This window comes from Saccoglossus kowalevskii, chromosome 14 (genome assembly GCF_978046115.1).
Source record: "Saccoglossus kowalevskii chromosome 14, keSacKowa6.1, whole genome shotgun sequence".
NCBI lineage: Eukaryota > Metazoa > Hemichordata > Enteropneusta > Harrimaniidae > Saccoglossus > Saccoglossus kowalevskii.
In genome coordinates, this window is record NC_140654.1 from 24,013,970 (window position 1) to 24,227,427 (window position 213,458).

The following is a 213,458-nucleotide window of genomic DNA, read 5'->3' on the forward strand; positions in this document are numbered from 1 at the left end:
ATGTAGTTCCCTGTCGCTAAACCTCGTTCCACGTGTCGCGAGATGAATTACATCCAGCCACGAGCACGGCACTAAAAACATACACGTAAGTGTTTAAAGTCTCTTCAATAGTTCATTATTTTGTTATTGTATGTTCTAATAAACCCCGGTAGTTTTCTACGCGAAACTTGTTGAATATTTCAATTAGACTACTAGTACTCCGGTGTCACGTGACCTGCGATAACAATCAAATGAATGACGAAGACAATACACATCTCTTCGATCTTCCAGGTCTCCTAAAAGTACGGAAAGGGGGTCAGGTCCCCTTGATTGACCTCACTGTTTGTTGAGTTATTTACTTTCGGTGGTCAAAACAACCTTCCTGTCAAGGTATCGATATTTATGACAGCGATAAATGTCAAAGGTTAGAGTGGAATCCACGACCGTCACCGTAGCTATAGCTACAAAAGGTGTAACCGTGAAAAGCATGTTTACTTTCCCTATGATGAACTAAAATGTTATTATGCTAGTATTTAAGTCAATTTGCTGCCTCAGTTGTTTTGTAGGGTCACCTACCGTATGTAGCAATAAATTGAAGTGTGTTCATTCCGCTACTGTCAACACTATCTTTGATGATTCTCAGGCTCACCAAGAAATGACTGCGATTTAACTCTATTGTGCTTAAAGGGTGGCGGTCGTCGCGCCGCGTTCTGTTGGATGTGGGACTCATAGCGACGTAAAAAATTACTGTTTATTTAAATGAAATTCGAACACGCGCTGCGCGATGACCGCCGCCCTTCAAAATCTGAGCGGTAAATGTCATTTTAGCTTAGCAAACTGTTGCACTACTGTAAAACACACGTAAAATTGAGACATAAATAATTGGACCTTGTCTGACTAAAACGGTACTCGAAGTTGTCAATTTCACAATTACTGATTGTCATCCATATCAGTCTACGTATGTATTTAACTACTGCAATTGTGACAGCGAATCCGAACTCACCGACACCGACAGAAAAGCAAAAAACGGTTAAAGAACGAATTTAATGTATTTCGGGGAAATATAAAACTATTTTGTAAAAACAAATACATTTTTTAAAGTGTTATAAACGATTCAAGTGAATCTAAATTATAATTATTTTTGAAAAGTTTTCTGAAGTGTAGTTTAATTATTGAAGTAAAAAACTTGGAAAGCTTTGAACAGACTTGAAAAAATGCATATGGAATAAGTTATGCGTGTTGTATATATTTGTTACGAATAGATTGCTTATTGCTATATTGAACCCGGTCACGTGTTAGGTAAAAAATTGGGTCAAGGACCTTTTTTAATATAAACTATCCTGCGCGCCCACCCACTCACGTTCGGGAAATTGTAATGACCAACCTTAATTCGAATGGAAATGTCATTCATTTCCCACAGGCGCACCATTGGGGGCAATACGATTAATTTCTTTGAAAGGTATCTGCAACTAAAGTTTCCACCCAATTAAGTGCTGTCGTACATTTAATAGCGCAGTTTATTCCGTATATTTTTCTGATTTTAAACACACGACAAAAAATAATTCCAGGATTCTGCATGTCAATAAGGGCCTACTGTTTACGTATATATTTCATATTTTGATCGTTGCTGCAGTGTTGGAAGGCGTGTTTTATATTTCCAAAGAATGAACAAATATGATTACAATCTTTTGAAAAATACCCAAACAAAATACGTTGTTAAAAAATCAAAAATACCCAGTGGTCATAGAGGGCGTTTTCCATCAAAACAAACATTCGATAAACCCAATAAACTGTTATCAAAGAAAGCGACAATTTAAACCTGAATGAAATATTTTCATGTTGTCTACACTCTCGTTATCGACATCGCACACAACAACGTATACAACACCGGAAACGTAATAACTGAAACAAGTCATGCGTGTTACGAAACAGGAAGTGCATTACTAGCAAGGTAAACAATCTGTGGGGTAATACAAATAATCTGGAAAAATGTATTACTCTTCCATAATAGTTGGCGTGCAATCGTGTGCTCTTCCAAAAAGAAACCAAATTGTTTGAAACACTACAGTTGAGGTCTTCGCTAGACAAGGACTGGTAGACCAATCGGCGTCCGCCGTATTTACTTCCGTCCAATCAGAAACACCCGACCAACATTAGGTCAGCACTCGCCAATGCAGCATTGTATCCATCAATCAGTTAAATATCGAAGAGTGGTTTGAAATGTGCCATGTGTAGTCAGTATGTTCGGAAGATGTCAATTGTTATTTATAATCATTAAACCCGGCACTCAGCTTTGACCACTGTACGAAATAATGTTAAACAATGTTTAGTTTTACAAATGTTTTGAGGTAGTGATATACCACCGTGTACAAATTGCAAACCTATGTAATAAATAAATATGTCGAAATCTGTTGTCTATAAAACTAAATAATTGTTGCCAAGAGCAGCGCCCCCATTTCCATAAAGATATACGAATGAAATGTGCTTCTTTCAGACTGTAATGACATCACTAACATCTCTCACTCATGGTACTCCTTCCTCAATTGAATACATGATGTTCCACTCTCAAAATACTCGCATGTATTTAGCAAGTTCATTTTCGCTTTTACAACCTCCATGTGATTCAAAATGACCAGCATATCACCATAAAAGCTATAGATCAACTGAGGTCTATATTCAGTATTGATTTTTTTATTTCATTCCTAACGTAAAACATCGTAGAATTGTGGTACATGTATTACTAGAAAAAAACACAAAAGTTAATAGAACATTCTAAATTGATTATAAGTTTTATCAATTCAGTGTCATGATACTCGAAATTATTATTTTTAATATCAGATCAGGTGTTAACTTAAAAATATTGTTATTGTAAAACACGAGATGAGGGCGGAACTAACACCTAAGATGTGTATTTTCAAAGTATTAAAAATGTTGCCGATTATATTTTCCGTATATTGAATACAAATGATTTCTCTCCTGACTAGTTAATGTTCATTTTTTGCAAGAGAGAGTGTTTACACTTTATTCTTTCATGATGGCATTATGCGAAAAGTGTATTAATCTCGGTCTGGGATTTGGTTGTTGTATTGTAGATACTGTACTCGGTCTTCTTGACGCTCGATCTAAGTAGATTTTGAACCCCAGTCTACCTGGAGTTTAGCCAGATGCAACATTCATTGAACTACCAGTGATTAGTCAAAAAAAAAAAGAAAGAGTATGAAAGTTTGACATGACACACACGAAGAACGACCAGCCAACCAACTACAGTTGTCTATTAAGTGGGACCAAATTACTAATGTTTTACTTCTTAGGGGGACTTATTATTACAAAGCTGTATGTTAGCCACTCACCTGTTGTTGATGTGACGAGGCTTATATTCGTAGAAATAGAACTCTGCGAGGCGAGGATGATTGGGTCATAGCGTGTGGTTTACAGACAATTGCGTCTACCCATGAGCTGCCCGCTTTAATTAATGTACAAAAACAATCAACGGACATGGTTATTAAAAAAAGCGGAAAGCGTGTTCTGAAAAATCATAATCTTTATTTATTTATCAACATTAAATAACAAACAACAATATCAAAAATCAATATTGCACAATTTTTAAAGAGACGTAATAACCTGGAATTCAGCGGGCGTTTTTTCGTCTTGTGTTAGCTTGTCCGTTTTTGTGTCTCCTCCTGAACCGTCAGTGTTCTCTGTGTTAGCAGGGTCGGGATTCCTACACAGCGATATCCACACCAGTATGAAAAAGAAAACTGACAGAGTATTCAAGAATAGTGAAAAACTATTCATTTTGAGTCTATAATTTGGAAGGTCGTACAGCAGGCATGCCCCTTTCTCGTGACACACAGTAGTTCCCCATAAAATGCAGGCCGAATCTATAAGCAAACCCACAAATATTGGGGCCGACATCGATCCTGAATATGAACAGAAATTAATTCGTTAATGTCTACACAAATAACGCACCACAGTCGCCGCGCAGCCTACCACAGTCGCCTAGCAGCGCCACACAATCGCCTAGCAGCGCACCACAGTCGCCTCACATCGCACCAGTCGCCAAGTAGCGCACCACAGTCGAATAGCAGCGCCACACAATTGCCTAGCAGAGACCCACAGTCGCCTCACAGCGCACCACAATCGCCTAGCAGCGCACCACAGTCGCCTCAAAGCGCACCACAGTCGCCTTAAAGCGCACCAAAGTCGCCTCAAAGCGCACCACAGTCGCCTCACATCGCACCACAGTCGCCTAGCAGCGCACCACAGTCGCCTAGCAGCACACCACAGTCGCCTAGCAGAGCACCACAGCCGCCTCAAAGCGCATCACAGTCGCCTAGCAGCGCACCACAGTCGCCTCGCAGCGCACCACAGTCGCCTCGCAGCGCACCACAGTCGCCTAGCAGCGCAGCAAATTCGCCTCACAGTGCACCACAGTCGCCTCACAGCGCTAAACAGTCGCCTAGCAGCGCGTCACAGTCGCCTCACAGCGCATCACAGTCGCCTAACAGCGCACCACAGTCGCCTCACAACGCACCAAAGTCACCTCACAGCACACCACAGTCGCCTAGCAGCAGCACGCCACGGTCGTCCTGCAACGCGACGTTTATTTATTTATTTAACAACGTAATGCTTACCTAATACTTGTGTTGTCACAGATCGTAATCCCAGTGCGAACGGTTTATCTGCCGGTGACACACATCTAGGAAATGAGAAATCATCAAAATATGAAGAGAAAAATTAGCGATTGGAATGATGTTTATTAAAGGTAACAGGAAATCAAACATTCTAGTTATAGTGCAATGTTTTATATATTATACGAATAACGTGCAGCATCATTCAATCGTTATAGTTTAACTAGGATAGGTTTTGTCTCTACCGTCAAATCGATCACAAAGCCATTCAGTGACCTACGTTATTCGGACATTACATGTACATGATAAAATTCTTGACATATCACATGATATTGAACATTATATTTTGGTAAAAAAAATAGTGCGATTTATTTGGCTACAAACATAACAGTATTCGTTTTCTGTTATGAATATTTACCGGCACCCATTTAATAGTATGCATAGGTAAATCCAGAACGCATGCGTATTATACATTCTCAGTTGGCCTTATATTTGTTGTAATATAAAGCCCGTTCCTCTCGTTCGGTTTTAACCACTGTCACATCGTATTTGCATATTGAAGTACTAGTATAGAACGTAATCAGAGACGAATAAATTCTCTTTGAGTCGCGCAGTAATTTTGAAAACATTTATTTTCATTCTTGTTTATGAACTTCGAATATTTGCTATAACACGCATTTTCCCCGTCGTCTGAATCTCGCGATTTCGCAAGAGTGTAAGCAGTTTTGATCAAATTGAAAAGCTTTGACTTGCGAAAACAGGAGGTTTTTCTTTAGCCAAACATCACACATGTAAATATGAATATACTTCCACTTTGGAGAAAAATAGGTTTCGTACTAAGTGACACTATTTTCACCATAATGGTTGCCAGGCGGTGAAAATGCCCGGATGTTTAACTGCACTCCCATCTATATTAATTGTAAACTTGAACTGCAAATATAAATTTTACGATTCCAACTCACCTTAAGATGATCATCATCTCGGTTACCATGATGCCAGACATCATGAGACTCATACTCGCGTTAAGGATGATAAAGGCTATCAACATATTTTGACAAGGCTCGCCACACATCCCACTGGTCGCTACGCCCTCTACGATGAAGGTAGCATTGTCCCAGTTGTGATCTTCAAGTGCGCACTGACACTCAGTGAATGTCTAAAGTTCAAGATGGTTTCAAAAACAGTTTAGTCTTACAATTTAATCTGCGAACACGCGAAGAAGTGATTATTCTTGAATAATAAAAATATTTAATAAATACCTTGTTTCCAGAAGCCTGTGTGCACCCAGCATAACAAGGAGAATAATAAGTTATATTGTCCGATGCACACACTGGGTCATAGTTAGCTGAGCATGCGCATTGAGAGTTGCATGATGTTTTCAGTTGATTGATTGAAGTGTCGTCTGGCGCGAAGAATGGGCTGTGGAATATCAAGCAATGTCAGTTTCAATGTAAACAATTGCTGGTCAAATCAACAGTTATCATTTTAAATGATTGTATTTATTTATTTATTTATTTATTTATTTATTTATTTATTTATTTATTTATTTATTTATTTATTTATTTATTTATTTATATAGGGTTTCTGAAGCTTTTGGGACTCGATTGTAAGATGTTACTAAGTTGAACGACTATTTCATGATTGGTCAGCAGAAGAGCGACGATTCTACAACGACTTTATTTTGACACCAATGCAAATGAAAAGGTGGATAACTCTATAAGGTAAAAAAGAAAAAGTAATTATGAATCAGGGAAAACAAAATGGTGGCTCGCGATTATCCCCGTCTGGTGGACTTAAACAGTTTGTTTATGCACATGCGTTGACGAAGTTTGTTTCTTAGTACAATACATTTCGTAGAAATTCAAAGTGAGAACTCAGCATCATTATAAGTATTCAAGCAAGAGAAATATGCAAAATGTGTGTTCTGCATTCTGCAGTATAAATTGATTTTTAATTTGGTTTTCCCCGTATCGTGCTGAATAGAAAATTAAGAATTGTTGTTTCTAAATCTACATGAAGAATTGAAATCCCTGATTATTAACATTATGCCTGAGAGTCAGAAGCGATGATTTATGTGAGTTTATCGTACATTTAGATAGTTTGTTGTTCTATTCATATTCAAATGAACAGTGTATTGTTCCGTACTTTACGATTCAAAGATTCTAAAATAATGTTATGAACTGAGTTTCTACATTTGCATCACAAAGGCGCTTGGTTGTGGGAGGGCACAATTGATGATTATGAAGCATTCGTACCTATGATGATGAGAAGTAGTAACGCCAGCAAACTGTTCGGGGTCGCAACCAAGTTTCAGCAGCAACACTGGTACAATTGAGGTCCCTATGGCTAGTGCTACCACTAATTTCGCCATTTGAATTATAGTTGGATTCCAGCGGCGTAGAACTGAGCCAAACACAAGAAATCCAAAACAAGCAGGGGCAATAAGGCACCCGGCTGTAAAAAAAAAATAATTTAAAAAAAATAAAGTTAAATAAATTAGCATGTTATTGTTATGTTTCATATGTGATGTACGTTATGCTTAATTCCGCACTGATTCACAGTAATCATCACTATTATGTTCTAGATGTAATTAAAGTTATTGTTGATATTACCGTGGGTATATATTGCACATGAAATGATATGATAGTTATGTGATAATACAGTGATGTTATCTATGTGATATAAGTTATGTTGTATGTTACCAATGTAATATATATTATTATGCATCTATCATCGTACGCCATAAGATACATATTGTCTTAATTTTGTGGTATTGCACTGGGTATCTGCATTCTACCATATTAGGAAATCTGATTTCTAAATATGGAATAATTACGTGATATCTCCTAGATGCCAGACGTTCATAGAGAGAATATGCTAAAACGAGCTGTTGGATAAACTGGGTCATATTGTACATAAGGATGTGAATTACAACATACAGTTAACATAAATATATCGGATCGTTTTTTCATATCTTTTGTGGGTATAACAATAATATAAGGTACTATTTCGAATGTTTACAAAAGTATATTACTGTGTACACCACTATACTAGTAGTATAAAAAGCATGAGCTGTAATCTGGAAATAGTGCGGTTCAGTGTGGCCTCTAAGTAATGCTTCGTACATTGATATAACGATCTTGAAAAAAAACATCTTACTATAGTGACATCTTACTATGGTGACATCTTACTATAGTGACATCTTACTATGGTGACATCTTACTATAGTGACATCTTACTATGGTGACATCTTATTATGGTGACATCTTACTATGGTGACATCTTACTATAGTGACATCTTACTATAGTGACATCTTACTATGGTGACATCTTACTATGGTGACATCTTACTATAGTGACATCTTACTATGGTGACATTTTACTATGGTGACATCTTACTATGGTGACATCTTACTATAGTGACATCTTACTATGGTGACATTTTACTATAGTTACATTTTACTATAGTGATATCTTACTATTGTGACATCTTACTATAGTGACATTTTACTATGGTGATATCTTACTATAGTGACATCTTACTATGGTGACATCTTACTTTGGTGACATCTTACTATAGTGACATTTTACTATGGTGATATCTTACTATAGTGACATCTTACTATGGTGACATCTTACTATAGTGCCATCTTACTATAGTGATATATTACTATAGTGACATCTTACTATAGTGACATCTTACTATGGTGACATCTTAATATAGTGACATCTTACTATAGTGACATCTTACTATAGTGATATCTTACTATGGTGACATCTTACTATGGTGACATCTTACTATAGTGACATCTTACTATAGTGACATCTTACTATAGTGCCATCTTACTATAGTGATATCTTGCTATGGTGACATCTTACTATAGTGACATCTTACTATGGTGACATCTTACTATAGTGACATCTTACTATGGTGACATCTTACTATAGTGATATCTTACTATGGTGACATCTTACTATAGTGACATCTTACTATAGTGCCATCTTACTATAGTGATATCTTACTATGGTGACATCTTACTATAGTGACATCTTACTATGGTGACATCTTACTATGGTGACATCTTACTATAGTGCCATCTTACTATAGTGATATCTTATTATGGTGACATCTTACTATGGTGACATCTTACTATAGTGCCATCTTACTATAGTGATATCTTACTATGGTGACATCTTACTATGGTGACATCTTAATATGGTGACATCTTACTATGGTGACATCTTACTATAGTGACATCTTATTATGGTGACATTTACTATAGTGATATCTTACTATGGTGACATCTTACTATGGTGACATCTGACTATGGTGACATCTTACTATGGTGACATCTTACTATAGTGACATCTTACTATGGTGACATCTTACTATGGTGACATCTGACTATGGTGACATCTTACTATGGTGACATCTTACTATAGTGACATCTTACTATGGTGACATCTTACTATAGTGACATCTTACTATGGTGCCATCTTACTATAGTGACATCTTACTATAGTGATATCTTACTATGATGACATCTTACTATAGTGATATCTTACTATAGTGATATCTTACTATAGTGATATCTTACTATAGTGACATCTTACTATGGTGACATCTTACTATGGTGACATCTTACTATAGTGACATATTATTATGGGTTATGTAATTTGAATTTCACATATTATAAATACAATAGGGTTAAAAACTATGGAAATCAGATGCCACAACATTATTGAGTCACCGACAGTCACGTATCTCCGCCAACAATCAACAAGTTGACTGAACATGAGTTTTGAAATATTCCATTTTCAGACTCAGAAACCCTTCACAATTAGTTCTATTAAATGACACACTGGCGCGGTTATGGCAACCAAACATAATAACATAATATGAAATCTACTAACCCATCAGAATACCGGACAGAGCAGTTGTCACTCGGAATTGCTCTTCTATATACTTTCCATAGAACATTGCCACACCGCCGTAGAAGGCGTAAATTGAAGTCCTGGCTAGGATAATACATACTAACGTCATATTGCAAATCAGTCGCACTAACGTTCGGGAATAGTCTGCAAAGAAATTTGATGATTTGATACATATAGATTATGGAATGACAAGCGATCTTATGCACGATTTTGAGGTGACGAGCCCGGGGCAGTTGATATATAGCTGGGTAGGGAGGTGCTCCTGAGTGCTCAAAAGTGTGACCATTTTAATACCTGGATAGTGGCAAAATCTATACCCATATTAATACGAAAGTACCATTTAAGTCATCACTGTTTATTCCGTATTTGCTCTATTAGAAGAGCACCCCCTATAGAAGCACATGTAAGCCAATGGTTGCATTGTATATTGATTTATTAAAATATGTATTTTGACCAAAGAAACACCTTTGTCACTTACATAGGAGCATATTATTAACACAGCGTTCAGCGTTATTTAGGTTATTTAGGTTGTTAAATGAGAAACAACAGTTCGCTTTCTTTTTGAACTCTATTTGATCTCTCTTTGATAAGGGTTCGCTATCAGAAACAGGGGGTTGAACAAGTATACCAAATCGGAAAAATATTAGCGATATTTATACCTATCTTGCCCAGAAATAAGACCGATACTTATACCTAAAATCTAAAAAACGAGACCCATTTCAGGGGCACGTCCCCATTAGGCAAGCTCTAAGTATTGCCCCCCCCCCCGGGGTGTGACGAGGAACGAGTTGAGTGACGTCAAAATCTTGTGTAGAGCGCTTGTAATAACCGGCTTCTAGCAATCAAAGTCGCGTGTATCCCTGCTTATTTTACTGTCGATCCCGCCACTTACACTGTTATTTTTAGTATCAGTGTTGATATCGATAGCGAAATTGACATATAATCAAAGTGAAGTTCCAAGCCATATGTTGATTATAAAATGGGCATAAAGCGATCTGATTGGCGGTTACAGTCTATTCATGTTACATATACGCGAGACAAAGTGTGAGATTGAATGTACAACTTTCAAGGCCCAAAGTCATTTTTTTTACCGTGACGTCTCGAAAAAATAAACCTGCATGACAGACCTCATTATTATATTAGCATCAGGTGCTTGGTTGGTCTGTTTTGAAATGCCACAGACGTCGCGCCGCGTCGTCGTCAAATCGGCGACCATTGCGCGTTGCGTGCTGACTGGGCGTGCTGCGTGGCGGATGGAGCGCTTACTTACCTTTTAATTTTTTACCATGACTTGCTTTTTCTGCCTTTGGTGGGTCTTTATTGATTCCACAATTTGTGTTTGATGGTCGTTTGGGTACAAGCAGTAACATGCAGGATATGACAGTCATCATCAAAGCAATCACGATGTAACCGAGCCACCATGCTCCAACCCATCGTGGGTCACTGGGGTCAATGGCAACGTTCTCTACTCGATAAAAGTCGACGTATAAATTTGTAAAGTACGAAGCCATCGGCATGCCAATTACTGGACCGATGCAGAAGGTTGCAAAGAATACACCTGGAATTTAAATAACATGTTTATGAGTTTGAGTTCTAGTTTTAACATGGCGGTGTGCATCATTGGGCTTTGTTTTTTCATGAATTCGTATATTATAGATTCTATGTCATTTTTTGCAGGTCTGATACAATGGAACAAAACGTTCAAAGCGCGAGAACTGAGTCCCAAGCGACGATAACAACACACGCTAAAAATGCAAAGGCTCATAGATAGACGCTTGTTTGTAAACAACGACACGCTATGGCTGACGCATGCGCAGGTGACGACTCCCCTGCTTTAAGAGATGTAAGAAAAAGTTGAATGATATTATCCCCATCTGCGTTCTTCAGACTGTCAGAATGTTTCAAACTTAAATAGTTCCCAAAACGACATTTAGGAGTAATTTAAATAAATGAGCAGTTTAGTACCAGCATTAATTAAATTCGAACATATCGCAAACGATGAAAGTGACTAGTTTGCAAAAAACATTTATTTATTACTGTACATTTTACCGATGCGTATAATTAAAATGACCGTGTAAAATGGTTCAGCTCGAGCCGGATCGAGCCAAGTACCGCTCAAATAAATCCTTAGGGTTGAACCTTGATAGGACAAGGCCCCGGCATGGACGGACCGTGTAAAATACTAGTACCACGTCAAAGGGAACTCAAAACGAAACGTAACGTTCTGCCATAAGCGTATAAAATCAAAACGGGTAATCTCCTATTAAATTGGCGGGGAACAATAGTTCGGTCCCGATAAAATGCTGCCGTGTAAACTTAGTAAATGATTGGAAATTTCATAAACATACTCGTGGAAGATAACCATCTCATGATACCTTTACTCATGAATATGCATATTTCCCGAATGCAGGTCAGATGTATTTTGCCAGAGTGTGTTTGTGATGTTGCGGGAAAATGCTATGTTGGCTAGATCTGTACCTAAACTAAGAATATATTTAAATAGTATTCATGTATAGTCAATCAAATAGTGCCTTTTGGAAACGATTTCAATATACCAATGGGGCTAGATAAAATACCAAAAAATCCAAATTTTATCAGTATTTGCACATATTAATATTAATTATATATAATTATAGTATATTAATTATATTATATAATTTTGTTTTCATTATAATGTCGCTTTTTATCATAATAATAATTTTTTCTATCATTATTACAACACTATATTGTCGTTATTTGGTAGTTCTTAAATTATTTCGCATTGTAATGTCATTATTTGACCATGTTTATATCCGATGTTTTATGACATGAACTTTATTGTGTGTATGTCTAAGCATGGAGCTAATTAATGACCGTATATAGCTCTAATCATTATAACATCATGTCTAAACTGTTATATCCTCATTACGTCCTTATTCCATTTTGTATATCGATATTTAATCATTTGAACTTTAAAATATTATTTTGGTCGTTTTTATATTGATTCAACAATATTCTATCATATTGAACCACGTATACATAATTATATATACTCATTTCCAATGTATATATCTTAATTATTTAGTCACTATCTCATCCTTTTAACCTTATTGTATTATTTGTGTTATTACTACGTCATTATGTTTACGTTTGTATATTATTTACAAGTTATTGTTATCTGGCCATTTTTACATTATCTACATATGTTACGTCTTTATTTGAGCATTACACCCCGTTTCAAAATGTTACACGTCATTATTTCACCATTTTACACTATTTTACCTTTATAATGACACTGTTTGATATTTCTTACGTTTTTCCAACGTTATCTGGTAATTTCTGGATGTCTGTCTCGCAGACTTGCCAGGCATGACTAAAAGTCTTTGCGCGGTACCGGTGCCCACGAGGAATATTAATAAACATGGATCTCAAGCTAATATTAGCCAATTGTATCTGTGTACGTTCAAAATTATTTCAATATCGTCATAAATTATAGCTTGAAGTTTAGTGGCAACCAGTACAATTATACTAGAAGTCAGCTGGATGTAACTTTCTCCGCACATTTGCGGAGGTCCTTTGAAGTTTCAATACAGCATTGTCTATTTATGTGTTATATGATCAATTTCTACGTGTTTCTGACTCGTGTTATGACTTATAAGTATTTGGTAAACATACCCATGTACAAAGGTGACCTTTTTTTGCTAACATTGTCGTCAATATGGGCAATCCCTAATGTGAAGATTGGGGTATTTCCCACTCCAATGATAGCATTGCTGATCAATAATAATATGACTGCCTCCGATCCAATAGGAACGACCGAACCATGCGAACTGACGTCTTTACATCTGGCGTCGTCGTATAAATTGTGTGAGTAGTTAAAATTTGCGCTACTACACAATTCGCTGGAACCAGCTTCGTCTTTTTGGAAGCGTAGTTGTTCGTAGTCGTAAGGAGGGGAGACAAACTGCGTTGCCGATTTCACAAGAAATCCAAAGGCACACACGAACAGCCCGGCCGCCACCCACCTCGGTCTGTGGCTATTGGGACGGCCCCCGAAATATGTCACGACGACAACAGACACGATGTCTACAATATCCCGCAACATGTTGTACAATCCCATGAACCCGCTGGATAGTCCATAGCGTTTCTGAAGGCCAGTGATGCTCACGATCGTCACGCTCATGCCGAATGAAAACGTCAGAACCGTCAACAAGTGGAGCACGTAATAGGTATTAATTGTTGAAAAACGTTGAAGACATACAGGATGAAATCCGAAAATGCCACAACTTGTGGCGCTTTTATCACGGGACTCTGTTCCATCATTCTCCTTTAGTATCTTCGGATGAAGCGTGACATCTGTCAAGATTTTCTCCATCAGTGGTTCGCTGACACTCGCATTTGTCGTCGGTTCCTTCATAGTGTTTGCTGGGGTTCGCCGTGGTTTATCTATGTATATAAAAAATAGGTCCCATTATTGGTACACGAGTTACGTAATCATGATGATAACGTGGTAATTTACAAGTTAGGTAATGATAACATGGTATTATACGAATTACGTTATGATGATATATCTTCTCGCTCTGTTACGCGCATGTCTGTTAACGTACAGTCAACTTAGCTGTCCGGTGTTATTACCGAACCTTCGAAATGCCCTCCAAAATGCTCATCAACCAACTTTTTACCAATGAACACAGAATTGTATACACGTATACATGGCAATATGTTCATGGATATATATAACAACAGAACAACTCATTTAAAACAGCAAGTAACACCAGAAACAAGCAAAATGTGAAATTCTGTATCTCTTCGCCTAGTCTTTAGCATAGAGTATAGATCAAACATAAACAACATTTGAATAGTGTAAGAAAATTAATATTCAGTCTTTAATTACACCAAAATTATAACATTTTGCATTGAAATACTTAATCGGAATTTTGAATGTTTATATGTACTTTGTATTATGTGTGTTATAATTGTAGAAGTTTATGTTAAATGGTCGATGGAAGGCGAATTTAAAGTAGCTTGGCCACTCGCCATTTTGGAGTTTGTGCACAGTTAACTAGAGAATACCCATGATGCTCTGTTTCATTTTATATTATGCAATTTTCTCTATTATGTATTAAATCTATAATGCAAACATATTTTAATGTAGAATATACGTGAGTACATCCCACGCTACTGTGTGTGTGTAAAAAACGTGTTGGTAGCTTCAGTAAGTTATTTGGGGTGAAGCATGGAGCTCCATGTGTAAGTTAATAAACTTTATTGACATTGTACCCAATTTAGGGTATTAAATTGATTACAATAAAGTAAATATGTTTTAGAAAAAACATAAACAATTAAAAATGAATGATCAGATAAAGGAAAGTAAAATACAGTAATTACTAAAATAGCTAAATAATAGAAAAAAATTAAAATCACTACTAGTATCAGAAATAAAGCACTGATAAATGAATTTACCAAGTTTGATCAATGTGTTTTCATTTTTGTATTCTAGAATTTTTATTAAACAAATTTGATCAATGTTTGTGTTGCCGGATTTTTGGAAAAATTCATTTCTGATGTTATTGTAGCATGGGCAGTAAAGAAGGAAATGTTCTTCATCCTCAATTAGTTGAGTGTTGCAAACTGGGCATTTCCTTTCTACTACGTTTATATTTTGATGACTTCCAGTCTCAATCTTAAGAGTGTGTGCACTAATTCTTAGTTTTGTCATGGCTGATCTGTAGTATGGATTGTTCACAACTGCCAGATAATTTTCGAAGGAGGTGTCTTTTTTGAGTTGCCTATATGTGCGATGTGTGTAGGTAGCTGACTGCGCAGTGAATAATTTGTTTGTTTCAAAGTACAGTTTGGTATATTTATTCAGAAAAAAAAAAGAGTTTTTTAATTTATACAAGTTTATTTTTGCGTTGTGTCCCTCGCAGTTGTGGGGGAATATGTTCTGCCATAGACCCTCTAAGAGTTTTTAATAGTCCATCCATAAAGTACTCTGACCTTGTAACGGTATTTATAATGTCCAGACTCAACATTTTATCAGACGACGCAGTAATCTATTGATTGTTTGCCATGATTTTAATCTCTAATACTCAAACTTTACAGAAAATATACGTTGTCTTAACTCGTCTTCTGGTACAAGATCCTGTTAAAACGCTTTATCTAGCCTGAGAAATGCTGCCGCAAAATGTAAATGTTAAATTAGTTGTGTTTTTGTCAAACTTTGAAAGTGAAATTTTTACTGCGCATGTACGCGAAATGGGGAGGGGGATGTAGAGTCACTTATTTAATACAGGATTGAGGGTGAATTTACTAACAGATTCAGCTCTTCTTTTAGTTTAATGCACTGGACTGTAACGTAATGTTGTATTATAGCTGTTTTTTTTAAATGACGGGTTGTACTAATTAGCGATACATAATAATTGTCGGACGCAGAATTCATTTTTTTTCTGGGAGGTTCTTTCAAGGATACACTGATGGCGGAGCTTTCATTGACGACTGTCACGGTTCATTACATTGATATTATCTTGATCTTCTTTCCGGCTATCGCCTCCATCACGTGATGTCGTTATCACAATGTCACAACCTGCCGATCCCAGATAGTTTATATAATAAGCCATGTATTTTTCAACGTAATCGATGTCAGTGAAGATAGTATTATTTTAAAGAAATGTCCAGCATGTTAATATCATGAAACAAACAAGTCATTCACTACTGTACCTTTCATCAGTCAAGGAAGAAAAAAGATAAACAAAAGAACTCAAGTAGGACTTTTTGGCTGTGGCTCTTTTTTTTTTTTTTACTTCCGTGCATCAGTGTGCAACCCCCTAAATGTTCATCAACCGACTCTCCACCAATAACGTACACGGCCACACACTGGTAAAGGGATATGTTCATGAATATATATTAACAGCAGAAAGCATGAATCAGCCAGATACTCAGAGCAAAATGAAAAATACTTAGCCTCTCTACCTGTTCTTGGGCATTCTGACTATATACAAAGGTGATCATAATGGCTATAATCACCCTAATCACCACTGCAGTCAACACACAACTGTTGGGAGACTGTGAGTCAATACCTCTGACGTGAAATGCACCATAGTCCCTATATCCATGGATTCTACCTCCATGCTCTATCCTCTAGAGGGCCTGTGCCTGCACATTTCACTGTCGCGATATCTAAAACCTATCTATTTCCATCAATATACAACTATGATTATCATAGTACTGATTGTATGCCAAATTTATAATGAAAATTAGAGCACTGGTCAAGGTGTCCTTGAAAACCTAATTTGTTTCGAAGACAAAGAGGTAAAAGTAGGTGTTCCTTTTGAATAAACTCTTGTCAGTGTCTGTAAGCAGTTACTTTTAGAGTTTCTAAAGCATGGAGGTAAAAAACCCACCATTAATCACCATTATCGTGTCTGTAAGCAATTAACTAATAAATACCCATAATGCTCTGCTTCGCTATTTTCTCTATAATTTCGATCACTAAAACAACTATGAACACTATATTGTGAACATGATTTTGAATGTGAAAAATATATGTGAACGCACTTCCGAGTCCACAGCTACATATGAACAGAACGGTTTTGGTAAGATCGGGTGATATTTTGGGGGCTCTATGTAGTATGTAAGTCCATGTGTGGAGCAAGAAGCTAGGCCACATGCGTGTAGTTAGATTACTTGACAGTGGTGGTGTGTTAGTTTGTTAACGGGTATTAAAGGGCGGTAGTCGTCGCGCCACGCATGTGGGACATTTGTGTTGATTTTCCCACAATCCAGTGCGATTTTACAATGCAATCACAATTACGAAGTTTGCCCTGGGCGTCACTTGCACTAATTACCATGACGACACATTCGATTCTTTAGAATCATCAAACAAATTAAAGCTTGGTGACCTGTCGGTTTGACTTGTTGGTGTGCGATATATGAGACCCATATGCATGCTCGGCGCGACGACCAACGCCCTTTAACATGCTGGAGTCGTATTTATTTAATTTGTCAACCAAAAATAATTGACGTAATTGACTTAATCAATGTACATTGTTTTTAATTAAATAAATACTGACTAACTCAGAGTAACTAAATAACTATTTATTTTTTTTTGACACTGTAAACTCGGATTAGCTATCACAGTCCGGGCTGAATGTGACAAGAGTGGGGCCATGATGTAAATAGATAAAAAATGCAATTACGACATATAGCTGTTGCGTCATGTTGTTTATGCCTTATTGGATCGAACCGGATAGTTGAAGCGTGAGCAAGCTAGGAGATACGCCGATTCAATCCCTACAACGAGCATCTATGTCAAATCATAGACGTATAAATAGTTTATACCTCCATGGTCAAATCATGGAAGTATAAACATACCTCCATATTCAAATGAAGTACAAAACAGGCACTATACAAACACAAACACGTTTATGTGTGACTGTATGTTTATATCATACACATGATATAAAAGCCTTGTTGACTTTTCAAATATAATACATAAAAGTTGACGAAAACTTTTTTCCGAAAAAATCTTTTCATTCTTTATTTTCATTTTAAACTTTCCATTCATTTTGTACTATTGTATAATGAATGTACAATGGGACTGACACAACACAAGGTCCGCTTCCTGGTCGGTCTCGACCGCCCTCCGGCCCTCGGTGTTTTATAACAGCTTTGATAGAAACATGACATTTATTCGTATCAATATAAGTTTGCTCGTCTTCAGTTTCGTATACGACATGAAGTCGACAACAGCGCATTTAGCATCGGAATGTTACAGACAATAAATAATGTTTCTGATTGGGTATAAAAACAATGCCAGTTCTTACCTTGCTGTGATGCTCATTAGCTATCATTGATGCGCAGCTGAAGTACACACAGGACTTTGATCCGTTGGTTATTCGTATTTACTAGGCGTGGACACGTGACCTACTCGTAGTGTTGAGAGATTGACCTTTGTTGTATGCACCCCTCGCGCGAGAAGAAGATGTATCACACCATTGTCAATTATCAAGTCTCACTGTTGTTACAAAGGCTGCGATTGGTTGGGACTCACATGACATTGAATACTGTAGAATTTTTTATTTTCGCTTGGAATTTAATTTTGCTATTTTCGCTGAAGGAATGATTCCGTGAAAAAAAACAGCGAATATACTTCTTTTCCTATATTTCACATTCAACTCATCAAAAATCAGTGAAAATAAATTCCATATAAAACGCCCAAAAAGCCTTTTCAGCGAAAATTAAATCCAGCTAAAAGTATTTCACAGTAATTAAATAACCAGTGCCGTCAGTCAGTTAAGACAGCTTTCCGGAGATAAACCCGCAAAATAAAGATTAATTGGAAAAACCTTATAAATGAATACTAGCACATCAGACTTGTTTTAGGCACTGTATTTCTCGCATACGTAAACATACTGCCGTGTGTTGTACTGTACCTGATCAAAATCAGGTGTTGGCACTAATAACTAACTTGATCTATAATGGTTTATTCATGGTCATGGCAGCGATACATTGGCCGCAGTATTTTAGAGATATAAGTTTCAGATCACTAATATATTCTAACAACGGCGATTTATTTTTAATATATTTCACGTCCCTCCTATATGTTCTTTCAATGATCAATTAAACTGTTGATTTATTCTGACCTTTGACATTTTCTGACACTGGCGATTGGTTACATTCACGTCAGAGATAGAGATATTCTGACAATAATCACGTGATTGATTTTCACGCCAGTGACACATTTTAATCTCAGTAATGTATTTTCATGGCAGTGTTATATTTTGATCCGGGATAAAAAAAAAAAAAAAAGTGATATGTCGAGTGCAATATGTTTGTTCCAACCTATTTCGAGTCGCATTATGGGAATTGCGCCCTCTGCGTGCTGGTTTGCATTCATCGATGGGGGCGCTTCTCCCATCTGTAGGTTAGTACATGTACTATTGTTCACCCGAATGCCAGGATAGCTCTAAATCGAGTGGATTTTATGAAAGTTTCAAAGCGGAATTATTTTGTACGGTCAATTTAAAAACTGAATGACTTTATGAAACGTATAAAATGACATTACATACGGATCGAGACGGTCGCAGATAATGAGAAACTACCGAACCTACGTACGTACAATGACAATCAGAGCAGTGTAGTGTTGTTGTTTTCTACCAAACAAACATACACATCTAAATCTGGATATATAATTGTGTGATCATCAACATGCAGTATCAGTCAATACTAAAAATGCATATTTTTTATCAATATTACATTTTCACAAGTTAACATTTAATTACAACAAATTCACAGGTGATAACGTACGTCGATGCAGATCGAAGAGATGAAGAAGACGCCCAAGAAATATGACGTCATCATCCTCATTATAATAACAGTGCATTGTGTGCCTTATTGTTACTACAATTCGACGCTGTCACCTAGCTAATCGCGCTTTTGCGCACTTCAAAACATATTCGAATCATACTGCGACCGCGTCCTTCTGTTAATTGGATAAATAAAGGACGCGTCTCGACCAACAGCACTTGTCGATGATTGAACTTCCAGATAGGACATCTGAGATGTATTGTAAGTATTATATATGTATTATATCTCATTCTGTGGATCACGATTCTCGTGCTGCGGGTAACTATTATATACGCAATTATTCTCCTACTTTATGGGGCTCCATTAGATTACTAGATCGAGTGAATAACGTATGGATTATATACGTAACCCTCTGAGCATCAAAGTCATCTCCATCACAGTTATATTTTCTGAACCGTGTCTCCATTCACAAATTATAGTCTATTCTGTTCAATATAAAATATTTACGAAAATTGTCATTTTTGTTATCATAAATAAAAGCAATGTTAGATTTAGTCTCTTTGGTTAAAATTGAGACTGAATTAAGGAAAAATTACCGAAAACGTTTAGAAATTTACACCTATCTTGAACATGATGAATGAAAAAGTTAATAATAACGCTAAACGTAAACATTTAGGAACAAACATATGTTTACATATGTGACGTTTAATATAAAGAAAATTCAATGAATATATCAGATCACCATTTTGGAGAAAAGTGGTGAAAAATAGCGTATAATGAGGTGTGTTCTGTCAGGTTGAGGGCGTTTTACCAATGCACCTATTGTAAAGATATATCTCAATTTTGACTGGCGACATTGGGTGAACATGTTACACAGAGTGTCTTACAAGAAATTTGTTGATGCCAAGAAGTATCAACAGACTGTATTATATTTCATTGTGAAACGAGATTAACTGATAAATTGTTATTTTGACATATTTCTTGGAAGTGGTTGAGACCAGTTGATGGTGAACGAAATAATCCACTGTTGAAAAAAAATTTAAAAAAATTATTATTGTCAGTTACGAAAAATTGTCAATGTTATATTCACTAACATAGGCACGAGTAGTAATACCGTACACTCACACGACTACAAGCAGTCCCATGTTATGACCCCAGCCCTTTATTTGTATTAATCCATAACAGCGTTTCTGTCATGATGTCGAAATATATTTTGCCTGAAAGAAAATATGCCTAAATGTAATTTGTCATTGATATGCTTTGTATTTGGCAATGATGGTCAAAAAGAACCGGGTTTCGCTGAACATTAGTTTAATGTCAATATTTTGCGCGAACTTTAATTACCGGATACTGAGCCTGACAATAGATCAATTACTTTCAATTCATTATATGTAGTTCATCACACACAATTGCCTCTCAAGGTAAAATATATTTAAATTTAATGGTGTTATTAAGTGGAGAATAAGAGATCAATGACAAGACACGTGATGATAGACTGCCGATTGGTTTCTCAATAATAAATTTGAAAATATGATACGGGATTCAAACCCGCTAATGCAAATAATATTATACTTGAGTTGGCACCAGGATAGAACATTCAATTGCCATTGCAGAGAGTGGGAGCCGCTCAGTCGTAACATGTTATCATCCCGAACTATATATATCTCAGTATTTCCTGTGGTTGCGCTGTACGTATGTAAGTGAGTCTCTGGCAAATATCGCAGCAAGAGGAAACAATGATGCTCATTATCCGTAATAGTCACCAGGCACAAAAAATAATTTGTCATGTAGTACATCATATTCATTGCTGAGCAACTACTAGATCTAAACAATATCGACGCTTTGAATGGCATTCCCGTCACCCATTTACGTCACCAAAGACGTCTGTCACTAGAGGGCGCGATTTAGAGATGAGATGCATTATCCACGTTGTTCTAACAATAGGTTATCATATGTAATTGCGAAATTTATTCGTGTATGCATTTAATAACTGTGGGTGGTGGATACTTGAGGATAAGCCGGATTATTCTGTATGTATTTAATTTCTTTTTGTGGATTTGAGTCACAGCTGCGAGCAGTCAGTCACCAATGGGATGTCACTCACACCTGCAGTGAGTCTCGCGAGATCACAGTCCCTCCAGAATTTGTTTAGAGACTGTGGTACAATCTCAGATCACTAAACTTTAGTTTAGAAAAAAAAAACATGAACTGAATTCATATGTTACTACGAATCATGTTTTTGAGTACTTATGCAATGCATTACGGGAAATATTTTCGCGCTAGAAACTCACCAGGAAGTCGAGGAAAGGGGTTCAATTCTCTTCTCAACGCAGTATGATTCATACGAGGCATTTGCAACCTATGGCACTGGGAAGCGTTTTGCAATATTAAAATCCCAGTAACCTCATTTTTGTATTTCCTTTTTATGAAACGACAGCCTAGATGCAATACAACTACTGCGTTGCAAAAAGGAAAAACGTTTCGATTTTTGTATATGTACATTATAAATTACGATTTGACACAAATGAGCAGTTTTGAAAATAAGTAGATTCCAAATCAATATACTAACTATACTATAGAGAGACTGTGATTATAGTCCGAGCAACGGATCTTTCATTCGCATAGTTTACATTCATACTTCATAATAAAGAGTGCCATAGTAATTTTTTGTTTATCAAACATTTCTTTTAAAAAAAAATAGATCTTTCAACAACATAAATGTTAGTAATTTTGGCATGACTTCGTCTTTTTTCTGTGCGAAATAAGAAAATCAATTATTCAACACTGCATCAAATGTGTTGACAGTAAGCTGTATTGATTCGAAGTCGTATATATTTTTCATAGCATTCTGCTATTTCCAGAGATATAATCAATTTGACCTGAGAATAAACTGTCGTAAGGGCCCCAAGGAAGATTTTCATTTGTTTAATTGGGTTACCCTCGTTAAATAAAGATTTGACTCAAAACTGAGCCCAGTCACAGAGAGTAGGAACAATATATTAATATCTCAAACATATGTATATAGTTTGTCATTTATTACCATTTATCCCGTATAATTGAATATTCTCATTACAATGGCCTTCGCCGACTGCTTATAATGATAGAATGGAATTCTCCGTGAAGGCCGTCAGAAAAGAGAACAGTTTATTTTACAGGAAGGACATGGTTATATAAAACACAAAAATATGTATTTATTTATTAAATATTTCAATATGTTGTTGTTACTCTTTGTGGTTCAGTGTTTCTTTGTCACGTTTTTTTTTATAAATTTAAAATAAACTTTACTAATTTCTTGACTAAGTTGTGGCACATTTTATTCAAATTGTCTGCCAAGAAATACCGTATTGGTTTCACTTCGGCTATTTGACATCAGCATATCGGTAATTTGAGGACTAGGTTGTGGAATAAGTTAAAATATACAAATGCAGGAAAAAATGAAACTGTTTATACATGCAATTTTAATGTTTTTTCTTTAGGTGGAGTCATGGAACGCGTTAGCAACAGCTCATACGTCGAGGTTCTGAGTTCGTCGGAAAAAGCATCGATGATACTAGCGGCAATCTTGTTAATGGTGACAATCGTTGTAGGTACCATCGGTAACAGCTTGGTATGCGTCACTGTGTGCACAAATCGAAAACTACGAACACCGTCCAATTTTCAACTCGTATCATTGGCTATAGCTGACACCATGGTGTGTCTGGTGTCGGCGTCAATTCGCTTGTATCTAAGTATTCGTATTCTGACGTGCGGGTCAAACTCAGTCAACAATTTTTCGCAAAATACAAATATGGCTGTATGCAAACTACAGGCATTTTCTATGTTCTCCGCGGTGATAATATCTTTGGTCACCATGGCAACTCTGAGTGTTACTCGAGCTCTCGGAATCAGTGGTTACGTCATGGGCGATAGTCTGAAATTGTTAGTACTCGTATTCGTCAGTCTTAGTTACGGGCTAGGTGTTGTGTACGGGGCCATAAGGGCGATCGCAGCTCCTGACATCACGTGCTTTCTAGTCGGACGCCAGTCTACAGTAGCGGATAGCTCGGCATTTCTGGGTGCTGTAATTTTAGTGATTAGCATTGTTGTCGTGTTGTTGTCGTACTGCTGCATATGTCGGATAAATCGACGTCACCGTGCGTCTATGTTGCCGTGGCTCAAAGACGCGCACCTGAACCGAATTAATAAACGTGACATCGCCACCATTCGCGTGTCGGCTACATTGGTTGTTAGTTTCTTTCTTACGTATCTACCTGGGGCCATCTACTTCATGATGTCATCAACAAGTGACGTAATCACACAGAATCCGTTTTACTTCAATCTAACTGTCGGTATACTATACACAGGGAGCCTGATCAATCCCTTCATTTACGCGCTTATGTCACAGTCATTCAAAAAGTATTATTCAGTTTGCCTTCGGCGCAAAATATCGGAGGTCAGGCCCATCGCGCGGGTGACGTCATCAGACAACGCGTCGACGACGCTCACGTCAGACACACGCAGACAGCTTGCGAAACAGAACGCAGGTCCCGGAGTTAGCTCCATAGAACTGCCTCAAACCAACGATACAATTATTAAAACATGTTTAGCTAATAACTATATTTCAGAGTGAACTAATTTAATATTGACGTACAATATATTTATTGTGTGTCTGGCTTAAATAACAGCTCCGATTTTTTTTATAATATCATGTCCAAAAACGATATTTATTTGACGAAACAACAAAACACACCACAAATTTTGCTAATTTAAAGCGGGGAGTCACCACCTGCGTATGCGTCAGATTGGTCATAGCGTGTCATTGTTTACTAACAAGCATCTACCCATGAGCCTTTGCGTTTTAGCGTGTGTTGTTATCGTCGCTTGGGAATCAATTCCCGCGCGTGCGCAGGTGACGACCCTCCCCCTTTAAACAATGTATAATCCAATGGCTAAATTCATTAAAAATATTATGCTATTGAGACAGCAACACCTTGGAATTTGAGTTCCCCGACAACTTTCAGATAATTGTCTTATATTTCATTTATTTCGTGTTCAGAGCTTGAATTATATTTAAAGCGGGAGGGTCGTCACCCGCGCACGCGATGGATTTGATTCCCAAGCGACAATAACAACACACGCTATAAATGCGAAGACTCATGGGTAGAAGCTCGTTTGCAAACAATGACACGCTATGGCCATCTGGCGCATGCGCAGGTGACGACTCTCCCGCTTTAATAAGCCACTGAACTTGTTATTACTAATATTATTATTATTGCTATTTGTTAGTAGATATGATTGTCTATTATGATTGTATTATAGACATATTTATTTGTTTTCTTGATATATGAAGTTCAGTTATTTTTGTCTTAGCTTTTGTATGTAGTTTGTTTTGTATTAGATTTTTTGTTTGTTCGTTCTGGATTTGCATTGTCCAGTCCTTATTATGTATAATCAATTTAAATCCTTCATAGGAACGTGTTTCAATAAAATAAAATAAACGTATTTTTTCTCCTGAACTTTTCTCTAGAACAATTATCAAATTTTGTCAGCGTTTTAATGATTTCGTCTTAGTTTATTTTGTAATTCTTTGTTAGAATTTTAGTGTTTGTATCTTAGTTTAATATCTTTAATCTTATTATGTGACCATTTCCTCCCCCCCCCTAGGGAATGAGTAACATTGAATAAAGTTATTATTATTGTTATTAATAAAGCGAGTGAGTCGTCACCTGGGCATGCGCGGGAATTGACGATAACAATGCTTGGTTGTAAACGAAACGCTACTATACGGCTATCTGCCACATGTACAGGTGACAACTCTCCCTCCCCCGACAGAGACAACGAAGGTTACGCATTTCTATCACGATCAGAGGCGGCGGCACAACATTTTGCATGAGGGGCGAGATCTGCTCACCAACCTTAATTAGAGGGGAGGTATTTTATTATTTTGAAATCTAGACCCTCTGAAACGCTATTTCCTGCATTTTGAAAGGCAAATTTTGCTGACACAAAATGTTTTAGCTGGATTATGGAGGGGCGACGCTCCCCAACATTTTTTGGGGGGGGGAGACCGCCACCCCCGTCCCGAGCCGCCGCCACGGACGATGCATTATAATGTGTTCTATGTGAGCTCCTACGTCATCAAAGTAGTCTCGAGCCTCGACGTCAGCATCAGATAAGTTTAAAGCTACCATTGAGTATCGTGACAATTGGCCTGGGTCACGCCCCCAGCCGGCGACAATCGCTTATTTGCGAAACAAGCCGGTTCGCATCGTCTTCGTTGGTTTGATCTGTGATTAACATCAGTTTTAGGAACTGTGTCGTGTATAGATGTTTCCAGCAACTTAAAACTATTTTACAGTGTCTATAACATTCCTTTTGTAATCCAGGAATGTCAATTTTAAAATGAAGAAAAAAAAATGTTATCATCTTACAGTTTTGAATTAATGTTCACACGTGTGTTCAATAAAAAAAACTATCAGCAAAATAACATCGATTTTTTACAAATCTATAAAGCTTATTTACAACACATTCCAATTATTGTATATTTAAATATACGGAAAAAATATTGTCAGCGTGAGACGTTTAGTTACGTCTTCAGTCCTTCCTGTCGGTGTATTAAATCTCTCGCCGAGATTTCAACTTTGATATTTCTATCATTGTTACGATTATCAATGTCTCGTGGCCTGTAACAGAATATAGTTGACTCTGCGCCCGAGGTCATTATAGAATGTAAGTATGGATGGATGTCCTATATAGAAGGTTATATTCTATAACAAATGAGCATCACACAGTATGTTTTTCCCGAGTCTATCTGGTGAGTATGGACCATGCTAATGAAATGAACACGATGCTCAGAGCTAAGATACATTGCTCGGATTTCACGATGAACATATTTATTTATATTTGTGAATATATTGAATATATATTATAATAGAGGTGTTGTGAGAGCGTAGCTCAAAATCGACAGTACCTAACTGATTTTTCTGCACGGAAAATATATAAGCGCTTCCTTTGTCCTGAGGTTGAACCAGTTCTCTGCGTTAAAAAACAGTGTGGGACAAATTTTGGTATGTTTGCTGCTCACTAGAATGTACCTGATCGGCTACCCAGTCGGCGGGGGGGGGGCAGTTGATATATAGCTGGGTAGGGATGTACCCATGAGTGCTCAAAAGTGACCATTTTTATACCTGGATAGTGGCAAAATCTATACCCATATAGTTACCGTATTTGCTCTATTAGAAGAGCATCTCAAATAGAAGTACATGTAAGCCAACAGTTGCATTGTATATTGATTTATTAAAATATGTATTTTGACCATAGAAACACCTCTGGCACTTACATAAGAGCATATTTATTACCGATATGTATACCTATCTTTCATTTCAGGGGCACGTCCCCATTAGGCAAGTTCTATGTAAGTCAGACCATGGAGCTAAAAAAAGGAGAGAGGACGCAATATAAGCCAATAAACTCCCTTTGTTTCACGCCCAGATTATCCAATTAAACCCATTGAATTTCGTTCTATGGAAATCCACGATAGCTGGTGTATGTTTGCACAGTGAGACGTGCCGTAGTCCTGTATTTCAAGTGAGATGTACGCCCCTCTCATAAAATTGAATGCGCAGTTAACAAATAAGGTCACTGCGTATGCGCAGTGGCGTGTGATTGGTACATTAGGTCATTCTGCGTATTTGAAGACCGGAAGCACAACAGTCGGACGATTATTCAAGAATTGGCGTCAATTTACAACATTTTTGTGCTCCGTGAGTTGACGATTTTCGAGGCTTGATTACCAAATTTTCCGCAAACATTTGCAAAACAGTTCAACTTGATTTATTATCGTTGTGAAGTTGGCTTTTAGACTCTATTTTCATTTTCTGCGAGCGACGTCCAGCGATCGGTAAAGATCGCATTTCATATGTCGATGGTTCGCCGCTAGGTTGGAAGATTACTGTACCTGTTTGTTACTGTGCGCATGCGCAGTCAACTCTAATCGCGCTCTCCGTCCCAGAGGCCTTTGCACACAGTGTGCCGGCGAATACCGAATGCGTTCCGAATATACACGAATCACGTAATCCAATTAGAAGGGATTAAACAGACAACAGGGAAGAGATTGTTTATCTTTTGGCTAAGCAAACAAGAACCAACTAACGTGGTACACAGGAAAGACAATAGGGTCCTCTCTCCTTTTTTTTAGCTCCATGGTCAGACCAATCAGAGATCCGCTTGTTTGCCGATAGGTTTCTTTCAATGTATCAAATTTTGCCTTCTATACTTACTTAGACTTAACTGCGGTTTTCCTTCCGGGTAAAAATTAATATTTAAGTACGTATTTACATCAACATTCTAGAAATTTCATGATTTGGATATTGTTACCACCAAGCCCTGTCGTTGTAAAGTAGCTACGTGTGTTGATTGAGTTTCTAGTATTACTGCGTGGGGGGGGGGGGGTATTAGCAAATGGAAATGTTACAATCGATTGTGTCCACAATCCGGAAACTCGGGAATTATGACCCATTTGCATCCTGGGAGTAAAAAACAGATGTTTACATAAACGAGATTAAGGATGAGACACAGGTTCAACTTGAAGGCATGTTTTTGGACATTTTTTGTGCGTATTTCCAAATGTTGTGAGGTTGTTTTCACACTAATAAAACAAAATAGTTGAATTTGTGATTGGAAAAGTGCTAAATATTAATAAAAATCGATAATAAACAACTACGCGTGCTATTGTTTTTCTACGGGCTTAACGATGAGACTCATTAACATAGGTTGACAGGGGATTATGCAAATCCCTGCCTCATTCTGAGTGAAAAACAACTCAAAAAGGCATATTTTCGAAGGATACATACATACACTTCACTCGTTTGAGAAAAAAATAACATTTTCACACAATTCACACACAGAACTAACTAAAAATATATAACATGTATGTATTCAAATACCATCTTCACTGTGAAATACAGGTTTGAATATAAGCGCCCACGAACCTGAGTCTCACCATTAACACGGAGATAGTGCATCCTTTCCCTCACTGTATTTATCACGTATTTTCAGTTTTTAAGATAAACTATTTCGCTAGAACAGAGACGCGATTTAGAAATACATTTCTGGCATGGGCAAATAGTAGGTGATTTTCCAGGCGTTCACTGCGATATCCCGTGTGAAAGACGCGGGTTGAACGTTGAGCGGGTTTTGTTTTTATATAGTTCAATTTCAAAATACTCAAAAATACTGCGCGTTTTCCGAATCCAACTGTAATGTTGACGTCACTACGACGCTATCATCTTTGTTTGTTACGCTCGACTTCACGTATAACGCGGGATCTCGCAGTGAACGAAAAATAGATTATAAGATTGTTTAAATGTTTCCAATTATTGGATATTCATCACATCTCTGCTGACAACTGGTAATAATGTATGGACAATTTACAATAATTCAATGTCATACAGCAATTACAATGTCACGAGCCAGTGGTAATCCACATAACTCCTCCTGCTGTAACCATGACGATGCTTGCAATCAATTCAATAATAATAATGTCGCATCGAAACGCCCAGGTCTAAATTATATGTATGATATATTTTAAGGTACAAAGTTCCAACAAATTACCGCAACCAGGAATTTTTTAAACAAGGGAACAGGGGCGCAGCGCTCTCATGCCATGGCCATGCGCCCCTTACCATGGGGAGCAGATTCTTAGACAACCATAACATTCTGAATGACAAGGGATCACATGTGGCCATAGTCTTCAACTGTGACCTGTCTGATAGTAATTTTTGCACCAAGGAAGCCATAGAATGCTCCATTTTAACTTAGAATTATCAAAAAATTCATCCCTTCGTAGGGATCACCCTATCTCTCCCACTTAGTGGTCCCGCTGAATTGCAGTGCTCCCGGGCCGTCTTGCAGTTTGTTTTTTTTTAGAAAAAAAAACCTGTTCAACATATGTTTTGAGCGGACCAAATTTTCTATAGTTTAAAAGTCTCATTCCACTTTAAGTTTCAGGAAGTCTAGATTCAGAAGAAAAAAATGTAAAAGAAAACTGGTGATGCGAAACATTTATAAACGTCTTAAAGCGGGAGGGTCGTCACCTGCGCACGCGCGGGAATTGAGTCCCAGGCGACGATAACAACACAAGCTAAAAACGCAAAGGCTCAAGGGTAGATGCTTGTTTGTAAACAATGGCACGCTACAGGCAGCCAGCAAAAGGTAGAAAAGTGTTCAAAACATTTTTTTCGGCATTTTTTTTTACAATCAGGCATCTATGCTAAATCACGTCCTTATATAGTAAGGTTTCACGTCAGGGGCGATGCCAAACTTAAAAATCATTTGTTGCCCATTTTTGGCCCAAAAAAAACATTTTTGGGTCAAAATTCACAAATGGTCCAATTCTTTTAAGATGCAATCAATTTACTCGTCTTGATGAGTAGAGTTCAAAAATATATAGTTTGACCTATTTTTGACCTTGCGTTACGTCACAATGACCGAAAACGTCAACGCACTTTTTGTCACTGAAGGGTCAAATTCATAAAATCTGTTATAATGGTCCAATTTTGACAATTTTATATATTATATATATTCATAGACCATTGTGCCATTCTTAGCTGCTATGGAAATACAATTACGTCAGATAAGATGGGTTCTGAAATGGGTTATTACATCAAAATTATTACATCTTAATTTGCCTCTTTTACATCAAGCACATTAATTATATATAAAAAATATATAAATTTTATTCAGAAATGATGGTGGTTTGGTTTGTTGTGGTTTTGAAGTGTTTAATGTTTTTTGACGAATCTCGGTACTCGGAAGTAACACGTAGTAGGTGCAAGTTTATATCGATAATGCTAGTGATGTTCAATTTTAGGTGGCGATTCTGTCTCATTCTGGTGAAAACAAGCGTTCAACGAATAGCAAGTCAATTGGCGTCTCTTTTTAGTGAATTAACGGTGGTCAAGTGTATGCTTTTGTAACCAGTACGCGGGTTACTGTATGACTTGAGATTGAGTTATTCATACGAGTTAATTTTCGCATCAAGGGACTTTGCGAAATGATGAGTGATGAAACTGCGATTTGCGCCTTTGTCTAAAAGTACCGTAGCTATCATTTGTTTCCCGTTGTAAAGGGTGCATAAACTGGTAAAAAAAGAAACTCAAAATGGAGGTAACAACATAAAGATATTAAATATAAGTCATAAACTCAAAATGAGTCTTATTCACCTCAAACAGTTGCGAATTACATTGCAACTAAACATGACCAGGTATCCAGTTCAAAATAATATATCTGCCATTTAAATAGCTGCAAAAGATAAAGATGGGTATACTTCAATTAAACACATCAACTGTGTTTGGCAAAATAACTTTCTGAAAATCAATACAATTGTTATTATTATTTTGTTTCCTTCATATTCACCAAAATATACTTCAATAGTAAGTAATTTTAATGTACAATAAAGGTCCTTGATGTAATCTATGTAATCTAGGCCAGTTAATATGTATGAATAATTATGACATACCCATTTCAGAACTCATCTTATCTGACATAATTGTATTCTCATAGCTAAGACTGTCATAATGATCTATGAAAGTTGTCTTATTGGCTTCTTCATGCAAGAAAACATATAATTTGACACCAAAATTGTCAAAATCGAACTATTATAACAGATTTTATGAATTTGACCCTTCACGAAAAGTGCGTTGACCTTTTCACGTTTTCGGTCATTGTGACGTAACGCAAGGTCAAAAATAGGTCAAACTATATATTTTTGAACTAAACCATTTTGAATTTTGATCAAAAAAAGGTGTTTTTTGGGCCAAAAATTTTTAAGATTGGCATCGCCCCTGACGTGAAACCTTACTATAAAAGAACGTGATTTAGCATAGATGCCTGCTTGTAAAAAAAATGCCGAAAAAAAAATTTTTGAACACGTTTCTAGCTTCTGCTGGCTGTCTGCTATGGACATCTGACTCTCCCGCTTTAAACAACAAATAGTGCGCTGTTGATGAAATTAGAATGAGGAACAAACAAACAAAATATTGGATAAATTGTTTCAGAAGTAGCCTGTCGTTACATATGGTCATGGCATTTTGTCGGCGTGACCATGGATGTACTAAGATTAGACTTAGTACATCCATGGCGTGACATACTGCGTCCTTACTGACCAACTTACTCGGGTGCACACAACGTTTGACTGCTGTTTCACGTTCGTTTATTTTTTTCCCCGGCAATTCAACAAAGAGGGCGGTATAAGACAACGAGATTGGAGTCATGGCGACGGAGCTCGTATTATAATGTTGACGTCGACACTCGATTCGGCAACTCAATGGACCACGGCAATTCCATTTACATATGAAAGTGGCAGCCATATTTATTGAGTATACATGTTCCTTAGGTAGAAGATCGACGAGGCTGTTTACCGGCACAACGTTTGTGCCAAGGTATACGGTACGTGCGCGGACCACGCGTATATTTCACTATTTTTTTGCCAATATGGTTTCACCAATGTCAATGACAGTAATGTAGACATCAGAAGACGGAGTATCGCTAGTCTTAACAGGTAGGTTGAAATAGACATTATGATCTGAGGTTAGAAAATACAGTTAAGTTCCGCCTTCTGGTATTGCGGCGGGCGTCCTACTGCCGGCGATGACCACTTGGCAAAACCGTACACGACGCAGATAGGATGTTTAATATCACAGGGCGCGCATAGATTATGAAATCACAGTTCTTCGTTCTTGAAGACCAGCGAATAGTGTAGTTGGTTCGATGAATACATGTGCTCAAAGTCTTGTATCGTTACGTTTACACGTGACGGATTACATATTTATACATGTAGTTGGTTTCACCTGGTATAACGTCATCAAACTAATAAAAGAGGATTACGAAATCCAAATTGTTTAATATGGAAGAAATCTTAAGTCTGTAGAACTGAAAACCGCACCGGGGGCGGCGGGGATAAACAGTGAGCAAAATTTGGCTTCCAAACAATTCAGCGGATAAAGAAACTTTGCCTTAATCATGATGAAAAATGTGTTCACCATGCGTAGGGGTCAATGACAAATCCATCAGCATGAACGTCATGGCTGTAATTAACATTTCCCCCAGAATATTTGCTGACCACAAAATGTTCACGACAAATCTCCCTGTGTTTGCATTCATTGGAGTTCTTCTAACGTAATATAATTTATATGACAAAATTAACAGCCCATATAAACTTTATTTATGAACAAGTGTTTATTCCCATGAGGCTTATACTTTCTCCTCCCCGTCCTCAAATCAACCAAGGCTTCAAGGTTATATCGACAAACGTTCGAGTAATGATTACATTTTTAGGATACAATCAGTAATATGATGTTCATAGTTGTAAAATATCCGAAAAAGGAACGGGTTTCAAACTTGTACAGTGAAACATGCACGTTTATTGGATCTCTCGTCGGAGGTGCTACTTGTACGTTGATTAGAGACGTTATGGTCCCCTTTTTCAAGGTTCATAATATAGTCAGAATGAGGCTTAAATAAGTGTGTTGTTAAATACGTCTGATATTTTCTCAAAACTCAAACTGTTGCTGTCTCGTATATTATAGACGGGCCAAGTCGTAAATATGTCTTTGTACATTGCATTTGCACCATCTTTTAATTGGATTACACCTTACTGTTTGTTTTTTGTATCTCCGATAGTGACTATCACATCCCATGGTGCTATCATTTATATTATAAACATGGAAACCTGGCAAATAACGTTATTACTGTGCTCGTGTATTGTTTTAGTGATCGTTATTGTAGTAGTGGTCGTCGTTCTTGGTAAGTATGGTATACACAATATAATAGCTTCCTATCTGTCATATATATTACAATGCTATTAACCTACTGGCAGGTACCCTCATATGTTAATTTCACAACAATTTATTATGAAATAAACTGAAATGAAAGCCCATGAAACCTTACTCGAATTTATTGGTCTGCGCCAACGTGTCAGCTGATGCCAATAAATGCAGGCCATAAACTGAAAATGTCAGAACCATTGCATAATACATTTCAACGAAATAAGAATACTTCCCCCTAACGAATTCACTCTGATGAAGTGTAAATAATATGTACACAATACAGCCGCCGCACAATACTAAATACTTTTTCTCGCTGTGGACACCATGATGACTGGTGGCGTTTATCAGACCATGGAAAGGACAATACAAGTGTATTGTAATGTTTGTTTTTTGTTGCTTGACGACAGTTTAATGAGTACGATACATATGTGTGTGTGTGTGATGATTCATTTATCAACTATATACTTTCTGTATACGATGGTAATAAATAAATAAATGCAAACTGGGTAAAAATCTTGCTAATAATATAAAGATTGATATATACAATGGCCAGTAAATAAACTTGGAAGTATAAGTAATCATATAGAAATGTGTCACGAGGTACAGGGAACATTCACTCTCGCATTGAGCATATGATCACGTGGGTAGCTAGTAAAAGTTTATACCAATACAGGTACACTGTAGGTAATTATTATATTGTATACACACTAAACAACGAACCGTGACGACCTTTGAGGTATTATTAGTAAGGTGTGGTCAGCTCTGTTGCACTCTATTTGGTCTTGTTAAAATACAAGGCGTTATCAAGTATTAAATGCCAAAAAAAATACGAAATGCCGATCAAAATATACCACAAATCAGTAGTAATTGTGCTAGGGGTGAACGCAGCTGAAATTCCTGAAATTTTCCAAAGTTTATTATACCCTGTGACTTTGAAAGCCCAAAGAAAAATCACAGAATAACCCAACCAGTTTATTTGGTATAAAGAATGTTGTAGTGCTTTCAATCCTCTAGCAATTTTATTAGTTTGCTATGTCTACCATTAAATGAAAAATAAAGTTCCACAGTCGCGTGTAGCGTTGCTTGCACTGTGCGTCGTACTTTCGCCGTAAGCCATCATGGCCTTTGTACCGCAATCATACATAGAGGACACACACTAACAGAAGAAGAGTTCTTTTAACGTTTCACATGGGAAATTACCGAGCAAACCCATACCCCCAAAAAAACGAAAATGATCAACAGGCTAGGAAAACGTGCTTTACTACAACAAACCATTCGAACAACATTGGAACGTTTTCAAATGACGTCATTTGTTTCACTGTGCGCTCGCTGGTTGTCTGGTTGCATGCATTGTCATTGCAATTTACAAATATTTATAAAATGAAGGGGTTGTTGTGTCGATAGTGTGTATTTGTCCGTCTTATTTCAGTGACGGCCAGTAGTGCGACATATAAGCCTTTAACCCTTTTGCGCCGCGGTAGCCATGTTAATTACAACACCATCGTGTTTCTTAATGTGTACGCGGAGAGTCAATCAATCAGTCTCAGATTTCATCATATGAGTACTGTAAAAAATGTTTTTTTAGCGAATTTAGCGAGAGAACTGATTCAAGCTAATGACTTTATTATTAATTCAAAATGGTCGCCAAACAACGTCTTTTTTCTCCACACACACTTTGTAAATTAGCACAAAAAAATAAACGTATTCATTGTGGTCATTATTTCAATGAAAATAAATAAATGAAGTGATACTGATATATTATTACGGAAATTAGTGGTATCACAGTCCCTCTATCACATCGCTATCCCTGATAGAGAGACTGTGGTGGTATTTAGTAATTGTTGAGTCCCAATATAAAAGGTCAATGTTCTGGGTGTAACGCAGCAGCGATACCCGCTTTTTCAAATCCCAGTTGAATCAGTTTTTTATCATTGCGAACAGAATCAAATTACACTTGACAGTTTTTCTTTGTTTTTATAACTGAGCATTTGTTTTTGGCATGCGACAAATAAGTATTGTGAAAACGGGAAATCAACAATGACAAGAGCGATTCATTAAATCAACATTTCGCTATTACGTCATTTTACCACAATTCGCTAAACTTGCATGTCGCTTTTTCAACATGTTTTACAGTATCTCATGACGTGTCACGAATGGTCATTACGTAAGCTAGATGCACCTGAGTCCTTAAATGATATATGATATAGGGAATAAGGTCGCTGTAAAACGTATCTATCATACACGACTCTCGTGCAACACGCAGGTTATATCATGATAGCGTGTGCTTTATAGATGTATGCCCTTTAACAGGATATGGTCAACCCTAATTTAACAAAGGTTTCTATACTAATGTCTAACTTGCAATGAAGTTTGATATCAATCAACATGCTAATACGATTCTGGGGCACCGAGTTCTTATTTTGGCACGATCATACCATCATACATAATAATGATAATACTGTAAAATGACTAATTTTCCCTGGGTTTAAATTTCACTGATTTACCATTTCAGGCATATTCAGTGGGTTTTAAATTCACGGTTTCGTCATTTAGATAATGTGTTCTATGCTAAATTTTACATATTCACTGTGTTTTAATTTAGCGCATTTTTCCAGTCAGCGAAATAAGCTAAATTAAAACCCAGTGAATAATTACCCCCTTTACAGTATGTAATCATCTAGAGATGAGATTCCCGTGACAGTGGGACATGGTCGAGTACTTCCTAGATAACAGGAAAATAATCTTACTATAAGTCCGACTATTAGATAATGTCAGAGGAAACACGAACTACTCATATTTAAAGCGCGGCCAATCCAGCAATTAGTCAGTCCACGAAAGTTTCCGGATTCTACAGCATACACCGTTAATGCTGCGAGTTTGTTTAGCAACATCAATCAACAGCAAAATTGTTCAAGAACTTAAAATCACATTTTGTTTTAGTTACACTATTTCCTTCTTTTATTTCAGTGTTGGTCAATAGAGCGGCATGTGAGCCTTTAACCGTGTCTCTTTGCTATAGCCATGTTGATTTCAACACCACCGTGTTTCCTAACGAGTACGCGAACAGTCAATCAATCGCGGAGTCTCGAATATCATCGCTTGAATACCTCAAGACGTGTCATGAAAAGTCATTATTTTTTGTCTGTAACCTATATGCACCTGAGTGTATAAATGAGGGTGAATATCTTCTACCTTGTCAGTCTTTGTGTGAAGAAGTATTAGCAGTGTGCAGCGCTACAATTGATGGCATAGTGTGGGATATTAATTGCGAAGATTTGCCAAATGATTACCGTTCAACAGTGTGTGTGGGAGGAACAGCTCCAGAAGGTAATTATAACGGAAATGACGTAATAGTAGGACGATAAAAATGCATAGCAATTTGAAATCGTAGTACGTATATGAATTTAAAAGCCCATGATAGGCGTTATGAAATATACACTCATGTCATTTTGTAATATTCATGCCATCAGCATCGCATTAAGCCATATACACATAATCACTTGCATAAACTGTCCACGATTGTTTTCTACACTTCTACAAATTCACGTCAGTAAAACAAAATCGTCATATACATTGCAAACTCACCTGAAATGAATACATAATGACCACATCTTACTAATTCGTAGTGCATAACTTTAACGTATATTGCACCGCCACCTGTATTTATCCCCCCCCCCCTTGTGCTCATCACTCCAGAGTTTGATGGCAACTGTGGTTCAGACGAGTTTAGATGCGACAACGGCGAGTGCATTAACGGAGATTATAGATGTGACGACACATATGACTGTATCGACTATACAGACGAGGACAATTGTGGTAAGTAGTTCTCAAGAAAACGATTTTTATTTAGTTTTATTTTCCGAATTTGTAATGTAAGATAAAATTAGGAAGATAAAAATATACACAAGAACATCCGCTTGGTACAACGATTCCTGCAAGTATACTGAGCCGATGAAGTGGCATCCGGTCCCGGTGTAAGAGTCAAAATAACATACCCCTTAGGAGGGGGTCCTAGATACTTCCTATCCCAGCGAATCGGCCTTTTAAACTAACAGAATCGAGAAAGCGGTAGGTCCTAAGGATGTATGATTCCAAAGTATGATTAAACAGAGTGTGACGTCATATCACGTGTTACCTTACAGACTGTGCCGACTACCGTTATATAGAATGTAAAGGATATAATGAATGTATCAACCCTGTATGGGTATGTGATGGAACTGCTGACTGTACTGACTCAAGCGATGAAATCTACTGCGACAGTAAGTTATTAATATAACCTCAGACAACTAATAATAATATTAGTTGTTTCATGATCTGAGATGCAACCTTTAGGATCAGAGCCTGTATTCCTTCTGACGCTGCCCTGCCAAAAATAAATATTCAAATGAGGTAATATTGGAAGAAAAGAAAATAAGCTTCTCTGAGAGAAATGTACATTTACCGGTGAGGACGCGCACAACATCGTTTATCTTCTCCTTCCTAAGGTAGAAGCCTACTCATAAATTTAAAAACCCAAAATTTATTCATTTTGCAATAAATTGTACTCCAAGGCAATATAAGAATACTGACCGAAAAAAAGCTGGGGGTCATCAGCCTTTTTTCTGAGAAATTGATGGTTGTATTCGCCATTTTGACACTATTATAACACTTTTACCACTGGTTCCTATGGCAGAGATATTATGCAATACTTCAAAATCCAGCCTGGTGACATAGGCTGAAAAAATTATTTATTGTTAATGATGGAGTACTTGTTGTTCCGAATTATTTAAAAAATCTGGGTTTTAAAAAGTGTCAAAAAATACAATTTCCTTTTACATTTTGTTCTATGGAATTGTTCTAAAAATAGCAATTTTCAAGAAATATTAGAACACGTTTCTCAAAAAGCATAACTGTAATACACAAAATAATGCTATTTCATTGTACCCTGAGACAATAGCTTCATAATTGTACAAAATATACTAATGAACATTGTTATGTGATTTATGACCAATTTTGTCAAAAATTATGACTAGGCTTCTATCTTAAGTTAAAGTAATAATTACGTCAGAGTACGTCACTAAATTACTCGTGGAACAAATACACGTGTAACATTGTTTTAGTTGACCTCTCGGTGGCAATTCAACCGTGAACTATTTGAGCACAGAAGCTAGCCTACACTGAAGGTCCAAATCAAACGTAATGTTCATTGCTGTATTCTCTCAAGGCCTCTTTATCCTGAATTCGATTACGGTATTCTGTTAGATAATATTTTTCATGAATCATAGAAAACAAATCAAACCCCTTGTGATGCTTACAGAAGTCAGTGAGAGGTTTGTCTGTGGATCATACAAAATGGACACTTTTTAAATAAAAACTCTTTTTCGTTTCCTTATGGGAACTATATGCCCTTATGCTTTGAGTAGATATCCTCAGTTCAAATCAATGGAATACTATATATAAATTATTTGAATAATTCGAATTGTCGCATGTTATTTACGTAACATAAGTTTGGCACAACGAACGAGGTCCATAAACATATTTTCAGTTCAAATCAATGGAATACTATATATAAATTATTTGCATAATTCGAATTGTCGCATGTTATTTACGTAACATAAGTTTGGCACAACGAACGAGGTCCATAAACATATGTTCAGTTCAAATCAATGGAATACTATAAATATATTATTTGAATAATTCGAATTGTCAGTATTTTATTTACGTAACATAAGTTTGGCACAACGAACAAGGTCTATAAACATATTTTCAGTACAAATCATTGAAATACTATAAATATAGTATTTGAATAATTCGAATTGTCAGTATGTTATTTACGTAACATAAGTTTGGCACAACGAATAAAGTCTATAAACATATTTTCAGTACAAATCAATGGAATACTATAAATATAGTATTTGAATAATTCGAATTGTCAGTATTTTATTTACATAACATAAGTTTGGCACAACGAACGAGGTCCATAAACATATTTTCAGTTCAAATCAATGGAATACTATATATAAATTATTTGAATAATTCGAATTGTCGCATGTTATTTACGTAACATAAGTTTGGCACAACGAACGAGGTCCATAAACATATTTTCAGTTCAAATCAATGGAATACTATATATAAATTATTTGAATAATTCGAATTGTCGCATGTTATTTACGTAACATAAGTTTGGCACAACGAACGAGGTCCATAAACATATTTTCAGTTCAAATCAATGGAATACTATATATAAATTATTTGAATAATTCGAATTGTCGCATGTTATTTACGTAACATAAGTTTGGCACAACGAATGAGGTCCATAAACATATTTTCAGTACAAATCAATGGAATACTATTAATATATTATTTGAATAATTCGAATTGTCAGTATGTTATTTACGTAACATAAGTTTGGCACAACAAACAAGGTCTATAAACATATTTTCAGTACAAATCATTGGCATACTATAAATATAGTATTTGAATAATTCGAATTGTCAGTATGTTATTTACGTAACATAAGTTTGGCACAACGAATAAGGTCTATAAACATATTTTCAGTACAAATCAATGGAATACTATAAATATAGTATTTGAATAATTCGAATTGTCAGTATGTTATTTACGTAACATAAGTTTGGCACGACGAACAAGGTCTATAAACATATTTTCAGTACAAATCAATGGAATACTATAAATATATTATTTGAATAATTCGAATTGTCAGTATGTTATTTACGTAACATAAGTTTGGCACAACAAACAAGGTCTATAAACATATTTTCAGTACAAATCATTGGAATACTATAAATATAGTATTTGAATAATTCGAATTGTCAGTATGTTATTTACGTAACATAAGTTTGGCACAACGAATAAGGTCTATAAACATATTTTCAGTACAAATCAATGGAATACTATAAATATAGTATTTGAATAATTCGAATTGTCAGTATTTTATTTACGTAACATAAGTTTGGCACAACGAACGAGGTCTATAAACATATTTTCAGTTCAAATCAATGGAATACTATATATAAATGATTTGAATAATTCGAATTGTCGCATGTTATTTACGTAACATAAGTTTGACACGACGAACGAGGTCCATAAACATATTTTCAGTTCAAATCAATGGAATACTATATATAAATTATTTGAATAATTCGAATTGTCGCATGTTATTTACGTAACATAAGTTTGGCACAACGAACGAGGTCCATAAACATATTTTCAGTTCAAATCAATGGAATACTATATATAAATTATTTGAATAATTCGAATTGTCGCATGTTATTTACGTAACATAAGTTTGGCACAACGAATGAGGTCCATAAACATATTTTCAGTTCAAATCAATGGAATACTATAAATATATTATTTGAATAATTCGAATTGTCAGTATGTTATTTACGTAACATAAGTTTGGCACGACGAACAAGGTCTATAAACATATTTTCAGTACAAATCAATGGAATACTATAAATATATTATTTGAATAATTCGAATTGTCAGTATGTTATTTACGTAACATAAGTTTGGCACAACAAACAAGGTCTATAAACATATTTTCAGTACAAATCATTGGAATACTATAAATATAGTATTTGAATAATTCGAATTGTCAGTATGTTATTTACGTAACATAAGTTTGGCACAACGAATAAGGTCTATAAACATATTTTCAGTACAAATCAATGGAATACTATAAATATAGTATTTGAATAATTCGAATTGTCAGTATTTTATTTACGTAACATAAGTTTGGCACAACGAATGAGGTCCATAAACATATTTTCAGTTCAAATCAATGGAATACTATATATAAATGATTTGAATAATTCGAATTGTCGCATGTTATTTACGTAACATAAGTTTGACACGACGAACGAGGTCCATAAACATATTTTCAGTTCAAATCAATGTAATACTATATATAAATTATTTGAATAATTCGAATTGTCGCATGTTATTTACGTAACATAAGTTTGGCACAACGAACGAGGTCCATAAACATATTTTTAGTTCAAATCAATGGAATACTATAAATATATTATTTGAATAATTCGAATTGTCAGTATGTTATTTACGTAACATAAGTTTGGCACAACGAACAAGGTCTATAAACATATTTTCAGTACAAATCATTGGAATACTATAAATATAGTATTTGAATAATTCGAATTGTCAGTATGTTATTTACGTAACATAAGTTTGGCACAACGAATAAGGTCTATAAACATATTTTCAGTACAAATCAATGGAATACTATAAATATAGTATTTGAATAATTCGAATTGTCAGTATTTTATTTACGTAACATAAGTTTGGCACAACGAACGAGGTCTATAAACATATTTTCAGTTCAAATCAATGGAATACTATATATAAATTATTTGAATAATTCGAATTGTCGCATGTTATTTACGTAACATAAGTTTGGCACAACGAACGAGGTCCATAAACATATTTTCAGTTCAAATCAATGGAATACTATATATAAATTATTTGAATAATTCGAATTGTCGCATGTTATTTACGTAACATAAGTTTGGCACAACGAACGAGGTCCATAAACATATTTTCAGTTCAAATCAATGGAATACTATATATAAATCATTTGAATAATTCGAATTGTCGCATGTTATTTACGTAACATAAGTTTGGCACAACGAACGAGGTCCATAAACATATTTTCAGTACAAATCATTGGAATACTATAAATATAGTATTTGAATAATTCGAATTGTCAGTATGTTATTTACGTAACATAAGTTTGGCACAACGAATAAGGTCTATAAACATATTTTCAGTACAAATCAATGGAATAATATAAATATAGTATTTGAATAATTCGAATTGTCAGTATTTTATTTACGTAACATAAGTTTGGCACAACGAACGAGGTCTATAAACATATTTTCAGTTCAAATCAATGGAATACTATATATAAATGATTTGAATAATTCGAATTGTCGCATGTTATTTACGTAACATAAGTTTGACACGACGAACGAGGTCCATAAACATATTTTCAGTTCAAATCAATGGAATACTATATATAAATCATTTGAATAATTCGAATTGTCGCATGTTATTTACGTAACATAAGTTTGGCACAACGAACGAGGTCCATAAACATATTTTCAGTACAAATCAATGGAATACTATAAATATAGTATTTGAATAATTCGAATTGTCAGTATTTTATTTACGTAACATAAGTTTGGCACAACGAACGAGGTCTATAAACATATTTTCAGTTCAAATCAATGGAATACTATATATAAATGATTTGAATAATTCGAATTGTCGCATGTTATTTACGTAACATAAGTTTGACACGACGAACGAGGTCCATAAACATATTTTCAGTTCAAATCAATGGAATACTATATATAAATTATTTGAATAATTCGAATTGTCGCATGTTATTTACGTAACATAAGTTTGGCACAACGAACGAGGTCCATAAACATATTTTCAGTTCAAATCAATGGAATACTATATATAAATTATTTGAATAATTCGAATTGTCGCATGTTATATACGTAACATAAGTTTGGCACAACGAATGAGGTCCATAAACATATTTTCAGTTCAAATCAATGGAATACTATAAATATATTATTTGAATAATTCGAATTGTCAGTATGTTATTTACGTAACATAAGTTTGGCACGACGAACAAGGTCTATAAACATATTTTCAGTACAAATCAATGGAATACTATAAATATATTATTTGAATAATTCGAATTGTCAGTATGTTATTTACGTAACATAAGTTTGGCACAACAAACAAGGTCTATAAACATATTTTCAGTACAAATCATTGGAATACTATAAATATAGTATTTGAATAATTCGAATTGTCAGTATGTTATTTACGTAACATAAGTTTGGCACAACGAATAAGGTCTATAAACATATTTTCAGTACAAATCAATGGAATACTATAAATATAGTATTTGAATAATTCGAATTGTCAGTATTTTATTTACGTAACATAAGTTTGGTACAACGAACGAGGTCTATAAACATATTTTCAGTTCAAATCAATGGAATACTATATATAAATGATTTGAATAATTCGAATTGTCGCATGTTATTTACGTAACATAAGTTTGACACGACGAACGAGGTCCATAAACATATTTTCAGTTCAAATCAATGGAATACTATATATAAATGATTTGAATAATTCGAATTGTCGCATGTTATTTACGTAACATAAGTTTGGCACAACGAACGAGGTCCATAAACATATTTTTAGTTCAAATCAATGGAATACTATAAATATATTATTTGAATAATTCGAATTGTCGCATGTTATTTACGTAACATAAGTTTGGCACAACGAACGAGGTCCATAAACATATTTTCAGTACAAATCATTGGAATACTATAAATATAGTATTTGAATAATTCGAATTGTCAGTATGTTATTTACGTAACATAAGTTTGGCACAACGAATAAGGTCTATAAACATATTTTCAGTACAAATCAATGGAATAATATAAATATAGTATTTGAATAATTCGAATTGTCAGTATTTTATTTACGTAACATAAGTTTGGCACAACGAACGAGGTCTATAAACATATTTTCAGTTCAAATCAATGGAATACTATAAATATATTATTTGAATAATTCGAATTGTCAGTATGTTATTTACGTAACATAAGTTTGGCACGACGAACAAGGTCTATAAACATATTTTCAGTACAAATCAATGGAATACTATAAATATATTATTTGAATAATTCGAATTGTCAGTATGTTATTTACGTAACATAAGTTTGGCACAACAAACAAGGTCTATAAACATATTTTCAGTACAAATCATTGGAATACTATAAATATAGTATTTGAATAATTCGAATTGTCAGTATGTTATTTACGTAACATAAGTTTGGCACAACGAATAAGGTCTATAAACATATTTTCAGTACAAATCAATGGAATACTATAAATATAGTATTTGAATAATTCGAATTGTCAGTATTTTATTTACGTAACATAAGTTTGGCACAACGAACGAGGTCTATAAACATATTTTCAGTTCAAATCAATGGAATACTATATATAAATGATTTGAATAATTCGAATTGTCGCATGTTATTTACGTAACATAAGTTTGACACGACGAACGAGGTCCATAAACATATTTTCAGTTCAAATCAATGTAATACTATATATAAATTATTTGAATAATTCGAATTGTCGCATGTTATTTACGTAACATAAGTTTGGCACAACGAACGAGGTCCATAAACATATTTTTAGTTCAAATCAATGGAATACTATAAATATATTATTTGAATAATTCGAATTGTCAGTATGTTATTTACGTAACATAAGTTTGGCACAACGAACAAGGTCTATAAACATATTTTCAGTACAAATCATTGGAATACTATAAATATAGTATTTGAATAATTCGAATTGTCAGTATGTTATTTACGTAACATAAGTTTGGCACAACGAATAAGGTCTATAAACATATTTTCAGTACAAATCAATGGAATACTATAAATATATTATTTGAATAATTCGAATTGTCAGTATGTTATTTACGTAACATAAGTTTGGCACAACAAACAAGGTCTATAAACATATTTTCAGTACAAATCATTGGAATACTATAAATATAGTATTTGAATAATTCGAATTGTCAGTATGTTATTTACGTAACATAAGTTTGGCACAACGAATAAGGTCTATAAACATATTTTCAGTACAAATCAATGGAATACTATAAATATAGTATTTGAATAATTCGAATTGTCAGTATTTTATTTACGTAACATAAGTTTGGCACAACGAATGAGGTCCATAAACATATTTTCAGTTCAAATCAATGGAATACTATAAATATATTATTTGAATAATTCGAATTGTCAGTATGTTATTTACGTAACATAAGTTTGGCACGACGAACAAGGTCTATAAACATATTTTCAGTACAAATCAATGGAATACTATAAATATATTATTTGAATAATTCGAATTGTCAGTATGTTATTTACGTAACATAAGTTTGGCACAACAAACAAGGTCTATAAACATATTTTCAGTACAAATCATTGGAATACTATAAATATAGTATTTGAATAATTCGAATTGTCAGTATGTTATTTACGTAACATAAGTTTGGCACAACGAATAAGGTCTATAAACATATTTTCAGTACAAATCAATGGAATACTATAAATATAGTATTTGAATAATTCGAATTGTCAGTATTTTATTTACGTAACATAAGTTTGGCACAACGAACGAGGTCTATAAACATATTTTCAGTTCAAATCAATGGAATACTATATATAAATGATTTGAATAATTCGAATTGTCGCATGTTATTTACGTAACATAAGTTTGACACGACGAACGAGGTCCATAAACATATTTTCAGTTCAAATCAATGGAATACTATATATAAATCATTTGAATAATTCGAATTGTCGCATGTTATTTACGTAACATAAGTTTGGCACAACGAACGAGGTCCATAAACATATTTTCAGTACAAATCAATGGAATACTATAAATATAGTATTTGAATAATTCGAATTGTCAGTATTTTATTTACGTAACATAAGTTTGGCACAACGAACGAGGTCTATAAACATATTTTCAGTTCAAATCAATGGAATACTATATATAAATGATTTGAATAATTCGAATTGTCGCATGTTATTTACGTAACATAAGTTTGACACGACGAACGAGGTCCATAAACATATTTTCAGTTCAAATCAATGGAATACTATATATAAATTATTTGAATAATTCGAATTGTCGCATGTTATTTACGTAACATAAGTTTGGCACAACGAACGAGGTCCATAAACATATTTTCAGTTCAAATCAATGGAATACTATATATAAATTATTTGAATAATTCGAATTGTCGCATGTTATTTACGTAACATAAGTTTGGCACAACGAATGAGGTCCATAAACATATTTTCAGTTCAAATCAATGGAATACTATAAATATATTATTTGAATAATTCGAATTGTCAGTATGTTATTTACGTAACATAAGTTTGGCACGACGAACAAGGTCTATAAACATATTTTCAGTACAAATCAATGGAATACTATAAATATATTATTTGAATAATTCGAATTGTCAGTATGTTATTTACGTAACATAAGTTTGGCACAACAAACAAGGTCTATAAACATATTTTCAGTACAAATCATTGGAATACTATAAATATAGTATTTGAATAATTCGAATTGTCAGTATGTTATTTACGTAACATAAGTTTGGCACAACGAATAAGGTCTATAAACATATTTTCAGTCAGTACAAATCAATGGAATACTATAAATATAGTATTTGAATAATTCGAATTGTCAGTATTTTATTTACGTAACATAAGTTTGGTACAACGAACGAGGTCTATAAACATATTTTCAGTTCAAATCAATGGAATACTATATATAAATGATTTGAATAATTCGAATTGTCGCATGTTATTTACGTAACATAAGTTTGACACGACGAACGAGGTCCATAAACATATTTTCAGTTCAAATCAATGGAATACTATATATAAATTATTTGAATAATTCGAATTGTCGCATGTTATTTACGTAACATAAGTTTGGCACAACGAACGAGGTCCATAAACATATTTTTAGTTCAAATCAATGGAATACTATAAATATATTATTTGAATAATTCGAATTGTCAGTATGTTATTTACGTAACATAAGTTTGGCACAACGAACAAGGTCTATAAACATATTTTCAGTACAAATCATTGGAATACTATAAATATAGTATTTGAATAATTCGAATTGTCAGTATGTTATTTACGTAACATAAGTTTGGCACAACGAATAAGGTCTATAAACATATTTTCAGTACAAATCAATGGAATACTATAAATATAGTATTTGAATAATTCGAATTGTCAGTATTTTATTTACGTAACATAAGTTTGGCACAACGAACGAGGTCTATAAACATATTTTCAGTTCAAATCAATGGAATACTATATATAAATTATTTGAATAATTCGAATTGTCGCATGTTATTTACGTAACATAAGTTTGGCACAACGAACGAGGTCCATAAACATATTTTCAGTTCAAATCAATGGAATACTATATATAAATTATTTGAATAATTCGAATTGTCGCATGTTATTTACGTAACATAAGTTTGGCACAACGAACGAGGTCCATAAACATATTTTCAGTTCAAATCAATGGAATACTATATATAAATCATTTGAATAATTCGAATTGTCGCATGTTATTTACGTAACATAAGTTTGGCACAACGAACGAGGTCCATAAACATATTTTCAGTACAAATCATTGGAATACTATAAATATAGTATTTGAATAATTCGAATTGTCAGTATGTTATTTACGTAACATAAGTTTGGCACAACGAATAAGGTCTATAAACATATTTTCAGTACAAATCAATGGAATACTATAAATATAGTATTTGAATAATTCGAATTGTCGCATGTTATTTACGTAACATTAGTTTGGCACAACGAATAAGGTCTATAACATGGTTTCATTCGCAGGTTACCAAAGCCCTAGTTGTTCCCAAATGTCGTACCTTTACTGGGCGTGCAGCGATGACTCGGCCTGTATATATAATAGTTGGCGATGTGACGGCGTCACTGATTGCTTAGATTTAAGCGACGAGGCAATTTGCGGTGAGTTTTAAAAACAATTGTATGAATTTGTTGTGTGTTCAAACACTGGTTGATGGTACACCTAAAATGGTAGTTTGGCGCGTACAAAAATAATCGTTTAGTGACGTGTTGAATTCAGGTACGTAATATTAATTCAAAATGCTGCGCCATTGTTTTATCAGACGAATACTATCTGGTGTGGTAGAGATGAACAGTCGTTAGTATTCCATTTTGTCGTTCTTCAAGCTCATTTTAAAGCGAAGGGATCGTCGCCTGCGCATGCGCGGGAGTCCCAAGTGACGATAACAACGCACGCAAAAACGCAAAGGCTCATGGTTAATAGTTTCTACTACAAGTCAAACAAAAATGTACTACGACGAACGATGGACTGTAAATTGATAATGTTTGTTTCAAGTATCTTCACATGTGGTATATTACTCTATTTATTACTTTAGTTCCTTGCGCTGACGGATTTACGCCGTGTTCTGATGACGGGTTGTGTATCCCCGATGAGTGGGTCTGTGATGCCTACCCGGACTGCGGGGACGGGAGTGATGAACAGTCATGTCGTAAGTGTCAAATTATATAACTGAATAGGGGTGTTTGTGTCCGATGGCAGCAGTTTATTCACTTATTTGGAGGGAAGGGGTCCTTCTTGCGTGAAAGCATAAATGCCCATATTCTGGTTTTGATATTTTCTATTACTTGCTTCTCAAATTACACATGCACTTCACTCTCCAGACAATCACAAATACCACCGGTTAACAAAATCCACCCGAGAAATTTTGAGAACGCCGCCATCTTGAACAATTATTACAAGTGACAACAGTCAATAGCGTATATTTCAACTTATATAATACTTATGAAGTATTGCGTCATTTGATTATTCATGCGTACATTCGATTCCGAAAAACAAATCAATAAACACAAACTCATTTAAAAAATAGCAATAGACGTATTTTTAAAAAAAATTCCCTGGGGGTTGTCCAGCCCATCAAGGGGAGAGGGGGTACTCCAAGTTAGACCTGGTACCCATGCTGAAGAATAGCTTTTCAAAAAAGCCTTTAAACACGTAATTATTTGTGTGAAATTATACCCCTTTTCAAGTGCAGAAACTTAAATACCTTATATACATACTAAAATCATACTGTTTCGAACTTGAGGAAGATGATTTCATGAGATTCCTTTTTTCATACTTATTTATATATTTTAAAATATTCGACCATAAACACGGTACACGCGTATACGTGTGAAATAACTACTAGTAATTGACACCCCTTTTAAGCGTTTATTTTTATCTCAGTTTGCGTACCATATTTTATTTACAGAACCCTCTCCTCCTCCCCCCCCCCGGGTGTCCAGGCAATAAATCACCGAATTCACGCGTTGTGTCGCGTTCTACGATCACTTCAGTTTTATATTTAGTAACGTGAAGGCATGTACTGAAAACTAGATACTTTTACACGAAATGTTGGTATCACCCATTCTTTTACTGGTGTGTATAGTCTGTGTCTTACGTGATGGACCAATAATTTATTCTATTACCAATGTATATATAATTGGTTCTCACACAATGGTTCAGTCATCTATATATTTTAAAATTTGGTTCAAACCTTTATTTACGAATTGGTCACAGTTTTACTCAAAATGTCTGGGCACCTGGAGCCAATATTTTCGGTAGTATTGTCACAATGAATACTCTCCCACGCTCTGTCCAAGAGTGTGTTTCTTTATTTATTCTTGCAAAACAAAGTTGCGAACTGTAATCGATCAGATTTGTTTTCTCTTTAGAGAGTACATCATTGACCTACCATTGCCAATGCCATTGATTGATTGACATATTACCAGTCTCAAGTTTAAGGTAACATTCATTCCCCATGGTTAAAATATGTTTTTGTTTTTTTAACAGCATCTACCACATGTGAACCCGGAAAGTTTGTGTGTGGTACTGGTTGGTGCCTGACACCAACGTGGGTATGTGATGGCTTCGACGACTGCGGGGACGGTTCTGATGAAAGTGTGGCAACATGCGATCGTAAGTTGATTGTTTAGTTTATATGTTGCGTTTTAATGCCATGATCCAAATACGATCGTTAATGTACATAACAATAAAGAAAGGAAACATCTTGAAAAATGTACAACGTCTTTGCGGTATACTCGAGTCAATATATTGTAACAGTCGATGAAATATACGCATATTGAGTAGTAGCGCGTTATAACGGGGACAGCACAAGGGGAAATTAATATTTTTCCTCGACATCTACCGAATTATATAGTCATATAATCAATATCAAAAATATTATGTTCAATTATAATAAGAGAGCTAAGTATGTAAATATATGTCACGAGAAGACTACACATATGACTAGTTTTCGGAACTTTAGCAAAAAACTCGCCTTCGCCTCGGCGTGTTTATGGTGTAATGTTAAGACATATGACACCAGGCATGGTGCCAGTTCGACTTTATGCTATATTTGTTCTATTATTCGCTAAGTATATATTCGTTACATAATACTTCAAAATGTAACATATATTAGAATGAGATATTCATAACACAGTAACAGTTGAACACATTGATTCTATTACATCCTGGTGCTAATATTACCCTAACGTTGATCTCACAGTGTGTACAGATGTTCAATTCCGATGTGCCGATGGTACTTGCATAGCAATCAGTGAGCAATGTGATGGCAACGATGATTGTGGCGACAGCTCCGATGAAAACGACTGTAGTAAGTCCAGAATGCTTTATTTGTTGCATCATAAGTGTAGTGTATTGTAGTGTAGCGTAACGTAGCGTGGCGTAGCGTAGTGTAGTGTAGCGTAGCGTAGTGTAGCGTAGCGTAGCGTAGTGTATTGTAGTGTAGTTTATTGTAGTGTAGTGTAGTGTAGTGTAGTGTAGTGTAGTGTAGTGTAGTGTAGTGTAGTGTAGTGTAGTGTAGTGTAGTGTAGTGTAGAGTAGCGTGGCTTGGCGTAGCATAGTGTAGCGTGGCGTGGCGTGAAGTAGCGTAGTGTAGTGAAATGATTTTGTATTGTAATGCACTTTATAGCAATACATTCTATTCTATTCTATTCTATTCTATTCTATTCTATTCTATTCTATTCTATTCTATTCTATTCTATTCTATTCTATTCTATTTTTCAGCATGCAACAGCAATCAATTCACCTGTGATGACGGTAGTTGTGTGAGCCTTTCAATGCAATGTGATGGAAATAACGACTGTTCTGACGACAGCGACGAGACTGTATGTGGTAAGTCATTACGTCCTAGTCATAGAATATTGTGTTAAAAAAACAATATCCTATATTCTGGTGGAGAATTTAGCGCAGTTAGACGGGGAATTTAACTCAATTCTTTGTCTGGAATTTCTGATGCGTTTGCAACACAGTCGTCAGTTAATCTAGCATAGTACGTGAACTGAGAAAGACAAGGCGTCAATTTCTTCTAGGAGAAAGCCATAAATCTTGTTGTCGTTTTCTTCGAGTAGAATGAGGGACATTTTGCTTCTGCATTAACATAGAACCCTATTTCACCAACTGAAAACTTTTTTAATAAATAGACTTAATTTGTTTCTCTTGCCCGTGGAACAGTATATAACTGCAAAAACTCAGTTAACCGCGGTTTGACTAATCGCTCCACGCAGAATATGGACTTACTTTGATAAAACAAAGATTTTCTTTTTTTCAGAATGTGGAACCGTAACAGTGCCACTGCCGCGAATCGTTGGCGGTGTCAACGCAGAGCTCGGCGAATGGCCGTGGCAAGTCTCATTACAAACGCAAGGATCCCATTTCTGTGGAGGCACATTAGTTCGCCCGCAGTGGGTTGTAACTGCTGCACATTGTGTTGTCGATGAGTAAGTCATTTAGTATATACAAATTATTAGTAGCAATACTTTCTAGTTCTTAAAGCGACAAATCGTCAAATCAACGAGCCCAGCGCTTAACGGCGTCATTTGAAAAACGTGTCAATGTTATACAATCGACCAATACAAGTTCTCATTTCAGTTTGAATTACGAAATTTATAAATAATAATAAAGATGATGGGAATATCTTTGTTGCGCCGATAGTGTGGCGACAGGACAATGACATTGCTAGTAAACCACATGTTAGATATGAGTTGTAAATTACATTTACGGCAGTTATTGACCCATGGAGATCTTGTCTTCGTCATCTATCTTCATTGCTGACAAATACGCAACCTCAGTTGACATTTCGTGACCCCCCTGAAGGGACATTATAATGACAAGTCGCTATTATTCTCTCATACTGTGCTGCGTGGGACAAAAGTTTCTTTTAAATTGTCACTTTATTGTGAATTCCACTAGTACAAACTAAAACTCAATCAGTTACAGATCACTGAGTTTAAATGAGCGCATTTCGATTCCAATCTTCCTTTTAATTTCCAATAAATTCAGCAAAGCTGGGTTCCCTTATATCCCCGGGGCACTTCGCTGGTTGATTTTAAATTTCGCGGAGAAAGATTTAACTTTTCGAACTTCACTGTGACATGTCGGCGAAAACCGAAAACGAAAGTACTTTTCAAAAAACTGAATGATAACCATAGATCAAGCAGGAGGACAAGACAAATCGAAATTATTTTGGCAATGGGGGATGATTACCTGAACCAAAAACATCAAAAGAGACGTTTGAACAGATCTAGAACAAGCAGGCGTCGTATCTTCTTGCTGTTGTTATAAATTAAGTTTTTTTTTTTATTTTTACCAAAGTCCACATTTTATCAAAAAAAGATGTTTGTGTTTGAAAATCAGTGGAATGGGGTTGTCTTTTTATTTTGCGGAAGAGTCATATGTCCCACCATGCATACCAGGTCAAGTGCTTTTTGGTGACAGCTAGCTTGATGTACTAGTGAAGGCGTCATAGTCATAATCATCGTCTTCGAAACTCGTTCCGTTTGACGTATACAACGCGCGTATAATACTTACACTTTACACTTACACCATATCACAATTCAAAATTATAGTGCATTGTGGGATTGTTGTGTCCCAATCGAATTGTGATCGAACACAACCTCGCAAATCCGAAAGCGCGCCCTCTCGTGCAACCCGAATTGAACAATCCCACAATGCACTATAATTTGGGATTGCGATATGGCGTTGTGTCGTCACAGGAAGCGCTGTTCCAGCATATCGGTGTAGAAGATGCCGAACTGCAGCGTCAATGGCGATATGGTATATGTTCTCCCCACAAATAATTAGACCGCTCTAGCTTACGAGAGACAAACATGATATATTCTCACAGGCCGCTACATGTATGAGAGCGTTCTAACTGTCCACACACTGATGCGTAAGAATACTGCCTACATCCATATTTTTTTCTAAAAGCGCTCAATGAAATTGTCAAACTTTCCCCGACGTGACCACTGCGACTGTTGCCATCGATTTTATTTGAATCTAGATCTCAATACTTTCACGTTTCTCCTGCATGGTCAAGTCAATACGGGCGCATACCACGACTATTGAAGTTCACTGATATTAAAGCGCGGTGGTCATCGCGCATCGCGTGTTCGAATTTCATGTAAATAAACAATGTATTTCACACGCGTTGTATACGTCGCTATGAGTCCCATATCGAACAGGACGCGGCACGACGACCGCCGCCCTTTAAACTTTTACATATTTCACTCTCGCTAATAATGGTTCTCGTGCCAAGACCCAACTTATTTTGTTATTCTAAGAACTCCCTGCAGAATTGTGACGCGCTTTTAACTTGTATGATAATGTTATCAGCCTGGGGGCTTGTTGGTTTGTGGGCGCCCAATCGCCAGGCTTTTACCGCTCTAGTCGTAATCTGATTGATTGATTGATTTATTTATTGATTGATTGATTGATGAAGAATGAAAACCCACAAATGGCCGAATCACAATAAACCTTACTCCTGTTACGTCATATCATCACCTCGGGTCTGGGTAGAACACGTTACAATATAGATACATTCTGAGTATCATAATTTTTAGTTAATAAATGGACTATAATTTGATGCTAACTAATCTCTTTGTATTCATTGCAGAGTTGCTAGCAACTTTGAGGTGCACATGGGTATGTCAATGCACGCTGAATGGGCGCAGACTGAAACACGTGTCGTTAAAGATGTCAACCGTATAATCGTGCATAGCAGTTACGACGTGGACACACAAGACTACGACATAGCGTTGCTTGAGCTCAGTTCCGCGGTTCAACTAAATGACTATATACGACTGGCGTGTTTACCGTCGTCAGATATGGATTTCCCAGATGGCAAAGACTGTTTCATTTCTGGATGGGGTTATACCGAGGAAGGTGGTAAGTATATTTTTTCCAGTACATTCAACCAATATGTATAATTTTCATGTTTGTTAATGTTATAATTGTTATAACAAAAATGGCGACCGGACATTCAAATTTTGTTGAGACCAAACAAAATTAATAAATTGGTCTACACATGTATGTATCATGTTCTTGGATGTCTTTATGAAGGACGAAAATAACATTCAGCCGAGTACATTTGCTTCATTTTGAATTAGAAAAATAACACAGGTGGCAGCAGATTTTGTCTCGAACACGCTCACAAACTGATTTACATATATCTATGCCTATTTACATAATGGTCGTTAACGAGTCATGTACGCATGCGTGTTACAGGTGATTCACCGTATGTTCTACAAATGGCATCTGTACCACTCGTATCCATCACTGATTGTGCCGTACTTTTATCCATAACAACGAGAATGATATGTGCAGGCTACCCAGAGGGTGGAATTGATTCCTGTCAGGTATGCAAATATTTAACATTATACTGAATCACCCAAAACGACATATTGGATTTGAACTTAGGGTAGATTGTGCCGGGGGGGGGGGGGGGTGCAGTTGACACATAGCTGGATAGGGAGGTGCCCCTGAGTGCTCAAAAGTGTGACCATTATTATACCTGGATAGTGGCAAAATCTATACCCATATTTATATCAAAGTATCATTTCTGTCATCACTGTTTATTCCAAATAAAACAGTTACCATATTTGCTCTATTAGAAGAGCATCTCCAATAAAAGCACATGTATGCCAACAGTTGCATTGTATATTGATTTATTAAAGTATGTATTTGGACCATAAAAACACCTCTGTCTTCATAATTTTACCAAATTGGAAAAATATTACCAATTTTTATACCTATCTAAGACTAAAACCCAAAAAACAAGACCCATTTCAGGGGCACGTTCCCATTAGACAAGTTCTATGTATTGCCCCCCCCCCCCCGAGATTGTGCGCAAGCAACGTAATAGTGGTACACCACAATACGTGTAGAATGATCCATACTTGCAAAAAAGTATGGTTAGAAAATGTCATTGTTCATATTTTGGCATTGTGCAGTGAAAGATTCTGCAATAAATTGCACTATAATGCAGTTAATTTGACAAAGTATGGGTCCACCAGCCCTTTTTTGAGAAAATGAGTTATGTAGTAAATTTTAAAATAATAGGTAGATTTGGGTTGCTACAGTAACAATAATGTCATAACTTATGTTGTTGGCATGGTGACATAGGGTGAACAAATGATAGATTGTGATGATATTAACCCTGTTGTCCACAAAACATGTAGTAGTCCACAAAACAAGTAGTCCACGTCACATCTTTGTATTACGCAATTTATACGTTAACTCATGTACCATTTTTGTATGTTCTATGGTTAAGTTATCGTGAAATAAACTCGATCCTGCTATCAATCTGGTGAATTGCCCCTCCCCCAACAGAGTCTAGTGTTATTCACTGTAAGTATGTTACACTACTAGACTTGTTTAAATTATTTATTAAAACCCTTTTTAATACTCTCTTCTCACGTTATTATATTTTCAGGGAGACAGTGGTGGACCATTGGTTTGCGATATGGACGATTCCAAGTGGTATTTGGCAGGGGCGGTGAGTTGGGGTATCGGATGTGCTAGGCCGCGGAAACCTGGAGTATACGCACGAATCACATACTTCCGAGACTGGATTGATGGCTACATAACATAACATAGTATTTGTGTGTGCTGCTGTTTTTTTTTTAAACATTACAGTACATGGAAATGAAATCATAGCAATATTTGTATTATATGTAATAATTTTAACAGAGTTCTATTTTATACATACGTTTTCAACAAGAAAGAATTTTTTTTACATGGAATTGGCAGATTTATAATTTTCACACGCAGTCTGTCCATTTTTCTTTTCAGGGAGGTTTAAGACAATCATGTACACATGACACTCATAATCAAACGTCTCCATATCCACTAACAGGAAATATGGGAGATAAGTGTGAATTAATACGATTCGACAAAATCAGATTTATTTAGGAAATAAATACTAAAAATTTATGTGCATCATTGCCGAACAATAAAATATTGTTACAATAACTCATGAATAATGCATGAACACAGTGATGATGCGTCATTGTGACTCAATTGTACATGTAATTACTTTTTCTCATCTATTTACTGTTTTTGTGCATAGTTTGTCTGACAGGGTTTATTTTAATACAGATACCTGAAATTGAGCTGATTTTGAATCGAACTCGAATAGTGCAACTGACAAAGTCCAACTTATCACATTTGAATAAGTGAACGTGGGTGCAAAAGTCTAACTTATCGGTACTATCAGATTTGAATAACTGAACAGGACTGCCAAACTCCAAGTTATCACATTCAATCAAATAAAAAGACTGCAAAGTCTAACTTATCATAATCGAATAATGTGACTGCAAAGTCCAACTTATCACACTTGAATAATGTGACTGCAAAGTCCAAATTATCACATTCGAATAATGTGACTGCAAAGTACAACATAAACATCATTGAGCGGTTTGTTATTTTCAAACCTATGATAGTACCTTACTTATTACATGTGGTGAAATAGATACAAATAATGGATAAAGGTTGAATATATGACTTAAAAAATTTATTGGAGAGAAAACTGATTTTGTAGTGATTGCGCTTGATTTTTTAGTCTCCCCTTAATTGACAATGATATTTTCGGCTTGCTAAAATTAGTTACCTTGTGGTGAACATTTGTATATTTTTCATCAAGAACTATTTTTTATAGGCGCGGATCTAACTTTGACTTAATAACAAATGCATGCATGTGTTACATGACTGGTTTGGTATACTAGTATAGTAAGTTACGTAATGTATACGTATGGTAAATATGCTAAGTACCTCATCCTCACATTGCATCACATGCTACATTGTATACATTTGACTCACAACAGAGAAGAGAAACAGCATCTACTGTTCTTTTTGTACCTGAAATACGCATTTGTTTTTGTATTTACCGAGTTGCAGTGCAAACAACTAGCCCATGTTCAATCATTATGAATCGTTTTTAATTTATTGAACTACTTCATAAATTTTGGTATTCTTAAAAAAAAAATGTAGGATACGATTAGGAACACTATTGACCGATTCTAGTTGCCAATGACTACCAAAGACGAATTACCAATACATGGGAAGTAACAAATGGGCAAGTTACGGACACCTGTCATTTTTATATCAGGGTCTAGTAGTTTTTATTGTACTTATCGTGTGAACATTTTTAATTGGTTTTAATATATACGATGTATATATTTGTTCAGAGCTTGTAAAAATGTATATACAAAGATTAATTTAGTTTGTGGTCTACTTTGATATGAACCACATAGTGGTTGTATGTTAATGTGTCAAATAAATTATTTAATAATTGTCAGTTATTTTTCTTCACATATATGTCATGTTCCCAGGTCATGTTCCCATCATATATTGCATCGTATATTAAAGCCTACGCATGCGTTAGATGGCTATAGCATGTCATTGTTTACAAACAAAAGTCTACCCATGAGCCTTTGTGTTGTTATCATCTCTTGGAACTCATTGCCCCAGCATGCGCAGGTGATGAGCATCCCGCTTTAAAATATGGTGACTAAGTTATCAAAATGTTAGGAACACTGATTATACTGTGTCCCAACCAATCAAAATATCCCAATCAAATATGGCAAATCCTGAGGGAACATATTCCAACCAGGCACGTCCAGGAACCAGGACCAATCAAATACAGCATTTCATATATAACACAATCAAAAACAGCAAAAGAAATTGCAACCAATTAGATAAAGCATTTCTCAACGTAGTATTTCATTAATTTTGTGACAGACTTTTATTCATTTTGTTCTGCTATGAGACATTATAATCAACAAACATAGTAACACGATTTCAAATTAAGTGTTATTGATATGTATAATATGCGATCGAATTGAATGTGTAGTTATGACAACCATTGCACTCAATTACATTAAGAATGACAGCATAAAGAGAAGAGGGAGGAGTATGCTGAAAATTCAACAAACATTAATATTTTTATTACATATGACTCTTGGATGATTGACATAAAATTTACAATCACATACATGTGACATCCACTAAATCTATTCTAATCTAGTAGAAACTAAGTAGCTCATGCCATATTGAATCACTATAGCAACAGGTCGCAGCTGGCTATAAAAGCTTGGCTGGCCAAAAAAGGAAGTGAACGCACATATGATGTAATAGTCTAAAGTAAATATCACACATACACTTCTGATTTTTGCCTTGTATTTTTTAACAACAAATACCTGTGCTGAATGTATTTTAAATTTATATTACTGATACATTACAGCTAGAAATTTAAATTTAATTATATAAATTTTTCTCTTTATCCAAACTATCAACATATATACAAGAATACACACAGGGAGAATTTTATTTATATACAGGGGTATGTCCTTATTAATAATCTTATATTAAATTGAACAATATTAAAATACAATGCAGTATATATTTTTAACAGACAAGAATTCAATTTTCTGATTGCTACGTCAGTGAGAACAAGAAAGTGTATACTCTGTGCTCCTAAGGGGTTAGTCATTTTTATTTCCTACTGTTTAGTTGGCTTCCCGTGGTGCTTTCCTTCACTTCTTTTCATGCCCTCAATTTTTTTCTAATAAACAATCTATTTAAATGAGAATGAGTGCAGAAACAAGTCAATAACGAAATTGAATCTGGTGCGATAAAATAACAGTATACAATGTACAAATACGCGTAATGACTAAAAGTATAGCAATACCCCTTCACTCACAGAATCAACACTATCTTGCACATGGCAGCCAAACAACTGCTAATCTAAAACTATTAAAAATGTAATACAATAACAAAGAATTCATAGAAGTCAGTACTTCTGTGTCTCGTTAAATATGCAGGATACAAAAAACTATAAAGATTTTACAAAAATTATTTAAACTGACCTGCAGTTCTCAATATACAATATAGTAAAAAATACTAAAAAATATAAAATATCTACACATTTTTCTTTTATATTAAAAATGGAATGTAAATATTTATTTATTTGAAATGGAATGGCTTAGGCAAAATTGGTTAATATATTAGTTTGTTCAGACATTACAGTATTGATATGACCAGGATGGTGTGTGTCTTGGTTCTTTGTGTTTTGGTTAACTCAGGATCCTTGTGTTTTGGTCTCTCAATATCGGTGTAACTGAAATCAAAATTTATGACGTGTCTAACTTGAAGGTTTGCAGCTAATAAATATAATACAAAATAAATCTCTACAGAAAAACAAATATTCAGGAGGGGAGGTGTATTACACATACTGTAATAACAATAGTTGGGCATTAAATGTGATAAATTTAGAAACTATTTGTGATCAAAGATAGGCATTATTTGTGACCAAGTTAGGCATTATTTGTGATCAAAGATAGGCATTATTTGTGATCAAAGTTAGGCATTTTTTGTGACCCAGTTAGGCATTATTTGTGATCAAAGATAGGCATTATTTGTGATCAAAGATAGGCATTATTTGTGATCAAAGATAGGCATTATTTGTGATCAAAGATAGGCATTTTTTGTGACCCAGTTAGGCATTATTTGTGATCAAAGATAGGCATTATTTGTGATCAAAGATAGGCATTATTTGTGATCAAAGATAGGCATTATTTGTGATCAAAGATAGGCATTTTTTGTGACCCAGTTAGGCATTATTTGTGATCAAAGATAGGCATTATTTGTGATCAAAGATAGGCATTATTTGTGATCAAAGTTAGGCATTTTTTGTGACCAAGTTAGGCATTATTTGTGATCAAAACTGTTCACTATAACTACAGAGACTCAAGCTGAAGGTTTCTTTTCATCAACATCATCTTCATCAAGACCACTTGTTTCACCTAATGCAGCCCTAAGTTCTGTTGAACCAAGACCACCAGCTGTTTTACGACGACGATTTCGTAGTTTACTGAGACTGTACTGAGAACCCATCAAGTTCTCAACTCCCTGTGCCCCTTTCGTTAAGGCTTTCTTCATATCTTTATCCATGCCAGTGATGCCCATTTCACCAAATACCTAACAAGGAGATTAAGAAAATGACAAAAAAGTTAAGTCAAGGATTTTTAGGATGAGGGTAAGCAACTGATGAAATGATATGCAAAAAAGATCCCAATTGATCAGAAAATTGCAAGACAAACATATGTTTCTAGAAATACTAAATGAGCAATTCTGCAAAACTGGTTAATGATTGTCTCTGGCAGTTTTTAACTTTTGGACATTCTCTGACATATAAATAGAAACTTCACCAGTTTCTTGTCTTTGCGTAAAGATATCCCCAACAAAACTTTCCACTATGCGTTTCAACAATATAACAACATAGGTCTCAATTCCATGTAAATTTGTCAACTTTGAATTCGTTTTTTTCCTGACTTTGTAAACTGTTTGTTATCATTTTACAGTCAGCTAGTGTAACGATCTAGACATATAAGTTTTGTTTACTAGACTTAAATTATTTTTTTTCAAAACTTAACTGTGGGGTACAATATGACACCAACTTAGGTCTAATATAGAAGCAAATCTACCAAGTTTTCATTCTCTTTTCCCAACTTTATAGGCTGCTTTCCAACGGTCACTTCATGTGGTCAGATATAAACACTTCTACAACTTCACTTGGAAATCAAACATCATTTAGTTTCCGTTGAAAATCACCAACAATTTCATCACTATGTTCATTTGAGTTTTTCATGCAAGTTTAAAAATTGCTGTAGACCCAGAAACACAATATGACGCAAGAAACAATCATAATCAAATTAGTAACATACACCTGCAATAATGGACAGTGTGTTAACAACCAAGTGCAAATACATACCTCAACAATAGCTCCATCTGGTAGTCTCAGAAAATGACGGAATAATTCTCGGAGTCCATCTAAATGTATTTTATGTATAGACACGTGGGAAGTAATTTCACGTCTTCCTTGTTTTACTTGTCTGTGTTCACCATTAGCATCCCAGACTACTTCCTCTACCTGCATTATAATCATATTATAAGTATGGCATTGATTCCCCATGTACATTTTATTTACCAATTTTCCATTCGTGCACCCTAACATACTGATTCCCTTTTCATGCACCCTAACTTACTGATTCCCCTTTTATGCACCTTAACTTACCGATTTCCCTTTCATGCACCATTAACTCAACTTTTTCATTTACCCTCAACTTACTGATTCCCCTTTCATGCAACCTAAACTTACTGATTCCCCTTTCATGCAACCTAACTTACTGATTCCCTTTTCATGCACCCTAACTTACTGCTTCACCTTTCATGCACCCTAACTTACTGATTCTCATTTTATGCACCCTAACTTACTTATTCCCCTTTCATGCAACCTAACTTACTGATTCCCTTTTCATGCACCCTAACTTACTGCTTCACCTTTCATGCACCCTAACTTACTGATTCTCATTTTATGCACCCTAACTTACTGATTCCTCTTTCATGCACCCTAACTTACTGATTCCCTTTCCATGCACCCTAACTTACTGCTTCACCTTCCATGCACCCTAACTTACTGATTCTCATTTTATGCACCCTAACTTACTGATTCCTCTTTCATGCACCCTAACTTACTGATTCCCTTTTCATGCACCCTAACTTACTGCTTCACCTTTCATGGACCCTAACTTACTGATTCTCATTTTATGCACCCTAACTTACTGATTCCTCTTTCATGCACCCCAATTTACTGATTCCTCTGTCATACACCCTAACTTACTGCTTCACCTTTCATGCACCCTAACTTACTGATTCTCATTTTATGCACCCTAACTTACTGATTCCTCTTTCATGCACCCTAATTTACTGATTCCTCTGTCATACACCCTAACTTACTGATTCCCCTTTATGCACCCTAACTTACTGATTCCCCTTTCATACACCCTAACTTACCGATTCCTCTTCCCATACATAGTCATACACTGCAGTCTTTTGCCTTTCCCCTTCTTCACCTCGCCATTGCTCAGCTTTCTTCACAATATAGGTCAGTTCGTGGACACTTAATTCCAAATCATATGGAACAAAGAACTCCTCACTGAGACCATGCAAACGATGGAAAGTATCCAACATACGGCCATTGTTATGTAACCTACAATAGATATAAATCACATGGTCAATAGGGTCATTAAAATTCACTGTAAAATACACTGTTTGCTGCACTTCATTTTAAAGAACAGAGGTCATCACAGTCGGTCATCACAACATAATGGTTGCTATGAAAAACACACATGACAACAACTATCTACCTTTAAGATATAAATTAGACAGCGCCCTCAGTGCCAACTTTTCCAAAAAATAGATCACTCTCAAACTACTGCAAATGCATTACTACACAGTCCCTCCACAACCGGTTATGAAACACTATTGTCAAAAGGTGTGAACGAGCTTAGATCGAGAAACAATGCGTGTTTCAGCCTTCCAGCTGAAGTGATGACGTCATAGTTCACGCTGAAGCGCTCACACTGAGGTCGGTCGTTGATCGAGTCGAAGAAATCAACGTAGTGTAATAGTTTCTTCAAATATATTTCGTAATTGACGCTAATATTTGAGTTTATTTAGTTTTCAGGAACATCTTGAGTGAATATTAGGTCATGTATGTCGTTTTTATTCGAGGTATCAAATGATTTGTGACTGGGAACTTCAGGGGCAGTTTTAGAATCCGTCATTGCATTTGTGTTATGACGATGTCGGTAGTTTTGACCCAAATTGTTGACACTTTATCGAACATATAATGATAATTTTTCGAATTATCTTAAAATTGAATAGGATTTTACCAGGTTAATTCAGTTTATTGCATTATAGGACATATATTAAAATTGAAATCGTTTATTTCGCAACTCGTTTGTTTTTTTGTGTGTAAAACAAAATGGCTGCCACTCGGTAGATCGGTTTCATTTTTGAAAACGTCGTGCTTTCGTCGCTGATTATATACATATATTCATCAATATTTACTGATAGACAGTAATGCTAGTTTTCTGTTCACATTGATTCTTATTTTGTGTATATTGTTTCCTGAAACAACAGCGATTTTGTATTGTCGCCCGTCATTGCTTCGTTCACTGTTGGCTCGTAATTTAAATCAGACTCCACATCGCGGCTTTCCTCCTCTAAATCTGATGGCCAATCGACATTTTTATCGTCAAAATCGACGAAATCATCGTAGGATTTTCACATTACAGTAATATTTTAGAGCGATCACGGAAGTAGAGACTATGTTGACACGAATGAAAACATTGAAAGTACTCATGCGCACTAAAGAAACGCAATGCTTTGTGGAAGAAATTACATCATCGGATATGCTAATTTTATGTTAATGTTGGGGAAAGATGGCAGAACGTCAGTATTTTACCGCTAGCGAAATAAACAACGATTAAGCGGTTAAATAAACAACGGATTAATCGAAACACGCATTGTAACAATAGATATCTGACCGTTTCTTAACCGGTTGTGGAGGGACTGTGATTACTAGTATCATTCACTGGTTTTTAATTACGCTATTTTCGCAGATAAGTAAAATTCACGAAATTAAATTTATGTGAGTATAGTATGCATAATAACAATGATGTTTTCCTGTGAAACCCAGTGAAATTGTTCAAAATATAAAAATACTAGTAGTCAAATTAAATGTTTTTACTGTTTTATAATTTTTTACTGTTAGCATATACACTGTCAGTGCCACAGTAGTGTTCATCAATGAGAAGACAGATCAACACTCACCGTAAGAAGTACATATAGACAATGACAACGGTTGTAAACATGCAGAATAAGTAGAGGAATATCGTCATAAATATTCCAACTAAACCATTATTCTGAATTCTCACAAAGTTATAATATAACTTAGATGCATCAGCTATGGGGTCATCTCCACTTGAATACACCACTGTCTGAAATCAAATATTCAAAAACATGAAAAGAATTCATGTCGCCTAATTATAGAACATAGCCAACTTATGTCTGTATGGTTTAATGTTTTTAATAAAAAATTACTAAACTAAAGATAATGAATTGTTTTTAGGAACTGAGCAGAATATGGTTATGGGCATTGAGGGGGTTGATTGATCATGTTACAGCCCACATGTCAGCCATTTTGTTTTCATCAGCTCTTTTGTTTTCATCAGTCTGCTTTTATATTGTAGAAAATCAGTATGTTTTTGCTTTTTGCAAAATAAAAAACATATATCAAGCAAAATGTATCTAAACAAGTAAACAACAGAACTGATACAGTCCCTGATGGTACATTTTCAAAGTGATATCTTATTAGCAAAACATGCCAAAAAAGGAGTGTACTATGTGCAAATAGAAACAATTTCTATGATTGAAGATAAAGTCAAGGACATATTTTAGGTTGTCAATTGAAGTTGTTGGTTGTAAAAAGTGTTAAAATTTATGGATATTTTAGCATACTGGTCATTAATTTCATTAAGTAATGAAACAAAAAAAAAACAATTGTGCATACCGGGTATGTATACAAATATATCTTGTCAAAGCAATGATAAAGGAAACACAGTCAGCAAATTTGAATTAACAGATATTGAATGACGTACATCAGTAACACACTATGAGTGATGTTAATGCTAAGTTTGAATGAAATCAGTCAAAGCATGCCTCAGACACTGTTGATGACAAGCTCAAATGTTTTTGGTGTTTTTTTGAGATTTTAATAGTCAACAAAGCAAATCAATGTATATATATATATATATACATCTTTTACTTTGTACACACTTTGAGAAAATTAGTTTCATGCATGTTAAAGAAATTTTTTCGGACAAGCAGATGAATGAATACATGAAACCCAAAACACAAGTCCCTCTTTCTTAACAGCGACTAATATCCGATCTTGGAGAGAATTACATACTGGTAGACATCTGCGACTCAGATGTTAACACCTATCTTGAAAATTAAACATGCTAGCCACACCAAAAATGAATTTGGTTGAATTGTAATAATGATTGATAAGATAAGCAAGTTTGAAGATGATCAGATAAATATTGTTCCAAATAGTAAAACCACAACAAAATAGACATTTTATCTCACATACATTTCCCTAATTTAAAAAAGTAAAGGGCTAAAAGTTGAATTGCACAAAATTTCCATTGAGAAATTATTAACCAAAACAGACGCTGAATTGTAGTAACATGAGAGATGTACTTACCCCAATGATAGCGTCGATAAGTAGTATAAATATTGGATCCAGGAATGTCATTATCCCATAAGCCATGGTAAACTTAGATCCTAATCCAGGATAGGAACCGAGTACTCTCTGGGACAGCCACGAGACACACACCAATAAAATCAGAATAAATATATTGGTGAATGGGCCAATCAGAACGACGGCAATCTCCTCACGTGTGTATAACAGACTCTGTTGATAGTTGAGACTTACAGTATATGGAAGAAAGTCAAACCTGAAAAAAGAAGTAATGATAGGTTAGCAAGGACAGACAAAATGTTGAATTAAGAAGAAAATATACCATTCTTTTTTTACTTATTTTGGGTTAAACTGTTGTCAAATATGCAATTCTGACACAGGACAACAGTGGCTGCTCATGACGCAAAACTTTAAAATCAGCAGAAATAATGATTATGTTTTTAAAATTTTGTTTGGATGTCCAGATTTAAATGAAAATATAACATATTCTGAGCTTCAGCAACAATGCGAGACTGTCCTTTTAACATGATTGGGATCGGGTCACATTCTTCATATCTGTTTCACTACCTCAGTTCTGTTTTTAATAAATCGATTCAATCAAGATCAACACTTTACTCACTTGTTGATTGGAATGACAATAAGATTCAAGAAGACCCACTGTCCAACGTAATGTATGTACATCCGCAGGAACCATACCAACAGTAACATTATCATCATGCCCCAGAATTCACGTGATCGCCACTGAGAGAAACCCAACTCTGCTAAGAACTGACGAGACACATACTCCAATCTCTCATGACCTCGACTTTCTAAGTGACCTTTGGTGGAGAATGGTTTGCTGAGAAAGAAATAAGATCAAAATAAATGAATACCATGAAGACCTGCATTGGAAGTATTAATATAATAATTTAGTTGAAGACTTGTGTGATTTTCAAGGTTAAATATGGAGCAAACAGAGTTTAAGAATCAAATTCAATAGAAACACAACAAAATATACACAATTCACCCATGGTAGCTGGACAAGAGTATTTAAAAACACAGGGTTTGTTTGAAGAAAGATTGCAGCAAGGAGTCATGGGACTGTCTTTTGCTTTCTATTACAAGATTACCTTAGCTGGAGATGCTGCTTTCTACCACCATGCAAAGTCATCACATCGCAGGGGTCCCATGCAACGTATACAACACAACATCTGTGATACAACTAATATTGGTACTCACTGTACAGTAAAGTCATCACATCGCATGGGTCCCATGCAACGTATACAACACAACATCTGTGATACAACTAATATTGGTACTCACTGTACAGCAAAGTCATCACATCGCATGGGTCCCATGCAACGTATACAACACAACATCTGTGATACAACTAATATTGGTACTCACTGTACAGTAAAGTCATCACATCGCATGGGTCCCATGCAACGTATACAACACAACATCTGTTATACAACTAATATTGGTACTCACTGTACAGCAAAGTCATCACATCGCATGGGTCCCATGCAACGTATACAACACAACATCTGTTATACAACTAATATTGGTACTCACTGTACAGCAAAGTCTTCACATCGCATGGGTCCCATGCAACGTATACAACACAACATCTGTTATACAACTAATATTGGTACTCACTGTACAGCAAAGTCTTCACATCGCATGGGTCCCATGCAACGTATACAACACAACATCTGTTATACAACTAATATTGGTACTCACTGTACAGCAAAGTCATCACATCGCATGGGTCCCATGCAACGTATACAACACAACATCTGTTATACAACTAATATTGGTACTCACTGTACAGCAAAGTCTTCACATCGCATGGGTCCCATGCAACGTATACAACACAACATCTGTGATACAACTAATATTGGTACTCACTGTACAGCAAAGTCATCACATCGCATGGGTCCCATGCAACGTATACAACACAACATCTGTTATACAACTAATATTGGTACTCACTGTACAGCAAAGTCATCACATCGCATGGGTCCCATGCAACGTATACAACACAACATCTGTGATACAACTAAGATTGGTACTCACTGTACAGCAAAGTCTTCACATCGCATGGGTCCCATGCAACGTATACAACACAACATCTGTGATACAACTAATATTGGTACTCACTGTACAGTAAAGTCATCACATCGCATGGGTCCCATGCAACGTATACAACACAACATCTGTTATACAACTAATATTGGTACTCACTGTACAGCAAAGTCATCACATCGCATGGGTCCCATGCAACGTATACAACACAACATCTGTGATACAACTAATATTGGTACTCACTGTACAGTAAAGTCATCACATCGCATGGGTCCCATGCAACGTATACAACACAACATCTGTTATACAACTAATATTGGTACTCACTGTACAGCAAAGTCTTCACATCGCATGGGTCCCATGCAACGTATACAACACAACATCTGTGATACAACTAATATTGGTACTCACTGTACAGCAAAGTCATCACATCGCATGGGTCCCATGCAACGTATACAACACAACATCTGTGATACAACTAAGATTGGTACTCACTGTACAGTAAAGTCATCACATCGCATGGGTCCCATGCAACGTATACAACACAACATCTGTGATACAACTAAGATTGGTACTCACTGTACAGCAAAGTCATCACATCGCATGGGTCCCATGCAACGTATACAACACAACATCTGTGATACAACTAATATTGGTACTCACTGTACAGTAAAGTCATCACATCGCATGGGTCCCATGCAACGTATACAACACAACATCTGTGATACAACTAATATTGGTACTCACTGTACAGCAAAGTCATCACATCGCATGCGTCCCATGCAACGTATACAACACAACATCTGTTATACAACTAATATTGGTACTCACTGTACAGCAAAGTCATCACATCGCATGGGTCCCATGCAACGTATACAACACAACATCTGTGATACAACTAATATTGGTACTCACTGTACAGCAAAGTCTTCACATCGCATGGGTCCCATGCAACGTATACAACACAACATCTGTGATACAACTAAGATTGGTACTCACTGTACAGCAAAGTCTTCACATCGCATGGGTCCCATGCAACGTATACAACACAACATCTGTGATACAACTAATATTGGTACTCACTGTACAGCAAAGTCATCACATCGCATGGGTCCCATGCAACGTATACAACACAACATCTGTGATACAACTAAGATTGGTACTCACTGTACAGTAAAGTCATCACATCGCATGGGTCCCATGCAACGTATACAACACAACATCTGTGATACAACTAAGATTGGTACTCACTGTACAGCAAAGTCATCACATCGCATGGGTCCCATGCAACATATACAACACAACATCTGTTATACAACTAATATTGGTACTCACTGTACAGCAAAGTCTTCACATCGCATGGGTCCCATGCAACGTATACAACACAACATCTGTGATACAACTAATATTGGTACTCACTGTACAGTAAAGTCATCACATCGCATGGGTCCCATGCAACATATACAACACAACATCTGTTATACAACTAATATTGGTACTCACTGTACAGCAAAGTCTTCACATCGCATGGGTCCCATGCAACGTATACAACACAACATCTGTGATACAACTAATATTGGTACTCACTGTACAGTAAAGTCATCACATCGCATGGGTCCCATGCAACGTATACAACACAACATCTGTTATACAACTAATATTGGTACTCACTGTACAGCAAAGTCATCACATCGCATGGGTCCCATGCAACGTATACAACACAACATCTGTTATACAACTAATATTGGTACTCACTGTACAGCAAAGTCATCACATCGCATGGGTCCCATGCAACGTATACAACACAACATCTGTGATACAACTAATATTGGTACTCACTGTACAGCAAAGTCATCACATCGCATGGGTCCCATGCAACGTATACAACACAACATCTGTGATACAACTAATATTGGTACTCACTGTACAGCAAAGTCATCACATCGCATGGGTCCCATGCAACGTATACAACACAACATCTGTTATACAACTAATATTGGTACTCACTGTACAGCAAAGTCATCACATCGCATGGGTCCCATGCAACGTATACAACACAACATCTGTTATACAACTAATATTGGTACTCACTGTACAGCAAAGTCATCACATCGCATGGGTCCCATGCAACGTATACAACACAACATCTGTTATACAACTAATATTGGTACTCACTGTACAGCAAAGTCATCACATCGCATGGGTCCCATGCAACGTATACAACACAACATCTGTTATACAACTAATATTGGTACTCACTGTACAGCAAAGTCATCACATCGCATGGGTCCCATGCAACGTATACAACACAACATCTGTTATACAACTAATATTGGTACTCACTGTACAGCAAAGTCATGAAGCTCAAGCTCTTCTAAATGGGTCAGTTTTCGTTTTCTCTTTTTTTTACCAAGTAAAGCTGTCTTCGGCAGCATGGAATACAACTTCTTGGTGTACACGTCTATAGGATTATTCACGTGTTTCTATGGGAGCAAATATATGATACATGAAATCACAATGCACTGTAGAGAGCTTTTGGGAGCGTTTTTGGTTATCTGTCAGTTAAGCTCAACCCCTGTGAGCGATAAAGTCATATTCGTAATACTAGTCAGAAATATGTGTATTACATGTCCTATTCTCTAAGACAAGCCTACGTCACAAACTGGTCAAAATTCCCCAAACATTGCCAGCAACCAATCACAATAAACAATAGCTTTCCCTGACGATAATACTTAGCAACGTTATTTCCCCCACGCTGACTTGAAAAATCTTTTGTTTTTGTCTCGTTTCTGTTTCCGGTCTGTCTTAGAGAATGAATTAATATACCACGGTACATGAAGTTTGCTCTCTAAAACTATCACAGGCATCATCCGTTAAGAAGAGTCTGCCAATATTTGCTGAATATTCAAACAACTGTTTGATAGGTAGCTATGGTCCAAACAAGCGATAATGGTCAATACACACTTCACTGAACCAAAAAATACCTCTGATATTCCTATTCTAAAACATGTATTGCATTTGCAAACAAATAAAGTCAAGTAATATATCCAATGTTATCATTACCTTGTAATAGACACCTTGCTCTCCAGCCACAGCAATGAAATCTTCTTGTTTCTTCAGTAAGTAAGCAGCCTCTTCATCATAATCAGACTCGTTATCAGACTCAATCTTTTCAGTTTTTTCCATGATTTTACGTGATCCTATCACGGTAATTGGACGGACACCACTACCCGCAGATCGTTGACGTAAACCGTCAGCTGAAACTGACACATCAGATTCCTGAAAGCAATAACATTTGTTATGATTACTTATTATGATTATGATTATGATTACTTATGGAAAATAAAATTGATGTAATCATCAGGGGTTTTTCTAGAAAAAAAATGCAAGAGGGAACACTGAAATTTAGCGGCGCCACCAAGTAGGGGAGATAGGGTTCTCCCTACCAGGGTGTGGAGTTTTTGAAAATTCTAGGCTAAAATGGAGAATTCTATGGCTTTCTTGGGGCCAAAATTACTATCACACAGGTCACAGTTGAAGACTGTGGCCACATGTGATCTCTGGTCAATCAGAATTTTATGGTTGCCAGGGGATCTGCTCCCCAGGGTAAGGGGGCGCATGGCCATGGCATGTTTACAAAAATCCCTAATACAGCATGTGAAATAGATCAAGACGTGTAGATGATAATGACACTGCATGAAATATTTTTGTGACAGTTCCAGACATTGAATGTCACTTTTTCTGTGGAAATTGCAAGTATAAGAACTGATATACATATATAGTGCATTTTGTCACAGAAATTATCTCTAAACTGTATATTTGGGACGATTTACAATTTACATAAATAAATTTTTTGTGGGACTATGTGATATACTTGCGTCATTTCTTAACGTTGTTGAGAATACTATAAAAATGCCTCTTGCATTGTGTACATTTCATCACTAGATCAAGTACAATTTTACCCTAGATCTAGTACAATTTTACCCTAGATCAAGTACTATTTTACCCTAGATCTAGTACTATTTTACCCTAGATCTAGTACTATTTTATCCTAGATCTAGTACTATTTTACCCTAGATCTAGTACTATTTTATCCTAGATCTAGTACTATTTTACCCTAGATCTAGTACTATTTTATCCTAGATCTAGTACTATTTTACCCTAGATCTAGTACTATTTTATCCTAGATCTAGTACTATTTTACCCTAGATCTAGTACTATTTTATCCTAGATCTAGTACTATTTTACCCTAGATCTAGTACAATTTTACCCTAGATCTAGTACTATTTGACCCTAGATCTAGTACTATTTGACCCTAGATCTAGTACTATTTTATCCTAGATCTAGTACTATTTTACCCTAGATCTAGTACTATTTTACCCTAGATCTAGTACAATTTTACCCTAGATCTAGTACTATTTTACCCTAGATCTAGTACTATTTTACCCTAGATCTAGTACAATTTTACCCTAGATCTAGTACTATTTTACCCTAGATCTAGTACTATTTTACCCTAGATCTAATACAATTTTACCCTAGATCTAGTACAATTTTACCCTAGATCTAGTACAATTTTACCCTAGATCTAGTACTATTTTACCCTAGATCTAGTACTATTTTACCTAGATCTAGTACAATTTTACCCTAGATCTAGTACAATTTTACCCTAGATCTAGTACAATTTTACCCTAGATCTAGTACTATTTGACCCTAGATCTAGTACTATTTTACCCTAGATCTAGTACTATTTTATCCTAGATCTAGTACTATTTTATCCTAGATCTAGTACTATTTTACCCTAGATCTAGTACTATTTTACCCTAGATCTAGTACTATTTTACCCTAGATCTAGTACTATTTTACCCTAGATCTAGTACTATTTTACCCTAGATCTAGTACTATTTTACCCTAGATCTAGTACTATTTTACCCTAGATCTAGTACAATTTTACCCTAGATCTAGTACTATTTTACCCTAGATCTAGTACTATTTTACCCTAGATCTAGTACAATTTTACCCTAGATCTAGTACAATTTTACCCTAGATCTAGTACAATTTTACCCTAGATCTAGTACTATTTTACCCTAGATCTAGTACACTTTTACCCTAGATCTAGTACTATTTTACCCTAGATCTAGTACTATTTTACCCTAGATCTAGTACAATTTTACCCTAGATCTAGTACTATTTGACCCTAGATCTAGTACTATTTGACCCTAGATCTAGTACAATTTTACCTTAGATCTAGTACTATTTTACCCTAGATCTAGTACTATTTTACCCTAGATCTAGTACAATTTTACCCTAGATCTAGTACTATTTTACCCTAGATCTAGTACTATTTTACCCTAGATCTAGTACAATTTTACCCTAGATCTAGTACTATTTTACCCTAGATCTAGTACTATTTGACCCTAGATCTAGTACTATTTGACCCTAGATCTAGTACAATTTTACCCTAGATCTAGTACTATTTGACCCTAGATCTAGTACTATTTTACCCTAGATCTAGTACTATTTTACCCTAGATCTAGTACAATTTTACCCTAGATCTAGTACAATTTTACCCTAGATCTAGTACTATTTGACCCTAGATTTAGTACAATTTTACCCTAGATCTAGTACAATTTTACCCTAGATCTAGTACTATTTTACCTTAGATCTAGTACTATTTTACCCTAGATCTAGTACTATTTTACCCTAGATCTAGTACAATTTTACCCTAGATCTAGTACTATTTGACCCTAGATTTAGTACAATTTTACCCTAGATCTAGTACAATTTTACCCTAGATCTAGTACTATTTGACCCTAGATTTAGTACAATTTTACCCTAGATCTAGTACTATTTGACCCTAGATCTAGTACTATTTTATCCTAGATCTAGTACTTTTTTACCCTAGATCTAGTACAATTTTACCCTAGATCTAGTACTATTTTACCCTAGATCTAGTACTATTTTACCCTAGATCTAGTACTATTTTACCCTAGATCTAGTACAATTTTACCCTAGATCTAGTACAATTTTACCCTAGATCTAGTACTATTTGACCCTAGATTTAGTACAATTTTACCCTAGATCTAGTACTATTTTACCCTAGATCTAGTACTATTTTGGAATAGTGCTACTCGCACCGACCAATTGTTCTATGTCTATTTCAACACACATAAATTCATGGCAACAACTACCATGTTACCGGTAATCAGTCACAAATACTTTTATCATATCACATAGAGCATAATGATGACATTTAATACAAACACTATAAACCATAACATCAGTAACACAACTCCAACTGACTGTAGTTAAAGCAGTATTGTCTGACAAGTTTTACTTGAAGTCCATAACAATTGTGTACCATCAGCAAAAACATATTTGAATGAGTAATTCCTAGCAAATTAATGATTACTGCTGTTGATTTGTTTGTGATAGAGTTTTCAGTATCTTAGGGCATATTGAAATCACAGAACTGACCTTGATTGCTTTCTTGTTGATACTATCATCACTACCAGTGGGGAATTTCTTTGCGCTGTCATTGGATGGATTACTGGTATCCCCCAAACTCACTTTAGAACCATTGCTATTAATACCTGCAACATAAATCAAAGAATGCTAAATCATAAAAAGCACCCTCTACAGTCCAAAGAATCAAATTACTTTTTCTAATCAATATCTCAATGCGCATACAAGAATGATAAAAATAATAATTCATATTTATATAGACTTGTGTTTACTTTTATTTAAAATGTACATTCATTGTAAGTTGATAGTGAATCATACCTTCAAGTGAATTGAGATCTGGTCTAGATCCAGCAACAGGTAGTTCTCCATCCACTGGGTCTTCAGCTCCTTTGATTCTATCAGGAAAACTCAAAATACTGGATGAGAACTGTAGCTCCACTTCATACTCCTTCTGACCAGCTAAATATCTAAAAAAAAACACATAAAAAACATAAAAACAGTTTCAGCATATATTCTAGTCATAGAAACAAGATGTTAGAAGCCAACGTTTGAATGTAAGTTATTCCTGTTTGCTATAACTTACAGGATGTGTTTATATTTATCATAGAAGGTAGTAGCGAAGGAAAGGACTTGTTTTATCCAGTTTTATTTCTTTAGTTTCTTAAGTTTCAGGCCTTATCGTCATTGTACGTATAGGCTAAGATTTAAAGCGAGAGGGTTGTGACCTGCGCATGTGTGGGAATTGAGTCCCAAACAACGATAACAACATACGCTAAGAATGCAAGGGCTCATGGGAAGACGCTTATTTGTAAACAATGACACGCTATGGCCACCTGACGCATGCGTAGGTGAAGACTCCCTCGCTTTAAGCTAATCACATATGTCTGCATATCGGCTACACCCAATTGCGCAAGGGAGTAAACAGCAGTTAGCACATCCTAATAAACACCCAAATTTACATATATACAAATCCCCAGTTCATTTAAAAAATGATTTCTCAGTACAGTGCCCAGGAAGGTATACATGTTAGTTCTATGGTTATAAAACAATACCAAAACAAATTCAGAAAGTGCAGATTGAAGAATAACAGGAACGTTTATGACTTCTTAGCCCGTGCTAAGGAGCTGTGCGCGAAGACAACTAATTAGAAAATCAAGATAGGAATTTGAATAATCCAGTGTGACAGCGGAGTTGACCTTTAGTGGAAGTATTATTATTTAGTGCTACAACAGATTCTGTCAGTTTTCTTCTCATAGAACACACAACAAAACAATTTAAACATAATTATGAAACAATGAGATGCGAAATAGTTTGAGTTAAGGGCAACATAGAATTTTGTTTTGTTTAACGTTGTATATTTCCTGCAATTTAAAGTTACTAATTTTGAACGTTCAACAAAAACAAAATTATAGGTTGCCAGTTAGTTGAAGTTCTGTTAACTGTGAATTGATCATTGAGTTACAATTTGGGCATGGTTTTGCAAAAATGGGCTAGGTTCGGAAATATGGGTGTGGTCATTTTTGTAACTCGATGTTCGTAACTCAAGGTCCGTAACTCACACAATTCAGCATCTCTGAAACAATTTAAACGTAGTTACATTGCCCAAATATTCATAAACACAACTACCGGTATGTATAGTTCACCTTGCGTTAGCACCCGGAAGCAATGAGAATTGTGGAAATCAAAAAAGAAACTACAAGATCTTTCCTAGAATCTAATATACAAATATTTAAGCAACTGATAGGATTACCTAAAATGCTCATTATATAGGGCAGTTGTGTGTTTAAGGTGAACTATATGAAACCCACCTTTGTAGTTTAACAACTTCAATATATAAATTACACAACCAATGGTCAATGTCAGATGCTATTAATTTCTCTATCGTCTCGTGTTTCTCAATACGTGGATCCATCTCACCTCGTAAAAACGGTACTTTGTACCTAAAAATTAAAGAAATACGATAATTAATGCCGCATCAACAATACATATAGAAATGAGACACAAGGTGTTATGTCAACTATTAATTGGATTAAATGTACGAGAGTTAAATGTGGTTAAACTAATTATCAAACAGACTATTAAGAAAAGTTTGCTTACAAAAAAAAAAGGTGTTGATTTAAATATTTTAAGTTTACACTGTGTACAATCTGGATTGTTGTTGCTGTGTTTTAATATAAATAGAATTGGGCTTTGTTATTAAGCCATTATAAAGAAGTACTATCAGATTGCCTTGATAGATACAGGAAACAGGCAATCCTGGTTTTATGATGTGGGATTTCAAATGAAAATTCCAAAAATGACTGAAAATATCTGCCTAGCATTAATTTCTGTGAACTGTTTAATTTTCACCATTGGAAATTTTTGAATTTGTTTTCATGGCATTCATGAAGACAACATTTTGTTAAAGTTGCTGACACTCCATGTCGTGGGAGACTAGAGAAATTTCACTACAAGGAAATTTTTGTGATTTCCATTGACTTGCAAAATTTGCTAAAATTTGTTGTTTATAGTACCGGTATGTTCTTTGCTTGTATAACTATAGTAATGTGGTTAAAAGTTATTTTTGGAAAGACTGAACTCACTTTCCATCAATGATGTTGAACTGGGCATCACATATAGGAAACACACCCCATCCAACCACCTTGTCAACCGGTAATAGCGAACCGCGTAATAAAAATAACTCAAACATCAAAATCATGCCAGGACGCACATCAGGTTTGGACGGACATACGGTGAACACGCTCTGATCAAGCTGTAAGAAATACACAAGACGTGTATATACAAGAATATCAACAATTATCGAAAAAAGAAAAATGCATTGAAAATAATTTCAAGATTACAGCAGAATTAGTATAATGGAAAAAAACTGAAAAGACAATTTTTTCTTTAATAGTGATTATCTGTGCTGCTCCATATTTGGGAGGGAGAGAGGGGGAATCTGTGAGTTGTTCATGATACAACAGGATGACAAGTAAAGTTAATATGTATTTGTGAGGTGGTTGTTAAATCTCCTGGACACAGAGTTTTCCCTTGATATTCCTATAGTTGTCTTATATATTCCTACACAGTGTATTACATTATTATACATCTGACACCAAAAAAAATAGAATTTTCCCGTCTACAGGTGTTTTAGAGAAAATATCAAATAATGTAGGGTGGCTCAGAAAAGGCTAATTATTGACTGGAATTCCCAAAATGATCCATATTTAACCATTTTAGGGCTAAACTCTGTTTTTTAGCATGTTTTTCCTATACTGTAAAATACTTTATTTTAGCTGGAATTAATTTTCGCTGAAAAGACTTTGAATGTAAAACATAGGAAAAAAGTTTTTTTTCACTGGATTTTATTTTCACTGAATCATTCCTTCAGCGAATTAATTCCAAGCGAAAATAATGTATTTTACAGTATTATAATTAAATGTACTGTAATACACATAATTGCGTCAAAATAAGGCTCAGGTCTCTGCTCACTCATCTACACCTAGTATGATATGTGTGTAGATAGTGTCCTTTATTCTCTAAATATTAATTTACCTTCATTTCAATATTATAAAATTTCCCATCATGAGTCAGTGGTAGCGTAGCTCCACCCCACTGTTGACCTTTCAACCTTGACCATCTTAAGATATGACCACCGAGACAATCGTATAACGACACCATTAGGACGTATCGACCACCTGAAAAGAAGACAAACGAATATAAAATCACAAAACAAAAGTAAATTTTTAGTATAACCTTTTCACCACTAGTTCCCTCTTTTCATCACAAATTCATCAAATAGTCCCGTTTATAGTCTGTACTTTCCTTCATCAGATTAGGAGTAAAAATGGACAATTGACTCAAATTTTGTCTGTTGGCTCCAAAATTAGGGTTCATTTGCAGAAATATTGAAGAAAATTTGGGCAATAAAGTCTGGCGGTGAAAAGGTTAAGTTTCAGACATTTTTTCTAGTGTCCTTGCATATTCATAGAGTATGTAGTAGATGTTTTCATTTTCTTGGATAGGACAATAAACTTCCAATATTTCCCAGCATTCATTGTATTCTGTGATGTAATGGGTAATAATAAATTCTCACTGATGCTTGCATGGGACTCACATCAGTGGATATATCACCAAACATGACGTGAGTTGCATACCCTTATTTTATGAATTCCTGATATTTTAAATAGATTTCTGTTACATTAATTACTCTGGTTAGTATTGTATTGATCATTTTTAACAGCAAAGGATTGTTACTGTAAAACACTTTATTTTAGCTGGAATTAATTTTCGCTGAAAAGACTTTTTGGGTGTTTTGTATGGTATTTATTTTCACTGATTTTTGGTGAGTTGAATGTAAAATATAGGGAAAAAGGTATATTCGCTGGATTTTATTTTCACTGAATCACTTCAGCGAAAATATCGAAAATTAATTCCAAGCGAAAATAAAGTATTTTACAGTAATTTGGCTATCACCTCTCCACTAAACCTTGCTAAGATCTTTGTCAGAGGGTGTTTTAAAGAGCGCCTTCTATACCAAGGTTCAATACCTGACCTTTCAGTAGAATCATGGGAAGGGGGGGGGTGTCGTTAATTGCTTAATTTTCGTGATTTGGTGATTTTATGGATTCATAAATACAAAATTTTGTGAAATTCATTGACACATGTCATTGAACCTCAGTGCTAACAAATGTCTTTCACTGACTCGCAAACCTGAGCGGTTTTGAATATTGCATAATTACATACCTGGTAACTTATCACGGACTCCTCGCAGGCATTTCAATTTAATCTGGATCGGTTGTGGTGTTCTAGTCCAATCAACTTTCCATCGTCTTCCCTTTGAACCGCCATACTGACCATCAGCCAAAGTCAAATCACCGTACATGGTCTGAAGAATAGTAACAATATGTAACGGTTTTGTAATTTTGAATATATCATATTCTATATACCGTAGTTGTGATTATGGAAAACCACAGATCACCAGCAAATAACACCGAATAAACAGCATGGTAAATACTAAGTCAAATCAAAGTAAACACGTACTGCATGCGTGACTCGAACCGGCGCTTACGTACAACATATAATCTCCTAGCTTCACGTCACTACACATCTTCCCCTCGTTTTCTTGAGATGAAACACTACTCTTTGCTTCATGTCCATCGTTCTAAGTGTGTTCCTTAGTTTCAAAAGTGGACAGTTTTCTATATATTGAGCAGTAACTATCTATGTTTACAAGTAATGTGACAGTTTTCTGTTCTTCCATAATCAAAGTGGAGAGTATAGATTTCTTCCTTAAAGAACATCCTGGATTCAAACGCTGGGTCTTCAGATACATTAAGCCATGTTACTGGTCACTCAAAGTGTTATTGATGAAGGAACACAACACATGTGAGGCATGCATAAATCAAGAGCATTTTATTTCTGCTCTGATTATTGTCACATTCTTTAACTACACTAAGAAGATACAAACTATCTTTCTTGCTCAAATCAAGCCTTGATGTTACAGACCACAGACTTTTAAAAGGAAAGTTGCATTCACACTTTGCAAATCTGCAATTGGTCATTATATATCCCCTTTCCAATATATATGCCAAGAAATGGTGAGATTGTGGGTTGGTAATGAGAAAGTAACTGCAGAATATGAATGTATATAGGCCATCTTACCAAATTAAGTTACAGATTACACTTAGACAATCACACTAAGTTAGGGGGGCTTTGTTTGTCCTTGAAGATCAGTTACATTGTAGGTATGTATGTCCTTGGGATAAGAACCTCCAGTACTCTCAAAATGAAATATGTAGAAAGATCAGAAAATCTACTTTTAATATTTCATACTTTTCTGGCAAAAAACATTACACATTTTAGGTTTTATGCTTGTTTGGGGAACGCTGTCTCACAAATTTGTAAAATGTCAATGCAAGATTAATTCCAGTTAACATACTTTAATAAAAAGTAACTATCAGTAAAACAAGCCGGTAGGCTGGTTGGCGATCTGCTCCGCTCAAAAACAAGCAACATGTTTTTTGGCTGTTTCCATGGTGACATAAACGTCGGTTTATAACTAATACGAAGTTCGCAAACACCATTCAGTCTTTAGAAGTCACTTAGTTTAGTACATGTACTAGGACCACAGTTACTCTCTCCTAGTAGAGTGACTGTGCTAGGACGTATTCTGCTGTTACATTTATTATTTCCAACCGTTTTGCGATAGCATTTTTTAGAATGAAGCGTTTCCCGTAAATGCTGGAAAGCGAAATAATGAAATAACGAAATGGTAAATATTTATCTAAATTGCAGTGTGTTGACCTTCGTAACAATATACTTCATAATGCAAAACACTAGTCACAGTGAGTAATTTAAATATACGACTCCTAATCGAAAAATGTGACCACAGTCCAGAATTTCAGACAGATATTAAGCAACCTAAGAGCATATTAGAAGCATTTACTCTAAAATATAAAAAAAGAACTGCAGTCAAAAGTCAAGAATGCCAGCAAATAAAGGACTCTGTCCCACAATCCTTTGTGCGCGTTATTACGGACACGCGCAAAAAACTGTACCACGCTTGTCAAATCTGGGTCAAATATACAGTACCTACTATCTTGCCACAGATTGTTTAGTAGTGGAGTGTTCGGTGACCATTGAATTAGCCCGTGATTCATATTTTATGTGTATTAATTTATTCATCAATTTTCGTGACTGACAGTACTGCCCAAATTTTAGTCAAAAAACGCAACTGGTGAAACGGAAGAGCATCGCCAGGCGATGGACGCAGGGCTCTTTGGCAACGACCGCATAGAGGTCAAAACACGCGTTCTATTTTTACGCGTTAAATTTGGCTCTTCCGTTTCGCCCCCTCCGGAATGTTCTACTTTTGCAGCCTAATAGCAGGTTTTTCGAAAAACGTCTAAAAAACACAAGAATTAGTAGAAATGTTCCTGTTTTGGGCGGATTATTGATAGAGAATAATGTCTTTATTACAAAAATGCTGAAAAACCGTGAGTTGTTGCCTTAGTTATTTTTTTATTGGCGAAAAACTGCGAACTCGGCAAATTTGGTTGCACAACTTCCCTTTATCATATACACCCAGCGACACCGATGCCAGCTGACTGTGTACAAAACTGGTAGGAGGTAATACATTTGGGGCGAAAGTATTCAAAAATCAGTTTTTGGATGTTGCAATGGCAGTGGTGGGCCAGGATTTTTTTCCAATTAGTGACGGCACGACCTACCTGTGAAGTATGAACAAAACCAGCCGAGCCGTTGCTGGTGAAAAGTTACCCCAACTTTGGGGTCAAATTTCTCGGTAATGAAAACAGATATCAAAAATTCAAATGGTAACTTTGTGCCCACACTCAAGCTGAGTAGAATGAGCTATGTTTGAAGTGTTTTATCCCAAATTTGTAGGAGGAGATACATTTGGCGCGAAGCTATCCAAAAATCAGTTCTTTGGCTGTTGCTATGGCAACGGCGGGGCAAAAAAATTTTTCAGATTTTTCCTTATAACTAGGGTTAAGGTGTGACCTACCTGCCAAGTTTGAACGAAATCGGCCAAGCCAAAAAAATCACAGAAGAAATAATACGTGAACACTGGAACACTGGAAATGTACACACACAAAACGACAAAAGTGATTATAAGGGCAATCCTAGCGGAGCGGATCGCCAATACTTGAAAAGAAAAAACAAACAAGCACTCAGAGCAAATGAACACTGACCTTTACTTCACCTTTCCTGATCTCCAAAGCTCTCAGGAGTTGGTGTTCTGATCTACGGAATGTCTTGTGTAACGCATCTTGCTGCAGTCTCTCACGCTGTAGTGCCAGTTCCTGACAATGAAAAAAACAAAAGTTTAATCTCAGTATTTAAATTAACTCAATACTGAATATCAATAAGTGTTTATGCACAATATTAAATGAAAAATATGTGTAATTTTCTTACTCAGGAAGTAAAAAATGTTAGTCTAATCACCTCCAAAACTCCGTCCTCACCTCTATACAAACAACAGTTTTGATTGTACTGTAGAAAGTGAATTATTCACTAAGTTTGTAACCATGCATGCCCACTCACCTCACGCTTGGCTAATTCTTTCTTTTTTTCTTTCAGTAATGTGATGATACGCTTCTTGGCTTTTTCTTCTTTCATAGCGATGGCCTCATGTCGTCTTTTGGCTACTAGCATCTCCTGTTGCTGGTATGAAATGTGTTCGTCTCGCAAACGCCGTTCATGATCCTATAAATACAAAAGACAAACAACTTAGCCATAAAAATCATCATTTTTAAAAAAATTCACAGCACCTTGAAAAATAATATCTGCAATGTAGTGTTTATTGCTAGGAGAGCTTACTAGCATTTATTCTAGTGTTTATTGACCCCTTAGCTTACTTGTGTTTATTGACCCCCTAACTTACTTGTATTTCTTCTAATGACACATCAGCTATCATCACTGCTTGGTCTTTTATATCAGTGTCAAAGTCAGTCACATAGGCATCAATTTCTTCATCTTCCATTTCCAAAGTCAACTCTTTAATTTTTTTATACTGCGGTTCATGTTCAGGTTTTGCAAACAGTAATGGCGGTTCCCTGTCCACTTCCAATTCGGTGTCGCCTTTCTCAAGTGAATCAATCAGCTTATACAAGTCTGGTAGATCATCGGTCTTAGGAGGTTCTGTATGATTAAATTATTCAAAATGTTATTAGCCAATGGCAGTCATCTTTTATTTGTTTCTGTTTCACAATCAAAACACATTAAAGGTCACCCAAAGGTTATGAACCGCAAAACCAGCTATGTTTACTATTGAGTAAAAACTGTTGGGCAAGTTCAAAATAGTTTCACTATGTTTTCGCTTTTATTCACTTTACACTAAAAACTTACTACTGTAAAATACTTTATTTTCACTGGAATTTATTTTCGCTGAAAAGACTTTTTAGGTGTGTTATATGGAATTTATTTTCACTGATTTTTGGCGAGTTGAATGTAAAAGATAGGAAAAAAGGTATATTCGCTGGATTTTCTTTTCACTGAATCATTCCTTCAGCGAAAATAGCAAAAATTAATTCCAAGCGAAAATAAGTATTCCACAGTATTCTGTTGGTAAACAAAACAATGGCAATGCTTGGAATTAACAACTTTTCTTGAAAGACTACTGAACTTCCAATTTTAAAATCTGGTAGCCCCGTCACAATACTGGGTAGACCATCAGGTTTAGTGGGTACTTAGAGCCATGCAGAAAAGTCTATAACTCATGTCACACTGTTCATTTTGAGTAGAAGGCCCATAGTTTTGAAGACAAAATGGTTTATTTAAAAAAACAAAGTACTAATATAAATTCTAGTAAATTCAGGCTACTAATTTTGGAAAAAATTTGGTAGTTCATGAGACTTATTCTACTATTAATTTTTAGCCTTGAATGGGCTTACCTAGTTGATACAAAAATTTACATACAATCACAGAAAAAATTAATAAATTTGCACAGAATTGTTGGTGAAAAAATGAACTTGTATTGAAAGGGTTAAGATTGAGATCAGAAAATATTTTAAATCACACCATATTTTACAATGCATATAGCCTTTTCACCACCTGTTCACTCTTTTTCATCACAAATTCACAAAATAGTCCTTTTGATAGTCTGCACTTTTCTTCAGAAGACAGAGACAAAAAAGGCAAATTTTTTTAGTAAAAACTGAAAATTGACTCAGATTTTGTCTGTTGGCTCCAAATTTAGGGTTCATTTCTAGAAATATTGAAAAATATAAGAAAAAAGTACAGACAAATTTGAGCAAGAAAGTGTGGTGGTGAAAAGATTAAACTGACTGTCTCACACACATACCATATTGATATTCAGGTTCATCTTCAATGTCAATGCCGTATTCTTTAGGATCTATATTATCAAAGTCTCTTTCTTCATATCCATATGTTGTGGTAGATGTGGTGGTAATGACTGTGGTCGTACCTGCATCTTTGTCTTCTATAATTGAAACAAGAAATTGATCAATAACTACTAAGACTCATATAATATATATAGGCTTAACCCTTGAATGCTGAAATATTTCTCGTAAAAAATTTTGTGCAACATTTGCAATGTTTTTGTGTAATTTTCAATAATTTCTTTATTAATTTTGGACAAAATAGGAATAATTTTCCATATACACACAGTTCTAAATTTTGTATCTAAAGTAGGAAGGTCGTCACCCACGCACGTGTAGGAATTGAGTCCCAAGCGACGATAACAACACATGCTAAAAACGCAAAGGCTCATGGGTAGATGCATGTTTGTAAACAATTACATGCTATGGCCATCTGACGCATGCACAACGACACCCGCGCTTTAAATATGGAAAAAATTACAAAGATGTATTTTGAGAAAGCATTTAGAGTTTAAAAGGTTACAATTAACACTGGGAGCCGAGCCATGAGCTTGCACTTTAAAACTCTGATGATAACCCCTATGTATTACAAGATAAATTATCATACTGTATTTGTTCCATAAGAAGTGCCACTCCAATAAAAGTGGACTTAAACTAAAAATAGCATTTATTGTATGCAGGAACATTAAAATATTCTATTTATTTTGTCCAGTCATTTACATAAATGCATGCACTACCAATAAAGCAAATATAATAAGTTATACACTTACAATAGCTTTGCTTTGGAAAAATATCTTGACAATCCACTATGATGAATTAATAATTTGTGTTCAAGAAAGCAAAGTTTAGTTTTCTCTGACTCTTTAGGAATTTAGACGGTAAATAAACAAAAAAATGGCAACACCATATTTGCTCTATTAGAAGTGTATCTCCAGAATCGCATATAAACCAAAAGTCACATTTGTTCTACGCTGAATAATTAAATATTACTTATTTTGAAATGCCTCTGTAATTTACATACTGTAAAATGACTAATTTTCACTGGGTTCTAATTTCGCTGATTTAAATTAGCATTTCATGAATATTCGGTGGGAATTAAATTCACGGTTTTATCATTTAGATAATGTGTCCTATGCTCAATTTATCATATTCACTGGGTTTTAATTTAGCGCATTTTTCAGTCAGCGAAATTAAAACCCAGTTAATAATTAACCCTTTTACAGTAACCGTATATACAAGTAATACAATACAATGAAGAGAATGGTAAGCACCTACCATGAACAGTTTTACCTCCACTGAATGTAGTGGACTTGCTGACATTGTCATCAATGTTAACGGCAACACTGTCTGATGTATTCACTGAAAAATTAATTAACAACATTTATATTCATGAAATTAATTTGTATTTATGCATACAATCATTAGAACAAAGAAATAGAGCTAGACATGATGTACATATGTGTAGGAATTTACTATATTGATGTTTTCATGAGATAGTCAACATTGTGTTAGTTTTGTTTCAGGCTGGCCTTCGGTAGAACACTTTTGGGAAAAGGGATGTCCTGAAACTTTACGAGGTGGGGCAATTTACAAAATGTGAATTATGAACACCAATTGTAAGTATTTTGCCTATTTTCCAATCCAAAATGGCCACTTAATTAAGTTTTAACGCTATATGATGAAATCATAAATGCATCATTTGCACAGAAACAAATTTGGATATCGCCAATTTTTATTGCCTAAAATACTCATACTTAGTGAGTAGATTATAGATTAATAATCTTGTGATATCTAAACAAATGAGGGTACAAGGATCTTACCTTTATCAATCGTCTCAAGCTCCTCTTCCATATTTTCTACTTTCAGAGTTTCCTCTGGCTTTGCTTCTTCTGCAGCTTCTACATGATCTTTCTCTAGATATGGAAATAAAATTCAAAGTGCACAAGAATTGAATTTAGTACATACAGAATCATTAAAATTAAGATTCATTATGACCGGAAACAGCTACTAATAGAACATATATGGTCAATTTTACATAGTTACAGAGTCCATGCCGTCAAGACACCACAAAAAAAATATTGGGGTCACCAGAATGTTTATGAAGAAATAAGAGTTTTCATGATGATTTGTAAATTTTCATTACCGGTATATCTTTGTTTATTGCATTGGTTTCTATGGTGATCACATTTCATCTAAAAGTTTTTGTTGGTGACATTTTGTTACTGATATGATTCAGACTACTAACTTTGTTGTAAACTTTAAATAGTCTATGACTGATCAAAAAACAGCAAAATTAACTTTTCACAATGGATATTCATGTACGACCGACATAAACACAATCCTCACATCCATTCAAACATCAATAGAATAGCTAGTCAATGATATTTCATGTACATGGAACACCAGGAATCAAAATACATGAAGCCTTGCACATATTAAATGTGCACTGCATTGGCAAAAATGTTTTGCTATGAAAATGAGTGCCCTCACAACTTCAAAGTTCAAGTCCAGCGGGCTTTCCTGTCATTTTAAACAGATACAAAATTTCATTTGACAGGATAAATTCATACAAACCTGCCAACTTTTGATTGAAAATTTCCAGTTTTTACAAAATAGTCATATATAAACAACCCAAAAATGTGGTATAAGTCAATATAGATTTCAGACAGGCACTTTTCATTTTCTTGCTACAACCTTGAAGCTCAGTAACACTGTATTGTTAGTGGTAGGCTCGTCATGTGAATCAATGGCCACTGGCATCAGGCAAGCGTATTTTTCAAACCAAGATCATGGAAACAAACATTATATACCCTTATATACATGTACATGTATATCTGACAAATGTATTTTCGTTGAGAGATGTCATTTTCACAAATAATACGTGTTTACCTTGAGATTTTCTTTTTGTGACTTTAGAAGCTTTGGTTTTGGATTTTATCTTGGTATTCTCTGAATCAGCCATTCTGGTGGAAGAGTGTGGTTACACCAATCTTTAAAACCTAAATACAAATAAAATAATAAGTTATTTAAAAATAATATTACACCTCATCAGATATTTGTATTTGTGACTACGGTAACCATAATGACATATCGCTATTATCTCGCATAGCGTTCAAACAAATATGTAGTGCGTCAGTTTTCAATGTTCAGACAAGCGTTCGATGCCCGCTTTTTAGACCATTTTTTGTTCACCGCAAGATCTTGTGTTATGTGTTACCGTGAATTGAACATCAAAACAGATAAAGCAAAGGTCATAGTGACATCAAACATTGCCTGACATTCAAAAAATATGAAAGTATTTTGGGGTATTTCCATTTAATGTGCTAAACACATTTGATGATGATCAAGTATAATGAAGTAAAAGTATCTCAAAAACAAACTCATTCAAGCTTGTCTCAGAAGATACCATTATTTTGAGGTGTAAACCATCACAGCATTTTGAAAATCGTTTCCCATTGATTTTGGCAAGCCTTTCACCAGACAATGTGTTAAGCACAACTGTACATGGGCATACGACTTTGCAGTGTGTGGTAAAATACATTAGGATGGGTCAAGAATATCTACCTGTCTAAAGTGAATGTTAAATGAAAGACATAGATGTCCATGTGGACCAGTGCACCCTCTAACCTCTAATCCAATGTTTTCTTGATGCAACTAATTATGCTAACTCCTTGGTACATTTGCAGGAGTTAGCATAATCAGCATAATGAAACATTTGCCTCATGGTTTAAATTTTTGTCCCAATTTTTTATGACTCTCATGAGACAAATTGTCTCACAAAATGTATGAAAATACAATTGACATAAGTGTATAATAAAATTCAATCATAACAAACATTTGAATACACTGTCTCCATTATAAGGGGAACAAAATAGTTCATTTTTGTCTCTAGTTCCGCATAGATGGGTAATTGCCTCATAGATTATAAACAATACCAACCCACATACTTGATTCCTGATGAGAACACGGCAAAAGATAATCATACATAAAAAAATTGATAAAGTGGTCTTATAAATAAACTATACACAAAAATCAGAAACAACAACAATTTAGTTTGCAACATTAGAAGTTACCTACACCAACATACAATCATTTTTTTATTTTTACTTCACTCCCCAATAAACAACGAGCTGATACAACAACAAACAAAATTTCATTTTGACTCAAGATACCTATAACATCCGTTCTGTTGTCGGGCACATTACACCGTCACATTGGGCAAGGCAACGCAAGCCTAAAAGACAGTGAATACTAGAATGTTTTTTTCTATTTTTATGTTAAATAGTTCTTTCTCAAGCATAGAGCTAAAAATCCTAGTATATCTTTACCTACAAATGTCAATTTATTTACAAAGTCTACGGGACGAATATAACTAACGTAAATATCCCATTTCTGTTTGTCAAATATTCTCTGTGTGAATTAAAAGACAACGTACAAAATAAATATATAAATAAATATAAAGTTACAGAACACCCTGCAAGGTAGGACACCTGTGCGTTGTACCAAGGGTGTACAAAGACGACGCCATTATGACAGACTACTTAAAAAGGGTTTGTTTCCGCATGGACGTCCATGGTTTCCGCAACTCACGCAGTCTCCCGAACGAATGTTGTATTTCTAATGCTATATAAAACACGACATAGTCACTCAACATTCGGGATGGTACTTCGGTACTTACCAACCACTAAATTAACACGTCAGCTATCTCGAACGATAGTGTTACTTACAATGGCGCGGTTTTTTATGTAAACACTCGATATTTGTAAGACATCACAATCGCTGTCGATCGTATCTTGCACAAGCTCGTTTGAAAAGGAGGTTGATTTCCGAAGACGCTTGCAAAACATCGAGAAAATAAAACAGTTCCCAGAGTACCGATACAAGAATCAGATATATAGTATTACCAGTCAAGACAACACGATACTTACGCTATTTGATCCGAGAGTTTCGCTATCATGCAATCTTCGAACCGCTGTGGGCGGCCATTGAAAGCTTTCTCCATTACCTCAGTAACCGTTGACGTCATAGATTTGCATATATAAACGCAGCAACTATATAGGTCTCAAACCACGAATTAGATGTTTATTGACATTAATACATGTATACCGTTCGGATGTATTCTTTGAAAAAAAAAAAAACATGTTTCACAGATAAAAATTTACTTTTAATTTTCCGGATCCACATGTATGTAAACAGAATACTGTCAGAAAATCATATGTTGTCAGGCTTAAATTATTTCAACAGTTTGCTAGAACTTTCTTCATCATATCAGAGATACATTACTTGGGGTTTGCAACTATGGTGACATGATACCAAGATCCCGTTTCAATCTCGCTCTCGCATAAGCGTTCCAACTCAGAAAAATGCGCACGCAGTACGTATTTACTATAATTAGACATAGTCTTTACCTTGCCGTTTATTCGGTGTTATTTGCTTACTTTACTTCCTATGTCGACAGCAACTATGAGTTTAAAAATTATTTCTCAGTACTTATTCACTGTTAAAATGCTGTACCATTACTTTCACCATCCTACTACAGCCAGATCTGAAGGCCTTTGCCGCATTCTGGCCATGCTGTGTGGCGCGTATCGCGTGGACGGGTTTCACGTTCTCTGCACGTAATAAGCTCGGTTATTAAGCATCCTTTATTGGGGATGCCCGGTGGCCGAGGGGAAGACGTGTAGTGGCGTGAAGCTAGGTGCCGTACGCGAGCGCCGGTTCGAGTCACGCACGCAGTACGTATTTACTATAATTAGACATAGTCTTTACCTTGCCGTTTATTCGGTGTTATTTGCTTACTTTACTTCCTATGTCGACAGCAACTATGAGTCAGAAAAATGCGAATGCGCATGCCCGAGGTAACTAGAATACTGAGATGTCCAGGTGGATCAAAATAGCTGCTCACGGATGACGGATTACGACAATCTGATTAAAATAAGATCCTAGTTTGGGCTTTTTTTTTCTTTGTTAAAATAATATCAATTATATTTTTTTCATATATTCTATTCTATTAACAAAGAAAAAAAAAAGCCCAAACTAGGATCTTATTTTAATCAGATTGGGATTACGATAACTATATTTATTGTACATGTTCGATGTATTACATTTTTTCACTATGAATGTGGTAATACATGTTTTATTGTTTTATTACAAACCGCCTATGTCATGTCAGAAGGTCGTAGCATCAGTCTCGCTATCCACGAGATGAGACTTGAATGGGATCTTGGCATGATGTTACCATACAGTACTAGCTATGCGCGTTGCAAACCCCAAGTAATGTACCTCTGATCATATACACTTGTCAGAAGCGTTGTCTACGAGAACAAAATCATATAACGGCGACGGGGGGACTTGAGTGCATCGAAATCTCACGATGTGACAGATTTGGGCCGTCTGCTGATGCACCGTCCCTCAACAACTTTTTGGTGTTGAGCGACTGTGGCTGATCCGACTGAAGTTTATAAATGCGCAAGCTCACTCCATTTCACATCCTTTATTTTATATACACATTTACATAAATTCTTTTATTAACTTATTATGTAAAATTATTTTTTTATAATTCATGTTGCTATCCAAAATGTAAAATTATTTACATGGAAATAATAACTTGAGGTTTTGAAAAATGATAAATTAAAAAATGCTTTTTTTCCCATAATATTGTGTTCTGTGGAATTTTCTCAAAATAATGTATAATTACTGACTGAATACTGTTTCAAGTTACCATGGCACTATATATCTTCTTGGCAGCACATAAACCAATAAACATCGCTATGCAATAAATAGCCAAATTTATGAAAGGGCGGCAGTAGTCGCGCCACGCTTGCTCGAGGTATATGGGTCTCATATAAACACAGATAGCGACTTTGACTGTTGCGTAGATCAACGAGTACAAACCGAGACGTTACCAAGCTTTAATTGGGTATTTTTTGGGGTGATTGGAAGCTATGGAAGGAGTCACCGGCGGTAATCGGTGCAAGTCGCGTGATTTCCTTTAGAATGGCGCATTGGATTGTGGGAAAATCAATGTTTATCAACACAAATGTCGTACTAGTATTTGTAAGAAGAAAAAACGAACGTGGAATATTTTACGACTCAAGTGGGCGCACACACAGGACAACGACCTTCTCACTTTAAACGCTGCAACTCTTTTCACTGGACCAAAACGCGTGACCAAATCTTGACCTCGCTGTCATCGATTTATCTGCACTCCCTGTCTGTGCCGAACACGGTCAACTGACCAGCTTGTCAAGAAGTGGTTAACTTTGGTGAGTTTTTGTATATATTTTTTGGTAGCTCATTGATGCAGTTATGCAGCGGCGTCACGTCTGTAAGACCAGGGAGCTGTACCTAATCCCCGGCCCGACACACAATCAAACCAATGCGATTGCCAGTCATGAATCATCATATCATACCACTAGCGCTAGTACTAAGGACGTGACGGAAGTTGTACAGATCATACATCACATCATGATCACGATGACAGAGTCGAGACCATGCAGTTATGCATTTGAACGCCCGATAAAGTTTTTTCCCCGGTCGAAGATTTTGGATTGGAGGTGTATACTCCCCGGCTCAGTTATCAGACGCTTATGTGAAATGTACTAACAAACCGTGGTGATACCCGCTATATAGTCGGTGTATTATGTACCTATCACTTTCCGTGGTCTTGGTCGTGGAGCTATTACGGGATTAATAGGGAGGGCGTGTCGCGGATGTAGTCACTCCTTCGAAAAAAAAGACCCATAGGGCAATCCCTACGGAATGGTTAATGTTTTGTTGGATTTTGAAAAAAAAATTGACTCCTGTGTGCGAATCGCACAATGGGAGTCTTTGCAATTAGTGCGTCTGTGGGTGTATGTGTGTGTGTCCGCCTGTTCAATTAATACCTCAATAACTATATGCCGGTTATTGATTAAACTTGATGCATAGATGCTATGAGTTAATGCGCAGCTTTGATAAGATTTTAAGTTAATTACCTAATTTGCATGATAATTAGCTGATTTCTACTGGTATCTGAAGAACTACTCTTTGGATTTTGATGAAACTTGGTACATAGATGCTCTGGGACAATGCACAGACCTAGTTAAAGTGGGAGGGTCGTCACCTGCACACATGTGGAAATTGAGTCCCGAGCAACGATAACAGCACACGCTAAAAACGCAAAGGCTCATGGGTAGGCGCTTGTTAGTAAAAAAATGACACGCTATGGCCATCTGACACATATGCAGGTGGCGACTTCCTCGCTTTAATTTTTTGTAAAAATGCATGAATAATAATTTACATTATGATTAGTGAATTTTGGCTTTTCGAGTTTTCAGCTTTTCCGTCAATATTTCAAGTACTTATTGTCATTTTTCAGTGAGTCTCAGTACGAAATACACTAACACAATGCAACTAATTAGTGTTGGGTTTACATCCATAATAATAACATAATTTGCATAAAAATTAATCACCACATTATAATGAAACGATATGTTCCCTGGAACAATACACAGACCTAATTTGTTCGGGGTTGAAATCTATGCATAATAATTGCTTCATTTGCATAATAATTACTCATTTGTATTTCAATAAGACTTGGTAAATAAGTGCCTAGGAACAATGCATTAGCTTTAGATCTATGCATAATCATCATGAATGCTTTGGAGTTAATCCACAGACATGATTAGTTTAATAATGAAAAACATGCAAATTGATTATCTAAATATTATTAGCCAATTTCTGGTATCTCAACAAGTCAGATTTAAATTAAACTTGTGGTAGAGTTGCTCTGGAATAAATTAAACTGAAAACCACATATGTATAATCAAAAGTATTTTTCTTAAGTATGACTTCAATAATGTGGATCATATTGTTTTCATGTTATACATCATAAAAGGCAGACAAATATTAGTTGCCAAAATTCTTGTTTGAAAGGCTAATTCATTTTTAATATTTCTCCAATTCTCTCAACCAATTCTTTAAGCTTTCTTTGATTTAGGTAGCGAGAAAGGTTTTGTGACGTTTTCGAAAAAAACATTCTCTGTCTGTTGTCTCATTCAGAACAGTAATTTAGCTTATATATTTCATAAGACTAAGTATAGAGGTACAAGTTCGCGCAAACTGGACAGTCATTGTTTACATAATTATCACGTGACATCAAAAATGGGGAACCTTGTAAAAATGACTAAGTCCGTGATTGCGAGAGCACACAGCAGAATTTCCTGGTGAAATTTACGTCATACATTGTCCGTAATCAAGTCCATTAAAATGTGTCCCCAGTAATCAAAAGACCTATTATTCCAATTTCTACGCAGGTTTGTTTTTTTGTCCCAAATTATTTCATACTTGGCACCTTTAACAGACTATTATTCTGTGACAAAGCATTTTCTTTAAAAACCCAGACATATTTCACACCATCATTATCTTTTGAACGATAACTGCGAGTTTGAATGTCCTAGTCCGAACGCACTTGATTTGGTGGCGGCCCCAATGAGTCGTACTCAGTCAAAACTCAAGAAAAACGCGAAAAACAGTTTTGGATAATAAAACACTTATTATAAATATACACTAAAAATGGCCAAACATATAAACCACTGATATCATAGAACTCATAAAGAGTGTCAGATAATGAATAATTTCAAGCTCGAGCGTGAAAAATGAAGAAAACTGCTGGCATTTGTGTTCGTACTCCAGGAGCGTTCGGGTTTCCATTGTTATGCAAACGAACAACGAGGGATAATCCTCTGACAAACATTACTGTCCCACTGTACACGCTGACAGTTTACAAACAAGCTAATCCTTCAAGTGTCTCTGATAAGAGATCTAATAAAATGGTTTTCATGGTGAAACAAATTGGCCGATGTTTGAAAAAAAAAATTGCTGTTACTGAGTGCAACACTGAGTGGCAGATTTTTCTTTGCCCCGTCTGTCAACGCTTTCTTTTCTTCGGCATTGCGTTAGAAAAAATAGTATTAGGTTTTGCGACCGCTTGTTGAATTCGACTGGACAATTTCCACTTTATTTTTGACTGCGCAAACCCCAAAATATCACCGAACGCCTGCCCGCTCGCTTGCGCCAGAAAAGATTGAGAATGTGGGTGTGGTTCTTTTGCGAGGTCCTGTTGATAATACGGACAAATATGGTTCTGTGACCCAGGTCACATGCTCCGATCATGTGACTTTCAGCCAATCAATGATGTTGTAACAAAGCATATTTGACGCTGATTGAAGGGTCGTCGTACCATCCAATTTCCGGCGTCGATTCACATAGTGTTTTTGTGCTGTGACAGGCTTCAAAATTATTCGCTGAAAAACATCGGTATATTTTGACAAACGGGTGGAATTTGACATCAGTTTAAAAAGAAAATACTAGGCTGAGATACATTAGAGTCCACGGCGAATCAATTTTCTCTGCAAATTGGGAAATAAAGTAAACCAGAGTAGGGTCGATGATTTTCAGCCCTGACGGACTTCCGTGTGAATCCTGAGTTTCGAATTGTTTATCGACTGGTCTCCAAATATTTATGGCTATAACTAAATTTGACACGTTTTTTTTAAGCCCAATAAATTATTCATACATGTCAACCTCTGTTTGATTTTTTCAGGGCATGTGGCCGTTTTTAGTCGAAAATATTTTTTGTGGGAATACTTTTAGGGTACGTATACGGTCACATAGACTGAACTTATTCAATGATCGTGTCTTATTTTTGAAAATAGAATGTCAATTTTTACCAGACCAGCCGACGTGGACTTGGTATCGTTATTTTTGGAATTAATCATTAACATTTCCTCGTTTCTCTGCTCGGTCAAAATGACCTATGCTTTTTTTAACGTAACACTCTCATTAAAATAATAAAAAAATATTACATCTAGAACAAGCACCCAAAACACGTAACAAGAGGTTCCAGTTAAGTTGCTTTCACGATACAAGTGTCATACAGCTATTAGATTTGAAGTGTCATTCAGAATTTAATAATAGTTAATACTAGTTGTATGTTCACACTTTACTATCAAAACCACCATTTTGACCACTCATGTGCCCGTGATCAGTGTTTGGGCAAGCGGTCGGTATTTCAATGAGCGAGCGAACGAAAAAAACTTGATTAAAATGCGGTCCATTTCCGGTCTGACAAGACCTCATGGTCGGAAATTAAGCGATAAGCGGTCGAGTAAAAGCGGAAAGTTGGGCGAAATGAGTACTGTATGCCCGGACTATATGACCATGTTTCTCTGACGAGTCTCAACTGACAATAATGCTGACAATGGACGTTAGATAAACACGCATTGTTTGCGACGGAAAGCTTATCACCTGTTATATCTGAATCGTCAACAACAGAGTATACAGATGAGATGTTATCATTTAAACCCTTCCAAAGATAAACATTATGCAAATATCCACGAAATGGCAGTTGTAGTCTTTTTTGCTAGCGTTTTAAAACACTAATTTAAGCAACGTTATTTCGCAATTTCGATCTTTTGTAAACCTGGGGTGATGTATCAAGGTCTAAAGTAACCGTTTTATCAATTTTTGAAAAATCAAGAAAAAAGTGAAAATTTCCCTTCCTGCTACCTTAATGATAATTTTGGCATTACCGGTATTAGTTAGAACTGAATTTTACAAAATTTAAATATTGCAAAATTGTCTTAAAAGTTGATCCCAATAAAATGTTTACTGCATTCTCTGAATCAGTACTCTATTCTATCGTCTACAGCATACTTTAAATATTTATCGGGATGCTATTATTTGTTTGTGATTATTTCTCCTAACTTCACTTAATTTAAACATCTTCATTATTTACTGGGTAAATTGACTCAATTAAATCCTCATGTAAAATAAAGAGAAGAACACTTGTTACGCTTGGAAATGAGCAAATGAACTAATCACTTTTATGTTTACTACCTTATACTAAAATATGTTTGGATATTTAGAGTAGTAACAAATTCCCACTTCCGGCCCGGTTAGATATAAAATACACCATGAAAATTCACTTTTGAGATATAATTTTTGGCATGTGTTGGTTCCTGGATATTTCAGCTTCATCGTCCTGTACTTCGTTTAGTATTTCAAACTTCCTAGATTGCGTAAAAACTGATAGTTTTGCGATTTCAACTCCGAAAATGCCTGAGGAACGGCCGCTCAGGTACGTGCTCTGTAACTTGCAGCACATGAACCTAAAAGCGGTAGGTAATCAAACAAAAATGACATTGCACTAAAGTACAAAATGTATGTTCAAGGTCTTCCCTTTTTCATAGCATAAAAACGATTTGCTCCCTTCCCTTGCTTATTGCGACACCCTCAAATCGACTGATTTCCATTCCCCTACAAAAGTTATCAATGGTTTTGTCCCCTATTTTACGCTACTACTCGAAACAGTCTTTTTTTGCTTCACATGTTTATTTGCCTTCAATACGTTTTGGTGGCTGTCACTGTCGTTTTCTGAGTCGTCGAAAAGCTAATTAGCAGTGTTTTGACCTTTCCGTTGTCGCCATTTTTAATTATTCTTGACTTTTCCGTTTTCCCACACCAGAGTGAATTACACCGTAAAGAATTGTTGCCGTGAGTCTGTAATAGGAATGAATCCATGTCTTCCATAAAAATTGACAACGGTTTGTGTCGTTTTGGTCCTCACTTGTTACCGTGTTTCCCAGAATCTTGCAAATATCGATCTCCTGTACTCCTTACAGGTCAGACCTGGTACCCATGCTGAAGTATAGATTTCCACTTCTGTTGGAAATGCTAGTCGAAACACCAGTAGTGCCTCCGGACTTACTGGACCTGCTGTTCCAACCGGACGGCGCACTGCCAACGAGCCCAGCATCACTTACACGCATAGAGGCTCTTGGTAGACTCGCACAGACGAAAGGTTTATCTGAGCGGGCTGCCAACGTCCTGGCCAGGGCGAATAGGGATTCCAACAATGCTGCCTACAATTCTAGGTGGCGAGCATACACTGATTGGTGTAGCGGAGGGGAGATTGATCCATACTATTCCTCTAATGACCAGGTAGCAGACTCCTTTGTCCACCTGTTTGACGAAGTGGGTTTGTCCTCTGCAGCGATCATTGGATACAGGTCGGCCTTGTCCCCCACCATTGAGTACGGTTTGGAAACAAGACTAGTCGATTGTCCTATTATTAGGAGACTATTTACTGCTTTCCATATCATACAAGGGAACCGCCCAACTGGGATTTGTCAGTTGTGTTGTTTGCTCTAAGCAGACTGCCCTTTGAGCTTCTCCGATCAGCACCACTCAAATTTTTGATGTGGAAAATAGCCTTCCTACTGGCCCTCGCCTCAGTCAGGTACATTGTAGGCATCGGTCAGAACTGGGGGCATTGTCCTTCTGGGACGATGTACCGCCTTTATGGACAAACAAGTTGTGCTGAAGACACAAATGGAGTTTCTCGCTAGGAACCAAATCCCAGGACACGATCATCACCTGATCACCATCCCCCTGCTGTCAAATTTTGTTGGCCCGGAGGGTCAGGGAAAATTGCTTCTCCGCTCGATACAAGCACCGAGCTGCTACCAAAACCGTACTAGAGATTCAAGACGGGGCGCCAAGCACATGTTTTTGTGTTACGGCCCTGGCAGGCAGGATAGGCCGGCCTCTCCGACCATCGCGAGGTGGATTACTGCGACTGTATTAGAGGTCTATAATACTTTAACTTCCTTGACACAGAGCTTGCAGAGACACCAAGTACGAGTGCATGAGGTCTGTGCGATTGCTAACTCACTAGTGCTAGCGTCAGGCGCCCCCCTCAAAAATTTTCTGAGGTCAGACCTAAGAGACACCCAATCCATTGAGGAGCATCTCTTTTAGGCTGTGTCCCGTCATAACAGGTCAGACTCTGGTTGCTGAACCAGGCTGAACGACCACAAGGGTCCCTGCGCATAGGCGATAAGTCGGTCTCAGCATTTTTTTGAACAGATTTCTCTACCATCAGCACTTCTTGAAGTTTCCAGGTCTCGCTTTTCGGCCTTTTCGGTAGAACTGTTTCGGTCTTTACTTCAAAAGCATACTACCCCCTAATTTGGGTTTTGGGTCCAGCTTTCTTGGGCACACCGAACCCTGTCACCGTAGCAGCATTTTTGGCTATTTGCTCCGGGGACAGCAAAGGCAAGGTAAGACACCACCCTCTTTTGGGTCTTAACTAGGTGATGAGTGGTAGTGTAATGCATCCAATACGTTACAACTCGTATGCTGGACAGACTGTTATTCTCTATACGATGCAGTAAAATCTACTAAATCAAGAATTGAAATAAATAGGATTAATTAGGAGCTGATTGAAAACAAACAAATTAAGGAGTTTAATTGGTCATAAAGTAAGAAACAATTAACAAACTGTCTTACTAAAAAAGGGGCTTTTTCTTTCTTGCTCCTAAAAACTCTTGAAAAGGGTGTTTTAGATCTGTACTGACTGTATGATAGGAACACTGTAAGATGATTGTAATTTGTAGTTCAGATTTTCTGTTATTTTGTTAGTCCCTGTTTGGACAAAGTCCGAAAACGGGGACTATTAATTTGGGTTTGTTCCGTCAATACGTATGTATGTATGTCAGAGGCTATATCTCGGACACCCATCAACGGATTTCATTCAGACTTTACATGAAGACAATACATAATGTCTTACATATGCGCGTCAAGTTACTTTATGATCGGAGCAAAAATGACCAACAGACTGCCATTTTCGATGTAAAATTTGCTATTTCTGATACCTAAACGTGTCCGCAGCAGTTTCTCGGAGATGACTGGGTCGATTTGGATCAAAGTTGGTCATACATCTTGGGTTGTAGGTGCACGTCATTTTTTTTATATGATTCGAACAAATATGGCCGACTGGCGGCCATCTTGTTTTTCATGGTACCCATGCTACTTTCTTTTGAATGCAATGAACGTTTCTGTTTAAATTGTGTACAAAGATAGTATACTAAGAGAAAAAACTACACCATCATTATTTTTGATTCGATTGAATATGGCTGACTGACGCCCAAATTTCATGTAAACATGCTAAATCATCATCTTTACATGTCAGGAGCTGTTTCTAAAAGATGATTAGACCGATTTGAATCAAAGTTGGTATGGTGATCATACATATTGGGTTATAGGTGCACGTCATATTATTTCCGTGATTCGAACAAATGTGGCCAACTGGCGGCCATTTTGTTTTTCATGGTACCCCTGCTACTTTCTTTTAAATGCAATGAACGTTTCTATTTAAATTTTGTACAAAGGTAGTATACCAAGGGATACATCGGCACCAGCATTATTTTCATGATTCAATTCAATATGGCTGGCTGACGCGCAATTTTTATGTAAAAGCACTATAAATCATCATTTTTACATGCCCGGAGCTGTTTTTCAGAGAGGACTGGGCCGATTTTGATCAAAGTTGGTATGATGATCATACATATTGGGTTATAATTGCACGTCATATTTTTTTCTGTGATTCAAACTAATATGGCTGACTGTGGCCATTTTGTTTTTCATGATACCCATGCCAACCTTCCCATGAATGCAATGAACATTTCTGTTTAAATTTTGTACAAAGACAGTATACCAATAGATACATCAACATGAACATTATTTTATTTGTAATTTGATTCAATATGATTGCCCAATGTCCAATTCTTGTGTAAAAGCACTAAATCATAATTTTTTTAAAAATCCATCTCCTATTAATGGTTTCAATCTAATCTCAATGACTTTATCAGCATCAAATTGATATGGCAGATCACAAAATTTTGGTCAGGGACTGTGTCATTAACAATGACTTGTTTATCTAAAAACACAAAACAGTACAGTGGAGATTGTTGAGTTATGTACTTTTCTGTTTATTTACAAGAGGTTTATTTTGTATGGGCTTCTGCGCATGCGCAATGACCCGGAATGTGTGATCAAAGAATAAGGCTTGTTGTCACAGATAATCTGTTACAGTAAGTCCCACTAATAAGCGCCCACCAGCCGTGAAATCGCCCAGGGTGATTTTTCGGATGGGCGAATTTATGGCCGAATCCGGTAATAGTTAAAATTAAAGCTTCTACAGTACATGATTTCATGGTTCAGTGACTTTTTTTTTTTACAGGTTATATAATGTTAATTTGTTCATTCATTGAAGGACTTTGATATTAAAGTTCTAAGCTCAATCTCTCACTCACAGTTCTGTTTCTATAAATATATCTCTGCCTTCACAAATTCTAATGCTTGTCCTGGTACTACTCACTTTGGATAATCTACCTATATTCTTACTTATTTTCAGATTATTCCACCATGTTGTCACGTCAGGATTTCCATATGACCGATCTACTATACATCTACCTACCGACACTATTCTTGGCATATTGTGTATATAAAATATATAGAATTGTGTTATGGCCGCTCATATCACCATTGTCAAAGGTTTGTATTCAATTGAAGTGAGGAGGGAGGGAGGGAAGGGGGGGTCAACATCAGTGTTTTTGTTTAAAGGGCGACAGTCGTCGTGCCGCGTCCTGTTCGATATGGGACTCAAAGCGACGTATACAACGCGTGTAAAATACATTGTTTATTTACATGAAACACAGGCTGCGTGACAACCACCATGCTTTAAGTCAGTAAGGTGGTAAAGTAGTTCCCTAAACTTGTTACTCACATGAATTATTTTAATGTATAGTTCTATCTACAATGAATATTTCCACACTTCCCCATTTGCTGTTTTCCCTGAGTTTTATGTATAGAAGAGAGTTTATTTCTTTACCACCCTAAGTGGGGGCACACGATGGGTTCACTTTACTTCTGGTTTGTCAGTACAGATGAAACATACACTGTAAGGAAAAACCCACTTAACAGACTTTTGGCAGTCCTGTATCATTCCATTCTAAGTGATTATACCTACCTGCATATTAGTCAATTAGTTAGTAATTTACAATAACTTTTAATTTTTAATTTATTCGATTACTGTAAAGGGGGTAATTATTCACTGGGTTTTAATTTAGCTTATTTCGCTGACTGGAAAAATGCGCTAAATTAAAACACAGTGAATATGTAAAATTTAGCATAGAACACATTATCTAAATGACGAAACCGTGAATTTAAAACCCACTGAATATGCCTGAAATGGTAAATCAGTGAAATCTAAACCCAGTGAAAATTAGTCATTTTACAGTATTTTGTTTTCAAATCAGTTTGAGGTTATATCTTACACAGCTTACTAGCTAAGTCTCATCAAAACATTCTGGCATCACAGTGCTTATAAATTCTTGTTTTCATATTTCTCTCAAAAATAAGCATTGTTGTTTTATAGTGTTTTATATTTATTTTATATATTGGTGCGCTTTCGCTATCTATTTAATTTATATAGCCGTTAAACGTACGTCCAACTAGCACAATCTGAACCGTCTACGCCATCCATTTGCCTGGATGACAGGATAATCGATGCACTAGTATTGACCAATCAGATTCACGTATCTTACTCGCGTCCTAGCTCCGCCCATTGCTGTTACTAGCACAGATCTGAGATCCGTATTAGCCTCGATTTTTTTCGTATATATTCGTTCTTAACTTCATCGTTATTTATGTGAACACGGCAAGGTTTTTTATATAGTGACTTACATTAGTCACAACACCATCTACACTCATATCGTTGTATTTTCGCAATCTTTTTAATTAATACAGCCGTTAAACGAACATCTAACTAGCACAATCTGAATCGACTACGCCATCCACTCGCCTGGATAACAGGATAACCGATGCGCTTCTATTGACCAATCAGATTCACGTATCGTACTCGTGTCTACGCTTCGCCCGTTATTGCAACTAGCACAGATTTGAGATCCGCGATAGCCTCGATATTTTTCGTATATATTCGACCGTTACTTCATCGTTACTTATATGTACACGGCGATTTTTCTAATATAGTAACTTACATTAGTCACAACACCATCTACACTCATATCGTTGCGTTTTCGCTATTTATTTTATTAATACAGCCGTTTAACGAACGTCCAACTAGCACAATCTGAACCGACTACGCCATCCATTCGCCTGGATGACAGGACAATCGATGATTTTGTATCGACCAATCAGATTCACGTTTCGTACTCGCGTCTTAGCTCCGCCTATTGTTGCCACTAGCACGAATTTGAGATCCGCGATAGCCTCGATATTTTTCGTATATTTTCGATCGTTACTTTAATGCTATTTATGTAAACACGGCGAGATTTCTAATTTAGTAACTTACTTTAGTTACTATACCGTCTAGTCCCTTTTTATTACGTTTTCGTAATTCATATTTTTAATACGATCGTAACGTCTTACTAGCACATTTTGTTTTTTTCTTATATTCTCATTTCTCTCGCACTTTCTCTTTTATTAACTTCTATTTGTTGTTTTTTTCCGCTTTTTTAACTATGTCCTTTCTTCACTATACATCTCGGACTTATTTTGTTTACTCCTTTCTTATTTTTAACGCATCTTTTTCCTCTTTTCGTTGTTTTACCTACTTTCAACTAGCACAATCCCAGCCATTTTTATTATCGTTATGAAATATTGATGCCTTTTTATTGACCAATAGGATCACGACTATCACATTACATAGTAGCAATATTTTGTTCTGCCAGCCGATCCCATAAATGAGACCGTCAGGAACATCATTATTCATTCCCGTCATGTCTGCAGCAGAAGACATCAACACTGTCGAAGATTTCGACGTTGTGTTTGATACACCTATGCTAGACCTGACGATTGACATCCAACCTTTTGACTCTCTACCGACTCCAGCTCAGAGACGTTTACCAGACGCTCTCTTCTCTGAAATCAAGGGTAAGGTTAAATCTTTATCTAAACTTTACCGGACTGAATCTTCAATTATTAATCAAATCAAATCTATTCATAAATTTTCGATATCGGGAAAAATTCCCAAAGGTTTGGTGGTTTCAAAGAAAACCGTAATACCTGGGTTGAAGCCGTCTACGGCATTCCTACAAAAGTGGGAACTCATTTCAACCCAGGCTTCGAAACAATATACCAAATTGCTTGATATTTATTTACCTTCGCATTTGAAGCAATTTCAGGCCGTTCTGGTGAAGGAAGAGAAGGAAGCGTTTGATCACATCAAACGCCTGGCTGGAGACGAGTATCAGGCTCTGGCGGTCAATAAATTGAGGCAATTCCTCAAACAAATGAGGAAAAGAGTACAGGACCCCCAAAAGGGAAGGAAACGTACTCCTAACCTCGAATAAATTAGTGCTTCGGCACACAAACCAAACGGCCCTTTTTAGGGCCACCACATCCTCCAAAAAGAGAACTACCGTTATTACTATGGATTCTGTCCATACAATCAATAACACAAAATGCAATAGACACTTCTCACGTAAGAAACACATTGCAAGATGCAAACGAATAAAGAAATACAATGCTAAAATGGCTAAAAATAAACGGTTGGTTGATCAAGCTCGGTTGGTCACAGGTTTTATTCGGAATTTTTCGAGTAGAATCCTGACCCCAATAGAGATCATTGCCCTTGGCAACGGACTCAAATTTATACCAACCCCACCTAAGCCAACCTATCACACTCTGCTCAATGACATGTCTATGCTATCTAGGAGAATGCGTATTAAATATTTAATGCGCAATAAACAATCTCAACAACATCCTTTCAAAATGAAATCAACATGGAACCCACCAGACTCGAATAACAGTAGCCTCGAAAATTACATTGAGGCAACTAAAGTTGAGATATCCAAAATCACTACCAATAAACCCAAACAAAACATGAATTCTGCCGAAAGAGCAGCAATAAATAGATTACATCATGATAACACAATTGTAATAAAACCATTCGACAAAGGTCGTGGTATTGCAATCATGAATACAACTGACTATATATATGAAAGCCTTCGTCAATTAAACAACGAACAATACTACACTAAAATTGGTGGTAACGATACTATAGTCACGTCTAACTCGGTCCATGAGCTCGTTACAGAAATGTACAATCTGGATTTAATCGATTACGACACGTATAAATATACAGACCCATTTAACTACACAGTTAGAACGCCCCGGTGGTATTTACTGCCTAAAGTACACAAACCACCACCAGAGGGCAGTATATTTGTTGGTAGACCGATAATCAGTGGCTGCTCTGGTCCCACAGAGAAAATATCAGAATTGATCGACCACTTTTTAATTCCAATCGTTAAAAGACAACATACTTATATCAAAGATACTACAGATTTTATTAATAAAATCGAAAATATACAAGTATCTGATAATAACGTCCTAGTAACCTTGGATGTCGTATCAATGTATACTAATACTGTTCACGAAGAAGCGATCCGAGCAACCGCTAATGCAATGCAATCGAATTACAATCACAGTGACAGTCCTTTGAAACCACTACCTGGGGAATATATAATTAAACTCCTTGAAATCATTCTGAAAAGAAATACATTCGAGTTTAATAATGAGTATTATACCCAAACATGTGGAGTTAGCATGGGATCACCGTCTTCACCTGAGATTGCCGACATTACATTCCACCTACTGGAAAATCAGATTTTACTATTTGGTGCTCGTTATATCAAAACATGGTATCGTTTTCGAAATGACATTTTCATGGTATTCAATGGTACCATACCTGAATTACACAAATTTATTCAGGATGCTAATATGCTTCATGATAAATACCAGCTCACATTTGAATACTCAATGACACAAGTCACGTACCTTGACCTTGACCTATATAAAGGACAACGCTTCCTTGATCTGAATATACTAGACGTGAAAACGCACACCAAGACAACGGAAACGTTTCAATATTTGAAACGTAATTCCTGTCACCCTACATCAGTATTCAAAGGTTTTATTAAAGGCGAAACTATTCGATATGCTCGTACATGTAATAATGCAAACGATTTCTTACATAAACGTAATTTATTTATTGAAAAATTGCGTGAAAGAGATTACACAAATAACGATATCGAAAGATACTCTTCAATTAATGAACATGACAATCGTATCTCACATTTACGAGAATCAATGCCCTATAATGAAGGGCAAACAATATTCACAACTACGTTCAACCCATATATACAAGGGTACAGGCTCAAAAGAGCCCTATTAAAAAACTGGGATTTAATTCGGAATGATTTGTTACTGTGTAACATTTTTCCAAATCCCCCCCTTATTGCATTTCGTAGAAATATTAACTTGAAAGATAAACTCACAAGTTCTAGTCTACGTACTGACAAACTCATGAAAAATGACACACCAAACGACGAAGAATTACTTTCCATTTTAACTAAATTGTATAATGAAAGTAATAACGTGGAACATTCTGAAAGCTAATTTAATCGAACGATTCGGTCAAGTACTGTTCCGACTGATGAAGGGTTCAACATAGAACCCGAAACAGCACCATCACACTAGTGAATAATCCAATCACGGATAAATTTGAGTGCTGTATCGACATAGGCTTTCTTTGTACTCAGTTTTGTATTCCATTATTGTTTCCGTGTTTACTTCTATCAGGATCACACCTGAAAACTATCTTAACACGGAATTCTACATCTGTTACGTATTTAGTTAGCTAATGCAATACTGCCCTCAGTCGTTGAAATGTTCGTCAATCCACCACCCCCATCAATATTTTATGCCTGTTAACACTACTTTTCTTCTTTAGATGGGAAATCATGACAAGTCATGTCATAATTGTGTCAAGCAAAATGTTTAATTTTTCACAAAATGTGATTGTAAGTCCCAGCAATGTAAACAATTTAGGGCAAAATGTTTCAAATTAACAAGTTTTTGGGTGATTCGGTTAATTCACATACATCCCATACCAAGTCTTAGCAAAAACACTGTATAGTATTATCTGCAATGAATATTACCCCACTTTCCTAATGGTGAAAATAATCTTTTTTTCTCATTAAAAATCAGTGAAAATAAATAAATAAATCTTTTCAGCAAAAAATATTTCCAGCTAAATTAGTATTTCAAAGTACAGTGATTAAGATCGTGTGTCAATCAATTATAATAACATCACAGAGTACAGCTGCATAAACAAAAGTTATCATTATTTATTATCAGAACAGTGATTGGTATAATTAACATTTCACTATTATTTTAAGATTCCTTCAATGCCGTATAACCCAATATTTGGGAATACTAAAGAGATATCGAAAGCTGAAACTACGGAATACTCTCTCCGGTAAGACCTTTCATTATCTGCTATCTGACATAGACTGTCGTATTCATAATTGGGGTGGTGATAATGCAATTATGACTTATTCTCGAGGGCAGGCATTCTGGCATTTTCATCGCCTGGCAACCATCACGGTGAAAACAAAGGCCGAAAACTCTCAGAAAACTACTTTGGGATAGGTGTTGAGACTCTACTTAACAGTGTAACAAAATTTACCCCTATATGTGTAACATATAAATAAATGGTTGAATCAAAGTTGATTTTTGTGCAGTTTCCTGCAGTTTTCACCGGCTCTTCGATCGGCATTACACAGCAGCTCGTGCAGAGCTCATAGAAATACATGGTACAGTTGTGGGCTTCTTAGCAACGTGGAACGTCTGTGACATGTTTTAATACAGTACATTTACTCTGTTTAAAATTTGATATTTGTTTTTTGTCTGTAGAGTCAGCAAGAAGCTTGGTCCCGTGGCGAGGTATTTCTTCTTTTTTGGTTTCGAAATTGTGTCTGTTACTGGACCAGAAGAAATCAAACATGTTTTGGTAACACGTGGAAAAAATTACGACAGACAGTTGAGAAGTCGAAAGTGAGATTATATATTCACATTATGTTACGTACTTACATAAACACTCTGAATTTAACAACCAAAATTCTTACAAGTAGATTTTTCACTGGAAAATAGCTGGATACAAAATACCTAATTTAACATACTAGTGAACAAGCAATGATAGTTTATAGCCCTGAGAAAAAATATATACTGTAAAATACTTTATTTTAGCAGGAATTAATTTTCGCTGAAAATAGTTTTTGGGTGTTTTTAGCTCCGCTGTTGACTTTGTCGAGCGGAGCTTATCATATGAGTGATTGTCCGTCGTCCGTCATCGTCCGTGTCAATGTTTTACTTTTTCGACTTCTTCTTGAAAACCACAAGCCTGAATGCTTTGATACTTGGTGTATATGTACCTTGGGTAGACCTCTCTCAAATTTGTTCATTTCGTGATGATATCTTCAATTCTCTAATTTTGGTGAATATTTTTGTCATTTTTGGTAGAAAGTGATATTTTCGACTTCTTGTTAAAAACTGTAAGTCTGATTGCTTTGATACTATACATATTGTTCATTTTCTAATGATGTCTTCAGTTCTTTAATTTACTATGACACTAAGTTGTCTACAGTGCTGATATTGATAGTGCATGTGCCTTAGATTGTCCTCTACCAGTTTTGTTAATTTGGTATAGGAAATTTTCAATTTCCTAATTTTGGCGAATATTTTAAAATGGTCATTTTTGGTCAAAAATTCTATTTTCAACTTCTTCTTCAAAACCAGTAGCCTGAATGCTTTGATACTTGGTGTGTATGTACTTTGTGTTGACATCTACTAGATTTGTTCATCCCATGGCCATATCTTTAATTCTCTAATTTTGGCAAATATTTTTGTAATTTTGGTTAAAAATGGAATTTCAACTAACCACTATTTCCAGTACTTTGGTGTTAGGCATACATGTGTTCATTATCCATTGACAACTTTGTGTGGTTGTTTTGCGATATCTCATTTAAATGTGTATAGACATGATTGATTTTGGTGGAAAATTATGCAAATTGCCTAATTTACATACCAATATTTAGGCTATTTTGGTGATATCTTGAGAACCATTTAATATGTTTTAATAAAACTTGGTGCATAGATGTGTTGGGTCAGTTTCCAGATATATTTAGTTTTTGGTGGAAATGAAAAATTATCTAATTTGCATATCAGCTAGTGAAATTCAAGCTACATGTATTGGGTGCTATTTCAAGAATCATTCAACATATTTCAACAAAACTTGGTATATACATGTATTACGAATTCAGATAATTGCAAATATCATATTATGTTATACTCTCAACACGCTGGAGTTCTTTTTAAGCTCTCTTTGATTTTAATTTTATTGAATATTTCTGTTATTTTTGTAAAAAATTCCACTTTTTGCATTATGATTTATTGTATTTGTACAATAGCCGTTGAGTGACAAGCCATTGGTCTATTTTCTTTATCGTCTACTGTACCACATTCTATGATTATATCAGTTTAATTTTTAGTAACATCTCGCTATTTGCCTGAAACTATTATATACTGCTTTAATTTCACAAGATTTGTTGGCCCTCGATCATTTGCGCCCCAAACCCAGCTATTGTCACCTCTTGCAAATTAAAATCCATGAATTTTTTCTATTTTTTTTCAAAAAATTGTTTTTAAGGTAGAAGCCTACTCATAATTTTTGACAAAATTGGTCATAAATCACATGACAATGTTTATTAGTTTATTATGTAAAATCATGAAGCTATTGTCCCATGATACAATGAAATAACAATTTTAGATGATGACTTGAAATTTGTCATTCCAACATGGAAGCCAAAACCAAAAGAACACTCAGATTAAACTTGGACATTGAATGAGATACATTGAAAGATAGAACTAAGTAATTTATGTTTCATTGCATAGACTGCTGGAATGTATTGCTGGGTACAGTATACTGGCGTCATCTGGTCCTGACCATGCCGCACAACGAAAACTGTTGAACCCTTCATTTAGTTATCGCAGCATTAGAGGTGAGAATTGCGAACTTACATACCCATACAATTTTCTGTAATTTGAAATCTCACTCAAATTTTTGCAAGAATCTCGGTCAGATCCTTGTAAGGATAAGGGAAAGTAGGTCCTCTCTGAAGGTCACTGAATTATTGCCTTTCCCTGGCATTGTTTTATATAGAATAACTGTGAATTCTCCCTACCCACTTCCATCCCCTTGTAAAAAGAAGTGATTCCCATCATGTTGCATTCCCTCTGTTTTCAGCGATGGTAGTGTCTTTCCAGAAATATGGCCAAGAATTGAATCGCTTCTGGAAAAGCAACCTTGAGAAAAATGGTGCTACAAAGCATGGACTGGTAGCCCAGCCAATACAGAAGGATCTCGGTAGAACGGTTAGTGACCTCACAGTTAATTCAGGCTGTATAACATATTATTCCATTATCTGGTATCTTTCCTTTTTTAATTATACTTGATCCCTGCTCACCATGACTCTTGTCTTAATGATCCCAGCTCACTGTAGTCACAGTTTATTGATATTTGATGAGTTGAATGTAAAAAGGTATTTTAGCTCATTTTTCCCTCCAGCGAAAATAAATTCTAAGTTAAAATAAAGTACTTTTACAGTATCCAGGAGTCTCATGTTGTGTGTGTTTTGTTTTCAGATGTTGGATGTGATTGGTGAATGTGCATTTGGATATGAATTTAATTCAATATGGGAACCAGAAAAGAAATTAACACAGGCATTTGCGGATGTCTTACAATTAGGATTCCCAGCATCCAGGTATATCTACAGTAACAATTTCTCAACAGTTTTTTATTTTTATTTATTTGTTTGAATGCCAGGAGTGTTATGATTTTTCTGAATTTTTTTTACAATTTCGGATTAAATGGGCAAATTCAGATTTGCTATTGTTCTTGCTCAAAACTTGTTGGAAACAATTTAAAAAAAAAATGCACATCTACTATGTAAAAAGGTTAAAGAAGTATTGGAGATCTGAGACACAATTGATGACAAGATCTTGTTGTGAGCAAGAGACTTGTTTTTAATTCTTGAGTATTGTTCTGTTCTCTCTCGTCATCATGTCCAATGTTTTGATAACCAATGTTTCCAAGGTAAAAGTGGTCAGTTTGATGAAAGAAAATCATTTGAAGGTCAAAAACTAGTTGTGCGGCTTTTTAGCTTTTGATATCCCGGTGGCCATTTCAGTCATAACATAAAATTTGCCTGGAACTATTTTTGACACAAAGATGATAACCAATAATGTGCAGCTGGAACCAGCATTAATTAATATTCATGAGCAATGAAAAAAATTGTTTCACAGAATGATTCAATGACTTTTATTAGTACCAAGTTAACTAATTAGTATGGGTTTCAAGAAATCACTGTGTGTGTGCGTGTGCGTGTGTGTGTGTGTGTGTGTGTGTGTGCGCGTGTGTGTGTGTGTGTGTGTGTGTGTGTGTGCCAGTTTGAAATGGAACAATTGTGAACACAATAACGTCAAGAACCATCAGTAGTAATGCTGAATCAGATAGTACAAATTGGTTACCATATGTTTATGTAAAATGGTTACCATGGTTATGTATTTGTCACCACAAATATTGTAACAAAGTGAAATATGTTTTCTCCTTTTGTTTCATAGTTGGAAGATTTTAATTCCTTTCTATCAAAGTTTACCACTAGAAGAAAATAGAAGATTTAAAGCAGGGAAGAAAATAGTGAGGCAGGCTGTACAGACTGTGATAGAACACAGAAAAAATGAAATGAAGGAAGGCAAAGGTCAGACATGTCAACTCTAAATTCTTTCTCACCTGTGTGGGGGGCATTGCTAGATAAAGAGATAAGGTTAGAACCAATTTGTCACTTGAAGTTTTGACTATGGTACTTTTCTAGAAATACTAAAGCTATAGTTTTAAGTTATCTTGTTTCTACATTTCTGCGCACATATCTTCAGTAGAAAAATATGTCAATTTTATAACCAGCCAAAAGTTTTTCGCGAATTTGTTTCATACACCTTACCAGCAATATCAATAATTGGCTGAAAATTCAACTTTGCACAATAATGTTGCTTTGGGGAGCATATGGGTAGATTTTAGAGGCAACATTGCTTGCAACGCTGTTGAATTATCTGCCCATTAGCTGATGATATTGAAGGTTAGGTATACAAAACAAATATACAGCCGCAGTATAAGACGTACTTGTCTGTTGTTTCCCTGAAATATCTTACAAATATGGATAGCGAAATATTTTAAATTATTTTTTGACTATGAACTACATTGATGAGTGAAAAAATAACATTTTCCACATTTTAAACACACTTTTTAAAGGTAATGTGGGTACATTACAGATTCAAAATCAATTGACAGCCCCTTTTGTGTTCATGGTTTCTTAGCAACCAAAGAACTCAAACAACCATTATTGACTGAAAAAGAACTACAAATTTGCCAGTAATATCTTGGCATGTGTAAAATTTCCTGTTGACCTCTCATGTCAGACAGCAGTCCCAAACATGTGCAAAATTATAATTACATGCAGACATTGACTAGTTACTGTAAAGTAAGTTATTTTCACTTGAAATTTATTTTGGCTATTTTTGCTGAAGGGATGAGTGAGTGAACAAAAAATCTAATGAAAATGTCTTTTTTTTCATCTTTTTACATCAACTCATCAAAAATCACTGCTGAAAATAAAATTCATAGAAAACACCAGAAATTTCTTTCCAGCGAAAATTAATTCCAGCTAAAATAAAGTATTTTACAGTAATGATTGATAGCTGTCATTAGCTATGAGCAAACATTTTGTGTACTTAAAATATTTTACAACTTTAGCAGTTTGAAATTGAAATCAATCAATGTCAAAATAAGAGAAGTTAGAGAAGTTGTAGAAACAGATTTCTTGATTTGAAACAAATCTTCCGTAATATTATTTTTTCTTCCTCATTTTGTATATTTACTTTTATTTCCAATCCTCGCATAATTTCAAACTAATATTTTTTCTATGAAGTAATTGTGGATGTGATTTGATTGGTTGATGTATTGAGTCCCACAAACCTTACTCCATTGTTATTGGCACTATGTTTAATGAACGCAGTAAATATTAACACCATACTTTATAGCAAAATGATAAAGGGCGGTGTGCCACGCATGTGTGACATTTGTTTTTTTTCCCACAATTCAATGCACTCTTCTATAGAAATCACAAGTATGAGTTTTGCCCTGGGCACCGCTTGTACTAATTACATCGGCGATTTCTTCAGTTTGATATCTTCGAATCCCAACAAAATTACATAGTAAAAGCTTGGTAACGACTCAGTTTGTACTCGTTGGTCTGCACAACAGTTAAAGTCACCATCTTTGTTCATATGAGACCCATATACCTTACGCATGTATGGTGCAACGACTAACCGCCCTTTAACAATACTTCTACCTTAGAACTTACATTACATGTTAATGGCTGTCTTTACAAAAATGTGACTATTTGATTGGTTTAAATTATCAAAATGTCATTGACATGACACATTTCCCATCATGCAATAGTAAAAAATTGAACTGAAATCAGTCAGCCATTTGAATTACAACTTGTCTGTTGTATATAGGTTGATTTGATCTTGATTCACAGTGGCAGAAATGCTTGAATCTGAGAAAAAAACCCAGTTATATAACATGCAACACAAATGTATACACCAAGTTTGAAGATTTTTTATATACACAAGATTCATGCAGGGTTGAGTTACAGTTAGTTGGCGCACGAGTGATAATAAAATATATGCGATATTCACTATATGAGAGCCGCAATCTTGAATACGGCATGAAACTAAATAAAGAGCCAAGTTGTGAAATGCGTTTTTAAGATTCCTACAAATCAGGCATAAAATACCAATCTTTCACAGCCAAATGATCTGTTGGTGTATTATTAAGCCAACTCCTAACAAAATTCGGCCGGATTCGTTGTTTTTGTGTGAAAAAATCCCTTGCATACGAACACCTAATTACCAGATGAACACAAAACACTTACCTTGGGTATTTGAAACCTAGCAGCCAATCAGCGACCGCCTTACAGTTTGATGACAGTTTAGGTTTTATATACAAGTTTTTGACCTGCAATACATGTATATGGGCAAATCAGTTTTTTAGCGGAGCTTATAGTATTACTGATGGTCCGTCGTTGCCGTTGCCATCGCCGTCGCCGTCATCAACTTTACATTTTCGACTTCTTCTTAAAAACCACAAACTGTATAGCTGTGAAACTTTCTAGGAAGGTACCTTGGGTGGTTCTCTCTCAGATTTGTTCAATTGTCTTATTTATAGCGAATAGTTTAGTTATTTTTGGTCAAAAATGCCCTATTCACTACGTTCAATTACCCACCATAGACTCCGGTCAGTCAAAATGACTATTTTGAACTGTAGGCATTAATCAGCGATTCTGCCGGTGACAGAGAGATAGAATCTAGGTCAGGGGAAGCCCCATGACCCCAAGATTCTCTTTCCCTTACGTCACGAACCACGTGACCGAGGCCATATGGCAGCGCCATAGACGGCTGTACAATCACTCCTTCTTTTTCTCCGCATCAACGGGGATGAAGTTTTAGCGGCTCTGCTGGATCGCCTGCCTTTTTTCCTGTCCGGGTTTCTAGCTTGGGTTGTTGCCGCTGCACGGCATCCAACATTGTAGCTGGTAGGATAAGTTTTCCTTGTCATTTTCACCCTGGTGTCGTTTTCCCCTTTGTGTGAAGGGAAAGAAATTACAACCCGTCGCCACTACGTAACTTGTTGGTTTCACGGCGGCACCTTTTACAACTGTATTTTGTTTTTCCCTCATGCATGTCATCTTTTATTTACAATGTATTTAGCAATGTATGGATGTAATGACAGCACCAGGGCTCGCTGCTGTTTTCCTTTTCGTCTCCTCGCGTTTCGAGTCGACCGTGCAGTGGTTATATTCAGAATTTACCAGCATAGAACCCACATCCGAGATACTTTGTCGCAGCTGCGTGTGGGGTTCAGGGTTTTTGCGTGAAGGTGTGTGTTTTTCACTGGAGTTCTGAGGCCTGAGATTTTCTTTCAGAGCCATCAAAATCGCTGAGACTGACCGCATCACAGCAATGTTGCGCATCCAGTAAACAAATCGGTTAAAGTGAGTTGCGTGTTTGGCATGAGTGGAAAGTTCTCACACTCGACTACCGGTGCTTCGTGTACCAGGACGTCAAGTAGAAGGCCCGATGGTGAAGATACCGATATTTTTCTCGGCCTCTCCCCACTGATCGGATTTTTCAGGCGGTGGTTTACCCGATTTTACCGGCTGCTGCGAGGCTGTGCCCCTGGAGGCTTTCCTCCTATGGGACCCGTTGCGGGTCCCTTTGTGGACCCTTCCTCGCATGGCGCCGGGTTTGCCTCCGAGTTGAGGGCTTCGGTCGAGGGACTGTCAGGGCAATTGCATCCCTGGCAGGCTAGATAGATCAGACGCAGTCGGAGCGAGCTGTCTCCACTGTGTCCCCTCGGTGGGCAAGCAGGAAGAAACACGAAAGCATGTTTGCATTCAAACACGTCTCTTCTGGGGAACCCCCGTTCCCAGCCGCGGCTCTCCCACTAATTTTGGGTGAGGTCGAGGCTCAGGCTAATTGCACCAGGCCTCCTCTGGAGCCTCGGGCACTAAATGCCAGCGTTGTGCTGGCAGCCAAGCCTCCGTTTTCTGGGCAGGGCTTTCAGGGCAGGGCACACGTTGACCCCCCCTACTTTCAGCCAGCTAGGGTTCGGCACGCGATAACGGTACAATGGTAAAGAATTTATCCTTGTGTCCGGTCTCCGCTGTGGGTTTTGACTCCCTTGTTACCGACCCACGGGCGTCCCCAGAGGGAACCGACCCTGTCATGAGACGCACAGTCGAACACGCTCCCTCTCACATATTCAAAGTGAAAGGAGACGCAGTTCCCTCGTGTCGGATACAGTCGGTACTCCGGGCTGTCTCTCAGAGTCTTCCATCTGTAATGACTCAGTGAGCCACGCTTCTGGGGTGATACGGAGTATCAGCGATCCTAGTGATACGATGTAAATACCTCCACCCTTGATCCTGAGGCGACCACCTAAGGTTGCTTCAACGCTTATGGGATCACGGGCGTCGGGATCCAAAGCAACCCTGTTGGCACGTCTCTCCCTGTCGTCCGAGTGCGGAGTGGGGTGCAGAGCACAGAAACGGAGTTGATGGGTGGACGTTGGTCAGCCACGGAAGACGTAACGCTTAAGGCCCCCAGTTGGGGAAGACATTAGGCAACACTTCCCACTGGACCAAATGCTACCCGGTCGGTGTGGTTTTGGGATCAGACCCCATAGCGTGGGATGAGACCAAAGGCTTCTTCCCCAGACCCCGGTACCACGAATTTGTGTTTGGCAAACCGGGCAAAAGGGGACAGCTGCTTTCCATGGGCGTTCTTGCCAATCGGAGACGACCCATCCAGCCCTGAGTGCAGAGTTGCTTGAGCGCATTATTGTGCGTGCCCAGAACTCTGGAGACATCGGAGGCAGAACACACCAGCCTCCTAGACCAGGCAACACTTTTATTGGTGGGCCACCGCACATCTACATGCGACACCCCCTAGTGTCACCTGGCTCTCTTGGCTAGGGCCACTACTGTGCTACGAGATGCGGATTTAGACGCATATGTTTTTGCCGACATGCTGAGTCCCCACCTCAGTGACGCAGACTGGACATCTTCCACCTTCTTTGTTCAGGGAATGGTGGGTACAGTCTCTGAGCTACGGAGTGCAATGAACCAGAGGGTTCAGATCGAATCCGCTAGCCAGTTGGCCCTGCCAAGGGCAAGCGGAGGGCACCCAAAGCATAGAAAACACCACAGCTTAGGACGTCGTCGCTAGCCGGAGTTAGCCAATAGGCATGTGCTCATACCCTTCCACGGGAGGGAAGAGTAGTAGCGTGCCCCCAGGGAGGTAAGAGCCAGGTGGTGGCTACTCACCCTCCCTGGGCAGACGTCTACCCCGGCAGCGGGGGAAGCGTGTTTGACGCTCACCTCTGCAACCGGGGGGACAGGCATGTGTTTGGCGAGTGGCCAGGTCACAACTTAGTGACTACTTCAGGCCTTGGGAAACTCACCCCATGGGAGAAGAGAGCACCCCCCCCCCTCGCAACTGCCGAACCCATGGCCACATATCCCTGTCGTACACAGATTGCCCCAGTGTAGTCCGGTTTGGAGACAGCGGGTGACCGATCCCTGGACCTTTCCAGGTGGTGACATCCTGTTAAGGGATACTGCTGAAATCTTCATTTCCCCTGTCAGTGTCCCCCTGTTGGGCACTGCCAGGGGACTCCCGCAAGGTGGAAGCCATACGACGGAAGTAGCAGTTTGCTGGGAAAAGGCGCCATACACAGGGTACATCAGCCGGAACTAAGTCCAGGCTTCTACCCAAATGTGTTCGTAGTACCAAATCTACAAGTTGCGGGCGTCCAGTTCTGGACCTAGGCAGACTGAATCAGTATGTGCTCCTCGATCGGTTCCACATGGAGACACCATTCAGGGTTCTTCTCTCCATCCACCGTTTCGACTGTCTAGCCCCACTAGCCTTAAGTGGGGCCTACCTGCACATATCGATGCATCCGGGCAAGGGGTTAATAGCCAAACACGACAGGCTAACACAGGATTTACTTCACCAGTTGGGCCACCTCGACCCAACGCGCAGTTGGTGTCCTTGGGCATGGAGTTTTGACACAGAGGTAAGCTTGGCTTAGCAATTTCAAGCGTGTTGCTTAGCGCTAAGTAGCCTAGCCGAATTCCTAGTCAGCGTTCCCTCCCTTCGGTTCCTCCGAGAACTAATGCAAATCATCGGAATGATGACCTCGGTTCGAAGGGTCGTTCCCCGGGCCGCACTATGCAGCCGCCCGGTATAACGCTTGTTATAAAGCCGAGCTCTCCTATGGGAGCTAGATAGGTGGGTTTCGATCTCAGACCAAGTGAAGGAAGCCCTGCCCTGGTCGTCACTGGCCAACCTCGGGCAGAGGGGGCCCTCTTGGACCCGCTCGCTGCAGGTATGACTCTGGTAACAGATGCCTTCCCCCAGGGTTGGGGAGCGCATCTATTGGATGAACAAGCCCAATGATATGGCTCCCGCATTAGTTTCGGGACTACCATATCAACCGGCTCGAACTGAGAGCAGTGTACTTAGCACTACTTACCCGTAGTTCGAGACCACAGAGTCCTGCTCCGCACAGGCAACGCAGCAGTGGTCTCCTTCAAGAAGGAGGGGGATGCATTCCCCATCGTTGTCAGTCCTAGCGGAGCAAATCCTCCTTTGGTGCCTGGAATACAATGTGGAGCTAACTGCACACCACCTTCCAAGGGTGAGGAACAGTCTGGCGATGCCCTTTCAAGGCGGCTCCGTCTCCAGAACACGGAGTGGCTGATACCCCAGTGGGTAGCCTCCAGGCTGTTTCGGCTGTGGACGGTCCAAGGTTAGACCGGTTTGCCGCACCCCGGAACACCAAGCTCCCAACGTATGTAACACTCCTGCAGACTCCAGGAGCCTGGGCCAGGGTCGCTTTGCTACCCCGCGGACCCACTTAGTTGTGTACGCCTTTCTTCCCTTCCCACTAGTTCACCGGGCACCGGAGAAAACTTCGACAGGTGCACACCTGCATATTATCATTGGTCGCACCCAATTGGTCAAGCAAGGCCTAGTTTGAGTTTCCACTTCTGTCGGAAACAATAGTCGAAACACCAGCAGTGCTTCCGGACTTACCGGACATGCCGTCCCAACCAGACGGCGCACTACCAACGAGCCCAGCAGGTATCACTTACATGCATAGAGGCTCTCAGTAGACCCGCACATACGAAAGCCTTATCTGAGCAGACTGCCAACGTCCTGGCCAGGGCGAACAGGGATCCCACCAATGCGGCCTACATTTCTAGGCTGCGAGCAGACACTGGTTGGTGTAGCGGAAGGGAGATTGATCTATACCATCCCTCTAGTGGCCAGGTAGCAGGCTCCTTCGTCCACCTGCTTGGCTACAGGTCGGCCTTGTGCCCCACCATTCAAACGTACGGGAACAAGACTAACCGATTGTCCTATTGTTAGGAGACTATTTACTGCTTTCCAGACGCTGAGACCTCATACAAGGGAACCGCCCAACTGGGACTTGTTGGCTGTGTTGTTCGCTCTAAGCAGACCGCCCTTTGAGCCTCTCCGATCAGCACCACTCAAATTTTTGACGTGGAAAATAGTCTTTCTACTGGCCCTCGCCTCAGGTAGGCATCGGCCAGAGCTGGGGGCATTGTCCTTCTCGGACGATGTACCGCCATTATGGACAATCAAGTTGTGCTAAAGACACGAATCGAGTTTCTCGCCTAGAACCAAATCCCAGGACACGATCCTCACCCGATCATCATCCCCTGGCTGTCAAATTTTGGCTGCCTGGAGGGTCAGGAAGAATTGCTTCTCTGCCCGGTTCGAGCACGGAGTTGCCACCAAACCGTACTAAGGATTTGGGACGGGGTGCCAGGCACATATCTTTGTGTTATGGCCCAGGCAGGCAGGATAGGCCGGCCTCCCCAACTTCCATAACCAGGTGGTTTACTGCGACTGTATTAGAGGTCTATAATACTTTAACTTCCTCAACACAGAGCTTGCAGAGACACCAAGTTACGAGCGCATGAGATCTGTGCGATTGCTAACTCGCTAGTGCTAGCGTCAGGCACCCCCCTTGAGCACACATGGAGGGCAGGCTTCTGGAGAACGCAGAACGTCTTTATCAACTACCACCTAAGAGACACCGAATCCATTGAAAAGGGTCTCTCTAGGTTGAGTCCCGTCGTAGCGGGTCAGTCTTGGTTTGCTGACCCAGCCCGAACGACTGCAAGGGTCCCTGTGCATAGGCAATAAGTCAGTCTCGGCATTTTATGCTGACAGATTTCTCTACCGTCAGCACTCCCCTGGAAGCTCCCAGGTCCCGCTTTGCGGCCTATGCCCTCATGCAGAACTGTTTCAGTCTTTACTTCGAGCCTTACTACCTCCCAGAATTGGGTTCGTGTCTAGCTTTCTTGGGCACACCGAACCCTGTCACCGTAGCAGCATTTTGGTTTCTTGCTCTGGGGACAGCACAGGCAAGGTAAGACACCACCCTTCTTTGGGTCTTAACTAGGGTGTTGGTGATTATTGTGTTTCATCCCGGACTGGGAAAAGACTTTTCATCACTTTTCTGTTTGCTCGGAAAACCCGCCACCTATCGGGGTCTGACTCTGCCTAGAGTTCAAAATAGTCATCTTGACTGAGCGGAGTCTATGGTGGGTAATTGAACGTAGTGAATTTAGGCGAGGGTTCTCTGAACCCACCTATTCACATAGTTCATACCCACCATAGACTCCGGGTCCCCCCCCCAACCACCCCACTCTTTCCGTAGCGTTGGTTTAAGTTCTCGATGCGGAGAGAAAGGAACCCGAGTGATTGTACAGTCGTCTATGGCACTGCCATATGGCCTCGGTCACGTGGTTCGTGGCATAAGGGAAAGAAATTCTTGGGGTCATGGGGCTTCCCCTAACCTAGATTCTATCTCTCCGTCATCGGCAGAATCGCTGATTAATACCTTCAGTTCAAAATAGTCATTTTGACTGACCCGGAGTCTATGGTGGGTATGAACTATGTGAATAGACGGGTTCGGAGAACCCTCGCCTAATTTTGACTTCTTCTTGAAAACCGCTAGCCCAAATGTTTTGATACTTGGTATGTAGGTATCTTGGGTGGACCTCACTCAGATTTGTTCATTTTGTAATGATATCTTTAATTCTCTAATTTGATGTATATTTTTGTCATTTTTGGTAAAAAGTGATATTTTTCGACTTCTTGTTAAAAACCGCAAGTCCGATTGCTTAGATTTTACATATGTAAGTACTACATGTGGACCTCTCTCAGCTTTGTTCATTTCGTGATGGTATCTTCAATTCTCTAATTTTGATGAATATTTTTGTCATTTTTGGTAAAAAGTGATATTTTTGACTTCTTGTTAAAAATCGAAAGTCCAATTGCTTTGATATTACATAATTAGGTACTACATGTGGACCTCTCTCAGATTTGTTCATTTCGTGATGATATCTTTAATTCTCTAATTTTCATGCATATTTTTGTCATTTTTTGGTAAAAAGTGATATTTTCGACTTCTTGTTAAAAAACGCAAGTCTAATTGCTTTGATTATTATATATACTACATAGGTACTACAGGTAGACCTCTCTCAGATTTGTTCATTTCGTGATGATTTTGTTCTTCAATTATCTAATTTTACTGAATATTTTTGATAAAAAGTTATATTTTCAAATTTTTGTTGAAAACAGCAAGTCTGATTGCTTTACTATACATATTGTTCATTTTCTGATGATATCTTCAGTTCTTTAATTGAAATGTGCATTGATACCGACAGGCTGCTAGTTTAGTTGTGATATGCATGTACGTTGGGGGTTTGTGATTAGTTGTTGTTCACAGTACAAATGTCATGCAAATTCAAGTCTTAAAAGGCAAAAGTGGTATTGACAATATTTGATAACTTGTGGTCGTCATGCACATGTTCAACTTTTCATGTAAATAACAATGTATTTTACACGCTTTGTGTTCATTTCTATGAGTCACTATGACCACTACCCTTTAAATCACAATACCCGGTACTAATAATAATAGGGAATTGTTTTCATTCCCCCCAAAAATAAATAAAATCAGTAAATTTGTATTTTACCGATAGAGCCATATAAAGACTTACTGTCTGTGTTAATGATGGCAAAAGATGAAGAAACAGGACAAGGATTATCTGATACCGAACTCACTGATCACGTCATGACGTTCATGTTTGCAGGGCAAGAGGTACTATAACCTAGTTAACACCGTTATCTTGTTAGATATATCCAGTATTATTTTGCAAGTAGCACTGAAAATAATAGAATTTGTGGTTCTGTAAAAAAAGTCATATCTGCATTCGTTCAAAAGCATATCTGCACTAGTTTGAACATTCGATTTCCCCCCTATATGGGGTCATCATATGTCAGCAGCATTGAACATGTTTGACTCCCATGTGCGAAGCACAAAAAGGGATTCTTTGCAGTTAGTGTGTCTGTCTGTGTGTGTGTATGTGTGTGTGTGTGTGTGTGTGTGTGTGTGTGTGTGTGTGTGTGTGTGTGTGTGTGTGTGTCTGTTCCACTGATATCTCAAGAACCATACATTGATTTTTGATGAAACTTGGTACATAGATGCTCTGGGCCAATGCGCAGTTTTGATTAGGTTTTGGTAAAAATCCATGCATATTAATTACCTAATTTGCATGATAATTAGCTGATTTTTAGCTGTTCCATGATTGTTCCACTGATATCTAAACTACCACTCATTGGATTTTGATGAAACTTGGCACATAGATGCTCTGAACTAATGCGCAGATTTGATTAGTTTTGGGTAAAAATCTGTGCAATATTAATTACTTAATTTGCATAATGATTAATCAATTTTTGGCTTTTCCACTGATATCTCAAATACTAATAATCACATTTCAATAAAACTTGGTACATAGATATCATAGGACACTGCACAGACCTGATAGTTTTTAGGGTAATATCAGTACATATTAATTACCTAATTTGCATAATTATTTAATTGTCAGCTTTTGATATTTCTAGTAGTAATCATCACATTTCAATAAAACTTGGTACATAGATGTCATAGGACACTGCACAGACCTGATAGTTTTTAGTGTAATATCAGTACATATTAATTACCTAATTTGCATAATTAATTAATTTTCAGCTTTTTATATTTAAAGTAGTAATCATTACATTTCAATAAAACTTGGTACATAGATGTCATATGACACTCCACAGACCTGATAGTTTTTAGGGTAACATCAGTACATATTAATTACCTTATTTGCATAATTAATAAAAAATTTTACCTTTTGATATTTCAAGTACATTTGTAGTAATCATCACATTTCAATGAAACTTGGTACATAGATGTCATATGACACTGCACAGACCTGATAGTTTTTAGGGTAATATCAGTACATATTAATTACCTAATTTGCATAATTAATTAATTTTCAGCTTTTGATATTTCAAGTAGTGATCATCACATTTCAATGAAACTTGGTACATAGTTACTTAAAGACTGTGCAAAGACCTGATTAGTTTTGGGGTAAATATTTGTGCATATTAATTACCTAATTCGCATAATTAGGTAATTTTTTCCATGAATGTTCCACTGATATATAAAGAACCACTAATTGGATTTTATAGAGTATTCATCATCATATTTCAATGAACCTAGGACTATGCAGAGACCCAATTAGTTTTTGGTAAATATTTATGCTTATTAATCACCTAATTAAAATAATTAATTAACACTGATATCTTAATTACTGATCATCACATTTGAATAAAATTTGGTACATAAATGCTCTAGAACAATAGACAGACCCGATTAATTTTGGGTTGAAATTTGTTCATATTAATTCTCTAATAATAATTCATAGTTTTTTTGTTCTAATCACATTTCAATGAAACTTGGTACATAGATATTACATTACGCAGGCTTTATTAGTTTTACATTCAATTCTGTTCATATCAGTTACCTGATTTACATAATTAGTTTTCAGCTATTCCATCAATATCTCAAGTACAAGTAATTTTGAATTAATTTTTAATGTGTCTTGAGTTCTTTCTAAGCTTTCTTTGATTTAGATTATTGTCGTCGCATTTGAACACTAAGTGTCATGTGGCCATTTCCTGTCAGGTGATTGAATTGAAAAAATAATTTTTTACCACAAATCATTTAAACCACTCCACTTTGGCAACACAATGATTGTGGGTAACTTTGTGTAACACATGTGTGACATGGTTTTTCTGTACAGACAACTAGTACTGGTTTGATATGGACGCTCTACCTTTTATCTCAACACCCTGAAATACAAGACAAAGTACGCAAAGAAATTCTTGAAGTTTTACCAAATAACGAGGACATCACATGGGAACATTTAGATAAATTGCAATATTTAAAAGCAGTCATTAGTGAATCATTACGGTAGGTTTTCAGTTTTAATTAAACTTTCAGTATTTGCTACAATTACTGGAATTTTTCATCAATAGTGTTTATCCATATTACAAAACATTAATTTAAAAAAAACGCTGACATAACTAGAGAAAATCGTTCAGCAAACAGATCATGTGTAAACAAAATATATTGTTATTTCTTAACCATTCAGTTGGGTTGGTAAAAATTTCAAGTTACTAGCCCTGTGGTTGGGTAGACTTTTGAGAAAATGAATAAAATATTACTTTTTACAAAAATCACAATTTGTCTAGATATGTATTGTTGACTCCCGTGTGCGAAGCACAAAAAGGGAGTCTTTGCAGTTAGTTTGTCTGTATGTGTGTATGTGTGTGTGTATGTGTGTCTGTCTGTTCCACTGATATCTCAAGAACCATACATCAGTTTTTGATGAAACTTGGTGTATAGATGCTCTGGACCAATGCGCAGATTTGATTAGGTTTTGGTAAAAATCCATGCATATTAATTACCTAATTTGCATGATAATTAGCTGATTTTTGGCTGTTTCATGACTGTTCCACTGATATCTAAAGAACCACTCATTGGATTTTGATGAAACTTGGCACACAGATGCTCCAAACTAATGCGCAGATTTGATTAGTTTTGGGTAAAAATCTGTGCAATATTAATTACCTAATTTGCATAATGATTAATCAATTTTTGGCTTTTCCACTGATATCTCAAGTACTAATCATCACATTTCAATAAAACTTGGTACATAGATATCATAGGACACTGCACAAACCTGAAAGTTTTTAGGGTAATATCAGTAGATATTAATTACCTAATTAGCATAATTAATTAATTTTCAGCTTTTGATATTTCAAGTAGTAATTGTCACATTTCAATGAAACTTGGTACATAGATGTCATAGGACACTGCACAGACCTGATAGTTTTTAGGGTAATATGAGTACATATTAATTACCTAATTTGCATAATTAATTAATTTTCAGCTTTTGATATTTCAAGTAGTAATCATCACATTTCAATGAAATTTGGTACATAGATGTCATAGGACACTGCACAGACCTGATAGTTTTTTGGGTAATATCAGTAGATATTAATTACCTAATTAGCATAATTAATTAATTTTCAGCTTTTGATATTTCAAGTAGTAATCATCACATTTCAATGAAACTTGGTACATAGATGTCATAGGACACTGCACAGACCTGATAGTTTTTAAGGTAATATGAGTACGTATTAATTACCTAATTTGCATAATTAATTAATTTTCAGCTTTTGATATTTCAAGTAGTAATTGTCACATTTCAATGAAACTTGGTACATAGATGTCATAGGACACTGCACAGACCTGATAGTTTTTAAGGTAATACGAGTACATATTAATTACCTAATTTGCATAATTAATTAATTTTCAGCTTCTGATATTTCAAGTAGTAATCATCACATTTCAATGAAATTTGGTACATAGACATCATAGGACACTGCACAGACCTGATAGTTTTAGGCTAATATCAGTATATATTAATTAGCTAATTTGCATAATTAATTAATTTTCAGCTTTTCATATTTCAAGTAGTAATCATCACATTTCAATGACACTTGGTACATAGATGTCATAGGACACTGCACAAACCTGATAGTTTTTAGGGTAATATGAGTACATATTAATTATCTAATTTGCATAATTAATTAATTTTCATCTTTTGATATATCAAGTAGTAATCATCATATTTCAATGAGACTTGCTACATAGATCTTCTAGGATTATGCAGAGACCTAATTAGTTTTATATGGATATTAATTACCTAATTTGCATAATGTTCCACTGATATATAAAGAACCACAAATTGGATTTTAATGAAACTTTTAAAGAGAACTATGCAGAAACCCAATTAGTTTTTGGTAAATATTTATGCTTATTAATCTCCTAATTAACATAATTAATTAACACTGATATCTCAATTACTGATCATCACATTTGAATAAAATTTGGTACATAAATGCTCTAGGACAATAGACAGGCCTGATTAATTTTGGGTTAAAATTTGTTCATATTAATTCTCTAATTAGCATAATAATTCATAATTTTTTTGTTCTGTTCTGTTCATATTAGTTACCTGATGTACATAATTAGTTTTCAGCTTTTCTATCAATATCTCATGTACAAGTAATTTTGAATTAATTTTTAATGTGTCTTCAATACTCTCAGCACACGGGAGTTCTTTCTAAGCTTTCTTTGATTGTATTATGTACCTAGAGGCTTGACGCAATCATTTTGACAAATGCAAAATGTAAAACATGTATAAACAACATCAATCCATGAACAATGTGTGATTTGAACTCTCACACTATACGAGATTTCAGTGAACTCTCACAATATTGAAAGCATAAACAGGGCTGGTAATTTTTTAGCAGGGCAAGCAAGTTTTTAAAGTTACCTGCCCTTGTTGTCTGGTAAATTATTTTGACAAATTTCAAACACTGTGCTAAGTGATGCCATTTGTAAAATTTGTTACATCTTTATTTGGTTTTCATGTTTTCAAAACCTTGTGAAATCCAACTTAATTTTCCAATGGCTCTTAGGATCATAGAATTTACTGAAAAATCATGGAATTTGAAAAGTGTCCAGCAAAAACGAAATGTCTCGTACTGTGCCCTCTAAGCCAGTATCACGTGTCCCTGATGCACAAAGTTTTCTGTGACGCCACTACTTGTGCTAATTCATTGGCTAGTCATTGATATAACAGAGACCTTCCAAGCAACAAGCTGACTCAATGTTATTTTCAAATTTGATTTTCCATAATTAAACTTAGTGTCATATATTTTCAGTTTATTTCCACCAGTAGCGGCCGTACCTGAAGTAGCTTTACAAGATGACAAAATAGGTGACTACTTCATACCTAAGGGTACGTACGTTCTAATCAACACTGGTGCTATGCACAGGTAAGAACTTCTCTTTTTTTCATACACATGTCAAGTACGAGTGAGTGTTCAGTTGTTTATGTGAAGACATTTTGTTCAAAATATTTGTGACATGGGACAAAGCTTCTCAGACAGATAAATATGATATATAGTTGACACTATTTGGTGATTGTTTTAAGTAATTATTCATAATAGCTACACATTGTGGGCAATGGCCCTTATTCAGTGGCCCATAACACCCATAACAAATATAAAATAGAATCATTAAAAGATTTTATCATAAAACATGCATATAAAAACTAGGTGGCACGAAAAGGTATTGAGTTGAACAGTTTGTTAACCTTTTCACCACCAGACTTTCTCACCCAAATTTGTCTGCCCTTTTTTTTTAGCTCCGCTGTCGACTTTGTCAAGCGGAGCTTATCATATGAGTGATTGTCCGTCGTCCGTGTCAATGTTTTACTTTTTCGACTTCTTCTTGAAAACTACAAGCCTGAATGCTTTGATACTTGGTGTATATGTACCTTGGGTAGACCTCTCTTAGTTTTGTTCATTTCATGATGACATCTTCAGTTCTCTAATTTTGGTGAATATTTTTGTCATTTTTGGCTTCTTGTTAAAAACCGCAAGTCCAATTGCTTTGATATTACATATATAGGTACTACATGTGGACCTCTCTCAAATTTGTTCATTTTGTAATGATATCTTTAATTCTCTAATTTTGGTGAATATTTTTGTCATTTTTGTTAAAAAGTGATATTTTCGACTTCTTGTTGAAAACCGCAAGTTCAACTGCTTTGATATTACGTATATAGGTACTACATGTGGACCTCTCTCAGATTTGTTCATTTTGTAATTACAGGTTTATTGGTTCATGTACATGCTCTTGTGTTTGTGTCATAAAGATATCTTTAATTCTCTAATTTCGGTGAATATGTTTGGTAAAAAGTGATATTTTCGACTTCTTGTTAAAAACCTCATGTCCAGTTGCTTTGATATTACATATATAGGTACTATATGTGGTTCTAACTCAGATTTGTTCATTTCATGATGATATCTTCAATTCTCTAATTTTGATGAATATTTTTGTAAAAGTTAATCCCCCATATCCAAATATGAAAAAATAAAACACATTAAATATCCTGTGCCCAGCATCAGAACAAGTGCCATGTCAATTCCATTGCCCTAGCCACAATGTTTTTGTATCAGGAAAAAAACTATCAAGTATTTTCTGTTTCATCTGTAGAAATTTGTGTGAATGCTAGTAGTTTCACCTATTATTACGATTTCATAACAGTTTGTTATTATTAAGTCCTCATAGTTTGTATCATTAATTGAAAATAGATCATTATCCCTTGTGACTATATTTTGAAATATAGAAAGACCAACCTCTATATAATTATATTTTTAAATTATTTCCAGAAATCCAAATGTATGGCCAGATCCAGAAACTTTTAATCCTGAAAGATTTACTGATCCAAATAATCCACCTAAACCTTACACATATTTACCATTCAGTATTGGCAGAAGGAACTGTATAGGTAAGTACACTGGTTGGTCTGTGTTGGAATGTGACTGGTTGGTCTGTGTTGGAATGTGACTGGTTGGTCTGTGTTGGAATGTGACTGGTTGGTCTGTGTTGGAATGTGACTGGTTGGTCTGTCTCGGAATGTGAATCGTTGGTTTGTCTCAGAATGTGACTGGTTGGTCTGTCTCAGAATGTGACTGTTTGGTCTGTCTCGGAATGTGACTGGTTGGTCTGTCTCAAAATCTGACTGGTTGGTCTATCTCAGAATGTGACTGGTTGGTCTATCTCAGAATGTGACTGGTTGGTCTGTCTCAGAATGTGACTGGTTGGTCTGTCTCGGAATGTGACTGGTTGGTCTGTGTTGGAATGTGACTGGTTTGGTCTATCTCAAAATCTGACTGGTTGGTCTGTCTCAGAATGTGACTGGTTGGTCTATCTCAGAATGTGACTGGTTGTTCTGTCTCAGAATGTGACTGGTTGGTCTATCTCAGAATGTGACTGGTTGGTAGGTCTCAGAATGTGACTGGTTGGTCTATCTCAGAATGTTACTGGTTGGTCTATCTCAGAATGTGACTGGTTGGTAGGTCTCAGAATGTGACTGGTTGGTCTATCTCAGAATGTGACTGGTTGGTCCATCTCAGAATGTGACTGGTTGGTCTGTCTCAGAATGTGACTGGTTGGTCTATCTCAGAATGTGACTGGTTGGTAGGTCTCAGAATGTGACTGATTGGTAGGTCTCAGAATGTGACTGGTTGGTCTATCTCAGAATGTGACTGGTTGGTAGGTCTCAGAATGTGACTGGTTGGTCTATCTCAGAATGTTACTGGTTGGTCCATCTCAGAATGTTACTGGTTGGTCCATCTCAGAATGTGACTGGTTGGTAGGTCTCAGAATGTGACTGGTTGGTAGGTCTCAAAATGTGACTGGTTGGTAGGTCTCAGAATGTGACTGGTTGGTCTATCTCAGAATGTGACTGATTGGTAGGTCTAAGAATGTGACTGGTTGGTCTATCTCAGAATGTGACTGGTTGGTCTGTCTCAGAATGTGACTGGTTGGTCTGTCTCAGAATGTGACTGGTTGGTTTGTCTCAGAATGTGACTGGTTGGTCTGTCTCAGAATGTGACTGGTTGGTCTGTCTCAGAATGTGACTGGTTGGTTTGTCTCAGAATGTGACTGGTTGGTCTATCTCAGAATGTGACTGGTTGGTCTGTCTCAAAATCTGACTGGTTGGTCTGTCTCAGAATGTGACTGGTTGGTCTATCTCAGACTCTGACTGGTTGGTCTATTTCAGAATGTGACTGGTTGGTCTATCTCAGAATGTGACTGGTTGGTAGGTCTCAGAATGTGACTGGTTGGTCTATCTCAGAATGTTACTGGTTGGTCTATCTCAGAATGTGACTGGTTGGTAGGTCTCAGAATGTGACTGGTTGGTAGGTCTCAGAATGTGACTGGTTGGTCTATCTCAGAATGTGACTGATTGGTAGGTCTCAGAATGTGACTGGTTGGTAGGTCTCAGAATGTGACTGGTTGGTCTATCTCAGAATGTTACTGGTTGGTCCATCTCAGAATGTGACTGGTTGGTCCATCTCAGAATGTGACTGGTTGGTCCATCTCAGAATGTGACTGGTTGGTCCATCTCAGAATGTGACTGGTTGGTCTATCTCAGAATGTGACTGGTTGGTAGGTCTCAGAATGTGACTGGTTGGTAGGTCTCAGAATGTGACTGATTGGTATATCTCAGAATGTGACTGGTTGGTAGGTCTCAGAATGTGACTGGTTGGTAGGTCTAAGAATGTGACTGGTTGGTCCATCTCAGAATGTGACTGGTTGGTCTGTCTCAGAATGTGACTGGTTGGTCTGTCTCAGAATGTGACTGGTTGGTTTGTCTCAGAATGTGACTGGTTGGTCTGTCTCAGAATGTGACTGGTTGGTCTGTCTCAGAATGTGACTGGTTGGTTTGTCTCAGAATGTGACTGGTTGGTCTATCTCAGAATGTGACTGGTTGGTAGGTCTCAGAATGTGACTGGTTGGTCTATCGCAGAATGTTACTGGTTGGTCTATCTCAGAATGTGACTGGTTGGTAGGTCTCAGAATGTGACTGGTTGGTAGGTCTCAGAATGTGACTGGTTGGTCTGTCTCAAAATCTGACTGGTTGGTCTATTTCAGAATGTGACTGGTTGGTCTATCTCAGAATGTGACTGGTTGGTAGGTCTCAGAATGTGACTGGTTGGTCTATCTCAGAATGTTACTGGTTGGTCTATCTCAGAATGTGACTGGTTGGTAGGTCTCAGAATGTGACTGGTTGGTCTATCTCAGAATGTGACTGGTTGGTCTATCTCAGAATGTGACTGGTTGGTAGGTCTCAGAATGTGACTGGTTGGTCTATCTCAGAATGTTACTGGTTGGTCCATCTCAGAATGTGACTGGTTGGTCCATCTCAGAATGTGACTGGTTGGTAGGTCTCAGAATGTGACTGGTTGGTCCATCTCAGAATGTGACTGGTTGGTCTATCTCAGAATGTGACTGGTTGGTAGGTCTCAGAATGTGACTGGTTGGTAGGTCTCAGAATGTGACTGATTGGTATATCTCAGAATGTGACTGGTTGGTAGGTCTCAGAATGTGACTGGTTGGTAGGTCTAAGAATGTGACTGGTTGGTCTATCTCAGAATGTGATTGGTTGGTAGGTCTCAGAATGTTACTGGTTGGTCTGTCTCAGAATGTGACTGGTTGGTCTATCTCAGAATGTGACTGATTGGTAGGTCTAAGAATGTGACTGGTTGGTCTATCTCAGAATGTGACTGATTGGTAGGTCTCAGAATGTGACTGGTTGGTCTGTCTCAGAATGTGACTGGTTGGTCTGTCTCAGAATGTGACTGGTTGGTTTGTCTCAGAATGTGACTGGTTGGTCTGTCTCAGAATGTGACTGGTTGGTCTGTCTCAGAATGTGACTGGTTGGTTTGTCTCAGAATGTGACTGATTGGTATATCTCAGAATGTGACTGGTTGGTAGGTATCAGAATGTGACTGGTTGGTAGGTATCAGAATGTGACTGGTTGGTAGGTCTCAGAATGTGACTGGTTGGTCTATCTCAGAATGTGACTGATTGGTAGGTCTAAGAATGTGACTGGTTGGTAGGTCTCAGAATGTGACTGGTTGGTCTATCTCAGAATGTGACTGGTTGGTCTATCTCAGAATGTGACTGGTTGGTCTATCTCAGACTGTGACTGGTTGTTCTGTCTCAGAATGTGACTGGTTGGTCTATCTCAGACTCTGACTGGTTGGTCTATTTCAGAATGTGACTGGTTGGTCTATCTCAGAATGTGACTGGTTGGTAGGTCTCAGAATGTGACTGGTTGGTCTATCTCAGGATGTTACTGGTTGGTCTGTCTCAGAATGTGACTGGTTGGTCCATCTCAGAATGTGACTGGTTGGTAGGTCTCAGAATGTGACTGGTTGGTCTATCTCAGGATGTTACTGGTTGGTCTGTCTCAGAATGTGACTGGTTGGTCCATCTCAGAATGTGACTGGTTGGTAGGTCTCAGAATGTGACTGGTTGGTCTATCTCAGAATGTGACTGGTTGGTAGGTCTCAGAATGTGACTGGTTGGTCTATCTCAGAATGTGACTGTTATTGTTTCACTGTAAGCACATCTACTAATATTCATTTCTATGTGTTTTTACAGGTAGTAGATTTGCATTGATTGGGATGAGAGTAATATTATCTACTCTTCTCAGAGATCTTCAATTCTCATTGGTTCCTGGCACTTCATATAAACGCACACAGCGAATTACAATGCGACCAAAACCACCTATGCAACTACAAATTTGCAAAGTGTAATAATTTTGTTATTGCATGAGAAAGTATGAAACACAGAAACACTTGCAGGTTTAATCCAAAATTAGGGTATGGGGGTCACACTATCAAAAGGGTTAAAAGAGTAAAATATCAATACAACTTTTCAAGACAGTGCATAGTGTTGACTGTTGTTACAATAATGTACTGTAATAATTTACAATCTGTCACCTCATATTGTGGCACATTTATAAACAAAATGTTTTTAAATCAAAAATTAGAAATTACAATTATAAATCTGATGATATAATGCAATAAATACAAAACTGGATGTACTTTCTACTTTGTAAGTATTGTATAAACTAGTAATGGGAGGGTTTTTCTAATTTCATGTTCAATTAGCCAGGAGCAATACTTTTTTTAACGAAAATTATTAATCATAATCTATTTTTCTAAAAATAATCAGTGTATATTTTGTGCTTTAAATGATAAAACTAAATTATGCAATAAATCGAGTGTGGCCTGTGGAGCCTAATACACTAGAGAATACAGGGATAGCATTGTGGCAAACTTCAAAGGAAATGGAATAATGTTCTCTGCAATGTCTCATGGTTCGTTTTGTTCTGTTATGCAAGCCTCTGGGTGCATGTAGCCTTAAGTTAGAGATGCAGGTTCATGGGCACTTGGGAGTGATATTTTTTTTTTTTTTGCTTTTTATTACCCAAACAGTGTTGGCTATAGACTGTAAAAATTGTGTAGAATTGTGAATACTGAAACATATTCAAAAGACGATTTTAAAATATAGATAACAAGTGCAAACATTCTCTCTTTTGAATACTTAGCAAGATTTAGCAAGGCTGCACATAAATAATAAAAAAGAAACATGGTGAAAAAAAGAAATGACGGGATCTCCATATTATGCACTATATTTATTTTTTACAAAACGACAATACATTTAAATTTGGAACTGTTACAGCCATTTTAATTATGAGCATTTGCAAACTTCTTACTGAGTGAATGGTTATGCAAATTAGCAATTATCTCAGCTTCTATTTAGTGCACATGCAAGAACTTTAAAAAAAAAATAGCTCCTAGACGCTTTGATCTTTTGTTTTGAAATGATTGACAATGTGTTTATCTTCAAAACGCTGTCAGGGTATTGTTTTTAGTTGAACAGTGTTACAGCAATCGTTCAGACAACTAGCCTGGGTGTTAATTTATGCATAAACTTGAAGTAGTGAAATTTGAGCTGCTGCCCTGCAAAATTGACAACTGGTAGACAGTTTTCAAGACGGCACTTTCTTCATAGTAAACAAATGTATCCATAAACCAATTTTGACAGGAAACAGAAGCATGGTTTAGAAGCTAATTTTTTTTATAATCACTTTTTACCAAAAAAGCACATTTTTGTGCATATTTCAAACTACAGTGTCCATAAAAAAAAATACAAAATTTTAAAATTCATACAATAAGCTTTTCGAAAATATATAGTTTTGTGGAAAAGGGAGGTCATCTTGGTTTCCTTATTAACTACTAGTAATTAAAATACCTGTCAGGTAAACTGCATCTCTACCTTAAACTATTTTCCAGTAGATTATGCAACCAGTTGATTTGTATAATCTATTTATGTAATGATGTATATATGCTGTATCCAATATATTTTACTACAAACTAGTTCGGGTAATTTATGACATATTGTTTATATACTATGACATAAATATATCGTACTGTATTGTTTACTTGCACGAAGTTATAAAGAAAATGTTCTGTTAACCCCAAGTCGTTTCAAGAAACACAGTATATCATTTTTTTGGTATTTTTACTGTTTATTATGCTTAAATGTTTAGGCATGTTTATGTTTTGAGATTTGTTCATATTGTAAAAGGCTTAATTATTCACTGGGTTTTAATTTTGCTTATTTTGCTGACTGGAAATAGTGCTAAATTAAAACCCAGTGAATGTAAAATTTAGCATCGAACACAATCTAAATGATAAAACCGTGAATTTAAAATACATATGCCTGAAATGATAAATCAGCGATATTTTAACTCAGTGAAAATTAGTCATTTTACAATATTTTGTTTGACTTTGTATGTAATATGATGTTACTGGTCTCACTTGTTGAATGTTCAAAATAGATTTTAAATCCCAAGATATATTACATCAAAGAAAAGACAACAGTCACCTATCCTTGTATATATGTATTGTTGGGGTTGTCATGACAATGACTTAGGTTAAATATATAAACTCCGCCAACATTTCAATCGCTTTTTCCAACTTTGCACGCTGTTTTCTAACTTTTTACAGTCAGCTTATGTGAACATCTATAGGCTGCATTCAACTGGCTTTTATTAAATTTGTCAACTTTACAACTGCGCGTTTCTATATGCCAACATCTTAGTTCATATATACAAATACATCTACCAACTTTGCAATAACTTTGCACAATTTTGCAATCTCTTTGAACAACTTTGCACAATGTGTTAACAGCTTAAACCCACTACGTGCCGACAACCATGTACGTGTCTTAATGTGTCTTTGTTTCCATATCATTGGAACAATAGAAATAAGAAAAATGTGATAGTCAAAATATAATCAAGTATTTGGTGGTTAGATATTCATGTTTATAACAAATGAATCAAATAAATAATACATTTTCATTTCAATTTTTCTTTACATAATTTTTATCAAGTTTGCTTTGAAATAGACTTTACTAATTTGTTTCTAACTACAGTGACAATTGCTTTAGAAATTCTTGATGATAATGATTTTGTTTCCAGAAAGAACCTGAAATTTAGAGCTTTAGTGTCGTGCATCAACCAATTGATGTATTCTAAACACATGGAAGTTGAGATCTGTATAAGCTTGCTGAAGTATTCATGAAGACTTTGTGGATTTTGATAAATAGTCTATTTTTAGAAGTCTTTGTAATGTATTGTAAAATAAACAAGTGCTCCAAATATATGTAGTAGTCTTATTTCCTGTCCTAACTGAAATAAAATAATATTAAGTAAAAGTGTGAAATTGTGACTTTATTCAAAGTAGTTAATGAGATACAAGATTTACATCTTTTATGCCCATGTATGGTGATACGTAGAGATTCAATTCGATATTCTACCTGCTAGTCAATCACACTTGTTCTGTCATCGAGCCTCTCAGAACATCAGTGAATTTTGTTGCTAACCATGAAAGCTTTGATTGTTGAGAGAAATAATAACTTAGATATAACTTGTATGGTGGAAACGTGTTACTGGTCTAATTCTTGGTACTGGAGAAAAGGGGCATAATTAAAACAATGGAGATGATACAAGAGTGGTGTAATTTCCTTCTGGGAAATGTTCCCTCGGGCACATTTTTATGTCATACTGGAGTCGCTGGATAGGTCTGAGGTGGAGCGTTGCTGTGGCACCAGACCTTTCATAGATGTGAACATAGCTACTGTGCTCATAAGTTGGCATATTGTTGTTGATGTCTTTGCACCAAGCTGTCTTGTGCTATGGATGGAAGACTGCTCATTATGTGTCTTCTATTGGTGTGAAGTTGAACTTCTACAGCTCTGCAAATTCGTATGAACACTACTAGTGCTTAACAGAGTCCGAACAGTAGGAGCTTGAATTTGTATGTTTCCTTGATCACAGACCTTGGTACATTGTTATGTGTAGGTAATAGCCAGATGCAGTGCTGCTATTAAACTGTTTGGTTTGAGATATGGTTTTATAAATTCTGGTATGACCAACCTGAATGACAAACGTGACAGGTAGGTTCAGAAGTGATAAATCCACTACTGGTCTCAACACACCCAATGCCATTGGAACAAGGAAAAAGTGAGCATAGAAACCAGGATCATACATGCCTTTCCCGAGATTTTTAGTAATATGGGATGAACAATTATTCCATTGCAATGGGAGACTGAAAGCAGAACAGAATCTTGTAAACATGTACTTCCACTGTGAGTGTGATCGATTTCAATTGGTATTCTCACTAGTGGATGGGGGAATCTGACAAAAATGGGCAGTGGGGACAGGCAGTACTGAACTTTCCATAAATGGCTTGTGTTGGCAACAATCAAAGGTATTGGTAAGGCCATGACAACTGTAGAGACTACTTTCTTCGCAGTGCTAACACCAGCAGCAATCAGTCTATCATGATCACACTGCGGAAAGTGCTTAGCAAGAAAAGTTGTAAATGCAGTATCTACCTAGACTTGGCTAACAGTGCAAAGCATTCTTCCAAAAAAGTTTCACTACTTCCACCTATGGACAACCGTAGAAACTCTAATAAGTTGGGTTAGTAAGCTATATCTTATTTCACAAATTAGTGATCAGTCCCTGCATGCGATTTCCCAAGGTAGACAGCAGGTTTTGTGGTACAGTAATCATACTGCAATCAATGGTCAGAGGTGGCACTGCAGATTGGTCATAACAGGAATCTCTAACAGTGTCATCAATGGAGATTTCCACAGGTGGTTCAGTTTCTTATCACAAGAATGATGGAATATAGAAATAGAACAATCAAATCCAAATCTGAGCAAGATTGGTGTTAAGGTGCAAAATTAAATGATGGGGAAAACATCTACAGACAAAGAACACTTGTGATTACTAGTTCTATCCTTCAAGTCAATTTATTTAAAGAAGCTCACTGGCAGCAAGCACAGCTCTCTCATATTGATAATCATTTATTTCCAAGGAATCTGTATCCCAATCGGTGCATATCTCACGCTGCAAAATGCAATGTGACAGACAGTATTTGTCATGCAACTCTGACACACGCTAGGCGACACTGTAACAGAGTTTTTAGGCATCAGCCTAGCTAACAAAAAGTGGAAAATTCAATCTGGCAGTTACAGTTAAGAAACAACCAAAATCATATTTGTCTATTCAGGTAGGGAAAGAGTACTATGTTATGAAAATGTGCACTAGTACTGTATAAGGTCTGTATAAGTGTTCTGGTACTGATGATTTGCTGATAAACTCCTGCAATGAATAATAACTTTGCTGCTACTTTAGGATACCTGATTCGCTAGCTTTGCTAGAGGTCAGGACTCTCGAAAAGTCGCATATCTTTGCAGCAAAGTCCCATGACAAAAGATTATTGCAAAGCCACATGGGATCACATGTAGTCATGTTAATTTCAGAACATTGCACTGGGAGTCAATCCATAAATACTGTCTTACTTGATGAATATACAATAAACACAGGGTTTTGAGTGGATTGGCTTTTAACACTTCACTTTCACTTCTGCAAAATACTTTTTTGCGAATTATTCATACATTGTCATTTAATTTGCAGAAAAATGTTATAAGCTAATAATTATTTGTATGATCTTCCTTGTTTGCAGTTACGTTACTCTAATGTGTCCATTTTGCTGATAGTTTAGGGCAATTTTTCAATTTCAAATTTGTATAAGAGCTAGACCTAATAAATGCAGACAAGGCGTTCTGAATAAAAAAAAACAGTTCGATATCAACAGTAAGCAATGACAATTTACTGGGGAGGACTGTTTCTTTATTTGTCGACATTTGTTTTTCCATATGGCCACTCTACTGGATGCACTAAGCATGTTATCTGTGATGGAATATAACAAATGGCCAACTATGAAACATGATTTTGCAGTACTGAATACGGCCTGTCAATGTGCAGATGTTCTCTCTGTTTGTTCTGCCAGTGTCAACACTTTCCGTTGAACAACACAAAAATAACATTGATCTCACTGTTCTAACCAAGTCAGGATTGGTCACTGCTATGAGTGGCCAATTTTACTTGGGCATGACCAGGACATTACTGCATTGCCAAAGTGCTCTATCTTCACGATTACAGGGTACTGTAAAGGGGGTAATTATTCACTGGGTTTTAATTTAGCTTATTTCCCTGACTGGAAAAATGCGCTAAATTAAAACACAGTGAATATGTAAAATTTAGCATAAAACACATTATCTAAATGACGAAACCGTGAATTTAAAACCCACTGAATATGCCTGAAATGGTAAATCAGTGAAATTTAAACCCAGTGAAAATTAGTCATTTTACAGTACTATCAGGGGGAAATTCTTTCTCTCTCTCTGGGTTCTCTACACGTGTCAGGGGGAAATCTCGTCTCGTCTCTCTATCGCGTCCCCTTGAGGTACGGGATCGGGAAAGTCACTTTAACTTTACAGTCAAATAAGGCACACACAACAAAATACGTTTCAACTCTCGTCTTAGTCGATCTTTTGGAGCACTCTATAAGACACAGCGCCCTGGGGAAAAGTCCCCAAGACTCTCACAAGGCTGAACCAAGACTCGCCCAAGACTGGACTGCCTCAAGGCTCGCCCCAAGTCTCTCCCGGACTCCCCTCTCTCTACTGCGTCTATCGTGCTGTGCTCCCCAAGACCAACTCAAACTCTCTTTATTCATTTTCAAAACTCTAACCAATTACAAAGCAGTAAAAAGACTCTAGGGCGTAACCTTCAATCATAAAGCCAATCACACTAAGTACTGAATACGTCATCTCTTTTGATTAATCGTTCACTACATTAATAACTATGAATATAAACTGTCAGAATCGCAACGGTTATCTGGTAATTAGTTCCAAATCACTGAGCCAAGTTCCGTCCAAAACTTCAAATAGACCTAAACGATGACAGACATAACACAGCAATTCAGCTAATAATCAACTAATTAAGTCGGTTAACAGATACGCGAAAACAAATTCATGACACATCCCTTCACCCAAACTGAGATTGTGCCTCCGGGCAAAGATACCGTCAGCCACTCATCGTCATAGGGTTAAATACAATACTAAGAAAAGGAATAAATCAAAAACAAGGGAAGGCTACCAATCGACTCGCTTTTCTCAAAACCGTTCGCTGAGATAACCCGTCGCTTCACTGTCTCCGTTACTAAGGTTACAAACTCTATATCAAAAGGTCAAACAAAACTAAGGCATGGCGGTGTAACCAAGCGATCAGCCAATCGCTGCAGTCGACAGCATGATCACGTGATTACCAGGGATGCGTCTCTCGGTTAAAGCATTGCAAAGCGGTAACTAATAAACAATGAATAAACAAGCTATTAATCAAACTCCTGTCATATACGCTTATAAACTTCAACTGAACTCACAAGTCGTTAATCTAAACAAAAGTTATACGGCGTGGAAACAGAATGCAAAGACAAATTCGCTTTCATAACACATTACTCCTCTGGCAAAAAGACGGAAAAAGCAAAACGATAGAAACTACTGAGTTACATAAACTCAAATTCATGACAGTACCCTCGTGCTAAAAAGGCACATGCTTTTTTTCAACAGAGCCTCAAATACCTAGTACGTTCATCACAGTACAATCGGATTACTGGGTTGGGGTATCACCAAGGGTGTGTGGAAAACGAAGACCCTGGAAAACGAAGCCTCTGGAAAACGAAGACCCTGGAAAACGAAGACCATGAAAAACGAAGACCCTGGAATGTTCCTATGACCATCACGTTATTGAACGAGTTCGCAATTAAATTAAGTACATCACGCTATTATATGAGTTCGCAGTAGAATTATGCATGTCGTTATTATACGAGTACGTAAATAAATCATTACGTACTCACCATAATTAAATGAGGTCGGGATGGAATTACAAATTCAATCATGTGTCAGTAAAGTTAACTTCGTAGTTCCATTGGACACGTTTTAATAAGTAACATGACAATATGCATTTTTATTCTGACATAATTTAATCATGCCATTTAATGACGATGACCAATAGCGACGTAATTCCATGCGATCCACGTAATTTCATTTGGTAACTATTTAATAAAGTCACGCAATTTATTTAAGAACTCATTTAATAATATGACGTGATTGATTAGACTGAACAGAACCAAGCACGCAACGTTACTGATCGAAAAATAATTTACATATGTTACATATGTTTAGTAAAATGCAATTATACATATACGTATTATTTCGCATTCAATATACGCACGTTGTGAGTTCACAACGAAAATAAGTACTTCACGTTGTAATTTCACAATTAAAAGTAGTTAGTTTAATTTATTATGAAGAATTTCGTACGGGAAGTTAGTTCACAATGAAAGTAAATGCCCGATATTGGGCGAATTCGTGTATCATTGGCGTCATAGGAACATTCCAGGGTCTTCGTTTTCCAGGGTATTCGTTTTCCAGGGTCTTTGTTTTCCAGAGTCTTCGTTTTCCAGGGTCTTCGTTTTCCAGGGTCTTCGTGTTCCAGGGTCTTCGGTCTTCGTTTTCCAGGGTCTTCGTTTTCCATACACCCAACCTTTATTGGCATCTCTTCAGTAAGATCGTTGTGAGTGATTGCCCAGATTATTTCCTGGCTAGCCCTTGTTTCAGACAGAAGATGCAGTGAATTGCTGGCTTGATCCTTAACCAGATCTAGGCTAACTAAGTTAACCTATTACCCTATTTACATCCCACAGATGATAACAACTCTCATTTTAGCAAGGGGCACCATACCCTCTGTCCAATGTATGCATTGTGCTACAGTAACTTCTGCAGCTGTAAATTCTGGACACTCTAAAATATTTATTTTCCGTGAAGAAGGTAAACACACCAGATTGTTCTTTGAGACGATTAGGTTTGCATATGCAAACTCAGACTCTCCAAAGGCAATAAATGCATGATCTTAAGGTTCTAAGCAACTCTGGTATCAATGTGATAATAATTTGGTCACAATCATTTTCTATTATTAAAAGACCTCTACACAAATAGTGTGGGCATTCATAGACTGGGTCCTATTATTGTGGTCTACAAAAGGTTTACAAACGCATTCATTGCGCCCTCTAGTGTCATACTAGAGCCTATTATGTTGTGGTTGACATATTTGATTCGCCATGCCAACAGTACATCATCAATATGTCACATGACCAGTCACTGTGTATGTTACTGCTGTATATTCAACATATTAACCATCAGCGTCGTCACTGTTAATAATGATTACTCACGTATTCGATTTGCATTATAAGATTACGGTTCAGGTAAATATATCAGGGGTAGTATATTTTGCTATGGCATAAAGTGGGAAGTTTTATTATTTATTTGTTGCTGACGAGTATTTACACCGGTTCATCCTCCGCAGACAACTTTCGCATTCATCAGCTGTGATATTTACTCAACTATAGACCCTCCAGTAGAGGGTGTAAGGTCTACTGTAAGGTCAATGACTCAAGCCAGAAAAAAGAGAAAACGAATGTTTTGAAGGGATATCAGAGAATGTCCGCCACATTGGCCACTAGAGGGCGCAATGTTTGGTAGATCCCAAGAAAAAAAAAACAGTTATGGTTATGCGGCAATATTTCTCTGTTCAGACCAAATTAGAGGATAAATTGCAGTAAATAATAAACGCGTTTTTCACGGTTTTTCTTCAGTAATTTCTTGATTTTAAATAATGCATGTTTCTTAGGAGAAAATTGTTTTCTTTGTTGGAAACAGTCCGAATTTACTGGTTAGAAGACTGCTTTCTCGCACAATTTAGGGAATTATTTGTAACAGCAACAACCTCCCTGAACTGGACCCAATGATTTCCAGATAGATGATTTGTGTGTATGTTTGGCCTCTCTAACAATGCGTACATGGGATTGACTTAATTCCCACGCATGCGCAGGTGACGATCCCTTCGTGAAGGGAACACGGTCCTTGTTTTCTGAAGTTTTTTTTAGATTATTGTGGAAATTGACAAGTTAGTAAGAAATACTATGTGATAATTAAGCAAAAAAAAAACACCGTTTTTTTTCTGAAAATGGCGCCTTCTATAGTTTTTTTTTTTTTTGTTTTGCTTTTATTTAAGGTAGCGAGAGTGGAAAAACTAGAAAAAACAAACAAACATTTTTTAAAAAAATTCGGATTATGAAACATTATATTGTGTACTTTCTTTATTTTCGGTCCAAATTTACTGTGCGCGATGCATTTTGTGCGTAATTTCAGTTTATTCCCAAAAATCAAGTTGTGGGTACGAGAACATGGAGATGTTCATGAAATTTAGTCTATAAAGTTCAACGGACTATATCTCCAGAAGTATAAGGCACATAAAAATTCCGAGACGCATTTTCAAAGATGATTATCTTATTAAGCAGCAGTGAAAAACATAGAAAAAAAGAACACCGAGAAACGGCCAATCCCACAAAAAAAACTCCTATGATTAGGAGGTTCACGGGAACGATCGTAACCTAATTTTATGAGCAAATATTAACACGAAACATATAAGATCGTATTCTGCTATATCTCAGCTTTCTGAAAACATATATATATACATGTATTGCCATAACTTCATGTTTAGTAACTGGCGAGGAAAGTCCTAATCTCAATTAAACTATAACTTGTGTTTCCCCTCTCGCTACTTAAAGGGGAACCGCTCAATCCCTTGGATTGCACCAAAGAATCATGGGACACTATTGTTTATGTTGTTTACAATGTTAATCTATCTTTTGTTATCCATTGTTATTTTAATCCAGAAAGTAAATTTGTTGTAAAATTAATCTTAACTGGAAGGTGCCCCTTTAAGTTCATTTAATCCCGGATTTAAATATAATTACTTTACTAAAATTACATATTCATGAAATAAATGAGTTATTATTACCAAAAATTACCAAAATACTGTGATACGTTCTTCAACATTAATTTTCATCGAAATTTAAACAGTACATACTCTTACATATACATCAAGCACTAGTAATTTCAACAATGATGAAGGAATCTCAAATATACGTAATGTGCTTATTAGATTGTTCAAGGTATAATGTAGACTTGCATATAATCTCTTGTTTATTTTTTGGTTTTTTTTTTTCAATAAAATAAAATATCATAGGAGTGTGTAAATGACAAAAGCCGGTTTACCGCGAAAGTCTGGTTAATGTTTATTTCGCGATAACCCGGCTTTCACCATTTACACACTCCCACACAAAAAAAATGAACAAGAAACTTTATGCAAGTCTATGTGCCCTCCAGTTTCACGATAACAGACAGCGTCAATAAACGAACTATTTAGGCACAGAAACCCAAACAGTTGGCGGAATAATTTTATTGATTTTCTTATAATTTATGTATAGTATGTATGGCTTACCCTAATGTATTATTGTGTTTCAAAAATATTAAATTGACCCTACATAACCTGGAGAGTTATGCCGAATTTTAATGGGCGGCAGTCGTCGCGCCGCGTCCTGTTCGATATGGGACTCATAGCGACGTATACAACGCGTGTAAAATATATTGTTTATTTACATGAAATTCGAACACGCGCCGTGACATACATACAATTCAGTTACAAGGTATAAAATAAAAACAATCCAATTTAGAAGCGAAAACTTTTTGTGTTGCCAAGGTCATAGGTAACATTTGTGTGCATTGTGCGCATGTCTGTTCACCTAATGTCAGGTGACTTTTTATTTTGAAACGCGTAGCTTTTGTTCATCTTGCCGGCTATGAAATTAGTTCTGCGTGTGTTTCGGACCAGTTCTCCTTATGTGCTGATGTTGTAGTGTAACTTTTGACATGGCGATCGGTTACTGACACATTGTAGTCACCTTTAACTGCCGATGACTTGCTGCGTTGTACAAATCCCCAACGCCGGCGGCCAGAAGTGACCCTGTACTCAAGTCGATACTCTCCTATTGAAAACGAAATCCACCTCCGTACCAGGGACCAACCTTGCTCGCACGAGAAAATGCAATTTGAAGAAATACTTGTGATACTGGGTGAATTTGGACGATATCAGAAGATTCAGTTTTTTCTGTTGTTTATTGGCACTATACCGCTTTGTTGGGTGGGTTTAGCTCCCACGTTTTTGAGTGCCTCGTCTGACCATTACTGCCGTGTACTGCCTAATCAGACCTATCAAGACGACTCTCCGCTAAAAAACTGTACAATACCTTATACTGTTGTCGACGACAAAGTAACGTGGAACCAATGTAACCGATATAATGTAAATATTACGTCGTCTTCAATTCAATGTTTACCACATCCAAACACGGCACCATGTGACGATGGATGGGTTTATGACAAATCCACGTATGAAAACACTGTTGTGTACGAGGTAAGTGCACGTACAACGTATGTCCTTGAAAGTTGTTGTTGCTAAAAGTCAATATAATAAATTGAACTGAAATAAAAATATCAGTATATTATTTGCAATAATAAAATAATCGTGTGATGATATTTTGATAAAATTTACCTGATGAATTTAACTACTAGTATTCAACTTAACGGTACACCACCACCTCAACACCCACCCCCGCAGAATCATGTGACAGTGATGAAAAGTACTCAAGCAAATCTCCCCATTGTGTGCAGTAATAAACAAGAAGTATATTGAAGCCCATTATTATATTATGTTTTTGTTTTTTTCATGACCACCAGCATTTTTCTCATTTTTGAAAACAAAAACATACACCCCCTTGTTCATTGTGAATAAAATGTTATTTTGATGGGTGAGGCTAAAGTTGACAATATCATTAATTTTAAGCAATTAATAGTTATGCCATTATTTTTTGTTTGAAAGTATTGACTAATTAACCAAGCTAGTGAAAGGCACCACAATTATAATTTGTAATCCCTTTTATCTTTTATTTGAAAACAAACACTTTTTTGCCAGGGATGGTAGCTTTCGGTGAATTACACAAAAAAAAATTAGCAAGCTTTGAGCTTGTAAGAGGGTTTCTATTAATAAGTAATTAACTTCAAAATGGGAGTCAACTTTTATATTACTGGCAGCACCAGTGTAGATGAATTGTACCCGGTACTGTGTGATGACAGTATTGATGTACGTGCCCTATAATATCTTTTGAACAATAATTGCAAAATTAATAAATTCAATTAAACAAAATAAAAAATTATACATTTACCTTACATACCGGTATACTGTAAAATACTTTATTTTTGCTTGGAATTAATTTTCGCTATTTTCACTGAAGGAATGATTTCAGTGAAAATAAAATCCAGCAAGTATACTTTTTTTCCTATATTTTACATTTTTTTTCAACTCTTCAAAAATCAGTGAAAATAAAATCCACACTGAACACCCTAAAACGTTTTTCAGCGAAAATTAATTCCAGCTAAAATAAAGTATTTCACAGTATATGATATTATAATTCACATGTGAATGGTATATTCCATATTTTTATAAAATTATCTTCAAAACTGACATTGTTTTCTTGAAAGTATGCAAATATTAATACAGTTCACATGTACTTTACCCTTCTCTTTTCTAGTTTGACCTTGTCTGTGAAAAAGACTGGATGAAACAATTGTCCAAATCCATGGTTGGTGCTGGTCAGCTGTTTGGAGCTTTAATTTTTGGACAGTTAGCAGATATGTAAGTCAAATTCAAGTGGAATAAATTGAATTGTTCTATCTTTGTATTACCTTGTTCAAACTATAGGTGAATGGAAAGGTATATAAGGGAAGAATATCTGTCCTTGTCCTCGTTGTTGTTGTCATGTTCGACGTAAACTTTTTTTGGTGGTTACAATAACTCAAACAGTTTGATTCCATCTTTTTAAAGCTTAGCTATATTATTAACCAATTTGGATTGTTGTGTTGTATGTATATATTTCAAGATGAAATGAAATTTCTTTCAAAATTATTCCCTTCTTGTGGTCGCAATAACTCAAATAATTTTTCAAACATGTTCAAATATTATTGTGCTACTGTAAAATACTTTATTTTAGCTGGAATAAATTTTCGCTGAAAAGACTTTTTCACTTTTCACTGATTTTTGACAAGTTGAATGTAAAATATAGGAAAAAAGGTATATTCACTGGATTTTATTTTCACTGAATTATTACTTCAGCGAAAATAGTGAAAAATTAATACCAAGCGAAAATAAAGTATTTTACAGTATGTGGCATTTTTTTTGATCTTTCATTGTATTTTGCAGATATGGCAGAAAACCTTTGTTTCTGATTGGTTTAATGTTGATCATTATCTTTGGTATTGCTGTAGCATTTTCACCGTTGTTTTTCCTCTTTGTGATTGGTCAGTTCCTTTTAACTGCATTTGCCAATGGTGTATATCTAACTGGATATGTTCTAGGTGAGTTGTGATTGGTCAGTTTCTCTTGACTGCATTTGCCAATGGTGTATATCTAACTGGATAGGTGCTAGGTGAGTTGTGATTGGTCAGTTTCTCTTGACTGAATTTACAAATGGTCTATATCTAACTGAATATGTGCTAGGTGAGTTGTGATTGGTCAGTTTCTCTTGACTGCATTTGCCAATGGTGTATATCTAACTGGATATGTGATAGGTGAGTTGTGATTGGTCAGTTTCTCTTGACTGCATTTGCCAATGATGTATATCTAACTGGATATGTGATAGGTGAGTTGTGATTGGTCAGTTTCTCTTGACTGCATTTGCCAATCATGTATATCTAACTGGATATGTGATAGGTGAGTTGTGATTGGTCAGTTTCTCTTGACTGCATTTGCCAATGATGTATATCTAACTGGATATGTGATAGGTGAGTTGTGATTGGTCAGTTTCTCTTGACTGCATTTGCCAATGATGTATATCTCACTGGATATGTGATAGGTGAGTTGTGATTGGTCAGTTTCTCTTGACTGCATTTGCCAATGATGTATATCTAACTGGATATGTGATAGGTGAGTTGTGCAAAGTAATCTCCCTAAATATGTCTCATATCAGTAACATAGATGAATACTACAAGTTGAAAATATTGTGAATTGTGAGTTTTTATAAAAAGACAAAGCCAGTTTTTCCTGCCCAAATTTGTCTGCACTTTTTTCTTATAATTATTTTTCAATATTTCTCATAATGAACCTTAATTTTGGATCAATTTTCAATTTTTACTCAAAAATGTGCCTATTATTCTCCCAATCTTCTGAAGGAAAGTGCAGACTATAACTGGGACTATTTTGTGTATTTGTGATAAAAAAGGGAACTAGTGATGAAATGGATAATGCCTATATGTTTCATTCTCACAGGCGTTGAATTAGTTGGACCAAGTGCTCGGTTGTTTTGCAGTATGATGATGATGTTATCCTTTTCTCTGGGATATATCGCATTTGCTGGTGTAGCGTATGGCTGCCATGGTAACTGGAGAAATATTCAATTCATTATTGGTGTTGTATTTGTTCTCTTCATTCCTTACATATGGTAGGTAAAGATGTTTTGACAAGAAGTGTTTTTTTTTTCTTCCAAATAAAATGAACTGGCCATTATGATTGATCTTGAGACAAGCTGAAATAAAAACTCCCAATGAGTCAACAATGTCAACAAACCCATGTTTATACTTATATTATGAACCCAACTTGTCTCTGTTTCAAGTGAGATAGTTTTATTACCTCTTTGAAGATCTTTATAAATTATATCATCCAATTAATCCACCAAATCTGTGATGTCACTTCACAAGCTTATATAATATATATCCGTCGATTGAATTTATGAATATTATGAGATTATTATGAGGATACCTCAAAGAATGCATGAAGACAGTACAGCAGGAGTATCGACCGACGCTCAGCATACTTTGAAGTATCCTCGTAATAACCTTATTATTATACATCTTTTCTCCTCAAGGATACATCATGGGAATGCTAAAATCCAAAAAGTTTAGAACAGAATCAGCTAACTTCTTTGTGTGGAGTCCAGTCAAACCCTGGTCGCAGCCATGTTTGTTTTTTATTATTAGAGAACGCTTACGCGCGTAATCATTCCATATTTGGAATTCGCATTTCCTTATATGGTAGAATTAAAATACCCCGTAAAATACCGATAATATACGGCACACTGTGACTTATGGCGTTACGGTTATTGATTTATAATAATAGCTGTTAATAAATAATTTATAACATATATAACAAGTGCAAATAACTCGCACCAAACTAGGACGATATGAAATCTAACTCAGGTGCTTTATTGCAAGCTTGTGGTCAGTGTGGTGCAGGCCAACAATTATGCAACAATTGTACAAATCAAGGAAGAACAATTCAGGGAAACTTTAATAAATATATTGACATGAATAATTACTTATTGATTAGGTTACAATTAATTACTTTTTTATAAAAATAGAATTCAGTGATGGGTTTGTTGAGTCAAGTTTGTTTTTCTCTCAAAACAATGATGGCATAAGGTTGGTGATCAATCAGTTTTCGACTGCTTTGTCCAACTTTCTCCCAACCTGCTGCAGTATCTCTTGCTACCATAGTCGTTGAAGTGCCTTGTGTCAACTTATACAACACACATTTAATACATTGTTTATTTACATGACAATTAAATACACTGTGTGTAGCAACAGATTCTTTAAAATTAGTTTTGTTATTGTCTTTCTTTAATAGGAGCTATCACTTACTGTGATACCTCTGTGTTTTTATAGTCCCTGTTCCAAAGTCCAAAAGTAAAAACTGATAAATCTGATCTTCTGTGTCTATGCGTTTGTCCTTCCAATATCAATTGTGTTTAATGTTGGTACAGATATGAAAAATAATGAGTCAATGATACTCATAAGCCTGCCAATATTTTTTTTTTTATCAAATCCAGTTCAGCCAACTATGTTTCACCTTCTACTACATATTTAATCTGCTGTTATAGCTCAGGATATTATAGCTTGAGTTTGAAGTGTTTTTGATGCACTTCACCACAAGTTGGCATTGTGTGTAAATATTCCTTCAGTCTAGAAAAAATTTTACTCTTACTAATTTTTTATTATTTACAACAATGGAACCTTTCTAAAACAACATAACTTATGTTCACAAACATTTCCAACCATATAGTGTCATAATCTAGTTGAGAAAATTCGAAAAAACAGCTGCATTTTCAGTGAAAAAAAACACAAGCATTTCAAATTATTGCACACACAATTTTTGATGTTTTAGTGTCATAAATTTTTATACCACACATGCTTGTAAAGATAGTGTTTATATTTACAATGGATTCCTAAGGCTCTAATCTGTGAATAGATAAGATTCTAAGAATGAATAATGATTTTAATATTTTTGTACAGTTAGACCTATGGCTAAGGGCACAGTTAGCTAGTGTACAAGTGATAATAAAATAAATGCAATTAATTAACCCATATTTACTATATAGTACCACCATCTTGAATCTGGCTTGAATCTAAACAAATACATTAGATTCTGGTCGGATTCGAGATGATGGCTCTTGTATAGCAAATATTCGTACCGCACTTCCTCAATCGTAAAATTGTGCTTAGTACGGTAGTTTGGTTCCTGAAACCTGGTACTTTTCCCGAATAATTGTGTCCATTGAGACTATCATGAATGGCGTGTGAATGAGTAAACTATTTGTCGACGTGACCTGTTGGCGAACATGAAATTTATTAATCACATTTATTTTATCTCAACTTTACGCAAAACGAAGCCATGGAATAAAGAGCTATGATTGTTATTTTTTACAGGATTATTCCAGAATCTGTGCGGTGGCTGATTCAAAAAAAGCAATATTACAGAGCAGAAATTATTCTACACAAAGCTGCCAAATGCAATAAAGTTAACCTTCAACAAAATATTTTTGACGAAGAGCAAAAATTGGAAGAAGATGATTCAATTGTGTTCAGGGTCAGTATATATTTCACAATATGTAACAACAGATTTTTTTTTTTTTTTTTCTTAATGTTTTATTTTTAATTATTTTTTACAACAACAACAAGAAAGGTACATCACATTAAAGTGTCACAATAACAAAAGATACAGCGTTACGTACAAAACACAATAAACAAATAATATAAGATGTACAAGAAACTTGATGTGAGTGTTTTGGTAGTACATGTATTATAAACTTCAATACTGTGTATCTCCTGTTGAATACTTCAAATAGAAAACCAATATTAGTTGCCATGCTTCTTGTTCGAATTAATTCTGAATATGCCTCCAATACTTCCAGTTTTTTAGCTCCGCTGTTGACTTTGTCGACCACTCAGATTTGTTCATATTGTGATGATATCTTCAATTATCTGATTTTGATGAATATTTTTGTCATTATTGGTAAAAACTGATATTTTCAAATTCTTTTGAAAACAGCAAGTCTGATTGCTTTGATACTATACATATTGTTCATTTTCTAATAATATCTTTTGTTTTTTAATTGAAATGTGCATTGCTAACAGCGGAGCTATCTCAGCCAACAGGCTGCTTGTTCTAAGCTTTCTTTGATTAATAATTCAGTATACCGCAATACCACAACAACTGAAAATTTATTTTGGAAAACTTCATCTTCAGGATAATACTAGCCTATAACATCACTTGTATTAACCAGCTAAACGAACAAGGGATATTGTTTGAAAACCTGGTATATTTACTTCTATTATAATATCTTTCAGAGGCATCACACCATGTGTGATCTTTTCAAAACACCCAACCTGAGATGTAGGACATTAAATCTCTGTTTTAATTGGTATGTATATAATTTACTTCGTCACATTTTGTATGGAGTTACCATACAAGAAAATGCAATTAGCATATTAGGAAATAAAATTACAATATTAAGTAATAAAATTATCATATAAGGAAATGAAATTACCATATTAGGAAATATAATTACTATATCAGTCAGGTTAGGTCAAACTGACTTACTATGGGTAAAATGTAACCTCGTGCTACCTGCCTCACAGCCATGTTGTCCAAGCGATTGAGCAATAGGCAACTCACCAACCCGCATTGAACCAGCGTGGTGAGTTACGGTTCAACCCCACGACATAATGAAGCTGTTGTGGAGGCCACCCGCCAGCAGTGGTGTGAAAGGCTGAGATGATGATGATGAATTACTATATTAGGAAATATAACTTCTACAAATAAGGTGTGGCAAGCTGCATATTTACTTGCAGGATGGCAGTCAGTTTGGTGTACTGGGGGATATCACTGAATACAGATGAACTAGGTTTAAATCCATATTTGTCTTTCCTGATATCCGGTGCTGTTGAAATCCCTGGATACTTGCTTTGCTGGATGCTGTTAGATACAATTGGCCGACGATGGGTGCTATGTAGCTCTATGATACTGGGTGGTGGTTCGCTGATTGCTAGCGGCTGTGTACCTGTAGGTGAGTGCCATGTATCTGTATGCTGGTAAAATAAAAACATGGATGGACTGTGTAACACAAAATGACAATAAATCTGTTACCGTAACGCCATAAGTTACAGCGTGCCGTAATAATTTTCTAGTATTTTACAGGGTATTTTCATCCTACCATATTAGGAAATGCGAATTCCAAATATGGAATGATTACATGCGTAAGCGTCCTCTAATAACAAAAGCAAACATGGCTACCAGGGTTTGACCGGACTCCACACAAAGAAGTTTGCTGATTCTGTTCTAAACTTTTTGGATTTCGGCATTCCCATGATATGTATCCTTGGAAGGAAAAGATGTATAATAATAAGGTTATTACGAGGATACAGTAAAGTATGTGCTCAGACAGTATGCCGTTGCCTAGACCTCCGCTGCACATCGGTCAATACTCCCACTGCACTGTCTTCGTGCGTACTTTACGGTATCCTCGTAATAACCTCATATTAGATGTAAATATAATGCTGTTTGCTGTTGATTACTAAAACAACATGTTCTATGTTTTCATTGGTTGAGTATACCACATGAATAGTGATTGAAATGTGCTCAATGACATCACACAAACAAGACAACCCAAATTGGTTGTGAATCAGCAACATCTAATGTTATCCCACAAGAAAAGCTTCATCTATGCAACAAACTCTTCAATAGTAGTAGCTTCAAAAAAATTGCAAAAAATTAGTTAGCAAAATATTTGATTTTTTTCGTCACAAACACAATTAGAGCATTTTAATATGTACTTTTGTGCCCAACAGAAGCAATTTCCTGAAGTTGATAAAACAAATAATCAAGTCTAGAAAATTGTGTTGAAATATCAATAAAATAAAATTCATTTTTGATTTTTAAACCAACAAAACGTACCTGGATGTGTGATCTTTAAAGTTCATAAAAGTGATCGATTGTTTTAATTTCTGACATCCAAATTGTTTCTTCTTCAGATATACCGTATTTATCACCGTCATTGGCAATGGCTGGAAAAATGTTTGTCACATCCGCATTTGGTGATATTTATATCTTCTCAGCAGAAATCTTCCCGACATGTGTCAGGTAATTGTTTATACTGTGAAATACTTTATTTTAGCTGGAATTAATTTTCGCTGAAAAAACTTTTTGGGTGTATTGTATGGAGTTTAATTTCACTAATTCTTGATGAGTTGAATGCAAAATATAGAAAAAAAGATATATTCGCTTGATTTTATTTTCATTGAATCATTCCTTTAGCAAAAATAAATTACAAGCGAAAATTAAGTATTTTACAGTAACAAAATAGTAAATCCACACAGATCTTTAGTGTGTTCATCTAAATTACAATTTGTTAATATACAGAAAATGGTAGCAGGTAATCTTAGTGAATTATTTTTTATAACCAAACATTTCGAATAAAGTATCCTTTCTCAATGATAGATATTCATACCTCTCAAAGCAAAGGGTACTTTGTTGAAATATCTGGTTATATTTCATAATTACCAAGGATTATGATTACCTATTACCATATTCTGTATATTGTATTTACGTGTGCTAGCAGCTTTCACCAATTTTACAAATTTGTGTGTTACAAAATCTTGATTTCTATGCTCAATTTAAAATATTGATTCATATTATCTCTGTTGTACAGGCTGGAAATTTGTTATATTGTTATGGATTGTAATAATTTTGCATATTTTTACTTTATGTAATTCTCTATAATTTCATTATTAATTTTGGACTAGATCAACATAATTTTTTGTTGGCTGCAGGTTTACGAAAAAAAACACTGTATTTGTTTTATCAGACCCATGTGTTGTATATTGAATTCCTGGTAAATCACCAGTACAAGATTTGACCTGGGCGTAACACTAATTACCACCAGCGATTACTTTGATACTTTCCAGTAACCAAAGTAATTACTTAGTCTCAGTTTGTATTCATTGGTCTGCACAGCAGTCAAAGTCATCATTTTTTGTTTGTACGAGACCCATATCTCGGGCATACAAACATCATATTGGTATTCATGAATTGGTGATTTTTAGCACCAGGAATGAATTTGAATTTCACATGTACATTCACATTCACATTACAATCGTTTTCTCTAAACATTGGACAATCAGATTGTGGTAAATGTTGATACATCAGAGAAAGTACCTAATAAAATTGCCACTGATTTTATCACTACTAATCAAAACATTATGACTGTAGCCTAAACATTTTTGATACAATGTATAACTGTCTGTACTCAACTAATTTACATAAAATGTTACGTTTGTGTGTGTCCCAGTAGTGTGTCCAGACACCCAGAGCATATAACGCGGGAATGTTGGGAGTACATGTAATTTGGTGACAAAATGCAGTCTCATAATTCGACACACAATTTAGTGTACGACAGAGAATTGTTGAACTTTACTTAAATTGGCTGTCGTGTAGTCAATTTGCATAACAAACTAGGGTGTTGAAAAGTACTGCGAATAATATATGCACTAAACTTATTACTAGCGGTGATGTTTCAGCTGGGAAGCACAGACGAAAACATGGTAACAGAACATGCTTGACTGGCAATATTTTACAGCATATTGAATTTTATAAACGGCGACAGCCTAGTATTTATCGGCGTGAAATTCAGTCAAAGTTACGCCAAGATAATGTGTGCCACGATGCCCCCAGTTCATCCATGGTTTACTGGGGACTTATTCACCACCTAAACATGACGAGGAAAAAGTTAAAACCTATAATTCAAGGCCGTAGGAACCGTACTGGCCATACCGGACCACTTTAGCCGGTCTTTAGGCTCACGTCAACATACGCCTCGGACCTATGGCCCTCGATGGATGGCCGGACCAAATACTAGTATTTTTTGCTTTCTACGATCTTGTAATTGCTGCAAAGTCAACGACTGACATTAACGAACAGCGAATGCTTGATTTTATCGATAACATTTCTGATTTTAGACCAGAACAGCTGCACTGGTTTGACAAGGCGTCTGTCATTCGTACTACTGGAAACCGGCGTTACGGGCATGCAGAAATTGGTACACCGGCGACAGAAATACAGCGGTTTGCGTCTAATGTTAATTACACAATAAACCTGCTAACAAGTATATTTGGTGTCGAATATTCTGATATCATTGTTGGACCTTCCAGTGCTATGGAAATGATGAACTTTTTCTTTGAAGCAGTAAATGTAGAAGACCACGTTGGAAATCGTTGTTTGGTACCGGGAGATTGTGTAATCATGGATAATTGTGGTTTTCATCACGCCAGGATTGTCGAACCTAATTTGGTACATTTATTACAACAGCAAGGAGTGCGCCTAATTTTTCAACCACCATACAGTCCCCAGTATAATATCTGTGAACAATGTTTTCGGTCTATAAAATCGTATTTGAGGGGAAACCAGGAGTTTTCCTATAGATTTACTGAGTTTGCTATAGCAGACGCCATTGATCACATCACGCCCGGGGCATGTCAAATTTTTGATAGAGAAAGTGTGATTTGCTTTCAGCCAAAAACTTGTCAATACGAACTGAAATGGAAGTCAACTTGTACCGTAATTAAGACAATATATATTCACTTGTATTTCCTTTTATATGATTTGCAGACAAATAGCCTGCATTTGCCTTAAAAAAGCAATCTGTTCGCAGAGATAGTCAACAAAATTTTGATATGACATGCACATAAACTCGTCTTCTTTAACATAGATGGGAACAATTCTGTCCTCTGTGTAATAAGTAAAATGTAGCTTGAAAAGATATTCCGCCATTGTCCAAAGAGCATTGTAAATCAGCAATGCTGGTCAGAATTCACACTGTTCACGCTAAAAAAAACGAAATGTCTTGCGCAAACAATAAAAGAGAGAATGGCGCCTTGGACTCAGACAGGTATACATTAGTTGCGTTCACGCACAGCTCCTTAGCATGGGCTAAGAGGTCAAATTCCTTAGCCCGTGCTAAGAAAACGTGCGTGAACGCTTAGCACGGGCTAAGGAATGCTAAGTACGGGTTTAATCTGATCCGAATTTAAGACGCGGTCTAGACCTTAGCACGGGCTAACGAAGTATGCGCGAACGCTTAGCCCAGGGCTAAGCGCCCTCTGCGGCGACCTTTGGGTGTGAAAATTGTCCCATGTTCGTATAACGACACTATTCCACCAGTCATTACTCCGCGCTCACTTCCACACTAATCGGGTCGCTGTAGTAGTAGAGCGTACAGCAGCTCCAATCATAGACAAAAAAAATTTGGTTCGCTGTCTGCGACATGCATTAATAAAACTCTGTATTCTGTTACGCCCGTTGTATACTGTTTATGTGCATCCAAATAAGTTGGGTCAGTCTTCTCTCGCGTTCCTGTGCACGTCGCTTCAAAATTAGAACGAAACATGCCAGCAGCAGAAATAGAACCTAGCGCGTGTCATCCATGTTTCGTTCGTAAATAGCGGCTTACCAAAGGTCACCGACTAATGGCACCCCTTAGCCCGTGCTAACGACTGGCCCTCCCTGTGCGTGGACGCAATTGGGTCTAGCCAAAATGCAAATATGCTAGATAAGACTAAATCAGCTTAAATCTTAGCCCGTACTTCGTGTAATGTGAACACAACTATAGTATCAAAAATGTTTATGCTGCAGTTATAATGTTTTGATTAGTGGTGATAAAATCAGTGGCAATTACATTAGGTACTTGCTCTGATGTATCAACATTTACCACAATCTGATTGTCCAATGTTTAGTGAAAATGATTGTAAATTTCACAAGTGGTTTCACATATGTTTAGAACTATTTAATTGACATGCAATTGTAGATACAAGGGGTGATCAATAAGTTCTCGGCCTTCCTCATAAAACGTTGCAGAAGGAAGATTTTTCTTACACTATTTTTTAATATAGTCCAAGTTCAATGCACTTTGTCCATCAATGTTCCAGTTTTCCTATTCCCTGCTGGAAGAAGGTTTCATCTTGATCGTTTAGATAGGCCTCAACAGCATGGATGACGTCATCATCAGTCTCAAAACGGTGACCACGCAAGTGGGACTTCAGTTTAGGAAACAGGTAGAAGTCCAACGGTGCCAGGTCAAGTTAGTAGGAAGGGTGAGTTAAGAGTTCAAAGCCACATTCGGTTGCTGCTGCCACTGCCACCGCCACCTGTGCTGTGTGGACAGATGTGCTGCTGCTCCAGGACAATGTAAAGCTCAAAGCTTTCCTCTCCTTTTCTCTTTGATTGCTGCTCTTAACTGTCGCAGTTCTGAAGCATAGTACTCTCCATTGATTGTTTGACCCTTTTGCAAGTAGTCAATCATGATGACTCCTTTGCTGTCCCAGAACACAGAGGCCATCACCTTGTTGACTGATGCCATTCGCTTGAACTTCTTGGGCGGCTGTGAACCCGTGTGTGTCCATTGTTTGCTCTGCACTTTTGATTCAGGAGCAAAGTGGTGAACCCATGTCTCATCTTCGGTCACAAATCTCAAAGAAGTTACCAGGATTTGACTGGAAACGGGCCAAAAGCGTCCTTGAAACTTTCAACCTGTTCAACTTCTTATGTGGAGTCTACATTCTGGACACCAACCATGCAGACAGCTTGCTCATCCCCGAGATGTTCGTCAAAACATTTTGAACTGCGCCATAACTGATGCCAAGTGAATACCTCATATGTCAGATAGTGACATGTCTGTCATTCATTACCATGCGATGGATGGCCTTAACCTGATTGTCCGTGGTGGCAGATTTTGGGCATCCAGACCTTGGGTCATCTTCTCTTTGCCTCGCTTAAAGTTAGCAACCCACTTCTTCACAGTGGAATTAGAAGAGGAGTCCTCACCAAGTGGTGTGACCATGTCTTTAAGAATTTCTTTGGGAGTCATCCCCTTTTTATAGAGATACTTGATCACAGCACAAGCTTCTGTCTGGTCCATTTTGTGATTTTCATCTCACCTGCTGATTTTAAATAGGAACCACATGCTAATTAATGAATACCTAAATAGAATAGGAGTTACGCCCCTTGTTTCATGGTGAGGCCGACAACTTATTGATTATAATTAATCTTCTTTTTTTTTTTTTTTTTAGGAATGCTGGTATTGGTATATCTTCCACAATGGCACGTATTGGTACAATCGCTTCACCATTTATTATGTTGTTAATTACCCACTGGCGTCCTTTACCGTTCATTATAATGGGCATTATATCGATTGTAGGAGGAATGTTTTCTTTATTACTGCCAGAAACAAGCAAACAAAAACTACCAGAAACACTTGAAGAGGGAGAACTATTCGGCACGTAAGTAGAACTTTCAAGTGAATGCCATAATTTGGTGTTAAATTTGCATATTTTTACATAATTTTGTACCAAAATAGACATAATTACCTACTACACATCTTGATCAAATATTAAGAAAAAAGTGATGTGTGGTTTATTTTGTAAAAAGTGACAAAAGTAAAATATTTTATTTTAGCTTGAATTTTACAGAAATTTTTTTTTGGTTGTGAATTTATTTTCACTAAGTTTTGAGAAAAACAGTATATTCGCTGGATTTCATTTTTTTACTAAATCATTCATTCAGTGAAAATAGAGAAAAATAAGCGAAATTATTTTACAGTATGCAGATTCCTGGGCCATTGTAAGCCAAGTAATGGCCAATCAGAGTGACGGTTTCAACATGTTGATATACTGGTATAACATAATTTGTAATAAAGCACATAATCCTTGTGAATATTGGCAATGAAAATAATTTTCAAACTCACTAAAGAATAAAAGTGAAGTTAGCAACATTCTTGTGCAATTAAACACATATTTTAATTAACACAGTTCTTTGATATCTATTTTAATTCAGGATTTCAGCAATTCAATTCATTTGATGTTCAACAGTAACTGCCACATATTGTTGATTACAGACAGACATTAATTTAATATGTCTACTCTGTTGGTAATCAACAATTGCTACGTTCACACAACAGCATTTTATCGGAGCCCATCGGCTCGAGCCAGCAAAAATGACCAGCTCCACTAAACCCTCGGGGTTGAACTCTGATAGGGTTGAGTCCCGACATGACTCCAATCGTGTAAACGCATCGGGCCCAACCATCGGAGCCGAAATCACGCTCTCAATCGTCTTCTTTGAGTAACCTCTCATTTCAATTATGGCGGAGACAACATCTTTCATAATTTCACGCAATTTCCGGCTTGAATAAGAGGTACCATCCTAATATATAGTAACGAATTATTGCGATAGATTGCTAGCTCAACGGGAAACAGAAAATGGCATACGAAATTATGCGACAAAAACTTGAAAGCACGACTGAACGGAAATTTTTTAAAGACACTAAAGATAAAAATCGTAGAAGCGATCGCGGTACGGTGACGTGTTCCTGGTAGGTTTAGATTCTTCCATAGTTTCTCTATGATAGATAGAGAGAATCTGTGATTCTTCCTAGTAGTTTAGATATCACTACAGTTGTGGAATAGTTACAAAATGGTAATTTTGCATGACAATGACTTGAGCGAAAAGGCTGTATTAAACGCATTTTAGCTGCCGTATTTCCTGTTTATTCGAGATACTAGTACCTAAATCATAATACCCGTCATTGTCTTTTCTACCTCCATGCTCAGGCTCCTTTTTCTCCTAGCACAACAGCATCATGCCATGTAAAGAAAAAACACAAGCACGACACTAAAATCGTTTTTAGTCACTAATTATTCAAGAGCACTGTTCCGTTCGGCTCTGATCGAACTGAATCGAACTCTGGCAGATCTCGGCTCTCGTTCGGCTCCTGACCGTATGAACGCATTGGAGATAATCTCCTGTTAATCCGTGGGAGGAGAAGTAGTTCGGCTCCGATAGAATGCTGCCGTGTGAACATTGCTAATATTTTGAAACAGAGTTGGTAATCAGCTAATCTTACAGCACCCAGAGCAGTCTTAATGACAACATCTTGGTGGTTTTCACTGTAATAAATATCATTCATCCTTTTATTCATAATTAGTGTGTTTTATGTTCCTGGGAGTAAATTCACAAAAGTGGAAGATGAAGATGAAGAAAGTAAAGATGAACTAACGACTCCACTACTGAATAATAGTACAGTGAATAATACAGTCACTAGCTATGGGACATAAAGCAATCCATCAATTATCCATTAATTAAGATGCACATCACTGTACCATGTATTTCTATGGGCTCTGCGCAAACTGCTGTGGAACGCCGGTGAAAACAACTAAAGTCGAGAAAACGGCACAAACTCAACATTGAAGTAATCTACCTACATATGTTACACTGTTCAGAGGAGTCTCAACAACCATCCCAAAGTACTGTTTTCTGGGACTTCATGGCCTTCGTTTTCACTGTGAAGGTTGCCAGGCAGTGAAAATGCCAGAATGTTCATTCCTGGGATATATATTGTATCTGCACTATTAGAATTACTTCTCTAATTGAAGCTTCAAAAAAACAAAAATACATGATTATCCGTTCAGTGCAAGGTATTGCATAATGTGTGAAAAACGTGGAATGAACGTCTGCTGCAAAAATGATTTTGTTTTGAACTGTCGACTTTGTTGAGCAGAGAGCTTATCATGTGAGTGATTGTCCGTCCTCGTTCGTTGTTGTCATAATCCGTGTCAACATTTTACTTTTTCGACTTTTTCTTGAAAACTACAAGTCCGATTGCTTTGATATCATACATATAGGTACCCCAGGTAGAGCTCTCTCAGATTTGTTCACTTCTTGATGATATTTTCAATTCTCTAATTTTGATGAATATTTTTGTCATTTTTGGTAAAAAATGATATTTTCAACTTTTTGTTAAAAACAACATGTATGATTGCTTTGATATAACCTAAATATATAGGTACCTCAAGTAGACCGATCTCATATTTGTTCATTTTGTGATGATATCTTCTTGAAATGTGCATCAAATTGAAATGTGCATTGCTAACAGGGGAGCCATCCCAGCCAAGTTGTTGCTTGTTATAGTTCACTGTTGAAATGCCGAGTTTCTAGGAGATATCCTTTATCAAAATTGATCTTCATCAAATGTGTATGGCATATTATTGGGCGTGGAAATAACCCCAAAATATACTTTCACATTTGCTAAATCCCTAGCAACATGTTGGCGCCACTACAATGCTGTGACTTTTGTTTCTCCTATTATTTACATTGTATTTCACGTATCACACAGGATCTGCCAGTGAACAGAAAAAGGTCTATTGCATTCATTGTATGCTGAATCGTTAAAATATTGTCTTAATTTGACACCGATTTTACATGTGCTACGATTAGAGAATATAGGATATGCTGAAGTGTTGAAATAATACCATCTACTGGTTTTGTGACTGACTCTAAACATTTACATTTACTTGATAGCTTCTTGTAATTTCTAATATCAAAAACAATTATTTGATACCGGTGGGCATCCATGCATCGTGTGATAAAAGTTTGATTGTACAATTTATAAGGTTTATTAGATATTATATTTACAGTGGGTGCCAAAATAAAACAATCAGAAAAAACTTATTCCTAGGAACATTGTCAGTGGTGTATGTTTTGAATTTGTCTTCAAAACTGCGCCCTCTATTGGTTATCAATCTTATACTTTATTAAACTGAGCTGTATTCATCTTCCTTGCAACATTGTAATATTCCTAGGAATGTTGCTAGTATTGTTCGTGATGACTTTGCCTTAAACTGTTATTATTTCATTATTTCACAATTTTATTATTTAATGCAATACTTTTGCTCAAAATTTGACTTCTTTTTAAAACAAAGTCCATAAATTCATAGTTTTATCTACTAACTGTTTTTGATTACTATAAAATACTTTATTTTTGCTTGGAATTTATTTTTGCTGTTTTTGCTAAAGGGATGATTCAGTGAAAATAAAATCCAGTGAATATACATTTTCCTCTATAATTTATATTTAAAATAAACTCCATGCAAACTGTCCAAAAATTCTTTTCAGCAAAATGGTATTTTACAGTATGAGCAGTTGTCACTGTACTCTACTTAAACATGTCCCTTGTGAAAATGGTTAGGTTCAATGGCATTAACAAAGACCACAGCAATGTTTCTAAGAATATTAAAAAGTTGCAAAGTTTATTTTGGTGCCTGCTGTTGCATTTCTAGTCTACAAATCGTTAACACAGGTTTTATTAACCATATACTCAAATACTTATCTTAATGAAATTGTACTGAATGAGACTCGATTTTAGTTTTATTATAATATTTACATTTTATTTAACATACTCCTAGTTCTGTGATATCTATTCAATGCCAGTATGCTGGACATACATAGAGGCTTCTAGCTGTATCATTAGTTTCTGGTATTTTATATCCCGTAACCTTTTCACTACCAGTTCCCTCTTTTCATCACAAATTCATTTATAAATTTACAAATTCGTTTATAGTCTGCCACATTGTTTGAGGGTTCATTTCCAGAAACATTGAAGAATACTGTGAAATACTTTTTTCTCTCTTGGAATTAATTTTTGCTATTTTGAAGGAATAATTCAGTGAAAATAAAATCCAGCAAATATACCTTTTTTCCTATATTTTACATTCAAATCATCAAAAATCAGTGAAAATAAATTCGATTTAAAACACCCAAATAGTCTTTTCAGCAAAAATTTATTCCAGCTAAAATAAATTATTTTAGAGTATAGGAAAAAAGTACAGAAAATTTTGGGTGGGAATATCTGGTGGTGAAAAGGTTAATCATTACAATTGGAAATTAAATCATTCACAGTAATTTTGTCTGAATTATAAATGCATAATGCTCATTCCATAAAATCAAGTTAAGTTTTTTTTGACATTTACTGTTCTTATTAATTCATTTGTTTTTTGTGTGGATTATGTTCGAAAATGAGTAACAGTGGACCACTAAACTTTTTTTTCTTAATACGCTAGTGAATAGTATTTGTTCCAAGCAAATTATCAAATATTTTTTGGAAATTGTTTGATTGATGCCAACAAATGTAGCACAAAAAACTCAGTAAAGCTTATGAGTTATCTCTGAATGCAATCTTGAAGCACAAAATTAGTGAAATGTGGTATATTCATGAAGCCATAATTTGAAAAATAAATGCTAATATATATATATATTAATCCTCAATTGTCATTGGCTATTATAATATTATATTATTGTGAAATATAAAGTTACATTCAGACTTTACAAATCTGTGACATAATTATGAATTTGAGTTCACTTCGTCAGTTAAGTTAGATTTGTGAACAATAGTCACCGAGTTAAAAGGCTTTATTTGTTTCTAAACATAAGGTAATTTTGATTAAGGGCTAGGACTCTTTTTTTGGTACTCTCAAAATGAAAAGTGTGGAAAGGTCATGGCAGGAATTAAAATTTGTATTTGTTACCGAAAACATAATTTTTTCATTTTTTAATCTTGTTAAAAGATCGATGTTTTACAAAGTGCAAATGCAATAATAATGATCTGGTAACTCAGGAAATCAATAATCATTTTAAATAATTAGGACATCACAGGAACACATTAGAGTTTTATAAATTACTCATAAATACTGGTTAGCAAAATATTCAAATGAGATTAAACACTCTTACATGTAATACTGTGAACGTATGCAAGTTTTGTATACCGTTACCTAATTAGCGCATTGGCATTTGCAATGGAGTACATGACCAGTCTTAAAATTAATGACAAATCTAATTATATTGCACATTTGATGTGCAAATTATGTTTTTTAAAAATTCTGTAAGGTCAGCAAATGTGCTGTAACAATTGACTGATTTATTTGAATTCTGTAAAATGTTGAATTTGAAAACCTGTTTTTGTTTCAAATAAACTGTATTATGTACATTTCATCTCATGATTATCTACTTTGTAGAATGTGAATTATTTGGTTTGAATTGGACACCCTACTAGGTGATTGAAATTAGCTTGTTTGAATATTCATTTGAATTTTTATTTTAAAGGTAAGTGCACTTTTTTTGGAGACGAGAAATACCAACAATCATACTTATGTATCCTTCAAATGCTTCGTGGCACATAGAGCAATCACAGAACGTCTCCATTCTGTCCAATCAGGTGCTGCAACTCTGGCTTCCACCAATGACTTTGATCCAGCTTTGTGTCTTTTCTTCTCTACAATGTGTCGCCAAGTTGTTTTGGGTCTACCACGTTTCCTTTTGGAGCCCTATGTCAATGCTGTGTTACAGATGCTTGTGGGTTCCTCCCTTAAGGTGTGCCCAATAAATTTGCATCTCTATTACTGTAGTGCTTAATTTCTTTATTCAAATCTTGGTTAGTAATTTTTCCATTCCTAACATGGTCTTGTCATTTTATCTTCATTTATCCTTCTTTATTTGAAAAGTATTGAATTTTTTTTTTTTTTGCATTTTGTCATCTTCCAAGTTTTAGATGCATATAACAGCACTGAGAACACCAATGAAACCATCCACTCATTTGCAGAAAATTCATGGTAGCGTCTGAAATTCGTTTGGCTTGCAATTGTGTTTTTACTGGTCTGGTTTCATGCAAAAAAACAAATGCCTTTTATGTCAAACAAGACTTCATGTTTACGTTTGTTGTTATGGGTGCTGTCAGCTTTTGATAGTATGTTTATAGAGGGCGCTTTCCAGCCAAAATTGTCTTCAGCCTGTTTGTTTTTTTTTTGTGAGAAAAAGTATATTTTGACACTTTTTTTATTTCCATCTTGAATGCAGCTGTAACTAAATAGTATCGTCAGATTTCTCATACCACTACACTTGTTACTATGGTAACAACTCCCCAATATGTCTCACAAGTAATCTCCAATATAGACTGATTATCTGCTTTTGGTGACAATAGGTTTATTCTATACTATAAGCCACTGGCCAAAACGTTCATTAGTATTATTGTTAAATATACAATAGTTCAGGTAACACACTATACAGGACAAAATAACGCTCTATTATGTATAGTCATTGAACTATAGTTCCATGGTATAGTGGAACATTTTGGTACAACCCCCATTAGCTCGATAAATTTATCTGGATAATAATCAGGACTACACGTAATTTTAGAAAGAAGGAAAAATGATAATCCTCGATATAGTTAACTTACCCAGAATGGACATTTTCAGTTCTAGCAAGTTGACAATGTTTTCCCGTTTCGATGCGCGGACACTCAAAGTCATAGCAATAATATATAGTAATTTATGTGTATGACTTGAATATATTTTTTCCCTAAAAAATAGTTTAAATCTCCAATATTGGTGTATTTTCTATCACTTGTTGATTTGTTCCTGCCAACATTGGAAATCCATGTCACACGATCTTTGTTTAAATAATTTTGAGGAATGTCGATTTGCAACCAACTCATTGATTTATCCAGGCCTCACCATATGCGTTTGTTCATTACTATGCCACACAAGGACTTAATAATGACAAAAAATAGAAATCTTTATTTCACAATGATGAACTTAAATCTCATTTATAGTTGAAAAGCAATAAATTACATGAAAAACTTTATAAAAAGGTTCGAGTCAAATTCAAGATGTCATGTTCGTCATTTTTTTCATCGTTATGAGTTCTTACTATTAGTATACGAAAACCATACACAAATTTGGTACAAAGTCCCGGGACGATTTTTCGTTATACAAAAATCTCAAATGTTATGAAAAATGGACAAAATTGGCATTTTTACACTGGTTTGTATACTAGTAGTTGGATTATTTCTTCAGAAAAATGCTAGATGACACAATCATAAATTGAAATAAAATCTTAAACGAAGCTGTTTTGATGAAATACGAGTCTCTATTTTTGTTTCCAGACTGAGTGTAGATTTACACCACGACTCCTAAATGTACAGATTGCATAACGTGTCTAACCAAAATATTTATCCCAAAATATACAATGTATTATGGTCCAATCCCACCAGTGAAAGATTCGAGGTGCTTACCTGGATATGTTTACCCAAGGCGTCAGTAAACAATCATAGCCCGTTTTTCCCGCTCAAACAAATCTGGCGAGCGATAGGGTGTGGGTGTCTCCGCTTCAGTCACGTTTCAATTTCGCGCCAATGGCCGTTGGCTTTGTCATTTTCTTTACACGCGATAAACAGACAAATGACGGTTAAAAGCGTTAAACCGACTACGGACGTGAACAAAAAGGATTCATTGTTTTAACAACAGCTTTAAGACCTCCTGTGAACAACGTCGTAACCTCACTTTAGTGTTGTCAGTGTAAAGGCGCGAATGTCGTAACCACACGACTGTTACGTAAGATGTTCGACAACTTTTCGTTAGTAGTAAAAAAAACATACTCAGTAATCCTTGAAATCCAGCAAGAGGAGTTGGGATACTGTAATGTTCAAAACTAAATACATATAAAGATATATTGAAATTAAAAATATATGGCCACCGAACTAATTTTCCCACAAAACAACCTTGAACATTGATCAAAAATGGGTGTTTTGAGTAGTTTATAATTCCTATGTCAAAAACATTCCATCATATCTCAATTTTTGAATAAGAATATATGTATAAGATTTCCATGGGATAATGTTTACATAGATTTTTGAATTATTTTACATGTTTTCTTGAAAAGAAATCCTTCTTTCTCCGCAAAATTGAATTGCATGTATGTGAATCAAAAACATTCTTTAACTACCATATTGCTATGTTTTTACGAGCATTATTGTTTTATGTCATTGTTTTAATGCAAAAGAATAAAACAAGGGCAGTTTCATGAGAATTCATATGTAACCCCATGTATCTGATTTTCAGAAGCGCGACGTACGATATGGCAAGTTCAATCAGAATTGTCCGATCCATTTTACTACGTCAACTGGCTCCCGACGTATAATAAATTGCAAACCGAAACGTGACACCGACAGCGTGGTGCTAGCAGACAGAAATGAACATTTCAGACGACATATATGCGTCAATAGTGTGATACAAACATTTTCATAATTATGCGTGACATTCTCGCCAGATGTGAAAATGGATTTACTTCCATGGTCTGAACATGGAACTATAAACCATGAACTATAACAGCAGTAAATCGAAATGCAAAACTTTAGATTCTCCACATACAACTGATCTATTTCTTGTTGTCGATGTTTCTTTCAATAGAATGCATCTTCAAATACCTGAAACTGCGTAACAATGGGGTGAATAAAGCGTAGTTTTATTCATCGTATTCTATATTTTGTTCCCATTTCCGGGCTATTATTATATTATAATACCTTTAGTTTGTACCTATTGAGCTTCCATTGTACCGTTCTGAGATTGCGCAGACGACGTATTCACATCCGGGTATTCAGGGTTATTTTTAACCTGATGCTCAACGCTGATTGGCTAACAGAGATTCCAGCGGGCAAATTTGAACATACTGTTACGGGAAAAAACAAGCATTGTGAGTACCCGGCTGTGTTGTTGTCTGTGTACCCGCTGTCATCGGACTTAAGATCGGGACGCTATTTTCGCTATACTGGATCAGAAAAGTCAGAACTATTCTCAGGAACTCGTTTGCTATATTTTGAAGACTATTGCAAGCTGCGATCGAGTATATAATAACGAATAATCGACGATCGTTTGTCGATCAGCGTAAGAAGTGTAACGTTTCATACTGATTACTCCAGTATCTCACCGATCAAGCCTGTGTTTCCAGCTCAGTGAAAAGTTTCATTGACAAACATGTCGGATATTAATAATCGCGAATCCGTAATTATGGAGCGATCAGTTGATTGTTTTGACAGCGACGACGTGTTCACGAAAAAACGATCTCGCGTTCCGAACTACTCCCCGCCATCAACAATGAAATCACCCGGGATTACCACACCTGATTCAAAGGCACGGCGCGTGTGCGAATATGACCACGAACTTGAGCCAATTGTCAAGGAGTTTGCAACACTAGGAGTCGACCAGAAGTCCGAATCTTTAAAATTACCAGGAAAGGAAAGTTCAGTTTTTCTTACGCCCGCTGATACCCCTGATTCGGAGCCACAGACATTCCGCGCACCGTCGTTAAATCGTGTGCGAGAATTTAGCGGTGAAAGATCTTCGGATCTCAGGTACCCCACTCCGGAGTTCACACATACCACTCCATGGCAAGTAAAAAAACAGGCAAGGCGAAGCACGGATATACCTAAATTTACGCTTGATACCGACAGTGACGATATTGTACCCGTGAATCTCACGGCTTCAAAGGTGGAAATTGACAATGCTGTGTCCCATGTTTTTTCCAACAACCCGAGGAATAATGTTGACATGGATACCCAGCTGACTGCAGTTGGATCCACATATAAATTTTGTGGTTTGTCAGTGAAAAAGCCACACAATAGCACAGTATCGATATGGGAACATGGCATAATTGGCAGAAAAATTGGTCTAGAAAAGGTTGACATCATGAAGGAACTCTATTCGAAGACACTGCAATTTTTAGTTCTGCAATACCTTGAACCAGTGGATTTATGCAAGTAAGTGATTGTGCTGTGATTATCTTTTTATCTAACTTATAGTATATAAATTCATAATATAATACTTGCTATGTGTTCATACTGGGCAGGAGATTTCCCCAGGCAAGTTTAATATATATTCAATTTATTGCTGCTAAAAATTAATAATTATAAGATGTAGTAAACTACATATCATAACTATGAATTGCTCTACTTATTTAAAAAAAAAACACTAACTAAAAACACAACCATACCAAGATTCTGTGTTCTGACTCTGTATTTTTTTGGACAAAACTGGAAAGTGAACACTGGAGGCTACTTACTCTATTTCTAGGTGCATGCACACACTGAATTAATTCTTGGAAATTTTGTTTAGTAATATTCAAAACCCAAAAGGCTTTGAGGCTTTCCTTCAATTATCGGTTGATTTACTGAGATGCATCCGTTAATACGCTGTGATTATTTGCCTTTATGTGTAACTGATCAGTGTAATGTTTTTTTTAGTGTTTGCTGTGTCAGCAAAGTCTGGAATAATGCTTGTATATCTGAATCTAGAATTAACAAAAAGAGGAGGGAGTATATCGATATGATAGAAGAGCAAAAGGTAAGATTTTTTTATAAAAGAGTATTATACTTTTTTGTAGAATAGGCTACAGTTGCGTTATGTTTGTAAATAGTTAATGCATAAGTGGAGTACATTATCTGTCATACAATACATCAACCACGCATGGATTTTGTACTGACCAATCACGTTCAACTGATTGTGTACATGTGTCTTGGCTTTCATTGTTTGATTACACTTACATATTATAGAATCTCATAGATTTAGTTACAATGCATAATCAAATTATAAATACATTTTGAACATGACAAGGTTTGATAAATGACATCTAATATCAAACTCCCATTGAGTTGTGTATATCATAACTTACAATATATAAGCCCCTTTAATTGTTGAATATCTAAATCACAGGCAAGCATAAGATAACACTTCTTGTGGACAGGGCATTCTCTAGATAATTGGGATACTGTAAGATACTTTATTTTTGCTTGGATTTAATTTTCGCTGAAGAAATGATTCAATGAAATTAACATTAGGGATGCTGAAAGCCAGTTTTGTCCTTGAGTAATTCAAGATGAAGGAAGCTGGCCAATAGATTATTTTTCGCTCAAATTGATCACCTGCCACAAAAATTGAATATAATCTTATAGTTCAAAGTCAAAATGCTGATCTTTCCGAGGGGAATATTGAATCAAATATGTACAGCACATTATTAAGTTAGTGGAAATACCCCTAAATAGTTTCATGTTTATTGACTCCCACCAATGCAATGTTTTGACGCCACACAACACTATCACATTTGATTTCACACAAAACAGAATCTTGCGGTGAACGAAACATGGCCTATTGTACATGAGCAGTTTTATTTGTGAAACCATACTTTATAACAATACAATTATGTTTTTGTCATTTGCAGGAAAACACCCAAGTGAAGTCAGTTCATACACAGCTAATGACACCTTGTGATAAACCACTAGGTTTGGTACAAATGGCAGTGAAACCTACGCCTTCTGATTACAAAACCCCAACTACCGCCACCAAGTCGGATCTATTCATGAAGGTAAGCTTGATTAGACAAGACGTCATCTATTATCGCGAGCCTTTGAATAATAAACTAGTGAATTGGTCTGGAGGGCTGTGGGTGAGCCTTACATACAAGTCAGTCTGCGCATACAAGTTCCCATGGTAATGTACTGAAGTCATGGTGACAACCAATCAGTGATGATACACAATTCTGTGCCGTCTATGTATTATGAAGCGATTCACTATTCTTGAGTGCACCTTCCCATAATTCTCTGCAAGTATGCTCAGTAAATTTTGATTTAGCATGAACTGTCGTTCAGCCCCAATGAAATTTATGTTGTTTACAGGCTTCCATTTATTTACTAAATTTACTGTAATTGATCTAGGATATATAAACCCAAAATCACATTTGTATATTTTCACCTTGGAAACGCCTCTGTAATTTACGTAAGCGCATACTGTGGAATACTCTATTTTCGCTGGAATTAATTTTCGCTGAAAAGGCTTTTTGGGCGTTGTGTATGAAATTTATTTTCACAGAATTTTTATGAGTTTAATGTGAAATATAGAAAAAAAGTATATTCGCTGGATTTTATTTTCATGGAATCATCCCTTCAGCGAAAATAGCGAAAATAAAGTATTCTACAGTATACAACTAATAAAGCAATATGGTAGTTCTAAAATTCTTAACAATGTTACGACTAGTATGATGATGAGAAAAAAATATATTATTTTATTGATGGTTGTTTTTATGTTTTTTTTAATAGGTTGCACAGTCTTTGTTCTATGACGATACCCTCACTAAATGTCCATTGTGTGAATCACCGGCCAGAGTTCTTCGTGCAGAGCAACGAGCGACATGTACAAGAGAAGCCTGCTCTAACGATTTCTGCACAAAGTGTCATACACCTGCACATGGTTCAAAGAAATGCCCAGGGATCAAGGGTCAACCAGTGAGGAAATCGCAAAGTACTGTCGGAAGTAAGAAGAGCAAGAAGAATCTTAGACGACTTTGACCCATTCTAAACATTGGTACATCCCTATAGTCCAATTAAAAGACTATTCCCTTACAGGAATCCAGGGGGAGGCTCATCAAACACTGCCAACACAGCTCACACAAATCATTGCCACATATTATTGTATTCTATGTTTGTATCGTCCAATATTTAGTTTGTTTTGTTGTTTACAATCATTTCAGCTCTTTCTGAGACCAGTACTAACAACACGATTGTTTTTTTTTTTAAATTTCTGACTCCAGTCATTATTCTGACTGACTTGGGTGGCTCTATTTGCACTATGTAGCAACATAACACCATCTAGGAAGCCCACATTTTAAAAATTATTGTAATATCTTGTAAGTCTTGAATGTTTTTTTTTTATAATTTGACAATTTTTATACCCAATTTATTTTCTTTCTTGCTGTTGTCTTGTTTGGTGCATGTGTTTGTCTTTGTATATTGTTTTTAGGCTAAAAAAATACATTCTTAATTTGAAAAAAAAAATCTGTAAAAAAATAAACCTTAGTTGCTTGGTGTTTTAAGTTATGATTGTTAAAATCACTGCCATTTACATAAATTTTACAAAATCTCAAGACAGCGTCATTTGTTACCAGCTGTTGTGTATAAAAGTAATTTTGTATATTTTTGATAATGCTCCGACATTTATGTTTTTTTTTTTAAAGTTACAATTTTTGAAATCGGAAATATACAATAAATTCTTTGGACTATTTTGCATACAAACATGACTATGTGTCTGGTGTAAATGTCTTGGTATTCTCTTCCAGCATTATGACAGTAACTTTAACCATTTCACCACCAGAATTTTGAAGTCAACAGACAAAATTATATTTGGCTATGTATGTTCCAATCTTCTGAAGAAAGTGCAGACTATAAACAGGATTATTTTGTGAATTTGAGATGAAAAGAAGGAACTGGTGGTGAAAAGGTTAAGAATGGGTTTTTCAATGATTGCCCTTTATCAGGACTGATTTTGAAGGAATCCCGAGTCAAAATCGAATCTTCCAAAATCAATATATACCTTGTATTGCCTGGCCTCATAAGGCTATGGGAAGTGCGCCCTCACATCAGGGCAATAATTTCCCATAGTATATACCTCGTAACGCTAAAAAAAGTGCACCCTTACATCAGGGCTATAATTTCCCATATATACCTTGTATTGCCTGGCCTCGTAAGGCTATGGGAAGTGCGCCCTCACATCAGGGCAGTAATTTCCCATATTATATACCTCTTAATGCTAAAGGAAGTGTACCTTTGTATCAGGGCTATAATTTCCCATATATACCTTGTATTGGCTGGCCTCGTAAGGCTATAGAAAGTGCACCCTCGCATCAGGGCAATAATTTCCCATATATACCTTGTATTGCTCAGCCTCGTAATGCTATAGAAAGTGCACCCTCACATCTGGGCAATAATTTCCCATATATACCTTGTATTGCCTGGCCTTGTAATGCTATAGAAAGTGCACCCTCACATCTGGGCAATAATTTCCCATATATACCTTGTATTGCTTGGCCTCGTAATGCTAAGGGAAGTGCGCCCTCACATCAGGGCAATAATTTCCCATATATACCTTGTATTGCCTGGCCTTGTAATGCTAAGGGAAGTGCGCCCTCACATAATTTCCCACATTACACCTGCCCCAGTGCTTTCATCATTCAAAACAAAACGTGTCATTCTAAATTATGTCGTGTGTTTGACGTCGCACCGTGGTAAAATTGTAATTACACTTATAAGGTATACAATAAAACCTTTATGGACTGGATACAACTTTTGCTGCCCTCAGTCGTATGGCTTACGTGCCTTCGCAAGTACGGGCACTTCAGCTGCACGACCTTGGGCTGCAAAAGTTGTATCCACTTCATAAAGAATAAACCAACTTAGATGTCACAGATTTTTCTTGACTACAAGCAGACAAGAGAAATATATCTTTGGTACAACACACTATTCTTATCATTTTGACAGCTCCATTTCTATAGTAACGTAGTTATTCACCAAACCATATAAACCAAAATATTGTCTTTCCAGGTTACCATGGCAACATTATATCATGTTTGTGTTTTAGGATAAATCAATACATGAGCATAACTATCAATTTTATTTTATATACCACACATCACAATTGTGCTACACTCACTTTGTGTTATAGTGCATTATCAATAGAGTGAATCAGAAAAGATACAAGTTTTTACAATCCACTGCAAATTCCAATGGAAACTTGTCTAAAATTAATTTAGCCAATCAATTTTACTCAATGTGTCTCAAATACACTTTACTTCCTGTGATCAAGAATCATGGCTCCGTTCCACTCCTGTTATATCATTGAAAGCCTGCTGTCACTTTCAATAGCTACCGTCTGAATTTGATCGAATGGCAGTGATCATTACACTGCCTCATGTTCTGAATCTGAATCCATAGCTGGTATCTCATCTGCATACAAGGCAGGAGTCTGAATCTGAATCCAAGGCTGGGACCTGAACCCATAGCTGGGATCTGGATCCAAGGCTGGGGTCTGAATCTGATGCTGAGATCTGAATCTGAATCCAAGGCTGGGATCTGAATCCAAGGCTGGGATCTGAAACTGAATCCAAAGCTGGGATCCGAATCCAAAGCTGGGATCCGAATCCAAGGCTAGGATCTGAATCCGAGGCTGGGGTCTGAATCTGAATCCAAGGCTGGGGTCTGAATTTGAATCCAAGGCTGGGGTCTGAATCTGAATCCAAGGCTGGGATCAGAATCCAAAAATGCAAATTTTGACAATTTGTTGTTGACATTTTCGGTAATGACGTTAACTCGTAATAATGAAAGCATAAACAAGATTATTCTTGTATTATTTCTCATGAACCAAGGGTGTGGTAAATTACAATGGAAGAAAATAAAATCTTCAACCCCTTGGATATCGGAAACAATCCTCGTCACCATGTGCAAAATGACGCTGAACAATTGTTTTTTTTCCATGTTTTTTGTTTTCTTCTTTTAAATGTTGAATACAACAATGTTAATTTGGACTAAAATTATTAAATTACAGAAATATACATAAAAATGTTGCAAAAGAATTTTTCTCTATTTGAATGCATCTCAACGATGTGAGTAACAAATACGAATGATGTAAATAGTTCAGAAATCAAGAAAAAACTTAAAAGACAAGGTTACGCTTCTCTTAAAAGCAAACTAAATCATGTTTTCTGTTTCTAATAGAACAAATACAGTAGACACAAATTTAACTATTAATATTGTTAACTAATTCCTGTCCACTGAATTGAGGTATTTACGATGTCATTCTCGTCATTCAACGAACATAGGACAACAGTCTTTTTCACGTTCGATGCTAATCTACCATATGCTACCGCATCCAATGCACTGAGTCGCTTCCTGAACGGTAAACATACCACAACATAGAAAGAGTGGAACAGAAATGGGTCACCTGAAACAGATCAAAAAATAACAAGCCATGCATGGCATAGTCACCGTTAGTTATCAAATTTAAGATATATAGTTTTGTTTATACATGTAGTAATATAGCTGGAATATAACTACTGTAGAATACTTTATTTTCGCTTGGAATTTATTTTCGCTATTTTCGCTGAAGGGATGATCCCGTGAAAATAAAATCCAGCGAATACACTTTTTTTCCTATATTTCACATTCAACTCGACAAAAATCAGTGAAAATAAATTCCATAAAGAATGCCCAAAAAGCCTTTTCAGTGAAAATTAATTCCAGCGAAAATAAAGTATTCCACAGTATGTCAGGAATATGATTTTTTAACATTAAAATGATTGACATTTGTATCTGATCATCAAACAAGTACTTGTCCATATTGAGAGATATTGTTTCTGGAACAGCATTCAAAATCAGCCATTTTGAATACATGTATATATATATAACATGATGTATAACGAATATAAAAAATTTGAATATAATCAGTCAAAGCATTTAAGAGATATGGCTCTAGAAGCCCAATCATTAAAACAAAATGGCCCCCAGTCAGCCATTTTGAATCCAATCTGAAAAATAAAATGACACGCATCAGGAACCTGTAATGTCTAATGTATGTTATAAGTTTGAACGAAATCCATTCATAAATGCCAGAAATGCTTGATATTCGAGGATTTTTTTAGCACAAAAATAGCCACCATTAGGGCACTTTGAAAAGGATCGTCAAACCAATATATCCATATATCTGTGACATGATGTATAATGATTATTAAAAATTTGAACATAATCAGTCAAAACAAGTCAGACACATGGGTCTGGAGACCCATTCATTAAAACAAAATGGCCACCAGACAGCCATTTTGAATCTGATCTGAAAAATAAAATGACGTGCATCAGGAACCCGTAATGTCTAATGTATGTACCAAGTTTGAACGAAATCCATCCATAAATGCCAGAAATGCTTGATATTTGATGATTTTATAGCACAAAAATGACAACCATTCGGCCATTTTGAATAGGATCGTCAAACCAATATATCTGTCTATCTATGACATGATGTATAATGAATATTTAAAATTTGAACATAATCAGTCAAAACAAGTTGAAGATATGGGTCTAGAAGCCCAGTCGGCCATTTTGAATGTTATCTGAAAAACAAAATTATTTGCATCAAGGTCTCATAATGTCTAATGTATAAATCAAGTTTGAACAAAATCCATCAGTAAACAGCCGAGAAATGCTTGATTTTTATGATTTTTTAGCACAAAAATGGCCGCCATTCGGCCATCTTGAATCAGATCGTAAAACAAAATGACGTTCATCAAGGTCCTATAATGTCCAACACATATACAAGGTTTGAACAAAATCCATCTGTAAACAGCCAGGAAATGCTTGATTTTGATGATTTTTAGCAGAAAAATGGCCGCCATTCGGCCATCTTGAATCAGATCGTGAAACAAATTGACGTGCATATGTATGATATCATGCATGATGTATGTGTGAAGTTTGATTCTGATTGGTCCAGGCATTTCTAAGATACAGGTCCGGACGCACGCACGCACGCACGCACACACACGCACGCACAGACACACACAGGTCAAAACATAAGTCCTCGTTTTCGGACTGCGTCCAAACGGGGACTAATAATATAACACCGGGGTCACATGAAACTGTAAACTTGATTGGCACTATTTCAGACACTTATGCATGTGAAGCAAAATAAGAGATTCAACCCAGAGTTAATTTTAACCCTCTACTCAAAAATTCAATTGAACAGATTAACTCTGTCTACCTGACTAGTTCAGCTCTGAGACAGAGGGCTGGTTTTGACCTGGTTTACTCTGTTAAACCCCAAAATGAGAGATAAGTATGGAGAAGGGTTTTGGGTTAAAACAGCGCCCTCTAACGATGACCCAATTGTGGGTGAATAATTGTGAATGCAGAGTCATATATACACCTCTGGTTTGGTAAATTACCACTCGTCTTTGTTAATGAAACTTAAACAATCATGTATCTGCATGTATAGAGATTCAATTAATGTGGCAACACCAGATAAATTATCTTTTTTTAACACTTTTTGGGTTTAGAATGATTTCAATGTGATATTAAGGTAGCTCAACAGTGGTAATAGTTCCGAGCAAGCACATTTCTGGTCTTGATTTTATTCTATAACACATCAGAGACTACATATTCAGCAAAGCATTATTCAAATACACAAGTAGTGCTTGGCTGGTTCACGCATTCTGATTGGTAAATCACGTTTTAATTCTTTGGTTACCCAACGTCAGTGGTTACGCTTATGGTATATTGAGCAGGGCCAAGTTACCTTTTACTCTCAAAAGTAAAAAAATGTAATACTGTTTCTTTTATTATCATTTTGCACACAAATAGTGAGAAATGCCAGAAAGTATCATCTCAACATTGAATTCTAAAGCTGGTAGTCAGAATGAGCATGGTGTTATTGCAGTAATACAGACTTGTTTGTTTGTTGAAACTTGAAATGTTTTAAATTCAAGTCACTTAGTCATGTTAATCCAGGGTCAGAATCCTGGCCCAGTGGAACAATATGGTAATTACTGTAAAATACTTTATTTTCGCTATTTTTGCTAAAAAATGATTCAGGGAAAATAAAAAACAGCGAATATACTTTTTTGTCCTATATTTTACATTCAACTCATCAAAAATCAGTGAAAATAAATTCCATACAAAACGCCCAAAAAGTCATTTCAGCAAAAATTAATTCCAGTTACCTGCATCTTACTTGCCACTCACAAGGGAGGCCGGGAACCAGCAAAAAGTAGTACATGTTCTGGATATGCTATGAATGTGTAATAACTAAGACAACAAATTACCTGGATACACAAGATAATCACCACCAAACTTTGCTCCAGTCGTTACAAAGTATCCTTGCTCCCAGAAATATTTATAAACTCTGTAACGTAACGTTTCTTGCTCATTCGTTGGGTATACCCATGTTACATTGTCTTCATATTCGGAATATGGACTCACTAAATGAGATCAGATGCATGAGATAATGTAAAGTACTGGTATAGTATAGTACAGTTAAGTGGTTTGACTTGCGATTAAAATCTCACATGTATTGAATAATCAAGTGAATTGAACAACAAACATACATTTCTAATAGTGCATACTAAATGCAGATGAGTGAGACTGTGAAAAAACTGGTTAGTGTTTATCTTAGACTGTTTTGATTGTGTTCTTGCTTATATGCATAGCTTGTATCACGTTGCATTTTTAAATACATCAATAATCTCGCTCATTTCTGATTACGTAATCTGTCCAAGCATTTACTGCATTCTGTGATGCTAATGGTTAGAAACAAGTTTGACGTGCACACAGAAATTGATCACATAACCATAGTTACATCATACATACACTAAATTTGCATACACTTATCAATTCTTCATACTACTGCACCATACTGTACCAATGAGCTTAAACCTAGTGTACAATTCCTGTAACATCAAAAGTGCTAAAATTAAACCCAGTGAATATATCTCCTTCTAAAGTACAGGGAAGAAATGGGTTAACTTCGTATTGGATTTTGCAAAGGATTGTGGGATAGAAAATTGAACACTAGAGGGCGTTGGGAGCAGGGGGGGGGGGGTTTCGCATCTTCTCCATAGAGCCCCATGTTAAAACCATTTTTTTTACCTCCCCTGCTTTCAAGCAATGTGTTAATGTCTTTTCTTTTTTTTAAATTATGGTTATATCATTGGACTTTCCATTAATTTTACTGGGAAGTTTGTTTTGCTGAATTTTTTTAGATTTTGTCATGTTTTGGCTGCAAGCTGTCTAACTGTAGGCACTGTAGTGATAGGTTAGAATATCTGATGTCTACTCATTCATTCATTCATTCTAATTTATGTTTTATTATTTCTTGTTTCACAGTTGCAAAAAAAACATGCAACTATATTGTTTGCTAAAAAGTTTTAGTTGAATTTAAATCAGTTTTAGAAAGTTTAAGTGTATATATTACAGTGTCCAGAATTAAAACAACAAAGGACTTCCAAATTTAAGCTTGATTTGTAAAGAGTGTAAAGAGTTTAAAAGCATCATCCAAACTGTGAATGTATTGGCTGGTACTATGTTGCATATAGTAAGATTCTTACCTGTTGGTATTTGTACCATACATGCCTGTTGGAAAATATCAGAGTCCTCCTTATCACCATCATTTTCAACCTTTTCTGCTGACTGGCTGGTGCTTGATAAAAGTGACCGTTCTTTGGTTTTATCATTCTTTGCTGTTCTCATGTCATTGTTATCATGTGTTTTCACATGGCAAGGATCAGGTGACACGGGTTGGTCAAGTGACTTGCATCGGTCAGGTGATTTGAGTGAATCAGGTGACCCAGAATGTTTCTCCACAGCTATCCCATCATTTAGATCTGTTGTCCTATTGCCCTCAATATTTTCAATGTCCATACCTTCCTTCGTATCGGTCTCTTTATATTCAGATTTAGAGCTGGGAATGTTAGTGTTTGATTTTGCGACACTCAAGTCTAACACTTCACACTGTGGTTCATCAGTGTGTTGTAGAATATCTTCTGTTTTGAGGTGAGGTTCTTCATGTTGTCCTTGACTTATTTTATCTTGTCTGCACACCTGCTGATTTCTGTGCCACCTTTTGCCAGCTCCTTTTTTTCTCCTCTTTGCAGCTCTGCCTGCCTCAATCACTTCTGCCATTTCTTGTTCTATTGTTTCTTTTCCCTGCTTCATGATAACTTTCTGATGATTGAACAAAGACTGCACACATTACTGTAAAAATCATTTAATTTCACTATTTTGATGTTTTGAGCACATTCACTGTGTTTTAATTTCATGAATTTGTCAAAAAAACAATAAGTTTTATTTTTATTTTACACGTTCACATAGATTTAATTTAACAAATTATATTTTAAAACCCAATGAATAATTAATACATTTACAGTATATGTGAAGTAACAGCTTGTCTGTTTTGACGTGATCATGCCAGAAATGTGAAGCAACTGACAGCTAGGTAAAGAACAAAAAGAAATGATTATTATATGTCTGTTTACCTGCTCTTCAAATGATTGTTGTCTGTGTTTTTTGAAATCCTCTACCATTGCCGCACTTACTTTCAGTGGCTTCAGCTTGACTAACTTTGCTACATCTGAAAGAAACACATCCTGGTTAGTGAGCAAAAAACATTTAATGATCTTAGCTACAGACTTAGTATTCAGTATGAGAAATAAATTTACATTATATTCTACAATCTTTAATTTGCATTGGTATTTACAGCAACACCAAAACAAACTCATCAATAAAACTGTTATCTCCCTTATTAGTTTTCCTTTCATCATTGTGATACCATACTTCTAGAAACACTTTTAGTGATGTTTGTCTTATTCGATTTTGTTAGTGATTTTTTTATACCTACAGTGCCCTCACAGTTTAGGATCAATTTATCAACAGCCAATCAGATTGTTACTTTCATCGACGTGCTTGGCTAAGCTATCAAAACAAATATGAGTGCGCACAGTGGAAGCTGTGTTTGCTTAGATGTCGAGGCAATACAGCGATGATATCGAGACATACAACTCATAGATATTCAGACCAAAGCTATTCAAGCTATACTCAGTTCTGAGTCTGATGTGATCTTTGTTAGTCGCACTGGAACTGGTAAATCATTATGTTATTATGCTTTTAATACCTGCCTTGCGACCATCGAGCATGGCAGTAGTGTTGTCACCACTGTCGAGTATCATGAAGGAACAGGTGTTATACCTCAGAGCTCATGTCACTGCAACATATATCGACAGAAATGAAGTCGAAGATGAAGACATCAGAAATGCAAGCACTTTTTAGCAGTCATTTGTAACAAAACTTTCTATTAGTCGGTAAATTTTCTATCATGCAGCCATGTGGAATACACGGTTATGAATGGAGTTACCGCACAGGATTGGGAAGGCCGGAATGTCCGACCAGAACAACACTTTGCAGGCGGACGATGCATAAAGTGTGAAATAAAGTCTTTTTATACCAACTAATTGGTATGTTATTTTAATACAATGTAAGTGATCTGTTAAGCCAGATTGACTCTATTCAAAACTTTTTGGACAACGATGTATTGTAAATCCAAATGTTGGCCATGTCGCTTATAACAGCACTTTTCATGTGTAGTAAGTTATATTTTATGTCATTCACAAATTGCAATTTGAGTATTTCTCTTTTATATGTTCTGCATAAATCTAGAGTCGTTTTTTACATAAAATTGACTGCTACTGCAGCCATGTCTATGATAGCAACTTCTGACAAAAGGTTTTTGCTGATAAACCCTGTTTTTAAATTTAGAATCTGTTGGAATTCAGCAAAAAATATCATACATGTAATATTTTTAAAAGAAATAGCAATTTTTGGAAGGTAAATGGAATATGGAATGGAGCGTTTACTACCTCTCACGACTGTTAACAGATCATTGTCAAATCATAGTTCAAGCACGATTAGTACTACACATTTACACGATGTTCAAATAATTTGATTACTGGTATTCGGAAAAGTCAAACATCCTTTAAAGACCAGGTTTTATGACCAGAAAATAAAATTTGGGGCATTTTGAAAAGAATAGGTGCTTAGCCGAGCATGAAACCGAAAATAGAAATACCCCTAAAGTGTGTGTGTGTGTGTGTGTGTGTGTGTGTGTGTAGGGGGTGTGTGTGTAGGGGGTGTGTGTAGGGGGGGGGGTGCTTAGTCAAGCATGGGTGCTTAGTCAGACAAGTATGGTTTGTATCTGCCTAATGAATATCCCACACTTACTATATTCAATAAGCAAAGCAGCTTCTTCAGGTAATAACTGTAATGGCAGACCATGCTGGATATTCTGACGTGGTGATCTACTTAATGTACCAACTAAGGTGCCCATGATATGGTGAACTTCTCTCACTTTCATTACATCTGAAATAAAACAAACAACATATTACTGTTATTTACATCATTCAAATCTTTTCACCACCAGATTTTCTTATCCAAATTTATCTGCACTTTTTTCTTATATTCTTCAATATATTGGGTTAAATAGTCAATCCTTGGTACAATCTTTTCGTTGCATGGAAGAAGTGCAAATAAAAATCTCAAAACAATAAAATAATATACACTGTATCTAAACATAATTTTGCATGGAAAAAAATGCTAAAATCTAGATGGGGACAGATCCAAACAATTATCACAAAAAGATAACAATGAAGTCATTGTACATTATTAATGTTTCTCAAATAATACTACATGTACTGTAATGTCCCTTGGAAAATAATTTACTAGTAAAATGATGTATAAACCTTTTTTGGCAGAAGGAATATATACATAATTAATATAACATCGGAGAGTAATTATATTGCAAACATTTGACTCGCATGATCAGCAGTGTAAAATTCTACTACATGCAAATGTTACTGTAGCATGATCTGTGTACAGTTCAAACACAGACTGAGACTGATGATGTTTACTGTGCATGTCACTAAGTTAAGTGTGAAGTATCAATTTTAACATTACTACTGTGAATGATATGCACTTAGGTCATGTGATGAGGATTAATAGGACATGAGTTATAATATGTAACAGACAATGCCTGGTAATAGAGTACAGCTGAGTAGTTTTTTGATTTACTAAAAATAGAACCGATGTAACCATAGAATGTCCGCACACATGAACTGCGGAAGTCAACTTATTAGTTCATGCGAGATTCAGGATGGCACCACGCACAATTCGTGTGTCGCCACTGATGACTTGAAAGTATTCAAAGTTTAACTATTTTATGTGTTGCCGGAAAACGATTACCTTGTCACCGCACAACATTCTGAAAATGTTTCATGATGAATGAGCTGTTTTGATTTGCATAATTTTGAAACAAATAAACAAAATGGCACTGCCTATTGACCGGAAGTGCACATTTTTCAAACTCTTATGGTATATAGATATCTGTTATACTCTTCTATATACCGGGAGGAGGGTATACACATGTTATCTCTTAAGTTATAATATAAGCAGTGTAAATGTCATTAATTTTGTTCACTTACATTTTTTTTATTTCTAAGGTCTATGCTATAACGAATGTTTTTAATTTTAGACAAATTAAATTATACTTCCTAGTCATAACAAAATTGAACTTCCATAGTGATCACTATCGTATATGCTTTCCATGTTTGAAGTTAAATATTAAAATCTAATTTAACTTGGCCGAAATCCTAAAGTGGATCATAAATATCAAAATTTGGGATAAAATAAAAATAATCAACGATAACGATGGCAATAGAAACAACAACGAGGATGATGTTGTCAGAAACGTAAATTACACGTGAAATGTTATTATGGTGTTTACCTTCAGCGTCCCAAATAAAAATCTTGCCATTTGTTAAGTTTATGAGGATTGGTGGTTCAGATTCTTTTGAGTTGCTTACATCATCCTCCATTTTCGCCGACTCGGCCATTGGAAAATAAATTTAGATCATCGCATGGGCGCAGCCATTTAAAAAAATGTATTTCACCTTTAACCCCACAGTAGTATGATGGGAAACATTAATAAGATTGTAAACAAATATTAACAAGCGTTATCTGTTTTAAATTAACAAACTGAGTTCTCAAGACTAAAATTTGACTTTATTTGTAATTATCTTTAGTTGAATTGGCGCTACTTTCACTCCATGACCTTCATGACCTCTTTAAATGGAACATAGGACATGTGACTGATTTGGCGCGAAATTGGCACAACTATTTTGCATTGACTTGTAGAGTCTTGCTCGTCGGCGGTTGGATTTTTGTTTTGTTACTTTTGATTGACGATTTTCGAAGCTAAAAATCACCATGATGGACATTGATGTTGATCATGAGATGCGGGACATTCAGCGAGAGTATCTGGATTTTCTTGACGATGACGTAAGTATCGTAATCGGGAAACTTGATGGTTTATCACGTTGGAAGTGTCAGACTGTTTGATTTAAAAATGTCCTCCTTTGTATACTGTCGTCGATCGAAACTCGCAATTCTGAACGATCGGCGACAATATTCGGTAGAATGCGTGTCGAATACGATTTGAAATTAATGTTGTGGTAGGATTCTAGATCTACGTTATTTCTTTAGAATGACACCAAATCTATTTTACAGTAATGGCCACATTTTCAAGATTGTGAATTTGTGTGATTTATTTATTTTCAATATTCTCCATTGTTTGTACCGTGAAACCCGGTTTATATGTGTGACCATTATTTCAGAAATCAACTTGCTCGCTGTTAGAATCTAAACAATATTATAATTATATAAACTCCGAATACTATAAATGCATTAATTATTCACTGGGTTAGAATGCGTTTATTGTTGATAGGGGCTCAATTCCCATACTTGCACAAGTGATGACACCTTTAATTTTTTTTAATTAGGTTATTTTATTATGAAACCAGTAACAAATTATTGAATGTACTATGTTGTTTAATAAATTAATACTAATTTAAAAACACTTATTTTCATTTAATTTCAGTAGTTTGATGTTTGAGCACATTCACTGTGTTTTAATTTCACGATTTTGTCAAGATACCATCAAGTTTTATTGTTATTTTATATGTTCACGTAGATTTAATTTAGCGGATTTTAATTATCAATGAAAGTAAAACCCAGTGAATAATTATTGCATTTATAGTATTCGGGGTTTATATAATTTAAAATCACGAAGGCTCATGGGTGGGTGGATGTTTGTAAACAATGACATGATATGGCCATCTGATGCATATGCAGGTGATAACTCCCTCGCTTTAATAATGTGCTATATACACATCTGATGATGGTATCTCAAACTCCATATTCCCCTCTGATCAGATTTTAAAAAGAAATTCATTCGATTTTTGTGGTTTTTGGAGAATGCAAGAGATGTTTGCTGTATTGGAAATGTTTGTGAGGACATTATTTCACAAAAGTGTCTGTTACCTGCTAGTGAATTACTACAATATATCAACAATTGTTGACACATGAAAATATGTCGATCATATAATAATCTTTCCATTGTAGCAACAAGAAGGTGTATATCAAGACAAGGTGAAGGAGATGATTACAGACAATGATAACAGATTAATTATCAATATCAATGATCTGAGAAAAAAAAATGAAAAACGTGCAAACAGGTTTGTATGAATTATAAATTGTAAATAATTTCTTTCAATTAGAAGAAATTTCTTGAGTTACAAACAAGTAACATGCATGCTTCAAAACAAAGAACATTTTATTTGATTGGTTGACGAAAGTGTCCTCTTCACATATTATGTAAATGTGCATGACTGAACAAGACACTTCTAAAACTAAAGGTTTCTGTCACAGCAAATTGAAAAAAAAACATGGTGCACTACACTATGGACAAATGTGTTCTATTTCAACCATTAGTGTGCCAGCCCCATGTATATTTACATTAAAGGCTAAATGATTCATTATATAACAAATGGGTTTTTGGTTTGACAATCTCAACCCAAATATAAAACAAGATTCCATTCCATACTTTGATACTATGAAGTTGAACAAATTATGGAGAATATATCGTATGTTACAGGTTACTCACTGACGCTTTCGAGGAAATTGTTGCTTTTCAACGAGCTCTGAAAGAAATTGTTAGTGCCGCGGATCTGACATACGCAAAACAGCATGAAGACTTCTTTGTTGGATTTGAAGGCAGTTTTGGCGCCAAGCATGTTACGCCGAGAAGCCTGACAGCACGTCATTTAGGTAATTTAGTTTGTGCTGAAGGAATCGTGACAAAGTGTAAGTATTAAATAAAACCTGTAACATTTTTGTCTCAGTTGCATATGCAATGAAATCGTATCATATTTTTTTGGGATATCGGAAAACTTGTCCTCCAAAAGGTTAATATTCTGTAACATTTTGCCTTCTACTTGGTTTTAGGTTCTTTGGTACGACCCAAAGTTGTCCGTAGCGTTCATTACTGTCCAGCAACAAAGAAGACATTGGAAAGGAAATATACAGACTTGACTTCACTGGATGCATTTCCATCAAGTTCAGTTTATCCTACCAAGGTATATTTTTTCACTACTTTTCTTTTCTATTTCTTCATACATTAAAAATCAAAATGTTAGCTCCTTCCAGGGGTTTCACGAATGCATTTAATAGCAGGCTATCATCCTGTAACAAAAGGTCAAACAAAAATAAAAAGGCTTTCGGCAGTGCGACCGGCGTATTCAACAATTCAGGACTTGTTGTTGTTATAAACTTTCTGTTTCTTATAGTCAGTTAATAAAAATGTTCTTGGTAGGAATATTTCCAGATTACAAACTTGGATTTGATTTCAAAATTTTCCCTTCCAATTTATTAAACATCAGCTTTTAACTATTGAGAAAACACATTAACAACTTTGTCCTCTTTTTGGAGTATACCGTATTTGCTCTTTTAGTACCGCGTGTGAATTAGGTCCTAAAACAAGTACATGTATCAGCGACTTTTGTGAATTTTTGTCTTTACGAATTCCACTTCGTCATAAGTTGGGAAAATTCTTAATATTGAAAAAAGTTCCCAGTAAAATAATCATTTGAATTGACTTGTACTGTTTGCAGGATGATGATGGCAACCTACTAGAGACAGAGTACGGACTTTCTACGTACAAAGATCATCAAACATTGACGATACAAGAAATGCCAGAGAAAGCTCCAGCTGGACAATTACCACGATCGGTTGATATCGTTGTTGATAATGATTTGGTAGATAAATGTAAGGTAAGAACACCAATGTTCCCTCATCAAAGAGAATCTTATAAATATGGCTATTGGAAGTGCGCCCTCTAAGCTGATATGACACGTAACTGACGTAAAAGGATTTGCTGCGACTATTTATGCTAATTCACTGGTGCATCATTGACGTTTTTTTTCAAACAAAGGAACAGGGGCGCAGCGCCCTCATGCTATGGCCATGCGCCCCTTACCCTGGGGAGCATAACATTTTTAATGACCGGGGATCACATGTGGCCACAGTCTTCAACTGTGACCTGTCTGATATTAGTTTTGGCCCAAAGGAAGCCATAGAATGCTCCATTCTAACTTAGAATTATCAAAAACTCTACACCATGGTAGAGAGAGCCCTATCCCACTTGGTGGCGCTGCTGAATTGCAATGCTCCCTCTTGCATTTATTTTTCTAGAAAAATCCCTGATTGATGCAACAGAAACTTGTACATTTAGTGAACTTGCAAAACATCTTGGTCAGATAACGATGTAACTTGTTATGATTACAGCCTGGTGACAGAGTTCAAGTAATTGGTATCTATCGATGTTTACCAAGCAAGAAAGGTGGATATACATCGGGAACATTCAGGTACAAATACATGAACACAAACACGAGTCAAACAAACTCCATTCTTGATGTTGTGAAGAAGAAAAAAATAGCATGCCATTATCAATGCATTTTCTTATTAAGGAGCTCCATGTGTAATAATATGTGTAAAAATTGATTTTAAAATTAGTTTCTACCATGTGTGTTGTTGAATTTTTGAAAACTTGATCATACCGGGTAGTTATTTTTTTTTTTTTTTCAATCTTAACAGAACTATTTTATTAGCCAACAACATAAAAATTCTCAGTAAGGAGATTTCCCCGCTGTTCTCTGCGGATGATGTGACGAAGATAAAGAAGTTGAGTCGCAACAAAAAAGAGGATGTCTTTGAAGTTCTCGCTAGATCTCTAGCGCCCTCTATCCACGGACATGAGTATATCAAGAAGGCAGTTCTCTGTATGTTACTTGGTGGTGCAGAAAAGATTCTAGAAAATGGCACGCGACTAAGGGGGTAAGGAATATACATTTCCTGTATTTAATCAAAGGTTATGAGATTGCACTTCTAATAAATAAAATACAGAATAACCCGTCACAGGTGTATGCCATTTCATTGTTTAGTTTTGATTTATTTAATAAAGAAATCAAACGTTTGTAACCATTCCTGGAGATATGGGAAGATTGATGCATGAGTCAAATTTATTCCGAACCATTGTGTCACAGAATGCTACTTGTCAGTAACCATGGAAAACATTGTGAAAACAGAATAGTCCAGCTTATCAAATGGGTTTGTCAGTAAAACACTAACCACCTGACAGTTAATCATGTCCTTTACTGACTTTCGTTAGTATTTCTAGAAATGTTTGTCATATCTCAATTATTTGCCTCTTTATCACATATCACATTCAATTGATCTTGTATGCAAATGACCAACCTGATAGAGTGACAAGCAATTTGAATTATTCCCTGAAATAGTGCTTTATTCTCTCGAGTCAACACGTCCATATGTTCTGTTTATTTATCTGTGATCTGTGTAACCATGGTATTTTAAACATTTGAAGTAATGGCATGAGAAAATAGAATGTTATTTGGGGGGCAAAAACAAATCTTGAGCACCCCTTCCAACTATACTCAATATCAACAGGTATAAGATCTATTGCAATACACTTTATATGTGTATATTTGATGTTTATGTTAATGATATATAAAGCAGAATTGTTTTTCTTGTGTGTTAAATAATACTTGCGTTTTTCATCTTTGTAGTGATATCAACGTGTTACTGATTGGTGATCCATCTACGGCCAAATCACAAATGTTACGGTGAGTTACTGACCTATACCTAAAAACCACAAACTTATCATATACTGTTTTAATGTGTTGTATTTGATTCATGTCTCTTTTAGTGTATGAAGTCATCAAAGTCCTGTCCCTCTAAAAAGTGTGAATGCATACATGTCATAGGACTTCAGGCTTGAACTGCAGTTTTCTGTGGGACACAATTACAAGTCTAAATTTTGTCAAAATGTCAATACTGACTGAAATCTTAAAGACCTGAAATTGCCTCTCTGGTCTAGGAGAGAGAGAACCTTCGCTGTTTGACATGTTGATACCGATATTAAAATGGTTTGGGGTTTTAAGTCAAATAATAATTCAGACCCGGTTACCATCTCAGTCTTTAAACTATTTATTGTATCAGTATTTGCTCAAACAAATATAATATGCATTTCCAAAAATGAAAATTATATTCGTATTTTCTGTAGATATGTGTTGCATACAGCACCTCGTGCAATTCCAACAACAGGACGTGGTTCATCCGGTGTTGGTCTCACGGCCGCTGTTACCACAGATCAAGAGACTGGCGAACGTCGCTTGGAAGCTGGGGCCATGGTATTGGCTGACCGAGGTGTTGTTTGTATTGATGAGTTTGATAAGGTAAGAAATATGAAATGTATTTGCTCTATTAGAAGTGCATTAAAATACGACTTATTTTAACTATAGAAACGCCTGTAATTTATGATATTGGGTAATTTTATGCAAAGAAAACCAAAACTGTTTTCTAGATGTAGTGTTGCATAGAATGCAGTAGAAGTCTTTTCGCTTGCATCATTTAACAGTAATTTTTGTGGTCAAGCTTGAGATTCTTCACATTGGTAATTTGTGTGGAACATCTTGAGATGGATTCTATGTGATGTATGTGGGAGAGCTCTCTAAATGGAAATCGTAGTTATTAATCCATTGTTATTAGGAGAATATGCAAAATTAGTTACCTTCCCTGATTTGTAATGTGATAACCTGACAATAGGTCATTTAATTAATTTAGATCTGTTGTTTGAGGATCAACTTTTTTGAGAATACTGTAATTGCGTTTATTATTCACTGGGTTTTAATTTTGCTGTTTTCGCTGACTGGAAAATTAAAACCCAGTGAATATGTAAAATTTAGCATAGAACACATTATCTAAATGATAAAATCGTGAATTTAAAACCCACTGAATATGCCTGGAATGCTAAATCAGTGAAATTTAAACCCAGTGAAAATTAGTAATTTTACTGTAATTGATGGATCCTGTGACTTGATTCACCCAATCAAATCATTCAGTTTCACTGAGGTCAAACACCGCTTTTCCTAACACACGTTAGTAGCAACGACCATGGATGTTTGACTTCCCAGAAACCATGCGAATCGAACGATGTGTCACATACAAATTAAAAATTCTAATCTCAATTCTACCCTTTCTCTTGTTAAGATGAGTGATCAAGATAGAACTGCTATACACGAAGTAATGGAACAAGGTCGTGTAACTATTGCCAAGGCAGGCATCCATGCCAAGTTAAATGCCAGATGCTCTGTGCTAGCTGCTGCCAATCCTGTGTACGGCCGGGTAAGTTAACTTGACGCATGGAGTCGGGAACAGCCACTGGCGGCACTATATACAATCAAGACCTATTGCAGGTTGCCCGTAGCTCATTTACATTGTATTGTAAAAGAAAAACGCAGTTGTCAAATTTGGTGATGAATTTAGTATGATAGAAAGCGTTTACGGTCTTTAAATAACCACAATAGACAGAGTGGGGGTCAAGACCGAATATACGTGATTCCGGCATTTCATACTATATGCTTTCTATTAATAATTTCCCATTTAAATAATGTTCGTGAGATATGTCCATGTCATAACCCCGTTAAAGGTTATTTAGCATATTGTGTACACAGTGTGCATGCTTCCGGCTCTGTTTCCATAATCGCAACGCATGTGCATCACAGTAAGTTTATAGTTATGATTGAAGCAGTCAGCTTGTTTTTTTTTTCCATGACAGGTTTCTTGTTCACTGTGTACCCTTTGCAATAATACTTCCCACTTAATAGGAGCTGCAGAAAACCTCGCATCGCAATGGACCCCCCCCCCCCCCCCCCCCCCCCCCCGGTAAGCATTTTATGGGCTTTGGATTTTGTGCAGCACACGTGAAATCAAATTTAAAAATAAAGTGGCCTTGAATAATTGCAACAGTGAAAATTATGTCTGATTTTGTAATGCGACATCAGTATATTGGGATTTGTTTTCGAACCAAATGTTTAATAATTGTTCATAATCACAATTAGTGTGTGGTGTTCTGCAGAGAGTACAAAATGAGATTGAACTTTTGACATAATGCTGTACATGGAGTGTAGAATAATTTTGTGCAAAACTCACTTTTAGATGGGACTATGTATTTTGATTTCTCGTATGAGTTTAACCGACTGTCTGTTTATCACAGTATGATGAATACAAGACTCCCATGGAGAACATTGGGCTACAGGATTCACTGCTGTCACGTTTTGATTGCATCTTTATTGTACTTGACCAGGTACGTTTAATTGTTTGCAATAATGACCAGGTGTATATTATAAAGGATTTATAAGATAGGATACCGGTATGCTGCTTTGATATCTATGTACAATGATATTCTGTGTGTATATCAGTCTAACCCGATTCTAACCAATGGCACCACAATGCAGTGAATGCTTGGAAAGATTTGATTTGTGAAAAAGGAACGAGTAAAAGTATGTATTAGGAAATGCAATTCGTGTGTATGCTTTTTGAACTCTAGCGAAACAGCAAGAGAGAAAAACTAGTCTGTTCAGTTTCTTTCACAGACTCACTCTTTTCCAGAAATGAATGCTTGTCTTGCAATTTTCTGACAAATTTGCTATTTGTGTATTTCTTTAATTGTGTCGTAAGATTTCATGCAACTTTCAAACCCTCATCTTGTAAGTGCTTAATATTATATCCTGAGTGAGTTTAATAATTTGCCATTTTATCGTTCATGCATATACCGTGTTTGCTCTCTATTAAAAGTGCAAGTGCTTACGTGAATAAGAGATTTAATCCTGATCAAAATAATATTGTAATGATTCTGTACTCGGCCAGTGTGTTTTTTTGGTTGATATGTGCTTCAGATCTAACAAAATACTAGTATGTTAATGAGAAACTTTTTTTTTTCTGTCATGTTGGTTCTGCCACATGTCTTCAATGAATGGTGTCCAAATTTGTTGTCTTTCTTACTTCAATAGATGGATCCTGAGCATGATCGTTTGATTTCAGATCATATTCTCCGAATGCATAGATATCGCGGCCCAGGTGAACAAGACGGCGATGGTAAGTAATAACTGCGATGGAATACAATTCAAATCTCAGCGTGGTCAGGGAGTTGATATTTCCAAATTTTTCTTCACTAGTTTTCTTACATTCTTCAATATTTCTGGAAATGAACCTTAATTTTGGAGCCAACAGACAAAATTTGAGTCAATTTTCAGTTTTTACTCAAAAAATTAGTCATTTTTTGTCCCAATGTATCTGTAGGAAAATGAAGACTATACAGCACTATTTTTGTGAATTTGTAGTGAAAGTTAATATTCCACACTGTTCTGTATAAGCATTACTGTTCATTACTACGTTCATAATAAGTCGTATGTGATTGATTTACCATAGAATATATATGCAAGTTCAGGTTTATGTAGGGTTCTATAAAAGTTGTACTTCTAATAAGGATGGATAAATGTGGTCAGCAAAAATTTGCCACAAAATCAGATAGGGAATCCTTGCTAATTTTGCCAACTATTTTCCTAACCTTGCTTCTCTTAGGAATGCACTATTAATATAAATGATTTTGTTGAGTGGACCCAATAATTGTACTGGATGTATGTTTACTTCGTCGTCATCATCCACATCAACTTTTTTCTTTTACATTTTCTTGTTGAAAACCACAATTGAGTCTTAGAGTATATGTACTTTGGGTAGAATTCTCTTAGATTTGTTTATTTCATGAGGATATTCAATTATTGAATTTTGAAGATAATTTTTTGTAAAAAGTGATATTTTTGTCAAGTTTGATATTGTACATATATAAGTACCTCAGGTGGAACTCTGTCTTTCATGATATCTTCAATTCTCTAATTATAATGTGCATTGCTAACAGTGAAGCTATCTCAGCTGACAGGGTAATTGTATTGTAACTACAGTCAAACCTCGTTAGTGCGAATATCAAGGCCCCAGGTGAATATATTCGTTATAACCGGTGTTCGTAATAACCGATCACCACTAGAGGGCGCTTTACAGAAACAAACTAATTACCATAAGTCAGGGTAAACAAAACTATGGCGCCATTTTAAACACTAGACCAAGCATTAAAAACACACAAATAGTATTGAAATAAACGTTGTCATGTTTATTAAAATAATATTAAAATGGAAAATACAAATGTTGAATTCGGAATGCTTCATTCTCTGTCCTAAATCTTCGGCCTTTGCCTGGAGGATAGGACCGCTGATTGGGACATTCATAGAACGGGCACTGGTAAACCATTTCAGCAATGCCTGCTCAACGTCGTCGACTGCTGAAAACCGCATTCGCTTCCGGCACGGCTCAATTTTGTTGTGTTCGAACATCTTCAAAACATCAGTTTTTTTCTTTAAAATCGTTGACAGTGTACTGGGTTTAACATCAAATTTTCGACAGACATCGCCGTGACAAATGCCCGACTCAATCGCTTTGATCATTTGGACTTTACAGTCCAACGACAAGGCACGTCGTTTGACACGAGTTGACATTTTGAAGTCAGGACGGAAACTGGCATCTCACTCGTAGTCGCCGTAATTTATCTAAAATTTACAGCGTCCATGCTTCACACTTTTTTATTGTGAATCTTAAAATTAAAAACTCGAGCAGCAAGGGCGTCGAAAGTGACTAGACACTGGAAGTCACGTACACAAAAGATTTTCACGCCCAGTGAATGGCTACATTGTTTTTATTTTACGCTGCACAGCTCAAGCCCACTGCCAACAGCGGAAGCGTAACACCGTGTATTTGGCGGTTCGTTTTAGGATTTCGCAGCTGTTTGAGCGAATGAAATGTTCGCTATAGGTGTTACAGACCATTGTTTTTCAGAGAAAATCCTTTCGTACTAAGCGGGTTTTCGTAATAAACGAGTTCGTTCTAAGCGTTGTCAATTACCATAGGGATAATGGATTTTCAAACGGGACTTCGGTGTTCGTTCGTTGTAACCGGTATTTCGTTGTAACAGAGTTCGTATTAACGAGTTTTGACTGTATATCTAATCTGTTTCTACACAGCCATGCCAATGGGTAGCGCTATAGACACGTTGACAACGTACGACAATGATGAAGACGAAGAAGATGAGGAAACTCCAATATACGAGAAACATGATAATTTATTACACGGTCCAAATAGAGACAAAAAGTAAGTTGGACGAACCACCGTACTGTGTGATGTGTTGTGTTGTACAATATTTTGTGCTAATTAGAAGACGTCTATGATAAATTAGTTAACAGACGAGCAGTGTTTAGCGAGTTTGTGACTATTTGTTGAATAATATAAGGTTATTACGAAGATGCCTCTGTTATGCACTTAGACAGTACAAGCATAAATCATGGGAATGCCGAAATCTAAAAAGTTTAGAACACAATCAGCAAACTTTTTTGTATGGAGTTTGGTCAAACACTGGTGGCAGCCTTGTTTGTTTTTATTATTGGAGGACGCTTACGCGCATAATCATTCCATATTTGAAATTCGCATTTCCTAATATGGTAGGATGAAAATACTCCGTAAAATACCGCAAAATTACGGCACGCTGTAACTTATGGCGTTACGGTGACAGATGTATAATAGGCAAAAACCAGATATAGAATTCTGGACTCAAGCCGCCATTTCCTGGTAAACACTGTGAAAAACAGCATAGGTTTATTTTGGATAAGGATGCCTTCATTTTTTGATATTGCATAGTTGTGAATAAAGTGGTTTATTACTATTGAGATATAAATTGAAAAAAAAGGTTAGTATCTACTGATTAACAAAATAACAGTGGAGTAATACGAGTCAATCGCGATACCACATGTGTACTTTATGTAAATCTAAACCTTAATCTAGAATCTTGTGTTGTCTCCTTCATCCTGGTTCTTTCTCAGAAAAAACTTTGCATAACCACCTGTTATTGAAGTCCCAAAAGCGGCTTTAAATTGATACAAATTCTTAGTATAAAATTTGGGCATTATATCGCATAAATCTCCATTGCATGCTAGTCAATACAATCACCGTACTGTCTTTGTTGTTTACAGAACTGTTTCAATCCATGCATGACATATTATGATTGAAGTATGTTTGTCAAAACACAGATATGACTTCTATTGTTTGTTTATTGTTAAATAGAAAGAAACTTATAAGTATGAAGTTCATGAGAAAATACATCCATATTGCTAAAGCAATTAAGCCACAACTAACCAGAGAGGCTGCCGAACACATTGCTGAAGAATATGTCAAATTACGAAGTCAAGAATCGACTGGTAATAATGTGGCGCGGGTAAGTCTGCACGTCTCGCTTTCAAAATCACCTTCACTGGGTTAATTTACCTAAATTAAGTGGGGAACATTTCTGTTTAACAAAATTTATTTCTGTATGGCTCATTCTTTCACGTTGTTCTATGATTGGCTTGTTGGGTAGCAAATCAAATCTCCTAACTTAGTTACATGACCTTGAATGTTATATATTTAAATTACAGACGCAACCTGTGACAGCTCGATCGTTAGAAACATTGATTCGTCTCGCTACCGCCCATGCCAAGGCTAGAATGTCAAAAAATGTAGAGTTGCAGGATGCCAGGGGTGCTGTGGAACTGATAGAATTTGCTATTTTCAAGAAGGTATATACAATTACATTATTTGACAATAATACCATTTATATTTATATACCAATAATATTTTTTTTTTCCAAATTTTCCAGTGCACGTCTTCATCACAAATTCACAAAATTATCACTTTTATAGTCTGCACTTTGCTTCAGGAGATTGAGACAATAGACAAATTTTTGGAGTAAAAACTGAAAATAGACTCAAATTGGTCTGATGGCACCAAAATTATAGTTCATTTCTAGAAATATTAAAAAATTCCTGAAAAAAAGTGCAGAATAATTTGGACGATAAGTCTGGTGGCGAAAAGATTAAAACCACACTAAATAATTATCATGCTCGCAATTCAGAATATTTTGTAAAAGATTTTAATAGCATAGCTCTCCTAGTCACATGTAGTCACATGCATAAGTCGAGTGGAGTGTTTTATTGGTATAAATATTGTATACATTTGGTATTTTGTCTTAAGTATCCTAGGAAAATCAAATTTTTAATTAAAATAAAAATGATTAAAATCTGGTTTAACCCTTTGCGCCCCAATGCGGCCATATACGGCCGCTTATTTCTGACCAAAGATAACCCAATTCGGCCGTAAAAGGCCACCCGTTAATGCACTGTCAAAATCCCAATGCGGCCGTAAACGGCCGGTATTTCATAGATTGAAACAGAAGTTGATTCTGATCTCCCATGATCTTTGCATGAAAAAATAAATTGTTGATGAAAATAATTAGAAATACAGGTACGTTCAGACTGAAAATTATATACGAATTGTCCTCGTACTTTTCTTGTATAACGGGTTTTTTGGACGGTGTCTGTGAAGAGCTGTGACAATTTGCATAAATAAACAAACACAGCGGCATGTTTGGTGAAAGTTCATTTATTCTACCGCAGTTTTTATCCAAAATAAACGCATAATACATATAAAATTTATATTCATCTGAACTGGAAACATTATTTAAATAAATTACCTATATAAAATGTTGTTTTTCCTTGTCGGCGAGTTTTTAATGTCGAAAAATCAGACTGTCATCGCAATCAGTCTTGCGTGCCAGCAGAGGTCAACACGTGAAAATTGCCGTAGTCGCTGGTTCCGTAAAAAAGGCATCCCAGTTTCGTTGCTATTTTTCACTGCAAGTCCTTATTTCGCCTCTGTTGTATTTCCACTGGATATCCATGTATTTTTTTCATTCACAGTGTTCAAATATCGCTTTAAAATGGGGGTTTTAAACGAGAATATCCAATGACCTCTGTAGGCCAAACGACACTGTCATCAATTACCGTTGGTTTGAATATTTAAACACGATCACTGTGTCGTTGCCCCGGTAATTCCCGCCCTACTGTTCCATATGTATATTCCTAATAAAGAATCCTGCCAAATAAGGAATACTTCTTCCGAATATATGAATAAATTACACACTAATTTGACTGTGGCGGGAATATGCAAGGTTTTTCAGTGGTTGACAGACACGATCATTCAGTTGACCTCCACTGCGTATTTGCATTTGTTTGTAAACACAGCTGACTTGTAATCGAACGAATTAAATTCCTGTCGAGTATTTTTGGATTTTTTATGCAATTATTCACAACTATTTGTGTGATACGTTTAAAGTTTTAACTCAGTGATGAATTTCCAAACTGTGAGCTAACGGCAGACTGCGGGCCCCAGTACCGGGATGCCACAACAACCGGCCGACTCGGAGCTGTCATTGCAAACTGATCGTGACGCAATTCTGAGATTTTTCGATGAGTCTGATTCAGACACTGAGTTTGAAGGCTTTACAGTGGAAGAAATAGACGAAGGGAGATTGAGATGTGAATTGCTATGCCAAAATACCAACTGTGGCAGTGGCAGTGACATCAATCCTAATGAACTGTTAGACTTGCTGAATGCCGATGCCGACAGTGACTCGGACTCTGATGCCGATGACATCGCCGATACACCAAACATCTGGTCAAATGAAAGGACCGACGTGAACATTCCAGCACATGACGACCAGTTTTCAGGACCAAGACATGGTGTTGGTTTCGACGGGGAACCACTGGATTTTTTTAAATTATATTTTACGGACGATTTTTTGGATTTGTTGGTCGGGGAAACAAATAAATATGCTAGACATACTAGTAGACAGGAAGTTACCGGGCGCGTAGACCGGCATTGGTATGAAACGGACAGAGATGAAATGAGTGCCTATTTCGGTGTTATCATAAATTAGAAACCAAGTGAATTGTAAATAAAATGTGTTTTTTTTTTTAAATGAAATGAAACTACAGTGTCCTAGTCTTCTTTTCCCTGTGTACATGTCAACCTACCTGGCTCACACTGAATTGGTAAAAAGTTTTGGGTAATGGGAGTACAAATATGCAAATTAGTAATGGGCCCTGCAACATTGTTGCAACAAAGTATCTATGGTGTGCAAAGGGTTAAGGGTCTAAATTTTTACATTGAAAAAAAAAATTCATCAGTAATGAACGAAAACAAGATTTTTCATGTGGTAATACAGGCTTTGCCATTTGAAAATGTCTGCAGAGTGAAAAAATAAATCTACTAAACATGCAAGTTATGGAATGATTTTAATGCATTGAGAAATAATTTTGCATGTGTGAAAATTGTGGGGAAAAATTAAAATTGTGGAGATAGTCAAAATTTTGTATAACCCAATTGCTTGCATGAATAGAAAAGTCTGTTTATCTGTGGTGTCTATACCTGCTTAGAGCGAGAAATCAAGATTATCTTTTTTAGGTTTTAGAGAAACAGAAGAAGAAAAAGAAAGGTGAAGATGATGAAAGTGATGAAGAGATTAGTGAGGAAGAAACTGTTACCAATGGTGATGATGCAAGTCAGAAAAAGAGGAAAAGGTATTGTATATTGTGTTTGTTTGACTAATACTAATCTTTTGATTTTTAGTTTCATTTTTTGTGCAGTTTCACAAAATAAACCTGTCTGATTTTAGTGACTCCTTCAAAAAATTAAGATCAAGTTCTATAGATAATAAAAAATTAAGTCTTTTCAAAAAAACAAATATTACAGCCGTTCTGAGAATTATTCGGACAGTCAGTTAGCAAAATGACTTGCAACTTTGCAAAACACTTTGGTCTTTGCCCAATCTAGACTTGTCGGCGCCACTTGAGTGACGGGCGCGTGGTTTGGGATTACTATTTCATAGGGGTTGTCTGCTTGGTGAATTGTAAGTATTATCTAGCGTGCGTTCACAGCAACCATTCTTTATTTTTTATAATTATATTGTAATTATTTTCAGTAATTTTGAAAATCACAAGTTGGATGTTGCTTAAATCTGTCAAAAAATGTCAACTCCTCGCTCATTTTAGTCAGTTGTACCTGTTACAAAAATGGACTAGACATAATAACGGTCGTTATACCCCGTCATTTTCAAACTGCAGTTGAAAAAGTGATTCGATCAAGGAAGGCGCAGACTTTTGATTTGACAAAATCCATCAAACCATTATAATCGAGTTTTCCGTCTGTGTATCCCTGACATACTCACAGCACCAGTAATGTAAAAACAACTTTTAGTTTGGCCCAAAACTGTCGCGAAACTGACTGCAGCGCGTCCCGCTAAGAAACTTTACTTTGAGCCTTCCCGCTAACGACGAGTTCATTAATACCTTGGGTTACTCAACACTCGGGAGTTGTTTTGTAAATTACGCTATGTCAGGTGGACTCAGATGGGTATAACAATTTAAAATAACACTTTGAATGCATATACAACATATAACCTGTCGAGTATATGGTAACCAACGCGTGTCGTTTTGAAAACAGCGTTTTACCCGCATCTTGCAAGATAATGGAATGATTCCAATTGTGGGCGTGCCAATACAATGGCGCCATCAAGTCTAGATTGGAAAAGACCCAAGTGTTTTGCAAAGTTCCAACATATATTGCTAACTGACTGTCCGAATAATTCTCAGAACGGCTGTAAAGAAAAATACCACTCCAAAATGTTGGTAAAAAAATAAGATGTTTAAAAAAAAGTTTGATTTTTTTGAACCAATCACTGATGATTCTACATGGAGTTGATTGGTACAATACATCCATAGTGATGGAGGCTAAAGTCACTGACCATGATTCATGGGCATCTATTGGCTTCCATTTTTTACCTAAAATGTTTGAATCTGATACTTGAGTGTCTAAAACAGTTTCCTACATACGACTTCATAGATTTCGTTCAAACATAATGCATATTAGGTTGCAAATAAGTTTGTGTGTTAAAGAGGTTGTTGATGACGACCATGTCATTTACAATTACTTGTTTTAAAACTTTGACTAATAAGTGTATTTCTCATACCAGGAAAGCCAAACAAAGTTCGAGGGAAGGCCCTCCTAAGAAGAAAGGTGATGACGATTATGATCCATATGATTTTGATAGTGTGGATGAAGATGAAGAAAGTAAGAAATTTATTTGTCTAGTTGTATTCCGTGTTGTATTCTGCTGAACAGTGTGATAGACCAGTTTAATCATTTAAAGCGGGGGAGTCGTCACCTGCGCATGCGTCAGATGGCCATAGCGTGTCATTGTTTACAAACAAAGCTCCTCCTCCCTCTTCAACCACCAGACTTTCTTGCAAAAAATTTTCTGCACTTTTTTTTTATTATTTTCCATTATTTCTGGAAATGAATTGTTATATTGGAGCCAACAGACTAAATTTGAGTCAATTGTCAGTTTTTATTCAAAAATTTGTCTATTTTTGTCTCAATCTTGTTAAGAAAAGTGCAGACTATAAATGGGGCTATTTTTTGAATTTGTGATGGGGGGAAAAAAGGGAACTTAGCATTCACTTGATAAATACTTACCCCTTGGAAAATTCAAGAGAAATTTTGGTGGAAGAATTATTCAATTCAAACAAAATCAAATTTTGAATCTGCGCATATTTTAGTGTGAGTCTTTGAGTTAGGAAGTCACAGTGACCTTTATTAAATTTTGTGAAATGCTTGAATTTTTGCTCACTCTTTGAAATTGCGTGTTTTATGAATATAGTGACTAATTTAATTCTCTCAGTTTGAAAGTTTGACGGCAAACACAAGGACAATTATTCAAATCTTTTTAACTTAAAGTGAAGAAGGTGTTTCTGTTTGGAGAGAATCCTATTTCTTCCCACCAGCATTGTCAAGTCCAAATCACTCGGGTTGCTGGGTCTATTGTTGCGTTATTCATACACACAAATAGCGTGAACATGAACCGATCATTTCTCGGTCTTGTTCGACCTAACAAGCTGGCGATTTCTTGCTCTTCGTAATCTTGATTCGTAAAATTGTTTCCTCTTTCACTTGTAAGGTCAGCTAAATGTTTGTCTATTTCAGAATTGTTTAATTCTTTTAATAATTATATATTTATTGTATTGTAGTTGTATTATCACCACAACCCAGAACTCCACTAGATGGTGATTCATTTAAAACCTCACATGAACCGATGGATACGGAGGAATCGCAAGGAATTACACCATCAAGGTAAGAAGTCATTTCAAATTTCTTGCAGTCAATCATTTGAGGGCGTTGTGGTACAGTGATTAGAATGATCACCTTGCAAGTGTTTTTAGTCCCCTTTCGGACGAAGTCCGAAAACGGGGACTTATAATTCGGTCTCCGTCTGTGCGTCCAGAGTCGTATCTCAGAATCCCTTGGACCGATTCCGTTCATTTTTTGCATGTGCCTAGTACTTTATCTGGGACATATGCACATGCAGTGGTTTAGCAATTCGATTCAAAATGGCCGACTGGCAGCCATCTTGTTTTTTGAAAATGTTGTATTTTGGACATGCTTTGTCAGTTTTCATTCAAATATAGTACATCGATCATACATGTTAGGATACATGTCCCCGACCATCCGTGAGTTCCTGAGTCTGTCCGTCCGTTCGTGCGTCAGTCTATCAATAGTAATATTTCAGAATCCTGTGGAATGATTCCGTTCATTCTTTGCATGTGCCTAGTACCTTATGTGGGACAAATGCACATGCAGTGGTTTAGCAATTCGATTTAAAATCTTGTTTTTGTTTTTTGAAAATGTTGTATTTTGGACATGCTTTGTCAGTTGTCATTCAAACTTGGTACATAGATTATACATGTTTAGGATACATGTCCATGACGATTTATTTCGCAATTGGATCAAAGATGGTCGATTGGCAGGCATCTTGTTTTGTTTTTTATGCGGTATCTGTTTTCATTCAAATTTGGCACATACATGTACTTTATACATGTTAGGATGCATGTCCATGACAGTTTGTTTCAAAATCTGGTCAAGGATGGCCGATTGACAGCAATCTGACTTTTTGGCCTTACTACTATATTTACACAATTTATGTACCATTTTCATTCCTTATTGGGCACATACACCATACATATCAGTGTTTAATCAGATCAAAGATGGCCAAATAACGGCTGTTTTTATTTTTGGCCATATTACTACTAGACGGAACACGTGTTTTGATGTAAATAAACAATCTGTTGTATACGCCACTTGGAACTCAAGTTTCATGGACACTCTCGCAACAACACCCCCCCCCCCTAATATGACGACACAAAGAGAACTTTCAAAATTTTAACGGGGACTGTCATTTTCAATGACTTGTTTTATGCTTTATTCTTTACGACAGAAATATTTGAGTAATCTCTGCTTTAGATCATTATACATGTGCTATCAAATGTATGGGAACTGTATGTTCTCTCACCAAAAATTATATTCAACATTTTGCAAATTTGTATGTATTTTCTTGATGTTCTTTGATAATTTTGACCAAAATAAATGTAATTTTTTATTGTCTACCAATGTTGAACAAAATTTGTAAAAAAAAATATGAAATAAATTTATGTGGGTTTAATTTTGTGAATGATGGCCAAAGTTTACTTGTGTCCAAAGAGTTAATAATCCATTACATGCTTGTTGAAAGAGTGATGGATTGTTAGTGAAATGACTCGCTTGTCAGCTGGTTGTAAGAAGAGAATATGACTTGCATAGCCAAGATATAAATCATTAATGAAAACTTGCCACAAACGGATTTTACATTTCACAAAAATGCTAAAAATGATAATTTGCTTCTTTGTGTTATTATATTTGGGGGGGGGGGTGCAATGTTTCTTTGGGGAAAACATCTACAGTGAAATAGTTTGTTGGTAAAATATAAACACAAATATACATTTCAGACTACATTATCTAACATTATTATTTCTACAAATATTTTTTCTGTTTTCAGAATGAAAGAGTTTAAATCATCATTATTCCAGCTGTTTTCCTCCGAGCATGCCCAGTCATTAACAGTTGATCAGATCACTCATGGAGTGAACAAGCAACAGGAAAGTAACAAGTTTACAGACGTGGAAATTGACGATGCTATGCAGAAGATGCAAGATGCCAACCAGATCATGTTATCCGACCAAATTGTGTTTTTGATTTAATAAATTCACTTTTGTGTTTTATCACTGCCACATCAACAGACATTGGGGTGGGGGTGGGGGGTTATGCCAGGTGTTCAACACTTGCATTTTTGTTGTGTCCAGTGTGAATGTCTGTTTGCATACATATTTGCAGTACAGGGACTCCTTGCTAAGTCGCTGGTGACGGGATCCAAGCAAAAACATATCAGGAGTCACAACTTACCGAAGGTCCTCATGAAAATGCATTTAAAATGGATAAAAAGCACATACACACACATGGGTTTATTTATAGTACGTTTTCTTTCTTGAAATACATGACATCGTCTATGTCCGCAGAAAACAAAACAACATTGTTGGGAGCCATCCAACTATCTGCAACTTAGCCGAAATCGCGACTTACAGAGGTCAAACTTAGTTTATGAATAGTCTTTCCAGTCGCCATTCTGAGATTTCTGCTTATGTACTACTGTAAAATCTGTATTAGAAGCCGCGGCTTCTATTAAAATGGTACAATGCAACAGAGTGGATGCGGCTTCTATTAGAGCATCTACACATATGAGAAATGATGAATTTTTGGTTCCCAATTATTCAAATAGAATGGATGCGACTTCTATTAGGGATGCGGCTTCTAATACAGATTTTACGGTACTCTAAAACAAGATTGGCTGTGAAACTGGTGGTCAGTTTCTCTACATAGTGTAAAATCACTATTCTCAGAGTTGGCATTTTTTCATGTCGTAGCTTTACATTATAACGCACCAATGTAAACCTCTTATTGTATGTATTGGTTCGGAAATGTTGCTACATTACGACATTGCATTACAGTGTTGAATGTACATTTAACCTATTTATACACAATACATCTTCTGTATGTTTCGTCATGATCTATTCAAATCGTAATTCATTGATAAATGCATTTTTGAATAAATTTGAAATCCTAAATATAGCGTGGAGTTTTTGCAAATCATATAATCACACTTCTCAAACTGCCATTTGTTAATTACTTTATAGCTGTATATTTACTATTATAGTATTGAATAAATTCCATTTTTTACAAAGCAGGGACGATTTCATGTGGGTTTTTTTCGCCTTGGTTTTTGCAGTGTAGCTGCCTTCATCAATGTACATGGAAACTTCTGTAAGAGCACAGAATAGTCTCCTGAAAAGTTGTTTGAGATGGAAACATGTGAATAGTCCATGGAAAAATAGCTTTTGAATGTGAGAAATTTGTACAGAATGTCCCAAATTTAGGCAAAGACTAGAATATCTACAAATAACTTTGGAAAGGTCTAAAATGCGTTTTGGAAAGACAATTCTTGTGGGGGGGGGGGGGGGTTGTCTGCATAGTCTAGGATGAAGTCAGTCTAGAAAGACTCATTTGGTGTGAAAAGGTCTGACTCTATATAAAATTGTAGGAAATTCTTCATCCCAGAAAATCCAGAATAGGTCTTTAGCTGACTTGAAACCTGCCCCTGCAAATCCTGATAAATTTTTCAAATAAAATGTACATGTCTTCTATGATTTTTTTTATGCATTGCGTGAATGTTCTACATTCCAGCGTTTACCCTTTGGAATTAACGTCGCATAATCTGTATAGAACTCCCCGAGAACTATGGGAGGTCATATTAAAGTCCTGTAAATTAATGCGAGAATAGTGGAAATTCCTCTGCAAAGTTGACAGAAGTGGCATTTGAAGAGTTATTTGAGAAGATGAAAAATTTATATTCAAAATCAGAAATGATTCCTTCAAAACTGGAGAAGTTTTGGTAGAATGTCTAATGTAAAGTTTTGAAGTATATCGCGAGATGAGTCAGGAAAACTGGGAATGTTGATTGAAAATTAATATTTGATAAGGTTACTTAAGTTGGAAAGATTGTCCGGTATGTAATGTCGAAAGAGTTGCTTTGAAGGTGGGGAAGTTGTCTGAAAAATTTGAAATGTAGTTTGAGAAACAATTGCATTTGAAGGTGGCAAAGTTGGTCGAAAATCAGTTGGAAAGAGTACTGAAATTCTGTCTGAGACAGCGGAAATATTGAAAATATATTTGAGAAGACAAGTGTGTTGTGTTCAAAGTCTTTTGTTACTTTGGAATACAAAACAGTTTGCAAAGACTGGAGGGTGTAAAAGTTGTGAAACTTTGTAAATGTCGTTTAGAAAATATCGCGTGCAAAGTTGGAACAGTGTTTTTAGAAGATGAGAAAGTAATTTGCAGAGTCAGAAAATTGGTTTAAGACGCAAAATAACAAGTAGCATTGGACGGGGCAATGTGCCTGGGAGGGTCGTCTGTTAAGCCACTATTTTGGTATTTGCCACTATTTTGGTACCGTGTCAATAATGAGCGGCCTAGGAGGTGGCAGTAAAGCCTATTGAATACTACTAATGAGCAAGCGGACAATAACTATATCGACAATAAAGATCGCCACTAGTAACCAAAATACTTGCAGCTTGTTTGGACATTGGTGGATTGTAAAAGTATCAACGTTTAGCCTGAAAATAAAATAAACTGAAGGTGTGTTTAAAATTAAATGTTTCTTGAAAATGGATTTAATGACAAAAATTCTTTAACAGTAAAATTGCACACAAATTATACTTCACTATAGGAATAGTACCAAAATAGTAGCACATATGATTTAATTGGCGGGAACTGCTACACTTCACAATAGGGATGGTACCAAAATAGTACCACATATAATTTAGTTGTCGGGAACTGCTATACTTTACTATAGGGATGGTACCAACATAGTGGCACATATAATTTAGTTGGCGGGAACTGTTATACTTCACTATAGTGATGGTACCAAAATAGTAGCACATATAATATAGTTGGCGGCAACGGCTATACTTTACTATAGGGATGGTACCAAAATAGCAGCACATATAATTTAGTTGTCGGGAACTGTTATACTTCCCTATAGGAATGGTACCAAAATAGTAGCACATATAATTTAGTTGGCGGGAACTGCTATACTTCACTATAGGGATGGTACCAAAATAGTAGCACATATAATTTAGTTGTCGGGAACTGCTATACTTCACTATAGGGATGATACCAAAATAGTGGCACATATAATTTAGTTGGCGGGAACTGCTATACTTCACTATAGGGATGGTACCAAAATAGTAGCACATATAATTTAGTTGTTGGGAACTGCTATACTTCACTATAGGGATGATACCAAAATAGTGGCACATATAATTTAGTTGGCGGGAAATGCTATACTTCACTGTAGGGGTGGCACCAACATAGTGGCACATATAATTTAGTTGTCGGGAACTGTTATACTTCCCTACAGAAATGGTACCAAAATAGTAGCACATATAATTTAGTTGGCGGGAACTGCCACACTTCACAATAGGGATGGTACCAAAATAGTAGCACATATAATTTAGTTGTCGGGAACTGCTATACTTTACTATAGGGATGGTACCAACATAGTGGCACATATAATTTAGTTGGCGGGAACTGTTATACTTCACTATAGGGATGGTACCAAAATAGTAGCACATATAATATAGTTGGCGGCAACTGCTATACTTTACTATAGGGATGGTACCAAAATAGCAGCACATATAATTTAGTTGTCGGGAACTGTTATACTTCCCTATAGGAATGGTACCAAAATAGTAGCACATATAATTTAGTTGGCGGGAACTGCTACACTTCACTATAGGGATGGTACCAAAATAGTAGCACAAATAATTTAGTTGTCGGGAACTGTTATACTTCCCTACAGGAATGATACCAAAATAGTAGCACGTATAATTTAGTTGGCGGGAACTGCTATACTTCACTATAGGGATGGTACCAAAATAGTAGCACATATAATTTAGTTGTTGGGAACTGCTATACTTCACTATAGGGATGGTACCAAAATAGTGGCACGTATAATTTAGTTGGCGGGAACTGCTATACTTCACTATAGGGATGGTACCAAAATAGTGGCACGTATAATTTAGTTGTCGGGAACTGCTATACTTCACTATAGGGATGGTACCAAAATAGTGGCACATATAATTTAGTTGGCGGGAACTGCTATACTTCACTATAGGGATGGCACCAAAATAGTAGCACATATAATTTAGTTGTCGGGAACTGCTATACTTCACTATAGGGATGATACCAAAATAGTGGCACATATAATTTAGTTGGCGGGAACTGCTATACTTCACTGTAGGGGTGGCACCAACATAGTGGCACATATAATTTAGTTGTCGGGAACTGTTATGCTTCCCTACAGAAATGGTACCAAAATAGTAGCACATATAATTTAGTTGTCGGGAACTGCTATACTTCACTATAGGGATGGTACCAAAATAGTAGCACATATAATTTAGTTGTCGGGAACTGCTATACTTCCCTATAGGAATGGTACGAAAATAGTAGCACATATAATTTAGTTGGCGGGAACTGATACACTTCACTCTAGGGATGGTACCAAAATAGTAGCACAAATAATTTAGTTGTCGGGAACTGTTATACTTCCCTATAGGAATGATACCAAAATAGTAGCACATATAATTTAGTTGGCGGGAACTGCTACACTTCAATATAGGGATGGTACCAAAATAGTAGCACATATAATTTAGTTGTTGGGAACTGCTATACTTCACTATAGGGATGGTACCAAAATAGTGGCACGTATAATTTAGTTGGCGGGAACTGCTATACTTCACTATAGGGATGGTACCAAAATAGTGGCACGTATAATTTAGTTGTCGGGAACTGCTATACCTCACTATAGGGATGGTACCAAAATAGTGGCACGTATAATTTAGTTGGCGGGAAATGCTATACTTTACTATCGGGATGGTACCAAAATAGTAGCACATATAATTTAGTTGTTGGGAACTGCTATACCTCACTATAGGGATGGTACCAAAATAGTGGCACGTATAATTTAGTTGGCGGGAAATGCTATACTTTACTATCGGGATGGTACCAAAATAGTAGCACATATAATTTAGTTGTCGGGAACTGCTATACTTCACTATAGGGATGGTACCAAAATAGTAGCACATATAATTTAGTTGTCGGGAACTGCTATACTTTACTATAGGGATGGTACCAAAATAGTAGCACATATAATTTAGTTGTCGGGAACTGCTATACTTTACTATAGCGATGGTACCAAAATAGTAGCACATATAATTTAGTTGTCGGGAACTGCTATACTTCACTATAGGGATGGTACCAAAATAGTAGCACATATAATTTAGTTGTCGGGAACTGCTATACTTCACTATAGGGATGGTACCAAAATAGTAGCACATATAATTTAGTTGTCGGGAACTGCTATACTTCACTACAGGGATGGTACCAAAATAGTAGCACATATAATTTAGTTGTCGGGAACTGCTATACTTCACTATAGGGATGGTACCAAAATAGTAGCACATATAATTTAGTTGTCGGGAACTGCTATACTTCACTATAGGGATGGTACCAAAATAGTAGCACATATAATTTAGTTGTCGGGAACTGCTATACTTCACTATAGCGATGGTACCAAAATAATGGCACATATAATTTAGTTGGCGGGAACTGCTATACTTTACTATAGGGATGGTACCAAAATAGTAGCACATATAATTTAGTTGTCGGGGACTGCTATACTTTACTATAGGGATAGTACCAAAATAGTATTATTCTGTAGACGGGGTCTGTTATTATTCGATATAGGATTGGAACCAAAATAGTGGCATGTATTATTTTGTTGTCGGGATCTGTTAACATTCGATATCGGAATGGTACAAAAATAGTGGCATGTAATATTCTGTTGTCGGGATCTGTTATTATTCGATATAGGAATGGTACAAAAATAGTGGCATGTATAATTTAGTTGTCGGGAACTGCTATACTTTACTATAGGGATGGTACCAAAATAGTAGCACATATAATTTAGTTGTCGGGAACTGCTATACTTTAATATAGCGATGGTACCAAAATAGTAGCACATATAATTTAGTTGTTGGAAACTGCTTTACTTCACTATAGGGATGGTACCAAAATAGTGGCACGTATAATTTAGTTGGCGGGAAATGCTATACTTTACTATCGGGATGGTACCAAAATAGTAGCACATATAATTTAGTTGTCGGGAACTGCTATACTTCACTATAGGGATGGTACCAAAATAGTAGCACATATAATTTAGTTGTCGGGAACTGCTATACTTTACTATAGGGATGGTACCAAAATAGTAGCACATATAATTTAGTTGTCGGGAACTGCTATACTTTACTATAGCGATGGTACCAAAATAGTAGCACATATAATTTAGTTGTCGGGAACTGCTATACTTCACTATAGGGATGGTACCAAAATAGTAGCACATATAATTTAGTTGTCGGGAACTGCTATACTTCACTACAGGGATGGTACCAAAATAGTAGCACATATAATTTAGTTGTCGGGAACTGCTATACTTCACTATAGGGATGGTACCAAAATAGTAGCACATATAATTTAGTTGTCGGGAACTGCTATACTTCACTATAGCGATGGTACCAAAATAATGGCACATATAATTTAGTTGGCGGGAACTGCTATACTTTACTATAGGGATGGTACCAAAATAGTAGCACATATAATTTAGTTGTCGGGGACTGCTATACTTTACTATAGGGATAGTACCAAAATAGTATTATTCTGTAGACGGGGTCTGTTATTATTCGATATAGGATTGGAACCAAAATAGTGGCATGTATTATTTTGTTGTCGGGATCTGTTAACATTCGATATCGGAATGGTACAAAAATAGTGGCATGTAATATTCTGTTGTCGGGATCTGTTATTATTCGATATAGGAATGGTACAAAAATAGTGGCATGTATAATTTAGTTGTCGGGAACTGCTATACTTTACTATAGGGATGGTACCAAAATAGTAGCACATATAATTTAGTTGTCGGGAACTGCTATACTTTAATATAGCGATGGTACCAAAATAGTAGCACATATAATTTAGTTGTTGGAAACTGCTTTACTTCACTATAGGGATGGTACCAAAATAGTGGCACGTATAATTTAGTTGGCGGGAAATGCTATACTTTACTATCGGGATGGTACCAAAATAGTAGCACATATAATTTAGTTGTCGGGAACTGCTATACTTCACTATAGGGATGGTACCAAAATAGTAGCACATATAATTTAGTTGTCGGGAACTGCTATACTTTACTATAGGGATGGTACCAAAATAGTAGCACATATAATTTAGTTGTCGGGAACTGCTATACTTTACTATAGCGATGGTACCAAAATAGTAGCACATATAATTTAGTTGTCGGGAACTGCTATACTTCACTATAGGGATGGTACCAAAATAGTGGCACATATAATTTAGTTGTCGGGAACTGCTATACCTCACTATAGGGATGGTACCAAAATAGTGGCACGTATAATTTAGTTGGCGGGAAATGCTATACTTTACTATCGGGATGGTACCAAAATAGTAGCACATATAATTTAGTTGTCGGGAACTGCTATACTTTACTATAGGGATGGTACCAAAATAGTAGCACATATAATTTAGTTGTCGGGAACTGCTATACTTCACTATAGCGATGGTACCAAAATAGTAGCACATATAATTTAGTTGTCGGGAACTGCTATACTTCACTATAGGGATGGTACCAAAATAGTAGCACATATAATTTAGTTGTCGGGAACTGCTATACTTCACTATAGGGATGGTACCAAAATAGTGGCACGTATAATTTAGTTGGCGGGAACTGCTATACTTTACTATAGGGATGGTACCAAAATAGTAGCATATATAATTTAGTTGTCAGGAACTGCTATACTTCACTATAGGGATGGTACCAAAATAGTGGCACATATAATTTAGTTGGCGGGAACTGCTATACTTTACTATAGGGATGGTACCAAAATAGTAGCACATATAATTTAGTTGTCGGGGACTGCTATACTTTACTATAGGGATAGTACCAAAATAGTATTATTCTGTAGACGGGGTCTGTTATTATTCGATATAGGATTGGAACCAAAATAGTGGCATGTATTATTTTGTTGTCGGGATCTGTTAACATTCGATATCGGAATGGTACAAAAATAGTGGCATGTATTATTCTGTTGTCGGGATCTGTTATTATTCGATATAGGATTGGTACAAAAATAGTGGCATGTAATATTCTGTTGTCGGGATCTGTTATTATTCGATATAGGATGGTACAAAAATAGTGGCATGTATTATTCTGTTCGCGGGATCTGTTATTATTCGATATAGGAATGGTACAAAAATAGTGGCATGTATTGTTCTGTTGTCGGGATCTGTTATTATTCGATATAGGAATGGTACAAAAATAGTGGCATGTATTATTCTGTTGTCGGTATCTGTTATTATTCGATATATGTTTGGTACAAAAATAGTGGCATGTATTATTCTGTTGTCGGGATCTGCTATTATTTAATATACGATTGGTACGAAAATAGTGGCACGTATTATTCTCTTTCAATATACGAAAGGTTCCAACATAGGAGTGTGCATTCTTTTGTTGTCACATGACCCCTAACAATTTTTAATTCCCTTTGTTAATGTACTGATCATTGCATTATCAGATTCCCGGGGAATTATTCGAAATTTTGCATAGTGAAGCCATACCTACCTTGCCAAAACCAATGTATTGTATGTATGTTCAATGGGTACAAAGTATACCCTGGTGGTGGCTGAACTGCGGGAGTTCAAGCCCATTAGTGACCCTCAAGTAAATCCCAAAATGGGGAAAGGGGCGCAGCTAAATAATTATCTATTCAAAATTACAGGCACATATATGAACATATAAACTGAAAAACGAGATTGGAATGTGAAACACGGCATTGCGCGTTGTTTTGGCCACACTGTTTCTAATCCCTGCCAGGTGGGCTTCAGCTCTATTTCCCACTCTTTATCTCTTCCACTAGCTGGCTAGTTTGTGGGATTTGTCCACCCATGTTTTTTAATATATGCTAATACAGTTGTGTTGTCGCAATGGATGGGAACTGTTTTATTCTATACTTCATCTAGAAAGCAATCTAGTCCCCCCCCCAACATATTAGGTATGTTTATGTGGAGCTGTGCTTTCCAAGGGAACCACTCCCCATTCTATTTTCAAGGCGTCCATGACCAGTGTTATAGCCACAGTTGATGGAGCAATCTGTTATCTCCGTCTTATGTTGGTTAAGTCCATCCACTTGATGGCAGTCAAGCTTTGTGGGGTCCATGATATTTCTCATGTGGCGATCCACACAACTGGAGTGTGTGGACCTGGACGAGCATACCTTTGAGAGCTGTTTGAGGCACAAGGCCTCTCATGGATGAAGCCATTTCCAAAAAGCTCAATAATTGTCTGAGCTGTGCGTGCATGCAAAAAGTGTGGCTGCCGGGTCTCTCAACCTGAAACACTCCCAAGAATACATTCCCGGAAATACTAAATGTGGGATATGATTGTTTGAAGGATGTGTGCTAAAATTACTGCTCTTGTATCAACCAGATATTGATAAAATGGATTCACATTGTTGGCCTGCTGTGCAGCCACAAAACTTGCACTGCCATTAATTTTGGGGAAAAAAACTGTGAGGCTACAATGGGCAAACATTGAACTAATATCTTGAATCAAATGTTTAAGTGATATCAGAAAATCCCCTGATGTACACAGCAGTGTACCTCTGCTGGGGTCACCATCACATAAAATGCTCTGAGAGAATATACTGATTCAGTTGGCTTGGGTCTATATTGTTCTTTATTGTTCACCAAAAATATGGGGGAATAACAGGCACTGCACTGCTGCCATTTGCCAATAATTCTCTCACTTCCTGGAAAATCATGCCTACCATTACTCGTGGCAGAGCCATTGACACTGGTGATGGAGTCAACTGAAGCTTTTTGGCCAACTTGATCTTGTATAGCTGTGCTTGACTTCTGAAAGGTCCTACAGGGTCATTGTGGTAGTTTGCTAGGGTAACCGAACAATTTAACGTCACAGGAAATAAGGGTTGGGAAACAAAATGAATCCTTTAATTCATACCACTGAAAACACCTGACCCCAACCACATCCACCTCAACGATCATTTCCTTGGTTGATATGTTTGTTCCTGTATTCCCCTCGACCAGACTGTCATTATTGGGCATTCTGACCCTATGAATGAGATTATTGTTCGTGTGTATCTGTCTTCAGTTTATCATATTTAGAACACATATTATATTGGTGCATCTATGCCTAGCATCATTGTTCTGGCAATATGTTTGACTGCTGCCTCTGTTGAGGCCCTCAAAATGGCAAACGACCTAAGCAGAACTGGGCTAAACTAATTCCTTATATTTGGTCCCATTGAATCAAAATAGTTTTGCAGGCCCCTGTTCAGTGAATATCCTTTTACCATAAATACAACACACTGGGTGATGTTAGCCATGTAAAAAAGGGACACGTTACGATCAGCAAATTCTTGTATTGTCCATTGAGTGCCAGCTTAAAGCCAGAGACTGCAGCAAGCACTTGGTAAACCAGAAAAATGCAACTTATGTGGAAATTAAAATTTATTTAACATGGTGCCCAAGGTTAGACATTCTTCCTTGCAAAAGAATGGTACATCTGGGCCCACCAACAGTACTGGATCATATGATACAGGGTCCCCTTTACAATCTGGTTTGTCACCAGAAATACAGTACTGATGTTCCCACTTGTAATCAAATGGTGCTTTGGCGTGGTGTGGAATTTGCAACCCTACCTAATATCCCTGCCCTCTGCTCGACGAATGAATCAACAGCAGGTGGCAGTGGTATAACAGTGGATCTACACTGAGGTTATTGTACCATCTCAGTCACCTCATATACTTATCTATCCGAAGAATTTTTCTATTTGGGCTACATTTTTTGAGTAGACTTGACTCATCAGAAAATATAGAACTAAACTAAAGGGCACTGGACCCAACACATGATCAATTTTATTGTCATATTGGATGATCCCATGTTTAAACCAAATTTGAAAGAATCCCATACACACGACCAAGATCTGGTTTCAGCACAATGTATATATCGGTATATACATATTGATATATACCGGTATATCACAAGATGTTTGATGCATGTGTACAGTTAGAATGTTAGCAGTCCTGGCATGTTAACGATGCAGCTGGAGATGTACGCTTGTACACACACACAAAGATCAATCCCAATCAGTTCCCATTTTTGAACAAAACAATGTGACATAACAACCCACTATGTATGATGCTCATATCAAGTTTGTTGTGATCTGCCTTTACACTGCTGGGAAATTAGTGTAACCATGCCAACCACAATTAGTGTACACCATGAACCTAGGTCAAACTGTAAGCCTCTAATTTGTGCTACACATGAACAGTTGTTTTTAAATTATTAGACATAAATCATAGAGATCAAAGCTTTATGCTTCAATCAAGTTTAAATTTTTAAAGCAAACATTTTGTAGAATATAAACACAACACAATGTGGTATTGCAAGAAGCAGAACTAATATATTTTTGTCTTGTAGTTGTACAAACTATATTATTTGCCCAATTAAAGAAGCTAACACTGCAATTTCAAATATTATAGAATTTTCCATAGTACTGAGCAATTTAATATATAGCATGTTTGAAAATAAACAATGAACCATCTTACTTATCATCTCACTCATTTGGAAAATATTGAGAGTTCAAATATTATAATTGTTGACAATATGCATAATGCTGACATGATCACATGCTTTATTACAAAGTGACCAACACTGACAAGGGCCAGAAGAGAAACGTTATTTCTAAATTAAGTATAAATTTATAATCACACTTTAATTATTGTTGTTATACTGTATGGTACCTTTGTAATACAGTTTTATAATATTTTTGTTATTATCATCATGTTATAACAAAATACACCATACAGTCATGAAATAATCAGAAAACTGAAAAAGTGGTACACAAATACAATTATTAAAAAGTCATAAATCATTGTTACAGGTACTGAAGCCATTGATACCATATTCTTTCATTTCTCTGTATAGTATTTCCAAGTTTCCTACAATAATAAAAAAAAAAATTGTTAAAATATCTATCAAAATACAAAGCTTGTATGTTATGCTAATTTATCCCAGTACAGGGCCTAAGGGTTATTGGTAACAAGTCTTCCATTAGTAGTTAGTGTAGTGAGTCAGGTCAGGGAATTAATATTAATACCGGTAGTACCCAGTCCTAATTATAGGTAACAAATGACTCATTGGTCATTAGTGCAGTGAGTTACCGGTAGGTCAGGTTCTCTGGGATTAATAAAACCCAGTCCTCATTAACAAATGCCAGAACAGAGCCCCAGGGATTAATAATACCCAGTATTAGTATAAGTAACAAAAGTCTGATTTGTACATGAAGTTAGTGCAGTGAGTCAGGTTAGGTTCCCTGGGTATAATAATGCCTGGTCCTAGATATAGGTAACAAAGGTCCCATTGCTAGTTAGTGCAGTGAGTTAGGTCAGGTTCCCTGGGTATAATAATGCCTAGTCCTAGATATAGGTAATGAAAGTCCCATTGCTAGTTAATGCAGTGAGTTAGGTCAGGTTCCCTGGGTATAATAATGCCTAGTCCTAGATATAGGTAACAAAAGTCCCATTGCTAGTTAGTGCAGTGAGTTAGGTCAGGTTCCCTGTGTATAATAATGCCTGATCCTAGATATAGGTAACAAAAGTCCCAATGCTAGTTAATGCAGTGAGTTAGGTCAGATTCCCTGGGTATAATAATGCCTAGTCCTAGATATAGGTAACAAAAGTCCCATTGCTAGTTAGTGCAGTGAGTTAGGTCAGGTTCCCTGTGTATAATAATGCCTGATCCTAGATATAGGTAACAAAATTCCCAATGCTAGTTAATGCAGTGAGTTAGGTCAGATTCCCTGGGTATAATAAAGCCTGATCCTAGATATAGGTAACAAAAGTCCCAATGCTAGTTAATGCAGTGAGTTAGGTCAGGTCCTCTGGGATTAATAATA

General features: G+C 36.1%; 9 protein-coding genes across 11 annotated transcripts; 5 read left to right on the forward strand and 4 right to left on the reverse strand.

The window, feature by feature from the left end:
• Positions 1–3,502: 3,502 nt before the first annotated feature.
• LOC146734610 (solute carrier organic anion transporter family member 1A1-like) lies at positions 3,503–12,895 on the reverse strand. The gene is made up of 8 exons (XM_085507558.1): positions 12,838–12,895; positions 10,816–11,103; positions 9,525–9,689; positions 6,866–7,064; positions 5,870–6,029; positions 5,573–5,766; positions 4,614–4,678; positions 3,503–3,899 (listed from the first exon to the last, which is right to left on the reverse strand). The coding sequence occupies exons 1-8, from the start codon at positions 12,893–12,895 to the stop codon at positions 3,583–3,585; spliced, it is 1,446 nt and encodes a 481-aa protein (XP_085363684.1). The 3' UTR covers positions 3,503–3,582.
• Positions 12,896–13,176: 281 nt separating this feature from the next.
• On the reverse strand, positions 13,177–13,941 carry LOC146734611 (solute carrier organic anion transporter family member 4C1-like). Its single transcript, XM_085507559.1, has one exon. The coding sequence runs from the start codon at positions 13,939–13,941 to the stop codon at positions 13,177–13,179; it is 765 nt and encodes a 254-aa protein (XP_085363685.1).
• An 18,235-nt stretch (positions 13,942–32,176) lies between these two features.
• On the forward strand, positions 32,177–58,004 carry LOC100373316 (uncharacterized). The gene is made up of 14 exons (XM_085508056.1): positions 32,177–32,370; positions 33,492–33,614; positions 36,605–36,964; positions 37,334–37,453; positions 37,780–37,896; positions 48,178–48,312; positions 48,747–48,860; positions 50,201–50,326; positions 50,916–51,023; positions 51,437–51,544; positions 51,981–52,149; positions 54,324–54,595; positions 54,935–55,065; positions 56,142–58,004. The coding sequence occupies exons 2-14, from the start codon at positions 33,533–33,535 to the stop codon at positions 56,298–56,300; spliced, it is 2,001 nt and encodes a 666-aa protein (XP_085364182.1). The 5' UTR covers positions 32,177–32,370; positions 33,492–33,532; the 3' UTR covers positions 56,301–58,004.
• Positions 58,005–58,427: 423 nt separating this feature from the next.
• Positions 58,428–89,217, reverse strand: LOC100373469 (uncharacterized). 2 transcript variants are annotated; one of them, XM_085508057.1, is made up of 22 exons: positions 89,116–89,217; positions 87,077–87,186; positions 86,008–86,100; positions 85,463–85,546; positions 84,151–84,288; positions 82,732–82,988; positions 82,392–82,553; positions 82,040–82,150; positions 79,071–79,212; positions 77,880–78,022; positions 76,928–77,097; positions 76,154–76,285; positions 74,664–74,812; positions 74,358–74,473; positions 70,947–71,162; positions 70,227–70,366; positions 66,436–66,654; positions 65,820–66,072; positions 64,385–64,551; positions 62,561–62,756; positions 61,479–61,637; positions 58,428–60,685 (listed from the first exon to the last, which is right to left on the reverse strand). In XM_085508057.1, the coding sequence occupies exons 2-22, from the start codon at positions 87,147–87,149 to the stop codon at positions 60,455–60,457; spliced, it is 3,351 nt and encodes a 1,116-aa protein (XP_085364183.1). In that variant the 5' UTR covers positions 87,150–87,186; positions 89,116–89,217; the 3' UTR covers positions 58,428–60,454. The 2 variants fall into 2 exon arrangements, with proteins under 2 accessions (XP_085364183.1, XP_085364184.1); XM_085508058.1 differs by lacking the exon at positions 89,116–89,217 and adding an exon at positions 88,866–89,098.
• A 2,104-nt stretch (positions 89,218–91,321) lies between these two features.
• Positions 91,322–134,219, forward strand: LOC102803611 (uncharacterized). The gene is made up of 13 exons (XM_006816181.3): positions 91,322–91,452; positions 100,428–100,567; positions 106,279–106,358; positions 106,796–106,936; positions 108,833–108,939; positions 109,185–109,312; positions 109,583–109,701; positions 110,561–110,697; positions 120,646–120,764; positions 122,797–122,966; positions 125,792–125,905; positions 127,307–127,425; positions 131,094–134,219. Exons 2-13 carry the CDS (start codon positions 100,439–100,441, stop codon positions 131,246–131,248), a joined length of 1,518 nt encoding a protein of 505 aa, XP_006816244.2. The 5' UTR covers positions 91,322–91,452; positions 100,428–100,438; the 3' UTR covers positions 131,249–134,219.
• An 8,358-nt stretch (positions 134,220–142,577) lies between these two features.
• Positions 142,578–162,020, forward strand: LOC100373617 (organic cation transporter protein-like). Its single transcript, XM_078009053.2, has 10 exons — positions 142,578–143,232; positions 144,407–144,510; positions 145,075–145,229; positions 146,140–146,311; positions 148,572–148,731; positions 149,493–149,566; positions 149,997–150,211; positions 151,176–151,284; positions 156,264–156,473; positions 158,177–162,020. The coding sequence occupies exons 1-10, from the start codon at positions 142,864–142,866 to the stop codon at positions 158,304–158,306; spliced, it is 1,698 nt and encodes a 565-aa protein (XP_077865179.1). The 5' UTR covers positions 142,578–142,863; the 3' UTR covers positions 158,307–162,020.
• A 3,545-nt stretch (positions 162,021–165,565) lies between these two features.
• Positions 165,566–169,916, forward strand: LOC100329024 (early mitotic inhibitor-like protein). The gene is made up of 4 exons (NM_001184806.1): positions 165,566–166,612; positions 167,096–167,195; positions 168,070–168,213; positions 168,944–169,916. The coding sequence occupies exons 1-4, from the start codon at positions 165,831–165,833 to the stop codon at positions 169,190–169,192; spliced, it is 1,275 nt and encodes a 424-aa protein (NP_001171735.1). The 5' UTR covers positions 165,566–165,830; the 3' UTR covers positions 169,193–169,916.
• Positions 169,917–171,271: 1,355 nt separating this feature from the next.
• LOC102803008 (tRNA-splicing endonuclease subunit Sen34-like) lies at positions 171,272–181,155 on the reverse strand. 2 transcript variants are annotated; one of them, XM_085507710.1, is made up of 6 exons: positions 180,987–181,155; positions 179,429–179,566; positions 177,691–177,785; positions 176,764–177,379; positions 175,483–175,638; positions 171,272–172,616 (listed from the first exon to the last, which is right to left on the reverse strand). In XM_085507710.1, the coding sequence occupies exons 1-6, from the start codon at positions 181,093–181,095 to the stop codon at positions 172,429–172,431; spliced, it is 1,302 nt and encodes a 433-aa protein (XP_085363836.1). In that variant the 5' UTR covers positions 181,096–181,155; the 3' UTR covers positions 171,272–172,428. The 2 variants fall into 2 exon arrangements, with proteins under 2 accessions (XP_085363836.1, XP_085363835.1); XM_085507709.1 differs by having other exon boundaries at positions 176,764–177,397.
• A 179-nt stretch (positions 181,156–181,334) lies between these two features.
• On the forward strand, positions 181,335–200,716 carry LOC100374073 (DNA replication licensing factor MCM3-like). The gene is made up of 19 exons (XM_085508060.1): positions 181,335–181,540; positions 182,663–182,775; positions 183,195–183,403; positions 183,545–183,675; positions 184,210–184,368; positions 184,883–184,962; positions 185,192–185,431; positions 186,181–186,237; positions 186,678–186,849; positions 187,664–187,798; positions 188,670–188,759; positions 189,466–189,550; positions 191,524–191,650; positions 192,617–192,767; positions 192,967–193,107; positions 195,833–195,948; positions 197,400–197,497; positions 198,454–198,556; positions 200,295–200,716. The coding sequence occupies exons 1-19, from the start codon at positions 181,469–181,471 to the stop codon at positions 200,494–200,496; spliced, it is 2,481 nt and encodes an 826-aa protein (XP_085364186.1). The 5' UTR covers positions 181,335–181,468; the 3' UTR covers positions 200,497–200,716.
• The last annotated feature ends 12,742 nt before the right edge of the window (positions 200,717–213,458 follow it).

What these genes read in the sequence shown, in the direction of transcription:
- LOC146734610 (XM_085507558.1), bottom strand. Translation starts at nt 12,895, where the DNA reads ATGCCTGGCAAGTCTGCGAGACAGACATCCAGAAATTACCAGATAACG. An exon ending in CCAGATAACGTTGGAAAAAC is followed by an intron (nt 11,104 to 12,837) that starts GTAAGAAATATC and finishes TTTAAATTCCAG; the next exon opens with GTGTATTCTTTGCAACCTTC. An exon ending in TCATGGTAAAAAATTAAAAG is followed by an intron (nt 9,690 to 10,815) that starts GTAAGTAAGCGC and finishes ATTTCTTTGCAG; the next exon opens with ACTATTCCCGAACGTTAGTG.
- LOC146734611 (XM_085507559.1), bottom strand. Translation starts at nt 13,941, where the DNA reads ATGAAGGAACCGACGACAAATGCGAGTGTCAGCGAACCACTGATGGAG.
- LOC100373316 (XM_085508056.1), top strand. Translation starts at nt 33,533, where the DNA reads ATGGAAACCTGGCAAATAACGTTATTACTGTGCTCGTGTATTGTTTTA. An exon ending in TACAGACGAGGACAATTGTG is followed by an intron (nt 37,454 to 37,779) that starts GTAAGTAGTTCT and finishes GTTACCTTACAG; the next exon opens with ACTGTGCCGACTACCGTTAT. An exon ending in GGGTTATACCGAGGAAGGTG is followed by an intron (nt 54,596 to 54,934) that starts GTAAGTATATTT and finishes TGCGTGTTACAG; the next exon opens with GTGATTCACCGTATGTTCTA.
- LOC100373469 (XM_085508057.1), bottom strand. Translation starts at nt 87,149, where the DNA reads ATGGCTGATTCAGAGAATACCAAGATAAAATCCAAAACCAAAGCTTCT. An exon ending in AGATCTCAATTCACTTGAAG is followed by an intron (nt 74,474 to 74,663) that starts GTATGATTCACT and finishes TTTATGTTGCAG; the next exon opens with GTATTAATAGCAATGGTTCT. An exon ending in GTCTATATGTACTTCTTACG is followed by an intron (nt 62,757 to 64,384) that starts GTGAGTGTTGAT and finishes TATCTATTGTAG; the next exon opens with GTTACATAACAATGGCCGTA.
- LOC102803611 (XM_006816181.3), top strand. Translation starts at nt 100,439, where the DNA reads ATGTTGTCACGTCAGGATTTCCATATGACCGATCTACTATACATCTAC. An exon ending in AGACAGTTGAGAAGTCGAAA is followed by an intron (nt 106,937 to 108,832) that starts GTGAGATTATAT and finishes TTCATTGCATAG; the next exon opens with ACTGCTGGAATGTATTGCTG. An exon ending in TCATGTTTGCAGGGCAAGAG is followed by an intron (nt 120,765 to 122,796) that starts GTACTATAACCT and finishes TTTTCTGTACAG; the next exon opens with ACAACTAGTACTGGTTTGAT.
- LOC100373617 (XM_078009053.2), top strand. Translation starts at nt 142,864, where the DNA reads ATGCAATTTGAAGAAATACTTGTGATACTGGGTGAATTTGGACGATAT. An exon ending in TCTAACTGGATATGTTCTAG is followed by an intron (nt 145,230 to 146,139) that starts GTGAGTTGTGAT and finishes TCATTCTCACAG; the next exon opens with GCGTTGAATTAGTTGGACCA. An exon ending in CTCTTCATTCCTTACATATG is followed by an intron (nt 146,312 to 148,571) that starts GTAGGTAAAGAT and finishes TATTTTTTACAG; the next exon opens with GATTATTCCAGAATCTGTGC.
- LOC100329024 (NM_001184806.1), top strand. Translation starts at nt 165,831, where the DNA reads ATGTCGGATATTAATAATCGCGAATCCGTAATTATGGAGCGATCAGTT. An exon ending in GAACCAGTGGATTTATGCAA is followed by an intron (nt 166,613 to 167,095) that starts GTAAGTGATTGT and finishes TGTTTTTTTTAG; the next exon opens with TGTTTGCTGTGTCAGCAAAG. An exon ending in ATATGATAGAAGAGCAAAAG is followed by an intron (nt 167,196 to 168,069) that starts GTAAGATTTTTT and finishes TGTCATTTGCAG; the next exon opens with GAAAACACCCAAGTGAAGTC.
- LOC102803008 (XM_085507709.1), bottom strand. Translation starts at nt 181,095, where the DNA reads ATGGCCGAGTCGGCGAAAATGGAGGATGATGTAAGCAACTCAAAAGAA. An exon ending in AACAATCATTTGAAGAGCAG is followed by an intron (nt 177,398 to 177,690) that starts GTAAACAGACAT and finishes TAATGTGTGCAG; the next exon opens with TCTTTGTTCAATCATCAGAA. An exon ending in TGATTATCTTGTGTATCCAG is followed by an intron (nt 172,617 to 175,482) that starts GTAATTTGTTGT and finishes GATCTGTTTCAG; the next exon opens with GTGACCCATTTCTGTTCCAC.
- LOC100374073 (XM_085508060.1), top strand. Translation starts at nt 181,469, where the DNA reads ATGATGGACATTGATGTTGATCATGAGATGCGGGACATTCAGCGAGAG. An exon ending in TCTTTATTGTACTTGACCAG is followed by an intron (nt 188,760 to 189,465) that starts GTACGTTTAATT and finishes TTACTTCAATAG; the next exon opens with ATGGATCCTGAGCATGATCG. An exon ending in AATTTGCTATTTTCAAGAAG is followed by an intron (nt 193,108 to 195,832) that starts GTATATACAATT and finishes TATCTTTTTTAG; the next exon opens with GTTTTAGAGAAACAGAAGAA.